The sequence below is a fragment of the Gopherus flavomarginatus genome, chromosome 8, assembly GCF_025201925.1.
Source record: "Gopherus flavomarginatus isolate rGopFla2 chromosome 8, rGopFla2.mat.asm, whole genome shotgun sequence".
NCBI classification, from domain to species: domain Eukaryota; kingdom Metazoa; phylum Chordata; order Testudines; family Testudinidae; genus Gopherus; species Gopherus flavomarginatus.
The window spans coordinates 63,814,488-64,058,280 of record NC_066624.1 but is presented as its reverse complement, the minus strand read 5'-3'; the positions used below and the strand labels follow the sequence as shown (position 1 = coordinate 64,058,280).

At 47.9% G+C, this 243,793-nt stretch overlaps 5 protein-coding genes across 10 annotated transcripts; 1 reads left to right on the top strand and 4 right to left on the bottom strand.

Annotated features, from left to right (window-relative positions):
- Positions 1-2,499: 2,499 nt before the first annotated feature.
- LOC127057035 (uncharacterized) lies at positions 2,500-4,440 on the bottom strand. 2 transcript variants are annotated; one of them, XM_050965652.1, is made up of 2 exons: positions 3,696-4,440; positions 2,500-3,020 (listed from the first exon to the last, which is right to left on the bottom strand). In XM_050965652.1, the coding sequence occupies exons 1-2, from the start codon at positions 4,369-4,371 to the stop codon at positions 2,806-2,808; spliced, it is 891 nt and encodes a 296-aa protein (XP_050821609.1). In that variant the 5' UTR covers positions 4,372-4,440; the 3' UTR covers positions 2,500-2,805. The 2 variants fall into 2 exon arrangements, with proteins under 2 accessions (XP_050821609.1, XP_050821610.1); XM_050965653.1 differs by having other exon boundaries at positions 2,500-3,002.
- A 2,765-nt stretch (positions 4,441-7,205) lies between these two features.
- Positions 7,206-24,375, bottom strand: TMEM41A (transmembrane protein 41A). Its single transcript, XM_050965676.1, has 5 exons — positions 24,195-24,375; positions 13,935-14,088; positions 12,243-12,404; positions 10,087-10,225; positions 7,206-9,203 (listed from the first exon to the last, which is right to left on the bottom strand). The coding sequence occupies exons 1-5, from the start codon at positions 24,296-24,298 to the stop codon at positions 8,980-8,982; spliced, it is 783 nt and encodes a 260-aa protein (XP_050821633.1). The 5' UTR covers positions 24,299-24,375; the 3' UTR covers positions 7,206-8,979.
- A 2,831-nt stretch (positions 24,376-27,206) lies between these two features.
- On the bottom strand, positions 27,207-65,213 carry LIPH (lipase H). 2 transcript variants are annotated; one of them, XM_050965581.1, is made up of 10 exons: positions 64,938-65,212; positions 47,478-47,845; positions 45,765-45,873; positions 44,778-44,879; positions 42,789-42,878; positions 40,506-40,673; positions 39,434-39,529; positions 32,307-32,418; positions 30,431-30,604; positions 27,207-29,250 (listed from the first exon to the last, which is right to left on the bottom strand). In XM_050965581.1, the coding sequence occupies exons 1-10, from the start codon at positions 64,987-64,989 to the stop codon at positions 29,163-29,165; spliced, it is 1,359 nt and encodes a 452-aa protein (XP_050821538.1). In that variant the 5' UTR covers positions 64,990-65,212; the 3' UTR covers positions 27,207-29,162. The 2 variants fall into 2 exon arrangements, with proteins under 2 accessions (XP_050821538.1, XP_050821539.1); XM_050965582.1 differs by lacking the exon at positions 42,789-42,878 and having other exon boundaries at positions 64,938-65,213.
- Positions 65,214-80,608: 15,395 nt separating this feature from the next.
- On the top strand, positions 80,609-128,346 carry SENP2 (SUMO specific peptidase 2). 2 transcript variants are annotated; one of them, XM_050965506.1, is made up of 17 exons: positions 80,609-80,738; positions 97,584-97,639; positions 99,850-99,983; positions 102,300-102,375; positions 103,004-103,085; positions 104,974-105,130; positions 106,052-106,155; positions 108,518-108,612; positions 111,442-111,499; positions 117,009-117,072; positions 121,187-121,345; positions 122,746-122,877; positions 123,324-123,527; positions 123,660-123,739; positions 124,694-124,778; positions 126,652-126,747; positions 127,615-128,346. In XM_050965506.1, exons 1-17 carry the CDS (start codon positions 80,638-80,640, stop codon positions 127,675-127,677), a joined length of 1,746 nt encoding a protein of 581 aa, XP_050821463.1. In that variant the 5' UTR covers positions 80,609-80,637; the 3' UTR covers positions 127,678-128,346. The 2 variants fall into 2 exon arrangements, with proteins under 2 accessions (XP_050821463.1, XP_050821464.1); XM_050965507.1 differs by lacking the exon at positions 80,609-80,738 and adding an exon at positions 86,664-86,704.
- Positions 128,347-134,355: 6,009 nt separating this feature from the next.
- On the bottom strand, positions 134,356-240,622 carry IGF2BP2 (insulin like growth factor 2 mRNA binding protein 2). Of its 3 annotated transcripts, XM_050965503.1 has the most exons (16): positions 240,382-240,622; positions 239,128-239,188; positions 177,155-177,203; positions 175,700-175,751; positions 172,016-172,079; positions 167,932-168,204; positions 164,705-164,839; positions 163,706-163,828; positions 163,106-163,241; positions 162,694-162,822; positions 154,740-154,808; positions 148,842-148,958; positions 141,256-141,330; positions 139,748-139,879; positions 138,696-138,809; positions 134,356-136,112 (listed from the first exon to the last, which is right to left on the bottom strand). In XM_050965503.1, exons 1-16 carry the CDS (start codon positions 240,557-240,559, stop codon positions 136,017-136,019), a joined length of 1,803 nt encoding a protein of 600 aa, XP_050821460.1. In that variant the 5' UTR covers positions 240,560-240,622; the 3' UTR covers positions 134,356-136,016. The 3 variants fall into 3 exon arrangements, with proteins under 3 accessions (XP_050821460.1, XP_050821461.1, XP_050821462.1); XM_050965504.1 differs by lacking the exon at positions 154,740-154,808; XM_050965505.1 differs by lacking the exons at positions 139,748-139,879; positions 141,256-141,330.
- Positions 240,623-243,793: the final 3,171 nt, after the last annotated feature.

Genomic DNA, 243,793 nt, shown 5'->3' with positions numbered 1-243,793 from the left:
GGCACCATTGATGGGCAGTGGATTGGAAGATTGCCTGGTACAGAGACCTTGGTACACAAACCTCCTTTGGGGGGGGGGGAGATTACAGTGAGCTGCCCAGAGGTCCAAGCCCAAGAGAGACATAGTGAGCACCCGCAGGAAGGGCATCAGACTGGCAGAGCTAATTCCCAGCCAGCAGCACATGGAGGTGTGCCAGTGGGCCACAGCTACCACCCTGTGCTAGAGCCACAAAGGGGACTTAGTTTCAGCACTGCAACGCCTACCCTGCAGGTGCCCTGCTGCCTCATGGAATCTGCAGCCCTGAGTCATGTGCCCGGGTTCCTTGTACAAGACATGGAACGAAACAGGTGCCTAAGACTGGGACTCTCAGAGGGCAGCACACTGAGCCAGCCATGAAGTAATGCCAAGGTGAAGTGTGTGGTCTAAGCTCTGCCCTCAAAGGGAACTGGGCTCTGCCAGGGGGAGGTGCCTATCTCTACTCAGGAATCTCAGCCATGAACGCTCCTGGAGTCAGGGACCTGTGCCAGGGCAGTTCGTTCTTGCCAAAAAAAAAAAAAAAAAGGGCGGGGAGTGCTAGTGTCCCCATTGCCTCTTCTACCACTAGCGGTGGGGGTTTAGCACTCCCCCAGGACATGGGCGACTGAGGCTCCCATTCTCCCTTGACCTGAGAGCAAATGGAATTTGATCCCATGTCACTGGTGTGCGTTTGGTGGGAGGGCTTAGTCTCTCCTGTTGCAGTTCTTCCCCACTATATACGTATTATAGTTAGCGGAACATGGCCTTGAACTCGCTCTCCTGCATCCCAGGTGATGCCCTGACCACTAGCTTTAGTGATTGTCTCTCACCCAGGCCCAGTGAATAGTTCAGTCTGTTATGCAAAGTGGAACAGCTTCAAGAGGTGAGAGAGCGAGACATGCCCCAGAATGTCCCACAGCCCAATGGTTAGGGTACTCAGCTGGGTTCACATCCCTGCTCCTCTCAGGTAGAGGAGGGAACTGAACATGGCTCTGCCCCAGCCCAGGCATGGGCTCTACAACCTTCTGAGTATGCACTGTGTGTTATGGGGAGGGGTGCACTGGCACCACCAGTGCCTATGTTTTGTGTAGGGCCCAATTGGGTAGGCATGCTCTAAGGTAACCTCTGAGCCTGCTTACCATATGACTACTGGAGGGAGCAGATAGTCCTGGAAGCCACCAGGAGTGAGGCAATGCTTGATATCAAAGTATCCCACCACAGTAGCATTTAATTTCAAAAAGGGGAGCCACACAAAAAGAATCTAGGTCATGTGTACGCTACTCTCCTTGTGTCGGCAAGGGCTGTGTCCTCGCTGGGAGTGCTTGTAGCGATACGGAGTGCAGTGCACCATGGGTAGGTATCCTGTGCAACTCACCACTACTCAGTGCATAGTGGTTTGAGAAGTATTTGCAATGCCTCATGGGGCCAAAATAACCTGCAAAGGGGTGATTGGGAGCATGGGTTCAACTGCCTGTAATGCAGTGTTCTCCAGCCCATAATTTCATCTGCTTCCCATAATAGTTCACGTCTCTTCAAAATCTCCACAAACCCACCCATCCCTCCTCACTGGCTGTCAGCTCTGACAGAAGCATGGAACCTGTACAGCTGTGCACAGGAAGGGCACCTGGTCCTGCAGTATTTGCAGAGATGCAAGAGGAGCTATGGGAAACATGATTCCTTGGAGGCTAGATTGCTGTGGGATATAAAAAGAAACACTTCAAGCTTGGTGGTGTTCTCAGAGCAGCTGGAGATGGTGGAGCACTAGTTCTGGGCCCAAGAAACAAGCACTGACTGGTGGGATCGCCTTGTAACACAGGTTTCGGATGCTGAGTAGTAGCTACAGAACTTTCAGATGTGCAAGGCCACGTTCTTGGATCTCTGTGCTGAGCCTGCCCCAGGCCTCCCATGCAGGGACATCAAAATGAGATCTGCACTGACAGTTAAGAAGCAAGTGGTGATTGCACTGTGGAAACCTGCTATGCTAGATTGATTCCCAACTGACCAGTTAGCAATTCAGAGTCAGAAATCCTCCACAGGGGCAGCTCTCATGTAAGTGCTGAGGGCTATTAATCACCTCCTGCTATGCAGGATTGTGACTAGGGGCACTACGAGCAGCCCGATAAAAGGGCTATAAGAAGAGTTCAAAGTGGAGATGTACAGCTCAGGGCGGCTGGGAAAGACCATTTTAATAGTGAGCCAAAGTAGTGTGTGTTGCTGCAGTATGCTCTACCTGAACTTTCTCTTTTCCAGCCCAGAATGAAACTTGTAGTAAGTGCTCTGTGTGTGTGTGTGTAGGAAATAGAGCATTGTCAATGTACCTATTAATGTCTGAATATTGTTATAGGGTCTGTGACAAAATGAAGTACCAGGAAATTGGTAGGTGTCAGACCTACTCAGCACCAGCCAGCATATACTGTGAACTAATAAAAATGAATTATGTTCCACAAAGTGAAATTTTATTCTATGACAGAACCAGGCAAATGATAAAACATTTAGAACTTAATTTATTAAGGAAACAACTTATGAAGGGGAAAGTGCAGTCGTTTCTATTTCAGATGCACGTACACCAAGCCCGGCTTCCACAAGTCAGTGCATGGGCAGCTCGGATTGTCTTTCATGTTCCCTGGGGGGGAGTGGTAGTGCAGCAATTGCTCATGGCACATGAAATGTTGGGAGGGGGGGTCCCAACATTGAGTTCTCCATGGGCTGCAGAGGGATGTGAGCATGGGATTCTTGGACCTGCCCGTCTACCAGAGTCTTCAGCATCTGTTTGTGGCCTGAGAAGCCCCACTATGTCCTTGTACATTCCCCTCTCCTTCTCCAGGCCGGCTGCAAGGGTGATCCTCCAGGCCCTGGTCTCATCCTCTGTTGCAGCACAGGCTTGCAGGATCTCCTGGAACATGTTATCTTTCTCCCACTCATCTGGCTTAGAAGCTTGGCAGGTGTGAAGAGGGAGACCCTCCAGGCCACAATAGCATCAGCTGCAGCTACAACACACAGAGATACTGTCGTCAGTGTGTTCACAACAGAAATAAAACAAAACGTTAGGATACTGAACTCACTCCCCTTAATCTGCAACAGTTGTAAGCACCGCATCCTCACTTCTCCTTGGGATTGATACAGCACCTGCCCTGCTGAGTACATTTATATAGAGCAATGAAACAATACTGGCACTAATTTCCACAGCTAGGAGTGAGTGTAGCTGCTCTCACTCCTGCAGGTGACAGAGGCAGAGAGCACAGTTACTGCTGGTATTCTGCTGCCACCTGGACCCATATGCTGTTAGCTCATGTACTGCAATGGTGCCTGCTGAATTAGTTGCTGAGTGGCATGAGAAAGTGTCCTACCACAGCAGAAGATATCAGGCTGGCCTCCCCAGAAACCTTTGGCAGAGAATTGCAGAGTACCTCCATGGAAGTGTCATTGAGTCTCTATAGAGGATTCACAGGACATCCCGGTGCATGTAAACAAACTGCTCCACATGGCCCCCTCTGCATAACTTCAGAGGGGAATGACAAGCAGAGAGCAACTCTACCTCTCTTGGTTGTACCACTACCTCTTCTAGTACAAGTGAAAGAGTAATTCAACAGATATGTCCTGCTACTTTGGGGGCTCTACCCTTGTAATTTCAAAGCAAACTGCACATTTACCAGAGGTTCCTTCCCCTGCATCAGGCTCACCTGTTGGGACTGGCAGCAGTGCACTGGAGTCAAACAGATCCTTGCTCACTGCACAGCTGGATCCCCTGGTCACCTGTCCCCCATACTCCTTCACCTCTTCCTTGTCCACCCCCTCCTCTTTGCTGTTCATGGTGAGGGCTTGTGGCTCCTCTGAAGTATCCATGGGGCTCTTGCAGGTGGTGGTGGGGTCTTCTCTGAGGTTGGCATGCAGCTCTCTGTAAAAGTGGCAGGTCTGCAGCTCAGCACTAGATGGATTGCTGGCCTCTTTAGCCTTCTGGTACCCGTGCTGGAGCTCCTTGGCTTTCACACAGCACTGCTGCCAGTCCCTCTTGTAGCCCTTCTCCCACATGCCCTGAGCCATTTGCTCACAGAGGTCAACATTTCTATGGCTGGATTGGAGCTGTGCCTGCACAGCCTCTTCTTCCCACAGCCCCAGGAGATCCAACACCTCCTGTGTATTCCAGGCAGGAGCGTGTCTGCAGCATATAGCTGGCATAGTCAGTGGGCAGTTACACACAACAGTGGAGAGCTGCCTGGTGTGCTCACCAAGCCAGGCAACCAGGAAAGGGAATTTAAAGAAATTGCGAGGCTTTAAAGGGGAGGGACAGCTTCCTGTCCACCTGGCCCCTGGGCAGCAGAGTACACACTGGTGACCAGAGCTGTTAGTGTGGGACATCACCTGGAGGCCAGTAACAGTCGAAGTAAGTAACAGTGTCAACACTGACCCTCTGTCGACTTAACTACATCCACCACTTAGGGAAGTGGTGTTATTAAATCGGTGTAGTGGAGCAGTTTCACGAGCAAGAGTGAAATTTAAGCATAGACACTTCCACAGCTAGGCTGATGTAAGCTGCCTTGCATTGACCTAACCGTCTAGTGTAGACCAGACCCAAGTTAAACAGAAATTAAAAGGAACATGGTCACAAAGGTGAAATGCTGCAAGCTCTATGGATAGTTTTTAAAACTATGATAACAGAGGCTCAAACTAAAGGTATTCCCCAAATAAAAACAGTGAGAGGACCAAAAAAAAAAAAGCCACCAATGCTAAACAGAGTATAAGAGATGGTCAGAGACAAAAATTTGTCTTAAAAATTGGAAGTCAAATCCTACTGAAGAAAATAAAAAGGAGTATAAACTGTGGAAAGTCAGGTGTAAACATAAATACGGCAAGCTAAAAAAGAATTTGAAGAGCAACTAGCAAAAGACAAAACTTTTTTTTTTTTTTGCTGTTCGTTTAAGTACCTCAGAAGCAGGAAGCCTGCTAAACAACCAATTGGGCCACTGGACAGTCAAGAAGTTAAAGGAGCACTCATGGAAGATCAGGCCATTGTGGAGAAGCTAAATGAATTCTTAGAATTGGTCTTCGCTGCAGAGGATGTGAGGGAGATTCTCACACCTAAGCCATGCTTTTCAGGTGACAAAGTTGAGGAACTGTCCCAGACTGAAGTGTCAGTAGAGAAGGTTTTGGAAGAAAGTGATAAAGAGTAATATCTCACTAGGACTGGATGGAATTCACCTCAACGGTCTGAGGGAACTCATATGAAACTGCAGTAGAACTACTAACTGTTGTATGTAACCTATTGCTTAAATCAGCGTCTGTACCAGATACCTGGCAGATAGCTAACATAACTCTTACGTTTTTAAAAAGGCTCCAGAGGCAATCCTGGCACTTACAAGTCGGTAGGCCTAACTTCAATACTAGGCAAACTGGTTGAAACTATAGTAAAGAACAGAATTATCAGACACGTAGAGGAATGCTATATGTTGCGGAAGAGTCAACACGACTTTTGTAAAAGGAAATCATGCCACGCCAATCTATTAGAATTATTTGAAGGTATCAACATGCACCTGGAAAAGGGTGTTCTAGTAGACATAGTGTACTTGGACTTACAGAAAGCCTTGAACAAGGTCCCTCACCAAAGGCTTTTAGGCAAAGTAAGCAGTCATGGGATAAGAGGGAAGGTCCTCTCATGCATCAGTAATAAATTACCTGTTATCACTCAAGAAAGACCTTGGAGTCATCAAGGGTAGTTCTCTGAAAACATCTGCTCAATATGCAGTGGCAGCAGTAAAAAAAAGCTAACAATGTTGGTAACCATTAGTAAAGGGATGGAAAATAAGACAGTAAACATCATGCCACTATATAAAGCCATGTATGTCCACACCTTGAATACTGCAGGCAGTTCTGGTTGCCCTATCTCAAAAAAGTTGTATTAGAGTTAGAAAAGGTACAGAGAAGGGCAACAAAAATTACTAAGGGTATGGAACGGCTTCCATGCAAGGAGATATTAAAAGACTGGGACTGTTCAGCTTAGAAAAGAGATGACTATGGGGAGAAATAGGATAGAGGCCTATAATATCACAAATGGTGAAGACAATGTTATTTACCCCCTTGTATAACATAAGAACCTAAGGTCATCCGATGACATTAACAGCAAGTTTAAAACAAACATAAGAAAGCACTTCTTCCCACAATGCTGTGGAACCCATTGCCAGGGGCTGTCATGAAGGCCAAAAGCATAACTGGGTTCAAAAAAAAGCATAAGTTCATGGAGGACAGGCCCATCAATGGCTATTAACCAAGATTGTCAGGGATGCAACTCTATGCTCTGCGTGCTGCTAGCTTCTGATTGCAATATTGGGACTGGGGAAATGGGGATGGATCAGTCCATAACTGCCCTATTCTGGATGCTGGGTTAGATGGACCGTTGGTCTGACCCAGTTTGGCCATTCTTATGAGATAAGTGGGAAAACACTTTGTTTAAGGATCCAAATGGGCTTAGGTGTGTGTTAGCCAGGGGAAGCCGAGTTGAGTTTTGAGGATCTAGATTTGGACTTTGGCACCTAAAGTGGCAGTTAGGTGGCTAAATGCCTTGGTGGATCTGGCCCTAGATGTTTGGGGCCTGCTGTCTATACTGTAGGCCCTGGCTTTACAAAGAGTGCTGCACTCACCACAGCTCCCAGACTTTGGGAGACCATCCCCACAGCAGTGAACTCAGAATTCAGCAGGCCCTAGCCTTAAGGGAATTTCAGCATGCTTAGTTCTTCCAGAAAACATTTTAAACTGAGAAAGACACTACAAGGTAAGATGATAGCACATCTCGTGCCAGGGGATACAGATACACCACTGCAGGCCTCTGAGTGCAGCAGAAATGCCAAGCAAAGGCTACAAACAAGTGAACTTTGTGCTCTGGATGTTTCCCTGACCATACTGATAATCTCTCATCACCAGTTGCCATTACCAGCAAGTTTCCAGCCAATGGCAGTGAAGAGTGGTTAGCAGCAACTTCCGGCTCACTAGGCAAAGCAAACTTGGTCTCAGGCCAGTGCCTTACAGACAGACACTTTGCTAAACCTCTTGGCTGAGGCTTCCTGGAATGGGTTTGGACACTGAGCTACCCTCCCCAGGTGAGAGGGGATCCCTTAGCTCTGAGGGGGAAGCATAGGGGCTGCTCAATGCCAGACACCTTTGCAAGCATGAAATTTGCTTCATTTAACAAACTCGCTCTGTAAAGTTTCACCACCATTTATATGAGACGCAGTAATTTACATGTAAACACAGACGCCTGGGTGGCAAGGCACTTGGTGTGAGACCAGACAAGGACACAAATCACCACTCAGATGGGCTCCATCAGCCAGGCATTTCTGGGCTGTGTTTCCTTCAATCTTCTTGCCTAAGGAGCAGCTGATTCACAATGCGCCCCAGGCAGTATCTGCCACAGGCACAGATGCAGCCTCACTGCAGACAAGTCCATTCCTCAGTGTGAGACTTTGTCAGCAGGACACAGCTCCTGAAAAGCTAAACATGGACAGAAAGATTTGCTATTTCCCCAAACACATGGATGGCACAAGTGATGCTGAGACCGATACCCTGGAGATACTACAGCTGCTGGGTTTTCTCTGTTCAAAAATAGGCAGGTAAAAGGCACAGGGCTTGGCTGTGAAGTGACCAGATTTAGTGCTGGTTTCCTGCATTTAGAAACTATACTCCAATAAACCCAGAAGCACTGGCTCTGGGCCAGACAGGCTGGATAACCAAGTGAGGCTACCTCTGGAGCTGTGTATCCATTTTCTCAAGCAGGCAGTCTCTTTCCATGCACAGAATTGCACACATGGCCTGGGGCATTATGGAAGCAGCAGGAGGTTTTGTATCTTCTGCTGAAATACTGGGGATTTATTGGTCACTGCTGGAGACAGGCTACAGGGGACGAGGATGCAATGGGCTGCCCTGGGACAGGAAGTACAGCTATTCCCATTCCTTAGGAAGCACTAAAAGAATGACATTGAAGAATACAGCAACTAGGGGGGGTGGGGGGCTGATTCTAAGGTGGGAAACATGCAGCCATGTTTGCTGCAGAGCAACAAGCAATCACAGGAAAGGATCTGGTGGGGTGGGGCTGAGGTGTGCCTAGAAGTACTCTGTGCCAGAAGGCAAGGAGCAAGCCAGCTGTGGATGCAACAAGGGCACTTGTGCTCTCCTGAATCCAGCACAACAGGAACCACAACCTTTGTGAGTTGTGTGAGCCAAGCAAGGGGAAGTCTGGCCTGGGCTCCAGCACAATAATGGATCCTCCCCAATAAACCCCTGGGCACAATCATCCTGGCAGGGGGCCTGTTAACCCTCGAGCCTGTAGCATTAGCTCAGCTCTAGTGAAAGCCCCAGTGCACAGCACACAGAGATGGGGAAGGAAGGAGGCAGTGACATGCTGGAGCCTTGCAGGAGGCCTTGTCTGAACAGACCTGAACTCCGTGTGCCAGGGCGAGCAGAGCTGCTTTCGCTGGGCAGGCAGGCAGGCAGGCACACAGGTGGCTCATTTATCACAGCCAGCCCAGTTCTCACCCTGCACTACTCTCTACCACGGCCATCTTAAACCAACTGTCATATGAATGGCAGTTACCTAGCAGTACCTGCCAACACTTCAGAGAGCCCAAGGGCACTGGACATACTTGGAAAATCTCCGTGGAGGCCAGGAGCTCCAGCATGGCACTAAATGTGGCACCAATTCACCAGGGTCAGAAAATGGACCTGCAGATTTTTTCAAAGCCCACTGGCAGCCCCCAGCGACCCAGACATTCACATTTATACAAGCACCATTTAAAATGAGACCATCACGTCTCCTCCTAGATTTAAAAAGATTTAAGAACTGCAGTTGTACTCTGCCCTAGCTTGTGCGGAGAAGAGGCAGTGCAGGCAACAACTTAAAACATCATCTAGTTGCTGACGATTGCACCATCCCCATAAATAAACAATCAGACATTCTGAACAGCTGCTGCACCCAGTCCATTATGTGCTCTTTTTGCCATTGAGCAGGCGAACATTCTGGTCCTTTTCATCCAATTTCAGGTGTGTCCGGCTGAATTGCTTAATCAGGGTCCCCGGTATCAACGCCACCATGGCTATGGCCAGTAGCTTAAGCAACGTGCCCCAGGAGAAAATAGCATCCAGGGAGGTGATCTGCGAGAGAATGGCACCCGTCTGCACACAAATGAAGTTATAGGGGATCAGACCTGGAAGAGTCAGAGGGAGAAGCATGTTACTAGACAACCATCCCTAGTGCCCTGGTCCATCTTCAGGATGGCTCCGCTAGACACCCACAGATCCATACTGCTCAGAGATGGCATGCAGGGTACAGCGTAACACACTGGTCAAAGGTCACATCATCTCTGCAGCCAAGTGTGCTGACAAAGCTGAGAGCTGCACATGGTGGAATACAGCTCAGTGCCCCTGGAAGGGTCACTTTCGTTTGCTAGCACTACAGGGCACTAACCATTGTGAAGAAGGAGACAGGGACATAAGCAATGCCCCCTCTCTGCCCCTCCATCCTAGGGAAGCCTTTCTGGACAGGCTGCGCCCAGCCTCATCTAACACAGCCGGGGTCCTGTCACCGAGACTGCTCCACTTCCAGCTCCTGACACAGCCAAGTGGCCAACCTGGCTGCAGCACTGCAGTGGGCAATCTGCATCATATATGCTGTATAGCACCTGGCGAGAGGACAGCACACATGGGGCTGGGGCCAGGGGTGAGTTTCTGCAGGGCCATTGTGTGGGTTTGTGCGAACAGGAGAGATTGTAGAAAACACTCGGGTTGGACAGTTGAGCCACAATGCCATCTCCCAGCACTCATTAAAAACCAATGGGCTTTGGGACACCCGACAACAGGAACAGCCATTTCACCCTGGGAAGAGGTAACAGTGTAAAGGCACGGACAGTAGCGAATCAGGAAACTAACACAGCCAAGTGACTGTTGCTGTGGGACCCTTAACGCTGGAATTCCTCAAGTGTAGCATGGTACGTTCTCAGGCTTGCTGGGTTCTAACAACAGCAAAGAATAGGTTGGGTTTGATCCCTTCCTGAACACAGAGCCTGCTCGCCCCCAGCCCCAGCTCCTTACCGATAAGGACGGAGAAGAAGAACTGAGATACTGGGATGTTCAGGATCGGAGATGCCAGGTTCAGAAACCAGTTTGGGGTCATGGGGAAAAGTCTCAGAAACAACAAGAAGAAAAATAAGCAGCTCCTGTTCTCCTCCACCTGCCATTGGACAAGAGAAACCAGGTCAGTACTGCCACTGCCCGTTACTGGCCAACTACTGCAGAGCCAAGACACCCAGTCTGACACAAGCAGAGGGTCAGGGCATCATGTCAATAAGCCACAAAGTAACAGCAGCCCAGAATCAAAGCAAACCAGAGTAGCTTAGTACCACGGTACCCACATGCACCAGGATCAGCTGCACCCAGTGAAAGTACACGCTAAGCTGCGGCATGAAAGACCAGTGGAAAAGGGGGCCATCACTGACGAACAGACATGATCTAAACAAACACTTACACAAGGGACAGCTGCATTCCCTGCATCTTACACTGCTTTCCAGCAGCGCCATTCCACTAGTGAAAACTGGTTCCCAAGGTCACTATGATGGACAGTCCTTACAATTAAAAAGGCAGCCGGGTCACAGTGTGGAAGGGAAGGGTGAACATGCAGCCTTAGCCCTGTCCCTTGAGCATCTCCTTAACAGTGTAAGTGCACCTTTTGCTGTGTTCAGGCACTGGAAGAAAGCAGTAGGATGTGATCAGCCAGACATTCTCCACACCTTCAGGGCTTGCTCCTGCCAACACTTACCTGACTGACTCCACTCCCGCTAGGAAACGCTCTGCCTGACAGCAGTGTTTTCAGGCTTGGGCCCTTAGTAACACAGCTGTCTGGAGTGTTCCCAGTGCTGTACACGGTCACTGATCAATTCTAACAGCACAATACAGCCTAAGGGAGGCGTTGCACTTAGCAGCCAGACTTTGGAGGGGTTAAAAAGGACAAAAAAGGCCACAGCAAACCCCTCCTTCCTGTACCAGGCACCTGCTGCCCCATGCCCCTTGGAGCCTATCAACCCCCATAGGCACTTGTCAGCTTGGCCAGCCACTACCCCATGCTCTCCTGACTCTTGGTGCTGCAGGCTAAGGAGGCACTGCCATTCCTGTGCAGACCCCTCAGGGCACAGTTCAAAGTAGCATTGGTCTCTCACCCCCCAGCCGGCACTCAGCCTCCAAGCTGCATTCTCCACAGTATTATGCTGCAATTAAAACCGGTCTAAAGCTCCAGTGCAGCAAACGTCTTCAATCAACCTACAGCAGCCTCAGCTCTATTTAACAGACACAAGGCTAAGAGGGTTGGCTTAAAGCAGCTTCCAGCCCTTGTAATGCCTTAGATCATTTTAAGGGTTTGTATCAATTTAAACTGCAAAACAAGAGCAGCCTCCCTGAGGGACCTAGCGGGGGATGGCAGGTGGACCGGACAGCAGGCATGGACAGGTGGGGCACCAAGTCAGGTGGTCCCTGAGCCAGAGGTGATTTTTAAATGTGAATACGGGAACTGAATCTACGACAAGTTTCTGTAGGCAGAATTCAGCCATTCTTGCTCCAGAGTTCAGAGTACCCCACCCTTCCGAAGAGTCCACTGCATTTTACTCTTGTCAGCTGTACTGCTCAAGCAGGGTTACGGCAGAACGAACTAGTATCTTCCTGGGCATCAAAGTTACTTCCCAAGTTCCAGCTAGTTACACCTGCCTTCAAAGAGAGGTTACAAGGGCATCTCTGAAGGCCCAGTTTGGCCTGCTGGTGATGATGCATGAGAAAGCAGAGCCCAGCTCGACTCTCAGAACCCAGGGTGCATTTACATTTGAAAGGAGCAGAGAGAGACTGACACACAAACACGGAACCCCCTGGGGCCACTCTTCCAATTCCTTTTCAAAGCAAAGTGGGCTGACGCTAGAGGGCACTACCATGCAGGAGGAGTATCAGTCACATCCAAGGGATAACTGCTGTGGTTAGTTCTCCCTCTGAAAAGCCCATACAGCTTACTTTCAGGGTCCACTCGACTGATTCCAAAGCCAGAAGGACAACAACAGCCATGGTGGTAGGACACAGGGAACTAAAGAACAATAAATGCAGGCCCTGGGCTAAGAAGGAGCTGTACGATCACAGCTCAGCTCTGCTCCAGTCAGCCCGGGGGTTTGTCCCCATGCCCTGAGCAGAGGGGCTAGTAGCAGGGATCTCTTTACCTTTCTTTGCAGCATGGCCACTTTATCAGGAAACCAGTAGACTACAAACTGTTTCCCAAAGGCCCTGGAGAGCAGGTAACAGCAGGTGGCACCCACAGAAGTCAAAGCAGAGCACAGCAAAAGCCCCATCCATGGTCCAAACAGAGCCCCAGCGAGGATATTCTGGTAGAACAAAAGCAGGGAGTGAGACCTTACGAATAAGAGACAGGACGAAAGCGTTCAGCAATGTGTACATAATCACAGGCAGCCCAACTCTCCTGTGACCACATGGGTGGCTTGATGGGGACCCGGCCATCTCCTTTGCTCCCACAGGGACACAGCTTCACTGCCTGTCCTGGACTTTCTTTATTAAAGCACCAGAGAGAGGATCTCCCATCCAGACAAGGCAGAGAGTTTGGGGGCAGTGTCAGTCATTCCAAAGAGAGCTCTGTCACCTTTGCACAAGATGCCAGGCACATCTGGGCAGGGAACCACCTAGCTCAGTTGTGGCCCCCGAGCGCCACCATAACACAAATGGTTAAAACCCATGGCTCATTCTAGAAGTTACACCAGTGCAAGAGAGCAGTGTCTGAACTGACCAGTGCAGTCTCAGTCCTTTAGTCAGGGAGCTCAGCTGCCTTATGGAGACTCACTCAGTTCCTCCCTTGGCCCCTGAATTCCAGGGTTTGAAAGGTACCTGGCTCAGGTGACCTAAACATTTGCACAGTGCAGCCAGCATCTTAGCAGAGGTTGTCTCATGGACGCCTCCCTTCCCATTTGTGATCAGACAATAGGCCCAGGCCAACTACCACCTCTGCTGACATGGAATGGTAATACCATGGGAATATTCAGAACTTATCTAAAGCTATTCAAGGTGGCAGAAACCAGGGTGAACCAGAACCATGTACATCAAGTAAAGTGCTTGTGCACCGCACAACAGTCTGATTGAAAACCAGCTCTACCCAAACTCAACCAGGCACACAGTAAGTGGATTACTAACAGATCGCTTCATGTAATCATTGGGTGGGATCCTACAGAGACTGGACCTCAGCCCAAGGCTGTTCAATATTAATATTTTATCAACAATTTAGAGATGAATATAGAGTCAGTGTAGATATTGTATATGGAAAAACTGGTTGTTTAGTAAATAATGAGGGCGGGGGAGGGGGGATCATACAGAGCCAACAGGATCACTTGGTAAATTGGGTGCAATCAGAAACCATACCTTTGAATATGGCCAAACATAAGGTCACATCTATAAACAAAGAATGTCAGTCACATGGCACGTGGGACTGTAGCCTGAAAACAGTGACTCTGAATAGGACTTAGAGGTCATTAAACTGAACATGAGCTTCCAGTGCAAAGCTTTGCCCCTTGGAGGTATAACCGGGGGGATAGAAAGGAGCAGGGATGAGCTTCTCCCTGTAGCGTTGTCACTAAACCTTAATGGTTCGCCCCCCCAGTGTTTTGTATCTACCTCTGGCTAGTAGGTCTAGTCCCCAGGCTAGGGCTGTGCAATGCATTTCTCAAACTCCCAGGAAGGAGTCCTGTTCACCTGGAAGCAGGATGATAGGCCAGGACAGGGGGTTAAATGGTGACCCCAGTAAACGAGAGAGCCCAATGAATGGGCTAAGACCCCATGGCAAATCCCAGCATTGGAATGTCTGGTGAAGGAAAAGGAACAGAGTGCTAGAGAGCTGAGCGGGTGCATACCAGAAAGCTGGAGCCAGGGATGGCGAAGGACTGCTTGTAGAGGTAGGCAGCACAGAACAGCAGCAGCACATAGCTCTGGTGCTCTTGCTTATAATACTGTAGAAACTCTGCAAGCTCTCGCAGCTCCTCCAAGTCTGATGGGAACTTGAGTGACCTGAGAAGCAAGAGGGAGACCCAACTAAAATGATAAATCCTGGACACGTCAAGCGCCTCTCAGACATATTCTGCACACATTAACAAACGGACAGCCAAGGTCAAATATCTTCATCACATTTTACAAATGGGGAAACTGAGGCAGGTTAAGTTACTTCAGGTCAGAGAAACTCTGTGGCGAACTGTCTAGTGACCTAAGTTCCCTCTAAGCTGCATGGCCACATAGCAGGCTATAAAGATCCATGCAGGCGTGCAGCCACAAGGGCCTGGAGAAATGAGAGGTAGGAGATGGGCAGGGAGGGGAGCAAGTTGGGGTGTGTAGGGCTGCTGGCAGGGAGAGGCATCTCTCCCCCAGCCCCGGGGCTGCTGCAGTGAGAGAGGGCTGGGGGGGGAGGAAGTCCTCTCTCTCCACTGCAGTCTCGGGGCAGCCTGCACCCCAAACCCCTCATCCCTGTCCCCACCCCCAGTTGAAGCCCTCATTCCAACCCTCTGCCCCAGCCCTGAGCCCCCCACACTCACCACCTGCCCCAGCCCTAAGCCCCCTCCTGTACCCCAAATCCCTCATTGCCAGCCCCACCCTAGAGCATGCATCCCCAGCCAGAGCCCTCACTCCCCTGTACCTCATGCCCAACCCTCTGCCCTAGCCCTGAGCCCTTTCAACACCCAAACTCTTCATCTCTGGCCCCACCCCAGAGCCTGCACCCCAACCCTGATCCCCCTCCCACTCTCTGAATCCTTTGGCCCCACCCCTGCCACAATCACCTCCATATTGGTGCACATAAAATTAACTCCACACATGGATATAAAAAATTGGAGGGAACATTGCTAGTGACTCAAGGACGTTCTCATTTGAACTCTAGAGTTCTTATGAAATCCACCAGCAGGCTTTACACCAACATAGGCCTTCTCTAAATGTGAACAGCAATGCTATATTGCAGAGCAAGCTCCTGCTTTACCTATGCAGTGCAGTCACTTGGCTTGACAAACATTTCCATGACCGACCTTTGGTATTGCTCAGTGGACCTAGCCAGCCTGCACAGAACAAGCTGAAAGAGTCAGAACTAGAGAGCTTTCCCTACCTGGTCTTCAGCAAACTGAAAATTAACAGTACTGTTTGCATCCAGCCTGGAGCATTCATCGCCTACCCTGAAGCAGGATTGAAAACAGCATCCAGGGCATCACTAGATGGGACTGGAGCCAGTGCACAGATCATCATACTGCATGCAAGCAGCCGACATTCCTCACAGAGGAGGTGTTGGAGGCACCAGTGCCAGGATCTCTTTATCACCATGGCACTGACTATCCCAGGTTGCTGCTGGCCCGACTCATACCACTGGCTGCACTCTGGATCCGGTGTTTGGGCTGAGTATGGAGATATGACAACTGGAGATTTTACCCATGGCAGGGACCGTCTGTTGCCTCCAGCGATTTGAGGTTGGGGCTAGGCACTTTGATGGCCCTTCCTCAGAGATTAATTGGACCTGGTCATTTCTTGTGGAAGAATATTGTTCACACCATTCGGCTAGTTGAATAGTACTGTATGATGATCTTTTACCTTTCACTACTGGTTAAGTGCTGTGTGCATCTTCCTTACTGGTTTCCACCTCACAGGTCACCATGGTTTACATCTTTCCTCTGGCAACTAATGGAGAAAGCTCAAGTGGCAGAAAACTCACACTGAATTGGACAAATTGCTTCATAACACATCTTGAAATCTCATCCTGTGGGTATGCAAAAGTTTCTTTGCTTCCACCCCTGTATCCATTAAGGGTAGGTTTACACGACCCACCAGATCGGCGGGCAGCAATCAATCCAGCAGGGGTCGATTTATCGTGTCTAGACTAGACACAATAAATCGACTCCCGAGTGCTTTCCCGTCAACTCCTGTACTACACCGCTGCGAGAGGAGCAGGCAGAGTTCACAGGGAGTGGCAGCAGTAAGTAGGTTTAAGTACATTAACTTCAGCTACGTTATTCATGTAGCTGAAGGTGCCTAACTTAGATTGATCCCCCCCCAGTGTAGACCAGGTCTAAGTTTCAATCAGATGATTTATGCTGATGAATGAATGAATAGGAAACAGCTGTTATTCAGTAAGCAACAAAACTCCAACACACCAAGCAGATTCTAACGGAACCACCTGCTTCTGTGGCTGCAGAGTGATTTCTGGAGAGTTCAAACACTGAATTGTCTCCGTTGGATGTTACAGACTCAGACTTTAAGGTCAGAAGCAAAGCCCGGAGCTGGAGCACAGACCAGTAGGTTTTTGCCTGGAGCTGGCGCAGAGCAATTCAAATATTTGATTGCTCCAAATCCCTGATCAGACGGGACCATTATGATCTTCTAGTCTGACCTCCTGCACAACACAGGCCACAATCTCACCCACCCACTCCTGTAACAAACCCATACCCATGTCTGAGTTATTGAAGTCCTCAACTTGTGCTTTAAAGACTTCACGGTGCAGAGAATCCTCCAACAAGCGACATGTGCCCCATGATGCAGAGGGAGGCAAAAAAATCCCAGGGCCTCTGCCAATCAGCCCTGGAGGAAAATTCCTTCCCAACCCCAAATATGGCGATCAGTTAAACCCTGAGCATATGGACAAGACTCACCAGCCAGACACCCAAGAAAGGGTGGGATCTGAGTTATTACAAAGAATTCTGTCTGGTGTCCCATCACAGGCCATTGGGCATATTTATCGCTAATAGTCGAAGATCAATTAATTGCCAAAATTAGGCTATCCCATCATACCATCTCCTTCTATAAACACTTATCAAGCTTAGTCTTGAAGTCAGATATGTCTTTTGCCTCCACTGCTCCCCTTGGAAGGCTGTTCCAGAACTTCACTCCTCTGATGGTTAGAAACCTTTGTCTAATTTCAAGTCTAAACTTCCTGATGGCCAGTTTATATCCATTTGTTCTTGTGTCCACATTGGTACTAAGCTTAAATAATTCCTCTCCCTAATATTAATCCCTCTGATATATTTATAAAGAGCAATCAAATCTCCCCTCAGCCTTCTGTTGGTTATGCTAAACAAGCCAAGCTATTTGAGTCTCCTTTCATAAGACAGGTTCTACATTCCTTGGATCATTATAGTAGCCCTTCTCTGTACCTGTTCCAGTTGGAATTCATCCTTCTTAAACAAGGGAGACCAGAATTGCACACAATAGTCCAGATGAGGTCTCACCAGTGCCTTGTATAGCAGTATTAACACTTCCTTATCTCTACTGGAAATACTTCGCCTGATGCATCCCAAGACCACATTAGCCTTTTTTATAGCCATATCACATCGGCGGCTCATAGTCATCCTGTGATCAACCAGTACTCTGTGGTCCTTCTCCTCCTCTGTTGCTTCCAAGTGATACGTCCCCAGTTTATAACAAAAATTCTTGTTATTAAACCCTAAATGCATGACAATGCACTTTTCACATTAAATTTCATCCTATTACTATTACTCCAGTTTACAAGGTCATCCAGATCTTCCTATAGGATATCCTGGTCTTTCTCTGTACTGGCAATACCTCCCAGCTTCATGTCATCCGCAAACTTTATTAGCGCATTCCCACTTTTTGTGCCAAGGTCAGTATTAAAAGGATTCAATAAGATTGGTCCCAAAACCGATCCCTGAGGAACTCCACTAGTAACCTCCCTCCAGCCTGACAATTCAGCTTTCAGTATCACCCGTTGTAGTCTCCCCTTTAACCAGTTCCTTATCCACCTTTCAGTTTTCATATTGATCCCCATCTTTTCCAGTTTAGCTAATAATTCCCCATGTGGAACCATATCAAATGCCTTACTGAAATCGAAGTAAATTAGATCCACTGCATTTCCTTTGTCTAAAAAATCTGTTACCTTCTCAAAGAAGGAGATCAGGTTGGTTTGGCACAATCTACTTTTTGTAAAACCATGTTGTATTTTGTCCCAATTACCATTGACCTCAATGTCTTTAACTACTTTCTCCTTCAAAAATTTTTTCAAGACCTTGCTTACTACAGATGTCAAACTAACAGGCCTGTAGTTAACTGGATCACTTTTTTTTCCCCTTTCTTAAAAATAGGAACTACGTTAGCAATTCTCCAGTCATATGGTACAACCCCTGAGTTTACAGATTCACTAAAAATTCTTGTTAATGGGCTTGCAATTTCATGTGCCAGTTCCTTTAATATTCTTGGATGAAGATTACCTGGGCGCCCCTATTTAGTCCCATTAAGCTGTTTGAGTTTGGCTTCTGTCTTGGATGTGGTAATATCTACCTCCATATCCTCATTCCCATTTGTCATCCTACCATTATCCCAAAGCTCCTCATTAAAGACTGAGGCAAAGTATTTGTTTAGATATTGGGCCATAACTAAATTATCCTTAACTTCCACTCCATCCTCAGTGTTTAGCGGTCCCACTTCTTTTTTCTTTGTTTTCTTCTTATTTATATGGCTCTAGAACCTTTTACTATTGGTTTTAATTCCCTTTGCAAGGTCCAACTCTACATGGCTTTTGGCCTTTCTCACTTTATCCTTACATGTTCTGACCTCAATAAGATAATTTTCCTTGCTGATCCCTCCCATCTTCCACTCCTTGGAGGCTTTCTGCTTTTTCTTAATCACCTCTCTGAGATGCTTACTCATCCAGCTTGGTCTACAATGTTAAGACAGCCATACTCATTCCAGTCCAAGGGCTGTTGGTATCACTGCGTTCCACAATCTACTCTTTGGACTAGCAACCGAGCTGACTGGGGAAGACCAGCAAGTGACACTTGTCCATTGTTGTCTAAAACACCCATAAAATGCAACACAGTTAAAGAGATAGTGCATCTACTATCACAGTCATCAAAGTGCGTATAGGAAACAAATTATTGTCAACCATACAAAATCTGCATGGTTATCAGTATTTGTTCCTTTGGGGAAACTCTGGTACAGAGAAAGATAAAATGAGCTTAACAGATAGACACCCATTCTTAGATATCATGGCCTGAATCCCGTCTCAGAGCCTCATGTTGACCTGGCTGATATAGTAGATTTAATTTTTTTTTTTGGGGGGGGAGAGGGGGTGGTGTTAATATTTCATTTAACTATCTTCATTAAAAACAAAAATAAACCTGATTTTAAAAAACTTGAATGTTTAACTAAATTCAAAAATTCATATGTTTGTTTTGTTAAAATATTATGTGTTTGCTGTTGAAGAAAAAAATCCCGAATACATAACGTTGCTGTTTTAGTTAAATAAAACAATTTAAACATCTATCTGGTGATGTTCTCCTCCGAATACAGCATGGCAAGAAAATCCTCCAAATATTAATGATTAACCTGTTGAACTGGAGATAGTTCACCTCCCAATGACTTCATAAATATCTGCTTCAAATTACCTTTGGTAAATGAAATAACCAAACAGTCATTCATTTTCTGATATAGCTGTAAAACTAATCTGAAAAGTTTTCAAAATAAATCATTTTTTAAAAATGTATAGTGGGTATCTTCTAAAAATGAAACCTACATCTATTTCTGAGTTGTGAAGAATATGTATTAAGGTTAGAACAACCAACAAGAATGCACTTTTATGTAGGAATCCATGATTAAATTGAGTCTTCCTAACCAACCTAATCAAATTCACCATGCTCAGATGAGTTTTCACTGTGTGCACGCACATGTTTTTCACTTGCCATGCTCCACATCAGCATTCTACCCTTAACAGTCAGAGACCTCTTCGCACCTTATTAGCAAAATAACATTAAGCTAAAAAGAGTCACTGGTCAGTACAAGTCATCTGGTTTCATGAGCAGGTCTTCAACAGGGTCAGATCCTCAACTGGTATGAATTGTCCTTGCTCCACTGACCTCAGTCGAGCTATGACAATTTGCACCACTGAGGTACTGCCCCAAAGAGCACAGGGGTCTGGAGAACAAACTCAGGTAACACATAGCAAATGGTATGATAGAAGCCACAGTTAAGTGATGCAATGAGAGCTGGGACCTGTGGGTAGGGTAGGCTGTTGCTTCCCTTTACTTGTTTTCTGGGTGGTAATTCCTGGTTTTGGGACAACCATAGGCTCAAAGCTGGCCAAACCTTTGTTAGGCAGAGCTAAAAATCGAAAGGAATCCCAACTAGAGATGGATGGCACGTGTTTAGGCTTTTGTGCTTGCTGTAAAAATAGGTAGTTTGACTGAGAGTTACGTGGCCTTGGACCTGCCTACTTGAGCAGTCACTCTCCCAGGACCATAGTGCCACAGTGCAGAGAAGCAGAAGGCCCTTTGTTTCAGAGGAGACACGAGCAGGGTATTCTCTATGAGGGTCCTCCGCTTTGGAATTTACTGTTCCTAGGTGTCATATGGTCCAAATGTGTTCCCTTCAGTGCACATTCCACAGCCCCTCCTTTTACAGGAGCTTTTGGAAAGGGTTACACTACCTGAGGGCTGCTATTTCAGAAGCAGGATATTTTCTTTATACATTGCTGCTGTAAGTGCTAGGCCTGGTCTACACTTAAAAGGTCGACACAGCTAAGTGGGCAACGTGTGGAAAAAAGCAAAAACAAAAAAACAAACCCTTGAATGCCATAGTTATGCCAACCCAGCCCCCAATGCAAACACATCTATATCAATAGAAGAATACTGCCATCATCAGGGATGTAGCAGTCTTACACCGACAGAAAAACCTCTTCTGCAGGTGTAGGTTGCATCTATGCTATGGGGTTATGACGGCATAGTTACAGCAACCTAGCTATGCAGGTAGAGTCTCTGTAGTACAGACATACCAGTAGTCAGCTATTGCTGGTGCAAAATGGAATTTACTGGAGCACTTGCCTTTTTGCTATTTGTTGTTTTAAAGAAGTATCAAGAACACCTACAGCTTTGGAGAGGGACCTCTCTTGCTACAATATAAATCAAAGGAATAAAAAACAAAATGTCTTCCAAATCCTAGCAGTCAGGATAGGTGAAGGATCCTAGGAGGATATGTCAAGCCAAAGATGACCGGCACCAATGTCGTTAGTTTCAAAGCTCCTCAAAGAACCGATTTCACACTGACTTGCTATGGCTAAACATAGCTCAGAACACGCAACACCACATTCCTATGGATTTCACCATGTGATGTTCTTTGCGTGGAACATCACATGGTGAAATCCATAGGATTTCCATAGGATTTCACCATGTGATGTTCCATGCAAAGAACATCACATGGTGGGGATATTTTTAGGCTACCACCCTATATTTGCAGGCCAACAAAAATCCAATATTTCACCCATTCATCCTGAACATCACATGGTGAAATCCATAGGATTTCCATAGGATTCCATAGGATTTCCATAGGATTTCACCATGTGATGTTCCATGCAAAGAACATCACATGGTGGGGATATTTTTAGGCTACCACCCTACATTTGCAGGCCAACAAAAATCCAATATTTCACCCATTCATCCTGAACATCACTCTCAGTCAAAATCAGATAGAGAAAACCCTTGTGACTCTGGAATTATTTAAAATCTTTTCACTCAGGGAAAGAGGGCATGCACCTGAGAGCTGCCATTTCCCATTGCAAAATATGCACATACATCAGATCGCAACAGTCATTCTCCCCTGGGTTTTTCTCCAGGACACCCCAAGGCATCACAGCATTCCTTCAGCAAAGCATATTTCCCACCATGCCGCCATCCTGCAAATTCTGTCTGCAGGGCAGGGGTGAAAGTAACTTACAGGACTTACCAGTACTGCCGGAGTCCTGAGGGGGAGAAGGGCCTCATCTGGAAGAGGCATGGCCTCTCAAGATTTAAAGGCCCTGGGGAACCAGCTGTGGCTGGGAGACTCAGAGCCTTTAAATCAACCAGGGGCTCCCAGCTGCAGAGGTGGCTGGGAGCCCCCTGGGGCTCAGGGGCAAATTAAAAGGCCCAGGGCTCTGGCTGCCAGGGGGAACCCAAACTTTGCGGGGCTGGGGCAGGGATTTAAAGGGCCCAGAGCTCCTGCCACTGAGGGAAGCCCGGAGCCCTTTAAATCCTGGCCCCAGCCCAGCCACTAGAGCCGTGGCTGGAATTCAAAGGGCTCTGGGCTGCCCACAGTGGCGGGGAGCTCTAAGCCCTATAAATCCCGGCCGCAGCCAGGATTTAAAGGGCTCTGGGTTGCCCACAGCAGCGAGGAGCTCTGAGCCCTTTAAATCTTAGCCGTGGCCGTGATTTAAAGGGCTCAGGGCTGCCCACAGCCACGGGCAGCCCAGAGCCCTTTCAATCCCCACTGTAGAAGTCAATGTGGTCCAGCACGGCGTACTGCTTCTTGCCAGTACGCCGTACTGGACCGGCTTACTTTCACCTCTGACTGTATGTATGTGTATGTGTATGAATGTGTCACAAACAATGCAGCTGCAGACTGCCACCAACCAGCAGCGACCCCAGCAACCGGCCCCTGTGGGCTGCTGCCTGCAGAGAGCCAGCAGGTGCCACTGGGCTGGGTCTGCCAAGGAGTAAGTAACCAAGGCAAAAACCACAGCCAGCTAGGGAGGGAGCGGGGGGGCAGGGGGAAGGGGAAGTCGGGGTGAATGAAGGACAACTAGAATAGCCTTCATGAAATACACAAGATATTTAGAGAAAGTTTTGTCAATTTCAGCCTCTGCACTCTGCAGGCAGGACAAAACAAAAAGAGATCTGAGATTGCACCCGATGTCCTAAGGACATTTCAGGTGTTTAAATCAATATAGAAAGAGGGTGGATTGGAATGAAAACTACCTTTTCTTTCGAAGGAGGCACAATAATTTCACTGAATATTCAGTTTTCCCCTCCAATCCCTTTGTGGTTTTGTCTATGGAGGCTATTTGCTTTCCCTGTGAATCTTCAGTGGCTTTAGCAAAACTGCTTTGCCCAAAATAAACCTTAATCATCATGACACATCTTTCCACCATGTTCTCCATGTTTTTTGTGTGTGTTTGTTTTAAACAGTAACATTTCAAAGAGGATCTGCAAGCAGTTTGGACATCACAACCATGATCCTTTGCTGGGGAGGGAATGGAATAGATTTGAACTTGGAAATGGTTCCTGATTTTGATTGTGTTTAGGAGATTCCCCTCATCCCAGGGGCAGAAAAGAACTGCCCCTGCCATAGTCACACACACCCAACAACAAGTGGGAGTGAAATTAACAAGGATGCCAGAAACGTCTCCTAACTCTGGGCACTGAACTGCACAGGGAACAGCTGAGTTTAAACTGTTCTTTTGCAAGCAGCAGGCATCTCAGCCAGTCTCCCTACTGCAAGCTAGAGCCTAGAGGAAAACCTCTGCTGGGGTGGGGGTAGAATGGAGAGGAATGCAGAGCCTTGTCTGCAGCCTGCCTGAAGGAAGGGGAGGGAGGAGACAAGAAACCAACCTGACAGTGAGTTTTCCCCTTCCACCTGCTTTTATTAGCTCAGGATTTAAGCTGTGCAGCCAAATGCTTGTATTTGTTATGTATATTGGAGAGATCCCCTCATCCCCTGGGGCAACAAAGGTCTGCCCCTGCCATGGTCAAACACACCTTCCCCTTGACCCCCTCCCCCTAGCTACTGTGAGTGAAAGTAACAAGCATGCCAGAAACCTAGCCCTGGGGGGCTGAACCATCAGGGAACTGCTGAGTTTAAACTATTCTTATGCAGGCAGCAGGCTTCTCTCGCCCTCCCTCAGTCTCCTTTTGTTACAGGTCCTCCCTACTGGCCCGTACCCGCTTACTTTCACCCCTACTGCGGGGTGACAGCCGGATGAAGGCGAGTTGAAAGCTTTCTTGGAAAGCGGGTCCACGATGCTAGCACAGTGGGCTGCAGGTGCAGTAAAGCCCTGGGTGGCCTGGCCTGTTGGCCAACCTGCTCCCAGACCTCCAGCACCTCGCCTGCAGGCCCAGTCTTGCGCTCCACACCATGGGTACTGTCAGCACCACGGGCCTGGGGAGCCAGTCCCCGGATGCTCGTGCCCAGTTCCGGTGACCCAGGGGTCCGGGCTCACAGCGAGCTGCGCCGTCAGGCCTGGCACGGGGGGAGATGTGGGCGGCTCCCGCCGCAGTGAGGAGCCACTTTCCCGGGCCAGAGGGGACGGGAACCGGAACCGAGTCGGGCCGGGCCGGGCCAGGCCGGGCGGCGGGGGCGGGGGTGGCTGGGCACGGGCCGTCACCCACCTGCCGGCCCCGAGCGGGCCCCCCGGGCTCAGCCGCGCCGACAGCAGGTAGAGGCCGCAAGAAGCGGCCCCGAGCAGCAGCAGGAAACCGCAGAGCGGCCGCATCCCAGCGCGGGAGCCAGGAGCGCAGGAACCGGCGAGCGGGCGATCACGTGACCGACCGGTGCCTGGCCCGACGGAGCCACGTGACACGGGCGGGCCGCTGCTAACATGCGCGCCCTGCTGAGGCCTCGCTCGCTGGCATGAGAGCGATTGGCTCCTGTGTGCCCGAGGCCCCGCCCCGGGTATCCGCGGGGGTTCCGAGCCAGCGGGGCGGGGGCTCGTAGATGTCTGGCCTTGGCTCATGGAGTGTCCCGTTCTGCGCTGGGTCTCATTGAGCGCGGCAAGGCGGGAGTAAGACCCGCGCTCTGCTTGGCGCGGTCACTGGGAACTCCGGGCCTGACCCCCCCCCCCCAGCTCACTGTCCGCCTCATACGCGTATCTCCACCGCCATTAGCCAGGTTATTAATGACAGTGTTGAATAGCGCCCGCCCTACGGCTGACCCCGTGGGACTGCACGAGAGAAGGCCTCCCAGGTTGGGGATGAACTGCTGCTAACTGCTCTGGGTGCAGCCTGTCAACCCACCTTTTAGTAAATTCATCTCTACCCTTTTCCCCAGTTTGCTAAAGAGACTGTCATGGGGGGCTGTGTCAAAGGCATTATTAAAATCAAGAGAGCTCACATCTACTGCTTCTCTGCCATCCTTTAGTCCAGTAACCCTGTCAAAGAAGGAAATTAGGTTGATTTGGCATGGTTTGTTCTTGATGAATCCATGCTGGCTCTTCCTTATAACCCTCCAGGTACTGACAAATTGTTTAATAATTAGTTCTAGTATCTTTCCAGATATCAAAGTTAGGCTGATTGACCTATAATTCCCTGGGTCCTCTTTGTTCCCCATTTTAAAGATAGGTACATTTACCCTTCTCCAGTCTTCTGGGCCCTCACCCATCCTCCAGGAGTTATCAAAGGGAATTGCTAATGGTTCCAAGATTAATTCAGCTAGTGTTTTAAGTGCCATGAATGAATTTAATCAGGCCCACCAACTTGAATACATCTAATTTCTCTAATAGTCTTTAACCTGTTCTTTCCCTATTTTGACTTTCATACCTTCCCCCTTTTTAATATTAATTGGGTTGCATGCAGGGACTGTCTCCTACTCTGTGTCTGTGCCAGGGCCTGATCTCAGTTGGGTATTTCTAGGAGCCACCGTAATACAAATAATAGTATAAAAATTTACTGAGTACCCACAATTCGAATTGGAGTCAGTAGCAAAGATGAATTCTCAGTCCTTTTTGTATTATTATTTGTATTATGGTAGACTCTAGAGAGCTCCAACTGAGATGAGGCCCCAAGCACAGACAGAGTAGGAGACAGTCACTGCACCAGAAAGTGTTGAACTTAAATAGGCCACATAGACAAAGGGTGACAGAAAGAAAAGATTCTTATTCTCATTTTATGTTGGCCATAATCATTTGTCATAGGCATGTGCCTGTGCTGCAGTTGTACCCCCAAACACTGCTACCCCCCAAGCTGACAGAGAAACGTTTCCTTTTTTCCCGACATGTGGAATTTTTGACCCAGGATGAACAATAGTTAGTCCTGTACTTACTATAGGTTTAAGGCTGAACATCTTTTGGGGGCTAGTAGAGAGAGCTTTAGTCCCTGTTTCCCAGTGGTACACACACTTGCATCTCTCCCTAAAAGATCCTGGAATACTGGCCATTAAAATTACATTTCTATATATGGAAAAGCTATTTTATGTCATTGTAGATGTCTACAACTGTATCAGTTATGATTTTTCTCTCCTGTGAAAGCCTTTAGAGTTGGATTCACACTGCCAAGGAAGCCTGGCTTTGCAGGCAGCAATATATATAAAATAATTCCCAGAAAGTATTTAAAATAGTTTTACTGTACAATTGGTGTCTTGAACAAAGTACATGATGATGTGGTGCTGTATGAAGGTTTTATTGGCATGAGTCATGCAGCGTTCCTGCCAGTAAAACCATTATATAAAGGATGGATAGATGTGTGCGTTGCACTATATATAGGAGGCATTGGTAGTGACCTCTATATCAAGGTTATCTAGCACTTTCCATTGTAAGCCCCTATTATCAATTGCTTATAATTATTAAACAGTGGCTGAAATTTTCCGTGATGGGCAGGACTGGATTACCCAACAGGCAGACTAAGCACGTGCTTAGGGCACCAGCAAAGCAGGGGACACCAAAAAAAAAAGATTTTTTTTTTAAATTTGATATTTGATATTTTTTTAAAAAGCATCCAAGTAGTGATCATGAGAAAAATCAGAACTTTGTTAGACATCCTTACACTCCACTACACACTCTTCCCCCATTTTTCTGTTGTCTTTTTATTACTTATTCCCACCTAAACCAGGGGGGCGTCCTACTAACATAGATCGAAATAATGTGAGGAAATCAGATCCTGTCATGTATTGCAATAAATTTATGTTTTATTATTGATATATTCTTCTGAGTTATACGTACTTGATTTGTTTTTTTCTTTCTTTTTTATATATATATATACACATTAAAACACTGTATGTTGTGTAATTTGTTGGGGGGGGGTTAAGTTCAGATAACTGAGATAAGGGTCAGGCTGAAACGTAACCAACTGAGTGGAACACAGAAATGTAAACTGGCGGAAGAAAAGAAACAAAAAAATAATGAAATTTTCCAAAATCTTCCAAAGCTGACATTTTTCAAAGCGAATCCATCAGAAGCAATATCTTCTCTCAGTAGCACAGACATCGTTCCAAAACCTGTAGGTGTTTCAGAGACTGACCCATCTTCTATTGGTGAAACAAACACCATTCCAGAACATGTGGCTGTGTCAGAGACTGTAACTGATCATCCTACTCTTGGTGGTAAAACAGACATTGTTCTAGAAGGTGTGGATGTATCAGAGACTGAACCTGATCATGCTGTAAATAATCGGAGAAAAGATCCAGGTATGTGGGTTGATTTCAGTACCGATGATATAGCTTACTGGATAGATCGTGGACCAAATGACTGTTAGCACCACACTGGGCCATTTGTGAAATCACGTCGGACTTTTATCAATGGCAAACAAACAAGATATTGTCCATAAAAAATATTTTTCTGCATGAAAGCAAATGGTGAGAAACACACTCAAGAACGGGTACTGTATTCACCATCAGCAGGGTCTGAGTACTGTTTTCTTTGGAAACTTTTTGCATATAAACCTTCAACATCTCGGTTTGCTACATGCTAGATGCATTTAGTGACTGGAAGAATACTATTTTAATTGAACAACATGAATGTAGCACTACTCACAAGCGGGAGGCTCTGGCTCTCTGGTGCCTCTGGAAGGCAGCTCCTCCCTGCCGAGCTGCTGCAGCGGCCCAAGCCTGGCAAAGCCAATGAGTGGCCTCGGGGCCAGGGCCGCTGGGGTGGGGTGGGGAGGGCTCACGGGAGGGCTGTGCACCCTCCAGGGGAGTTCAGGGGGCAGGGAGGGGGAAACCTGGTCTGGGGAGCAGCCCCTGGCATGGCTGGCCCCTGGGGAGGCTGGCTTCTGGGGTCTATAAAGGCTTTTTGGGATTTGCCCCTCAATGAACTGATGTGCAGGGGTTGCATGGAAGAGGTGGAATTTCAATGTGACTTAGCCGGAGAGTTAAGCCTCTAAGAGGAAAGTGCTGCAACTCTGGAAGCAAGGGGGAGACTATTGAGTAAGTGAATAGGATGACAGGCTGAGCAGTTGCAGGAAGGGGTGTCAGACCATGTGGCAACCTAATCTCCAGATGGGTCAGTAGAAGGCACCAGAGCCATAAGAGCATACCTCACTACAGCTGGGTTTTGGCCTCAGGCTGAATTTGTAGGCAAAGCTTTAGTAAAAATTCAATTTATTAAAAATTTCTGAGAACAAGGCAAGTGAAAAACAGGTAGATTTGCTAATATAAAATGTCCCATCTGTTTTTTTGAAGAGTCTGTCAGGGTTTGAGCTATGGTTTGAAATTTTACACTGTCTTGTAGTCAGAGATTTGACTAAGTTATGAGCCACAGAATTTGGTTCTGGCCTCTTTCTAAACGTTACTCACCATATGTGTTTATGGTAAAGTTGTCCTTCTGCATGAGGATGTTTCAACTTGTGAGTCTAAGGTTCCTTGCCTGATATCACTGTTTTAAAGAAACTTTTTCTTTAAGCAAACTGGTATAAAGTCCTAACTACCAAAATCACAAACTTGAAAACTTGCTTTATGTAAAAAGGAATGTTTCACTTCTAAGTTGTTACTATCAGAATGAAAGTGATGATTACTACATATAATGCCAGTTATTTAGCTTTAACTTTTATTAGGTATGCGTATGCACATGTAGCAAATCATTGCTTTCAGTGGAAAGAAAAGTCCTATTCTGATGGCTGCTCAGTCATGAAATAACCATAACTATTGTAAGAAGTTAATAAGCCAAAAATACTGTCTGAAAACGACACCTCCACTATGCTCAATTGGCCTGTGGCAAAGCTTTATTTACCATCAAAAGACATCTTTTTAAAAAATAAATAGTTTCAAATCATTGTTTTATAACCAATCGTTTCCTAGTCAAAATGAAGATGATTAGTTTATAAGCCAAGAACAGTAGTGTCCTGCAATATCCTTGCTGTTCCTCAATAGCTTATGTTTGGGAAGCACTCAGCTCCTTGGATGGAAGGCACTCTGAGTCTAAAACATTTTTTTTTAATACTACACCACCATAAATGCATTTGAGAGTCCCTACATGGGCAGCAGGACACCTGGGGAGCATGAGGAATTGCACTATAGTTTGACATCCGTAGAAGACAAGATGTGAAGACAGTTGAAAATGAGTCCTTTTTTCCCCCTTGCCATTTCCCCATAATATGTGAAATGTGTGCTGTTGTCAATATAATTTGCCGTACAGCTGAGTCTTCCTTGGCTCAAGTTTGCATGTTTTGACATGGAATAGGTTTGAAGATTATTTCAGTGTTTTCCAGCAGTACAAGGTCATATCTACACAGCTGTGGTCTGCATAAAGAGAGTAAATAAACAAAAGAAGCCACTGATATAAAAACAAGCTACCCTCTTTTTTTTCCTTCACATGTCCTCTTATAGCACTTTAGGGATTTGTATAGAATGAGTTGTCTGCAGTATGCTTAGGAGGAAAAGAGAGGCTGGTAGGTGAGGTGGGGTAGCTTCCTCAAATGCTGTGGATCACAGGACTATTTAAACCAGATTTTTTGAGACATTCTGCACTTGAAAAGTCTCTTGCCTCCCTTAATGATAAAGGAAAGTGATACAGCAGACTGACCCCCATCTGCATTGACTTCATCCTCTGGGAAAGTCTTCTCTAAGGAGAAAGTGGCTATCTCCTAGGTGACAGCTGGGGTGAGAGGCTCATGAAAACCAGATATATCAAAGGCCTGGATACTTGGGATACAAAGGACCTGGGACTTGAAAAGCAGGGAGTGAGGAGATCTGAGAAACAGAAATGAAGAGGTGTCGCAGGCTGTCTGAGGGGGTTGGAGAGACAAGACCTAGCTTACTAGAAATAGAATAAATCTTCCTTTTTTTATTCTGTAGCTAAACCCAAAGTACCTGATATAGCAGAATTTATGAGAAATCTAAATATGCAGTTCATTCCTTTTATTTTACTACCATTTTCTCTTTATTGTTAATAAACCTTGTTTTTAACACAAGTAGATGATCCATGGCCTGTTGCTCAAGAAATTTCACTTGACTGTCAACAGACTGTCCCAAAGACAAGAAAACTGTTCAGCCTCTTTATGCTGAATGTTTGTATTTACTTGCATCAAATTTATTTTCAGTATAGTATTGAGCCTTAGGCAACATCCTTGTAACTGCATAAAGGGCCTGCACTGCTTTCCAAGGCCCTTATTTAAATCTCCTTTTAATCAATGCGAATTTTGTCTGAGTAAAAATTGCACATTGAGATCCCAAATTACACATTTTAGAGACAATAAACCAAATTCTGTCTTCAAGCATAGATACAAAGTTCTCAGTGACTACGCTGGGAATTGTATGCATGGATTTGAGAGCAGAATTTGACCCCAAAATATATATATGGTAATTCAATTGTGTGGTCTAAAAGTAATTCTTCTGGCCTCAATCAGGCCAGTAATCCACATGAAATATTTAAAACCATCTAATTTGCAAGTATGGAGATTGTTAGTAATCATACACTTACCTTTCTGGATATGTAATTGACCTTAACCTCATTTGAAGAATCCTGAGTTTGTGCTTTGGGCCTATTACAGACCCCGTGGAAAATGCCAAGGAAATTCTCGCAATTTTTTCAAAATCCTGGTCAAATCCAGCTATCAAACTAGCTTGGATGAATTGTTGAAAAGTTGCAACTTCACTAAACAGAAAGCAGACAATTTAGAATATACTCACTAAAAAGCAAATCACATTTTGACTAGATTCCATGTAATATTCACAATGGTGGTAATAGAGAAGTGCCAGGCTCTTGAATTCCTGCTGATTTTTCTGAGAGTGGGCTATGAATTTAGATTCCCAGATCCAAACTTGTTCTTATGATTTTGGTACCCGGTCCCCACCAAACCCCCAAGGCACCTACTTTCCTGGTCTCATTCAGAGGTGGGCAAAACTCTCATGAGAAGGGTGTGATTTTTATCATTCAAGAGGATGGATATTTTGGGAAATCACTTGATTTCTGAAACCACAGACTGAAATCTAGTTAGAACAGCTCACAAGATTTTGGTGTTTTTGAATCTAACCCCAAAATAGAATCTGAGCTCTACTCTGCCTTCAACCTGAACTCAAAGTCATAGATTAAATCCAATCATGGTTCAAACACTGCCTTTTGTATGGACTTATATGTTCATTTAGGCAGCCATGTGTGCTGTATAACATATGCTAAATATAAAATTCTATGTAAAAAGGATGCTATATTTCTGACTTAGATCTGCAAATCAGAACATTCTGAGCTCAGCATGTTAAAGTACCTTAATTTGGTTTCTTGTAGCTGTTCCTAGGCAATTGCAGCACATACCTACATAGTACAGTGCAGAGTTGACAGAAGCCAAGGGAGAGCAATACAGCATATCATGGCATAGCATTAAAGTCAACAGAGCTTCATAAGGGATGGATGTGACCCAATGACTTTGGGCAACATGATCCATTTTATACGGAGACATCACAGGAATTTGCTTAGACCTTTCAGTGCAACAGTAATAAATATGCACATGTGACTGTTCTTCATGAAGGTCTCTATATATATGGATGGATATTTAAAGATACGGATCCTGAATAAGTAATATACAATGTAGTATTTTAACTAACTTTGCCCTAATCAAAAGTTTTTAAAAAATGTAGATGCTGCTTTGTTATTCCACCACTAGTGGATTATGGTGGCTAATTCCATTACAAATGTAAACATGGAGATGTAGTTGGATATGTGCAATATTTCCAGAGTCTAGCATTCAATTTGATGTGCTTTATTAGCATATTTAGGAGCTATGAGAAGGTCAGCAAGATGAAACCCTGTATTTATGTGAAAGGTATTTACAATTTCACCTGAATATCTGTCTTTGTTCCTTCATGCATGCTGAATGGCATTTTATTAAATGCTTAGACATTCATGGAGTACATACCATTAAAACAGTAGAGAATTTTAGATACGCTAGTAAATCCAGCATAAGCAGCATATGACTCAGAGCTGAAGGACTATGCAACTAGAACTGCCATGACAAGTCATTGCAGAGTCACTAAAAAACTAGTCATGCAGGAGATGTCTGGCTGTAGTAAGATTAGATTAGTCTCACAAATTTGCATAATCACATAAGTCACCATTTCACCCTTGAGAATAATGCAGTTTTTCTGGAGATTATACTCTCATGGCCAGATGCTCAACTGGTGTAAACTGGTGCAGTTCCACTGGAGTCACATAGTTAGATTAATTTACACCTGCTAACACGGGATCTATCCCTTGAGGTGCAAGCAACCCCAACTCCTGTGTGCTTGCCTCCTGCCAGCACCAAGGCTTGTTTGGCCTAAATTACTTGCCGAGAGTTTTGGATCTTGAACCCAGTAGGACTTACTGATTGATTTTGGATTCTGCTGTGTTCCCAGCTTGATCTTTTAGTTTAATTATGAGGGAGCCTCTTCTAATATTTTTGTTCCAGGTAATAATATCCACCAAGTAATGATAAACTGCAAGGCAGAGAGAGAGAACACAGTTAGATTCAACTTCTTTCCTATCCTGACAAAGTGCTTTGGGCGGGAAGCTGAGCTGCAGATGGAGCACATTTTTCTCTCATTTATCTGACCTTTGTGTCTTGCTTCTTTTCAGTCTCAATTTTTAGTCTCCCTGCTTCTTGTCATCTCCTAGCCCCTTCTCATTTGCTTCATTTCTTTGCCCCTTGACATGCTCACTCGTCTCCATTTCTCACTGGGCATTTCTTTGCAGTGTATCTTTTCCTTTCCATTGTCACTCTACTCCCGTTACTCTCTCCTAGCAGTCTCTCACTTGACCCTTCCACGTGGTTCTTTTCATATGGGATCCTTTCCCCGCCGCATGATGTAGATTTCCTCAGTTCTCCCGCACTTCCTTTACTGCTCTTGAACTGCCCACCTTGTCTACTTGGACTCTCTCAGCTAGCCACTTCCTTCCTTTCAGCCCATCTCCTCTGCTGTTGCACTGCCCAGCCGAGCATGCTGTCTCTAGCTGCTCTACACTTTGCTCTAGGAATCATTCTGAGGCAGTTCTGTCTACGGCTTGTGCTATACAGGAGGTCAGACTAAATGATCACAATGGTCCCTTCCAGGATTGGAATTTATGAACTCTTCCACCGTTCTGTTGTCTGCTCTCATATCTTTTTCTCTCCCTTTTCTTTTTGATTCACTTCAGGATCTTTCACCACCTTCTGGGATGGGTACAGTCATAGTGCATGAGTATGTATACTGAATTCAATCACCTGTGACAACCTGATCAATTGTCCTTGAAGCCAAAATGGCCAAGAGTTTCTCTGCTATTGAGCCAAAAATGACCAATGAAACCTTGCAAAAGGGCCATCTTGGCATTCTGTGTGTTGATGGCAAATGTAAAACTGGAGCATGGATCATCTGAACATTGTTTGAAACAGCTAACATCCTCCTCCTCATCCCACAGTTAAAAAGCCTAAGTTGAGATCTTTGCTTTATGTGAAATGCCCGGGCCAGGAAGCTGTGAAAAGAAAGGTCAGAACTTGATGGGTTGTGCCAGCAAAGTGTGGCTGTTGTACTTTTACCTAATGCCTGACAGGCATTGCAGGATTAGTGGGAGATTAATTGAGTGATTTATCAGCATGTGATTCCATACCCACTGTGGGCATCTTCCCATCAACATAGTGTATGGTTCCACCAACACCAATGATGTGGCTGCAGATATTTTTTATAAGCAACTGCAGATAGTCCGAAATTAAACCCCAAGAAAAGATGATTCTGGGCACCTTTAATGTCCTGGTAGAAGAGGATAATGACCCCTGGGCAAATTCACTTGGGAAGTTGGGTATTCAGTATTTGTACAGCACCAAGCACAATGATGTCCACGTCCATGATTGGGGATTCTAAGTGCTATAGTAAGCCAAATAATAAATAATTACAGGAATGAGCAGCAATGGCTGGAATTTGCAGCTGCCAGTGACATGATCACTGCCTCACTTTTCCATCACCAGAAGATTTACAACCAGACATGGTACAGCCCAAAAGGTTTCTCTAGGACTCTTGTTGATCTTGACTTCGTTAACAACCATTGGCAGTCATGAATGTAGGAGTTTGCAGAGGCATCTTGACATTGGGTCATCAGCTTTAGCTGGCAAAAATGCACCTCCAACTTTGACATCAGCCAGTTAGTTAATGGGCCAAAATTAGTCCAATTCAATCAAAACCTCTTATTACAACCAAGCTATCAAAAAAGAGCTAGATATACTCATGGAGGATAGGTCCATTAGTGGCTATTAACCAGGATGGGCTGGGACGGTGTCCCTAGCCTCGGTTTGCCAGAATCTGGGAACGGGCGACAGGGGATGGATCACTTGATGATTACCTGTTCTGTTCATTCCCTCTAAAGCACCTGATACTGGCCACTGTCGGAAGACAGGATACTGGGCTAGATGGACCTTTGGTCTGATCCAGTATGGCCGTTCTTATGTTCTATCATCCATTCTGAACTGCATAAGGCCATTGAAGCGTTAGAGATTTAAGTCACCTGTTCAGGAATTGTATTATTTTAAAGTAGTCAGTGCAGACTGCAGCCAGCTCAGTGCTGGGGCTCATCCCTTCAGATGTCATCCAAGGATCAGTGAGGACATGCGCACTTCAGTCACAGCTAAGAAAAAAGCAAGACTACAATTTGAATCTTTAAAGATGTTTGTCAAGAGCAAAAGCAAAAGCTGAAAGGATTCAGCTTTGGAACATCATCAAGTCACTGTGTAAGAACAATAAGGAATCCTGGTGTAGAACAGTGCAGACAGTGTAGAACAGGCTGCCATCAGGCACGATCTCCACACCCTCTTTTCACTTTTGCAGTGTTTGTGGGGGAAGGTGGCACCAGCTTGTCCAGTAAAGAATCAAGATGGCAGCATTAGCCACTATGCAAGATCTGTTGCATCGATGGGGAGATAATTTCAATATGTTCTTCAGTTGTCTGCTGCCTGCACTCCCTCTTCCATTTGAAGAGGGGCAGGAAGATCCAGTTAAGCACCTTTCTTCAATCAAGATGAGATCTGGATCACAGTCATAAGAACGGCTGTACTGAATAAGACCAATGGTCCATCTAGCCCAGTATCATGTCTTCTGACAGTGGCCAATGCCACATGTGTCAGAGGGAATGACCAGAACAGGCAATCATCAAGTGATCCATTCCCTGTCATCCACTCCCATCTGATGGCAATTAGAGGCTTAGGGACACCAGAGCATGGGATTGCATCCCTGACCATCTTGGCTAACAGGAATTGATGGACCTGTCCTCAGTGAACTTATCTCATTCTTTTTTTAATCTAGTTACAGTTTTGGCCTTCATAGCATCCCCTGGCAACAAGTCCCACAGGTTGACTGTCTATTGTCCATAAGCTGTAGTCTGGGAAGGCACCAGAGGTTTGTAACATCACCCCTGAGTTGTTGAAGACGGGTCAGAGTATTGTTGTACCATGCTGCATAGACTCCTCAAGATCCTCTGGCATGCTAATATCATCCCTGATGATTTGAAGAAGGTGGTTATTCTGCCTCTGCTCAAAAAGGGCAATAAGGCAGAATGTAGCAACTACAGAGGTATTATGCTGTCCCCCAAGGGGAGTCTTTAATTCCATGTTAATGTCTTGAATCAATAATGCATTTCATGGCAAAGGCCAGGATACTCGGTGTTGCTCTAGACCTGGTCATTCCACTGTCAACCAGATTTTTACCTTGCGGCAGCTTTTGGAGAAAATGGCTGAATTTAATAAGCTGTGTGCATTAGTTTTTATAGACTTCTGTCAGGCCTTTGATTCTGTGCATCAGGTAAGCTTCTGGGATCTGATGACATGACTCAGCATCCCTGGGAAGATAGTGTCATTGAAAGAAGAGTTCTATAATGGAATGGAAAGCTGCGTTCAAGTCCATGGCAGATACGTGGTATGGTTTCCTATCTCCATGGGAATTCAATAAAGCTGCATCCTGTCACCATTGTTGTTCAGTATTGGTACTGATTGATGGATAAACTTGAGGATGTGCCTTTAGGTGTTATGCTGAACACCACTCTGCTTCAAGATCTCGAATATGCCAATGACATTGCTGGCTCAGTGTGGTGAATTGCTGCAGCTGATGGCTGATCTGGTTGGGCAGGAAGCAACAGGGATTGGTCTGGCTATTAATCTGGATTAAACCAGCTCCCTGACCACTACCATCAAGCAGTGTTCAGCTCCAGATTACACCCAGCTCAATATTAACCTGTTTGGACAGGACTTCAAGCAGGTGGTCACTGTCCAGTACTTGGGAAGCATCACAAACTGTGCCAGAGAGCCATGTTTTGAGCCATTCAACAGCCTCAGTGAAGACGTTGGGACATCAATCTTGCTAGGAAGCTGCAGATCTATAGAACCATGGTTTTACCAACTCTATTGTACGGCAGTGAAACATAGGCACCGAGGAAGGCTGAAAAATGGTGGTAACATTTTCATTTATTGTCATCTTCGTCAGCTGCCCCATATTAAATGGCAGGAATAGATCAGCAGTGAGGATATTCATAGCTGAACCCAGCAAATGCTTCTATCAGCGCTGTTTTGGTTTATGGCTTCCTTGGTATGGACATATTATTAGGATGGAAGACCAATGAATTATGAAGCATGTTTACTAATTAATGCTGCTTATCTGGCTGGGGATCACATGATCACCAAAATTTTCAGTGGCGCAATAAGATCGGTTGGATGTTCAGTCTTTGTCTATTGTTGTCAAAATGCCTTAAGGACCTAGTCAGAGAGTGATCCAGTTGATGCTCAGTCTGCAAGGAGGCTACATCCTTTTGGGATTTGCCATGAGGACGATGACAGATCTTTCACCTTCCTGATTAGATTATTCCCTTCCTTTTCTCTCCAGTCATTTCCAGGTTTTTCACCCTTCTGCTCAGTCCTTTTCTCTCTGTTCCTTGATTTCTTCTCAGCCACTCACTCTTACTCTGTTTCCCAGAACACCCTTTCCTCAGTCCTATCACTCCTACCCAGTGAAGCCTCTCTCCTTTGTGCCAGCTTCTTCTCAACTCATTTATCCTTGCTCCTGCCTGCTCCAGTCTCTCTCCTCCCGCTATCCCTTCTGTCCATCCCTGTGCGTGTGCTTCCTCCTGCCCAGGTCAGTCTCCTTTGTATCGCCACATAATGTTTTTCCCAGATCCTGCCTGTGTACCCCACACTTTCTCTCTCTTGTTTTTGAGGTTACCAGGTGTTTTTTTCCTTGTTCTTTATGGAAACAAACTTTATTTTTTTTATCTGTTTAAAGTGTGATTCTACTCTGAAACGTGTCTCCATAAAAAGGCATCTTTTCACTCTGCAGACTTGCCCTCGTGCATGTTTGCTGTCTGACTGGCTTACTGTAGGGGATAAAATAGATTTTTGCTACTTGTTACTGCCATTAAAACTAAGAGCCCCCTTAACTCTAGGACAGTGAGCATGATTCTCTTCCAGCTCACAGATCATATCTGTTAGCTAAGCAGAGGCTGCAGAACCACCTCCTGCCCCCAGTCACACCAGAGCAACTCTGAAGACAATGAGAATGGTGCAGATTTAGCTGAGCTCAGAGTCCGGCTGGCAGAGCCTTTCCCGGTGATGAGGCAGGAGAATGAAAGACTCTCCAATCCCTGGCAGGACTGGCAGCTGGACAAAACATCTTGGTATTTTTACACTGGGCATATTTGCTCCAGAAGTCAATGAGGGTTATATTGACCCTTTAAGAGCTGCACTGCCCCAGGGGAACGCACCCTGCCTCTGTGAGCTCCTTGGCAGAGTGAGGGAGGATGCCTATCCTTATGGGATGGAGCCTGCTCATCTTCAGCCCACTCCTTTCCCATGGTTTGGGGCAGGAGCAGAGGAGAGAACACCAATTGCACTTGGCCTTTGTTTGGGTTGTGCCAGCTCTGAGTGGAAGCTCCTTTTGTCCTCTAACCACATGCTTCACACTCACATAATTTGACTTGCCAATAAACATGAGGCACCACCACGTCATTGTACTGTCAGAGCAGAACTGCGTTTTACAGAGAGCCTCAATGGTGACCTGCAAAGGAGTTTTGGAAAGTTGGACTTGTGCTCATTTGTATTTGTGTATGATGGATTAAGAAGACGTGAAAGGGATTTACCTTAGAAATACCAGGCATGTCCAGTCTGGTCTCCCTGGCTTTGCTGGAGATCTCTCCCATGTTTATTGTGAACTGTAGCACTCTGAAGAGCTGGGAGTGCTGAATCCTCTGTTAGCCACAGTGGCAATCAACAACTGAGTTACACAAGTGTTAAAGCAAACAGAGTTTGAACCGGTTTGATTAAAAACCCCTTCCTTTCTCCAGTTTGCTCCACTTCTACTTCCTTGATTCTTGTGATGTCACCATTTCCCTACTCTCCAGTCACCATGGAGCTTTCCAGCCTACACAGAACCTGAATTTCTCACGGGGAAATAAAACCGAAGCAGATAAAGTTAAAAAAACAGAAAACCCAAACACCTGTCATTGCTTCATCATCCATCATAAAGCTGATAAATACCTATTGTTTTTTCTTTGCAGGTCACCTTTAAGGGTCAACAGTTCAATCTCACACCCAGTTAAACTCACTGGGAGGTAGGCCATTTATTTCAATGGTAGCAGCATTGGACCCCAAGACAGTTACTGTTTTTTCCTAGATTTTATTCACATATCACCAAATTTAATAGTTCTAAAAGGGAAACAGGTCTGTTCCTCTGTATCTCTACTTAGCTGATAGGGAAAGATCGTTTTGTCACTGTGCCAAGTGTATCTGCCATTTTGAAGCAGAGAGGTATTATTAAAAAGAACAGGTATTATTAAAAAGAACTTGTGGCACTTTAGAGACTAACACATTTATTTGAGCATAAGCTTTCATGGGCTACAGCCCCACTTCATTGGATGCATGCAGTGGAAAATACAGTAGGAAGATAGATATATACAGACAGAGAACGTGAAACAATGGGTGTTACCATACACACTCTGACGAGAGTGATCAGTTAAGGTGAGCTATTACCAGCAGGAGAGAAAAAAACTTTTTGTAGTGGTTACCAAAGTTTTTTTCTCTCCTGCTGGTAATAGCTCACCTTAACTGATCACTCTCATCAGAGTGTGTATGGTAACACCCATTGTTTCATATTGTGTGTGTGTGTGTGTGTGTATATATATCTTCCTGTTGTATTTTCCACTGCATGCATCCAATGAAGTGGGCTGTAGCTCATGAAAGCTTATGCTCAAATGAATTTGTTAGTCTCTGAGGTGCCAGAAGTACTCCTGTTCTTTTTGTGGATACAGACTAACATGGCTGCAACTCTGAAACCTGTCATTATGAGAGGTATTATTGCAAATGGAAATGTGTTTTATCCATCAGCTACAAGGCATGCTTCTAATAGGCTGTGAGACACAATGACAGCTGCCTGTTCTGAATTGGATGTCAGTGCTGTTGCTGATAGAGAGAGTCCTCAATGCAAAGTTGAAGGAATGTTAATCACTCACGGCAGAATGGTTCTTTGTCCGATGTATCAAAAAACACTTTAGTCACTGGAGGATTCTTTAGTGTTAAATAGCTTTTCCACTTATCAGCATAATAACCTGTAGACCACAGTGTGAAAATTCAGCATTAGGTGACTGTACAAGACCAAATGACTGAAAAGAAATCAAGTTAGTGCTTGATATATACCAAATTGCTTTTCAGCCACAAGGTGAATATTGCAGTTAGTTACTGGTAAAACACAGCATAGATAATATCCCTAATACTCTGTAAACTCATGTGAGTAAGCTAAGCCCATGTGTTAGTGCTTCCAGGAATTAGGCCTAAATATGGCTGTTTTCTGTCCATCCCATATGTTAAGAGCCATCCTTTTTTGTTTCTTGTCAAGACACGTGTTGCTCAGTAGAACAATAATCTCCCTTACTTTGGAAATTTATTTCTGGGAGCTCAGTAGAGCCAAGGTTTTCAAACGTGGGAGCCTAAAGTTACACTCCTAAATCTATATTTGGACAAGTAAAACAAGTGATCTGATTTTCAAAAGTGCAGAGCATTCAGCAGCTGCTATTGAAGTCAGTAAGGGTTTAAGATGCTGAACACCTCTTGGAAGTACTTAGCAGGAGCATGTGCTTATCCCCCATACAGCTCCCCAAAGGCATGTGAATTCTGCTGTGACCCCCAGGAAAAATCTACAAGTTCTTGATTTGGCTCTTTGGTCTCCTGTGAGTGCTGATCTGTGCAGTAACTGTGATGTGACTGTACAAAGACTAAATGAAGCCACCAAATCCATTTTCACTTGTAACATAAGCTAGGATTTATACCTACCTTTCCAGATGTGAAATGGTGTCATCTCACGCACCCACTCCCAGAAGGAAGCAAAGACTATATGTGTTAAGGGACTTTGCAAACAGCTCTGTCCCGTGAGTCTCTTTGGCAACATGTACCAGAATGTTTGTTATAGGTTACATGGAGTAACACAGGGTATAGTGTGACAGGCAGCAGTATGAGTCCCTTGGATTGTTAAAGACCATCTCCAAAACACAACTCTTTTATCCACATTGGACACTGCATCATCCTTACCCAGGATGGGGCATGCCATGGGCTGGAAAGTCTCACAGCTGGCACATTTGCTGTTCCTGTAATCTCTGTATGTATCACAGGGGTATGCAGTGATATTGCACCTCTCTTCCAAGGATGACAAGAACAGGAAAACAGACCTCTGATGGTCACATTTAAAATACTGTGATCCTTGTTGACACAAAGAGAAAGGATATTTCATTAGAAATCTGTGTACAGCATGCAAAATGTTAGTGCAACAGCAAAACAGAATGCACTCTATTGCTGTGACAGTATCATAACACCAGAGATGTTCACAGGGTCACGTTAAATCCTGTCCAGCAACTTGACATCCTGTAAAGCAAGAAACTCTGAGCCAGAACAGCTTGTGCAACTCGCACTATAAACCAGATGGAAGGATACACTGAGTGCTCCACACTGCTTCTGGGCTGGACACAGATAATCCCCCACTGCTTCTGAGCCAGAGTCATTGATTGTTCCGCACTGCTTCTGGGCGAGAGACTCTGATTGTCCCCCATTGGTTCTGGGCTGTCAACTGGGACATACCTGTTCCTACCAATGAACAAGGGCTTAGAATCTAAGCAGTTCTTCAAGTAATCTAACTGCAATGGACTTCCATGAGACCATGTCCAGAGTATGGGTATGTTTAAAAACACTGTAAAATGGCACCTTCATACTCACCATACACTGTCTGCTCCATGTGTACCTTCAAGTCATACCTGTCTACAGCCTATAAGAAGACTAGCCTATGGTTAGCATTGCGGAGCCACTGCTGGTATGCACAACTATGGATTCCACTCTGCCTTATGAATTAGCCACCAGTTCTTAGCTGGGGTTGCCACTTAGGTGGTGCATTCCTTTTGCATAAGCTCTTGCCATTCTTGGTATAAGCTTTTATAGAAGCAACTGGTTCCATGGACTGTGCTGAAATACACAGCAGTGTATTAAACCTGCCGCAAAATGCCCCTCTCTCCAATTCGGCATGCTGGTGACCACAGAGGAACTGTAAGGAAGTTCTGTAAAAGACCTACAAACAGCAGCAGAGGGACTGAGGATGTGTGAGAAGAGCCAGGGCAAAGCTAAATTCCTGTGTGTGCTATCTTTGAACAATGCCACAGAGCATTACAGAAAAGGGCAGTGATGGCTACACTAAGCAGCATAAGAGATCTGCACCTCTGAAGCAAACAAACTTCATCCCACCAGGAAAAGTTCTTTAAAAAATTGACTGCATGTTTCCATGGATCATGGCTCCTTAGTAAGGTTGTTGCCCGATGTATAATAGTTCAGGGATTGGCATCTTCCCCCAGCACACATGCTGCATTTTTTCCTGTCAATGAGTGATTCTAAATGTCCTCACTGCCAGGCACTAAAGCGTCAAATTGCTGTCTCACAATTTAGACACGTGGTTATATGGACATGATCTCAATGCCTAACCAGGGCAGTTGGAAATTTACACTGCAAAAACATTGCTATTGGTCTCAAATGTAAGGGTTTGCTGCAAATTTCAGTGTTTTCTGTAGAATTTAAATTTGTGTTTAAAATACAGAAGTTTATATTTTTTTAGTGCCTGACCAAACACACAGCAGGAGCCAGTACCTCTCTGAAGAGCTTCTACAATAGAAGAGACTAGACAAAGGGCGGGAAGGGAACCAGAGGCACACAAAGGGGAAGTGACTTGCTCACATTCACATACTAGCTCAGTGGCAGGAACAGAACACAGGTCTCCTGAGTGCCATGCTGTCTCTCATTGCCAAGACATGCATCATTGCCTCAGTGTTGTCTTCTCCATTACACAGTTCTCTGCACTGGTTCTGGGGACTCATTGCTGCTAACACTTGTGCTTTCAAACTGGATTTGAGTGAATTCGCTTTTTTTTTAAATAAAAAAAAAATCTCACATCTCCTAAACGTTTCTATAAGTTCTGGGAGTAAACTTGCTCACTGAATTTATGCATGCAAATTTGTGGAACTAGGTGAATTTGCTCCACAGCAAAATTTGATGCTATTCACTCACTTGGAAGAGAGCAGAAAATCCAGGATGAAACAGCAAAGAGTTATGGGTCAGATCCTCCTCTGGTGCAAATCAGCATGGCTCTCTGGACTTCAGTGTAGCAACCCCCAATATACAGCAGCTGGGGATCTGATTTTTTGGGTTGTTTTTCAAAAAGTTGAGTTGGTTTTTTTTTTTTTTTTTTTACTGTCAGTGAGTGTTTCCCCCACACTTCTTTGGGTGATTTGTTGAAAATATTTTGTCCTAGTTTTCCCAATGCAAAGTGTATTTCATTACCAGAAAATATTGTTTGTGGGCAGCCGGGCTGGTCGGTTCCTCCATTGGCATAGAAGTCTATGTGTCCTAAAGCTTCTCTGTAGCCTAGTCCTAATCAAAGAAAATATCATTTTTAGAAAGAATCTTAAAGTGCCGGGAAAAGGAATTTCAGATGAAGAATTAGGAACAAATAACAACATGGATTCATGTAGCATTGGCAGTCTCAGTTGTGCAAGAGATTTAGTTTCCTTAATCTATGTATGCATCATTGAACTAAAAGACAATGACCCCGTTGCCGTATTCTAGATAATGACATTAAATGCCCACAATAAGACAATGTGTGTGACATGTGCATGATGTGTATCTGGGCCCATCACCTTCTGCAGAGAAACTGTGGGAGGGAAAAAGGTAAGTTAAATCTCTGTGGATTTGTGGCCTTTTCAGGGAAGGAGTTTGCCAGGCCTTCAAGAAGGCAAATCGATGTGGTAAGCCTGGTCTGTCTTCATGCCTTATCCAAGGGTAGATCTTGGACTCACAGAGCATCTTCTAGAAACTGCTGACATCCTTCCTCCATGCAGGAGGAGAAGATCCATGAGTGGATGGTCCCCTCCATGCACAGATATGGGCCAGGGCTTGATCTCATGCAAGGAGGTGGATTCTGAACAGGATCTTGAAATGAGTATGAGTATGAGCTAGTGGAGCTGTGCGAGAACAGGATGATGATGCTTTGTAAAGGTGAGACACAGCCATTAGCGTATGCTGCTGGAATCTGGCAGGTGGTTCTTGAGTGCTGTGGAGGAGAGTGATGCAGTAGTCTAGGTCACAGAAGTCAAATGTATGGGTGAGGAGGAACTGAGGGGGGAAATTACCAAATGGTGATGGGGTGACTAGTGTGGGAAGAAAAGTTCAGAGTCCAGGATGATGCCAAGGATACAGACTCACCAGGTGAAAGTATTCCTGGCCCAAGGAGAATAATAAAAGGCAGGCAGCATAATGCAAAGCTGTGTAATGCCTCCCAGTTGAGGACCACAGGGCAGGTTACAAGCAGCTAGGGAGTTTTATGTTATTAACACTATGTCCAAGGGAATGAAATGGTTCAGCTTTTCAAGTCGGTGTGATGGCTTTTGCTATTTTAATTCCTGGCTCCAGTTCCTTAGTGACCTGTACCACCGCAAGCAGCAGCACTCCCCCAACCGGGAACAGCTGACTCTGAGGTGCTACTGCACATGAGGGTGCTCTCCCTTTGCCAGCTCACAACTGATATCCTTGCACTTAGTGGAACACAATGACTGCTCTGCCCTCCCTCTCCAGGGGCCATAACGCCTCTCCCCCACCCAGCAAAGCAAGCTATATCCCCTCGAGGTCTATAGCAGCACACACGTACCTTGTGCAGACCTGGCAACTTCCTGTGTACCCTCGGGGGCTGTGCAGCTCGGTGCCACCTTTTGCTATGGACTGTGCCCATGTGGCACCAGTCACAGTCCCCTGGGTTTGGCTGTTGAGACATGTCCTGTTAACAGGGGTGGCTCCAGGCCCCAGCACGCCAAGCTCATGCTTGGGGCGGCATGCCACGGGGGGCGCTCTGCTGGTCGCCGGGAGGGCGACAGGCAGGGCTCCGGTGGACCTCCCGCAGGCATGCCTGTGGGAGGTCCACTGGAGCCGCAGGACCGGCGACCAGCAGAGCACCCCCTGTGGCATGCCGCCGTGCTTGGGGTAGCGAAATGTCTAGAGCTGCCCCTGCCTGTTAAACCAGTAACGCAGCAGAAATAGCTCTGGGGTGAATAGTGACCCATTTTCTGAGCTATGCAGAATGGGACCCCTCCACCCGCCACAGCCTGGGCATAACCCTGTGATCTGAGTTAGATCACTGCCCCGTACAGGCACAGAGCTCCAGCCAATGAGAGAGGAGCCCAGGCATTGCCTCACGGTAGCCTTCTCACTCCTGCAGTCCAGTTTAGTTCCTGGGTTTCCATCTAATGAAACACAGAGAAGGAAGAAATTAAATATTACCATCAATATCAGAATGAATGACGTCAACAAACTGGGCATCTGTAGGATCTAATCTTTCCTCAGGAGGTTTCCCATTAAATAAGGGGCCTGCTGGGTCAAGACCTGAAATGCAAAATGATTATTATGGCATGATTGTAATGTGGTGCTATTTAAATGATTCTCTATATCCCTGTGAATGGGTGGTCTCCACCCCACTCTGGATACAGGACACTTACACACTGGGTTAGCATCTGAGAACATGCACACTGTTACAGAGTTTTCCTTCCCTCCTAATGAAGTACAAAATATTAGCCTCAGTCTGAGGGTACATCCAGACTACCCGCCGTATTGGCGGGTAGCGATCGATTTTTTGGGGATCAATATATTGCGTCTCATCTAGATGCAACATATCGATCCCTGAACGTGTTCCCGTTGACTCTGGAACTCCACCGGAGTGAGCGGCGGTAGCGGAGTTGACACTGGAAGCCGCGGACGTCGATCCCGCGCTGTGAGGACCCTAGGTAAATCGATCTAAGATACACAACTTCAGCTATGTGAATAGCATAGCTGAAGTCGAAGTATCTTAGATCGATACCACCCCCCCAGTGTAGACCAGCCTTGAGCCTTTTCCTTAGCATAGGTTCCTAGGGCTCCTCTTAAAGATCTCACTGTTCCTACTCGGAGTTCCTTCTTCCTCAGAGAAGCCCCAAGGCAGCTTATGTTCCTGGCATGTGGCTAACGGGGCTCACCATGAGGGCTAGTTAGCAGAAATTATTCTGTGTCTCCGTGTAGGGTTCTTGTGCCTAACACCTTTGCATAAGGCCTAACAGTGATGTAGTGCTCCATGTGTTCAGAACACAGGACTGGCACTCACTAACTAACTAACTGACCTACACAGCACTCCTGGGAGCTCACTACAGAAAGTATTATTCAGTGTTTGGGTAAACTGAGGCAGAGAGCTGAAGTGATTTGCCCAAGACAGGAGCAGGGATTGAGAAAGGGGCTTACCTGTTATTCTCCCAAGTTTGCCATTATACATCTGTCCCACAAACCCACAGATATGCGCTCCAAGACTAATTCCTATCATATAAACAGAGTCAAGCGATGCTCCATCGGCCTGCAATTTAAAAATGTCCATGATCATAGGTTACAGAAATGTTAAGCACATAAGAAACATCAAGAGCAGGAAAAGGCCATCCAGCTGGTTCCAGGGATAACATAAATAGCCCATCCTAATTTTACCTGCGAGTACTTCTCTTGTCCCAACACAAATGGAGGTGTCTTTTGAGACATAATACCCAATGCAAATTCCACTGAAATGACCCCCCTTCCATGCTCAACACCTTTTGGTGATGTGAATCTGAAAGCTAAACATTTCCGGGCCATGACTGTGTTCCCCTGGGACAGCGATTATGCACGGAACAGTGTCTAGTGCGTGTGGCTGCTATGGCAATACCAATAATTAATAATAAACCCCAATTGCCAGCATGTGGTTTCAGAAATGTATTTTCTAATTCAAAGATCCTAATGCAAGTTGCTGCAACCCATGGCCTCTGGCAGCTGTTAACTCATCTGTGCAATATGTCACAGGTGCTCATGTTAGTCTGGTCCTCCATAATGTCCTGCCTTGTACACTTTTGACACATGTTCTTCAATCACACCAGTGTTCCCAGTCACCAGTTAGCCAAGTGAAATCAATAAGACTGAAACAATTGTATAATATTTGGTCAAAATAAGAATGTAGAATAACATTTAATACCTTAAACAAAGTAAAATAATATTTTTGTTCACTTTTTTTCACTTTATCTGTTGGGACCCTGATGTTTCATCAGAAAAAGATTGCTCCGAGTTCAGAAGGTGATAATCATTATATGGATAATGAGAGGACAGGGAGCCTGTTGGGTGTGCATAAGCTTGAATGAGTCACAGTGTCATAGTTACCAAGATGAAGCTATCTCCTATTTGCAGGGGAAGTGTAGCTTAGTGGAACACCTTCTCATCCCGATCTGCACAGAACATTCAGCACCTCTCTGAACGGTCCTTACAATCATCTCATTCATATATCCTCTGCCATTCAAGTTGGTAGCTTCACATTTAAAACCATTAATCCCTGGATGTGAATTGAACTCATGTATAGTCTCAGGGACACATTTTTGAAGTGGCTGCAACCAAATCTGTACTTTTAATTGTCCAACTTTAGGCACCTAATTTTTCGGAATTCAAGTTTAGGGAACAGTGTGGAGGTGCCTCCAAACTCCAACTGGTGTATGCCAGCTTCCTGTTAGACATCCAGCTGCCTAGTCTGTGTGTTCAAATTAGGGTGACCAGATGTCCCGATTTTATAGTGACAGTCTAGATTTTTGGGTCTTTTTCTTATATAGGCTCCTATTACCCCCAACCCCCCGTCCTGATTTTTCACACTTGCTCTCTGGTCACCCTAGTTCAAATGTGCACCTGCAAATCTGATTTCTGGGGCATTTGAAATGTACGTGCCTCAGATTAGAGGCTTTTAAAAAAAATTGGTACTCCAAGTTTAAAGTGAATGAAGCTGTAAAATGTTAACATGCAAAGCCAAAGTAAAGATTTTGGCACTACATGTATTTGAGTTTACAGTAATTAATGCATCTCTTTAAAGAACAATTTGCTTTCTCTAAGATTCTGCTGTAAATACTTCTTTTACTCCATTAACACTGTCACAATTATTAGAAATATGTAACTTACCAACATTTGGTCTATAAGTGTTTTCAAGAATTCAGCAACTTTCTTAGTATTGCTAGAAGCTCTGTGATAGAGCAGAGTCGTAGCCCCGCGGTTCCAATCTACAATGATTATGTTGATGTCTTCCACAGAGAGCAAGAGATGTACTGCTTTTTGTATCCAGATGGGGGGAGACCCTGTGGGTCTGTACCCATGCACAATGAGGATAGTTTTCTTGGTCACGTTCAGATACCTGGAACCAGCTGAACTGAGTGTTTCAGCACAGTTCTGGTTTTGTCTTGTGTACAGCATTAGTTTCACTTTCAAGTCTGTGCCAGTCAAAGCACTGCTTATACTGAGACCTGTAAATGCAGGACATCCTTCTTCTGTACCTGAAAACAGGAGATGGCAGGTCATTATTAGTCAGATTAGAGATAATAAACTTCTCTGCCTTTTTCCCCCAACAGCCCAAGCAAGACTCCATTGCCAGTTCCATCCCTTCAGGTCACTCATTTCCCTCCTTTTCCCCTCATCATCTGTACTACTGGGGCTATCATGGGAACTCAGCTTTAGCTGCAGCATTAGAGCCTCGGCCTGGAGCCTCGGCCTGGAGCCAGCATCACGGCTCTCTCAGACGTCTGGCCATCATCTTTCCACTTTCTCTAACTCTTAATAAATACCTGTTCTGTTCATACAGAAGCCCCCAGAAGCCCCTGGCATAGGCCACTGTCAGAAGACAGGATACTGGGCCAGATGGACCATTGGTCTGACCCTTTATGGTCATTTTTATATTCTTATATGTTCTGTATGCTGTGCCCATCACCATTGTAGCACCTGAGCACCTCCCCATCTAGAATGGACATATCAGAGCCCTCGTAAACCATGCTCTCTATATATCAGTACATGGTCATGCCACCCAGTGAGCACACTTCAGCACTTCTGTCTGACAGCAATATTAATTGCTTCTTTGTCATGCCTGGACCTGCTGATGAAGAGATCGTGAGCCAAATTCAGGTGAGGTGCGAGTGGGCACAACCCTAGTTACCCAATTATGACCCTGAGGCATTTATGACCACCTTTGGGAGGAAGGCCAAGCCAGTCAGTAGCCCCTTGAGCACTGGACTGTGATATTGGTGTCATGTTTGAGGGGAAGGCACAGTCAGCCTACTGGAGTAAGAGCACACCAAGAACTACAGGCAAGTGAGAGTTGTTATTCTAAACTATTTAGCTACTAATGAAGAGATGCATCACCAACGATGTAGGTAAAAAATGTACTCTAAAGCACTAGACCTTGCGTAGTAGCCCAATGCCTGAAGGAACACTATAGGTGGTGGGTCTGCTCTGAGCAGTGGTCTGGTACCCAGGTTGCCAAGTTAATTCTAACTCAACAATTTATATGGCTACCATCAGTGAGAGGTCGAGAATGGATGACGCAGCCTTGGTTCTCTGTCAGACACTATGTGACTGATGAAAAATTTCTTAGTGGTCAAAGGATTCCAAGACACAGAATTTCCCAGACCCTTAACAGCCCATAGGACTGACCAAAGGGAGGCACAGGACACAGACACTAAGCCTCTAACTGCAGCTCACAAGAGGCCACATTTAGGCCCAGGAAGGCTGGGCCACCTGCTTATCATGGAGAGGCCCAAGAGCATGAAGTGTGGTTAGGGTGGGGCCTCTCCTGAATGTGCATCTTATACCCCAGTTGGCTGAAACAGAATCCTAAGATGGAGGGTCTTGCACCATCCCAGAACCAAATCCATCTCTGACAAAGAAAGATGCCTCCAAAGCCAGCCCAGTGACCTGATACTCCTGTAGACAGCAGGGACATCTAAGGGAAGATGGAAAAGAGAAGACTGAGAGGGGACATGATAGCAGTTTTCAGGTATCTAAAAGGGTGTCATCAGGAGGAGGGAGAAAACTTGTTCACCTTAGCCTCTAATGATAGAACAAGAAGCAATGGGCTTAAACTGCAGCAAGGGAGATTTAGGTTGGACATTAGGAAAAAGTTCCTAACTGTCAGGGTAGTTAAACACTGGAATAAATTGCCTAGGGAGGTTGTGGAATCTCCATCTCTGGAGATATTTAAGAGTAGGTTAGATAAATATCTATCGGGGATGGTCTAGACAGTATTTGGTCCTGCCATGAGGGTAGGGGACTGGACTCGATGACCTCTCGAGGTCCCTTCCAGTCCTAGAGTCTATGAATCTATGAATGCCCCCTGTGGAGTGTGAATGCGCCCAGGACTGGACCATGGAGATGTGCACCCATAAGAAAGCTCCCCACAGATTGACAATGCTGGTATGTGTACAAGGAAAGAGAGTGTAAGGACTTCTAGGCTTTGGGTGGAGCCAGAGAAGTAGTTCCTGCCTCCCTGGCTGGGGAAGATGGCACCCCAAGAGAGCCAATCTGCACACAGTGCATACATGGTGATGGAAAAGCCTACCCCAGCCAGTGGTTACAACTGACTGTGGGCACGCACACAGGAACCATACCTGTGGTTCTGGCTGGAGAACAGGCCTACTCAATAATACTGGGATGAGATTGGCCTTTTTTTCAGCAAGTCATGAATGAGCTGACCAGCCAGAGGATTATGGACTGGGATCGATCCCTTTGCATGGAAGACATGGGCCAAGCAGGACTTGAGGGCCCAGCATATCTGGGAGAGGAGACCTCAAGAGCAACCCAACCAAGGCCAGAATTGGAGAAGGGGAAGGTATCCACCCAGGACCCTACAGTAGGGTTCCTACTGCAGGCAGGAAACTTTGTTCAGGAACAGAGGGATGACCCCACATAGAGCTGCTCCCAGAAGCAACTGACCTCTGTAAATGGAGAAGTGACGGAACCTGGGTGCCTGGACCATTACCCCCATTTTGTGCTCAAGAAGGAGCATGTGTATGGTGTTGAGAAAGACCAACAATTTGGGGAGATGAGGACACAACTACCAGTGCCACACAAATACTGTCAACCAGAGATGCAACTCACACATGACATCCATTGTGCTGGGCATTAGGAGTGGGAGAAGACACTGTCATGGGTAATGGGCAACTTCTATCCTGGCCTCCATAAAGAAGTAAGGAAATACTGCTCCTCCTGCCATCCTGCCAACTGTCCATTGACAGCGGTAAAGGCTCCCCTTGTTCCTTTGCCACTGATGGAGACACCCTTTGAGAAAATAGGGATGGACATAATCAGGTCCCTAGAGAAGTGTGCCTCCAGGTACCAGTACATCTTGATAGTCATTGACCATGTGGCCTGGTATCTGGAGGCTCTTCCCCTTCACACAGCAAAGGCAACTGTGATTGCACCAGAATTTATGAAACGTTTTTCATGTGTGGAGTGCCCTCATGAGATATTAACCAACCCTAGGAGCAGCTGCACCTCACAGACTATGCAAGAGCTGTACTCTCTTTTGAAGAGCATATCTTTGAGAACTTCTATGTACCATTCACAGACAGATGGTCTCGTAGAGAGATTTAACAAAACTCTAAAAGAAATGCTAAAGTGCTTTATCAAATCTGACTCTAGCACTGGGACCAGTTGCTTCCACTACTCTTATTCCCTATAAGGGAGGTCTCACAGGCCTCTATGCAGGGCCGGCGCTTCCATTTAGGTGACCTAGGCAGTCACCTAGGGCGCCAGGATTTGGGAGGGTGGCATTTTGCCACCCTCGGAGGCAATTCGGTGGCGGAGGGTTCTTCCGCGCTCTGGGTCATTGTCGGCAATTCTGCGGTGGGTCCTTCACTAGCTCCAGGACCCGCCGCCAAAGTGCCCCGAAGACCGGGAGCGCAGAAGGACCCCTTCTGCTGCAGAATTGCCGCCAACGACCGGGAGCGCGGAAGGACCCCCACCTAGGGTGCCAAAAACCCTGGCGCCGCTCCTGCCTCTATGGGTTTCTCCCCCTCTGAACTATTGTATGGCCATGTCCCTCAAGGGATCTTAGATTTGCTACATGTAGGCTGGGAGGAACAGGACGCAAATACTGTCAATGTGACTCAATATATTATTCACCTAAGGGAATATCTTAAGCAGCTGGGTTTCTTTGCTAGTGAAAATCTACAGAAGGCACAACAGAGAGAAGAACAAGGTTATAGCCGAGGGGCATGACTGAGTACTTTCCAGCTGGGACACTGAGTCTTATTATTGTTACTGTCAGCTAAGTCTAAATTAATGGCCTGTTGGCAGGATCCTTTTGAGGTAGCTAGACAAGTAAGACTGGTCAGTTATGAAATCTGGTTACTAGGCAGAAGAAAAGAGATCAGAATCTACCATGTAAGTCTTCTCAAGCCCTGGAAAACTTGGGAACTTTGCTGATGACTCCTTTCCCTGTGAGACCCGAATTAAGCCCTCAAGTTCATATCTGCCAGGGGTCGATACCTGTGATAGTAGGTGTGGGACTCTCTCCTGGTCAGAGAGCACAACTCTCCCAAGGAACTGAGAACTTCATTCATGTTTTCTCCTCAATATCTGGAAAAACACAGCTAGTGAAATACTACCTGGAAACAACACCTGGACAACAAGCTAGGGAGAACCCTAACCTACTGCACAAAATGTGGCACATAGTCTGGGAAGAAGTACAGGCAATCTTAAAAATGGGAGAATTATGCTGGCATCTGACTCGTGCCCAAGCTGCAGGCATTAGCTAAGAACTGACAACCAGACCAGGTCATCTGTACGTTAGTTTTGCTTAAAATAAGTGTTAGTCTTATATGAATGTAGTTAGTGTTTAGACTCTGTGAAATGCTTGTAAGTTGCTGCACGCATTAATCTCACTTATAATACCTATATCCTGTGTTATAAGATATATTTAAATGTTTGCTCTTGCCTGTCAGGAGAGAAGCATTCCCAAGTATGAAATACTAGTTTGCCACAGATGTTATCTCCTGCCTAGCAAAAGAAGACACCAGACAAAGCATTGTGGCAATCAGAGGGCAAAAGACTTTGTTGATTGCTTCCCCTCCCCGCCCCCCCCCCCCCCAGTTAAACTCTGGGGGAAGAGAATAAAAATCCCTGACAAGAAGAAAACTGTGTCTTTTGGGCTATTTAAACACTGAAGGGACAGAGATGCTAAACTGAAGCCAGAAATCCCCAGGGTCTGCCTCCTGGGTCTACCCTGAAAGACACTTTGAATTGGCGGGTCACTACAGCTCTGTCACTAAGAGGATTTAGATGGTAACTCATTGGTGTGTGTGTATTTGTTTGCTTTAACCTATAAATAACTCACTTACTTCTTTTTCCTAGTTAATAAACCTTAAGATAGTTTACTACTGGGATTAGCTACAGGTGTTCTCTTTGCTGTAGGATTGTACTAACTGATTTGGAGTAAGTGACTGGTTTCATGAATGGTCTCAACCTGAATGTGGTGATTTTTGGTGTAAGTGACCATTTATCACTAAGTCCAGTTTGTCACAAAATAGCCTGAAGAGGCTAAGGGGACTGTCTGTGACTCCATGGAGAGATTGTTACTGTGATCCAGGAGTTCACATTTGTTACAGGCTTGGTGAAATCTAATGATAAAAAAATAAACAAACTGGTGGTGTGTTGTGTTTCATTTTTTGCCAGTCTGCCCTGTGGTCGTCACTCACAGTAATGAGCCACTTTAGACAGTGTGATGGGGGTAGTTGAATAGTCCAAAAGTGAGTGGAGGAGCACCATAATTCTGGTCTCCCAACCCAACAGTTTGATTAGTTTTTGCATTGTTTTCTGTAAAGTTAACTGCATTTTGAAATTCCATGCTTGTCCAATGTCATGAGAGATAAGCCACCAGAGTAGCTGGGACCTGTGGGATAACTTAGTACAATCAAGCTCATGAAGAGATAGCGAAAAATCCCTTTCTCCCCCTTACCACCTTTTCGACCCCCTCTGGACACTATCATTTCAAGACATTCCATTTGAACTGCATAGGACTGAGGCAAACTTTCAGCAGCTTATGAATAAAGTTCTCAGCCCACTATCAATATGCCACAGCCTACATGGATTATATCATTATCTATAGCTCCATGGGGAAAGAGCCCCTACTACATATGAAGGCAGTATTAAGACCGTCGGGTTATGATGTGAGACCAGCTTCCTATAGTGAAGTATATTAGCAATCATGGAGGTGACCTTTCTAGGATACCACATAGAGGATGGACTTGTGAAGCCAGTAATCAAAAAAGTGCAGGCTTTAAAAACATGCCCAGTCCCCAAGACAAAAAGCACCTGAGGCACTTCCTGGGCCTTGCCGGATATTAGCAGAGATTTACCCTGAATTTCACTTTGATTGTGGCTCCCCTAACAGACCTTATAGAGGGTGCTAACCCCTGGATGATATGATGGGATACGGACTGCAAGAAGGTTTTTAATACCCTGAAGACATGCCTTTGTCAGGCACCCATCCCTTTTAATCCCAACTTTTCCTGAGAATTCATACTCCAGGTGGAGGCTCAGATGGAGCCTAGATGCTGTGCTTTCAAGGACTTCACAGGCAAGGAGTACACAGTTCTGGATTTAAGTAGAAAATTGTTCCCCAGGAAGAGGGCCTATCTGGTTATTGACAAAGAGGAACTGGCAATTAAGTGAGCCATAGGCCACGTCCAGACTAGGAATTAAAATCGATTTTAGATACGCAACTTCAGCTACGGGAATAACGTAGCTGAAGTCGAATTTCTAAAATCGAGATACTCACCAGTCTGGACGGGGCGCCATCGATGTCCGCGGCTCTCCGCGTCGATTCCGGAACTCCGTTCGGGTTGATGGAGTTCCGGAATCGATGTAAGCGCGCTCGGGGATCGATACACCGCGTCCAGACTAGACGCGATATATCGATCCCCGAGCAATCGATTTTAACCCGCCGATGCCGCGGGTTAGTCTGGACGAGGGCATAGAGTCTCTCAGGTACTACTAGCCGGGGAATTCCTTCTCATTGGTCACAGATCATGCCCCTTTAAGTTGTGTGACAGACCCAGACCAGTGGTGTACAGGAGTCTGGTAGAGGGCAAATCTACTGGTCACTGGATGAGTAGTTTTCTGTTCCCTGAGTGACCAGAGCAGGGGCTGCACTAGAGTAATCAGGAACCTGCTAGAACCAATTAAGGCAGACAAGCTGATTAGAACACCTGCAGCCAATCAAGGCAGGCTAATCAGGGCACCTGGGTTTAAAAAGGAGCTCATTCCAGTCAGGTGAGGGGGAGCCAGAGGAAAAGAAATGCGTGTGAGGAGTAGAGAGTGAAGGTGTGCTGCTGGAGGACTAAGGAGTACAAGTGTTATCAGACACCAGGAGGAAGGTCCTGTGGTGAGGATAAAGAAGGTGTTTGGAGGAGGCCATGGGGAAGTAGCCCAGGGAGTTGTAGCTGTCATGCAGCTGTTCCAGGAGGCACTACAGACAGCTGCAATCCACAGGGCCCTGGGCTGGAACCTGGAGTAGAGGGTGGGCTCGTATTCCTCCCAACTCCCGATCAGACGCAGGAGAAGTTGACCCAGACTGTGGGGAAGATCACTGAGGTGAGCAAATCTGCCAATAAGTGCAGGAGCCACCAAGATAGAGGAGGAACTTTATCACAGTTGGTTAAATACCTGATGGACTGGAACCCCTGTATAATGTGGCGATAGCTCACACTCCAACCGTACAGGTTCAGAGTATAACAGCATGCAGGGAAAGACCATGCCAATGCTGATTTTTTTTTCCCAAGGGAACTTGGAGAAGTGGACATTCTGAACCAGAAGCCCTTTTCCATCTTGAGGGGTGGGGTGCGTGATGGAGCATGCCTCCATCCCAATCAGTAGAAACTAATGAGCTCCTCTGGGCTCAACCAGTATCAAACGGGCACACCTACAAGCAAAGCTTGTTCCAGCTGTGGGGAGCAAGCTTCAAAAGAGAGCTTGTCACAGGAAGTGGTGGCAACCAGGAAGAAAGTGGCTGTGCCTCAGAAGTAGCTGTACTCTTGAAGAGCAGCCAAGGAAGGAAACAGCTGACAAGCCTCCTCCACTCACAAGGACTTTTCAGACCCAGGACAAGCTGATCACTGCAGGATAGGGTGTCCGACCATCATGTATAAACCAGACTTTTATAAGGAAACTCAGTGACTGAACATCCTGATCCCCTTAAGTAGGAGAACCCCACAGCTGTGAACTCAGAAAGGCTGGAGTAAAGTTCCCAAGCAGGGAGAGGACTTTGAAAGTGAAAGAGACTTTGCAACAGCCAGGAGATCATGCTAACCTTCTAAAAATGCTGTGTAGTAGAGAGTGGTTTGAAGGTGTAGCTCAGGCTGCGGGTCAGGCTCTGAAGGCCACCCCTTCCCTAGGCCTCAGAGCCTGAGCTCCAGCCCAAGGATAACTTCAGAGTGCTGTCTAAACTGCCATTGTTGGAGCACTAGCATGAACCCTGCCAGCCCAAAGCTGTCGACACGGGCTGTTGTGGGCTATCCAGACATACCCTTAGACTGTAAGTTCTTTGGGGGAAAGGCACACTTTTCAGTGTCGTGCCTAACTGTCATAAACAGATAGCTAAGGGTTAATGTCTCTTTCACCTGAAGCACCTGACCAGAGGACCAATCAGGAAACTGGATTTTTTCAACTTTGGGTGGAGGGAATTGAGTGTCTGTGTCTTTGTCTTTTTTCTTTTGTCTGCCTGCCTGCTTTCTCTGAGCTTTGGAGAAGTAGTTTCTTTTTTCTAGTCTTCTGTTTCCAAGTGTAAGGACAAAGAGATCAAATAGTAAGTTATATGGTTTCTTTTCTTTGGTATTTGCATGAATATAAGTGCTGGAGTGCTTTGATTTGTATTCTTTTGGAATAAGGCTGTTTATTCAATATTCTTTTAAGCAATTGACCCTGTGTTGTATTATCTCAATACAGAGAGAACATTTGTACTTATTTTTCTTTCTTTTTATATAAAGCTTTCTTTTAAGACCTGTTGGAGTTTTTTCTTTACTTCAGGGAAATTGAGTCTGTACTCACCAGGGAATTGGTGGGAGGAAGAAATCAAGGGGAGATTTGTGTGTTGGATTGCTAGCCTGACTTTGCATTCCCTCTGGGGGAATAGGAAAGTACTTTTTGTTTCCAGGACTGGAAGCAGAGAGGGGGAGTCACTCTGTTTGGATTCACAGAGCTTGTGTCTGTGTATCTCTCCAGGAGCACCTGGAGGGGGGAAGGGAAAAAGGATTATTTCCCTTTGTTGTGAGACTCAAGGGATTTGGGTCTTGGGGTCCCCAGGGAAGGTTTTTCAGAGGGACCAGAGTGCCCCAAAACACTCTAATTTTTTGGGTGGTGGCAGCAGGTACCAGATCCAAGCTGGTAACTAAGCTTGGAGGTTTTCATGCTAACCCCCATATTTTGGACGCTAAGGTCCAAATCTGGGACTAAGGTTATTACATGGTGGCAGTGGGTGGGAGATAGACAGAATCCAGAAGCCAGTAGGAATATTATATTTTTCTTTTCTCTGCTAAGGGCTTTTTAGCAGAGAGAAACAGTTGGTTTTAAAAGGGAACCAGAGAGAATTTTTTTTTTCTGCTCTCTCTGGCAGTTTGTGGCTTGCATGTTAAGCGAGAAGCCATTAAGAGGCTGTTGAGCGTCTTTTGTCATGCAATAGCCCTCCCATTAGGAAGCAAGTACCGGCACTTATATGCATGCAAATAAAGTGGTTTTTCTGGTTTCCTTTCATTGAACATTAGCTAGAGAGAGAAAAGGAAAAAAGCACTGTTGCTAGGCAGACTTCAGGAGGCAACAGAACCTGCAGTTCAGAAGATAAACACCGGAGGGCACCCCAACACAAGAAAACAGGAACCATGACTTCTAAGGCAAAAATTGACGCCGAAGAACAAATCAAAGAAGCTGAACACAGGCGACAGATGGAGATGAAAGAAAAGGAAGAAAGCATGAAACTGGCAGCCTTCCAAAGAGAACAGGCAGCCCAAGAGGCAGCACACAAAAGAAAACTAGAAGAAGAAGAGATAGCCTACCGAAGGAAACAAGCAGAAGAAGAGTTGGCCCACCACCGAGAAATGGAAAAACACCAAAAAGAAATGAAAAAACACCAAAAAGAAATGGAAAAACAACAAAAAAAAATGGAAAAACAACAAAAAGAGAATAAAGAGAAGGAAAAACAGAGAAAACATGAACTGGAGTTGGTAAAAGCTGGGCTGCATGTGCCAGCCAACCCTAACAACCCGGCGCCAAATATTGCTCCACAGCACAGGAAATTTCCCACCTACAAGGCAGGTGATGACACCGAGGCCTTCTTGGAAAATTTTGAAAGAGCCTGTCTTGGGTACAGCATTCCCGAAGACCAGTACATGGTAGAATTGAGGTCACAGCTCAGTGGACCTTTAGCAGAGGTGGCAGCTGAAATGCCTAAGCACCAAATGAATGACTATAAACTTTTTCTAACCAAGGCCAGATACAGGATGGGGATAACCCCAGATCATGCCCGTCGGCGCTTCAGAACCCAAAAGTGGAAACCAGAGGTGTCATTTCCCAAACACGCCTACTACATTGCAAAAAACTATGAGGCCTGGCTAACAGGAAACAACATTCAAACCTTGGAAAAACTGAACCTCCTCATACAAATGGAGCAGTTCTTGGATGGTGTTCCTGAAGACATCACGCGGTACATACAAGATGGAAACCCCAAGAATATCGCTGAGGCGGGGGAGATTGGAGCCAAATGGATGGAACTGGCAGAAAGCAAGAAAGCTACTGTCAAGGGGAACGATTACCCCAGGGGGCACACAGACCATAAACCCTACAACCGAGGACAGCCAAAGACCCCACATACCACCCAAGTAAAGCCACAGATACCCTACCCTTCAACCTCACCAGTCTCCAGTAACTCACCTCGGCCCAGTGACCCATCAGATGGAAGATGCTTTAAGTGTAATGAACTGGGACATATCAAGGCCAACTGTCCCAAGAACACCATGCGAGTGCAATTCATTACACCACCATCACACCAAAGATCCCCAGGCCCGGATGCCTCTCAAATACCCTTGGAGCGAAGGAAAAATTTGAGAGTGGGCGGAAAAAAGGTTACTGCGTGGAGAGACACGGGGGCACAAGTGTCAGCTATCCACCAATCCTTCGTTGACCCCAAATTCATCAACCCAAAGGCCAAAGTTACAATTTACCCCTTCATGTCACAAGCTGTAGACTTGCCTACAGCTCAACTGCCTGTCCAGTACAAAGGCTGGTCAGGAATGTGGACTTTTGCAGTCTATGACAATTATCCTATCCCCATGCTACTGGGGGAAGACTTGGCCAACCAGGTGAGGCGGGCCAAAAGAGTGGGAATGGTTACACGTAGCCAAACCAGGCAAGCTTCCAGACCCATTCCTGTTCCTGAACCGTCCACAGAGGCCCCGTCTGTGTTACCAGAGACCCAGACAGAGGTAGTGGACCCGGATTCCATGCCTACCACTGAAACAGCCACAGCATCTCCAGTCCCAGGCCCGGAACTGGAACAGCAACCAGCACCAACAAGTGCAACTACATCTTCAAACTCAACGCCAGAGGGCGCCAGCGAGCCAAAACTGGCAGAAGCCACAGACAGCCATACCCAAAAGGCTCGGCCAGAGCCTGAAATACCCTCAGGTGCACCAGCGGAGAGCGGTTCACCAGCAACGGAAACAACCCCATCACCTACATCGCTTCCAGAGGGAACAAGCCCAAGTCCACAGTCTGAGGAAGAACTGGTGACCCCAGCCTCAAGGGAACAGTTCCAGACTGAGCAGGAAGCAGATGACAGCCTTCAGAAAGCTTGGGCGGCGGCACGGAGCACCCCACCGCCTCTCAGCTCTTCTAATCGATCCCGGTTTGTTATAGACCAAGGACTTTTATACAAGGAAATTCTTTCTGGTGGACACCGGGAAGAATGGCAGCCGCAAAAACAGTTGGTGGTTCCAACTAAGTACCGGGAGAAGCTCTTAAGCTTAGCCCATGATCATCCCAGTGGCCATGCTGGGGTGAACAGAACCAAGGACCGGTTGGGGAAGTCCTTCCACTGGGAGGGGATGGGCAAGGACGTTGCCAAGTATGTCCGGTCTTGTGAGGTATGCCAAAGAGTGGGAAAGCCTCAAGACCAGGTCAAGGCCCCTCTCCAGCCACTCCCCATAATTGAGGTCCCATTTCAGCGAGTAGCTGTGGATATTCTGGGCCCTTTCCCAAAAAAGACGCCCAGAGGAAAGCAGTACGTACTGACTTTAGTGGACTTTGCTACCCGATGGCCAGAAGCAGTCGCTCTAGGCAACACCAGGGCTAACACTGTGTGCCTGGCCCTAACAGACATCTTTGCCAGGGTAGGTTGGCCCTGCGACATCCTTACAGATTCAGGGTCTAATTTCCTGGCAGGGACCATGGAAAAACTGTGGAAAACTCATGGGGTGAATCACTTGGTTGCCACCCCATACCACCATCAAACCAATGGCCTGGTGGAAAGGTTCAATGGAACTTTGGGGGCCATGATACGTAAATTCATCAACGAATTCTCCAATAATTGGGACCTAGTGTTGCCGCAGTTGCTGTTTGCCTACAGGGCTGTACCACATCCCAGTTTAGGGTTTTCACCATTTGAACTTGTGTATGGTCACGAGGTTAAGGGGCCATTACAGTTGGTGAAGCAGCAATGGGAGGGGTTTACGCCTTCTCTAGGAACTAACATTCTGGACTTTGTAAGCAACCTACAAAGCACCCTCCGACACTCTTTAGCCCTTGCTAGAGAGAACCTAAAGGATGCTCAAGAAGAGCAAAAGGCCTGGTATGACAGACATGCCAAAGAACGTTCCTTCAAGGTAGGAGACCAGGTTATGGTCTTGAAGGCGCAACAGGCCCATAAGATGGAAGCATCATGGGAAGGGCCATTCACGGTCCAAGAGCGCCTGGGAGCTGTAAACTACCTCATAGCATTTCCCAATTCCTCACTAAAGCCTAAAGTGTACCATGTTAATTCTCTCAAGCCTTTCTATTCCAGAGATTTACAGGTTTGTCAGTTTACAGTCCAGGGAGATGATGCTGAGTGGCCTGACGGTGTCTACTACGACGGGAAAAAAGACGGTGGCGTGGAAGAGGTAAACCTCTCAACCACCCTGGAACGTCTGCAGCGGCAACAAATCAAGGAGCTGTGCACTAGCTTCGCCCCATTGTTCTCAGCCACCCCAGGACGGACTGAACGGGCATACCACTCCATTAATACAGGTAATGCTCACCCAATCAGAACCCCACCCTACCGAGTGTCTCCTCATGCCCAAGCTGCTATAGAACGGGAGATCCAGAACATGCTACAGATGGGTATAATCCGCCCATCTACCAGTGCATGGGCATCTCCAGTGGTTCTGGTACCCAAACCAGATGGGGAAATACGCTTTTGCGTGGACTACCGTAAGCTAAATGCTGTAACTCGTCCGGACAACTATCCAATGCCACGTACCGATGAGCTATTGGAAAAGTTGGGACGTGCCCAGTTCATCTCTACAATAGACTTAACCAAGGGGTACTGGCAAGTACCGCTAGATGAACCTGCCAAGGAGAGGTCAGCATTCGTCACCCATGCGGGGGTGTATGAATTCAATGTCCTTCCTTTCGGCCTTCAAAATGCACCCGCCACCTTCCAGAGGCTGGTAGATGGTCTACTAGCTGGACTGGGAGAATTTGCAGTTGCCTACCTCGATGATGTGGCCATTTTTTCAGACTCCTGGCCCGAACACCTACTACACCTGGAAAAGGTCTTTGAGCGCATCAGGCAGGCAGGACTAACTGTTAAGGCCAAAAAGTGTCAAATAGGCCAAAACAGAGTGACTTACCTGGGGCACCAGGTGGGTCGAGGAACCATAAACCCCCTACAGGCCAAGGTAGATGCTATCCAAAAGTGGCCTGTCCCACGGTCCAAGAAGCAGGTCCAATCCTTCTTAGGCTTGGCCGGATACTACAGGCGATTTGTACCACACTACAGCCAAATCGCTGCCCCACTAACCGACCTGACCAAAAAGACCCAGCCAAATGCAGTTAAGTGGACTAATAAGTGTCAAAAGGCCTTTACCCAACTTAAGGCAACGCTCATGTCGGACCCTGTGCTCAGGGCCCCGGATTTTGACAAGCCATTCCTAGTAACCACAGATGCATCTAAGCGTGGTATAGAAGCAGTGCTCATGCAGAAAGCAACAGATCACAACTTCCATCCTGTCGTGTTTCTCAGCAAGAAACTGTCTGAGAGGGAAAGTCACTGGTCAGTCAGTAAAAAGGAATGCTATGCCATTGTGTACGCCCTGGAAAAGCTACGCCCATATGTTTGGGGACGGCGGTTCCAACTACAAACTGACCATGCTGCACTAAAGTGGCTTCATACTGCCAAGGGGAACAACAAGAAACTTCTTCGTTGGAGTTTAGCTCTCCAAGATTTTGATTTTAAAATTCAACACATCACAGGAGCTTCTAATAAAGTTGCTGATGCACTCTCCCGTGAGAGTTTCCCAAAATTCAGTAGTTAAAAAGTGTTCTTAAAATGTAAAAGTCTGTTAGTTATATACTTAGGAGTATATGTAAAGGTGTATGTGTTGTATTAATCTGTTTATTTTCAAGTTCTAGAAGGAAATCGCCGCCAGTGAGCTTCCCCACTGTCTGCAATTTGGGGGGCGTGTCATAAACAGATAGCTAAGGGTTAATGTCTCTTTCACCTGAAGCACCTGACCAGAGGACCAATCAGGAAACTGGATTTTTTCAACTTTGGGTGGAGGGAATTGAGTGTCTGTGTCTTTGTCTTTTTTCTTTTGTCTGCCTGCCTGCTTTCTCTGAGCTTTGGAGAAGTAGTTTCTTTTTTCTAGTCTTCTGTTTCCAAGTGTAAGGACAAAAAGATCAAATAGTAAGTTATATGGTTTCTTTTCTTTGGTATTTGCATAAATATAAGTGCTGGAGTGCTTTGATTTGTATTCTTTTGAAATAAGGCTGTTTATTCAATATTCTTTTAAGCAATTGACCCTGTGTTGTATTATCTCAATACAGAGAGAACATTTGTACTTATTTTTCTTTCTTTTTATATAAAGCTTTCTTTTAAGACCTGTTGGAGTTTTTTCTTTACTTCAGGGAAATTGAGTCTGTACTCACCAGGGAATTGGTGGGAGGAAGAAATCAAGGGGAGATTTGTGTGTTGGATTGCTAGCCTGACTTTGCATTCCCTCTGGGGGAATAGGAAAGTACTTTTTGTTTCCAGGACTGGAAGCAGAGAGGGGGAGTCACTCTGTTTGGATTCACAGAGCTTGTGTCTGTGTATCTCTCCAGGAGCACCTGGAGGGGGGAAGGGAAAAAGGATTATTTCCCTTTGTTGTGAGACTCAAGGGATTTGGGTCTTGGGGTCCCCAGGGAAGGTTTTTCAGAGGGACCAGAGTGCCCCAAAACACTCTAATTTTTTGGGTGGTGGCAGCAGGTACCAGATCCAAGCTGGTAACTAAGCTTGGAGGTTTTCATGCTAACCCCCATATTTTGGACGCTAAGGTCCAAATCTGGGACTAAGGTTATTACACTAACACCCCAGGCATCGCTGACGCCCGCTTGTATCTAGCTGCTACCCCAATACAAATAAATACATAAAATTGTATTTCTTCTTATAAACATCATCACAGTTGTAAGGGAGCAGGCAGGAACTGGGCCTGAGAGTTCTATGACTCAGTGCAGAGCACTACACCTATTGCTTAACTTTATTCGCACCTACATGACCCGTGGGCGGTGCTCAGACTTGCTCAGGCAAGCACTTTGCTGTGCACCGCAGTCACTAGATCTAGATCTAAGACTCCACAGCCTCTGTGGCAGAGGATGTCTGTTAAAGATCAGATCCATGTTTGCTAATAAGTAGCACAGGAAACATTTAAAAAGCCTTGTAATAGTAACACTGAGACTACTAGAATGGTGCAAATATGATTAATACAGTCAGAGTAATGCTACAGGCTGGTGAGACTTTCAGGACCTTCTGAGAAATGTCAACATGTGAGAACTAGTCAGTGTCGATTATTTTGCTCTAAATGCTGACAAGCACAGTGAACACCTAACCACCTTGCTTTGGACATGACTCTGAAACTTCAACACCATTTCTCCAATGTAGTTCATAGTTCATCAGAATTTTACTTTATATACAATGAGAAAAACCAATGATAAGGAGCGTTCTCACCTGCATACTGAACATACCCACACCCACATTCTTGAAGAGTAATTACATTTTTTTAAACCTCCCCAGGTGTCTCTTTTCATGCATACAGCCAAGAGGTGCAATAGTTTTTGTTTCAATACTGCTGGTGCATAAAGAAATGTCTGCATTTTTAAAGGGAATTTCTGATGTGCCCTTACCTGTCCTTAAGGGCTTGTGTGCACAAACATTTAGTTCATGGCAAGTCGGCGTGTGTATCTACACACACTAGCCTGCCACGGATTTACTGTCCCCAGGGACGGTCCCTTCCAACACACATTAGCAGTTTGTTTATATTGATCTAGCTTTCTTTGAAATGGAACTAGATCAAAGCACATCAACAAATGGTTAATGCCTGTTGGCAAGGTCCACTTGGACAGTTAGTCTTCAGCAAGCTAATGGTGGGCAGATTTACACCCCAGCTTGCCGTAAACAAATTAATTGTGTAGACAAACCCTAAGGCCATAATACTGTTAATGTCAGTATTTTTATATTATACAGTACTGGGCTAGTGAGAGGCAGTATAGCCTAGTGGGTTGGGCACAAGACTAGCAGTCAGGAGACCTAGGTTCAATTACCAGCTCTTCTGCTGATCTTGAATAGGTCATTGCTCTCCCTGGGCCTGTTTCCCCTTCTGTAAAAACAGGGGTAAAGTAAAGTTCTTTGAAAGATCTAGTGATGAAAGTGCTGTATAAGATTATTACTGCTAGTTTGTATTTATCAAACCCAACATGTGAAAGACGTCAAGATCTCTGAGGCTCCTGGGAAACCTTAAGACTGCTGAAATTAATAAGAATATTTAGATTTTTTTGAAAACACAAAACATAGGTGTTTTTCCTCCCAGAGCTTAGAGGTGCAATATTACAGACCATTAACAACCCTCTGCTGTTTGTTTACAAGAGGCCGTGGGAGTAGTTGGCTTATGGTTATAAAGACTTGTTCTTGAGCTGGATGAGAGGACTGTCAAATGAAGTTGACTGGTTTGTAATAGTAAATGCCAAATCATACACTTACAAAATTAATACTTTAAAAACCTTATTTATCATATGAATTATTGCTGCAAAAAGATAACCACAATTAACAATTGTAATTGCTAATGTATAGTACTTAACACAAGAAGTTTATACAAAGTGGCACTAAGATACAATTACTCATTCTGTTTTTACATGTTGAACTCTACACTCACTTGAAAATAATCTTGTGCATCTAACCAGTATATTTTACTTCAAAACCAAAACAATTACATATCAGCATTTATAATCTAAAGACTAAATATGTTCATGCTACTATGACATCTGAAAATTGTTTGTTTTGCTGAGAAAATCAAAACAACTGTTTAAATTTCTTACCTGCCCTCACCCTGCACAACAAATAGATGAAAAAGAAATACAGCTTCGGCATGTAGAATAAGTAAGTCAATCACCATGTAACATCCTCATTCAAACAGAGAGAAGAGTACTGCAATTCAGGGCTTCCACAATTTCTTTACCATGTGTTTGCTCACTTTCATATAACCACTAAACTGCCTACTCAGGTTTTGTCAGTAGGTGTGGTGACAAGCAGGAAGTTAATATACAAGGAATAGCCCTTAAACTCTCAAATCTAGGCCTGTACTTCTTTAAAGGGTGAGGCAGTTTCTAATCTTACAGGGTTATTTCTTTTAATTTGTTCTGATCTGGGGAATGACTAAGCCAAGCCATGGCAGTTGTGTAATGCATATTGAATAGCAGTTTGGTTCGCTGTGTTGAAATTAGGGAGATTATTGCAGGTCTCTTTTTCGCCTTTTGCAAGGAATGCCAAAAAGACAACAGAGTGCAGTTGTTTCTGCTGGTCTGATACACACCTGGCAGGACCAGCCTTGGCTTCAAATGATCCTTCGGCCCCCTATGAAGACATCCCCATGACTCCATTTCCCTATAGCATGCCTATCCCCACCTATCTCTTAGCGGCCTGAGACCAGCCTCCCCTGCTGTGAGGCTGTGTCCCTTCTAGTGGGCTGAACCTCCCGCGTACACACTTTGGAGCCAGGAAGAGTCCCAAAGTACAGAATTCTGAGCAAGGGAGGATACTTGCAGAATTCAGTCTGTGCTGATGTGACACTCATGGATCTGGCAGCCCTGTCTGCAGGGGTCAGTCCTGGGTCCGGTACTAGTCAATATTTTCATTAATGACTTCGATAACTGAGTGGACAATATGCTTATAAAATTGGCAGATGACACCAACCTGGGAGGGGGTACCAGCACTTTGGAGGACAGAATCTGAATTCAAAACAATGGCAAATTGGAGAGCGGATCTTAATTCAGCATAGATGGTACCTTCCAGCCCTACATTCTTATGATTCCTGAAGCCCAGCTCTGATAAATGAAAGGGGAGGTAGCTCCCTTTTATGGACACTTAGCCAGTCAGCTAGCTATAAAATCCCTGTTAGTAGCTTTCTCTACTTGCTTTACCTGTAAAGGGTTAAAGTCCATAGGTAAAAGGAAGGGAGTGGGCACCTTACCAAAAGAGCCAATGGGAGGGCTGGAGCATTTTAAAATTGGGAATAAATGTTCCCTTTGTCTGTCTGTCTGTTCTCTGGAGAGAGGAGACAGAGCTAGGACTGTGCTGTAAGAAGCTTTAAGCCAGGTATGCAAAACCCTCAAATCATACCTAGAACTACTCATTTCAACCCCAGATATGTAAGCAGATCAGGAAACGTCTAGGAAGACGTGATTAGGTTTATTTCTTTATGGTTTGTGGACACCTCTCTGCTAAACCCAGGTGCTTTTGCTTTGCTGAGGGCACAACTCAGTGAATCCTAGATGGGAAGCCCAAAACTGTAATCGAGGCAGGGGAGATCAGAGCCAAATGCGTGGAGATGGGGGTGGAGAAGAAAAAGCTAGTAGCAATTGGTGAAGATACCAGAAGGGGCAGCCCAAGATGACACCCCACCATCGGAGTCAGCCCAAGGCCCCACTTTGCAAGGAAGAGCCCTGCATACATCCAGGGAAACCCCAGATGCCCTCTCGTCCCACCACCCCACAGTCCAACCACCCACCTCACCCCAGCCCACAATCAGTCTGGGCAATGCTTCAAATATTATAAGCTGGGGCATGTGAAGGCTAACTGCCCAAAGAGCACCAGCCAACTGCAACTCATTACCCCGAGATCCCATATTCAGGCCTAAATGCCTTGCAAATACCCCCAAAGCAAAGGGAAACTGAGTGGGTGGGAGGAAGATTACTGCATGGAGAAAAACTGAAGCACAGGTGTCAGCTATCCACCAATCCCTGGTGGACCCCAAATTCATCAACCCAGAGGCCCAAGCGACAGTGCAACCCCTTAAGGCCAACTCTTTTAATTTGCCTACAGCCAAGTTGCCTGTCCAGTACAAGGGCTGGTCAGGAATATGGACTTTTGCAGTCTATGACAATTATCCCATTCCCATGCTGCTGTGAGAAGACTTAGCCAACTATGTAAGACTAACAAAAAGGGTTAGTCTAAACAGGCCTCCACACCTAACTCTATTCCTGAGCCACCTACAGGGACCCAGCCAGAGGTGGTGAAACCAAACCCCAGACCAAAGTCTGTGGCAGCAGCCGTAGATCCAGTTCCTGGGACCCAGCCAGAACCAGCCCAAGAATTGGAACTGGCAGAGCAGTCAGCACCAGAGCCCATGTTTGCAACCCCACCAGAGTCAGGGGAGCCAGCACCAAAGGGCACCACAGAGCCTGCACCTGCAGCAGCTGCTAAACTGGCACAAGAAGCTCAACCGGAGCTTGAAATACAACCTAGAGCACCAGCGGAAAGTGGTTCATAATCAACGGAGACAACCCCATCCCCTGCATCACTTCCAGTGGGACCAAGCTCAAGTCCACAATCCAGTGAGGAACTAATGTCTCCAGCATCAAGGGAGCAGTTCCAGGCAAAGCAGGAAGCAGATAAAAGCCTCAAGGGAGCTTGGACGGTGGCATGGAGCAACCCACTGCCTCTCAGCTCTTCCAGTAGGTCCAGGTTTGTTGTAGAAGGAGGACTCTTATACAAGGAAAACCCTTCTGGTGGGCCCAAGGAGGACTGGCATCCTCAGAAACAGTTGGTAGTTCCAACTAAGTATAGAAAAAAGCTCTTGAGCTTAGACCACCTAGTGGCCATGCTAGGGTGAACAGGACCAAAGATCGTTTAGGGAAGTCATTTCACTGGGAGGGAATGGGCAAGGATGCTTCTCCTATGTCCAGTCTTGTGAGGTGTGCCAGAGGCTGGGAAAGCCCCAAGACCAGGACAAGGCCCCTCTCTAGCCACTCCCCATAATTGAGGTTCCATTTCAGCATGTAGCTGTGGATATTCTGGGTCCTTTCCTTAAGAAGACACCCAGAGAAAAGCTGTACATACTGACTTTCATGGATTTTGCCACCCAATGGCAACAGAAGGGCTAAAAGTGTGAGCCAGGCATTGGCAGACATTTTTGCCAGGGTAGGTTGGCCCTCTGACATCCTTACAGATTTGGGAACTAACTTCCTGGCAGAGACCATAAAACATATTTGGGAAGCTCATGGGGTAAACCACTTGGTTGCCACTCCTTACCACTATCAAACAAATGGCCTAGTGGAGAAGATTAATGGGATTTGGGGGCCATGATACATAAATTCATAAATAAGCACTCCGATGATTGGGACCTAGTGTTGCAGCAGTTGCTCTTTGCCTACAGGGCTGTACCACATCCAACTTTGAGGTTTTCACCCTTTGAACTTGTTTATGGCCACGAAGTTAAGGGCCAGTACAGTAGGTGAAGCAGCAATGGGAGGGGCTTACATCTTCTCCAGGAACTAACATTTTGGACTTTGTAACCAACCTGCAAAACTCCCTCAAAGACTCTCTAGCCCTTGCTCGAGAAAACCTTCAGGATGCTCAACAGGAGCAAAAGACCTGGTATGATAAATGTGCCAGAGAGCGTTCCTTCAAAGTAGGTGACCAAGTCATGGTCCTGAAAGTGCTCCAGGCCAATAAGATGGAAGCATGGTGGGAGGGGCCATTTATGGTCCAAGAGTTCCTGGGAGCTGTTAATTACCTCATAGCATTCCCAGACCCTACCTTAAAACTAAAGTATACCATGTTAATTATCTAAAGCCCTTTTATTCCCAAGAAATCAAGGTTCTCCAGTTTACAGCCCAGGAGAGAGACAACGCTGAATGGCCTGAAGAAGTCTACTATGAAGGAAAAAGCAACGGTGATGTAGAAGAGGTGAGCCTTTCCATGACCCTTGGGTGTAAGCAGCAACAGCAAATCCCGGAGCAGTTTGCCCGCTTCACGCCAATGTTTTCAGCCACCCCAGAATGGACAGAACGGGCATACCACTCCATTGACACACGTGATGCTCACCCAATTAAAGCCCAACCCTACCGGATGGCTCCTCAAGACAAAACTGCAATAGAAAGGAAGATCAAGGACATGTTACAGATGGGTGTAATCCACCTCTCTGAGAGTGCATGGGCCTCTCCAGTGGTTCTGGTTCCCAAACACAATGGGGAAATCCGCTTTTGAGTGAACTGTCATAAGCTGCATACTGTAACTTGCCCAGAGAACTATCCAATGCCACACACGGATGAGCTATGGGAGAAACTGGAATGTGCCCAGTTCATCTCCACCTTAGACTTAACTAATGGGTACTGGCAAGTGCTGCTAGATGACCCAGCCAAGAAAAGATCAGCCTTTATCACCCATGTAGGGCTGTATTAATTTAATGTGCTCCCTTTTGAACTGTGAAATGTGCCTGCCACCTTCCAGAGGCTAGTAGATAACCTTCTGGCTGGATCTGGGAAATTTGCAGTAGCCTGCCTTGACAATGTGGCTATATTCTCAGATTCATGGGCAGAACACCTGGAACACCTCCAAGCTGTCTTCTGGAGCATAAGGGAGGCAGGATTAACCGTTAAGGCCAAAAAATGTCAACTAGGCCTAAACAGGGTAATGTACCTTGGACACCAGGTGGGTCAAGGACCTATCAACTCCCTAGAGGCTAAAGTAAATGCTATCCAGAATTGGCCTGTCCCTAAGTCAAAAAAACAGCTCCAATCCTTCTTGGGCTTGGTTGGGTATTACCGACAATTTGTACCACACTACAGCCAACTTGCCACCTCACTGGCAGACCTAACCAGGACAAAACAGCTAGATGTTGTAACTCCTCTGTGCTAACCCCAGGTGATTTTGTTTTGCTTGTAAGCTTTAAACTGGACCTCAAGAAAACCATTCTTGATGCTTAATTATATTTGCTCTTTTTAAATCTAGCAAGAGCCTAAGTTCCAGATGTATTTTCTTTCTTTTTGTTTTTAATAAAATTTACCTTTTTTAAGAACAGGATTGGATTTTTGTGTCCTAAGAGGTTTGTGCACATGTTGTTTAATTAGCTGGTGGCAACAGCTAATTTCCTTTGTTTTTGTTCTCAGCTCTGTGTGTGTGTGTGTGTGTGTGTGTGAGAGAGAGAGAGACAGACAGACAGACAGACAGAGACTCTCCAAGTTACAGAGAATCTGCCATTTACACTGGTTTAAACCTGCAAGTGACCTGTGCCTCATGATGCAGAGGAAGGTGGAGTCCCCCCTTCCCACCCTGCCCAGGTCATTGCCAGTCTGACCTGGGGAAAAATTCCTTCCTGTCCTCAAATACAGTGATCAGTTAGGGTACATTTACACTGCAATTACATCGGTAGCTGGCCCATGACAGCTGACTTGGGCTCATGGGGCTCAAGCTGTGGAGCTGCAAAATTGTGATGCAGTCATTTGGGCTCAGTCTGGAGCTCAGGCTCTGAGACTCTGCAAGAGGAGAGGGTCCCAGAGCCTCGGCTTCAGCCCAGATGTCTGCACTGCAATTTTACAGCCGAACCGCCTGAGCCGTGGGATTTTAATTCCAGCATAGACATAACCTTAGAATCTGAGCACATGAATGAGACTCACCAGCCAGACACCTGGGAACTAATTCTCTGTAGTAATTTAGAGCCCTTCCCATCTTCAGCCGTTGGCAATATTTCATAGAAATGTAGGGCTGGAGAGGCCCTTGAGAGGTCCAGCCCCTGTGTTGAGGCAGGACCAACTAAACCTAGATCATCCTCACAGGTGTCTGTCCAACCTGTTCTTAAACAACTCCAAGGATGGGGACTCCACAACCTCCCTTGGAAGCCTATTCCAGAGTTTAACTACCCTTAGAGGTAGAAAGTTTTTACCAATATCTACCCTAAATCTCCCTTTCTGCAGATTAAGACCATTGCTTTTTGTCCTACCTTCGGTGGCCATGGAGAACATTTGATGGCTGTTCATTTTATAACAGCCCTTAACATATTTGAAGACCGTTATCAGGTTCCCCCCTCAGTCTTCGTTTCTCAAGACTAAACATCCCAGTTTTTTAACCTTTCCTCATAGGTCAGGTGTCAAGGTATGAACCCCCACTCTGAACCTTAGAGTCCAAAAGATGGGGTACCTGCATGAACCACCCTAAGCTTAATTACTAGCTTAGAAATGGTAGAGCTGCCACCACCCAAAAATATAGTGTTTTGGGGCACTTTCTGGCCCCCAAACCCTTCCCTGGGGACCCCAAGACCCAAAGCCCCTTGGGTCTCAAAACAAAGGGAAATAAACCATTCCCCTCCTTTCTTCCTCCCAGATCCTCCCTTCCCTGGGTTACACTAGGAGATCGCTGTGATTCAACTCCTTGAATCTTAAAACAGAGAGGAAATCTACCTTCCCCCCACTTCTTCACTCCCCCTCCCAGACTCTCCCTGAGAGAGAGACAGTGATACTAACACAGAGAGAAATCAGATTTTTCCTCCCCCCTTCTCTCCTTTCTCCCACCAATTCCCTGGTGAGTACAGACCCCCACCCCTTGGGTCTTACACAAGATAACCAAAAAATCAGTCAGGCTCTTAAAAAGGAAAACTTTTAATAAAAGAAAGAAAAAGTAAAAATTGTCTCTGTAAAATCAAGATGGAAAATGTTACAGGGTCTTTCAGCTTATAGACACTAGAGATAATCCTCCCCCCAGCACAAGTACACGTTGCAGCAAACAGAGATACAATCATTCCAGCAAAAATACACATTTGCAAATAAAGAAAACAAACAAAAAGACTAAACGGCCTTTCTATCTGGTACTTACTAAATTGAACAGAAGAGACATTTTCAGAAAGATTGGAGAAATCTGCTTACATGTCTGGCCCCTCTCAGAACCCAGAGAGAACAGAGCAAAACCCAAAAAACACAAACAAAGGCTTCCACCGAGATTTGAAAGTATCTTGTTTCCTGATTGGTCCTCTTGTCAGGTGTTCCAGGTTCACTGTTTGTTAACCCTTTACAGGTAAAAGAGACACCATTGCTTTTTGTCCTACCTTCGGTGGCCATGGAGAACATTTGATCGCTGTTCATTTTATAACAGCCCTTAACATATTTGAAGACCGTTATCAGGTTCCCCTCTCAGTCTTTGTTTCTCAAGACTAAACATCCCAGTTTTTTAACCTTTCCTCATAGGTCAGGTTTTCTAAATCTTTCATCCTTTTTGCTGCTCTTCTCTGGACTCTTTCCAATTTGTCCACATCTTTCCTGAACTGCAGTGCTCAGATTTGAACACAGTTCTCCAGCTGAGGCCTCTCCAGTGCTGAGTAGCATGGGACAATTATCTCCCATGTCTTATATAGGACACTCCTGTTAACACACCTCAGACTGATATTAGCCTTTTTTTCCAACTGCATCACATTGTTGACTCATATTCAGTCTGTGATGCACTGTAACCACCAGATTCTTTGCAGCAGCACTACCATCTAGCCAGTTACCCCCATTTTGTAGTTGTTTATTTGACTTTTCCTTCCTAAATTAAGTATCTTGGACTTGCCTTTATTGAATTTCATCTTGTTGATTTCAGACCAGTTCTCTAATATGTCAAAATCACTTTCAGTTCTAACCCTGTCATCCAAAGTGTTTGCCACCCTTCCCAGTTTGGTGTCATCACATATTTTATAGGCATACTCTCCACTCCATTATCCAACTCATTAATTAAAATATCGAATAGAACCAGACCCAGAAGAGACTGACTACTTCAACTAGAGAAAGGCATCTCTACAAATCTAAAATCACAAGGCAATAACTGATGTAGAACAGCCATCCGGTAACTATTTTCCATATGTGCAACATGCAGATAATGCCTGAAAGAGGTAAGAAAACCAGTAACAAGAGATTTTCCCATTTCCCCATTAAATTCTATTTATTTCATTCACCTTGGCTGCACAGCTTAGAGCAAATGATCAGCTAGCATGCATTAATCAAAATTTGAAACATTTCTGGTCATGGGACACCTAATGGAAGTTGAATTAAAGATATTATGCAGAAGTGTGAAATTAATATCTAAATCTGTATAATATCTATGAATCTTATAGAATTTATCAGTGTCAATAATAATCTACTTTTCAGACTTGGTTACTTAACAAGTAATGAGGAAGCCATGTTCGTTGACAGACAAGCACATGTATGCAAAATTTGACAAGTATAAGAATTTCAGTTAGGAAATACTGAAGAAATAATATTACTGTTTGCATGCAAAGCACAGCCTACATGAAGGAAATGATGATGTAAGTCACTCATAACAATTCAACCATAGCTCATGTTTTTATAATCCCTTCCTGGTCATTTTGGAGGCAGAGATGCTCCTCACATTCGAAACAGAGGTTGTCAGGGCTCCTCCATCCAAAATGTAACAACCAGGGAAGGAAATCTCTACATTAAGACTAAGATTAAAGAATCATAATTCTTTTCCCTTTTAAATTAAGTTAGAGATCTAGAAAAAAATAATTGACTCATTGGAGATGAATAATCATGACAAACTCATTTGCATTTGTGGTGGGGCTGGTTAGCATTCTCCCAGACCTCATTGCCATGTACAGGAGGTAAACAGAAACTTACTGAATTGAGATACGAACATTTTCAGTCAGTCATGATGCGAGGTTATTCTGTGGTCTCAATCTGTATTATAGGTGATAGAACGTGCCAGCTGATCAGAATACTGAATGACTGGTTTCCTGATAAACCATGAGATTATTAATAAAAGTATTAGATTTTAAAATCTGTTATTAGAAGGAAAGCTATTTCTGAGGTCTTCCCGACAGTTCATTGTCTTGTATCTGCTTCTATGAAGGCTCTTCTGGGAAGCAGGAGTCAGTCTGTGCTATTTTTCAGTGTTACCAGCAGGCCTCATTGTTCTTTCACTCCCCGCTATCCTTTCCTAAGAATATTGCACCTCTTTCACATGAATGCAGTCAGCGCTTCGGAAGGGGCGTCCCTTTCCATGTGACTATGCCAGGGCAGCAGCACTCCAACTGAAGAAAGAAATCCAGTCTTATTGCAAGAATTCCAGTTAGCCAATACAGCCTATCATGACAGTGACACAAAGTGAGCTGTGCTGCTGCAGGAACAGTACTGTCATGGATAAGGGGTTTTCTGCTTTGCAGAAGCACATGACAAGCCTACAGAAGTGCAGCTCTTTAGTCACATCATGGGCAATAGTTATTCTAATACACAAGCAATTAAATTTTTGCATTTTTCTGTGTCAAATCCAGTATTTAGGAAGAATCAGAAAGCCATTACCTCTTTTCCTATATTCTCAAATTTTGGAACAACTTGTCTCTCAGAATTCTCCTACTATAAGAATACTTATTCTTTATAACAAAAGCTATGCTAAAGGCATTTGTGAACATCACTACTGGATAATGAATATGAATATGGTCAGCCTAAACTCTTGTATTTCAACAAACCTACATCCTAATCCCATAAAAGCATTGTGACAGTCTGTACCCTTGCATTTACCCCTTGCACACTGTTGTAATAATCTTTGTACAAGGTTTTCCTTGGGAGGTATCATTTGAAAACTCATAATTTGCTGATCATTATTGTCCTGGTAAAATATGTGTTGCACTGTTGTATGTACATTTATGAGATTCCACTGTATGGTGTTACTAAAACATGTTCCAAGTCTGGGGGGCGGATGGCCAAATCAGTTCCTCAGAGACAAGGGCAAGCTGACAACTCAGCCAGGTATGGGGGGAGGGATAGCTCAGTGGTTTGAGCATTGGCCTGCTAAACCCAGGGTTGTGAGCCTGGGCAAAATCTGGGGCAAAATCAGTAGTTGGTCCTGCTAGTGAAGGCAGGGGGCTGAACTCAATGACCTTTCAGGGTACCTTCCAGTTCTATGAGATAGGCACATCTCCATATACTAAGCCCAAATGGGCCCTCACCTGCTAAGTGGCTATTCATTGGCAGGAAAAGGAATATGAATGAAAAAATCTAAATATTAGCAAGGAAACAGCATGGAGTTCTCATCTACACAGTCTGCCTGTCACCATGGTCCCAGATGAAGATGCTTCTCAAAGGAGGGAGTGGACTAGAAAAAGGAGAGGTAGATCCACTCCCACCCCCATCCTGATTTTTCATACTTGCTATCTGGTCACCTTAGATGAAGAACATGGAGCTGCAGCAGGTGCATATGTGCGTTGGGCTGGGTCAGGCAGGACTCAGAATTAATGAGTTAGAATGTTGGGGTTTGAGGAGAAGCTGGAAGCTCTGTGCCATGGGGCAAGTCCCTGACCATGTGTGGGGACAGCTGGCAGCACTCTCTCTCTCTCTCACACACACACATACACAGGGGAGAGCAGGCAGCATGGTAACTGTCTCACACACGCACACACTGGTGGGGGGAGGACAGGGGCATTCAAAAATTAAAAGACAGACCTGAGACCATATTTCAATCTTTTAAAATCCATCTCCTGCTTTGGGGGCCAATCTTGTGGTTAATGAGGGACCTGACTCCTGGCATGTGAACTTCTGGGGCTGGTCATGCAGAGGATAGGAGGTAAGCAGAGAAAATCCAGAGCAGAGGCCTGCAAGAGGGAAAGAATCTTTGTGCCCAGAGTTGCTGAGCAATGTCTGTTCCTGAGTTTTTACCTTGTGTTCATTACAGTTGTTTGTATTTTTTCTGGATGATTTTGGCCTTCAGTCTGCTGAATTTTCAGTTGTCTTGGTCAGTGTCAAAGGTCAATGCATGCTTCTCAAGGGCTTAACCTGACCAAGGAAACTGAAAAAGCAATAAAGGCACTGAGAAAATGAGATAAAAAGCCTGTCAAGAGTTTGTCAGCGTTGCCTGACACTGCCCTCTTCCCCATGAGAAGGGGCTAGTTGGAAGCTGCATAAGAAGGAGTTAATTGAATTAAAGCTGCCTTGCTGCTGGATCATTAGCACAGCTGACTTAAAGGAAGTGGAGGCTGCTCTTTCCTGGGAGGGAGGGGAGGCTTTATAATAGGTTCAGCTGTTTGGGAGGAGCCTTGGGGGCAGGCATCCTGTAGAAGTGAGTTGGAAGCATGTACTGTGAGTAACCGCAGAGGTGGGAAATAGTGTGGTTGAGGTTGAGCAGAGTCCAGGTGTGGTGACTCAAGGGCCAAACTTTAAGCCTCTCCTGGAGTGTGATGCTCCATGCAAATTATTTAATGAACTGATTTGTGTATCAGCACAAACATCTCATTTTAAAAGTGTGGTGGTAGCAGTGATGAAAGGACAGGTGTTGCCTTGGCAGGCCTGGTAGATGAAGTCCTCTGTCTGTAGGGCAACCTTCCAACACCTGTGACCCCTGCCAGTGTGCCTGGGTAGGGTATGGGAGAGGACTTACCCTATGAGTAACTGGGGTCCTGTAGTCTTCATAGCCCATGAATTTCTTGGCCTCTCTGCTAATGGGAGAGTGGTGGTAAGTCTATGCTGCAGGAACTGAACTGGCCTTAGTGCACTCACTTCATCCATGGCCACTAAACAGCCAATTGAGGAGAACACTTTGTAATCACTCCTGAACTGGGCTAGATTCAAAGTGGTGTTATACTGGTGAAAAGCTTTATAGATCATTAGCAGCATTAGATGAGCTTTTCCTAACTTGACTGATTGACTTTACAACCTTAATAATGTCCTTTTAATGCAGCTTTTCAGTGTAACTTCTTGGCTTTTATTACAGTGAAAAGATTAAAAAACAAATTACATTATGTGTAACTGTAACTCCCTCCACACCTAGCATGCTGGTTTGGAGCTTCACCCACCAGCCCAGATGTCCGTCCCTTGGACTACCAGGCTAACTATGCTGCCTGGGAGCAGGAGGCTGTTCTTATGTGAAACTATCCACTAGAGAAGGATGCATAAATTTACTGTTTCAATGTGTTATGTAAGCATGAGTAGCCCATTTTACTGACTTTCTAGCTAAGAAGACGTGGGCTGTCCTTTCTGAGAGGCAGTGTAGTTCACTAGAGGGAATTTGGGTTTGCTGTATTCAAAGACCTGGGTTCTGTTCCCTGCTTGGTTAATTCTCAATGGTATATGAGCTGTTCAGTAACATTTGGGAAGGATACTTGCTTACCACCAGTCAGTAAAAATGAGATTAGTGCTCCTGCCTCTCAGTGTGCTGCATGTTCCCCTAGGCTGTTTAAAAGCTGTTGTAATGAGAAAGCAACAGGATTGTCATCCCTTTTGTCTGTGTCCCAACTGGAATGTGAGCTCTGTGTGACCTGATGAAGTGAGACACTGGGGCATATGCACAGGATGACCTATAATGTTGAGGGGGGTTTAGTATGGATGGGAAGTTGTGATCTTCAACAGTGTAGAACTGTTCCAAATCTAAAGAGATGTTCATGAGGACAGAAAAATGCATCTCTCCCTGCCAGACCTCTCAGTCCTGCTGCAAAACAGTTCTTGTTCACTTATCATACAGAAGGTGTCAGGCACCCTTAAGACAGGGGTTGCTACTGCTCCCCCATAATCACCTTTTCCCACAGGGGTGCCAGCAGGTGTTGAATTTATGCTTTCCAGCTCTGATGCATAGACTTTCTTCCACGTCAGCTACAACATTGGTGGAAACAGTCTGTTTGCAATGTGTACCAGCCTGTAGCGGGGGACACACTTTACCAGTGGGATTTATAATTCTTTGAGGTTGCACTCATACTGAGTTCTTTTCCTGCAAAGGAGGTGTGCTGTAGTATCTAGAGAAGCACAACCAAACGCACTTTGGTACAACTGCAGTGAACGGGAGTGTGGCAAAATGTTGGAGATCTGCACTGGTCACAGTAGTGTATGGGTTTCTGTTCCTGAAGTGACCTTGTGCAAGTTCTTACACCATCTGTAAATGGGTGCAGGATAGCTGCCTCACTTAAGATAGAGGGTATGAGACCTTGCTTAAGAAGCACTGTGGAGTGCATAAACACTGATAGCAGTCAGTAGAAGAAGTGGGACAAGAACTCATAGCCTTCTGACTTCTACAGGAAGTGTGTGTGTGTGTGTGTGTGTGTGTGTGTGTAAAGTATCCCTCTAAGATGTAACACCTTTCCCCTGAGATGTTGGCAGGAGTGCCAGAGCTGTCAAATACATCTGAGCAACTCTGGGTGACTGTGTTTGAGACTATGGTGTTCTTTGCAACTAAGGAGTGATATTGGTTAAGGTTTCAAGTGCCTGCAGCTTTGTGTGGGGTGGTCTGGAGGAAATTATGCCTACTTACAAAGACAAAACATCCTCAAAAAAATAAATTTCCTAGCTATGAAAACAAGAGAATATACTGCTTAGTGTATGTGTAGAATGGCAAACCTGTATTATTACTAATGATGAAACTCAAACATTAAGGTTCCCACAGCAATGTTAACTGTGCCACATTACACATTATATTTAAATACTATTGTGTGCAATGGCTGTGGGAACTTTAACTGTGCATGTGCAGCCAGTACTCTCTTATTTTTATGTACAATGTTAACAACTTATGACTTCTAAATGAGCTGTAACAACTGTGGAGTCATTGTGGACAGTGTGAGGGAAGCCGGCTTTAAAAGGAGTTTGAATTAAGAAAGGGCTAATACTGGAAGTATGACCCCTCAAGTGGAAGTCATAATACTATGACTATTATATAATCTTATTATGACCTCATCTGAAATATTGCAATAAGTTCTGGCCAGCTCTTAGAAAGGATGTAGTAGACTAGAGAAGATCAGGTCAAATGATTAGAGGCTGTACGGGCTACCACTCTGTAATGAGCCTAGTACAGGTTGCCAATGGAGGACCTTGATCACCAAAAGTCACAAGCACTTATCAGATTAAGCTGAAGGATCACGTCTTAGCTTAATACATTTCATGGCTCAACCATGAGTAGGAGGCATGATGGTACACATCACTAGTATGCTCTACTCAGTAATGGATTACTGCTAGATTAGCTGTATTACATGTTGCAAAGTAGACATAGGATGCACATAGGCTCCACAGAAACTCTTGCTGCAGCTCTAGTTCATCATGCTAGTTGTGCAGCAGAGAGGCCCCATTACTTGAGCACCTCTCTAGTTACAGGAAAAAATGACAGAGAAGCAACAGCCTCTTGAGAAGTAAGATTGCAACCACATATTCAGAAAAGGCTATTTTATGTTTAACTTTGACCCTTCCCCACGGAAGTATAATGAAAAGAACTCATGCTTTCCGATTTTTAGGGTTATTCCTAACCGAATAGTAGAATTTTTTCTGAAAATTGTCAAATTGACTTAAAAAGGCTAATTTTTGAAGCTTTGAGGGGGGTGAGGTAACATCCGTTATTGGACCAATGTCTGTTAGGGAGAGAGAGAGAAGTGTGAGAGAAGCGTAAGAGCTTCCATAGAGCTCTTCTGCAGGTAACTTTTGAAATATTTAACACTTTCACCCAGTGATGAGCTGCCAAAATCTTAACAACCAGTTCCCTATAAAAAGTTCTGATTTAAGGGGTGGGGGGGAGACATACTTGTGGGGCTGAAGGCCCCTGCAGGGCCTGGGGCAAATTGCCCCCCCCCCAGCCCTGGAGCTTGCAGCCCTCCCACCCCTTACCTTGCTGGCAGCTCAAAGCAGCAGGACGACTCAGGAGCTCAGCTGAGCTGCCCAGCTGCTGGCCATGCTGCAGCTCTGCAGGGTGGAGGGAGCAGGGAAGGGGCCGGGGGAGACATCCTCGTGGGGCCAGGGGCCCCTGCAGGGCTTGGGCCAATTGCCCCACTTGCCCCCTCCCCTCTGGCCAGCCCTGAAGCTTACAGCAGCCTTCTCTCCCACCCCCCTTGCCGGGCCACTCAAAAAGCGGCAGCAGGATGACTCCCGAGCTCAGCAGAGCTGCCCAGCTGGTGCCAGAGACTGGCCACTGCAGCTGGGGGGAAGCGGAGGGGGGGCCTCAGCCTCAGCTGGGAATCCTGGGAGCAACAGGATGGTGCAGCCCACAGACTGGAGTTCTTTGCCCACCTCCTGGCCCTTTAACAACCAGTTTTCCACGGAGGTCTATTTTTAGCAACCAGTGCTTGGGACCCTGTGGGAAGCGGCTCCAGCTCACCACTGCTTTCACCCTTCTTAAGATCCCCTGAAATCAGTCACAAAATCGGACTTTACTGACTCCCCTTTGGTATGCTGTTTAATGCAGATGTGGAACCACCCTGGTAAGAGCTTTGTAAATAACAGCTACACTAGGGGGACTCTTGACACTAACCCAAGCAACAGGCAACGTTCAAGGACCAGAAGGTAAAATGTTTAAGACGACCAGTATCTGAAAACTAGGTATGACTCTTTGCCATTGACACTGATGGAGCAAAGAGCTGTTGAGAAGACGGGTGTGTGCGTGGGGGGGTGTGAGGCGAGGGGAAGGTCAGGGTGGGTGCTGGTGGGGGGGCGCTGTTTAGGGGGAGGGGCGTGTTTGTGGTGGACAGGTTGTGGGCGTGGTCACAGCGGCGGCAAGGGAGAGCGGTGACCTGACTCGACGCCGAGGTCACGAACACCCTCGCCCCGCCCGGGGCCTGAGGCGCGCGCTCCCACAGCAAAGGTGACGCAGAGGCCGGCGGCGCTCTCTCCCCGCTCCTCCCTTCTCTCCCCCAATCACAGCCGAAGAGGCCAATAAGGCGGGCATTGCTGGGCGGGGCGACCTCGCGCAGGTAGAGGAGATTCGGAGGGCGGGCTAGGAGCGCGCCGCCGCTGGGCTCTGTTCGTGACGTCACGCAGTCGCGGAGATTAGACGCAGTTCCGCTTCCGCTGGCTGAGGCCTATGTACAAATGGCTGGTGGAAGCGCTGCGCTCCCTGCTCTTCCCCAGCGCCCCCCGGCCGGACACGCCGCCCCGCACCCCGCGGAAGAGACGGTACCACAGGTCAGTGAGTCCCGCTGCCTGGCGGCTCCTGCGGGGCTCGGCGGGCAGTTCTGCGGGCTCCCGGCACTGTGCACTGGACCAGGGGAGGGGCCGGGGGCTTGGTCTGGCTTGGGCCTGTTGCGTGCTCGAGCCCTAGCCTGGGCTGTCGGCAGGGAACGGACGCGGAGGCTGCTGTTGTACCGAGAGTCGGACGCCAGCGCAGCGTCTGCTGCTGCAGCACCCTGGAGCTGCCGCCTGCGCCCGGTCGGGTCTGCTCCCCACCGCCACGGGACCCTGCTGGAGCAGGGAGCGGGTTTGCTGCGCCTTGGCGCGCCGTGCTGCAGCCTGGCACGCCCGCGTCTCTGGAGCCTGTCCGCCTTCGGCCTCAAACCCAAACTCTGAGTAACTGAAATCGCAAAGCCTCTTGCTTCTGCCGGGCTTGGGATGCACTTACTGCAGCTTCTCTAGGGCTGTATCGTTCCTAAGGTGGCCCTGCCCAGACATCCCGCAGCCGCTTCCCATCGACTTCACCAAAACTAGCAAACCGCCCAGCTTCTCTTGGGACCCCCCACCCCAACTCTTTGTGGGTTGCATGTAATTTGCTTCCCATGATCACTGTTTCATGGAATGTATTTGAAAATGTTGTTTAACAAACATTTGAACTTCCTCATGTTGAGCTAATATAGGTGACTTAATGATGACCTAAATAAGGTCCTAAATAGTTGATCTGTCATTGGTATGGGGAGAACTGTCTGACTGTCTTTCATGAAGGCAAACATGGCTTATAAATTTGGGAGTGGAGGTAGGTATATGCCTAGCATATTGAGTATGTCTGACTGTCTAATTGCTCTTAAGGTGAAAGCAATTGTTTTGTGAATTCCCAAAGTTGGAGAATACATTGTAAAGAATATGATATGCTCTACAAGGTTTAAAGTTTTTGAAACAAACATGAATATTAGCAGAAGGTTATTTTGGAATGTTTGGCAATTAAATCAATTAAGTTCCTATTCAACTTGAAATCTAAATAGAAATACTATATTTAGTTTAAGATTACCTTTAAGAACTTGAACAGGTGTTTCCTGTTGTCTTATGGTTTTACACTTATTTTGAAAAATGTTTTCACTCCCTTATTGCTGTGTGTAAGACCCAACAAATAAAAGTAGGAACTGACTGTATAGAGGAAACAATGATAGTTTTGTGTCCAGTCAGTATCAAAACCACAAGTGATACAACTGAAAAGTGGTGTGTAGTTTTTTTGTACTTCAGTTATCGTAATCTTGGATGTTAGGTGGTAAATCATCTGACAGATGTGACTTTTGAAATTGTTGGTGTCCCATTTGGACTAGAAGTGTTAGACTGCTAGCTTCAAAGTGTTTACTGAGAACTACATAATTTTTTGTGTGTTCTGCTGAGAATTTTTGGTTGTCTTCTTTCACCTTAGTATCTGACGAAGTGGGTATTCACCCACGAAAGCTCATGCTCCAAAATGTCTGTTAGTCTATAAGGTGCCACAGGATTCTTTGCTGCTGTTTCACCTTGTGTATATTTGCTCCTTGGTCATCTTTACCCTTGAAAAACATGATCGTTTAAATTAACAGTCTTGTTCACTCTACTCCCACTCCTGCAGCGAACCATGAAGAAAGCCTTAGGTGTATAACTTGTGCAGAAACCTAGACACTAACTCTGTAGAAAGTGACTGATGGGCAGTATGAGAAATTGAACCATTGAGAAGGAAAAGACTCTGATCCATAGGATACTGTCTAGTGCTTTATTCTGTTTGCTTTAAATATCTCAAAAGGGGAGAGGTTTGAAATATCACTATCACAAATCTTTTTCCCCTGATATTCAGCCTGAGCTTGATCTTTAATCCTATTAATGGCAGTTACATCCCCTTGTACTGCTCATTCTCCTTTCTTTTGTGTTAAGTTTCCCAGTGTCTGAAAGGTTTGATCATATCTGTCTACTTAGGAGTTCTGTGCAATATTTCCTGTTTAGGAGGGAAGCTAAAAATTTTCTCTGTGCATGCTCTCTTCTCCCCCTCCCCCCCAACTCTTATTGCTTTTCTCAGAATTTGTCCTTTTGGCATTTACCTCAGTATCAGAAAGCAGTATTCTGGGTGGGGTCAAGACAGCACTGTAGAGAAGGACAGTTGCCTCCTGCTCTGTCCTGATGCACTTGACTATAAAATCCAAAGTTGTATTATTCTTTACTGCTGTATTGTATTGCAAATGTGGGCCCAGTTTTCTGTCCATAACCCTTAGTTTTCTGTTAACGTTACTGCTTCCTAATGTTCTCTCTCCAACTGAATGTGTTAATCCTTGTTTTTCTTTAGTTTTCCATGTTGAGCTTCATTTTCAATCTTTCTCTGGGGAAGTAGCAAGACTAGTGTGTGTAATAGGAGAAGAAATTCCTGCATATCCACAATCCTGTGCTGGATTTTAAACTCCTGACTTTTGAGTTCATGAGGCTGTCCAGGCCCAAGGTTACAGCACCTCCAATTTTGAACTAAGATTTTATACTTCACCTGTCACTTTAGTTTGAGTCATTTTCTTCCAAAAGTAGTGGTATACAAGAAGCATCTGACTTCTGTTAGAAACAGAAGCTTTGGAGAAGGTTCTTAAGAAAAGTGTAACTCCAGGAACGTAACTTTCCTATTTATTTTGAAATAAGTGATATTAACACTGTACTCAACTTCAGAGAACCAATGGGAACTGGGAATACTAGTTTCAGTATTCACTGTTTATACTCACTTAAGAACTTGGCTTTCATAGGCCCTGCAGATACCTGTTTCATAGTCTGATTAGGAAGACTCAAGTTTTCTCAGATTGTATTATGGCAATTTGTATTCAGGTCCATTGTGAGTAGGGCATTTCCCAGAATATTCAGACATTTGGTAGAGCCAATTGTAGCTCCGATTAGTATGCTGGTTAAGGAAAAAGGATCCACATGCATTCTTGAGTCCAGAATTTTCTAATGTCCTGAGCAGCTTGCCAAGTAAGCAAGAAGACTTCTGCAGAGACGTGGCTTTTGACATTCTACAGACTTAACACATTTGGAAGTACTGACTGATGTGGTCAAAGGATACTCTTTTTCAAAAAGTACTGAAGCCTGAAGATGTGATTGTTAGAGCCCTGTGAAATCTGTGAATATCTGCTTTATATCCATATCCATGGATGCGGATATCCATGGACCACTTTTGTGGATTGGATGTGGATACAAATTTTGTATCAATGGTAGTGATGGCATCAAGATGAAAATAACATGAGGCCTCTTCCAAACTTTGTCCCGTGATTGGTCATATTGGAAAACAAGCTTTCAGTTTTGGTAGTTGAGAGGCCCTTTATCTCTGGCAGGATGTTCAGAGCACCTTAAAGAGATCACCATTTTATGTCTGTTCCGGGGGTGCTTAACAAGAAAAGAGCCTAGCCAGCTGGGGCATGAGCTTATCAGACATCAGTAGAGGGCCTGATGGTTAGAACTGTTTGCTTATCAGCTGTATAATAGGCATGCATCTGGTAGCTTCCAGACTTCTCTGTGAGCTTCAAGCTCTTAGTATTCAATGCAGCAATAGAATAGATCGGCCATGAAGGAATTACAAGGATCAGTGGTTTTTCTGTTGGAATGTGATGTTATCCTGACCTGGACTGAGCAGAGAATCCTCTTGCTGCAGAAGACATTGCATATCAAAGGAAAATCATTGTGGAGATTGTTCAGGCTCCCTCTCCCTGATCTACAGACAGCTGAATACCTAGACGCCTTGTCTATAGGAGAAAATTTAACAGGTTTAATGTAATGTAAATTTAAACCAGTGCAAAAAGCTGAGGTGGCAATCCATTAATTCAAACCAGTCTTATTTTGGTATATTTTGGGTTGTGTAGGAATTGATTTAGGTATTTTGAAATAAAGCCACTTTAAACCAAATGAAGCATGCCTATGTGGAGGTCTGCATTAGTCTAACCAAAGCAGGTTAAAGATCACATTTTAAATTGTAACTTTCTCACGTAGTCAAGGCCCTGAAGTTTTTGGAGTGAGCGTCAAATTTTCCTTCTTACCTGAGGGAAGAACCTCATCCCTTTGGGTAATGAAGAGCAGATGCATGCGCACACATAAAGATGGCCCAAGCAGCTTCTGTATGTTTTCCAGTTTGCTCAACCAGAAGATTCTACAAAGGTTGAAGTCTGGATGAAACCCTAATAATCCCAAATGTAGTAGTGACAGAAATTCCAAAGTTTCATTAAGTTGCTGTAAGAAGGCTGGCTGCCTGCTGTTTTGAGAAGCATTTATGATACAGTAACTCCTCACTTAACATAGTTATGCTCCTGAAAAATGTGACTTTAAGCAAATCTAATTTCCCCATAAGAATTAATGTAAGGGGGGGGTAGATTCCAGGGAAATTTTTTTTGTCAGACAAAAGGCATTATATACATTTTAAATCATTTTAAACAAGCAATTTAAAACTTATAACTATTTTAAAGATACAGTTTAATACAATCATCATTGCTGAGTATGAAGCAATGGGAACATCATTGGTGAGTGTGAAGCAATGGGAGGTGCCCCTGACTTAACCCACACAGGCACCGCCCACTGGCACCGCAGACAAGGAGGCAGAAGGTGCCATAGGCTAGGAGAAGCACGTTTCTCAGCAGCAGCTTCCTCTACTTTGCAAGCACTAGGGCTGGGGGGCTCAACCCTTGGCCTACCCTCTCCAGCCTTTCCCCCAAGCATCCACCCTTAACCCACCTCTTCCCCTCCCCACCTCTTACCCCTTTTCTCCACACACCGTGTCTTCGCTCTTCCACCCTCCCTCCCCTGCCCGTGGCAATCAGCTGGTTTGTGGTGTTCAGGAGGGAGGGAGGAAGAGCAAGCACTCAGTGTGCATGTTCCCCCCTCTCCCCTGCCTTCTGCCCATGGCAATCGGCTGGTTTGCGGTGTTCAGGAGGTGAGGGAGGGGGGAGCCTGCATGCCGAATCCTCACTCTGCCACCCCTCCGCTTCCTGAGCACCGCAAACCAGCTGATTGCTGCGGGCAGGAGGACGGGGGATCAGGGGGAAGGTGCTGATCCACGGGTCTGCCAGTGGGCGGGAGGCACTGGCGGAGTGGGGTGTAAGGGGGCTGATAACAGGGCTACTAGCTGTGGACAAAGCTGGCAGCCAAACGACTAGCGGAGCATTGCACAATTTTAAACGAGCATGTTCTGTGGTGGAGCAGGGGCATAAGATCGAAACAGTGTTAAGTGAGAGGACGATAAGTGGGGAGTTACTGTACTTCAACTATTAATCTTGCTGCATGGTTACTAAGAAGCAAAAGATGAAGTCCTTCAAGGCAAACTTAGAATGTCATTGCTCTATTGGCATCCAAAAACAGAATAACTGCTAAAGCGACAGAGGTCTGTGCTGGTGGGTATAAACTCTGAGGCTTGAAAGAGGAAGTAAGGGATTAGCTGCACGCAATTTGTTTTTAAAAAAGCAGTATAGCAAAATGTTCTCACTTTTTATAAACTGACAAGAAATCTGTTTAGGTTGCAAAGTCAAGCATTCAAAAATTAGGAAACGTCAGCTTGCTAGAGGGGAGGGCGCTTTACCAAAAGTCTCTCTTGGTGGCTTATTTTTCTTCTGGAGAGAGACCCTGCATGGAGCCCCTTAGTTCTATAGTTAGTTTTTGTTCTTGATCAGTGCTTCACTTCCTGTTTTGCCTGGTACATGTGCACATCAGGAGCAGAATGTAATATGCATAGCATAGGCAGTGCTGCTATAATGGAAGAAGGGTGAAAAGCTATGAATTAGAGTTGGGCAAGGGAGATTAAATGAGGGAGGGAGAAACAGCTTAACCATTATTGTACTGTACATCTGGAGTGCAGCATTAATCTCTTTGCAATTAACAAATGAAAATTTGACTTCTTTTTTACAGCATTAAGTTGTATGTCCCAACCAACTGCCCTCCACATTGATTGGAAAAAAGGGTATGAAAAGGACAGGGCCTGATCTTACGTACGTATATGTAAGGGTTGTTCCACGAATATAAAGCCTGGTTTATTGTACAGTTATTAAAGAAAGTAAGATGTGTTGCAGTGATGAACATTGATGGGCACTGTCCTGTCAAAGCAGGAGAGACACTAATGTTGGCTTACTGGGCGTGCTCGCTCCTACATCTGGATCGTCTAAGTTTAAAATCTTGATCCAGTTTTTTAAGCTTGCATTTCAAAGGCATTTTACTCCTCCCTCAGTCAAGCCAGTGATAAAGGTTAAATTGTGACAGTGAAAGATAGTTGATATCTAGTGTCTTTTTGGGGGGGTATGGAGTGGGAAGTAAACTCAGGGTTCCTCCTTTCTGCTGTTTGCTCACTGGCTATTGTTACTCCTGTAACTATCAGAGGAGTGAAGTTCTGGAACAGCCTTCCAAGGGGAGCAGTGGGGACCAAAAAAACAACTGGTTTCAAAAATGGACAGGATAGTATGATTGCCTACAGTGACAGATGGCCCATTCATCTGTGACTGTTCTTAGCAAATAACTTCAACAACCAGAGCTAGGATATCGCATGGGTAGGTCTGAGTTACTACAGAGAATTCTTTTTCAGGTGTTTGGCTAGTGGGTCTCGCCTATATGCTCAGGGTCTAACTGATTGCCATATATGGGGTCAGGAAGGAATTTTTCCCAACTCAGATTGGCAGAGACCCTGGGCTTTTTACCTTCCTCTGTAGTCACTTGCTGGCTTGAACTAGAGCAGAGGTTCTCAAACTTCATTGCACCGTGGCCCCCATCTGATGACAAAAAATACTACATGACCCCCAGGAGGGAGGACTGAAGCCTGAGTCTGCTCAGGCTCCGCTGCCCCAGGCAGGGGGGCCAAAGCCCAAGCCCCACCGCTCTGGGGTTCGGGAGGCCAAAGCTCAAACCCAAAGGCTTCAACCCCAAGTTGGGAGCCTGTAACCTGAGCCCCATCACTCAAAGTTGAAACCCTTGGGCTTTGACCTTGGGTGGTGGGGCTCGAGCTTTGGCTTCAGCTCTGGCCTTGGGCCACAGCAAGTCTAAAGCCAGCACTGGCAACCCCATTAAAATGGGGTTGTGATCCACTCTGGGGTCCCAGTCAACAGTTTGAGAACACCTGAACTTGAGTAAATTCTCTAATTTAAACTCTTAAATCAAGATTTGAGGACTTTGGTAATAGACCCATAATCTCTGGCTCAGTTACTAGAGTGGCTGGGTGAGGTTCTGCAGCCCATGATGTGCAGGAGGTTGGACTGGACTCATGATGGTCTCTTCTGGCCTTAAAGTCAGAATCTAGGCTTGAGAATTTCTGACTTTCTTCTTCAGGCCTGGTCTATGCTACAAAGTTAGGTTGACTTAACTACATTGGTTGAAGCTGTGAAAAATGTGGTTAAGCCAACCTAAGTCCCATTGTAGACGCTGCTAGGTTGATGGAAGAATTTTCTGATTGACCTCACTACTGCTTTTCAGAGAGGCGGACTTACTTCTGAGACAGAAGAACGTCTTCCATTGCTGTAATAAGTGTCAATGCTACAAGAGCAAAGGTGATATCATTTCTAGTGTAGACAACTCTCAGAAGTTACACTCAAACTGTTGAAGGGAAAGGGACAGATAGTCGTGGTCAGTGATCAGAACCTGATTTGGCACACAACTGATCCCTAATAATGGACAAAATCTCAAGATGACAATCACCCAACTGTTGAATACTCTGTGAAAACTAGAGGGAAAATTAACTTGAACAGAAGAGCTAATACTTGAATCCTCTTACCACAGAGTTAAATATTTGACAACTGTGAACATTGTGCAGTGAATATAGCATAGAAAAGCCCTTTTACTTTAGGGTATGGCTACACTACAACACAACTGCAGCACAGCAGTGTAGACACAATAGTGATAGAAGGGGTTTTGTCACTGTGGTGAATCCACTCACTTGAGAGGTGGTAGCTAGGTCGAGAGAGTTCTTCTGTCGCCCTAGCGGTGTCTATTTTCCTGCTTAGTTGAGCTTAATTGTGTGTCTCAGAAGTGTTAATCTTTCATACCCCTGAGAGATATTGCTAGGTCAGTCTAAGTTTTAGGTGTAGACCAGGCCTTAACTGATAATGCTCTGTCTGCTGGGAAATGTGCAGTCAGCTTTCATTAAAGGGGTGAACTGACTTTACTCACTTGCTGAAATTGAGCTGTTAACACACAAGGATACTTTGGACCTCTGTCCTACTCCAGTTGTGTATGACCTACCAGACCATACAGAATGCATTGAATTGAATGATACTTTAAAGGAGCAGACTTTGCTTAAAAATCCTCTGCTTTCACACATTCAATATTTATATTATGGTCCAAAAATATACTTATCTTCATGCATGTCTTATGCACAGTTATTGGATCTGTATTGGTCTTTTGATAGTCCTGTCTGCATGAGAGTTGGGATGGCTGAGTGTAAGGGCAGGAGCCTGGAACATGAATGTTGGGTTCAAGACCTTGCTTCACCATGTGCTTCCTGTGAAACCTGGGCTGAATCATTTACTTTCTCAGTTTCTTTTGGCGTCTGTTCCCCCATCTGAAAAATGGGGTTAATAGCACTTCCTTACCTAACTGTGGTTGTGATTAATGAGTGTGAGGTGCTCAGATACAAGTCATATGTGGCCTATGACCGAATAGCCTGCCCTCTTAAAGGCAGTAGTGCCTTGAGGTTAGCCCATTCCATTGCATGGTGTGGCCTTTTTAGGATTTTGAAATATCCAAGACAGACACACACATGGATGTATGCATCCGACGAAGTGGATATTCACCCATGAAAGCTCATGCTCCAAAAGGTCTGTTAGTCTATAAGGTGCCACAGGATTCTTTGCTGCTTTTGCAGATCCAGACTGACACGGCTACCCCTCTGATACTTGACATGGATGTAGGAGATGTTGATAGAGAGGAAGCAGTACCAGGTACTTGAAAGGAAATCTGTTACTTTGTTTTTAAGGGCATAGGGCTTGGGAGCCTTGCAGAGAGAACAAGTCAAGGCTTCCTTCTTATCCAGCCAGTTGGGGATGAGCTGGGAGAAGAGGACCAGCAATAAATGCCTCTTCCTTCATAGCAGGGCAGACACCAGCAGGAGAAGACTGGCTCACAGAACCCTCTGAGCCTGAGGACTGATTGGGGGAGGTGGAAGAGTTCAGCTGAGGGAGAAGCTGGCTAAGGCCCTACAACTGGCTAACTTCCATCCTAGCTCAAAGAAGGAGAGCTGGGGCTCCTGGGTTAATGAGAAGAGACAGTAACTGCCTGAACTACTCTGCTCCAGGGGTTGGGCTGGGGCTCCTTTTTAAGGAAACTCAGAGGTGAAAGGTAACCCAGAAGGCTTGGGCAATAGGGACCAGCAGGCAGGTTTCAGAGACCTGATTGCCAGAACCACTTTGTGTTTTTGGGGCTTTTTGTCAGGATTTGTTATTCCAAAAGGATAAAAAGGATTGAACTCAGTGAACCACTTGAAGGCTGAGCTGCTTGAACCCTGGGAGAGCCAGAAGACACTGAGGAGGTGCCACACTCACACAGCAGGGAGTGCTACAGGGCAGTCATACCCTGTCACAGTAACTAGGAGAATAGGTAGTGGAGGTGAATTAGTCCATAGTTCAGGGACTGGCAATCTTTGGCATGTGGCCTGCCAGGGTAAGCCCTCTGGCAGGCTGGGCCAGTTTCTTTACCTGCTGCGTCTGCAGGTTTGGCCGATCGCAGCTCCTACTGGCCGCGGTTTGTTGCTCCAGGCCAATGGGAGCTGTGGGAAACAGCTTCGGCCAAGGGATGTGCTGGCCACCCTTCCCACAGCCCCATTGGCCTGAAATGGCGAACCGTGGCCACTGGGAGCTGCAATTGGCCGAACTTGTGGATGCGGCAGGTTAAGAAACTGGCCTGGCCTGCCAGGGGGCTTACCGTGGTGGGCCGAGTGCCAAAGGTTGCTGAGCCCTGCCCTAGTTGGAGCTTGGGAGAAGTGAAGAGGGGACAGTAGTGTATTAAAGTTGTTCATTTGATTACTTTGCCGCCTTCTGATCTGATCCCCTTACTTGACAGGTTAATTTCAGAAGTTTAGGTCAAGTATGATGGCAGCACACTTATACATTTTTTGATCCTTTATCATAAGAACAAACAAGCTGAAGCCATACTTTTAACTTGGTCAGGCTATCTTCCCCTTTTCTTGTGGCTTTGGAGCTGTAACATGATACTTAGTTCAAGGGGGCATCTGACTTTTTCAGAAAGCATTGAGTGCCCACCCTCTGAGAACACTGGTCTACAATTTTTGAGAAGTCGTCTGCTTCAGAGATAAAATGTGATATTTATTATGTATTTTGATGTGCTGAATTCAAATATGACAATTAAAACAACTGGCTACTGTTTCTAAGATATTTAAGTTTTTATATTTTATGTCTATGTATATTGTGTAGATAGTAGTTTTAATCATAAATGTAAACCTAGGTCTTTTCATGTGTTTATGGTTGCTTTACATGATATTTCACCTGTCCTGTTTATGTAACACTTTAAAAATCAGCAAAAGGGTTATATAAATTTATTATGAAACAAAAGGCAAAAAACTATTATGTGCCTAGTTTAGTCCTATTCAGTGTCTACTCGGCTCTTCTTGGCTTGTCTCTTGTATTAATTAAATGGAGCACCTCTTGTCACTGTCCAGCAGTAGTCTGCAAGCATTGATGGGCTCCATTTGCCCTGATAGCCTGCCAGGAGATTCCACTGCTGTAGTCTGGAGCCCAACAGCTCTGCCTTATTCTTGGGTAGTTCCAAATCCCTGACAAGGTTATTCAGTTCACCTTGTGTTATGAGGTGTGGTTCAGAGGAGGAGGATGGGAGAAAATGTGGGTCCTGTGACATTGATGGTTCAGGACCAGAAGTTTCATCCTCTTCCTCTTCCTCGTCTGACTCAAGTGAGAGTGATTCTGGTGCATCAGGAACCAGCAGTCCTTCTCCGTGGGGTACTGGGCGTATAGCTGATGGAATGTTTGGATAATGCACAGTCCACTTTTTCCTCTTTGACACACCTTTCCCAACTGGAGGCACCATGCAGAAGTAACAATTGCTGGTATGATCTGTTGGCTCTCTCCAAATCATTGGCACTGCAAAAGGCATAGATTCCCTTTTCCTGTTCAACCACTGGCGAAGATTTGTTGCACAAGTGTTGCAGCATATGTGTGTGGCCTACCTCTTGTCCTGATCTCCAATTTTGCAGCCAAAATAAAGGTGATAGGCTTTCTTAACCATAGTGGTTATACTGTGCTTTTGTGATGCAAAAGTCACTTCACCACAAACATAGCAGAAGTTATCTGCACTGTTCACACAAATATGAGGCATCTCTGCGCACTTTGGCTAAACGGAAATGTGTCCCTTTGCAAAATCAAACACTGACAAATAAGAGAGCACGACACTGTATGATTTCTAGAGCTGATATAGGGGAATTTGTTCAGCAGAGTGATGTAAGCTTCATTATGATTGCATCATCCATGACTTCTAGGAATAACGTGATGAAATTCATGTCATGTATGACGCAATACCAGCTTCAGATTCCATCATTCATTGTTTTGCCTAAAAAGCAAGTACTGTCCAAACCCAGTCATAGATTTATTCATAGATCCAGTCACAGATGTATTTTAGTCATTTCTGGTTTAAATTGAGATCCCTTCCCTTTATAACTCACTTATCCTCCACCATTCCCAAGTCAAGGGTCGTATGCTACTGGGTCAGTATATATCTTGAAAACTAGAGCCAATCAACAATTTTAAGCATCATTTTCATTGTCAGTGACCCAGAATTAGTACAGTTGGACTACATTTATTTCAGAAGCATTTTGGCTGTAGAGCAGTGGAATCAAGACTCATAGGTCAGAAGGGACCAATATGATCATCTAGTCTGACCTCCCGCACAAGGCAGGCCACAGAACCCCACCCATCCAATTTTATAACAACCCCTAACCCAGGACCGAGTTATTGAAATCCTCAAAATTGGTTTGAAGACCTCAAGCTGCAGAGAATACACCAGCAAGCGACCCGTGCCCCACGCTGCAGGGGAAGGCAAAAAACCTCCAGGGCCCCTGCCAATCCGCCCTGGAGGAAAATTCCTTCCCGACCCCAAATATGGCGATCAGCTAAACCCTGAGCATGTGGGCAAGACTCACCAGCCAGCACCCAAGAAGGAATTCTCTGCAGTAACTCAGTTCCCATCCCATCCAACATCTCCCCGCAGACCATTGAGTAGACCTATCTGGTGATAATCCAAGATCAATTGCCCAAATTAACGATTCTATCATAACATCCCCTCCATATACTTATCAAGTTTTGTCTTAAAGCCAGAAAAGTCTTTTGCCCCTACTACTTCCCTCGGAAGGCTGTTCCAGAACTTCACTCCCCTAATGGTTAGAAACCTTCGTCTAATTTCAAGTCTAAACTTCCTAATATCCAGTTTATACCCATTCGTCCTCGTGCCTACATTAGTACTAAACTTAAATAATTCCTCTCCCTCCCTAACGTTAACCCCCCTGATATATTTATATAGAGCAAGCATATCCCCCCGCAGCCTTCTTTTGGCCAGGCTAAACAAGTCAAGCTCTTTGAGTCTCCTTTCAAAAGGCAGTTTTTCCATTCCTCGGATCATCCTCGTAGCCCGTCTCTGAACCTGTTCCAGTTTGAATTCATCCTTCTTGAACATGGGACACCAGAACTGCACACAGTATTCCAGATGGGGTCTCACCAACGCCTTATATAACGGTACTAACACCTCCTTATCCTTGCTGGAAATACTCCACCTGATGCATCCCAAAATCGCATTTGCTTTTTTAACAGCCGTATCACATTGGCGACTCATAGTCATCCTGCTATCAACCAATACCCCAAGGTCCTTCTCCTCCTCCGTCGCTTCCAACTGATGCGCCCCCAACGTATATCTAAAATTCTTATTATTAATCCCTAAGCGCATGACCTTGCACTTTTCACTATTGTATTTCATCCTATTTCTATTACTCCAGTTTACAAGGTGGTTCAGATCTTCCTGAATAGTATCCCTGTCCTTCTCCGTGTTAGCAATACCCCCAGCTTTGTGTCATCCGCAAACTTTATTAGCACATTCCCGCTGTTTGTGCCAAGGTCAGTAATAAAAAGGTTAAATAAGATCGGTCCCAAAACCGATCCTTGAGGGACTCCACTAGTGACCTCCTTCCAGCCTGACAGTTCACCTTTCAATACGACCTGCTGGAGTCTCCCCTTTAACCAGTTCCTTATCCACCTTACAACTTTCATATTCATCCCCCATCTTTTCCAGTTTAACTAACAGTTCCCCAATTTAACTAACAGTTCCTTCAGGGTGTCTCAAGTAGAGTGTCAAAAAATTGCAGCACCCAGGATTACTAAATCCTAAATTACTAAATCTTGGCCTTTGTAGTCTGACATTTTCACTTTGCATAAAGTCTTTAAAATGCTGAGGCTAATTCTAACAGTGACTTAAAACTTCAGTTGAAAGTTAAAGAAACCAGTTCAAGCAGGAATGTAAAGATACAATCAAATCCTTTCCCAGCAACTCCAAGAAAAAACTTTACATCATTTCCTGCAAACCAACTCCCCAGAACCTTCTACATGCCTCCCCAGGGAACCTAGGCAGACCCATCATATCTGGCCACAGCACTTCTACTGAAGGAATATCAGGATTTACAGAAACCACTCACCACCTCAGATCACTTACCACAGAAAGGGTCAGCTTCCTCCAAAACACTACTAACTCCTTCCAGAAACTCTACAACATTAGCAACCTCCCACAGATTACTATCTGTCACCTCCTTGTACACCACCATCCTTCCCATGATGGCATTGCTGTTCGTCTCATACCTACAAGATAACGTAAAAAAACAAACAAACTTGGAAATCTAGCCTAAGCTCATCACTAGACTCATCCATTTCATTCTCTCACAACAACTTCGCCTTTAAAAATGAATACTTAATACCCATGGCTTTTCCTAAGGTTTGGACTAGATGGCTCCCCCAGTAGCCCAGCCTATTCATGGGCCACCTGGAAGAATTTCTGGAAGAATGCACCATGAAACCAATGATATACACTGAGATAAATCAATGATATTTTCATTCTCTGAACAGATTATCTAAACTCCCTCCATAGATTTCCTCTATAACTTCAACCATCACCCATCCCATCAAACTCTCCAGAACAATCCCACACCAGCGTCAACTTCCTGGACACCATGGTGAGCTTCAACAATGGAACCCTGCAAAGACTATTTATGAGAAACCTATGGATCACCACAATTACGTTCACAGATCCAGCAAACCCTGTCTTCCCCCCGCAACCCACCAACAAATTTACCTACAGCCAGGCACTACAGAATTCTCTCTGAAGAGAGATGTATCTCCCAGATTTCCTTAAAACTGCTTTCACTGAACAAGGACGCTCCAACAGAGAAGTAGATTGCATCATGGAAAAGGGACACCCAAATACACTGAGAACCTCCTTTAATACAGAAAAAGAAAAATAAACCCACTGACCACACACCCTCATCACCTATCACCCCACACTTGAAACCTGTACAAGATATCAGACAATTGCAATCCATACCTCATCCAAGCATCAAATGCCCCAACAACAATGTGAGTGAAACCAGAAAATTCCTGTGCTCTCGAATGAACACTCTCAGAAAAATAACAAGGCAAAAAACACCGTATCCCCTGTGGGTGGGCACTTTTCAGAAACTGACTCCTCCATATCTGACATCTCAATCCTCATCCTCAAAGGAAACCTGTACAACACCTTCAAAAGACAAGTCTGGGAACTTAAATTCATATCTGTTAGACACTAACAGAATTAACATGGAATTAGAGAAACTGGTTTTATAGCTCGTTACAAGACGTTATAACACACCTCGCTGCCTGTTAACCCTTTTTGCCCACTTTAAGTGGTCTTCTACAGCATGTATGAACCCCATATGCTTAATAATCTGTCCCAATTTGTATTGGTTTAGACACTTTGGTTTACTTTCTCCAGACCCAAAGAGCAAGTCTACGAAGCTCAAAGGTGTGTCCCTTCTACCAACAGAAGTTGGTCCAATAAAAGAGATTACCTCACCTATCTTGTCTCATATCCTGGGACCAACATGGCTACAACACTGTTAAGAACCCAAATGCAAATATTATGTTTGCAAATGTTGAGTCTTTCAACCCTGTTTTGGTGTTTGCATCAGTAGTCCTATTGAATACTAAAATAGGAGGAACAGTAGAACAATGAGAATTTAAAAAGTGAAAAATGAGCATTATTAAAGATACTATCAAACTTCCTAAATAAGGGCTTGGAAATAGTTTATTAAACTCTCTCCTAAACAATGGATTAATAAAGATGGCAATTGAATGGTGGGGTTTAATAATTGCTTCTTGTTGCATCTTTAACTGCATGTTTATTGACTATTAACTCCTGGCTCACCATATTATCTTCAAACTTATTTGTAAAGCACATAGCAAATTAGCATTGCATAAGAAAGGAATAGGAAACACAGGAGAGATGTTTTACCCGGAATGGAACTGATGAGACAATAAGTGATATCAGGACATCACACTATGACTGAGAGTTATTTCAGCAATAGTACAGCTTTGCTGGTACTACCATGTCACAAGACTTTTGTAGCTATAGCTGTGTTGGTCACAAATCACACCCGTGACAGATGCAGCTAGCAAAAGATTGTAGTATAGACCAGTGGTTCTCAACTAGGGGGTCCAGGGCTTCAAGCAGGACCAGTGTTGGACTCACTGGGGCCCAGGGCAGAAAGCCTAAGCCATACTGTGCAGGGTTGAAGACCTGGGCCCTGAGCCCCGCTGCCTGGAGTTAAAGCAGAAGCCTGAGCAACTTAGCTTCATGGGGGTCCTTGTGGCATGGGGCCCCAGGCAGTCTCCCTGCTTGCAACCCCTTAATGCTGGCCCTGGCTTTTATATGCAGAAAACAGTTGTTGTGGCATAGGAGGGCCGTGGAGTTTTTATGGCATGTTGAGGGGAGGCCTCAGAAAGAAAGGTTGGGAACCCCTGGTATAGACCTGAAGTGGAAGTAGGGAGCCATTGAACATGAACTTTAAGATCTAACTTTGCATTCTTGAAGTCATGCAAAAGGTTACGGTTTTATAAAGAACCAGTTTTGTCATTTTGAAGCAGAGCATCTTGTGTATCTGTGACTGACTTTAGGAAACTGGTGTATGAGAACAGTCACTTCATGGGCATAGCAACAAGTATAACTTAAATGTTTGAGTTCGAGTGTAGTGGCTTCCCCCACCCCACATCTTGTATTCTAATCAGCATTCTATTTAACTCATTTAATATAAATTATGTAGTGGTTTTTGGAGTCTTAATCCTGTGTACAAACATCTCTATTTAACCCTAATTGTATTAAGGCTGACAAAACTATTTCCTTTTTTTTCTTTGAGGAAGGAGACAAACTTTACCCATACATGCATTGCACTCTGCAGCTAGTAACAAACTTAAATGAACGCTATACAATTACATTACCTAAATGTGAGCATCTGCCTGCCTTTGCCAGTGTGTGTTACTGGATGCATATGGGGCATGTTATGTGAGGTGCCTATATGAAGTCATGTCTGTGAGTACGTGGGGAACTCTTTGGGACCCTTCCTAGTATGTGCACAGATTACGTGGTGGTCAGTTCTGCAATGGCTACAGCCTTATGGGACTTTAATAGATTCCTGTATGGAAGTCTATATACGGTCTTGAGGGCTGGCTGTAAAGAGATGCCCTGGGAGCAGGTAAACTAATTTGGGTTGTATTTGGAGACTGTAAGGGAGGGGACTCATTTAGAACACTTGTCTATTGCTACAAATAACTCTTTGGTCTGTTCTTTCCTCAGCATTCAGTCATCTGTGGAGGACCCTAACCAGAGGCAAGCAAAAAGACAGAGATTAGGTATTGTATTAGTGCTTATCTCACTACTTGTGTAACGTGTGGTGGTTGGTTTTTTAGAGACTAGATCTTTCTCATGTACACAGGAGACCAGAACTTTTGTTTGTATATTTATGAACTTTGAAATAACCTGCTTGGTTTTTCAAACCGCTCCTCCTCCTCACCTGCTCCTTCTAGAAAGGCACTCTACTTCAGGGGTAGGCAACCTATGGCACACGTGCTGAAGGCTGCACGTGAACTGATTTTCAGTGGTAGTCAATGCTTGGGTCCTGGCCACTGGTCCAGGGGGCCCTGCATTTTAATTTAATTTTAAATGAAGCTTCTTAAACATTTTAAAAACCTTATTTACTTTACATACAGCAATAGTTTAGTTATATATTATAGACTTCTAGAAAGAGACCTTCTAAAAATGTTCAAATATATTACTGGCAAGCGAAACCTTAAATTAGCATGAATAAATGAAGACTCGGCACACCACTTCTGAAAGGTTGCTGATCCTTGCTGTGTAGTTGTATAGATGCCCACAAGAGGGGATCATCAGGAGCTAATGGGGCTAAGTCCCACCCATGTTACATCTGCAAGTGGCTGATTTACTGGAGGGTGCTGTACTGCATGCTGCCACTGTGGTGGGGAGAGAAGTCTATGGTGCTGCAGTACACAAAGTGCCACTAGACTTCTGGCCTGAGCGCACAAACTTCAGGAAGCGCAGGGAGGAGGCATAGAGGCTAGAGCATGGCATAAAACTTTGATGCATTTCAAATCCCAATCATATGCTCCTTGCTGCCGCTGTTCTTCATTTCCTGACTCTGAAACAAATAGCATTTAGTTTTAACTGGGTGGGAAAGAATTCTGAGCTGCATGTGGTGAGGGGTGTCTGAGCCTGAGGGGATTTGGGAAGGGATTCTGAGCTGTTGAGGGGCAAGGCAGTTTTCTTTCTAGGGGAGAGAGTTTGGGTGTTTTGGAGCTGGTTGTAGGGAGCCAATGGAGTTAGGAAGCTTCTGAGTTGAGAGCGGGAAAGGCTAGGTTGAGTTCCTGGAGAAAACATTATACATTCAACGTGAGTTGGCAGGGAGGAGGCAGTAGAGTAGAGTTAGATTACAAGAGGAGAGGTTGGGACTAGGAGGGCGTAGCAAAGCTGTCATGGATGGATACACGCTGTCCTTGACAATGAAGTGTTCCATTTCTCCCAAAAAAGGGGAAGGAATGGGGAGAAAGAAGAGGGCACTCTCCTATTTTTGCCTTGCACTTTCCCACTAACCTCCATTAGGTCTCACCAAAATACTTCCCTGTGGTGCCCTTAATACTGACCCATTTTTCAATTAGTCTGCACCCTAGCCTGCATGCAATCTGCAGCTCCACCACTTTTTAGGCACCAGCTGCCACTAGATAGTTAAAACAGAGCAGATATTGTTGCTATCTGAAATAACTTGAGATGGACCTAACTAGTCAGCAATCTCTTATCTGAAAAGATGGAGATGTGGACACTGAAGTCCTTTCTGCTTAAGGTCTACTTCACAGCACAAGTACTGATGAAACTTAAGATCTATCTTTAGTTATTTTGCCTGACAAAGGACATTGCTGTTCTCTCTGAGAATATTGGCTGTCAAGTGGTATCATAAGTTAATGCATTTTTGAGGATTGGAGAGAGCCCTGGGGGAAACCAAAATTATGAAAGGGTCTTTTTTTGTTCCACCACTACTACCCCTCACTTTGAACAGTGTACAAGTCTCCGTAAACAGAGCAAATTGGTATCTAGCAATTTTAACTAGTATCTGTGAACAATACATAGCATGAAACTTCTATGCTTAAATATCATACTCCTATTTTCAGATAAATGCTGACCTCCAAAGTATAACTTAATTTCTGACTTTAAAAAAAACACCCTGTTGTGCTAGAGGATATGGAGCCAAAAATAACAGCTAACCTTGAGGACTACCATCAGGCTGACTGCATGTTGCTTTTGTATTTTCAATAGTACAAAGTCTTTGAAAAGCTTGTCTTCTAGAGTTTAAGGGATTACTGTTTTCCCAGCCAGTCAAGGATACCTGTAAATAAAGCCTGAAAAGGTTGATCATGTTGTGAATAACCTGAAGTGTAAACTATTGCATACAATGATACTGTAGCTGAGAGTGCTTGAATTTAAAAAGTGAAAAAATCCTTCTGTAGACCAAATGTCTTATGGTCATCTTGTTTTTTGTGGTGGTTTTTTAAAGATTATGTTATCGCTAAATTGACGAAGACTGTACAAGGAGTTACCAATCTAATTAAACTGCCATCCCAGCTGACCAGTAGGTATCTGAAGACATCCGTTTGTAATGGAGCTCAAAGTGCCGAATCTACGGATGAGGTTAGTGGGATTCTGGGCATAAGATTGTTTCTAGCTGTAATGTTTGAATACATACAACACAAAATAAATGAATGGGAACAGTCTCCTTAGTGACTGTAGAGTTGGGTTTGGTCAAAGGTCATAAGGGCTAGTGGTGGCCTGTTACTTTTAAAATCATAGGTATTGCCTCATTCAAGTTTGAATCCTCCATTGGAGTACTTGTTGAGACTGAACTTCTGCTGTTTTACTCCTGGACATCTTTACAATATTTTAAATTTACATATTGTACTATCTGTTCTAGCCTCCTACAAATTGTGTTGTGATTTTGCTCTCAAGCTTGTTGTATTTGAAGAGTCCACATGCCTCCTGTCCTGGTAACTAATATGAATAAATATTTCCTGAATAAGTGGCCCTACTAGATACACTAGCTACAGGCATGTAGGTGTACACAACTGGTATTTAGGTGCAAAGTGTACAAAAGCTCCCCTCTACAGTAACTCCTCACTTAACGTTGTAGTTATGTTCCTGAAAAATGCGCCTTTAAGTGAAATGATCCCAATTTCCCCAAAAGAATGAATGTAAATGGTGGGGTGGCAGGTTTGGGTTCCAGGGAAATTTTTTTGCCATACAGTACTATAGTTGGGAGGTGCCTCCACCTTGCCCCACAGAGGCACAGCCCACTGGCACTGGAGTCAATGAGGCAGGCAAGGAGGCTGAAGGTGCTGTAGGCTAGGAGAAGCACGTTGTGCCGCAGCAGAGGCAGCTTCCCCTACTCTGCAAGCACCAGGGGCAGGGGGGTCAACCCTCGGCCCGCTCATGCCCCTCCTCCCCCAAGCTGCTGCTGCTCTCTCTCTCTCCTCCCTCCCCCTTACTCCACATGCCGTGTCCTTGTTCCTCTTCCCTCCACCCCCGCCTCCTGCCCCCAGCAGTCAGCTGGCTTGCAGGGTTCAGGAAGGAGGGGGGAGGAGTGAGGCCACCACACGCAGGCTCACTCTGCCTCCTGAACACAGCAAGGCAGCTGATTGCCGTGGGCAGGAGGGAGATGCGCCGTGTCCTTGCTCCTCCCCCCTCCCTCCTGCCCCTGGCAATCAGCTGGCTTGCGATGTTCAGGAGGCAGGAGGAGCGAGGACTCAGCATGCAGGCTCCCCCTTCCCTTCCCTGCCTCCTACCCGTGGCTAGGGTGACTAGACAGTAAGTGTGAAAAATTGGGATGGGGTTGGGGGTAATAGGAGTCTATATGAGAAACAGTCCCAAAAATCGGGACTGTCCCTATAAAATCGGGACATCTGGTCACCCTACCTGCGGCAATCAGCTGGTTTGCATCGGTCGGGAGGTGGGGGAGGCTGTGTGCTGAGTCCTTGCTCGTGTTCAGGAGGGAGGGGGGAGGAGCAGGGACTTGGCACGCAGCCTCCCCTTCCCTCCCGAATGGTGCAAACCAGCTGATTGCCGCAGGTGAGGAGGGGGAAGGTGCTGATCTGCAGGGTATGCTGGTGGGGGGAAGGCGCTGTGGGGGGGTGGTGGTGTAGGGGAGCTGATAGGGGGATGCCAGCTGACGACAAAGCAGGCAGCCAAACGGCTTTGACTGAAGCACTGCACAACTTTAAATGGAGCATGTTCTGTAATTGAGCAGGGACGTAAGATTGAAACAACGTTAAGCGAGAGGACGTTAAGTGGGGAGTTACTGTACTTAGCTTGCATGTCTGTGAGCTGGACTCTTAGATTTCTAGGTTGGACAATCTGGTTTATAGTCTTCTGCCTTATCAGCGCCAGTAGGGCAATCCAAAGAGACTTAGAATGTTCTAGTCTGTCTTCTAAATAGCATGTAAATTTGCTAGTTTACACAAACATTTTTGTTTTCAAGGAACAAGCTGCTGGTTTTAGGAAGATGTTGTTGTTTGGAGACAATTGAGAGGAATTAAAGGATAGAACTCAGTTCTTTAATTTTATGTGAAGACTACTGTAAAGATTGTTCACTTGCTGTAATTCTAAGTCTTTCAAGGATCAGAAAACCTTTATTCAAGATTATTTCTTATGTAGTAGTACCTCAGGGGATGAGTGTAAAGTCAATGGAGTTTGGAGCAAAAACTCCATTAAGCGAGATTTTTTAAAAGGTGCACATGTGGTCTCTATGGGATCTAAAGGTGTTTTTGTTTTTTTTTTTTTTTAAAAAGACACTTTGTAGAAACTACAGAGACCTATGTTCTGCCAAGATCCAAACCAGTCAGTCTGGGTCACGGGATGAATAGCCTGGTTTAACTCTAATTTGAGTGAGTAGCCTGTGAGATTGCTTTGATCCACATCCAAATTGCATTTAAATGGTTCCTTGTTCTTTTTAAGACTTTTTCAAATTCTTCTGATTCTTCAACTGACAGACTGACAGACTCTGCACCTGGAATAGAAATGCTACAACTGGGTAAGACTGACAAAGCCACCACTTTTTCTTCCTTCCTCTACCTCTCCCTCCCCCATCTACTAAAATGCCAAGCACATGGTATACAGCAGCATTAATACTTTCCACTTGTATGATGCCTCTTGTGTAAGACTTTTAAAGTGCTTTATAATTCTGAATTGGTAAGAGCAGTACCTCTAAAATCTAGAGGATGAACTCTTGCTTTCTTTCCTGCTTCCTTCCATTGCCGCTGACGTCCAGATATTATTGTTGCAGCCATTTCAGCATTAAGTGTTACAGCCTTCTCTTATGATGTGAATCATTCCTGATGGCTGTGCCATTAGTGTAAAGTGTGCCTGGAAAACTTCCTAAGCAGTCTTATGTAATATATGATGAACTTGAAATAGAAAAGCACTAGTCTAATGGAGCAGTTTCTAGTCAGACAAGTGACTTCTTTTGTTGAAGTGGCTGCTGAAAAAGACAGACAATGCTCTAGTGTGATACTTAAAATCTTTTAAGTAAGTTTACATGGTGGCTTAACACATCTAAACTAAAATTCACTTGTTTTTCGTGAGGCTTTTGTAAATACAAACTTCTAAGACTCTATCACTCCCCTCTCACAATTACTAATGTCTGGTACTTTTTTTCATAGATCAGAAAATATCTTGTGGCGCTAGCGTTTGTCCCAGTAAAGAGACAGTACCTATTTCTTGCAGGACTGTGCCTTGCCTGAGGTAAAATTCTTGTGGCTGTCTTATCCTCCCGTCACCCCAAAATTTTTAATCCGTTTATATATAGTAGTGCTTGGCTCTTTCCAAATGTGGAGTATTACCGGGCACTCCGTTGAACTGCACTATTGTCTCCTATCAATGTATTAAACTGTTAAACTTGTACAGCTCGACGCTAAGAAGTAATAAAACTAGTCCAAAAGGAAAGGTTTGGGTAATAAGTATGTAAAGGAATCTGTGAAGCTGGCTTGTCAGCAGTGAGTTCATCTTTAGGAGGAAAAATGTACATCAGACTCTTCAGGTGGGAGGGAAATTGCACACACAAAATAGACCTAGGGCTGGTGAGAGAGAGCCTGGGGAAGAGCTGGGGAGGCAGAGCAGAGAGGTCTGTGGGAACCTTGCAAAGGCCAGAGGTGGCTGGGTGGAGAAGTGGGATCTGGAAGTGTGAAGGGGGAGGGAAGTTATGATTTGTCAGTTCTTGAGCTCTTGGGGACAAAGAAATGGGAGAACTTTGAAGGGGCAAATAAAAAAGGGATGTGTGGGGACAAAAGATTGGAGGCTTTCAGGGAACAAAAATGTCGGAGTTTTGGGAGAAGAGTGCCTGGAATTTGCCGGAGTGTGGAATAGTATCTTGTTGGAGAGAGGTTTTAATTACAATTACAATTACAAATTGGGAAACTTGGTGTAAATTATCCAAGATATAATAAAGGATGGGAGTCACCTGGGCTTTGCATGAGGTCATCTGTTTAGATGACACTACTGGAACACTCTTGATGCCGTTTTCTCCAAGGTTTTAGAGATGGCAATAATTGGAAGGAAATGGGCCAGGATACTGTGTAATACTGCTGTTTGCCTCCCACCCCAAAACGAGGTTGAATAGTGTCCTTGCTGCACTCCTATATAAGATGATGCTAGTTCTACGGTACTGATCCCCGTGTTACACTATTGTGTCCCTGGGAGGAGTTGTTACCATGGGAGTAGGCCTCACGCCAGTACTGAAGCTGATGATATCCATGCTCAAATGGACTGAGAGTCTTCTGAATTGGTTCAAGATTTTGACTACGATGGGCTTGTCTCAGCTAGTGGCTCTCAGCTCTTTGAGCTGCAGTCTGGTCATAGTATTTAGTGCTAAAGAGGAAGCTGTGCTGCTTTTAAGATGGTTTGCAATAGGAAGTTTAAACTGTGAGCTGGCTTAGTGCTCCTAGCTTTTAAACCGAAACATTCCCCAGAAAGCGGAGGGGAGCAGAGTATCAGCATGAAAACCTTTAATGGTAAAGAGGAAAATTCCTAAGGCAGCTATTGTGAATGTGGGGTGCGGGTGGAGACTCCACCAATTATGTGACTAGAGCTCTCTTCTGTGAGGTGTCAGCTGTATGGCATACTTGTAACTATATCACCCAAAATACCTCAGTGGCGTATTGGAACATGGCTTTGGGTAGTTGATGTTTTCAGTCATACTGTAATAGGGTTTAATGAAAGAAGCATATGAGAAAATTAAAGATACAGGGCCATCTGAAGAAGTAGGAAGCACTGTTCTGGGGGGGAGGCATGGCAAAGGAGAAAACATAATCTGGCAGAGCTTGCAGTTCCTGGAGCACCTCTTTTAGCCTGAAGTGTGTGCATGTAATAGAGCTTACAATGGTATGTTGTAAACAGTCTAGTCAGTGTGCATCTCTTAGTCATTGTAAGAGAGATTTCTTGGATTTCTCTATCAAGTGGTGGTTTGCTCTGATTTTTCCACCTGACTGAAAGGCATTCGGAACATCCATACATCCTTATGAGGCTTAAGTCTCTGCCCTCAGCAATGTTTGTATTTTCAAAAATATTGAGATGTAATTTGACTCAAGAAGGTTTAGGTTTTAGTGGTTAATAGTGTAATAGCTCTTCTTAACAGAAACCTCTGCAACACAAGGATGAGTAGCAAACGCCATACCAAATCCATTCCAGAAGGTTCTTTTTCATGGGGATTGCCTGATCAGGAGAACATGGCAGGAGCCACCACTTCAGATGCTGGCAAGCTGGTGAGGAGGCCTCACTGTACTGTGGAAGAGGTGAGTCCAGATAAAGACAGCTTTTGAAATAGGGTCAATTCATTTTTGTCACTTCTGAGTTTATATAATGGGGAGACCTCTGAGTATTGAGATGGCAAGATGTGAAATTGGATACAGTGAAAATGGTTTTTGAAGCATAGTCCTGAGCTGAGAAAATGCCTTGCAGTGAGACTTAAAGCTCCATCTATTTGGCTGATCAAAAACATGATGAAGAGGTGATTTCAGAGTAGAAGTATCTTTATGGGGGAAAACACTAGGTACTAAAAGGCTCTTCAGTGGAGAAAAGCATAACACGAGCCAATGGCCGGAAAACGAAGCCAAACAAAGTCAAACTAGAACTAATTCAGAAACATTTTAAGTCAGGGCAATTAACTGTGGGAACAAACCACCATGGAAAGTTGGGGATTCTCCATCTCTTAATGTCTTCAGATCCAGTCTGAATGCCTTTCTGGAAGATGCTTTTGCCAAACAAGTTATTGGGCTTAATGCAGGGGTAACTGGGTAAAACGTAATGGCCTGTGATGTATGAGAGGTCAGACTAGATGATCTGATGGTCCCTTCTGGCATTAAACATCACTTTTCATAGCATCTTTGGGGTGAGAGCTCACCAAAAGTGGATTCCGCTTTCTCTCAACTCCAGTGAACGTGGCAGTTCCACAACTGGAAATGGTAATGAGGGTGTATATATGTGTTTATCATTGACTTACCTGCATGTAAATGTGATAAGGATGAAAATTTATACTCCTTGCTATAGTGAGCATGAGCCCATTTTCAACTTAACAGCAGCTTTGGTCATGTAGTTCCTGCTTAAATAGGGCTAACAATAAACTTCATGCGCTGTAACAACTGTGTAGTATGCATTAAATTACATACTTCACTTTTTCGTGATAGTGGTTTTAATATGGCTTTTTTTCCTCCCAGGGTGTACAAAGAGAAGAGAGAGAAAAGTACAAACTACTGTTGGAACTAGTAAAGGAAAAATATCCTAGAAACTACTCCACTCCCATAGCTACAAACCACTGCAAGTAATTTCATGTTATATTCCAGCCTTTTTACTAGTAAGAGTGACTTCTTTTGCGAGGCAAGGAGGAACATCAGGTCACTCTTTTAATGCAGCAAAGAATCCTGTGGCACTTTATAGACTAACAGACGTTTTGGAGCATGAGCTTTCGTGGGTGAATACCCACTTCTTCAGATGCATGCATCTGAAGAAGTGGGTATTCACCCACGAAAGCTCATGCTCCAAAACGTCTGTTAGTCTATAAGGTGCCACAGGATTCTTTGCTGCTTTTACAGATCCAGACTAACACGGCTACCCCTCTGATACTCTTTTAATGGGCACTCTGGTTGTTGTCGTTGGAAACATTTGATAAGTTTGTTGCAATCAACAAAGTTCTGTTGATATGATCCAGGACAGATGCTTTGGAACAGACCTTTAAACCTTTTGAAATGCATGCAGTTGTGGATACTAAAGTTTCATCTGTGGCTTTTTTTTTTTTAAATAAAAGACCAACCCAAAATATTCAGCTGAAGTGTAGAAAAGGTGAAGAATCACAAATTGCTGTGAGTGTCTTTCTCCTCCTCCTACCTTTTTTCTGCTTGCTATGTTGTATCTGCACTAGGAAACTTCCTGCTCCTTTTTGGGCACAAGTGCTTCCAGTGATATAATTTCTACTATGAAATCCTATAAAGTGCTATACCACAGTGTTATAGGATTTGGGGACTTATTTTCCCTTCCACTGAATATTTTTTACGAATCTTTATGCTGCTGATGTGGAATGGACATAGGCTGTGAAGGAGCTAATTTTTTGTCTTAACACAGCCTGTTCTGAGGCCTAACTATAGTTTAATGAATACGTGATCTCTTCTGACTTCATAAGAAATTGTCACTTTATAGTTTTTGCAATAATTTTTCAATCTGTGGTAAGGCTGAAAGACCATGACAATCACGCATACAGACCTGAAGTTCTTGAAGGTGACCTGCAAAGGCAGGAAAACTTGTCCATGCCTCTGTGTTGTATGAAGACCTTGAGAGGTCTTTAAAGAGAAGTTCCTTTTCTGAACAGAAATTCAAGTTTTGTCTATCTGTTCTTCTTGGATGCTGAGGCTGTCTGTGAGCTAAGGGTTTGTCTAAACACAAGCTAGTATATTAGTATAAAACAGGAGCAGGAAGTTTCTTCGTGCAGATACAACATAGGAAGCAGAAAAGAGGTAGGAGGAGGAGACAGACACCGACAGCAATTTGCGATTCTTCACCTTTTGTACACTCCTTCTGAATTCTTTGGGTTTTGTTTTATACCAGTATAGTTAAGTGAAGGTGGCGCATATCCTAGTGTGGACACATTTATAAAGGTTAGTTTGTGCTTAGACCAGTATAGCTGCTTTTTCTTATGAGAGGGAAAATAAACTATATCCGTCTAAGTACACTTTATACCCTCATAACTGCATCTACACTAAGGCGTGGTACTACTATAACAAATTAGTAAAAACCCAAGGAGTACCTTAATGCTCTAGAACTCGGACTTCTCTAAGATCACAGTAACAAATCCAGACTTCCTTCTTTTGCTGTTGGAGAAATTAATATGTATATTGTACAGACAACTGCAAATTAAAAGAAAAGAAATGTTTGATTAGTTCTGATGTATTTAAACGATGCAGAAAACAGTATTTCAAATGATATAATGGAATACTTAATTCCTGTTCTCTGGACCTTTAACTTCGCCAAGTGAGCAGGCCACTGAAGATGGTCAGAAGTCTCTCTCCTTTTTTTTATGAGACCTTTAGCTTAGGGTATGTCTGCACTTAAACTGCTAGAATGTCACAGCTGCAGTGCTTGCTGCGCAGACATTGTCTACACTGGTGGGAGAACAGGGCATGATGAAAACATCTTGTCATACAAAAGGAAACAGAATGGCTACTCAATAAAATAATACTAAGCCTGTTTAAAAGAGATACTATTTCACATACTATGTAAAAAGCCTGTGGAATTTGCTGTCTGTCAGAATTGAAGTCTGCGTGCCGTCCTCTCCCCCTTTTTTTATTAGAGTGGACATTCACTCTTGGCATAGTGAAAAGTAATATGCATCAGGATGTAAATGTTGCACAATTGACTAGTTCCTTTTTTCCTGTGTGTGTGTGTGTGTGTGTGTGTTTAAGCACTGCTGGAGCTGGAATATTTCCATTAATACATCAGTTGGCCCATTCTGGTTTACCAAATTCTGTTGCTTTAACAGTGATCACTTCTAGCATTCTGTACCACATGGTTGTGTAGGAGCTATAATCCATTCCTTTAGAGGATTCCATACAGTGGTGACTGACAAATAGGATATGTATGGGCTCCTTTGAAAGAAATTCTGACACTTTTTTTTCCCTAAATCTGTACCAAAGTTCTCAAGGTTGCCTCAAGGAGCCAGTGAAGACTGGTGGCCACATGGAAGAAAAATATGGAGTGAGAATGCCTCCATTTGTTACACTAAGGAATGGTGAGTGTGTGTATGTATCACATACATATATTGCAGTAAGTGCAGATAGACATAATCAAGGTGGGCTTATTCTCCTCAATGAGTCTTTTAAATGAATGCGGAGTTAAGTTTGCAGCAGTGAAGTTGCAGAGGTTGAGACCGATACCTTAATTGTGCTTTTCTGCATGTATTAAGTTTTTAATTATATCAGACTTGTCTATATGCAGTACATTAGCCTTTAATAGTCCCATCATGTCATATATAAATACATGCAAAAATATGGAAGCATCCATGTCAAAAGTTGTTACACCTCTGTTTGCTATTACGATAAAAGTTGTTACTTCTGTTTATCTATCTTCCTGTACAGAACAGCTCGTCTAACAAGTTGAAAGACATAATGCTTAACTTTAAGGCCCTTGTACTATGCTGGGTGGGCCAATTAAAATTATTGCTTTAGGAAGGGTTGGTGGGATGTTGCCTAGGCTGTACTCAGTAAGGGTGGTGAAACGCTGACCTCCACTGAGGAGATCGTCAAGAGGTGGAAAAAGCACTTTGAGGACCTCTTCAATACAATGGAACAAGATTAGTACTAGCAGTTGGGTCCTGGAGATTATCCATCAGAGATACTCCATACAGTTTCTCTCCTCCTTTCCTCACAAACCCCCTTTCCAGTTGCCATCCTGTGACCCACTCACTAATTGATTCTTGCCTCAGTACCTAGAGAGAGAGTTCTACTCCCCATATTTCCTAATTCTCTTCCTCCCTGCCCCCCCGCCTCCCCTCAAAAAAAATGGAGGGTGAAGACCCATCCTGGACCTTCAACAACTCAACGTCTTTATCAGCTGACATTCAGGATGATTATTCAGCAAGGGATGTGGTTTGTGGCTCTTGTCATGAAGGACCTATATTTCCATTTGGATGTTCACCCATCCACAAGAAGTTCCTGTGTTTCCTGGTGGGAGAGGAACACTACGAGTTTTGGGTCCTCCCCGTTGGACTCACTGCAGCACCTAGAGTATTCACAAAAGTTTTCTTTGAGGTAGCTGCCCAGGTGAGGCATCAGTGCTACATGGTGTTCCCATACCTGGTAGGCTGATCTTGTAAAGAAGTCATGTCAGTGACCGCATCTCTTCAGTAATTTTTTGCTACTTTAGGCATTTTGTATAAATGAAGAAAAGTCTTTCAGGTATCTAAAAGGGTGTCATCAGGAGGAGGGAGAAAACTTGTTAACCTTAGCCTCCAATGATAGAACAAGAAGCAATGGGCTTAAACTGCAGCAAGGGAGATTTAGGTTGGACATTAGGAAAAAGTTCCTAACTGTCAGGGTAGTTAAACACTGGAATAGATTGCCTAGGGAAGTTGTGGAATCTCCATCTCTGGAGATATTTAAGAGTAGGTTAGATAAACGTCTATTAGGAATGGTCTAGACAGTATTTGGTCCTGCCATGAGGGCAGGGGACTGGACTCGATGACCTCTCGAGGTCCCTTCCAGTCCTAGAGTCTGAGTCTGAGTCACTCACAGGGACAATAAGTTTTATAGGAGCACAGATGAACTCCATCTCTGCGAGAGCATTTCTCCCTGCAGATGGATTTTGCATGATGAACAACCTGATTTCCTACATCATTCGTATCCAATGAAGTATGGGTCACCAGTGTGTGTCACTGTTGGGCCACGTGATTGCATGTACCTATGTGATGCTATTCACCAGACTCCATTTGTGTCTGAAAATTTGTCTCCACTAGATTTAGCAGCCAAATTGGCACTGCATTGTCTCCAAATGACTGTTCCTGCGAGAGTTCTCACCTCCCTCTCCTGGTGAGGACTTTTCAGCCCTCCCATATCAAGATTGTTTGAGTTCCACATAAAGCAGACAAGACGCTTAGTTGTATTTTTCCTGAAACCCCTCACTTATTTTAAATACAAGAGACTTCAGTCCCTTGATATCAGGTGCACCCTGGCATTCTTCCTGCAAAGAACCAAACCCATTAGAAAATCTGACACTTCATTACCCACGCGGTCTCTGTGCTATGGCAAGCCATATCCTCTCGGAAGATTTCTAAAGTGGGTTTTGAGATGCATCGTAGAATGCTACAGAATAGAAAAGAAAAATCCTGTTCCTGGGGCATTACAGCTCATTCCACATGAGCACAAGCTGCCTCCGCGGCATCCCTCAGACGTTCTGCTGCAGGCCTCTTGCGGGGCAGCAACTTAGAGTTCTGTTCACACATTCGTGACCCGCTATTCTCTAGCCCAAGAAGTATGTGCAGGTGCAGCTGTAGGAGTGGCAATACAACAGGCATCTCTGCTGCCACCTTCCTTGCACCCTTCTCTAGTCTGAACACTGCTAACTAGTCACCCAAGTGTGGAATATACGTAGGGACCAGCATTCTAAGAAATGGAGGTTGCTTACTATAACTGGAGACTCTTTGAGATGTGTGATCTCTATCCGTATTCCACCACCTATCCTCCATCATCTCAGCTTTGGATTTGATTGGACTGTTGTAAGAGGAGAAACTGGAGAGGTGTTGACCCACATTTCCTTTCATGCCCTTGGTCAGGAGCACGAGGGGGAGCTACAGACATCAGCTAGAAGAATTTCTGGACTTTGGTGTATGCGTACCCACATGTGTGGTCCCTATCTGCATTCCACATCTCAAAGAACCTTCAGTTACAGTGAGAAACCTCCATTTCTCTGGATATGATCTTCAACGAGCTTATCTGTTAGCTCTGCAACTTCGTGTTAGTGATTGGCTAATCAAAAAGTCATTTACAGTATAACCGGCAAATCTACAGTTTTGAACCTAATTAGTTGACTTTTGTTTTCAGTTCATACTTCTCCTTCTATGCAGGTATCAGAGGTGCTGAAACTCGGGGCCCGCTCTGGTCTCAGAGAAGTGATGTGGGCAGGTACAAAATCTCTCCTAATTACATTCCTCCATGTTCGGCTTTCAACCTCTGGTATTTTTATGTTCGTACCTGGGGGAGATAAAAATTCATGTGCATCACCTGCAGATGCTGGTCCCTCTTTGGAGGGGCTTGATAAATTATGAAACATAGCTATGTAATGGGCATCTCATGCAGGATGTGCCGCACTATCATATTGACAACACACAAGCACATCATAGAATCCTGGAGGGAGGGGAATTAAAGCAGGGCATTTGGATAACAGGGTAAGGGATAGCTGTAGCTCTAGAAAGCGACGAAAGCAGTGCCCAGCCAGCAGTCAAGGCTTTTAGCACTGGGGACGGAATGTCTCCTCTATCACTCCTTGTGTGAGTAGAGTTAGAAATGTATGCAAATAGCTGTTTGGGAGGAGGAAGTGTAAACTCGCTTGTTCCCACTCTGGTCTACAGAAATCCTATTGCATGATATTAGAAAGACAAGGTGGGTGAGGTAATATCTTTTATTGGATCAACTTCTGCTAGTGAGAGACACAAGCGTTCGAGTAGCACAAAGTTCTTTAGGTCTGCGAAAGGTGGTACTTACATTTGGCTGTAATGGAGGATGGAACAGATTGTTTAGCATAAGGTAGAGTGGCCCATTAACACCTCTGCAATCATAGGACGGGGGGGAGGGGGCTAGTGGGTTAGAGGTTGTTGTAATCTGTAAATCCAGTGTCAGTTCAGTCCATGATTTTTACTGTCTTGCAGAATTATGAATTTAAGCTCCCAAGTGTGTCTTTTTGAAAGTGTTATGCACAGGCTTCTTTTGAGGATGAAGACTGCGAGGTCAGATATAGAGTGATTGCTTTGTGAAAAATGTTCACTCACAGGTGATAGGTTATTTTTGTAGTTTATCATTTTCATGTGTGACTTCCACCAACTTCAACATCCACCACCTGTCCATTAAACTTTCTGGAGTGCTTCCACACTAATATCAACTTCTTGGACACCACAATCGGCTTCAACCATGGAACCTTACAGACAGCCATATGTAAGAAATACACAGATCACCACCTCCACCTTCATAGATCTGGTAGCCACCCTAAACACACCCAGAAATCTGTTTACCTACAGCTATGTGCTCAGATACCACAGAATATGCTCTGAGGAGAGAGTCTGGGATATACACCTTAACTCAATCAAAACCACCTTCACCAAACAGGGACATTTCAGGAGAGAAGTAGATTGCATTGTGAAACTGGACACCAGTTTATTCTGAACCTGCTTCAGTACAGATATAAAACCTCCTCTGACCACAGACCCCTAGTAGACGCCTACCACCCCGCGTTGGAACCAGTATAGGAGATCCTCAAAATACAACCCAGATTCAATAGGAACCACATCCTGAAAGGTCTTTTCTGAACCCTTACTTCTGGTCTTCAAACAACCCTCAGCTTCTCCACGCTCATAATCAGAAGCAAGCTCCCCACAGACGAACACACCCTGGCCACCAGGGCAACACCAGACCTTGACAGAAACAGATGCAAAACCTGCAGACATCTCCACTGCTACAATGATGAACACCTCTCACAATGCACCTTGGATCCTACACAGACCTATCGTAATGTGGTATACCTTATTAAATGCCCCAATAACAATGTGGAAGAAACCAAACAAATCTATGCTCTTGAATGAACTCATGCAGGAAATTTATAAAAGAGGAAAAACATCCTATCACTTGTGGCTGAAGATAAGAACTGCCATACTGGATCAGACCAGTGGTCCATCTAGCCCAATATTCTGTCTTCTGAAGCATGTGGCATTAGCCACTGTCAGAAGAAATGAATAGAACAGGCAATCATTTAGACTTATGGACTTTAAGGTCAGAAGAGACCATTATGATGATCTAGTCTGACCTGCACAACGCAGGCCATACAATCTCACCTATCCACTTGTATAACAAACTCCTAACCTATGTCTGAGTTATTGAAGTCCTCAAATTGTGGTTTGAAGACGTCAAGCTACAGAGAATCCTCCAGCAAGTGACCCGTGCCCCATGCTGCAGAGGAAGGCGAAAAACCTTGTGTGATTCATTCCCTGTCGTGTCCACTCCCGGCAAAGAAAAGCTGGGGACACTCAGAGTATGGTGTTGCTTCCCTGACCATCCTGGCTAATAGCTGTTGATAACCCTATCCTCCAGGAACTTATCTAGTTCTTTTTTGAACCCTGTTATAGTTTTGTCCTTCACAACATCTCCTGGTACTTTTGTTTGTTTTAAACCTGATGCCTATTAATTTCACTGGATGACCCCCTAGTTCTTGTTGTTATGTAAAGGGATAGATAACGTTTCCTTATTCACTTTCTTCATACCAGTCGAGATTTTATAGACCTCCATCATATCTCCTCTTTGGGACTTTTCAGCTTGGAAAGGTGGTCACTGTTTTTTAATCTCTCCTCATATGGAAGGTCTTCTATATTTCTAAACATTTTTGTAGCCCTTCTCTGAAATCTTATTGAGTTCTAATCTATATCTTTTTTGAGATGGGACAGCCAGATCTGCACGCAGTATTCAAGATGTGGGTATACCATGGATTTTCATAAAGGCATTATGATAGACAGAAAATACTTATTCTTTTTCTAATGGTTCGTAACATTGTTAACTTTTTTGACTGCTACTGCACATTGAGCAGATGTTTTCAGAGATCTATCCGCAATGACTCAAGACTCTTTTTGAGTAGTAACAGCTAATTTAGACCGTTTCGTACATATAGTTGGGATTGTTTTCCAATGTGTTACTTAGCATTTGACATTTGAATGTCACCTGCTGTTTTGTTGCCCAGTCACCCAGTTCTGTCCGATCCTTTTGTAACTCATCGTGGTCTGCTTTGGACTTTACAAAATGACTCAAGATAGACATTTCGCTATTTTCCCCCTTTTCCAGATTATTTATGAATATGTTGAACAGCACTGGTCCCACTACAAATCACTGAGGAACCCCACTATTTACCTCTCTCCACTATGAAAATTGACCATTTATTCCTGCCCTTTGTTTTCTGTCCTTTATCCAGTTACTGATCTATGAGAGGATCTTCCCTCTTTTCCTATGACTGCTTACTTTGCTTGAGAACTTTGGTGAGGGCCCTTGTCAAAAGCCTTCTGAAACTCCAAGTACACTATATACACTAAATCACTGTTTTCCACTTGTTTGTTTGACCACCTCAAAGAATTCTAGTAGATCGGTGAGGCATGATTTCCCTTTACAAAGCCATGTTGACTCTTCCCCAACACATTCTGTTCATCTGCATGTCTGATAATTCTGTTCTTTACTATAGTTTCAACCAGTTTGTCTGGTACTGAAGTTAGGCTTATCGGCCTATAATTGCCAGGGATCACCTCTGGAACCTTTTTTAAAAAATTGGCATCGTAATAGCCATCCTTCAGTCATCTGGTACAGAATATGATTTTAAGTGGCAGGTTACATACCAAAGTTAGTAGTTCTGCATTTTCACAAGGTAAAGTATTTCCAACAGAGAGAGAGGGAAGTATTATTACTGTTATACAAGGCACTGGTGAGACCTCCATCTGGAATACTGTGTGCAACTTTGGTCTCCCTTTTTTTAAAAAGAAGATAATTCAAACTGTATCGGGTGCAGAGAAGGGCTGCCAGGATGATCAGAAGAATGCAGAACGTACCTTATTAGAGGAGACTTAAGGAGCTTTGCTTGTTTAATCAAAAGAAAACTGAGGGGAGATATGATTGCTCTCTTAAAATACATCCAAGGGATAAATACCAGGGAAGGAGAGGAGTTATTTAAGTTAAGGGCCAATGTTGGTACAAGAACAAATGGATATAAACTGGTTATCGACAAGGTTATGCTTGAAATTAGACAAAAATTTCTCACCATCAGAGAAGTGAAGTTCTGGAACAGCCTTCCAAGGGGAGAAGTGGGGACACTAAAACCTAACTGGTTTCAGGACTGAGCTTGATAAGCTTATGCAGGGGATGGTACGATGGGACTCCCTACAATGGCATGTGACTCATCTGTGACTGCTAGTAGCATATATCTTCAGTAGCCAGAGATGAGACACGAGATGAGAACAGCTCTGGATTACAACAGAGAATTCTTGCCCAGGTGTCTGACTGGTGGGTCTCACCCACGTGCTTGGGGTCTAACTAATTCCCGTATCTGAGGTCAGGAAGGAATTTTTCCCCAGGTCAGGTTGGCAGAAACATTGGGCGTAGGGGGTTGCCTTCTTCTAGAGTGAGGGTTCACCTGCTGGTTTGAACTTGAGTAAATGGCAAATTCTCTGTAACTTGCAGTCTTTAAATCATGATTTGAGGACTTCAGTAATTCAGCAAGAGGCTCTGGGCATATTGCAGGAGTAGATGGGTGAGATTCTGTGGCCTGCAATATGCAGGAGGTCAGACTAAGGCCAGAAGGGACAATCTTGATCATCCAAAGTCTATGAATCTGAGTGGCTGTTTGAATAGAAAAGCCTTCTGTTTGTATGCATTGTGCTACAAAAGTACAAAGCTGTACTTCTATAAAACATCTGGGGTGCCTAACCTGGATATCGATGATCTTCTCACACTAGATTGAATTTGTCTTGTAATGTATTAGATCCTAAACCCACTGTACAAGTCGTCTTTTATATATGGGTCCCTTTTTAAAAAGGAGACTTGGATCAAAAAGGGGTGCAAGAACTTTTTCATTTTGGAGCATTTATACTGATAAAAGTAAGACCTGTCGGTGTATAATTCCTTAAACAGTAACATGCTGCACTTCAGATGCTGCATAGTTTTCAAGGGTAAGCCTTTTCCAGTAAGGATAGCAGCTTCCCTAGCAATCCTATAAGAGTCAAGTAAACTTATTCTATTCACCCACTTTAAGGCCATGTCTGCACTACAGTGGCACAAGTATGATCTACTGTATTGTAGATGCTTCCTACTTTGACAGAAAACCTCCTTCTGTCAATGTAGGTAATCCACCTCTCCAGGAGACAGTGCTAGCTCGACAGAAGCATTCTTCCATCAGCCTAGCTGGATCTACAGTGAGGTTAAGATCGACCTAACTCTGTCATATAGGGAGTGAAATTTTTAGACTTGTAACTAGGTTGGCCTAACTGTATCTTGATGCATACCCTTCAGGTAAACGAGTGCTTTCTTTTTGTGAGGAGTGTTTTTCATTTATATTACAAGAGACTTTTCAATTCATGATTGTTGTGCATTATATCTTAACTTTAAGCTACATCTTGTATCCTTATTTTAGCCATGCTTTGGTACTAGCCCCAGTCCCCTACTTTTGGTGGGTGTTTCCAGCTTTCCTTCCCTTTGCCTTTCCTCTTTTCCCCACCTTCATTCCCTCAAAGTATTGATTCCAAAGAACTCTTGTTCTTCTTGCACGTTGGCCAGATTTCAACCCCACAGAGAGCCTTTCCTAACCCTCCCCACACACCCCTGACTCCTTACCCCACAGGTAACTTCCTAAGTAAATATCCCTAGTTGTGAAACTCTGCCTGTTTTTGTCTCTAAGATCTTGGACTTCAGCAGAAAATTCACAAGAGCCTGAAATGACAGTTGGGCAGAAAAATGAAGGGGTAAGTTTGGAAGCTCCAGCTTTTTTCCTCTTTCGAAAAATGTGACGTCCTGTAACTAAACTGTACGTTCAGTCCTAACTGTGCATTTCCATACTTGAGCATATCGTTGAATAATGTGCTTAACCCAGTGCCATATGGCTTTTGTGGGAGTGCGGTCTTTGAGACTTACAGAATATAGTGATGGTGGAAGACCCCTTGTGATTCTGGGCTCTGGTCAGTATGCTGCATCTGCTCAATTTCTCTTCTGTCCATCTTGGAAGTTGATGGGCAAACCCTCAAACATGTAGCATTTATTGGAATTTATCCACATCATTGTAGGATACATTATTGCATCATCAGTCCTTTCTGAATAGATTTTGCTGTGCTTGCATTCCCCCCCCCCTCCCGATTCTTGTCTCTGAGATTTGGCTTGGTGCCACAGTTAAATTTCCAGTTTGTAAACCAGGTAAACCTTTTTTTCCCCTAACTACTAAGGTTTTTTCAGGGTTGCTGCATTTTTTAACTACATTTTAATTTTGATTTTCTAAATTAGAAATACAGCACCACTCTGCTTTATACATAGTTGTTTACGTTCACCTGTATTTCACTTGCTGCACAGGTGGGAAGATGTGTGTCTAAAATCTATTTTTTAAATACGCCAAGCTGGGATATCAGGAAAACTTACACGGACTAAAACATAGAGAAGTACCAAGCTTGGATACAAAACTGTCTTTATTATCAAATATCCAGTCCGTGTGGGGTACTCCAGACTTTTTTTAAAACCAAAAAACCAAACCAACTTTGTGACCCTTTAAAGTGGCAAAGAACCTCCCGAACATAAACTGATGCTATAGATCTCCACTTCAGTAGACTTCCGATAGTCTCATATGACCTTCTCATAAACAAACTAGAGAAATATAGCCTAGATTAATCTTCTAAAGGTGGGTGCCAACTGGTTGAAAAACTGTACTTTGAGTTAGTTACCAATGGCTCACAGTCAAGCTGGAAGGACATATTGAGTGAGGTCTTGCTGGGATCTATCCTGGGTCCAGTTCTGTTCAATATCTTCATAAATGATTAGGATAATTGCAGGGAGAGTACACTTTTTTATAAAATTTGCAGACAATGCCAAGTTGGGAGGGGTTGGAAGTACTCTGAAGGACAGGATTAGAATTCAAAATGATCTTGGCAAACTAGAGAAATGGTCTGAAATAGGATGAAATTGAATTAGGACAAATGCACAGTACTGTGCTTAGGAAAGAATAATCAGTTGCACAAATACAAAATGGAAAACGACTGCCTAGGAAGAAGTACTGCAGAAAAGGCTTTGAGAGTACTGGGGGATCACAAATTAAGTCAACTACATAATACTTTTGTGAAAAAACCACCCAATTATTCTGAAATATATTATCAGGAGTGTTGTAAGCAAGACCTAAGTAATTCTTCTGTACTCCTCACTGATGAGGCCTCAGAGTACTGTGTCCAGTTCTGGCACTAAGCTTTGGGAAATGTGGAAACTTCAGAGGTGAGCAACAAAAATGATTTAAAGGTCTAGAAAACATGATCTATAACAACGGTAAGCAACCTTTCAGAAGTGGTGTGCTGAGTCTTCATTTATTCACTCTAATTTAAGGTTTTGCATGCCGGTAATACATCTTAATATTTTTTAGAAGGTCTCAGTCTTTATATTATATAACTAAACTAGTGTTGTATTGTAAAATAAACAAGGTTTTCAAAATGTTTAAGAAGCTTCATTTAAAATGAAATTGAAATGTTGATCTTATGCTGCCAGCCTGCTGAGCCCGCTGCTGGTCTGGGGTTCTGTTCCGCTAAGCCGGCAGCAGGCTGAGCGAGGCCTGTGGCTGGGACCCCGGCTGGCAAGGGTCCAGCAGCCAGAAGCCCAGACCAGCAGCAGCCTGTGCGGGGCTGGTGGCTGGGGGTAGAGGGCTGGGTATGGGCGGGGGGGGAGATGTCAGAGCTAGAGGAGTTTGGGGTGTGGGAGGAGATGGAGTCAAGCACAGGGCTGGGTGTGTATGAGGGAGGTACATGGCTCAGGGCAGAGGGCTGTGTGTGTGTGGGGGAGGGCATCAGGGCTCAGGGGAGAGGGCTGGGTGACTGCCCCTTAAGAACTCCCAACCTCCCCACTCCTTGTCTCCTGACTACCCCCTCCTGGAACCCCTGCCCCCCAGGACACCACCCCCTATCTAAGCCTCCCTGTTCCTTGTCCCCGAACTAGACCCTACCCCCTACCTGTCCCCTGACTGCCTTGACCCTTATCCACATCCACATCCCCATCCCCAGCCAGACCTCCGGGACCCCCATGCCCCATCCAACCGCTCCCTGACAGGACCCCCAGAACTCCCAACCCCCCAGCCGATCCCTGCCTGCCCCAACCCCTCTCCACACCCCTGCCTCCTGACAGGACCCCCAGAACTCCCAACTCATCCAACCCCTCCCAGCTCCTTGTCCCCCAACTGCCCTGACCCCTATCCACCCTCAGCCCCCTAACAGACCCTGGGACTCCTATGCTCCATCCAACCCCCTCTGCTCCCGGAGTGCCCTCTCCAGAGACCCCTGCCCCTAACCACCCACCCTCCCCATCCAACCCCCTCTGTTCCCTGACTGCCTCCACCCCTTATCCAACCCCGCCAGCCCTGGACCCCTTACCATGAGGCTCCACACAGAGCCAGATATGCTGCCCCATGGGAGAGCACAGCCCCGCCCCTGAGAGCACTGCGTGCGGCGGCGGCAGAGCTCCGGTTGAGCAGGAAGCATGTCTGCCTCCCCGCGGAGCCAAACGCGGCCCCGCGGGAGTGTGCAGCCCCAACCCACAGAGTGCTGCGCACGGAGGCATGACTCCAGGGGAGGGGAGAAGGCAGGGGAGGGGCCGGCAGCTTGCTGCACTTGGCCCGGGAGCATGGACCCCGCGGCTTGCTGTGCCTGGAGAGGGGCCATTTGCCCACCCCGTGCGCACGGCTATGCTTCTGCTCCCTTCCCCTGCGGAGGGAGTGGAGGACAGCGGGCCGGGCTGGGCAGGATATTTTAATGGCATGTTGGAGTCCCGGCAGGCTCCAGCACGCTGTTAAAAATTGGCATGCGTACCATAGGTTGCTGACCGCTGATCTATAAGGAAAGATTTGAAAAATTTGGTTTGTTTAGTCTGGAGAAGAGCAGACATAACAGGAACATATTCTTCAAATATGTAGAAGGTTGTTATAAAGAGGAAGGTGATAAATGGTTCTCTGTATCCATTGAGGACAGGACAAGAAGTAAAAACTTCCGAACTTTAAGGTAACGGTAGTTAAGCACCAGAACAAATTTACCTAGGGAGAATGTGATATCCATCATTGGAGGTTTTTAAGAACTGGTTAGACAAACACCTGTCAGATGGATACTTACTCCTGCTTCAGAGGAGGGGACTGGAATAGAATGACTTATTGAGGTCCCTTCCACTCATACATTTCTGTGATTGTCTTCCTGAGTCTGAAAGTGGCCTGAAACACTTTCCTCTCACCCACTTAACTGCAGTGGGTTAACAATGCTAAATCCTAACAACTTTAGCCTAAAGTAGTGGTTCTCAATCTGTGGGTCAGGACCCCAAAGTGGGTCGCAACCCTGTTTAATGGGGTAGCCAGGGCTGGCTTAGACTTGCTGGTGCCTGGGGCTGAGACCAAAGCCTGAGCCCCACTATCTGGGGCTTCAGCCTTGGGCGGTGGGGCTGAGATTGCAGGCCCCCTGCCTGGGGCTGAAGCCCTTGGGCTTCGGCTTCTCCTCCTCTCCCCCCCACCAGGTGGCAGGGATCAGGTGGTCCCCCCTGCTGGGGTTGTATAGTAACTTTTTTTTTTTTTTTTTCTTTTTTTGTCAGAAGGGAGTTGTGGTGCCATGAAGTTTGAGAGCCCCTGGTCTAAAGCATTTGTAAATTGGTATATTTAATGGAAGTGTTCTCAATCCTAGCAATACCTCGCCTGACTCCGAATGAGAGCTAGATTGAGTGTTTTAATTTAAGTGTGGAATCTGATGGTCGGGAATGTACTGAGTGCTTTCATTTGATATTTGAATAAGACTGTCACGCTATGCACTGCAACAAATCATAACTTCCTGTTTATATGCTATTGAGCTTCCTTTTGTATAACAGAGATGGCTGGAGGCTGACCTGTCAAAGGAGATGTCAGTTCGGTTATGTCTGGGCAGTAGGAGCTCTGCTGTAGCCAGAAGGCCAGCTGCACTTGTGGTGAGAGAACAGAAGTGCCCAGGCCCAGAGAAGAGTACAGAGCACCTTCCTGAGCTCACAGAGGTACCATGCCTTTTTTGGCTTTCTGGTTTGGAGAGGTGAACTAAAATGGATGGAATCATTTGGGCTTTTTTGCAGGTTCTTTTTGTGTGCGCACCTGATATTAGCTAAAGTACTGAACATGTTCAAAAGGGATCAGGGATTCTAGGTGCCTCTTCTAAAGTAAATTTTGTCTGCTAGTCGTACCTTCTAATCACTTGGAACCAGGCCATTCTTGCCAATCCACTGACATCGGATTTTCAGGGAGCTAGCAAAACAAATGGATGCTTTTACTCATTCCTTTATAAACTGCCTGATTACTTTCTATGCGTACCTTGGTAGATGCTATAACAGAAGGGACAATGGCATTTTCCTTGTTTGTTAGTTCAGCTCAATCAAAAATAGAATTTATTTATTTATTTTTTGGTCCACAGATCAAAATCCATCTTCCACCAGCAATGAAACTAAACATTACTTAGACTTCTCTCTTTGCATCCATGACAGCTCTAGCAGTGTGTATGATCAGATACAAAATACAGACTTCCTAAATGTCAGTATGGCCTCCAGTACAGCCCACTATAATGTTCCCTTTCTTTCCCACTCAGATGTGTCTGGGAGAATTAGGTTAGTCTTGTAGTGACCTTTGGCACACAACAAATCTAGACTCTTGTAAACTAAAGGTGAGAAATGAGTTTGAGCTGGGCTGATAGAGCATTCCCCATTTCAGTTAAACCAAGTGGTGGTTGGCTGACTGCTGAGGATCACAGGGGCCACAATATTGCATGGAGGACAGGTGGCTTTCTCTTTGAAACTCTACTTTTTTTTTATTGTCCTTTGTTCAGCTGTGCTCTGTCTGCTGATGTGCGTGTTTTGCGTTTTTCTATTTCTGCATGATACCTGTCTCTTCTTCTGACTGAACTGCATTGATTGACTGTGAAACGCTTGCAATACTGGTTTTAGTGTTTACTGAATTCTCTCAAGCCTCTTAAACTCCCATTGTCCCTTTTAATCTGTAAGAAAATGACAGAACTTCCAAACCAGAGCCAGTGTAAACATATCCATGGTTCTGCGCTGGGATAATCTGATAAATCAAAATGACTGAAGCGCCATTTAAAATAGCTTAAAAGTGTAACCATCCAAGTAAATAGCATGAAGGCAGGCATCTGTGTGTAGTACCTTAGGCTTAATGTACAAACTTCACAGAAAAAGCTACCAAAGCTAACAGTCCTCTGCTCTGAAACTAACACAGGTATCCCTGGCCTCCCAGTGTCACTGTATGGTCATGCCCTTCCTCCTTCAGCAGGCTTAATTCTCTACTGGATTTCACTTAAATACTTTTTTCAACTTAGTGTGATGCACCAGTTGCTCATACACCCTAGTTCAGGACTTTCTCACAAGTCACATTGTGGAATTGCTCATTTCAGGACATGGAAAGCGAAATCACTAATGCATTAGGTCATGGCCAGGAGGATGAGATCTTAAGCAGTGCCTTTAAATTAAAGGTCACCCGTGGGGATATCCAGACACTGAGGAACCATCACTGGCTCAACGATGAGGTAAAATTAATCCAGTAGGAATGCTTGTGTTCTGCATGCATATATATTAAAATGTGCCCACAACTTTCTCTGACATTAAGCTGTTGACAGGCTTAAGTTTCTGATCCACACCTCAGTTCCTATAGGAATATCCATAGGCTTCTGAAAGCTGGGCCTTTAAGAGGGAACAGTACTCTTGAAAATATCTCTATCCTTGTATTATGCTGCTTTCAAGAGTTAGCAGCAACTTGGGATCAGGTTTGACTTTGGGGAGTGGGTGAAATAACAAGTGTGTTTAAATGCAGGACTCAAAGGAAGGAAGTTAGTTCAGGAGTCTTAGAACTTGAGTTGAAGTCAGTGTGGTCTTTTCAGACTGCAAATTTTCAAGAGTCCAGCAGGTAAAGCTTAACTTTAACAGACAAATGAGTGTCTCCTTCATTCTCTAAATTATACTCTCTATTATATAGGTAATCAATTTCTACATGAATCTTCTGGTGGAGAGAAATAAGCAGAAGGGATTTCCAGTGCTTCATGCTTTCAGTACTTTCTTCTACCCCAAATTAATTTCTGGGGGTTACCAGGCAGTAAAAAGATGGACCAAAGGTGTGGATCTCTTCAAGCAAGACCTCGTCTTTGTGCCCATTCACCTGAGGGTACACTGGGGATTAGTGGTGAGTCAAACTGGCCCATCCTTGGAATTGGAAGGGAAAGGAAAACTTAGAAAAGGCTTTAGTTCTTGCTCTGTAGGCAGCATGGAGTCTTTGGCTAAGTCTGTTGCACCAATGCCTGTCTTTCAATAACAGGTAATAGATGTCAGAAGAAAGACTATCAAATACTTTGACTCGATGGGACAAAGAGGCCACAGTATCTGTGAGATTTTGCTGTAAGTAGATGCTTTAGTGAATCTATCATTGCATTTCACACATACGCATTTTCCCCATGAGTGTGGAAAATCCTTCCTGCTTTACGTAGCACAGGACTTACCCTTAAGGGATAAGAATCTCTTCCTGGACTAGTCACTGCCAGTAAAGTGCAAATTGTATCATCATTCAGCTGCTAATTATATTCTGTCCTCCTGAAGACGTTTGAGTATGTCTTGTGAACGAACCATATTTGAGTGCCCTGTTAAAGCTCTGATGCCAATAGAAAGAGGGTCCGTTCCTCTTTAAGAACATTAACCTCAACACACTTCATAAGACCAGAACTCCTTCTTAGGGGATATTGACATCCTCTATTACCAGTGAGAGACCCCTCTACTTTCTAGCTCTTATGCCTTTTTTTGCAGCTCTTAAGTAACCCACCAAATTGCATTGCACACACAATCCTCTTATATGCTCTATTAGAGACACTAGAGTTAATTTTTATGTAAATAATAATCCTTTCAATGTGTTGAGTGAATGCTGTAGTTTGTTTGGCACTGACTCTTCTATTGCACCAGTACTCATGTTTCATTAAATCACCCTGTACTTCCCCACCTCTGTTGGAGATTGACTTCTGAGGAAAGGGTCTGTGTGATCTTGTGAATCACTGCCAGTCTCTCATGTGCCTCACTTTTTCTGGCAGTGCCCCATCTGAGATCCCAATCCAATATAACATGGCTGCAGCATTACCTTTGCAGACCTAAAATCTCTCAGTAATGTGAATAGTTCCTAGGCACATGTGGGTTTACCTTCAGCATGGTATGATTATAATCCTCCTTACTGGAACTTCAGGTCTTTGGTGCATAATTAGTGAAGACCTTGTCAGGCAACTTTACAGACTGTTGGCCTGAAATATGAAAACATTTTGTTAGAAAAGTCTGATGCCTCCTCTTTTTTGTTTTTGTTTCGTTGAACAGTCAATATCTGCAGGAAGAAAGCAAAACCAAGAGGAATCTAGATATTGAGCCTTCGGAGTGGACACTTTACAGCATGAAATCACATGTATGTGAACAGTGTTTGAGTCTGATCCATGTACTGTAGCCCACCACCACAAATGCCTTCAGGAGAAACAATTCTAAGTTTTGAATGGCTGTTTGTGGGCTTTCTCTAATGCCCATAATACAGCAGCCCAAACTGGACACCGGAAACAATGTTTTGATGGACTCTTTAGCAGTGTCTTTTATTTACTTGATTGGCCTTGTCACTGCTTCTTTCCTGACTCAGTTTAGATGCGAAAAACATGCTGGCAATCTGGAGTGGACTGGAGTCCTTGGAACAGCCATCCAGCTTTCTTCCTTTGGTCCAGTAAGCTGGTGCTGTGTCCAAGAAAAACATCTCAAACTTCATCATTATTCCTTACTAGGATGAAGGCCATGTTGACACTAGCACAACGGGGGTGTGTGTGTGTGGGGTGCGGGGGAACCCTCCCCAGAGTGACACAAGTTTTGCTGGTATAAGCCCTGTGTGCACAGCGCTGTCGGTGGGAGATGCTCTCCTGCTGACATAGCTACCGCCTCTCGTTGAGCTGGTTTTATTATGTCGATGGGAGAGCTCTCTTCCATCGGCATAATGCGGCTACACGGCCACTCTGACCGCAGCACAGCTGTAAGCTTATAAATGTAGACATGGCCTTAACCTTCATTCTTTTAAGGTGCATGCTGATGCATGAAAGATGTCAACAGTTCCTGTACAGGAACTATATACAATAGTTGATCTTTTGTACATGTGCTCACTGTATTTCTTGAACTGCAGCTGTGAATCTGGCTTTGAACTTTTGACAATATTAAGGTATTGGGGTAGTAGTGCAAATAAAAACAATTTTTTTTATGGTAGGTAGCTTTTTGTGTGCTGTTTGAGAGACTCCCCTTTCTACAAAGATTGTTTCAAATTATTGCTGTTGTCTATGCTTGACCTAGAATCTTCTAAAATAAATGTCTGTTCAGTTGTGTTCTCCAAATAGCTTTATCTGTAGAGATCCTCCATCCCTCATTTTATCATCATCTAGATTGGGTTTGGAGGAAGGAGGGGAAAAAAAATCAAAGGTGCTGGAGGGGAGAGGGGCATAGCCTCACCTGGAACATGCCCTGTTGTGAGCTGGAATTGCTCTTTCCCAGTTCTCAAAGCTTTCTAGGGGCTTTGGCACATTCAGTTCAGAGGAACTCTTAGGATGCCTGTGGAGCTGTGAACTCCAGCTGCAGGTGAATAGCTCCTTTTGCTTTGTGCTCAGGCAATAGTAATTCATATAATAGATCCCACGCATTAGTCCTTCCTCTGGATAGTTGGAGTTGTCTTGCCCTGGGTCACTGGAGAACAAGCTGACATTGACAGTTTTGATTTGTCGCCAGTACCTTGTGGGGAGGGAATTAAAGGCCAGAGCTAAATTCTCCCCACATGCAACTTCCACTACAATCAGTGAGCTGTTCATGTATCATCAAAGGCAAAACTTGTCCTTTAGTAGCTTTCATTGTACAGAATGGGAATTCCCTCCTCACCTCCGTCACCTGCAGGAAGCACTAACTCAGGAGTGGAGGAATCTGTATTCTTTCTAGTAAGCAGTGCTAGTAGGGTTCAAAGCCCCACTGGGGCCTGGGTCCCATAGTACACACTTGGGTAAGGACATCCTGGGCCTGGAAAGTGTGCATTCTAAAGATTTGACAGGTGAAGGACAGGGATGTTCCCTACCAGCAAATGGAACATGGTGCAGCTGTAGTTTATCTGATTTGGGAGGAGGTGTTAAAGCTGTTTTCCTGGAGTGGAGGACACAAGCGACTCATTAAAATGCTGCTGATACACAGTACTGAAGATAATGCATTGCATAGCTTGTAAGAGAGGTGAAGGGACTAACATGCAACCTTCTTCCACTGCTCACTTGTAGGAAATTCCACAGCAGCTGAACGGAAGTGACTGTGGGATATTTACCTGTAAATATGCAGACTATATCTCCAGAGACAAACCTATCACTTTCACTCAGGTGAGGAAAGCTCTACAAATTTTTTTCTCTCCTGCTGGTAATAGCTCACCTTAATAGATCACTCTCGTTATAGTGTGTATGGTAACACCCATTGTTTCATGGTGTGTGTGTGTATAGATATCTATCTTCCTACTGTATTTTCCACTGCATGCATCCGATGAAGTGAGCTGTAGCCCACGAAAGCTTATGCTCAAATAAATTTTAGTCTCTAAGGTGCCACAAGTACTCCTGTTTTTTAAACTGACCTGTAGTGCCTCCAGTCTCTTGCCATGTTTTCCTTGTCACCTGACTCCTCTAGTTAACTTGTAAGTTCATCTCTTACTAGTTACACATCACCTACCCCCATGGGCCCTGGTCTTGGTTAGGGCTTCCAGGTGCTACTGTCATACTGACAGGTGAGCCCTCCCAGCCCTGTGAGTTGCATTCCCTGCCTTTGCTTATGTCCATTTGCCAAGCATCCATGTCTCAGTCCTCTGGTGCAGGGGGCTGGAGCTGTTTGTAACAGTAGGCTTGACCTTAGTTATGGCATCTTTGAGGCTCCTTTCCAAATAGCTTTTTCACAGGTTAAAATACTAGCTGTTTTCAGCTGCATTGGGCTTTTCTTAAAGGATGTGCAAATTCTCCGTCATGACATTCATGGTTTTCATTAAAGTCAGCATTTGCCAGAGCATTGCATTTTCTGTCCCTTAGTGTAGGGCAAAGTTGTGGTATCAAATACCATTGCATGGGAACTGTTGCAAATGTTGAACACTCACTGTTCTGGTCCATGACTACAGAATGTGGACAAATATGCTTATTTTGGCGCCTTTTACTGTGGTTTAGTGTTTAATAGAGTGGTTTTTTTTTGTTTTTGTTTTTTTCTTTTAGCACCACATGCCCCACTTCCGCAAAAAGATGGTATGGGAGATACTTAATCAACAGTTGCTGTGATCCCAGACTGAGAGACTCTCAGTAATACTATGATCCACCACTAGTGACAATTAGTTCTTAGCTTAACTAATTTGTTTGAATGCCTTATTTCAAAAGGCACCTGGGCCAACAGCTTGCTCTCCTCAGAGTAGGCTGTAAAGCAGTGGTTTTGTCCACTCCAGAGAATTACATTTGTTTGGAATATGCTAATGCATCCTAACCAAAAAGCAAAGATCTCTGCAGCCTCTGAGCTGTGACTCCTAAGAGACTGGAGTAGGTGGTTAAGAGCAGGTCCCAAACAAACTGCATCAGTTCATGTTGCTGAAGACTGGCGACTTCTGGTGCTTCACTGCAGCCATTGGAACTGTGGTACAAACTCTGGCTGGCACACGGAGGTGTCCTGTGCAACTGTAGAACTGTCACTGTCTGTCTGAAATCACCTTCACGGGGACGACGTGTTTAGCTACTGGTTCAAGGAGAGGTTTGCTCTGCTTCTGGACTATAGAAGACTCCACTTGATTCCTAAAACTGGATTTGTAAAGACCCTAGGAGCAAGGCATTTGTTTTGATTTGTAACAAATCCATAGTGAAGCCCCTGTAGCTGGGGTTCAGTATTTGTTTCAAGAAACTGTCCCATGTGAAAATGAATATTTATTTTTCTTTATTAAAATGAAAGTGTGCTGTAACTTATGGAAGGGGTCTTTTCTGAACAAAAACCTGCAAGAAGAGAACCAAAGTAAATTTGCCGTTATCTTTTTCAAAATATTTTTGCATAGGAAAGTTTGTTTCCAGTTCACTTAACATGAATATAATGTTCCGTTAAGAGGTCTGGAAGAGTTTAAGATGAAGAATTATAAGAATTGAGGAGGCTGAATACCATGTGTCAGCAGATAGTGGGAGAATTTAAATTATTCAGCAGATGGGGTTGAATGTTATAAGTGGGGAGGGGGATATGTGGGATGAGAAGAAGAATGGCTCAGTTGTTGGGGTGTTAACCCGAGATTGGGTTCAGTTCCTCACTGTCACAGCATGCTTGTGGGACCATGGATGCATCACTGTCTGTGTCTTAATTCCTCATCTGTAATGGGAGGAAAAACCCTCTCTTATTTCACAGGTTATAGTGAGCAAAAAATGTAATGGTGGTGAGGTGCTTGGATACTAAAGAGGATATTTGCATGCTGTGCATTTCCACATTGCCTTCATTTGGCTCTTTGGCTAGCTTTCCAGTCACTAAGCACCCCTCATAGCAGCCCACATTGTCCCTCATGTGCACACGGCCCACAGAGGCTTGGTTAAGGTGGGACTGTCAAATTGGGAGGAACCCTGGTCTCCCAACTCCCAATCCCACAAGACCATCTTCATAAGTAGCTTATGTTAATGCTTATGTAAGTGAAGATGACACTCACCATAACAGGCAGCTGTTACTATAGGAGGGAAACACAAGATCATTGCATGGCAGTGATTTCTGCTCAATTAGGTTTATCATGAGAGAAGGCAAATCCTGCTCTCTAGAGGAGGGATGTCAAACATTCTGCCTGCCAGCTGCCTCTATCCCATATAGTTTCATCCAGCTTGCAGACTTCCCATGAATCTTCTGGCTTGTCTTCATGACATCAGGGTCGGCATTACAGGTATGTGGTTTGTAGAGTGCATCAAACTGTTTCACTCTATCTCACCCATAGACTCTGCTAGTGTGCATTGATGCAGTCCTGTTTCAAACAGGACTACATCGGTGTGCACTAAAGAACATTGAGTGCATACCAGCAGGGCCCACCTGGAGAAGTTGGAGCACAACACGCTGGTGGGTTCCACACCAACATAGTCCACATGGGGCAGTGTAGACAAGCCTGTAATTTCATTATTAGGACACCTCTGATCGATGTGGTTATTTGCTCCAAAGTTGATGCTCTGGTGCAAGTTAAGAGATGCCAGGTTTCTGGAAGCAGCAGTAGCGGTGATTAACATTTTAAAATGTAAGTAATTACCAACAGAGAAACTAACACAGAAATAGCCTTTGTATAGTGTGGCCTGCATCAAGTGGCAAGGTGTCCAATCAGGCCTGACATATGCAATGAGTTTGACACCCCTGCACTACAGTCAAGTTATGATTTTGAAATGATCATCTTCAAAACAAAGTGTAGTACAGGATAGAATCAACTCAAACTCTGAAGAAATGCCACTATTAAATAGCCTCCAAAGGAAGTTATTTCTCTTTTTGTTTTACCTTAGAATTTGAAATTTATCTTCCCGGGCTGCTCTGGGGACCTCTGGGAGGTCTCAGAGGTGTAGTGGGAGGGGAACACAGCTCCTGATATTTAATTTTCACCCATTCAAGTTCTTATTTCTTCTTCCAAATGAATATTTTGAATACATCAACCAGTGTTGAAAAGTTAGTGGTGGTGGTCTTTCCACACATCTGCACCTGCCTGTAGCAAAAAAAAAATCGAGGCTTTGATTTCTCTGATTATGTCAAAGGGTGCTGAGGGATATCTGTCTAGGGGATCACATCAGATTAGTGCTGCATATGAACATGAACATAAAACCTAACTCTCTTCACATTTTTTCCCTGCAGCTTCCACTGTTAAGGCTTCCACTCCAGTAGGCTCACAGTGATTAGCTGAGATCAATAGCCAGCCCCCATTACCCCTTTTGAGGAAGCAATAGTGAAAGGTTTTTCACATAAAAGTTGGATCTAGAATGGGGCTTGAGCCAAGCTGGAGACAGTCACGCATGTGCAGCAGGATTGGGATTCCTTTGCAAGCCAGTATTTGCAGGCAAAGTGACGAGTAACTGCCACACCATAACAGGCTGTGGCCATTCAATCTGAGCAGCACCCACATAGTGGGAGTTTACTCCTGCCCTTGGCAGCTTTTGAAGAATCTGTGGTGTGGTTGCTCTTTGCCTGGGTCTTGCCAGGGCTGCTTTTGCATGTGTTGTCTTTGCTTTCAGAGTATTTGGGCAGCTAATTCCTTTTGATTTCAATGGAAGTAGGGGCCTAAATACCTTTTTGAAAATCTCAGCCTGTTTTAAGATCTATTTCAAAAGCCCGGTGCAGACTCAAATTGTTCTGAAATTTGCTGTGTCTCATCAGCAAGGCCACGATGTTAGCACCGCGATATTTAGCGTATTTCAGGGCAGAGGTGTGAGGATCACTGAAGACTGAGATGGCTGCTTTGTGGGAGGGGGAGAGAGCCTTGCTGCTGTTGGAAGAGTTTGACTTTGCCATGAGTTGCTCTTCTCTACATTGGAGTCTGGGCTGCCGGTTTATTTGTCTCTCATCCCTCTTCTTTTCTGAGCCCCTTTCCTCCTCAGCTAGAGAAAAAATGAAGGGAAGAGCAGGGCATTGCCCTTCACACTGAAGTGCAGCCAAAGACTTATGCAAAAGAGATGAACTAGTTCCCTTTTAGAACATGTCCCAGAGAGGGCACCTGTATATGTGTTGCCCCTCGGCGGTCCAGCAAGGGCCTCCACTCAGGTTTCCGGCTCCCCTGGCTCTCACGTCTCCTGGGTGGAGATACACCTCTCTGCCCCCTTCTGACTGAGGTACTTCCAGGCTGTTCAGTTCCCTGGTCAGCAGCTGCCAGCCTCACCCTGTTTGTTGTGGGTATTTTATGTCAGTCATGGCTAGGGCATGGGCTTCTGTGATGTTTTGTTTGTTGCCCATGACGTGTATGTGACTTTTACTAAAAATACCCAGACAAAAACCTTACTCTTACTGCTCATTGTTATCACCTGGGCTTGAGGGCAGGTCACAGCCCAAGGTGCTTGGGCACCACCTCCCCACTGGTGGCTGGCACAGGCACAGCGGATGCAGCCTGATGGCAGACACAGCTGTCCAGGAGTTGCTTATGTCTTGAGGCCACTAGGCTGTGTGAATGAGTCTCGGCTGCTCTGGTTTTGGTCAGACACACACTTCAATGCCATTGCTGTCTGGCTCAACCACCATAAGTTTTGAATGCTGCAGCAGCTCGCTTCCAAACTGGCTGGGAATGGGTGCAGCTTCAGGGACCAAAACACCAGCAGGTGACTGAAAGAAGAGAATGGGGGCAGGGGGGACAGAGATGAACAAAGGAGGGGAGGGGAGATGGAGGACCCTGGTATGGGGGGAGAGGGCTAGAGGGGCACACAGAACCCCCTTGCATGGAGGGGGGGAGGGAGAGGGTTTAGACTGGGATGGGAATGGGCAGGAGCGGCGCCAGGGTTTTTGGCACCCTAGGTGGGGGTTCTTCCGCACTTCTGGTCGTTGGTGGCAATTCTGCCGTGGGGAGGGTCCTTCCGCGGCTCCTGGTCTTCGGGGCACTTTGGCGGCGGGTCCCGGAGCGAGTGAAGGACCCGCCACAGAATTGCCGCCCAAGACCCGGAGCACAGAAGGACCCCCTGCCGCCTAATTGCTGCCGAGGGCAGCAAAATGCCACCTCCCCAAATCCTAGTGCTCTAGGTGACTGCCTAGGTTGCCTAAATGGAAGCGCCAGCCCTGGGCATGGGTGGAGAATGGGGGACCTTGGGATGGGGGAAATGGAACTGGGGTGCACAGAACTAAGCCTTGGCAGAGACAGGGGTCTATGGGCCAGTGATTACTGCCTGTCTCCTGAGCAGCAGAGATTGGAGGATGGTCCATCAGGCACCGGTGCCTAGGAGACTGCCTTGGTGTTAGGGATCTGTGCTAAGGTGATCTCAGGTGGGAGGCTGGCTGGTACCAGGAGCATGAGGACTGGTGCCTCGATTCCAGCAATCTGTGCCTAGGGGGAGAAGAGTGCAGGGCTGGGGACCTGGGCATTCTAGCCAGTGACGGAGATTGCAGGACCAGTGTCCTAGGCTGTAGGGATGGGGACGAATGCCTGTGATCCGGAGACCAATAGTATTCCCCTGCCCTCTGCTGAGGTCCTATGACTGGCTTGCCCTTGGACTCCAGGGCCTTAGCCATGTCTGTCTGGCCTACCAGGTTTTTGGCTGCTTGGACTGCCTGGGGTGACGAAGATCCCCACAGGAGCTGGAATCCTCCACCACTCCAAGGAGGTGGCGCAGGATCCCTGGCTGGACTAGGGGGTTGGGCTGTAGCAGTATTTCCCTATATTTCTGGGGCAGGCATATGGCCTGAACTAGGTCCTTTGCCTAGCACCCTCTTCCCCTCCTTGAATGGTGCCAGGGAACCCCTTCCTTCAGTTGCTTCTTGGTGAGGGGGAACAGTGCTGGCAGGGCACTTTGCACTGATGCCGAGGTGCTAGGAGGAGTCCTGGCAGGAGGGCTTGGAGCTGTACTGGGCCGAGTATCAATCAGGAGGGCTTTCAAGCCCTTGTCCCTCTCCTTTGGGGCTGAACATTTTTTTTTTTTTTTTTTTTTTTTAAATCTGTGCTTGTCCTTTAGCTGGGATTCCCCCAAGCTCTTCAAACAGCTGCTGTGGCGGGCACTGATAGGCATTGGCCTGTTGCATGAGGAAGATGCCTTGAAGCCCTGCTCCAGGGCAAAGCCCCAGCCGGGACTCTTACCAACAATTAAATTGGCTCACTAAGTCCCTACGAACTATATATTAAGAGAATATCAATGGGCTGTTAAGAACTGCCAATGCTTTTGGGATGCAAGACAGAGCTCTGACCAATTGTCCTGGGTGCAGGGCCGGTGGCGCCTAATGTACTGCCACGTGAGCATAGCACACCAGAGGGCGCCCCAACTGACCCTACAGATACTGCTAAGGCAAAAATCTCTGACTGCATGTGGGTGTGCGCACACCTAGAATGGAAGTGACATGAGCACGTACTTGATGAAAAATGAGGGGTTCAGAGGGGGCTCTGAGCTGGGCAGGGGGAGGTTGGGGTGAAGGCTTCAGCTGAGGGTGTGGGCTCTGGGGTGCAGGAGGGGACTCAGGGCTCGGGCCAAGGGGTTCAGCGTGCAGGAGGGGATTAAGAGCTGGAGCAGGGAGTTGGGTGTGGACTCTGTCTAGGCGGGGCTGTGGGCACTGGGGCCAGGGATGATGGGATGGGGGTGTGGGAGGCGGCTCACGTCTGGGGCTGAGGGGTTCGGAGTGTGTGTGGGGGCTCAGGGCTGGGCGTGTGGGGGGGGTTTGGGTGTGGGAGGTGCAGGCTCTGGTGTGGGGCTGGGGATTTTGGGGTGCAGGATGTGGGAGGGAATTTGGGTGCTGGAGGAGGCTGGGGCAGGAGCCAACAGGTGGCGCTTACCTTTGGTGTTTCCTGGAAGCGGCCAGCCTGTCTGGCTCCTAGGAGCAAGGGGCTTTGTGCGCTGCCGGCACTCATAGACACCACCCCCTGCAGCTCCCACTGGTTGCGGTTCCTGGCTAATGGGAGCTGAGGAGCCAGCGCTCTGGGCAAGGGCAGCATGTGGAGCCCCTGTAGCTGCTCCTGCACCTAGGAGCCAGACATGCCAGGAGCTGCATGGTGCCAGAGCAGGCAGGCAGCCTGCCTTACTCCCTAATGGTCTAATTGCTTTGGGGCAGCCACCAATTTCTCCCACTCTTATATCCCCGCTAAGTAATGTTGCCATGTCCCCTCTTTTAGGGCTATTCACTGCCTTACACAGCTCCTGGTGGACCCAATGGTGGTCTGGCCGTGGCTCTAGGGTGCAACTAGGGCCTTTTATAGCCCACCCATTGCCCCTTCTTCAGCCAGGCTGCCGCCCAGGCTTCTCAGCACTTACAGCCCTAGTCAGTTCCGTGACATTAAATGAAAATAAATACCAAGGTGAGGCTCTTGTTAGCTGGATATATTTCTTTTTTTTCACAGAACACTGTTTGCAGTAGAGGAAACTGGCATTGCAGTCTGTTGGTACAATGGTATGTTCACGTAAACCAGTACATGGTCATCCTTTAGCATAGAAAACACTAATGGCGTGTGCCCTATCAGAATTCAGGAGTTCTTCTTCAATCCTTTCTCTCTCGGGTTGTCTTTTTGTCAGTTTGTTTCTAAGAACATCTTCAAGGTTTCTCCAAAGGAAAGGCCATCGGCTCTCAGCTAGCAGAAAGATAATACAGAGCTGTCGTTGCACATGCGGGATGGCACCTTCTCCCGCTGGGCAGCTGACTTGGTCTAGATTTTTTTCCAACTCATTTTTATTAAAAAAATAAAAAAATGCTCCAACTATCAGTTTTACAAGGCATACAAAATCTCTAAAAGGGAAACACAAGGGCAAGGTGCTGAGGTACGAAAACACCTGAGGTAGTTTTTTTTTTTTCTCTTCTTTAAAAAGAAAAAAAAATTGCAATTTCCATGCCCTGGGCCAACAACATCTTGTAAGTTATTTTTGTCTCCCCTCCCCTCCCCCCATTTAAAAAACAAAAAGAAAGAAAGAAGCCCTTTTCCCCTAATCCTGATGCAGTGTCCTCCCCGTGTAGGGGCTGAAGCTTCTGCGTCGCTGAGGGCTCTTGTTTTTCTTTCTTTCTTTCTTTTGCAAAAATGCTAGTACAAGTACCATGGTGGCTGGGTTGGGTGATAACCAAAGTGGAAGTTGTGGCTGGGTGTTTCTTGTGTTTGTTTTCGGTGGTGTGTTACTTAGAGCACAGCTGATGTGGTGGTGAAGAGAGAGAGTAAGAGAGAAAGTGAGAGGGAGGGAATAGGACAGAATGCAAAAACCAGTGTGGAATCTGTGAAGCAAAGAGAAACAGGTATGTGAGCTGGACAGAGATATATAGAGAGATTCCTCTTCTAAGAGACGGTATCCCTTGTGTTGGCACAGACAGACAATCCAAACGCTGCTCTTCCTAAAGCCTTTACGGAAATTGCCACTTTTTACCCTCTTAATTTTGCTGCTGGCAGTATCTTCAGTCTATCGTATATTAGATATCCAAGTGGACTCGTTTCTTTTCTTAGATGTCTAAAAAAGCCTGCTTTTTCGTCAAACAAAAAGCCCCCCAAAACAAGTAAAAAATAAAAAAAAAATTACTCCCCCCCAAAAAAAATCGGTTAGTTTCATTAGATATATTAATTCTAAAATATATTAATGCTGCGAGCACCACCTCGCACTGCAGCACATGCATTGTAAAAATCTTCTCATCTAGTATGTGCATACATGCACAAAGAGTGGGTCCTAAAGAGCTGTCAGGGGGTTGTTTGCCCCATCTCTGCCTATGTTAGTCCAACTAAAGGGATAGCGTCGTGCTAGTAAATAGAGGAATGTGAAGGCTGTGGCCTGGAAGAGTCTGCAGAGCCCCTGCTGTGTGGTAGCGCCAGTGTGAGTGGGTTGGAACCGGAACCCTCCCCCATCCCCTCCCCACTGTGAGTCCTCTGCACAGCCCAGCCGTGGGCAGACATTTATGCCTCAGGAGGGTCTTTGGTTGGCTCCCCGATCTGGCGCTCTGGCAGGTATTGGAAGGGCTACATTCATCGGTTGTTGCTGGCTGGCGTGTCGGAGCCTCACTTGCTGCGCTGTAGGGAAGGGGCTCCCTGAACATGTTTCTGCTCCTGCTGCTTCACCTGCTGTACGATTTCCCTGATCTTGCGCTGTGCAGTCTGCAGGCAAAGCGAGAGAGAGAGAAACAGCTGCAGAGATGGGCCAGGTGGGGTGGGACCCAGTGGCCCAGTGCAGCGCCCCCACCTGGTGCAGAGGCCTGTGTCTCTCGGGGCAGCAGAGAGACAGGCCTGGGGTTGTGTTTGGGAAGCACACAGCGAGTTTGCAAACAGCCTTGGCCTGCAATGCTGCCCAGGGCGTGGAGTTTTCAAATGTGCTCAGTGCTGGGCTGGCTGGGGCTGAATTTCCATCCCTCAGTGCCCTGGCTCAGCTGTATGAAGCAAACCCTTGTGTACTGGTCGTGCTGACACTTCCACACTGTGACATTGATGCCTGCCCCTCACACTGCCTATCCATGCAGTGAAAGCCTGGCACGGCAGCGCCTGCAGCAGAGCAGGGTTTTACTGGGCCTAGCGTGTCAGTCGCTGCTCAGCTGCTAAATCCTGACTCCATGTGACCCCATAATTTGAAATTCCTGTGTGTAACCCCAGAACTTGACAGTACTGCAGTCAGCCATCTTGTGTGTCCAGCAACCACTAGCTGAAAACCAAATGCCCCAGAGCTAGGAATAATCTTAGGCCCTGAAGGGCAAGGCCATGCAGCTGCATGGTTGTGGTTTGCTAATCAGAATGGGAGGAAAGGGCAGAGAGTCAATGCACTATGAGAACAGGAGGCATGTTTGAAGAATCGACCTTGGTTAAGTGCCCCTGACATGTTTTATTGTTATGACTGGAAATACTAGAAATGTTTTGATGATGAGAAATAATGAATAGTTTGCTGAAATTAGGGGTTACTATGGTGACCCACCAGGAGTCATGTGCTTTGTTTAAGTTAGCTATAAAAGATTAGGCAAAAGGATACATTTTGGAGCAGCCTGAGGAAGCTTTCCTTTGGGCAAGGAGCTGGCACCTTAATTCCCCAGCAGCTGGGTGGAAGGAGGGCACCCGAAAGGCTGGTAGCTGATTCCTCAAAACCATTCCAGACTTTGGGTAAATATAGATGTTTGGGATGCGCTAACCCTGCTGCTACACTATAGCATATGTGTGTATGTATGTGTATGTGTGCTTAAGAGCTAATAAAAAGTAGTTTTATGTAAAAGCTCTCGTTTGTACCAATCATTTATCAGATGGAGGAGCTGTATCCCCTCTGATTTATTCCTGACACCACCCAGAGAGAAGCAGATACCACTGCAAGGAGTTCTGAAAACCCTGGGTAATAAATAATCCCACTCTTCTATCCTGGGTTGTGCAGTGATGTGTGAGCAGGACTAAGGAGATGCTCTTTCTATTTAGCCTTTACGGAAGACTGTAATGGCTTCCATTAGCCTAGAGACAGTCAGTACAGGCTGGATGCTGCCCATGGCGATGACCGGGCAGGTTCTCTCCCCCTTTGCTCTTGCAGCACAAAGAGGCCACAAACTGGGCATCGGCAGGTGCTTGTGGGTGCTCATCAGGCCCCTTATGTTTGAAAATCTCGGTCCTAGTCCATAATTTATAACCAACAAAATCATATACCAGCACGTTCCCCCCTTGTCAGCTTGGGCGCGCTCACTGTGGTGCTATGGAACAGGCTCCTGCCAACCACAGGGCTGGAACATTCTAGAACAGTGGTTCTCAAGCTATTGTACTGGTGACCCCTTTCACATAGCAAGCTTCTGAGTGCGACCGCCCCCTTATAAATTAAAAACACTTGTTTATATATTTAACACCATTATAAATGCTGGAGGCAAAGCAGGGTTTGGGGTGGAGGCTGACAGCTCACGACTCCCCCATATAATAACCTCATGACCCCCTGAGGGGTCCCAACCCCCAGTTTGAGATCCCCTGTTCTAGAAGGGTCAGGGAAATAACCACCTATAGGCCTGAGCTCTCCAGGTGGACAGATACGGACACAGATCTGTATCAAACTAACACTGACAGAATGGCTCCAGTCAGCAGTTGGACCTGCAAGACCCTAGCTGTCACGTGAGGATGGTGTGAGGGGTAGACTTCTTTTGGGGGGGGGGGGGGGCAGGGAGGAAGGAAATTAAATGCAAAATTCTACTCAGATGCAATGTGACTGAGGCAAATTTAAGCAAACTAATGGTCAGGCAACGGAAAGGTTCAGGTGACTACAACTCTGACCTCTTTGCTCACGGGTTAGGTTGTGAAATGTGTGTACGCTGATATCCACAGTGGGACTGATCCAGTTTGCCTTGACATCAATGCCCGAGTTCCTATTGACTTCAATGGGAATAGGGTGAGAGCTGGTGTGTGCAATGTGGGGAAGTTAACAGTACTAGAATGCTACCAATCATTTACAAATGAACTGCTTCAGTATCACATGAACAGAGCTGGTTACACGTATAGGAAACCAAGTGACGTGTGTGTGATATGTACACTTTAAATCTAGGGACAACATACCCAAATGCATGTACTGCAATGGTTTTGTACTTATGGGAAGCCAGGGTTCACATCCTTGTATCAGAACCAAGAAGGCAGGATTTGTATAGATAATACAGACTTTGTCCCTGATGTGAAGGGGTGGACAGATTTCCCTTCTGCCACAAAATACTTTGGAAATTGAAAAATATTCATGCCCTGTACCTGACTGGCAAAGAAATGCCCGATGATTTTAACGACAACTTCCTCATTCTCATCAGGAGTTTGGTCACGGGGGACAATGACTTCTGCACTGGTTAAGTTCTGCAGTTCGTTCACCTGTAGGAAGAGAAGTTTTAACAGTCTGTGTGCATTGTTAACCACTCCAGCTACTGCACCTACCCCCAAACTGATCCTGGATTTTCCTCAAAGCCCAGCCAGAAGCAGGACAGCCAGCAGGGGTGTTCTGCTCTTCCGGTGTGTCTGCTCCAGCGGGCTGCTTGGGGTGTGGAAGAGATGGGCTAGGGCTGTGGTCAATGGATCCAGCGCTCTATGGATCCTGGACGGGCTGCACTATGCAAACAGAGTGGAAGCTCTCTGTCTCCCTCCTTAGCACCTTCAGGCAAAGCAGGTTTACCGCACCTTTGTTCACTGGAGACTGGACTCTACACTGCTAGCCATAGGCAGAGTCCAACCAGCCGACTGGAGGGATCTCTCCCTTCTTCCCACACACCTTTGTACCTTGCTGGGCTTCTCAGATCAGCAGCGGTATGAGCTCAGCTGTGCTCACCCAGCTGTGGCAGTGCCCAGCAATTCCAAATACCCTCCCCCTAAGGAATCAGGACATCTCCTAAAATGACTGAAGGATGGGTAGCTAATGGCTCTGCAGTGCCTCCAGCTGGCCAATAAGTATAGGGAAGGACTCAGTGAGAGAGAGTTTTGGCTCAGGCATCAGAAAGACTGGCGCCAGAGGCAGTGATGCCAGTCTAACACAGCAGAGACTCTCCTGCCAGGCTGCTGGTGCAGTTCACTGGGAAAGACCCAACAGCACAGGACCACGGGCCATGTCTGCTGCAGGATCAGAGCTGTTTGTATTACTGAAGGCCCTGAAGTGACCCCAGCTGCTTTGCTGGGTGTGTGTGTGCAGGGGTGTCCTGTCCCATGTGATTTTCTCTCCATGCTGGGTGGCTACAAAAGAGCTACGGAACAATCAGCAAACAAAGCCAAAGGAATTTCAGTTCCACAGCTCCCCAATCTCCTGGGTCTGGCTGATGTACCGTTTTGCCACCTTTGCCTATCACGCGTCCAGCTGCAGAGGAAGGCACCTTGATGTGGGCTTCAAGCTTCACTTCTTCTTTGGGATTAAAGAAGTTTTCTTCCTTCAGTTTGCCAAATATCCGGCCCTGGGCCTGGAGAGGAAGAAGATCCCATGGTGAATTCCAGGCTCAAGCTCTGTACTTCTGTGCATGTGGGGCAGGGAAGGGAGAACTGGACTGGGCCACAGCGAGGAAAAAGAGTGGTCTATGGGCTAAACCACCTGACTGGGAGGCAAGGTGAGTTCTTGGCTCCCTTAGACCCCCTGGGGGCCCAAGGCCAGAGTTCAGAGGCACCCCACACGCAGCAGCTCCCAGTTAGGCATCTTGCTGAAGTGGCCAGATTTTCAAATGCTCTTAGTGTCCAGTGACTCTGGATCAGGCCCCTATCCTGGGAACTGAGCAAGCTGGGACATCTGGCCCTTCACCTTCTGGAGCTTGGCTCCCTGCCTGCACAATGGGAATAACACCACTCCCTGGGGCTGCCTTGTCTGTGCGGCACCTCATGCTCTGGGGCTCCGTCCGGACGGCACCTCACGTGCCAGGGCCCTGCGCTCCTGAAATTCTACATGGCCAGTCCCGTACCACGGGCCCAGAGGGCACTGTGAAGGCCAGAGGAGGACACTGGGATCCCGAGGCAGGACTGTTGGCACTGGCAGTCTCCTTCCAGTAAGTGCAGAGTGGAAGCGGGCCATTGAGGCAGTGCTGCCCCCTGCTGATAGCCCAACTGCCTTTTGCAGAATGCAGATGTTAGTAGCCCTGTAGGTCCATAGCTCTTGTGAGTGCAGAGGATACAACTCTGAAGTGTGCTCTGCCCCTGTTCCTTTCAAGGAGGTGTTGACACAGAAGCATAATGACGATGTGACACCCATGAACATGGCTAACTGTCTGAGGACTGATCGCTTCTGCAGTGACACTCAGCTGCTCTGGAATTGTAGGGGGAGCCCGAGACTGCAGGTGGAACTGGAGCTGAGCTCTGCCAATCTGTCCCTATAATGCTGAGCTTTGGTTCCCTGTTGGGCAGCAGCGGCCTCTCCTGGCTGTAAAAGGGTCATGCAGCCCCCCTTCTGGGTGGCTGTCTGCAGGCAGGGGGCCTCCACCCCAGCCTGGGAGCACATCTGTGCAGTTAGCTCTCTTCATGCATGGAGCCTGCATGGACAGGACAGAGCAGGCTCCCTCATTAGCACAGCCCGTGACACCCTGCTAGCCCTCCCGCCACTCCTCTGGGGCACAAACAGCACAGCCCTCCCACTGGCAAGGGAGAGATGCTACTGCTGAGCCTCAGCTCCCTTCACACAGGATCAGGCCCATCAGTCTGCTCTCTCCCCTCCCTGCTAACCCGGAGTTCTCAGAGCTACCCTTTAAAGCATGTGTTTGCTCTGGTTTCTCCAGGGCCGAGCACCCAGGGGCTTTGAATCTGTACAGTATCACAGAGCCCCTGCTTCGCTCTGCCCTACCTGCTTCCCACTGACCTTAAACTGGGCTTCAGGGGGCCCAGTGATGATGACCATCCTTTCGCTGGCATCTGGACCCTCTGCTGGTGCAATCTACGAGCCACAGAGAGGCAAGTGATTAACAGCAACATGAGCCTGGCACACTCTCCCCAGGCCCCCACACCTGACCCTAGGTCTGCCCCGCTTCGGAGCACTCAGACTGTGTGTGTCATGGGGAGCTCAGCCAGATCTCAGGAAGGCGTCAGAGCGTTCAGGGTATTTCATGTTCTTTAATGGATGCAGAGTGGAATCTGCTCTGTCCACAAAATTCACACTAGAGTAGTTCAGAACTGGACTAGCTGGGAAACAAGGATTTTTTCCAGGAAAAGTTTAGACAAAGATGAATTCCCTCTCCTTTTCATCAGCATTTCCCTTTGAGGGTTTTCAGCAAAAGGGGACATTGCTTGTAAATATTTCTGTTGTGTTGAAAGGCCCATTGAGCTGGCCTGACAAACTCTGCCGAGATCTGAGCATTTGGACGCTGGGCAGAAGGGCTTGCAGACGTGCCCAGCTCACTAGATCTCTGCCTGCATGTTGCTGAAAAAATAATGCAGGCTCTGAACATGCAATTGGCTGTGCTGGATTGTGCTGAGTCCTGCACAAACAGGGAGGTGTGCAGTCACAGTGCCCCTGATAACAGAGGCACTTGGAGGCTTGAGGGGGTCAGTTGCAAGGTGTGTTAGCAGATGCTAGCGGGCAGCATGCCTTTATCTAGCCCCCTCCGACTGCAGGGGAGTGGCACTGGGGGATCTGTTCTGTGGAAATGGGATCGGACAGGCCCTCTCTCTTGAGACAAGCTCAACACAAGAGTCCAGCAGCATTTGGCATGGCACTCACACTGCCTTCACATGGGAAGAGTTAAACACTGATTCATGCGTTACGTTTACCCTGACTCAAGAATGACACACCGGCTGACCCACGTTGCGGTGGCCTGGAACCAAGCCCCCAAGTGGTTGTGTGTCTGTCTGCATCACTGAGTCACTGCCCATGAGTATCAGCTGCTCCCTACGGCAAGCTGCCTTCCCTGGACCCAGCTACATTCCCTTGAGGAGGTGGTGTGTGTGTGGGAAGGGGACACTGTTGTGGGGAGATATTCGGTCTTCACGTCAAAAGCCATGTGAGCAGCCGGGGGCTCAGCCTGCCCCTCGCTATGGGCTCCCCCCGGACCCAAGGGGAGGAGCTGTGTACCCAGTTACAGTGGAATGGGAAGCTGCCAATGGTGTCTATGTTCAGTATACGCTGGCTCAGCCCAGAGGAGGGAGAGTTCATTTCTCCTAGGGGAATGAATGAAGAGCGGCAGGTCACCGCTGTCTTTGCTGCACAGGTCAGCCTGGTTACAGGCACCTGGGTCTGAGCACCTGGGTGAGCTCAGCCTGGGTGTGAGCTGGGCACCCCCTTGGCAAAGCCCTTCCCCCAGCAGTCTGTCCCCCTCGTCCTGTATTCCCCGCATCAGCCAGGAGTGATGCTGGAGGCGAAGCAAGCTGAACAAGTGGAACTATTAAATCCTGTGCACTGCTCTGTCCATGTGGCCACATTGCATCCAGCCCAGCTCCCGGGCCTGCTGATGTCCCCTCAGTGACAGTCCCTCCAGGGAGCATGGGCCCAATGACTCTGGTCCCGCTGGTCATGGTCCATCTTCACGATTTTACAGACATTGTGATACAGTCTGACACCCAGCTCCCGATCCAGGTCCCTCAGCCAGAAGCTGCTAGCACAGAGTCAAGCTGGGCTTGTCTTCAACCAGACTCAGCTGGTCACAGGCTCTGGAACACACTTTGGTCTCCTCAGCAGGCAACTGCACCAGGAGTAACCTAGCTCCATGTTCCTGTCACCTCTCTCCAAGCCCAGCAAACTGTCTCTGGAGTCTCCTCCGTCCCTGTGGGGTCGGTCTCTGCATGGTTCTGTCCCTCCATTTTGTGTGTGTGTGGGGGGAATCTCTGTACTGCTGTGGGCTCTCTCTGGGTGCTGTGTCTGCTGGCTCCCAAGTGTCTCCTCTTCCTTCAGGTCACTCATCCCTCCTGTGCAGTCACCTTGTGTGATCTGTGTGCCACTGCACCACTTACCCCCTCCTTTCTAGTACCTGCTTTCTCTGCTTCTTGGCCATCTCCTTTCACAGCATTTCCATTCTTCTGGCTGCAAAAGACCTTCCTTTACTGGTAGCAGGGTTTTGGTCCTTCACCCCACTATTTCCTTGATCTAGACTGTTGGGAACCCCTGCGTGCCAAAAATGCTAACAAAGAGGAAGAGGAGGAGGAGGAGGAAGAGGAAACAGCCTTGTGTAACAGTCTCTTAGCTGTTTTCATGGCTGATTCCACCTTTCTATTACTCTGGGGGTACGCTGCATCTGAATAGCACTGTTTTTCCTTGAAGGTAAATACGTCTGCTCCCGCCTGTTCCTATGGGTAGGCTGGCAGCTCACATGGTAACAGGGTCTCCTTCTGCTGTCACACCCTTCTATCCATGGGCAGAGTTGTGTATCCATTCACAGCTAGTAAATGCACTCTCAAGCTAGGCTCAGACAGCTGTCAATGCCCAGGCGTGAGGTGTGTATTTTTTGCCTGACATCTTTCCTTATTGTGGCAAGGACAACAGTTCTCTGTCCTCAAAATATGACTCTGACCTACACTCTCAATTCACTTTTCATTTGAAAATTTGGTTCTGCTCCTACCAGAAGTTGGCTTTCGTCTTCTGGCCTCCTTGGTTGGATGTCTTTTTCTGCAGCCTCTTTGGGAGACAGCTCTCCTGCCTGGTAGTACTTCAGGGCAGGGGCATACATTATCATTTGTTTCAGCATGTCCAATGCTTGCTGTTGGGGACCTGCCAGTCCCACTCAATACCCTGCCTCAGGAGCTGTTGTATGGGTTCCGCCACTGCAGCCAGAACTTGCACAGAACATTGTTGTTCTTACAAACCACTGCACCCCTTTCACAGCCTCTGGAGCACGCCTTAAGCTTGTTGGGATCCGCTTTCAGTGCCGTTGCTATGAGCTGGTGTCCAGTGTACGGCACCTCATGCTGTTTTGAGTGGCTTCTTTTCGGAGTTGAGTTTTATATTTTTTGCCCAGCATCGTTGTAGAAAAGCCTGTTTTCTGTCATTGTCTCGTTCAGCATCTGTATTGTTGCTCTCTTCACCTACAATGAGGATATCATCTGCAATTATGTTCACCCCAGGCAGCCCTTCCAGCACTTGGGTGAGTCTTCCCTGGAACACATCTGGTGCTGGGCTTATGCCCGTCACCATGTGCAGCCACCTGTAGCGACTAAATGTTGTTGCAAAGGTTGTCAGCCAGCTTATTTGCCAAACCCCATTCCTTACATCAGAGACCACCAAGATTTGCCTTTGGAGAGTTCTAGCAAGATGGCATCAATGGTGGGCAGTGGATAGTGTCATCTTTTCAATCCCTGGTTCAGTGGCTTTGGGTCTATGCAGATGTGTAATTAGCCTGATGGCTTCTGTACACCTCCATGCTGCTTACTGAGGCTATAGTGGCTCTGCATGTGCTATGATACTCCCAGTCTGCAGACTGTTGAGCTCCTTGTGCCCCAGATTACACAGTGCTACCAGAGCTGTCCTTTGTGCTAAGCACATAGGTTCCATTGTGGGGTCTATTTCCAGGAACAGTTTTTCTGCTAGGCCCCCGTTGCCTTGGAACACATCCCCATATGCTTTTGCCATTGCCTCCATTGTCCATTGGACTCCCCCTTTTTCTTCTTGCTCTGCAGCTGTGAAATTCTGATGCTGCCCTTGGTCACATCCAGGGCTTGTACAGCTGTATGCCCCAAGAGGGGTCTGTGGTACTTGCCATCTGCCACCACAAACTTCAGCTGGCCCTGGCTGGCGTTTGCCAGACTAGTTACTATGAGGTGACATTTTTCTCTGGGCTGCATTGTGCTCTCATGACATTATTAGATTGCACCTGCTCTTTGAAATGGGTATGAGTGTCCAATCCACCTTGAGGAATCACATTCCAGGAGGCCCCACTCTTCAGCTGAAATTGCACAGGGTGTTTCCTTGGTAACATTGCAGCATGCACGAAGGTTGGTACTGGCTCCTCCTGCTTTCCTGGCCCAACAGTCTGAGCCCAATATGCCCATCTTGTACAAGTCTGACAATCTTTGGGGACCTTTGTCTGCTTTGCCCACACTGGTTCAGTTTGTCTTGTTCCTTGCAGTGCTGTCCTAGCACAGGGCCCACCTCTACCTGCTCAAGCCGTCTCCCTTGGTAAATTCATCTCACGGAGCCCTGGCCACCTGCTTGCCTTTGCTGTTGTCTCATTGTATGTACTTCTGGGGCTGTCATTCTTTCTCTTGCAGCTTCCACCGCATGTCCCATGGGTAAACATCTGTCTAGTCTGAGATCACCTTCCCAGTGCAGCCGCTCCCACAGGCGGGATCCCAAGTGCCGCAGACTGTCCTGTCCTGAATCAAGGAGTCTGACAAGTCCCCAGAATCATATGTTGCAGCCAGTGTGCGTAAGGCAGTAGCATAGGGGTCCATCCTCTTCCCTTAGGATGGATCTCTAGTCACTCTGCAGTTCTGCATCAGGGAGCAACAGGGCACTGCTGTGAGGCTTGAGGCCATGGTGAGCTTCAGAGCAGTGCCAACCTCTCTGCTCTGTTCCCTAGTATGGTAAAGTAGCAGTTTCACTTTCCTGTTGTTGTCATCCTCCTGCATGGCCAGGTCTGTGCACAGCTCAGCTCCACCTTTGCCCGGGTCCATCGCTGGGCTAGGTTTGTGCCTGCACAATTCAGGGCTGGGGGTCTCGGACCGAGTGCCACGGCTCACGCCGCCAACTGCTGTGCTGCAGAGAACTCATCGCTCCGGTGCTGCTACCGCATTTCGTTTGCAAAGAGTGAGGTTGGAGGTGGGTAAGCTGAACAAGTGGAACTTTATTAAACTCTGTGCACTGCTCTGTCCATGTGACCATACTGCTTCCAGCCTAGCTCCTTGCACTACCTGTTCTGCTGGTGTCTCATCACTAATAATCCCTCCAGGGAACATTGCTGCTCTGACTCCAGTGTGTCTGGAGGTACACCCCATAGGTTTTCGTGCTGAGACTCTAGGATTAATTCCCAGGCAATTATGATGAATGCAGATGAACTTGTCTGTTCCTTTTTTTTTTGGGAGGGGGGCAAAAAGGGGGATTGTGGGAAGGGACTGGAGGCCTATCAGCACTTGAGTGATTTAGCCTGTGTTCTCACTACAAAGCGGGAAGGTTCCAGCCTGAGCTAAAATGGAGAGACTGGGCTCTACCTACCCCCTGGGTCAGCTAGCCAGGGCTTAAAGCACCTCCAGATCCAGGGCAGAGGTTATTGTGTGTGGTAGGGAGCCTGATTTAACTGTGCAGTGAAGATAGACCCTCCGGTAGTAAACTGGTGCTCAGCACCTTCTAGATAGCTGCCATGCATATTCCATGCCACCCCATGCAGCACTGCACAGTGAGCAGAGAATACTGCTCTGAGAGCATGGATGGGAGTGCTCCACAGGTCACCCCCCCCCCCAACGTAGGGTTCAGTAGGAGCATAGGAAGTGGATGGGAAGTAACTAAGAACATAAGAGCGGCCATACAGGGTCAGATGAAAGGTCCATCTAGCCCAGTATCCTGTCTTCTGACAGTGGCCAATGCCAGGTGCCCCAGAGAGAATGAACAACAGGTATTATCAAGTGATCCATCCCCTGTCATCCATTCCCAGCTTCTGGCAAACAGAGGCTAGGGACACCATGCCTGCCCATCCTGGCTCATAGCCATTGATGGACCTATCCTTCATGAACTTATCTAGTTCTTTTTTTGAACCCTGTCATCCTCTTGGCCTTCACAACATCCCCTGGCAAAGAGTTCCACAGGTTGACTGTGATTTGTGTGAAGAAACACTTTCTTTTGTTTGTTTTAAACTTGCTACTAATTTCATTTGGTGACCCCTAGTTCTTGTGTTATGAGAAGGAGTAAATAACACTTTATTTACTTTCTCCACACTAGTCATGATTTTACAGCCCTCTATCATATCTCCCCTTAGTCATCTCTTTTCCAAGCTGAAAAAAGTCAGTCTTATTAATCGCTTCTCATACGGAAGCAGTTCCATACCCCTAATCATTTTTGTTGCCCCTTTGTGTACCTTTTCCAATTCCAATATCTCTTTTCTGAGATAAGAAAAACTAAGGAAAAAAGAGATGGAGAGATGTCCTCCAAATATAGGGAGTAGGGGTGCTATGCCACCCATTTTATTTGCAGGGGTGTCCTTCTGGCTCTTCCATGGGTGCACTTTCGCCATGAAAAATGTACTGGGTTGTACCTTATTCCTTCTGCTGCAGCCTCGTGGCTGGCAAAAATAAATGATACCTGGTGAGCGAGTGGAGCAAATCCTTCACACCAGGAAAGGAGACTCCCTGTCTCCCGTTTCAACCATGGCAAACTATTTTATCTTTTTCTAAAAGATCTGAGGGGGGTTTGATCTGTGAGTCAGAGCTCTAGAGTGGTCTTGGGCTGTGTTAAGCATTAAATATCCCTGTCCATTCAGCTTTCCTGATGGTTTTATAATTGTGCACTAGAAAGCACACGGGGGCTATTCCATTAGAGAAGTATTTATGTTTACAGCCATCTTGTTCAACCAGAAACACACTCTGCACCCAGGACACCGGTCTGAGGGGTTCACACTGGCATGCTTTTCCCCAAAGCTCCTTGGCACCCGGACACTGGTCAGATTGAACTCTGGTTTCTCCCCAGGTGGCTCCAGTAAAACAAGGACTGGATCGATGGGGAAGGAAGCTGCACAGAAGAGACAGGCGTCAATGGTGGCATGTGTGTCTCACCTCTGCTGTGGGTTAGTATGTCTAGTGGTTAGAGTAGGACTGGGAGGCAGGAGAGCCTGGCCTCATCATCAGTGGCCTTAACCAAATCACTTAAAACTTCTGACCAACAATTTCAAAGAGGGGGAATCAAATTAGGCAGCTAGGTCCATACTGAGGCACCTGCCTGCCAGAGTGGCTCAGTACCTGCAGCTCCTGTTACCTTTACTGGGGACCGGCTGAAAACGGAGCCATTCTGACAAATGTCTCATTTTGAAGTGGTCAGGTTTGAATACTGCATTTCTGCCCCTCCATTTTCCTAGCGGTGTGGTGGGGACCATCCCATTCACACACCCCAGGGGCCAGCAGCACTGGTACAATGCCTGTCTGTGAGTAGTCAGCTAATCACCCTTGCGGTGGTATTCCCCACATCAGAAGAACCGTACAGGTTTCAGCAGCACCACCCCCTGTAGCTCACCGAAGCTGAGAGATTTGGGGATGGCAGACGCTCTGGAGTGACATCCCCCCACTGGCTCATGAGAGGATGTCACCATCAACAGACATGATGTGTGAGGGGAGAGACCAGAGCCCTCAAGGGGACAGAGATGAAGAAGCATTTGGCACCTGAGCCTGAAATGGATTTAGGTGCCTGACTGCTGGGGTTCTGAGCCCCAGTGTGTCAAGGTACCGATTCCTTTCTCCGTGTCAGCTTGGCAGTTGGTTGGCAGACACCCGAGAGGAGGAGGGTGGGGATGAAGGCAGCCGGCCAAGGTCTTTGCTTACCTTGATAGAGGCGCCAGCGAATCTCGCCAGCTGTTTAATGTGTTGGCCTTTCTTCCCAATGATGGCACCCACTGCCTGCGTCGGGATGAATAAATTCACAACCTCCTGTGCCGGCAACTGAGAGGAGAGAGACAAACACAAACACAGAGCTCTCAGTTGGAACCCGGCCTGCCTGATGCTTTCCCAGCCGCTAGGCAGGCAGGGCAGGGTTCCATTTCATGGCTCTTGGACGCATGCAATTGGGGTACAGCTGATTTGCCCCCTGCAGGAGAAATGAAATCTGCAAAGCTGAGCATGTCTAAAATGCCCATGAAACCATGCTCTTTTCCTATGACGGGGTGGGAGGGTTTCTCTTATTGTTATGCATTTCACTGCTTATGAAGACCTAGATATTTGAAATGTCACACCCCAGGAAGACATCTAAATATCTGAACAGGCACTTGAGTTTTCAGATGATGCGTAAATCAGTGGGCACACAGAGCAGCATGCAAGAGATGCGATCTGCGTGCGGCACAGTGCAGCGAGCGACAGGGCAGGAGAGAGAAGCGTGGAGGCAGCTGCGACGCAAACAAAATCCTCACGCACAAGTATGTGGGCAGCTTCCATGTGCTCTGACCCGCACAGCCCAGAAAAATGAGATTCCTGGGCTGGAAGGCTGGATGGGTCCAGCCTGAGTGCCTGCATAGAACAGACCGGAGAGCCTTCCCCAGGGACTCCTGTGGGTGTGAACTAGGGATGATCTCCTAGAAAATGCCAGTCTTGATTTTAACATAGGTATGAAGACAGCTAGACTGAGCAAAGAGAGGCTGGGGTGGGGGATCAGGACGCCAGGCTCCTCCTTGGTCCATCACAGAGCTGTCATGGGTAAGATGCCAGCCCCTGGGTAAGTTGCTAGGGCCCCGGGATCTAAATGTCTTTAATTCTGGTTTTGAGAAAGGGTCTCCGCTCCTTTGCAGTGCTGCCAGGCAGGGCTTTGCAGAAAGACCTGGGTGCAGGCTGGCGCTAATGCTGTACCAAAGCTGGGTCCCGTCCCCTCACCAGGGCCAGGCTAAAAAATTTTGGGGCCTTCTGCACTATGGTAATTGGGGGCCCCCTTTTCCCTGCCCCTGGGGGTGGGAGAAACAGGGGTGTTGGAGAGTGAGCCTACCCCACGTTCACTGTACCATGGCTCCCCGCTCTGGCCATTAGCTCTCACCCCAGCACGCAGGCAGCTGCCCCCACCCACTGCCTGGTCCTGGGTTGGGTTTTGTGTGTCCAGTGCCTAGTCCCGGCTCTGGTGCAGTGCCCAGCAGCAGAGCAGTAACTGTCCCCACAGCACCAATAATGGGGAGATGCTGACATGGCTTTGCGCACAACTGAGCTTAAACTGAAGATCCTTATCCATCTTGCACGGTTAGCGACCTAACAAGCGAGACTTGCTCAGTGAGCGTTGGCAAAGGGCTCTGAGCCCTTTCCAGGGCGACAGGGGCTGGAACACTGACACGACAGGTTCACTGTTCGCCACGTACGTGCACACAGCTAAGAGCGGGTCTCCGCACAGGCTCTCCAGCTGACACGCAGTCAGAGAGGCGAGATCTGGGGGAGACGGAGGGCCCAGCCCACTCCCCTGAACTGCAGCTGGAGCAAGCCCAGGTCATACCCACAGCTGCAGACAGAAGTCACCCAGATAATGAGGCTCAGACACAGTGATAACAGGTCAAGATCCCGCACAAAAAGAATCTTCCCTTACTACCATCAGGCCTGATCTTGCAACTCGAACCCAGGGAATCACACCAGTCACAATGGGACTTCTCAGCCAAGCTGTGAGAATATGATGGGAAGTGCTGGTGGAAGGTCTAGGAGAGCCATTTCCATAAGCAATCATCCGAAGCACTGCTGTATATGACTGCAGAGCTAGCTGATGGCAGCCAAGCATATTCTGAGCATCGCTTAAATGAACCCCCTTGCTTTTCAAACAGGCTGACTGAATCAGGGCTCATTCGGGAAGCTGAGCCTGAGCACAACGTGTGTCGCTCTGCAAAGCCCTGTGAAATGCTAGCGCCCCCAGAACGCAGTGTGATGGCGAGAAACCCAGGCCGATTCCCGGATACGCTCATGCAGGAAATGCTGGGGTGCTGCTATGACTGGTCATGGACACATGGCCCTTCCCCCTTCTGAAAGCCCTGTGATGCACCTGCATTCTCAGACTAGCTGACCCAAGTGACGTGCACACAGAGACTGCTGTGATCTGCCCCCAATTCCATGTCACACCACACTCATGCCCAGGGCAGCCAGGGGGCCACACACACACTCACACACAGCGGGTGAGCGTGGAGGCACACGTCACTGCTCTCCTGCTGCTCACGGCATGGATTTGCAGGGGGGTAGGGGGGGACACACAGCACCTTGCCCAGCAGGCTTTACCAGTGCCCCTCTGCTGCTCTGGCTTGGAAGACCCTTGAAGATGCAGTGTCCTCAAGTACATGTGCATCCCAGTGCTCAGAGAAGGACGAGTCGGAGAAAGGGCTGGGGGAAAGGCAATGTTGCCAGCTCCTGTGGTTTTGGCATGGTGGTGAGGGAAATCTTAGCCTGCTACAACCACAGCAGCCCCTGCCTGGGTGATGAAGGGCTTTGATCTCCAGAGCTGGCAATTTCTGTTTCAAAAAGCAAAAGTCACCTCTCTCAAGCAGAAGCCACATCCACAGCTTTGGCTAGGGTTCCTATGCACACATAGCAATGAGGCTGCCTCCTCTGACTGCAGCTCCCTCCAGCTAATGGTTTTATGACCTTATTCGGGGGCCACTCCACATCCACCAAGGCCAGGCCACTGGCCCCTTTTCGGAAGTCCCTAGTTAGTGCTGACATACCATGTTCAGCACAGAATCTGGAGCACACCTAACAGACCTGCCAGTTCTTAATCTAAACTTCCCTAGGATCCTTGAGATCCATCTAGTAGCCAGGCGGCCACCCCGGGCCTGTGAACATTCTCTCCTCGTGGCTTCTTTGCTTTTACCATCTGCATTTCTCATCTCGGCTGCTTCGCGCAAGGTTTCGATTTGGTAAAACCAACAATCCAGTCGCGCCATGTTTAAAAGGTTCAACAATCCAACCCACCGCTGAGCGTTTCTCAAAGCCTCCTTCCCTAAGCACTAGAAAGAAGAGCATTTGCCAGAGGAAGGGTCCACCGTGTGTGTCTCTGACTGGCTAAAACACCATAATCATCATTAAATATCGCCAGCGTGGTGAAAGAGGGAGGGAAAAGAAGACCCCCACATAGGGCTTACAGCAGATTTAGAGGCCATTTCTGCTGTCCTGGTAGCTCAGATGCCCCTGGTAAAAGCAAGTACTATTTGAGGCTGCTCTACACACAGTTTTGATTCTGATTTAGCTATTTTTGGTAGGGTAGAGAGTTTTTATTGGTCTAGTGAAAGCGCTAGGACCCCTAATACAGACGCAGTTGTACTGGCACAGAACTGACATGCAGAGCAGCCATTGGTGCTTGTTGCAGGAAGGCAGTGAGTAGATGCCAGTCCTGGTCTCCTCATCCAAGGGGCTGCATCCATCATTCATTCCAAGGCCCATTTCAAACCCAGAACCAATGGACACTGGCCCTTCTTCAGAGGGCCGAGTGGGGCTGTAGTGTGAAGCGTCAGGCTCCTCTCTGGGGAAATGCTGGCTCTTGGTCTTTTCCCGACTCCGCCAAGGCTCAGCACTGGACCCCAGGTCACACTCCTTTCCTCCCAGGAGCTGCATGTGGCTCTACCCCCATGGGCCCAAACACCCACAACTTGTCCCCCATGTGAACAGCCTGGCCCAGAGGGGTGTGTCCATTATAGAATCATAGATTATTAGGGCTGGAAGGGACCTCAAGAGATCATCTAGTCCAACCCCCTGCTCAAAGCAGGACCAAATCCCCAAATGGCCCCCTCAAGGATTGAACTCACAACCCTGGGTTTAGCAGGCCAATGCTCAAACCACTGAGCTATCCCTCGCCTGGGGCAGCTCCCAGCCCGGGGTTCTGCCCCCCAGAAAAGGCACAGGCACAAAGACAGCAGCAGCAACAAGCTGCCCAGGAGAGCTGCTGTAGCAGCTCCCATGTGCAGCGGAGGAACAGAGAAACCACCTGTGGCCACGGCCATGTGCAAATGCCCACTTGGAGCCCGGAGCATGCGACAGCTTTACAACCTGCCCAGGCATCAGCTGGCTCAGGAGATGGAGGTACCCACCCTGCTCTGTGGGGCCATGGCCGATTCCAGCCCAGACTGGTAGCATTAGGGGCCTACATGAACTGAGTGGGTGGGCTCGGTCCGCCTCTTACTGGTGGGAAGGGTGGGTGGGTGTGGCTCAGTGTCCCAGCCTGGAGCCAAGCAGGGAAAGGGCCGGTGCCAGCAGGTGGGGTTGAGGTGCTCAGGGCGCTGTGTGGAGGGGCTGGCACTGTGCCAGGGCAGTAGATGAAGGGGCAGTGGCATCTCCAAACAGACGGTCCAACAGAGTAAATTGTGAGGCAATGGCAGGGGCGGTGGCAGGGTGTTTTCGGGGAGTCACTCATCTCTGGCTCGTCTGTAAAGCCTGCAAGGCCTTCATGGAGCCCTAGGCCAGTGGTTCCTATGAGGAGAACACATGCTGCCTTAGCCAGCGGTTGGGACTCTTGCTGGGGATCTCTTGGCTTGAGGCAGACGGTGCCTCTTCCTGAGGCTTTGTCCTGCAGCCCGATACACAGGCAGAGGCGGCTTCAGCCCCTCTGGCCAGCCAGATCCCCGAACTGCTAGCTCTGTACTCATCCTGGGACCGGGCTAGCACCAGGGAAGGGGGTCAGGGAGAGTCTGGCAATGAACCACTCTCAGGGGCAAAGCCCAGGAGCATAAGCCCAAACCCACTCGGGCAGACTGTTGGGGAAGCCAGCACTACAGACCCTGCTCCGGAGGGGACCCCAGGGCTGCACAGGAGCCACCAGGGCTCCCCACTCATGAGCCTCCTGTGGAGGAGCTGGGCTGGAATTGCCTTGCTGCCCACACAGGCAGAGCAGTGACACCAGGGACCCGGTGCTCTCTTTGCGGCTCTCTGCTTAGTCATCAGAAGCACCTGGTTCCGCACTGCATCAGCCATCCCTCCTTTGCAGCAGCCGTACATGCGTGCCCCTTGCAGGGAAAGCACCCCCACCACTCTGCACCCCGGCACGGGGAAGGTCCTGCCACGAGTCCTTGACCTGCCCTTTAAAAGGCTCAGTTCATCACCCCTCTTCCCCGCTGAGCACACATGGGGAGACAGTAAATGCATCTGACGAAGTGGGTACTCACCCACCAAAGCTCATGCTCCAAAACGTCTGTTAGTCTATAAGGTGCCACAGGATTCTCTGCTGCTTTTACAGATCCAGACTAACACGGCTACCCTCCGATACTTGAGTAAATGCACCATGGACCACCTGGTGGGAGTGGGACAGAGGGGAATTCTCGGGGGCTAAAAGAAAACCACAGCCCCTGCTGCTTCCTCCTGGTGGCTGGGTTTAAATCCTAGGGCTTGGGTTTGTAATGACATCACGTCATGTGCAGTGAGAGCACGCTGCCAGGCCTCTGAGTGCAGGGAACTGGAACAGCTCTGGCACCAAGGCCTGCGGAGACACAGGAGAGGTGCCCAGGCCGTACTGTGCTGCGGGGGAGCCCTGCACGGGCGCCGATGTGCTGGCTTGTGCAGAGGGGACCAGGAACGCACTCTGAAAAGGACTCAACGTTTCCCTGCAGGCATCTGGATTCCACAGCCTCATTTCCAGTGGCCGTGTCACTGCCGCCGGCTGCCAGGAGGACACTGACCTGGCACGCTCACTGCAATGGCAGAGCAGCACCGGACAGAATCACAGCCAAGAGAGGAATGCGGTGGCCAAGCAGGGTGAGCGGTGCCAGCATGGGCAGAGTGGGCACTTACAGAGTGCTGCTGTGGGAAGGCGCCAATGGGGGAGGCTCCGTACAGACCCGAGAGGTATGCCGAGGGGCTCTACGGCAGGAAAGAAAACACAGTCAGTGCAGGTTCCCAGACAGCACGATCCATACACATCGGGCCTGTGCTACGTCTGGGGGCTGGCTGCTGGGAATCTACCCCCAGCACCTCGCAGTGTGCCTGTACACCGGCTTCCCTGCGTCCCCTGCCATTTCGCATGCCACACTTCCTAACACGAGGGGGGCCCGAGATGAACCGAGAACCAGGCCTGAGGAACAACCAAAAACCCTGCTGGGACCCAGCAAAATGTTGGCTCCCTCCCCCAGGCAAATCAAAACTCTGGGGCTGATGTAAATGAGCCCATCTCCACTGAAACTGATGGAGATGGCCATGCAAACCTGGAGCATATCCTGACACCCCCCCCAGGGGACCCCCATTCACAGCATGGCTGTGTCTGGTTTCTGCAGTTCTTTAGCCCTCAGTGGCTCACCCAATGGTAGGCTGGGGAGGGTGCTCTCCAGTGATGCTAGAATGTCTGTACATTGCTCTACAGGGAGCCCTCTTGTGTTCCTGCTAGCACAATATTTCCAGGAAAATACACTAGTCAGTCACACCTGGCGTCTGACAGCGTACCCCGGGGGAGAGCCAGGCACCACAGGAGGGGTCCCAAGGCTGGAGCCTTGTTGTGAAGTGGAGAACAAGACAAGAGACAAAGAGACAGAACAGCCAGGGTTGTGCAGGAGCTGGCACCCAGAGTCCGCAGGGTGCTGCCCCATGAACACACCATGACAGTGCTCCCTGTATGAGGGATGGACGTGGGGGTAACTGATAAGGGCCTGACCCTGCTCCCACTGAGCTCAGTGGCATGGGACAGCTCACGCTCAGACCTTGCAGCTGACCCGGAGTGCACAGCTGAGCCATGCGGTGGAGTTATGGCCTGGCTGCTGACGGGATCAGGACTGTAATAAAACGTATCACCAACTGGTCCAAAGGAGGCAGCAAAAGGCAGGAGGAACCTTATACTTTGGTGAATGACCCTGAGGAGGGAGCAGGCTGCACTAGCCACCTGGTCCTGAAGAGAGGAGGAAGTTGGGCATGAGGACAGAGTGAAAACAGCGTGATCTCAGTCACCTGTAGCACTCCCTCCCAGCAGGAAGAGATTCACACTGGCAGGTCTAACTCTAGCCACAGTTAAACTTGGGGGACATGAGGAAAGGCAGCGGAACCAGAGAAGGGACCAGGGTTAAGGTGTGTGAGAAACTGAGGCCTGGGCTACACTACAGCTGCTTACATCGACCTATGTCAGTGTAAACACTACAGCCTTGCTCCCACCGATGTTAAGTGCGCTGCTACACCCACAGTATAACTCCACCTCCACGAGAGGCGCAGGGCTTGTGTGGTGTTGTTAGGGCAATGCAGCGTCTCTGTAGATGCTGCCATACTTACATCAGCTGTTGTTTATCAATGTCAGGGGTCCACACAGAAGCTGTGAAATTGACAAGAAAGGCTGGTAGGTTTCTCGTTGCAAACCCTATGCTGGGCTCACATCTGGTGCTGTCGCCCCAGGGCGTGTGGGGACTCCAGCTGTGAACCCGGCTACCGCCCGGGCTCTCAGCTCCCCGCAGAGCTAACTGGCTGGAACCAGCTGAAACCCTGACAGCCAGCCAAGCTCTGGATGCTGAGCTCCCCACTGCAAGCCCTGCTGACCCCTGGGGCTCCTAGTGCCCCACTCCCTGCTGGGAGAAGAGCAGAAATCTGGGCTCCAGGCACGGAGCTCCGCACTTGGATCCTGGGCAAGCTGCTGGACTCCTGAGAGCTGGGGGAGGGGGAGTAAGCTCGGGCTCTCAGCCCCCCACACTACCCCCTTCAGTCAGTGGAAGTCTGCCTGGTGAGAACACACACCACCAACAGCAGGGTAGCGTGGATATGAAAAACAGCAGTAATCACTGTGAGGGCTGTAAATTGAACACAGGTCGACTTAATTTTGTAGTGTAGACAAGTTCTGAGTGTGAATCTCCAGCTGCTGCAGCAGAGCCGGGGCATAGCAGGTTGGCTGGGATTACAGAGCTTTGCGTATGACAGCAGCAAGGTAACCATGCTGTGCTCAGCACTGGCTCCCATCCTATCCGTTCCTGTCACACTCACAGCTCCCTTGGGCCTCAGGCCCAGCCCTCAGCTCCATATGGGCCCCCCTGTGCAGGCTGGGCGCTGGGTGTGCACTCTGGGGGAGACAGTCTGGTCCCTTGGTTGGTACGTTCCATCCCTGCCCCTATCCTGTCTGGTCTGTGTAGACTGCAGCCTTTTCCATCCAGAGGGGCTGTCCATCCAGTGTCAGGTACAATGGGTCTGGGACCACGAGGCACTACTGCAAGCCACAGAACATGCTCTACAGAGGGGAAACTGAGGCACAGAAGTGAAGCGACTTGCCTACGGTCACCCAGCAGGTGAGTGGCAGAGCCAGGACTCCCTATTTCCAAGCCAATGGCCTACCCACCAGGCCACGCGGCCAGCCACCACGCTGTCCTACATGCTCACACCCATAAACACACACACAGAACAAAAATGGCAGAGGGGCCTGCTGTCCACCAAGGATCTGTCTCCAAACACCCCACAGACAAACAGCATCCAAACAAAGCCCATAGCCATTCTCAGTGCGTTCACCCTCCCAGTGGAAGCTGTTAGAGCTCGAATAGTTTGGAGGTACAAGAAACAGATAACTTGATGTGTGCACGTATTGATGAATACAAGACACGTGTGTGCCCCACCAAACAGAGCTTTTGTGGGAGACTCACACAGCTCTGCTGAGACATCCTTGACTGCTCTCATTATGTATTTCATTAAGTCCATTTTTGCAATACCCTCAACAGAAACATTGCACAGCTCTGTGGGGCTTTTCCTGATCTGCAGCCGCCTCAGATGGTATCATATGATGTTACTGTGTGCGACTGACACAGGTGTCTGCGTTGCCTGCATATCACTCGCTAGTGGAAGAAATCTCTGCCTGAACACCGGGAGTGCCTGGCCCTCCAGGAGCAAAGACTGCAAACAAAAATCGCTTCTCCATGCCCTGGCTTATTAGAAGGGATTTAAAACCACCAAGTGAAACATCTAAACTTTGATTCCAGGAGCATTAATTCCCTTCAACTTTTCAGTCACCCAAGCATCTCCGAGCAGGCATATTTGATATCAAAGTGCACATGGATATATTATTTGGCCTTAATCTGCAATAGGATTTCCACAGAGGATTCTCTCCCTTTTGGTTGACTGAACTTCATACAATAGATGTTTGCAAATCACCTTACAAAGGCTTTGATAAAAAAATGAACAGAGCCCAGTTTGTTGGGCGGCAGGGTGAATGTTCCATGTTTTAGCCTTTTTTCTAAAACAGCATGCATCAGATCTTCAGGGGGGCTGATCACAAGCAGCTGTCACCCTCACCCATCGCAGGAGATCTGCAGGATACAGCCAGGTGTTTGCAGCCCTTTCACATCTGCTATGACTGTACAGAGCGACACAAGTGACAGGCTCAGAATGCACAATGACTAACGACGCTAGTTGCTTGCAGGGCAATTTGTCTGGGTGGATGGAGGCAGAACTGTACCCCTCAGACAGAAATGCACATGCACAGCACTAATACACAAGTCTGCATCCCCCCATCCTCCCGCACACACCACCCATGCACATACATGCACCCTCTGCTTCCCAGGAGAGCTCTCCTGAGTGGCACATTCTTTCAATAGTATGCCCTGTTTCTAATTTCACTCCATTCCCCACCTGTTGTGCATATACCGCTAGAGGTTGTGTAACCTATAGATGTTAGAATGGGAATAGGGCTTTTTACCCTTCCTCCCCCTTTGCCCAAGAAACATTACAGAAAGGCAGGAGGTAGCTTAGTGTGAGAGCTCTCCACTCATGGTGAGACTGACAAGGAGAGGGCAGGGAGCCAATGCTTGGCCTGGAGCACTTTTTATATCTGGCATAATAAATCATTTAATTTTTCTCTAAAAATAAACGGCCAAGTAGCCTTGCTGGGGCTTTGGGGGTCACAGGAGTTTGCTGGGAATGTACACTCCTCCCTTATATCGTGTGCACGTTCCCAAAGTAATGCACCAGTCCTAAGAAAAGTGAACATCAACATGCAGTGTTCATGAGGAAAACACAGACAAATACACCACGCAGAAAAGCATGGACACAGATACCAAGGCTTTGGAGCTGTGCTCCGGCTCCGCTCCAGCTCCAGGCAAAAACCTGCAGCTCCACTGCTCTGCGCTCCAGCTCCGGGCTCCGCTCTAAAGCCCTGACAGATACACACACAAGCTGGTTTTGCAGTCAACATTTTGTGTCCTTTCTGCACCATCACCCAAGTATTTCAACTCTGAACGGTGTAAAACTCACCATCCCTCTCCAATCACTTGGCCGCTATGGGTTTCCCCAAAAAAATAATACAAGTAAATAGACTTGTTCTCAGCCCCCAATACAGTTACAGCAGCTGAACTGAAATGGTGACACGGAGAGTTAGATATGCCGTAGATCAGGGGTTCATCTGCAGGAGTTAAAAGCCATCTCTGTGATTTCCTGCAGTGCTATCCAAAATCAAGAAGTTATGAAATAAACACTCCATACCAGCAAATCAAGGTGATCGTACAGTTTCCATTGTCAATCCTCTCAACATGCTCTATCTATGCATCTCTGTCTGTGTACTGTGCAGGCAGATTAGGAAGAACACAGCTCAGAATACACAGTCACTTATCACACATGGCTCTGGTCTCTCTATCACCTTTCACAAACGGATGCCAAGGTAGCTGTCCCAACTCTGGACACACGGGCACAGAGAGTGAAGTGTTCACTCCAAGGTGTGTCTGGCACCTGCCGGGGAAGATTTTGAAAACTGGTCTGATTGGGTTGGTTTTGCCTCACGTCTCCAGAGAGTGCAGCGGCTGTGCGTGTCGTCATAATCCCACCCCTGCAAAGGCATTGCTGCACTGTTAATGGGGCAATGCCAGCATGGCTGGTTAAAAAATTATCCCACTCATTTTGAAACGAACAAGTAATAAACACAGTTCCCATGAACTGACATCAAAGTTGTCTGACACCTGACAAACGTACAGCCCTCCTCCAAGATGAAACCATTCTTCAGAGGGATGTTGTATTACTCAGCATTACTCACACTAGCTATGTCTGCTTTATGGTATTTAATCCACTTCCAAGCCAAGGGCTGCTCTTCACCCCTACAGGAGCCTTTCCCAGTTCTCTCTCGCTGCCACCTCAAAGAGCCTGGCCCTGCTTCCTGAGAATCACCTTGCATGGGCTCTGTTGGGGTACTCAGATCCCAGCTTAGCCAAAGATAGGATGGGCATGGCCAGGCAGGCTGTTTCCGAGGTAACTCACCCCAAGTAATTCAGGCTTTAACAGAGAACAGCGCACTTACAGTTGCACCTGAAATGGGTTGGGAGGCAGTGCAGAATGAAAAGCGCAGAAGTCACGTGTCTGTCAACTCACCCCACTTGAGAGCTGGCCACAGCACATGAAGCTTCTGAGTGACCCTCAGCTGTAGAACATGTTATACCAGGAGAGCATGGAAGAGCCAAAGTCACAGCTGAAGCCTGCCCCTAACAGGCCACCCCAGGTAAAGGACTCCCTGGGGTAGCACTGCCCTGTGGGAGTTCCGGAGCGGTGATGGACACACACAGACAAAGGCTGTGAAGACCCCTCACAAGGAGGAGGAAAGCTTCACAATCTTCTTCATAGAACCACCGAAATGCGTGGCTGGAAGGGACCTCGAGAGGTCATTAAGTCCAGCCCCCTGCGCTGAGACGGGATCAAGTAAACCTAGATTATCCCTGACAGATGTTTGTCCAACTGGTTCTTAAACACCTCCACTATCACAACCTCCCTTGGAAGCCTGTTCTGGAGCTCAACTACCCTTATAGGTAGAAAGTTTTTCCTTCATATTTAACCTAAATCTCCCTTGCTGTAGATTGAACTTCTTGTTCTACCTTCAGTGGACCTGGAGAACAACTGATCACTTTATAACAGCCCTTAACATATTTGAAGACTATCAGGTCCCAGCTCAGAATTCTTTTCTCAAGACTAACAGGCCCAGTTTTTTTAACCTTTCCTCATTGGCCAGGTTTTCTAAAACTTTAATCATTTTTGTTGCTCTCCTCTGGACTCCCTACAATTTGTCCATGTCTTTCCTGAAGAGTAGCACCCAGAACTGGACACAGTACTGCAGCTGGGGCCTCACTAGTGCCGAGTAGAGCAACACTATCACGTCCCATGTTTTACATAGGAGATGCCTGTCAATACACCCCAGATTGATAGTAGCTTTTTTTGCAGCTGCATCACGCTCTTGACTAGAACCCCAGATCCTTTTCAGCAGCCCTGACAACTAGCCAATTAGTCCCCATTTGGTACTTGTGCATTTGATTTTTCCCTCTTATGTGTCGTGCTTGGCACTTGTCTTTATTGAATTCCGTCTGTTTGAATTCAAACCAATTCTCCAATTCGGCAAGGTCGTTTTGAATGCTAATCTTGTCCTCCAAAGTGCTGGCAGCCTCTCCCACCTTGGTGTCACCCCCAAATTTTATAAGCACTCTCTCCACTTCATTATCCAAGTTATTAATGAAAATATTGACTAGCACCAGACCCAGGACTGAGCTGTACGTGTCTCACTAAATACGACCTCCCAGACTGACAGCACACCATTAATAACGACTCTTTGAGTAGATCTTTCAACCAGTTGTGCACCCAACTTTATAGGAATTCCATCTAGATCCCATTTCCCTAGTTGGCTTATAGAAACGTCACGTGGGACTGTGTCAAAGCCTTACTAAAATCAAGCTCTTTCATGGCTACTGCTCTTGCCCATGCACTCAGCCAATAACCCTGCTCTGCTCCTGCCCAGCTGCACCATCTCTGTCTGGGATGAGCTTTCGCCTAGAAACCTCGCTCACTCAGGCACTAGGAAAGCAAGCAGACTCCAGAACCTGGCTTCACACTGAGCTGAGAATCACCAGCTGGCCACGTCCCCCAGTCTACAGTGGGATAGGTAGAGATGAGCGAATCCAGAGGGTGCCAGATTTGGTTCATCACTATCTCCTTTAACTGTCCAATAGCCTGAATCCTGGCCTTGTTACTGTTTTTAATTCCCACTGACTTCTGCCTAAGCAGCTGCTGGATATGGACACCAGATCTGGGCCCTGTGTAGGAGCGTTTGATGTGAATGCCAAGTGTGCTTATTTGAGGGTTTGCAGGGTTGTGTTCAGAGCCTGCAATCACCCACCACCAATACGTGCTGTTCTACAAGCTTGTCACCCACAGACATGCAGATCAGAGCCCCGCCCCCGTCCCATTCCACAGGCGAGCTGGGTAAGGGAGCAGGCTCTGCACCCCCGAAGGGAAGCACAAAGTGCATTGTTCCTGCTGGCACATTGCAGGTCCATGCTGCTCCAAATGCAGGCCAGAGATTTAAAGCCACAGCAAGCCCTTAAAGGAAAAAATATGTACAAAAGTACTGACCTAGGCCTAACTGGGAGGGATTATACACAAGTCTATACAGTGCTGGAGCACTGCTTCTCCTTTCTGGATACCCAGCCCCAAATATAGCACGCGAGGCCCCATCCTGCTGGGAACGCCAAATCTCCGCAGGCTGAGGAAAGCTGTGGGCGCCTGAAGAGCTCGTACTCCTGCAAGGAGCAGGATCTCCCTGGTGCTGGGGCCCCAGGGGGGAGGGATCAGGGTATAAACAAATCCTCCCAAAAGAATCAAGAAAAAAATTAGTGGTCTTATACAAGAGAGTGTATACGGGACACCTCCTGCCAAAGCTATACCTGTACTCACTAGAGGGTTAGCGTGAGAGTGTCTCCTAACCCCACTGAGCTAGGGGGACACACCCCACACGCACACACACACACACAGGCCTGGCCTGCTGGGTACTCACCGCAAAGGGGTTGTAGGAGGCAGCTGCAGCAGCTCCGTGGGCCCCTGCTGCAGAGGGCAGCATGGACAGCCCTGTGGAGAAGATCCCCAGTGCGCTGAGGTTCAGCCCTGGGATCAGGTTGGCTTGTTGCTAGAAATGCAAAACACAGAGATGTGGAAAACATGGAACAAATGAGGGGAAGTGGGAAGAAGAGGGGAAGCCACAAGCGCGGAAGTGCCCATTGACTCCTACATGTCCGCCCAGACAGCTCAATCCAGTGGAGCCCGTTCTGCATCAGCCCCATGACAAGCAGAACCGCCTGCAAACACCCTGGGGCCAACTGCGCCTGCTCCCACTGGACTAACTCTGGCTCTGGCCCTGACATTTGAGGTCTCTACTGGGAAGATGGGAGCAGTGGGAAGGGGGCGCTTACGTTGACGGCGACAATGTCATTCTCATAGGCCTCTCGCAACTTCTTCATGATCTCCACTTCGGCATTGGAGCAGGCCTCGATGCTGCCCTTCACCGTGATGGTCCGTTCAGGGTTATAAATGGTTAAATCCTGTAAACTAAGCAGTTACGGACAGGTGAAACTGCTGCCATCAAGGCAACAGAAAAGCAAGCTGCCTTCACCCTCCTGCTTAGAGCAGGGAACCTTCTCCTTGGAGCAGCCAGGAAGAACCCAGGGCTGCAGATTATTCCCCACTGGCCAGCCACTTCCACTGGCCATTATGCAGGGGAGGGAGCATAGCCTGGATGTCCTGTTTCCACTCCAGACCTTCCCAACATGGCTCGTTTTACTGGCATCTATGTCTTCACCAGTGCCAGGCTGGGTAGAGCACCCCTGCCTGTGTCTGTGCACCTTTGGAGGAGTCCTATGCTGGCTTCACATGCTCACCAGCATGTACCCTGAGGGCTGGCCTCAGCATCTCCCCTCCCGCAGCCAGAGAGCAAGGAACCCGGTTTTGGGCCATGCAGTAGCTCTTTGGGCTGAAGGCAGGTTGTTCTCCACCACCAGGATATCACAACTTACGGAGAGATGGTGATCTTGGTCCCTGTGTCTTGCTCAATTTTCTTCAGGTTTCGTCCCTCTTTGCCGATCAGTCTCCCAACCAAACTGTTGTGTGCTAAGATTTTCAAGGGAACCTCTTCGGCGCTAAAAGAAACAAAAGGCGTTTGGTGTTTTTTTAAGTTCCTTTTCCCCCTGTTCTCCTATTACCAGTATGCTCCAAACCGTGGAGTTCTCCTGGCCAGGAACACACACCAAAAGAAAAGAAAAGTAGGACAAAAACATCACGTGGACTTTTTTCACTGCAAAACCTGCACATTTGTAGAGTCTGTGTCATGTAAAGAATCTGACATGAGTCCTCTCCACACTTACAGAAAATCCAGACAAATAGCTCCTCCTGCAGCTAACTGTTTGGGGCAGGAGGGGAATCAAAAGAACCCGGATCTAGAAAGTCTGACTGCAACTGGGGCTGGTCGAAAATGGGTTGGTATTTTCCCATGAAAAAATTCAAACCACATAAAAAATATATTTCATTTGGTTCAAACTTCTTTAAGGGATTTTTAATTTTTTTCAATGAAATAAGTTGAATTGCTACTATTTGTTTCAAATTGCTGTTTGGAAAAAAGAAAATTGACCCGAATCTCCAGAACACAGGAAACGGACCCCCATTCCAGCAGGGAGAAGGGGAGAGAAGAAGCAAAGTGTTGAAAGCATGGGTCCTTAGGCATTACTGAAAGCTTATGGCCTTACATGTGGGCTGGCTTCCTTTGCTGTCAGATCAGGCATGTTCTAGTAACCAAAACTGTACATCAATTAGTTGTGCTGACTAAGCCTTTTAAACACACAAACATATTAAACCAAATCCCCATTCGTTTACATGGGAAACTATTACATTTTCTCTGCTGGACCTTTGGGGATTTATTCTTCAAACTGGCTCATTGCTCTCTGTCATTGTTTCTCCTGCCTGGTGCTTGTAGCTGCAGGGATCCTCCTCCTGTGGAATGCTCTGTGCGGAACACTTACGATTTAGTCTCGTCCGCCTCCTTCTGCATGATATCAAGGATCATGCGGCATGCTTCAGAGCACCCTTCAGGGCTGGCGTGGATGGTGATTGGCTTCTCAGCAGCACCGGCATTCTCCTTCCGATGGATGTCTACCCTGCACCAAGAGAATCAGCACAGAGAAGCCCGAGATCAGGCTGACATCATAAGGAACTTCAATGAAGCATCAAAGATAGTGCATCTATTTGTGTTACACTGTGTTTACACTGTGTCTACAGACAGTACCTCTGAACCAGGAGTCACACTCATGCTGCTGAAACCAGCTCTGAACCAACCGTCCTGAACGGATCAGAATTCAGCAAGTGGCTGCACTGACAGTTGTGCAAAACCATGGAAAACTCACCAGATGCACTCACCATTCAGGACAGGTTTGTTTCAAGGTTTGTTAAACTTTTTGCAGGAATCAGAGCCTAAGTTTTGAATGATTGATGGCCCAGGTTTGCGTGAACCCAGACTGACGTCTACAAAACATGAAGTTTCAAACAGTGTTGGCACTAAACCAGGTTCACCTCAGATTTGACTCTCTTTGGCTTTAAGATTTGGGGTTCATTTGCAAGTAAAAATCGAAGAGAATGAGTGGGGGGCGGGGAGCTGAGCCAACACAGATCAGCACAGAGCCAGTCCCTAAGACGCAGAGTTTTCCTGGTTCCAGCAGGTGCCAGTACTGCTATACGTTCTTCTCCTCAGCTTCTTCAGGATCCACCAAACACAGCAGGGCAACGGAGCTCTGCTGCGGCACCAAAGGCCTGAGGGCAGGGAGAAGCGTCACAGCCGCTGCACAGCGCAAGTGGTATGTTAAAAACCAAAAGGGTAAAGCGAGTGCGTGAGTGTGTGTCTCTGCACGTGTGTTTGTCCCAGCTGGAGAGGATGACCCCGCTCTGTGAGCACATGTGAGCGCTGCTCTCTTTGTTAGGAAATGTCTTGTATGTTACAGAGGAATAGTCACACTTAGGTAGTATCACATAGGAAAAGAATTACACCAAGAGAGGGATCTGGCCTTCAGTTTTGGTACTCTTGGAGATAGCTGTGTCTTAATTAGGGCTTTCACCTTCCCACAGCTGATTGTGACATGACAGGAACAGACCAGGGATCCATTTAGCCCAGCTAGCCTTCTCCAACAGCAGCTTGTACTGGATGCTTTCGAAGGAGATCAAATATTCCCCTAATGCACCTGGCCATATGTGCAACTCTTGTTCTCTCAGACTCTGGCTGGAGATCAGCTCATGCCAGCAGGCTGGACTGTGGCTTCACTCCACAGCCTGCATTTTGGGGCTCCAGGTGGTGTACCGGGGAGGGCTGTGCTGCAGGGGGAGCCCGGGAAGCATTTGGGCTGCTAGCCAGGGTGCAGCATGCATTTCCCCCACTCCCCACATTGGCTCTGCTCTGCTGGCCAGTGTGTGTGGCTACAGACTGGTCCTCAGGCTGCTCACTCTGGTGTGGCTGCTGTTGAGAACATGAGCCTGGAGCAGCTCTTGTGCTCACTCGGGATGCAGGAGAGCTGTGGCTGAGTCCTGCTCAGGGGGGTGGGATGGGGAAAGTGCCACGCACCCTCTCCTCAGACATACAGCTGACTACAATTTGTGACAGCTGCTACAAGGCATTCTAGTCTCTCTCAGAACAGGTCTAATTCTGTTCAGGCTCTTGAGAAGATCAATAATTTAATGATAAGCTGTGGGAGTCGCTGATGCAGGGTAACCAGATAATTGTATGTCACATTAATGCTGAGTACCGTGATGGATCTTGTAGAAGCATCTTCTCTTATGACTGCCAGGCTGAAGCTACAAAGGTTAGCAATCCTCAGTGTGTTTCAGAGTGAGCTGAATACCAGCTGGGGTCAAGACATTTTTTTGCCCAAGTAGGTGTATTATCAGGATTTGAACATTTTCCTCTGACGCTGCTGTCAGAAGTAGGACATCTAGAGGAACTAAATGATTGTGGATTAGTTCTGGGATGATAATTTCCTTGTCCTGCTATGTCTTCGTGTACAGGGTCAGGCGGCAGATGACGACTGATGAATTTTGGGTTAAACACAAATAGCTTTGGGCAATAACAAACTGGAGAGGGAAAACTGTGAAGAAAATCAGAATGTTACATACATGTTCAGCATTAGGGAGACAGATCTGAAAAACCTCACCAGCAGCAGACTCCTTCTTTAAACAACACAAGATTAGAGCAGGGGGAAAGGGTTAAAGTCGGACACACAGCCTGGGTGCTGCAATCTACTAGCAATTCTCTCACTTCCATGTATTGTACCCCTGACACAGAGCTCTCCTCTCTGAAGCCTCTACTTCTCAAGTCAGGGATTTTAGAAAGTGCCCTAAAGGCATCGCTTAGGAGGGCCTTGCTCACTAATCCTGTGATCAACCTCATGGCACATGCATTTTCTTCCCAACTTGTGTGTTCCTTGCTAGAGCAATGGGCTGAGATGACCTGACTCTTGGCCTATCTATGCCTGTGGGCCCTGCTCCTGTGCTGCGACGTGTGCCAGCATCGCACAGCAGCAACAGGGCTCGGTCTTTGAACGCACACAGCCTGGGAAGTGCTGCCTCTTGGTTCTGGTTGCCGGCAGCGCTCAAGTGTCCAGCCATTATGCATCTTTTCGGATACAACACACGCTCTGATCAGGAGTAGGGGGCCCTGTTACTGACCTCATCTGAGAAGAGACTCCCCCTCTCATGGGCCAATGTGAATGCTTTGGGAACTGTGACCCCAGGCAGGAGATGATCTTATGACCAGACGCCAATTTAATTCAGACTAGGGTGTTTAGTCACTGGCCAACACTGCATGCGGTGCTGAGCCAGCCTGCCCCAGAGGGAGCTTGGGAATGGACAGTGTAGCACAGAGGCATGATCCCTCCTCTAGCAGCAGGGTGAATGCATGAGGCACCGACTCCAATAATTGGACCACTTATTCCTGTGCCTAATTTCAGGCTCCCAGGTTGGACCATTCTGGCCAAGGTACTATTATGGCATGATGACCAGCACTGGCGTGCTGTGTGCCCCCTGCCGCTATGATTGCTACCATCCTAGACATCAGACTGAGACAAGGCAGTATTGCATTAACAGCATGGGCAATGATACATTCCTGGCATACAGGAGAGCACATTCTAGCGCACCCAATCTGAGCTGGGCAGCTACAGGCCACCTGCGGAGTCCTGGGGAAGGAAACACAACCGTTCGCAGTACTTACTTGGACTGGGTTTGCTTAGTGAGGTTCTTTATGGTCAAGCCCTCCTTTCCTATGATCGCACCAACAAACTGCGTGGGGACCAGGATCCGCAGTGGGAAATCGAGCTGTTTGGGCTGTGAGGAGCCCCCCGGGGAGGGGCCCCGCTCCCTGGAGGCACGGCCCCCCCGGCGGGACCGCTGAGGGGGCGGAGGGGAGCTCACCTCTTCATCCGGGATGTAGGAAATCTTGAAGGAATAATTCTCAAACTGGTGGCCACTGAGCTTCTCAATTGCTCTGAAAGGTAGAGAAAAGAAGCCACTGGTTAGGCTCTGCACCAGCTGCGGGTGCCAGGCCTGAGGCGCCTTTGCCAGGAGGTGAGCCACTGACCTGACCAGGTGCAGAGACTGTCCCAGTCCCTGTGGACTGGGTAAATGGCCACACTGTCTGGGCATGGTCCAGGGTCTCTCATAGGAGCATGGGCGTCCCTAGAGCAGAGATCTCATGCCTCCCCAAGCCTGGGCCTTCGCCCCATCAGAGACATCCAAATGCCTCAGACAGTCACAATGTGTCCAAAGGGTGTGTGTAACCCACTGCCACTTGGCAGGGCTCTGTTCCCCTCAAAGGCATGTCCTGCACCCCTACTCTGCACCCCTTAAGGGCCTGTCCTCTGCACAGCGCTCTGTCCCCCAGCCCCTGCTCCCTGCCCCTCAAGGGCACGTCCCCCACCCCTGCTCCCCACGGCGCTCTGTGTCCCCGGAACACTGCGGGGGTGATGAGCTTACTGCAGCCTCGACTAACTGATGGCTGGCATGATCCCAGCGCAGCTGATGGAGCCACACCACGGAGGCATTAGTGCAACATTGACTTGGTAGCTCTCTCCCAGCCCCTCCCAGGGCTGCCCAAGTCCCACCCCAGAGTAGAGAGACAGCTTCCCCTTCTCCACTCCTCAGCAAGGGAACACGCCAGCTCCATCTCAGCCTGGCAGGAGACAGCCAGGCCAGATGAAACTCGCACAAGTAGGGGTCCTGGCCAGTTCTCCCTCCCTGCAGCTCCAGGAGCGCCCTTCGCCCCAGCTCTGTAACCCCCAAACACCCCTGGAGATTCCCCAGGCAACAGCCACCTGCTAACAGCACTTTCCTAAGCCCACCATCGAGGATGAAAGTAATTTAAAGGACTTACTGGTACGCTGGAATAATTAGCAGGGGGCGGGGCCTCAACTGGAAGGGGGCGGGGCCTAACACCAGAAGGGGCGTAACCTTTAAATCCAGCTGCTGCACAGAGCCCCAGGCCCTTTAAATCGCTGCCTGAGCCCCTTGGTAGCAGAGGCGGCTTAAAGAGCCTGGGGTGATGATTTAAAGAGCCGCTGCTACCCCAGGGCTCTGGCAGGGATTTAAAGAGCCCAGGGCTCCGGCCACCACCAGAAGTCCCGGGCCCTTTAAATCACAGGCTGGGGGAAGCTGCGCCCTGATGGTTTGGTCGGCTGTGTACCGGCTCTTGCCATACCAGCTTACTTTCACCTCTGCCACCATCTGGCTAGCTGTGCTCTGCCGGCATGTGCCTTCCCTGTGAGCCCTGTCGGACAGCGGAGATGGGACACTGGGAGCCTACCAGCAAATCAAGTGTCGCTAGTGGCTGGAGCCATCCTGAGCACAACAGCCTTCAGCGTACATGGAGGGCACTGGGTTTAATCTTCCTTATACATCCTAAAGCCAGCCTGGTCAGAGCAGCTAATCAGCTCTGCATTCCTGGCCCTCTGCACAGAGGGGGCATAGCCTGTAGGGCAGCTTCCAGGATAGGGCTGCTCTACCTAACCAGCACAGGTGGGGCCAGGAGCCATGGGGCTGGAAAGCTGCCCAAGCTCCACTTTGCACGTACGCTGTAAGGTGCTGTATAGAACAGTCCACATCCCAAACCGGACCTCTGCTTGGATCGCTCTCTGTGGCCAGCCCCCCCCCCCGACTCCTGACAGCACAGTGAGGCCAACGCTGAGCCCCTCTGAAAATCCAGTCGGCACCCGGCTCTTTGTGGGCTGCCTGCAGTTCCTGCTCCTGGAGCTGCGGCAGGTTCTGTGACCAGCAGCACAGAAGTGGGAGAGTGCAGGGGAGGGGTGTCTCAGACCAGCTGATGGGGACACGGATCCCATGGATTTCTGGGCCAAAGAACTTTCTAGCCCACTCTGACCCACTGACAATAACTCTGGCAATTCCCCCAAGCCCAGGGCAAATGGATGGGGTGGGGGTTTCCCAGTCGGTTACTGAACTCTGACCCGGGAACAGCTCACTCTTTAGTGCCAGAGAAAGCCGGGGGGAACGGGGTTCTGGGTCCTCTTACAATAGTGAGGCTGTAGCAACTGCTCAGGGGGAAGCACGCGAGGATGCTTGTTGAAAGCAGATGACCACCAGAACCACCTCGGATTCGCAGAGCAACGGAAGGTGCTGGGGGCTCATCCACAGCGATGCCAATGGTAATGGAGCAGGGAGCTGCTCACTACCCCTACTGTGCAGTGAGAGCTTGCTACGGGAGAGGAGCTGAATGATTCGCTCCGGGAATGCTAGGTAACGGACCAGTGGGAGCTGCGACAGAGCAGCCGGCCCCGGGGGAGTGCAAGCCAGATGGGAGATGTCTGACCCCCCTTCCAGATACTTGTTCTTCAGGACACAGTGAGTTTCTGGGATCTCCAGCGTGTGACGGCTTCAGTCTCAGCTCATTAAGGGCCCGGCCCTGCTCCCTTTCTCACAATGAGCAGATCACAATGCCACAGATTGTCCTGTGGGTTTCATGGAGTGGTGGGGAGGGGGATGAATCAGGCCCTGGCCTGCAGTGACCACTTGTGTGTGACTGAACTTGTAAGACAACGTGATCTCACCAGCAAGGCTGGCTCCTGACTGGGGCCAGCTGAACCATTTGCCCAGGGCAAGTGACAAACAACGCCAGTGCCGGGGGACTGGTCACAAAGCAACTGGGCATGCAGCCACTTGGTGGGCACAGTGCCCCATCCTGCACAGCACAGGAGGGAACCAGGAAGGGTCAGATTCTGCCTCCATTTTGCATGCTGAGCAGTACTTTCCTGGGGAGGGGATGGGGGGGGGCTGAACCCACTGACTTCAGTGACTCCCTCCCCCACCCAGAGCACCTAAATATGCAGGGACATTTGGAAACACTGCCAGCACCTCCTGCTGGGCTCCCTTTCAAACTGAGCCAATCAGGTGGCTTAGTTTACTGCATATTTGGCCAAAGTACTGGCCCTACTGAAGCTAATGGGAGTTTTGTTATCGCTTTTGGCGGGGCCAGGATTTCACCCCTGGATGACACTGAACCTTTCGACTGAGTCCAGGCAAGGGGCAGTGCTAGCTGCTTCACACCAGGAGCACGGGGATGGACTCAGGGCTTGTCCTCCACACACAGACACTTAGTGTGTGGCCAGCCAGGATGCCAGCGTGCAGCACATTAACTGACCACGTGTATCCTGCCAGCGTGCACGAAAAGCTCTGCAGTGCACACAGCCATACGGGGCATCTGATACAGGGCCCAACAAAATCACACTCTCCGATTCATTCAAATCGCCTTGGACTGTCAGCGGAAACAAAAACTAGCGAAAGGGTCCTAAAGAAGAATGACTCTTAGCCAACAGCTTCATTAATTATCTAGAGAAAGGAGGAAAGAGAAAATAAAACCAGGAGGCCTAGCGAGACAGGATGAACCGGCAGAGCAGAACGAGCGTGAACGGAATCTGGACAAATGCAATCTGAACATCTAGGGGAAATAATTTGGGAAAAATGAGGCTGAATTTCAAGGAAAATCTTCCTGAGAGCAAGATCAGTAACCACTATGGGATCAGCGACACCCCCCTCGTGTGGCACATCCCAACCGAGGCCTTCAGGACCTAAGTCTTTCCCCTCCCCTGAGTCGAGGGACAGCTCACTGCCAGCATGTCAGAACACTGGGTCAGTCGCAGGCAAACCCAGTATTTGTTACATGGAAATAAATGAGCCCCACCCCAGCGAGGTGGAGCGCCAAAAGGTGAATGCAAGGAAAGGCATTGCCTGGAGGGAGGAAGAAAGAGAGAGGGTGAAAGAAAGGATGAAAGAGAACAAGAGCCACTTACACTTTTGCTTCTTCTTTTGTTGCATACGTTACGTTGACAACGGCCGTTTCTGTGTCTGTGTTGACTAAGGGGAAAGCAACACACGCTGGCATTAGCTCGTGGACGGAGAAGGTCATCGTCACCTTTTCCTGGGTGACAGTTGCTAAGCCGGTCAGCTGTTCCTGGCCAGGGGTGGGTTTGATTGCTCTTTAGAGTGAGAGGTTGGGAGGGAAGCCATTTCCCTGGGCTGGGTGCCTGCGATGGTGGGCTTGGTTAATCTTTGCTCAATGGCTGATCTATGCCCCTTGTGGATACTAAGTTCAGGAGTAGCTGGGTGTGGGCCTCATTCTTGGAGCTGCACACTCTGCTCCTGCCATCTGAGGCCTGTCCTGCGCACCAGCTGGGTCACAGCGGGGTGCGTGTCGCTCTGTCTGGCTGTGGGTGGAGGTGAATGAGTGCCCACTGTTAACAGTGATGAGAACTCCAAACTCATTTTCTTTGTGACTTGGTCAGCAGTTTTTAACCATTGTCTCTAGGTGCTGCACCAGTGATTTAGTGTCCCCAGCCTGTTACGCTGGTAAACAATTCAGCTCTTTGATGGGGCTTAAGAACAGCTGCGTCCAGGGGAGGATGAGCATTGATGCATGGTTAATGCAGGGCTCTGTCTACTGCTGAAGGTGAACAGAAGGGATCGCCTCTTTCCAGGAGTTCTTGGAGACATCTCTCTAGCCCAGCTTCACCCCATGGCCAGGATGTTTTGTACAGACACTAAATTGCAAAGGGAAACTTTTCTATTTCCTACTGCGAATGGGCCAGGTAGTCCAGCCCTTTGATCACTGCTGCCCAGGCTGGCAGGTGCTGCCTCTGTGCTGCGTGACACAGCTGAGGAGAGCTGAGCGTAGCTAAGTGAAGTGGCCCAGAGAACAAGGGGGAACAGAAAAACAAGATGCCCCTGGCTGCCGTCCTGTGGCATTACCAGGAGCCAAAGTGCCCCCCACGCTGGCTCTGAGCAGCTGGTGAATGACTGCTTGGGGCTCTCTCTCATGTGCCCAGGGGAAGATTCACATTCTTGGTAAGGTGGGATTCCTAGTGGAGTGCAGTGACACTAGAGGGCCATCCCTACCCTTTGGGAGAGAAGTGAAGCTCTTATCTGAACCAATGGCAGTTGCCGGGAGCTAGGAGGGGCCTCTCCTGGGCGCTGCCTGGCATGTAGCTGCTGGGGCACTGAGGAGGGAGCTTGGCCAAGCTTCTCTGCTGTGTGCCTGCCTGTGACTCTTCTCTTCATGTCCTGTGCTTTCTGGGGACCCGCCCCTCTGCCCCCACACTGCGTGAAACATCCTAGGGCTTTCTCCTGCCCTCTCCCCAGTCCAGGTGGGATGAGTCAGGAAGGCTGGTCTGTGCTAGACTAGTTGCTGCCATCACCCTCTACCATACGGTTTCACAGCAGCGTGGGAGCTGCACCCTGCAACAGCTGGAGCGATGGGAGTCTTGGGTTCTAATCCAGGCTAGGCCACTGATCTGCTGTGGGATTTCAGGCAAGTCACTTAGATGATCTGTGCCTCGGTTTCTCCACTTGAGCATCACACTTCCCTAATTCACAGAACTCTTGCAAGGGCTAACAGAGGCTCAACGGACCTCAGAGAAAAGGCAGTAGACAAAGGCCAAGCAGTGTTACTGTTATGCAGTTACAGCACCCCGGTGGCAGAGGTGGGCAAACTTTTTGGCCAGAGGGCCACATGTGGGAATAGAAATTGTATGGCAGGCCATGAATGCTCAGAAAACTGGGGTTGGGGTGTGGGAGGAGGGTGAGAGCTCTGGTTGGGGGTGTGGGCTCTGGGGTGGGGCTGAGGAGTTTGGGGTACAGAAGGGTGCGCCGGGCTGGGATGAGAGGTTCGGAGGGCAGGAGGGGGATCAAGCCTGGGGCAGAGGGTTGGGGCGTGGGGAGAGGCTGAGGGGTGCAGGCTCCGAGCAGCGCTTACCTCAAACGGCTCCCAGAAGCAGCGGTATGTCCCTTCTCTGGCTCCTATGCAGAGGTGCAGCCAGGCAGCTCTGCACGCTGCCCCATCCGCAGGCACCGCCTATGCAGCTCCCATTGGAGCGCCAAAGGGGGCCATTGGAGCACACAGGAGCCAGAGCGGGGCCATGCTGTGTCTTCCAGGAGCCACGTGGAGCGGCCCCGACCAGCGCTCTGGCTGGAGTGTGGAGCATGGCAAGCCCCAGATCCCACTCCCCAGCAGGAGCTTGTGGGCCGGCTTAAAAAGGCTAGTGGGCCGTAGTTTGCCCACCCCTGCTTTAAAGGGTGGTTTATACTCAGAGGCTGATTCCCAAATCTGCCCAGGGGACCTAGAGGCCCTGAGGGGTTGAGATACTCCGCCAGAGCGCCCAGTCCTGAAATCCCCTCTCAGGCAAAAATACCACTGACTTAATGGGGCCATTTCTCCTGTGGCATGGATCTGATCCTGTTCTAGGCTCAGCCCAACAGGGACCCTGGGGGATTTCTCTTGCACTGATCTCTCAGGCACTGCCGAGAGCTCACACCCAACACATCGCTGATGTCACAGAAAGGGGCTCCGGGACAGCTCTGGTAAATGCCTTGCACTCTGAGTACAGAGTACGGCAAAGTCTCATTAAAAATCAATCAGACATAAAAATACTGCCCCCGCCCATCGTGTGCAACTGCCCCAGGAACGGCCTAGCAGAAAACAAAGGCACCCTTTTAGTATGCTAACAGGGCTTTTGGGACATGCTCTGGATAGCTGCTAAGCCCTGCATCCCTGTGGTGCAGTCTTGCAAGATCATGTGTCCACACATGTATGTATGCACACATGTGTATTGCCTTGGAGAACACTTTGCAAATCTCCATCACTTGCTTGAACACAATGGGGTGCAGCTCTGATGAGCGCAGGATTTTGTGGTGCCCCCAGGGCCAGATTCTGGCAGCCTCATGAAGGGGGAGTAGGCCTTCACCCTGCAAACAGACCCAGCAGGACGGCCAGAGAAATGAGGGACTCCTACTCAACAGCAGCTAGCGCTGATGGCAGGATCAGGCCCCAAGCCACGCATCGCTTTATCAGATGAGCCCAAGCGTTATCAGCAAAAGCCAAACTGCTGCCTGGTCTCAGGTGGGCCCGGGGCCTGCCCTGTGTGGGCAGCCCCGTGCCCAGCAATGTGGAAGCACGGAAAGAGGAGGCGGCTGGGTGAGGATAGGTTTGGGGATCTCCTGCCATTCCAGGTGCTGTCTAGATGGCTTCTGGATTCCAATGGCCTTTTACTGCCAACCTGCACTGCTCCCGAGTCAAAGGGCTGCAGGCCAGTTGGCTCTGGTCTGCACGACAGTCAGAATCCCAGATAATGGGACTCGCAGCTGTGGCACTGAGTGGGCCCATGTCCTGCAAGGCAGCGTGCCACCATCCGAGCCCCGCCCTGACAGACAGCATGGGCTTTTCTCCCCTCCTCACCTACAGGCCAGGTAGGAAGTAGCTTGGAAACCCACCTACTGGCAATACAGCCGAGCTAGGAGCACTTTGTCCCACTTTGGCCTGGTCCGCAATGACCAGGCAAAACAGTATCATGTATCTGAAGAGATGGGTTGGGCAGAGACTGAGCACAGAGATTTCCAAGGAAGCGGGGCTGGCGGGGGTGGGGGGTAGAGTCTCCTAAGCGGGAGGGGTGGGGGACGGACGATGCCACCTACCCATTTCTTACCTTGTTCCACATTCTCTACAGTCCCATACTGAGCTAAAAGTCCATCTAGCACCTGAAAGAGAAAGCATCAAGCAATGCAGGGTGAGTCAGCCTGGAAGGGCTCCCAGGGTTAAAGACCTAGCGATAGCGACCCTCCCCTGTGCATCTGGCTGACCTGAGGAGCAGAGCAGAGTTCCGGCTCTACCTACACAAGACAAGTATCAGAGGGGTAGCTGTGTTAGTCTGTATCCCCTTTCACACAGCAAGCCTCTGAGTGTGAACCCCCTTACACATTAAAACCACTTTTTTATATATTTAACACCACTATAAATGCTGGATGCAAAGCAGGGTTTGGGGTGGAGGCTGACAGCTCGCAAACCCCCAGCTAATAATCTTGCGACCCCGAGGGGTCCCAACCCCAGTTTGAGAACCCCTGCACAAAAACAACGAGGAGTCCAGTGGCACCTTAAAGACTAACAGATTTATTTGGGCATAAACTTTTGTGGATTAAAAAAAACCTACTTCTTCAGATGCATGGAGACATGCACTAACACTCCAGCCAGGATGGAGACATGCATCTGAAGAAGTGGGTTTTTTACCCACGAAAGCTTATGTCCAAATAAATCTGTTAGTCTTTAAGGTGCCACTGGACTCCTCGTTGTTTTTACACAAGGCAAGTGACCGGTTGCTGACTGTGTCTCTTCAGCCCTTGTCACCTGAGGTTCAACACGCCCAGCTGCTGGGCTGGATGGACCAAACCACTTTTCGATTCCCGGCACAGCACACCCTCAGGCACGTCCTTGGAGGGAGAGCTGACAATGGCTGGGTCTGGCCTTCTGAGGGGGGAAGATGTCCTTTTCCTAGTGTAAACAGGCACTGAAGCCCAAATGAACTGGCAGCTGAGTCTCTCGAGCACACTGTCCCTATGGCAGCTATTGCTGGCATCAGAATTGGACTCGGCCGCCTCCAGACCTTCTGAGTCACCCCAGCGAACTTCGCCACAGCAGGAACAGAGGGGAAATGCCACCTCCAAAGAAACCCTGGAATATGCTGGAGGTACTTCCCCAGAGCCCATCACATCAGCTGCATGCTGGGTCTGGCTTTGGTCAGCTGACGGCAAGGAACCCAGGGCGCTTCCCAACATGAGCCACTCCCCAGCCTGGCACCTGGTGCCAGGCAGAAGCAGCAGGTGGATTATTTTCACTAGGCAGCTCCTCTCCCGGGACTGCGATTCTGTAGCCACTTTGAGGAGATGGGACATCTTGAGCTATAGCCAAGCCACACTCACACCGTGCGCCTCAGGCTAGGAAACACAGTGTCACTTCTGCAAAGGCTGCTTTCTGCTTCCCTCCTCAAGCCACTAGGAAGATGCCACAGGACAAAGCTCAGACTGCGCTTGCAGCTCCTGCCCAGCCTCCAAGGTTTATTCAGATGCAATGACAAAGGAGACTTTGTAGGAAGTGGGAATCTACTTACCTCCCACTGTAGGTGAGGGGGGATGTTCCGGATCTGAATCTTCCTGCTCCTGTAAAGAAACCAGCACAGATTAGCCCAGACACCACTCCAGTTCCTGGGCTGCCCAGCCAAGCAGCTATCCCAGCTGGGGGTGCACGTGGGATATACTATCTGAAACTCTAGCGACACACCTGAGGGACCACAGCACAAGTGAGGACAGTAATGGGCAGGGCTTGGGAGTGTGGCTGCTTACACCCAAGCTAGTTAACCCAGGTGCTCAGAGCCAGAGACCAATCCCCCTCACTAACGCTCCAGCCACCCCCATGATTCCCCTCACTTACTCATTTGTCTCACAATTCAGGTGGAGGAAAAAATCCCAACCCTGCCCCTCCTCCAGCTGTGAAGCAGTAACCCCCGTCTGCTAAGGGAACAGGTATGATGTGATTTTACAGAGCATGAAGCAAACCCAGTGGCAGGGTAAAACACTGCCTGGGTGGTGTTAGGAGTACAGAAAGAGCTCCAGTGCTCCCAGACAGTTCTCTGAGAGCAGGAGCCTTGTCTGTTTCAATCTCCTGCATTCGCCCGAAACCCAGGAAAGCCGATGGAAGGTTGGCACATGTGTGTATCTGCAATTACACACGCACCCGTGCTCCAGGGTTTGGAGATCAGGTCACTACCTGGAGGAGTCAAAATTTTACCAACAATTTGTCCCTTCCTTTGGAGCCACGTGCAAGTCTTTGGAGCCACGTGCAAGTCTTTTGCATTGGAACCAACAACGTGGGGTGCAGCAAAGGGGGGGCGGCCTAGGAGGCAGTAAGAATGCTGGGCCAGGAAAACCATGGCAGAATTTCCTTAGACACAACTGCAGGGAGAGCAAATTCTGCCAAGACAAAGCCCACGGTGTTGCAGCTGCACCCAGGGCCAAGGAGGCAGAGGCCTCTACCTCTGGAGCCATTGGCAGGCGTGATTTGGGAACAACACATGGTTAGAGGAGACAGGCTGCAGCTGAAGGAAAGGGGACAGGCTAATTTAATGTCAGCCAGCACAGGGCAGTCGCCAGGCTCTTAGTAGAGGGTGCGTGTCACGGAGTCACCGGGCAATGCTCTGGAACTGCTCCCCACCAAGCCAGTCAGGACTTTGGGGAGCCTCCTCTCCCTTGGAGCAGACTTGTTCAGGGCAAGCAGCTCACACGGCTTCACCTCCTGGGTCTCTCCTTGGAGCATTCAGCATCCTCTGCCCCTCCGTGCGCTTCCCACAGCGAGCCCGCCTCAGTGGGGTCCTGGGGAAGCCACAGGGTCCTGCTGACTGCGAAGTGGGGGTGATGTGACTCTCAGCCAGCCAGTAAAACAGAGGTTTATTCGATGACTGGAACAGGGTCTAAAACAGAGCTTGTAGGTACAGAGAACCGGACCCCTCGGACGGGTCCATTCTAGGGGGCAGTGAGCCAGACCCCCCACATCTGCACTTCACTCCTCGACCCCAGCCAGCTCCAGAATAACAACCCCTCCATCCTCTCCTCCTCCGCGCCGTTCCTTTCCCAGGCCAGGAGGTCACCTGACCTCTTTGTCTCCAACACCTTTAGCTGGCACCTTTGCAGAGGAGGGGCCCAGGCCATCAGTTGCTAGGAGACAAAGTGTCAGGCATTTAGGTGCACTGGCCCTTTGCTCTGCCAGATACTTAAGAACTGCCATGGGGAAACTGAGGCACCAAGACCGTATTCAGAGAAAACATTAAGAACATTCCTAGTTCATCACAGTGTGCCCACACTGAACCTGGAAGTAGAATTTCCAGCTCAGGCAGACATACCCGTATTAGTGCTGATCCAGCAGTGCAGACGGCAGGAGGGGCTGGCTGCTCCCCATACACTGAGTTTCACACAGGATCATGCTCTCGGGGTGACCAAGCCATGCTGCTGTTTTTAGCACATTACGGCAGGCACATCCGCCTGAACTGGGAATTATGGCACCAGCTCCCATGAAGCTGTACCCAGAGAGATGGGGTGGGAAAAGCAAACCTTGTCCATACTCTCTGATTGCCATGGGCATTAGCAATCCCACTGTGAGACCCCGGCAGAGCCTAGGCGTGGGAGTGTTTACCACAGTGTGGCTAGGTGAGGTCATATCCTGGTGGGCAGGGGGTACAGTGTTGACCTCTTGGTAAAACCTACCAGCACCTTGCCTCCACTAGGGTTTTCCAGCAGGACAGCTCATGCACATTGGTTATCCTGCTGTAACCCCCCCTCCATCGACAATGAAGATGTAGCTGGAGACAATGCCAGGGCAGTGCTTCGGGCAGAACTCTCACACAATGGAGATTTTCCACTGAGCGGACCCGACCTCTGCACGGCCTGGTGGAGGAACCACGATCGGATCGGAGCTGAGCCAATTTCAAAGAACGCTGCAGGGTTCACCTCTGTGCAACAACCAAACCAGGGAAGGACGACCCAGCCAGACCCCCCAGGCAGGACAAGTTGCTGCACTGTAACAGGCACAGAGCAGTGTCCACTGAAGTCCACTGTAGACAATACTGCACACCTGACTTCCAAGACACACCATTCATATATTATGGGATGGCAGAGGGCAGCTAGAAAACTCCAAGATGTCAGAGCTAGCCACACATTTCAGGGTGTCTCCTCCAGCACCTCTCCCTTGGCTTTCTGTCCTGGGTGAGAGCCCCACTGCCATCGAAGTTCAGATTCCAGCCATGAAAAGCCAGCACTAATGACCGGCAGTGACATCATCATTACTAATCAGCCCTCCTGAACAAGCTCGGGTGCATCACAACGTTAGGACAACACACTGCCTGGAAAGGTCATGAGAGAGAAGCTGGGATGACACAGGGACCTGGAAACACTCAGGGGTGTTGCGGGAGGGAATGAAAAGCAGATGATCTCAGTTGGTGTGGGTAGATAAAGTGTATCTGCCGTGCCCTGGATACTGATGAGGTGTTTTCTATGGCTTGACAGCGCCCAGCCCTGCACGGGTGTGCCGGGGGTGAGCAAAGCCTTCCTCTCTCTTGTGCATCAGTGCAGAGGCCAGGCAGAAAGCACGCAGCCATGGCCCATCCCCACTACTCCATCAGTTTCTGCAATCCTGTGAGGTCTGGGGGGCCCTAAGCCACCTGTGCTAGGCACAACGGGCCACATTTACAAAGAGATTTCAGTGTCTAATGGGATTTACGTAAGTGCCTAAGCAGGTTAGGTGCCTAACTCCCTCTGTTAATCTAGCACAGTGCCCTAGAAGTGCCCACTTTAGGCACAGTGCCACCACACCGCTGGCCACCAGGAAGCCCTCGCCAGGTACTCATCTCTCCTGCTCTGAAAGGGGATCTAACATGACCACAGCTTCTGAAAGCACTTCCAGTCTCTGCAGCAAGGCTGCTGGTTCCTGCTGCTAGCTGTGTTCTCCGGTGACTCCGAACCAGCATCGCCTACACCTCCTCCGGCAGCAGGGCAATTAGAGCAACTCCTCTGACCTCCTCCAGCAGTGGGGAGCAACAACGGTTTGATCAGAGCATAGAGAGCGCAGCACACTAAGGAAACACGGCCTGACTTTGCCAGTGCCCCACCATCCCAGGGCACACAACGGGGAGCTGACGAACTGCCTTGGAAACGATTCAAATGCCCCTGCCAGTCAAGACAGTGAAAATTCACAGCTCCTGCAGGTTAGTGGGGGGGTGAAGGGAGAGGGAGCAACATTTTCTGTTCTCCTCACAACTATTTTCCCAACCCCCAAAGCAGTGCTCAGAGGTGGGAAACCTACTGTGCTGCAAGGAAAACCGACCGCCTTGTACACCTCCCCTGGCTGGGGGGCACATGCCTGGGGCTGGGACAGGGGCTTTTATCCCTCGCTCCCCTTCCACCAAATCACAAGGATGACCAAGAGATGCATTGCTAAGCAGAGGTGCCACAGGTGATCAGCCCCGCTCTGCTGCAGAAACAGATACCAGGCATGGAAAAGACTTAGCCTTGGGAGGTGGTGTACCAGTTTTACCAGCAGGAGTTTGGGAGAGGCACAGCACTTCTAAGCAGCAACACCACACAGACCTCACATCTGAGAGACGCAGTTGGCACTGACTGCCCCACATCTGCTCCTGGGGGGCACCCCAGTTCAGGCACCTGCACCTGCATTTCCCCTCAGAGGTCCAGCAAGGGCCCTCAGTCTCAGGCTTCCAGCTCCCTAGCTGTTGCCTTTCCTGGGTAGAGTCTGGCGCCTCTCTCCCTTCTGACTGGGGTATTCCCAGGCTGCCTTCACTGTGTTAGCTCCAGCACAGACAGCCCTGCTTGCTTTCTCCTCAGAGACTGGTAACAATGATTGCTCCAGATATGTTACCACCCAGCTCTTTCTAAGCCAGCCCACTCTATTCTTCAGGTAAAACACCTTACAGAGAAAAGGTATCAAAAACAATACAACAACCTGCACCCCTGCTAACAGCTCACCAGGCATCAGTCCCTCTTCCATCACCCAGGGGACATCTTTGTGGCCACTAGTTCATCAGAGCTTCAGCTCTGAACAAGGAACCAGTCTTACGAGTTCATTAGCATCACCCTCCCTACACCAGAAGGTATGTCAGATCCAGTCTGGCAAGTCCTACGTTCACATGCTTTCAGGACTTCTCCCATCTCGAGCCCTAGAACAGTTCCGCCCACTCCTGCAGCCAGTGCAGTCAGAAAGGAGCAGCTAACGGTTCCAACCTGCCAAGGATTCCCCACCAAGCACATTTCCCTGAGGCCGGGGCTAATGGTGCTTCTGGAAAGGCCCTGGTACTGGTCAGTGTCTCCGGACCACACTGGCAATGCAGAGAAGAGCAGAGAACAGGTTGATTTGTCTAGAAATCCTCAGTTTCAGGGAATCCGTTTGTTCACACTGACAGAACTGTCCAGCGAAGCGGCTGGAGCACAGTGCTCCATGGACTGAACTTCATTTGCCCTTTTGCCTTCAGAGGCACAATTCCTGGGCTTGTCGGGGCTCCACTCACTTTGGCATGCTGCACAATGCGAGATGAGCCACATCAGCACCCAAAGTGAGGGCAGGGCACTGGCGATTTTTATACATTTGTATCGCAGCCAAACCTGACTAGAATTTCATGAGGCAAGGAAAAGACACTTCCCTGGTCCCAGGGCCCTGCTTCTGCTAAATTTCAAAAGCCTGCTGCAAAGGAAACCTCTCATTTCTAAAGTCAAGAAGAAAAGAGAGAGAGAAAAGTCCCTTTTCCCCTGCAGTGGGCTGGCTCCTGAGGTCCTTCCTCAGAAGGAATGTCCATCAACTGCAATCGCTCCCAAGGATTAGTGGATGTCTGCATAATGGTATGTAGCCCCCTCCCGGCACTGTGGCCAAGATCTAGGGCTTGGGGAAGGGACTCACTCACTCCCCCTTCCTTGCAGGATTACGCTGCGCCTCTCCTCGCCACTAAGGAGAACAGAGTTGCTACTGAGAAGGTGTCAGTGTAGCCATCACGTGTGTCACCTGAATAGCTGGTCCCTCGGTCCTGAGCCAGGTGTTTCCATGGCTCCCCTCAGTGGAGGCCACTGAGTGGAGCATCCACTGCCTGAGGACCCTTGTAAAGTCCAGGCATTCTCCTGCCCGACAGTCCTAGTGATGTCACGGCCTGTCTCCGGTAACCTGCCCCGCTCTGCCAATAGATATCATACAGCTGGAGCGCTCCAGAATGCCGAGCGACATACCCCGGGTGCAGCACAACAGCTGGGGCACAAAGGCCTTCTTCCCCCACAGCCACAGAGACCAGAAACATCAGCACTCCCAGTACCTCAGCCAGCAGACAATGACTACGAGAAAAGACCCTCACCCCCAGTCATGCCTGAGAATGTGCCCCCTCCTCAAACAGATGACATCTGCAGTGTGCTTTAGTCACCAAATCTGGGGTATTCTGGACCAAGTTCCAGAGCCCGAACACCCTGCCATCTGCCTGCTCCCTTGGATAACGAGGGAGAGCCAGTTGTAGCAGCATGGCATGGGGCAGAGGTGATCCCTCAGGTAGGCCAGTCCCAGGCCACAATGGGTTCTGTGGGTCAGAACCAGCCCCCTGATTAATAACATCCCTGGGTCCATTAACCTTGAGGACAGAGCATCCAACCGGACCCTTGCCCTGGCAGGAGAGATGCTCCAATCTCAAAGCACATGAGGCAACGATTGCTGACCCAGGGCTAACTTCCACTTGCCTCACCTCCAATGCCAACCCAAAAGCCAGGTCCCCAGTGTGACCAGCTGCATGAGCTGAGCCAGTGGCTACTTTGGATAGACCGGGAGACGTGGACCTGGCTCAGAAAACTCATCCTGGGCATGCAGAGGGAAGTCACTGAGAACAATCGATCTCTGGGTATCTGTTGCCACTGCCACAGGATGCAGAGGAGGCAGCACAGTGGGGTGAGTGGCAAACTACTGCCAGGGACCATCATGCTCAGTAGCACACTCATCAGATCCCATTTTGGAGGGGGAAGCCTCCTACCCCAGAGATCGGATGCAGTTACCCTGCTTTAGTCCCTGCCGTACCAGCTGGTGACAATGGGGCCAAAGCAGGCCCAGCAGCAGCATACATGCCTGAGCAGCTACCCACCATGAGCGCAGTTCACACCAGTGCAAGGAAGGAGACCTTGGTGGCTCAGCATGGGCTGAAACGGCCCTCTCTGGACCTTGAGCCCTTCACTCGTTATGCCACTAGAATGACTAACTTGGCCTATCCCCTACTACCTGCTTTGAACACAGCACATGTCCACCCCCACCTGCCTCAGGAATCTTCTGCCCATCCTCCGCCACACGCCTTGCCTCCACTACCGCTGCTCCCTCTCAGCAGCCTCCCCTTGGGTCCACGTGCCAGCTCCAGGCCAGTCAGAGTGTTGCCGTCCTGTCCTCACTGTCTAGAGGGATGCAGTCATGTCTTCTCAGCTTTTCTCCTGGACGCTTTGCCTGCAAGTCCCCCTCACCCCTACCCCCCAGGATCTCACCTCCACTCCGGCCTCAGCCCTCTCCTCTCTGCTTGCAGTGCCTGAGGCTCTTCCATGAATGGCCCAGTGGCTGCTGTTGCTCCATGGAATTGTCTGCCTAATGCTCTCCATTCCACTAAGCTCAAACCCCACCTTCCATGCTGCCTGCAACCAGCAAACAGCCAACTGCTTCCCACACCAGCATGGCCCTTCCTTGCGGGCTGCCCCACCCAGGCCCATCCTTTCTGACTGGACTGCCATGATTCTAGCTGTCGTGTTCACTGCACATTTCACAATGAAACGGAACGGTCTTCTGGAGAGCCAGGAACCTCAGCAGTGAAGGCCAAGACAAGGCTTCAAAGATCAGGATGATTTCCACTCTCTCCCCCACCAACAAATTCTTGGAAAAGCCCTTGCACTCCTCAACTTTTGCACGTGAGCTGCGAGCTGAGGAGAATGTCAGATGGCCTTTGCGGGGAATCAGAGGTAGCTCCGGAGACACAAGGCTTAGAAAACAAAGCTGCTCACTCTGGCAAAAGTCACCCAACTCTTTCAGTCACCTCGTCTCTGGGAAGAAGCCTGGCCTACAAACTTCCCATCAGTTTCCTTCAGGAGCCTTTTGCTAGACTGAGCGTACAGGGCTACTTCTGAAAGCCATGGCCCTCATTCCGAGAGCTATTCACTTCCAAAACCAGCCCACATGAATTCTCCGTCCGCCTTTGGTGAACTTTAGACTATTTACCAAAGGCCTGACAGGCTTCCCCCAAGTAGATATGTTCCCCATAAAGACTCAGCATGCTCTGCGAAGCTGGAAGGCCCACAAGGCCTCCTGCAGAGATTATAACGCCCGCAAAACTGCTGCCACAGAGATTACAGGCTGTGTCTGAACTACTCGTTTCACGAAGAGCTAAATTCTGCCACCCTTACTCATGGCCAGCAGCATCTTAATTTGCATGTGGTTCAGTCTACTCACAAAGTAAGGCACTGCTCAGAGTGAGTAAGAGTGGCTGAGGGTAGCTCATAGCTACAGTTGTCTCCAAGTTTCCTCCCAAGCCCAACCTGAAAACGCACAGCTGGAAGATAACAGGAATTCTCCATCAACTTCCTGCAAACTGGTGGCAGAGGTCTGACTGCCCCCATTATGCACACCCAGTAGTGTCTTACACTCTCTTCGGTGGGACCACTCACTGAGTAACGTGCTACTCATTATGCAGCTTCCAATTGACATAAACAACTTTGCCAATCGCATGGCGAACCTGTCGAAACATCATAAAATGACAGACTTGAATAGGTCAGAAAAGTTGCCCCAGTGCAAGTTCGGGACTTGTCTATGCCTGCAAGCACGCGTGTGTGTGTGTGTGAGAGAATGAACTTTCAAGCTCTGCCCAATTCACCAGCCTAGCTCAATTTTTAACCTCATCATACTCAGGAAGGTTTATTTTTCTCAAGGAAACTATTAGAACTCACTAGACAGGCTAAGCAAAGAATGCATAACACAGCAGATGTTGGTCCGATTCGGCAGCAGAGAGCTGTATTGAAACCCTGTTGAAGTTTGCTTCCATAAAGTTTCTATCAAAAATTCTCTCAGAGCAACTGAGGATTCATTCCTATAACTCCTTTAAAGAACAAAGATCTCTGATCCAAAACCTCCTGCAAGTAAAACACTCCAAGTCCGAACAAAAACACTTGCACCATAGAAAGTTGTGATTAGTATTAAAACAGACTAATCATAGAAAATGATTAGTCAGAGCAGCCCTCTCCAGTTGGTACAGCACTACAGTTAAGCAGCTGGAAATGAAACCTTTCTGCTTCTGCCACTCTGAGGCTTGGTCTACGCTTAAAAATTAGACCAATGTAGCTATATCACTCAGGGCTGTGAAAAATTTCACACTGTATTAGGTCTCTAGTGTAGATGCAGTTAGGAGAGATGGATTAAGTACAATTGACAGAAAAACCCCTTCCATCGCGGTAGGAAGTGTCAACATAGCAGCTGGGCCACTGTAGCGGTGGCCGTGTAGCTGCACTGAGCTAAAAGACAGGCAGAGTCTTGGCAAATTCAAACTGTCATATCAGTCAGGAAACAGGCTGGGGACAGGGCATAGGTAACGCATAAGGGGGACATGCCCCCCCGCCCCCCGGATTTCTGCTTGGCCTGGCGTGGGGGAAGGGAGAGGGGCTTTGTCCTTCTCCCGCTGCACCTGCCCTCCTGCATGCTCGGCCCCTGTCCCTGGCAGCTGGGCCCAGACATGGAGCAGAAGGGGCAGGACCAGCCACTTCTCATATCAGCCACCCTGGGTTGCTGCTCTGTGCAGTGCGGCTGCCTGTGAGAGCCCAGTTGAGGAGGCAGTGGCAGCAGGCTGGCCTCCCTCCCCCTTCAGTCCCAGGGACCAGGCCTGAGTGAGTCGGAGTCCCCTCTCCCTCCCAGCACGTGTCCGGCTCACTTGGCCCCTGTCCCCGGCAGCCGGCCCCAGCCGGGCTCTCTGAGGCAGCTGCTGTGCTGCGCAGAGCAGCCACCCCAAGCGGCCAGTCTCAGTCCTGTGAGAAGTGGCTCCCTCCCGCCCCTGTCCAGGAGCCAGGGAGAGCAGCCGAATGTGCTGGGGTGGAGGCGCAGTGGGAGAAGGACAGAGCCACCCCTGCAGGTAATGTGGGGCAGGGTGAGCACGGCAGCCCTGGGCTGGGTGCAGGTTGTCACTGGGCAGAGGAGACACATGGGGCAGTCATGTGTCTTCCCCTTTGATTGGACCCCTCCAGTATCGGAGGCACAAGTCATCTATGTGACATGCGTGCAACTGGGAAAGACAGCAGTGTGCTAGGGAAATGGAAAGCACTGGAGAGAAAAAAGCAGAGGCTTCCCTGGAACAGAAATCCACAATCACCTGATCCCAGGGAACAAACTGAGAGTAATAAAAAGACAACCAGACTAAAGGACAAATGCCACAGCTAACTCCAGAGACAGAGGGGTACACCTGGGGCCCAGGTCTGCTCTTGCCCACTGATTTCAATGGGAGACAGAGGCAGGTAAAGTGAGAGCAGAACCTGCCTCTGAAAGTGAACACAAAAGAGGAATGGAAGCCAGATGAGAACAAGGCAGGACTGCTGAAATAACCGGGGGGACTAACACGGACTATACAGAAGAGAGGAGAGAAAGACGAGGGGAGAGGAACAAGTGAGGTGGCAGAGAGCAAAAAGTGGGGACTGGTCCTGCCCCGCTATGGTCAATGGGAGCTGTACTACCAACTGGACTGGGAGCACGACAAGGGGAAAAGGACCGGAGAATGGGAAAAAGCCCAAAGCAACCCGGCCCAGGCAGCCAGCACAGTGTGCGAAAGGCCTATTTACACACAGTGAATGATCTGATATAAATGCCAGCAATATTACCTCTTTCTAGGGAAGGTTTCTAGAGACAAGAACAACTAAGGTATGTGAGATCCAGCAGTTTGTGTGTCCATCACCAGCATCCTGACATCTCCCCATGCGGCCACAAGAGGGCATATGCTCCACAACATCAGTGCAAGGGAGTGCAGACCCGTGGCCAAAGCTCTATGGTGCATGTGTATTTTCCCTGGAGCAGAGTGTGTGTGTGCTGGGTGCACACACTTCTTGGGTGGCTGTAGACATTTTGGTCCCAGGTGAACACACTAGGGACACTTGGGAATCTGGTACAAGCACCACTTTGTCACATATCACTCCTGGCACATCAGTACGCTTTTGATATGGTCTCCCACAGTATTCTTGCTGGCCAGTTAAATGAGTATGGGCTGGATGAATGGACTATAAGGTGGATAGAAAGCTGGCTAGATCGTCGGGCTCAATGGGTAGTGATCAATGGCTCCACGTCTAGTAGGCAGCTGGTATAAAGCGGAGTACCCCAAGGGTCGGTTTTGTTCAATATCTTCATTAATGATCTGGAGGATGGCATGGACTGCACCCTCAGCAAGTTTGCAGATGACACTAAACTGGGAGGAATGGTAGATATGCTGGGGGGTAGGGATAGTATACAGAGGGACCTAGATAAATTAGATGACTGGGGCAAAAGAAACCTGATGAGGTTCAACAAGGACAAGAGTAGAGTCCTGCACTTAGACGGAAGAATCCCATGCACTGCTACCGGCTAGGGACCGAATGGCTAGGAAGCAGTTCTGCAGAAAAGGACCTAGGCGTTACAGTGGACGAGAAGCTGGATATGAGTCGACAGTGTGCCCTTGTTGCCAAGAAGGCTAACGGCATTTTGGGCTGTATAAGAAGGGGCATTGCCAGCAGATCAAGGGATGTGATCGTTCCCCTCTATTCGACATTGGTGAGGCCTCATCTGGAGTACTGTGTCCAGTTTTGGGCCCCACACTACAAGAAGGATGTGGAAAAATTGGAAAGAGTCCAGCAGAGGACAACAAAATCATTAGGGGGCTGGAGCACATGACTTATCAGGAGAGGCTGAGGGAACTGGGATTGTTTAGTCTGCAGAAGAGAAGAATGAGGGGGGATTTGATAGCTGCTTACAACTACCTGAAAGGGGATTCCAAAGAGGATGGATCTAGACTGTTCTCAGTGGTAGCAGATGACAGAAGGAGAAATGGTCTCAAGTTGCAGTGGGGGAGGTTTAGGTTGGATATTAGGAAAAATTTTCTCACTAGTGGTGGAATCGCCTTCCTTAGAGGTTTTTAAGGTCAGGCTTGACAAAGCCCTGGCTGAGATGATTTAGTTGGGGATTGGTCCTGGTTTGAGCAGAGGTTTGGACTATATGACCTCCTGAGTTCCCTTCCAACATCGATATTCTATGATTTTATGCTTCTAATACCGCTTTGGAGGATCTCAGAGCTGCTTCTTTAATCTCAGCAGGAGATGCAGGCCAGGAAATCAGTGAGGCCGGCACTTGTCTCATTTTAAACCAACTGCAATTCACACATTTTAGCAGCTGAGTATCAAACTCCCCATCCGCAACCACAGGCTCCTCCCCACAGGGTGTATTCACAGCCCCTCACTATAGGGGTGCTGCCTTCCTGAAACATTCTCCGGCATCACCCAGCACTCTATGCAGCCAGCCGTGGTGCAATCCGACAGAGCGGTGTCTCCCCAGTGCAGCTGCCTCCAGAGGCTGGGTGGGACGGGTATGAACTCTAACACTTAGGGCAAGTCTACACTTAAAACACTGCACTGGCGCAGTTATGCTGCTGCAGTGCTTTAACGGAGATGCTTTAAGCTGCCCAGAGAGAGCTCTCCCATCAGCATGGTTAATCCACCTCTGCGAGAGGCAATAGCTACGTCAACAGGAGAAGCTCTCCCGTCGAAATAGTGCTGTCTACACGAAGGTAATGTCGGTGTAACTGTCCCTAGGGATGTGGATTTTTCACACCCTTGCGTGATGTACTTACCCCGATCTAGGCCAGACCTCTCAGCTCTTGGCAGGAATCTACAGGCTAAACACCACCCTTCCCTTCACTAATCACAAGTGTATTTTACCTGTAAAAGATAGGGCAGAATCAGCACAAGAAAGCATGTAACAGGCCCTTGTTCCGGCACCAGGATCGTGCAATGTGTCAGAGCCATTTGGCCAGACTTTCCTAAGTTGCAAACCAGGCCTATATAAAGAAAATTCCACTGAAAGCAGAAGTTGGAGATGTTAGCAACGGTTTTTGGATTTATGCTCCTGCCCACTGGGAAACACCACTTTACTAATCTCAGCTCAAGGCTCATGGCCAGCACCCAGGGCAGCAAGAGACACCTCTGCATGGACATCCTGGTGAAAAACGGCTGATGGGAAACACAGGTGAGCTACTCCCTGGAAACAAGGCTTCTGAATGGACCAGCTTCTGCTAGTCCTAGTTCAGCGTTGGTCTGCACTGCCCGGGATTTCAAACTCCGCTGGGGCTGAAAGTGGAAACTTGGAGTTGGGCAATTCAAAACCAATCCAGCCATTTTATATTGCGAGGAAGCAAGAGAGAAAACAAAACAGCTATGGAATTTGGACTTGGACTTTTTTACGACTAATTTTTCAGATGTTCACCTGAAATTTCTCAGCCCACAGTATTTAAAAGACAAGAAATAAACAGCAGCTTAGATCTTCAGGGGTGTATCATATTTCAGTTTATTTATAGAATTGTATCGCTCAAATACGCTCTGCTAATTAACCCTTGCTCGCAGGGATTAGGATTCCTGCAGCTCAGCAACTATGCCTGGCAGGAAATGCGCCAAACCCATCACAGGGCAACACATTTTTAACAGGGAGGGTAATTAACCACGGGAAGAATTCGCCAAGGGTCTCAGAGGATTCTCCATCATGGACAATGTTTAAATCAGGATTGGATGTTTTGCCAAAAGCTCTGCTGAAGTTCTAACAGGCTTTAATTCAGGGCAGTCCTAGGGCCTGTGTTGTGTAGGGGGTCAGACTAGTTGTTAATGGTCTGGGAATCTGTGACTCTGTGAGAAGCCGGGAAGGTGCCATGACTTCAGGGAACATGCTGGTGCCTATTCACTCAGAGCTCCTCAAAGCACTGGGAAGCCAGTTCAACCTTAGCCTCGCTCGGAGGGGCTGATGTTCCCCAGAGCATCTGAGCCCAGCAACAGGATCGAGCTCACATCAGCCAGCCTGATGCTGCCAATGGAACAGCTCCCTCCTGGTAAAGCCATGCAGACTGACTCCGCACCCCAGGTTGGGATGCACTCGGAGTGCACAGAGCCAGGACAGTTCCGGGGCAACCTCATCTCCAGGGTCCTGGCTGTGTGGGAGCAAAAGAGCCATTGGCCTCTCATGGTTCAGTGAGGAAGAGACTTCAATGCTGGGTGGCTGGCAGCTACCACAGAAGGCAGCTCCGGGCCTGGCTCAGCGCCCAGGGCAGCTCCGGGCCTGGCTCAGCGCCCAGGGCAGCTCCGGGCCTGGCTCAGCGCCACACTAGACAGGATCCATCACTCCCAGGGAAACTGCTTCCCAACTCCTGCTGGCGGCAGAAGGGTAACCCTGGGGTCACCGCAAGGAGCTGTCAGCCTGGGGACGCCAAACGAGGGGGTGGGGGGTCTCTCCACAAGTTCCAGTAGCCCAGCACCCAGCTGGCTGGGAAATCCCATCCCCACAAGGACACTCACTGCCTGGGGCTGGCTGAGAAGACGGAACACAGGCTAGGACCTGAGCGCACTGTGCCAGCCACACTGGGTGGGAGCACAGGAACTCAGGGGCCTATGCCAGGACTGGGCCCCAGTCACCAGCCACTGACAGGTCTGGTTCTGGCCACCAGGCTGAATGCCCACTGTAAAGGAGCTGGGGGTCCCCCCTTCCCCAGTGGGATGGAGCAGAAGGGGAGCAGGGAAATGAAACTCACTGGGTACAAAATTATTTAGCTGCAAACAAATATGACTTTCCACAGCCTGTGGCTGGCCCCTCCAGGGCCGAGGGGTAGAGGGTCCACTTGGGCCGGCTGGCGGCTGTTCCTGGGGCAGCATAGCAGAGCTTAAGCTGCGACTGCCCAGCTGACCTGGCCTGTGGGGAAAAGCCCTCAGGCCCCTGTGCTGCTGGCCCTGCCCCAAGAGCTCTCTGACAATGCATGGCACAGGGAAGGGTCCTGGACTTGACTGAAAGCCTGCTGCAAAACAGAAGCCCTGCCTGGAAGCTTGACAGCACAGACCAAGGGGTGAACTCTGCTCCAGGCCTAGCGGGTGGGAAACACAGCCCAGCTGAGATGCAACCACCAGTCAGCAGCAATGCCGAGGACAGTGCAGGAAATGAGTCAACCAACCTTCATTCCCGCCCCTAGGGCAGGAAACCATCAGGCAGAGACACCCACAAACAAAACCAGGTTACTGAGGAGAGAGGCTGGCAGAGCCTGAGCAAATCAACAGGCCTCAGCCGGGCACGAGAGTACAGCAGTGCTACACAAGCCAGTGTCCTTCACAGCCGGGCTCTGACTGCCTCCAGCCTGTGCTGCCTGCTGGTGGTTTGCTCCCATGACTTGGGTGTGTGCCTCATGCCAGCCAGGGTTTGTCTCCTCCCAGCTTCCCCCCTCACTGGCAATTAAGGGTGGCCATCAGCATGGCGTTTGCTGTCAGTCTGCCTTGCCCCAGAAGCCCCAGTTCCTGCTTGCTGGAACATGGGGGCAGGGCTCCAGGTGGGTCAGCGCCAAGGGGAGATGAGCTGATCTACATTTCATGCCCTCCTAGGATCGCTAGGGCAGCAGCCAGGTTGTGCGCAGAGGAGGGGAGGTGTCTGTGGGGGAGCAGGACTCTGGTGGTGACTCTGTCCCCGTACTGAACATCCCAGCGCGGACTAGCTCTCCGTGTCAGCTGGGAGCTTCTGATGTGGGACCCTTGGCCAGGCACAGCATGAGCAAAGTGGCTGGGTGCTGGCAGCACCTCACAGCGCCTCCCCTTGCCATGGAGCAGTAGCATAGCCATGACAGTGCTTGTGTCCCATGCCAAGGCGGGGAGGGTGGCTGGTGCATCCAGAGCGGTGGGGATGTGCAGGGTAGGGTAACCACCCATCCTGAACTGGGCAGGACAGTCCTGAAATGCAGAGTTCAAGTCCTGGTCCCGGGCTGGATGACTCCGGGACAGCATTTGTCCCAGATTCCCTGCGGCGCTGCTCCGTGCCTGCCCAAGGCTCAGGGACAGCACTAGCATCTTCCTGGGGGGCAAGGGGGATGGCACTGAGATGGGCTTTAGCCCCCACTCCTACCATGAGGCCCCACCCCCTGCTCCTCCTCTCCTTTGAGCCCCTGCCGCCTGGCCAGGCCGCAAACTGGTGCCAAGTCGTGTTAAGAGCCGCCCCAGGGGGCAGGGACACAGACTGGGGCCGCTCTCAGGCACCCCAGTGAAAGTGGAGGGTCTGTGGCTCCCCACAGCGACCCGGGCTCCGAGTGGATGGTCACCCTAGCGTAGGGCTCTCCTCACGCTGGCACTTGGCCCACTCCCGTGCTTGGGCTCCCCAGTCTTGCTCCCCGAGCTGTGTGGTGTGGGGTCTGCCATGCCCCAAGAGTAAGGGCAGCACTGGCACCTAGCGTGTGCTGGGTGTTTCTAGCTCGGGCCATGAAAAGAAGCTGGGGGCTGAAGCCCTGCCTTCACTAGCCCTTACCCAGCTGCCCGCCCTGCGGCTGCACTGCCCATAGCATTTCTGCCAGAGAGGAATTCTGCGCTGGGTGCAGACCAGGCCTCCTGGGGACTCCTGGAGGGGCCCTCTTCCCTTTGGGCAGTGGCTGTGACCGCCTCAGGGCTATGTGGGCACTGCTCCGCAAATCACCACCTGCTGGGCACCTGGGCACACAAAAAAGCCATGCTTTGCCTCTTCCTTCTCCCTGTAACTTTGTCCCATCCGTTCAGACCCCAGTCAGCGTGCTGGCGTCGTACAAGGGCTGCGTGTTACTAGTGAAGGTGCAGTTGGACATGATGACCCAAGAGTACTACAGGCGACACAGATTTTGTTCTTATTAAACTCTTGGTTAGGGATGTGATTTTCTACCAAACAGTCCAACCCCGTGTGTGGCTGCAATTATCCCAGCATAAAGGAGCTTTCTCCCAGTATAGTTTATTCCCCAATCCCATCCAGGAGCAGCTATCCTGGTACAAAGCACCTTTACACTGGTAACTGCATCTACACTGCAGGATAGTGAAAGGTGTACACACAGCCTGCGTGTGGACCAGCCCTTCGTAAGCCGAGTTTCAGCTGTGACTGTACAATAGAGCCTGGCTAACCTGTACAGCTCCTGGCTCCTAGCCCTTTCCTTCGGCTTGTCAGCAGGGCTGGATAGCACAGTGCTGCCGACATCTTCGGTGTCCCACCTACACAAAGCAAACAGCTCTGGTTACACAAAGGGCCAAAGCAGGTTCTAACACAGCCTGGCCAGCAAATATGGCTGGGCTTGAAGTGTGTTCAAACTGGGCTCCTCCACAACTGTGTTAAATGCCTGCTGCAGAGAGGCCCTAAGACTTCACTGCTGATATAGACATGTATCAATGTACCCAACAGCCAATGAAACATTCTCCTAAACAATTAACCTTGTGCTACACTGGTCAAATACATGAGCAAAGTCAATTCGGGGCTGCGTGTGGCTGTGAGCTCCCCACTGCTCTGTTTGCAGACCAGCCTCTATCCAACAGCCCATTCCCGCACCCTTGCAGGCAAAGTCACACAGTGCTCCAAACTTCAGAACCATACTGGCTTTGGAAGCATTTGCATCTTTTCCATTCCCTTCGAGTGCCATTCTGAAAGCACCATGATGACTGGCTTCACACCCAGTACAAGGGACAGCGCAGGAAGTCGCTCGCAGTGACTGCGGATGCACTGAATCCTGGCGTGGCGAGATGAACCTGCAAGTCCCTGTTCAGCAAAACAGCTGCCGATGCCATCTGGGGCTAGCCTGCTTATACACAGAGCAGGGCCTTGGTGCCTGGTCATGGGAGTGGCTCCGGATTTACACTCATGCAACAGAACAGAAGCTGACTGCAGGACTTTGTGCCAATGTCCACTGAGGGGCTTCTCCACCCCCACCTCAGCTTAGAGCAGGAAACCAAAAAGGAGGCTGATGTTGCTCTCCAGTCCTGGGGGGAATGCTGAGAGGTGGCTGGAGCAGCCCTGGACAGTGTCCCTCAGCCCTGGACAGTGAGGAGAGGCAGCACTTACTACGGAGTGTGAACATGCTGGAGAACCAGCGTTGGCCTGGGCACCCCCGGAGCAAGCTGTGTTATACATACCCTTGCCCCACTGATCAGCAGCACCGGCCTGCCCAGCTGGAAATGCAGCTCAAAAGATAGTCATAACTGATAATGGATGTAAAAACCAGCTTGTGATTAACAGGCAGCTCGGTAGAGAGGCTGCCACCGTGTTTTGGCTTAACTCCAGTGAAAGCAAGTATTTTAAACCAACAAACCATCCCTCCCCTGCATCTAAAACCCCAATCACTGCAGCACTGAGCATCTGAGAGCGAAACCAACTCGGAGAGAAAGTGAAAGTGACTTCCTGCTGGAAGAAAGGCAAGCACCTTTGCAGAGAAGACATGCAAGCTGGATGTTAAAAGTTCTTGCACTTCTCACGCTGTTCTACAATGTTATTAGTAAGATAGGTAACAAAATGTGCTATGTTTACAATGTGCCTTGATCAGCAGTGAAACAGTGTTGACATTTAAGTCATCATCATTAGGCTTCTGAGTCAACACACCAAAGAGATGAATGGGACATTTTGTAACTCTATGGGCTTTTGTTTCTAGCTGTCTGTAGACTCAGGCATCAGTGACACTCTGGTTCACATTTTGAAGATTTATTCACAACTACGAAGGTGAGAGGCTAATTTAAAAAAAAACCAAACACCCCAAACACAAATTCTGGAGCCATAGAGAGCTGCCTCCAGGAGAAAACTCCAGGCTCACCAAGCCACTGTGACATAGGCCTGATAAAACCAGGGGGCAAACTCAGACCTAAGAAGGTGGAGATTTGTATGTCCTGGCCACCAGTTCGCGGGGGTCAGGAGGGGTTCTGCATTTTAATTTTAAATGAAGCTTCTTAAACATTTAAAAAAATCTTATTTACTTTACATAAACAATAGTTTAGTTATATATCACAGACTTATAGAAAGAGACCTTCTAAAAACGTTAAAATGTATGACTGGCACGCAAAACCTTAAATCAGAGTGAATAAATGAAGACTCCGCACACCACTTCTGAAAGGTTGCCGACCCCTGCCCTTGATAAATAGTGGCAGAATGTCAGCAACTTATCATGCAGTGTCATTTCTCGCATCCCCTAACCGTCAGGAGAGGTTTTAACATGCAAGCACAACATGCAAGCCCCGATGTACCCACAAAATGACCTCTCTAGACAGAAAACTGCCTGATTTGTGACTGCAGTCCAGAAGCGAGACTTAGTTATAGATGCAACTGCAGAGGCAAAAAGCCACCCACATTTTACACCTGCATTTCATTTCAGGCAGAAAACAGTCTGCAATATCAGAGGCTGTACATTACACTAAATGCCTATGCTTGCTGTTTTAAAACCCATCGCCTTGTCACCAGAAAAATCAAATCAGTGTTGTGTATGTAGGGCCTACAACGTGTCATACTGAGGACTTAAAATACTGCTGCCAAGCCAGAAAAAGGCACACAAAATGCTGTCATAAACCCTCCTTCCAAAGTCGTACTGCTGCCATCATTGATGATGCTCAGACAAGAAGGGAGTGGTGTTTATTCCACCTGGGTGACTCTGGTTCCAATCTGCTCATGAATGAGTTCAGCTCTACTGATGATTGAGTAGAGACAAGACTCTCAATTGACTCTGATTTACTAAAGGAAGATGATCAAATGGGATGTAAGGGTCATTAAACAAACACCACACTCTCCCCCAAATAAGAACATCCATCCCCACCCACTCTTTTACTTAAGTTTTGCTACTCCCTGCTTAGCAAGTGTGGTTACAGTTAAGCTGACCCCTCAATTAGGCTATATTAAGTACAGTTCTGCTGCCCTTTATACATACAATAAGGATAACAATGTTTTATTACCTGTGCATTTAAGACTAAAGTGAATTTTAACCCAAACAGCCAAAATTGAATGCTTTGGAAAGGCAGATCTGTCAGCTGATCAACTAGACAGAATAGGTGTGTCTATGCAAATACAGTCCGCTCCTGAGGCCTTTTCATCCAGTTCATCACTAGAGGGCAGTGGAGAGCTTATTCAGAACCTGGCTTACCTGGACAAACACCTGCCAGGGTCTAGGCCAGAGGTCAGCAACCTATGGCACACGAGCCAATTTTTAATGGCACACTGCTGCCTGCCAGAGTCCCTGAGGAGACACAGCCAGTGAGGGGCAGAGCCCACGCCCCCTGAGAGAGGAGTCGCCTCAGCAGCCTGCCCATGGGCTCCTGAGTCCCCTCACCCGGCGAGGAGCCCTGCCCGGGGGCACGGAGGGGCCCGCTCACCTGGGCTGTCTTGGTATAGATGGCCATGGCAGATTGGCAGCGCGCCGGGGGAGCGAGTTCACTGTGGGACCCAGTCCCAACTCCCAGCGGCAGGAAGCGGGGGTGGTGGAGGCGGGAGAGGCCAGCAGCAGCAACAGCGTCGGCTGCTGAGCGTCCCCGGGAGGAGGCACCTAGCCATGGCCATGGATGATCTGCTGTTTGTGAGCTGGGAGGAGCGGAGAGCCCCGCGGCCTGGTGGCACTGAGCATGTAGCAGGTGCTGGTGAGCGGGAATTGGTGGTGGCCAGAGAGCCCTGGGGCAAGGATCTCGCATACTGCAGGGTCATGCGCCACCCGGAGCGGCTCCTCCAGACACAGTCAGAGGGGACTCTCTTGCCGGGGGGCACTAGTTTCGCTCATGCAGTGCACTGCACGGCCCCGAGTGGGTGAGCTGGCTGGGGGTCGCAGGAGTGGGAGGGAGCTCTGCCGGGGCCGCCCCCTACCCCCACCTCCACCCCTCTGCCCTGAGACCTGCACACCCTCCAGGCCCGTGCCCTGAATCCAGTACCCCCCTCATACACACCCAGCCCTCTGCTTGACTCATTCACCGCCCCCCACGACCCCAGCCCCGACTCTGGCACCCCCACACATACCCAGCCCCCTGCCCTGACACCTGCACCCCCTCACATGCCCCCAACCCTCTGCCCTGACTCTTGCGTCCCCCCACCCCCCATGCAGCCCCCACATCCTGACTCTTGCACCCCTCATATCCCCACCCTGAGCGCCAAATGGGAGCTCCTGCACCCCCCCACCCCCACATTCCCACCTACACCCTTTGCACCAAATGGGAGCTGCCCAGGTAAGTGCCCCACACCCAAACCTCCTACCCAAACTCTGAGCCCCCTCCCTCATTCTAGCTTCTGGCCAGACACTTCACCCCCAGCCCTGTGCTCAGTCCACTCCCACCCTCAGCTCAGTGCAGAGAGAGGAAGAGAATGGGCCAGAACCAGGGAGAAGGTAGGTACCCACTGTTTGTGGGCAGGGCCGGGACCCCAGATCGGCAGCGGGCTGTGCGGGTCTGGCAGCCAGGATCCCGGCTGGCAGAAGCCAGCGGATGGAACTCCTGAGCGGCAGCGGGCTGAGCGGCTCAGCCCACTGCCGGTCTGGGGTTCTGGCCACCTGCCCTGCTCAGCCTGCTGCCGGTCTGGGGTTCTGGCTGCCAGCCCCTTCCCAGCTGAGGTCCCACTCAGCCCACTGCCAGCCTAGATGAACAGAACCCCAGACCTGCAGCGGGCTGAGCGGGCCGGCGGCATAAGATAAACATTTTAATTTAATTTTAAATGAAGCTTCTTAAACATATTGAAAACTTTGTTTATTTTACATACAATAGTTTAGTTATATAATATACAGACTTATAGACTCAGACTCTAGGACTGGAAGGGACCTCGAGAGGTCGAGTCCAGTCCCCTGCCCTCATGGCAAGACCAAATACTGTCTAGACCATCCCTGATAGACATTTATCTAGCTACTCTTAAATATCTCCAGAGATGGAGATTCCACAACCTCCCTAGGCAGTTTATTCCAATGTTTAGCCACCCTGACAGTTAGGAACTTTTTCCTGATGTCCAGCAGAAACCTCCCTTGCTGCAGTTTAAGCCCACTGCTTCTTGTTCTATCCTTAGAGGCTAAAGTGAACAAGTTTTCTCCCGCCTCCTTATAACACTTTTTTAGATACCTGAAAACTGCTATCATGTTCCCTCTCAGCCTTCTCTTTTCCAAACTAAACAAACCCAATTCTTTCAGCCTTCCTTCATAGGTCATGTTCTCAAGCCCTTTAACCATTCCTGTTGCTCTTCTTTGGACCCTCTCCAATTTCTCCACATCTTTTTTGAAACGTGGTGCCCAGAACTGGACACAATACTCCAGTTGAGGCCTAACCAGTGCAGAGTAGAGCGGAAGAATGACTTCTCGTGTCTTGCTCACAACACACCTGTTAATGCATCCCAGAATCATGTTAGCTTGTTTTTGCAACAACATCACGCTGTTGACTCATATTTAGCTTGTGGTCCACTATAACCCCTAGATCCCTTGCTGCCATACTCCTTCCTAGACGGTCTCTTCCCATTCTCTATGTGTGAAACTGATTGTTCCTTCCTAAGTGGAGCACTTTGCATTTGTCTTTATTAAATTTCATCCTGTTTACCTCAGACCATTTCTCCAATTTGTCCAGATCATTTTGAATTTTGACCCTATCCTCCAAAGCAGTTGCAATCCCTCCCAGTTTGGTATCATCTGCAAACTTAATAAGCGTACTTTCTACGCCAATATCTAAGTTGTTGATGAAGATATTGCACAGAGCCGGTCCCAAAACAGACCCCTGCGGAACCCCACTTGTTATACCTTTCCAGCAGGATTGGGAACCATTAATAACTACTCTCTGAGTACGGTTATCCAGCCAGTTATGCACCCACCTTATAGTAGCCCCATCTAAGTTGTATTTGCCTAGTTTATCGATAAGGATATCATGTGAGACTGTATCAAATGCCTTACTAAAGTCTAGGTATACCACATCCACCGCTTATAGAGACCACCTAAAAAAACATTAAAATGTATTACTGACATGCAAAACCTTAAATTAAAGTGAATAAATGAAGACTCGGCACACCACTTCTGAAAGGATGCCGACCCCTGGTCTAGGCTGATACCACCTAATGCATCTCCCTCTGTGATCTTTGTTTCCCCTAAGAATGTCTCTAGAGGCAGCCCCTGTTTCACTTCCAGGAAGGTTAGCAAGTATAACGAGAGAGGGAAGCTTCTTCTCCGCTGCTCTACAGGTTTCTCATGCCCCATTGTGATCATCTCCACCATGCTGATATGTTCTCATCGTTGCTCTGATCCAACTGCATCTTACAGTCCAATCGGTTCTCTGCCCAGATATCACTGTGCTGGGGGAAATGCTACCAACAGTTTCACCTTTGCACCTCGTGCAACAACCATGCTGGAGCAGAGGGAAATGATCACCCGCAGCCACGTTTGGGGCATGGAGAGCCTGCTTGCCGCTCTCGCAGAGCACTGGATGGAGGGTGTTCTTGGAGCTGGGATGCTTCAGTTCCCTGGCTCCAAACACCGACAGAAATGAGGATGAAGGACATAAACCCACGTGCATTAGGGCATCCTCTATCATGCTGTCAGGGAGCCATCCCCCACAGCAGGTCATTCCACCCTCAGCCACTGGGGGGGCTCCTTGCGCCCTCCTCTGTGGGGCAGCAGGCTGGGATAGATGGAGCAGAACTGGATTTGGCCTGGCAGCAATCCAGCTCGGGGGCTGTTTTCCCCTCTCCCCACTGGCACAGAAAGCTCACAGGCTCACCTGGGGTACATGAACATTCAGCAGGGCTGAAATTCACCCCAACAGCATGGCACCTGGCACAGCCCTCCCCATCAATCAGGCCAATCTGGGGAGGACTGGTCCATGGTGTGCCGGGCCTGGAGCTTCCCCTCTGCACTGAGAGCAATTTCCAACTAGCGGGTTTTTAAACTCCCCCTGGGCACTATGGACGGGATGCAATGGCAGGCAGCACAGAGCTACCTAGGGCGTCTCCCCTGGCAGAGTCTAAGAACATACACCCCTGCCTTCACCTGACCTCTGTGCTGGGCGGTTGTGTCATCCCATTTCCCGGAAATGCAGACGATGGCACTTGAGTGAGTGGCACTGGCAGAGGGCAGAGTGAGGCCACATTAGGTAGGGAGATCTCTATTCTTGGGTGCTCTCCAAGTGGTTTAATGACCTTAAATACGCATTCCCTACTCAAGGCAAGAGGGCAGGAGCAATTCTTTAGCACAAGCCACCCAAGGGTTTGTTTGGGGAGATGAAGGTTATGAGTTTATTCCCAAGTGGGTGGTTTCATTGACAACAGAGGTGTCTATCTGGATTATATTTAGAGAGAGTAAAATGCTTTCCAAAAGCAACAGGACATGGTAAAACTCTACAAGCCAAACTTCCCAGAAGGAGTAGACAGACATCATGTATCTACACACTTCACTCACTATTATTTGTGCCTTCAGGAGCACCCAGTCAGATGTCTAACTACCTTACTTGCAGTTGCATATGATTATTTTATAGGATCCTATTGTGCTTTTCACATGGATTAAAAATTGGGGAAAAAACGATCTATGAAATGTGCGGCGCTAGGCTGAGGTTATGGAGTGAGGATCATGCTTCAGCCCCACTCTGGGGCCCAGGCATTCTTTATCCACTTCACCCCTCTACTGCTCTCCAACCACGTCAAATATCACAAGCCAGACCCCCAAAATCACAAGATAAAAACAACAAACAAAAACCCTCATGATTTTGGGGCCAAAGATTGTAACGTGTTTTGGGGAATGTTTGTGGATTTTGAAAAATGAGTGTGTGCACGCGTGTGCCCGCCCATGGCACACAGCATCCAGCTTCTCCCCAAACCCTGACATTCTAACTCATTAATTCTGTCTCCTGCCCCCACAGCCCATGTCTGCCCCCCAGCCCAATAACTTACTATACACCCCCTACCCCCATATCAGTGCTGACCCCTCCTCAATCTGCCCCTTTCCCCCAGCCCCACAATTCACTCTGAGTCCCACATCTGTCCCTTGCCCCATCAAGGCTTCTCAATCATTGTGAGACTGGCTCCAGCCCTGGCCAAATCGCACTCCTGGAGAGGACATTGCGAGAGCTGGCCACACCACTACCCTGGTACCTCAGGCAAAGGGCCCCTGCTCTCTGGGGCCACTGACACATGTGCATCTTATATGGTGTGCAGGTCAGAGCATACAATGCTTATTAGTAGGATACCTTATTGGCATGCACAGTGCAGGGGCTCTAGAAAAGTGCAGGGATAGTTACAATCTAGGACACAGAAACCTCATGATCACAGGCTTTCTGGGACAGGGACTATCGCCTTGTTCTGGGTCTGCACAGCACCTAGTGTGATAGGGGCCTGGTCTCTACACTAACACTAGTAATAAATACAACAACAATCACACACACACACACACACACACAACAGTAATGCCCAACCCATTGGGATCTGGATCTATCACGCTGGGTGCCGCATACACATGTAAGAAGCCAGTCCCTGTGGTCAACAGACATGCTTGTTTCAAGGCTTCACATTCATCTACTCACCAGGTCAAATGCTGTTGGGTCTTAGAGGGGCTGATAAAAATCCCCTCCCAGCTGCACGTTGTGAGCTATAGATCGCAGAGAGATACAAACCCTAGAACAGCAGAATTTCAAGACTGTCCTCCAGTGAAGAAGTGACATGGGGCAAACATGCTTCAGCTCTGAAAATCTGAGCAGATCGAAGAGTCTGATCCTCAACTGGTGTGAACAGTGATAGGCCCAGTAATGCCAGTGACAATTCACATCAGCCGAGAGTCTGCCCTACACCTTTGATCTGGTTTGATGTATGCAGCTGCTGTTGGAAATATATATTATTACGGCCCCCCCAAATTCACGGCTGTGAAAAACAGGTCACAGACCATGAAATCAGACCTCCTCTGGGAAATCTAGCTATTGGAGGGGAGGGCCCATGGCTCCAGCTGCTAGTCCCCTGTGGGCTGGAGCAGGACAGGGCTTACTCTTCCCCTGCACAGCTGCTCTCAGAGGGGAGATCAGATCCACCTCCAGGTACCTTCCCCAGCTGCAGGAAGCTTCAGGGCTGGGCAGCAGCCCTGGAGATTCCTGCAGCTGCAAGAGGTTGCCAGAGGTGGAGGTGGGTTTGATTTCCCCATGCTGCGGGGAGTGCCCTGCCGCCAGGGCAGGTACCTGGAGGTGGGTCTGATCTCCCCCTGAAGGTGGCTGTGCAGAGGAAGAGCAAGTCCTGTCCCTCCCCAGCCCTGTTAGGACTAGTAGCTAGGAGTCCCTGGGCGCTCCCAGCAGCACGGGGGAGATGGGACCCACAGCAGTGCAGAAGTGAGGGTGGCAACCCCGTGACCCCTCTACAACTGGTTTGCGACCCCCTCAACCCCATTTTGGGTTGCGATCTCCACGGTTACAACACCCTGAAATTTCAGATGTAAACATCTGAAAATGTGAAACTGACTAATTTTCAAATCCTGTGGCTGTGAAATTGACCAGAATGGACCATGAATCTGGTAGGGTCCTAGTTATGACAACACCTTCCATTTCCTTGGCCCAAGATGCACTCACTCACCTGTGCTCTACGAGGTGCTGTTGAACAGCTCTCACCCTAGGTAAGTCTAATATTGATACAATACTGCTGCATGATACCTTCATAATTCTGCTGGCTGGCTAGTTAAAATCATCCTCTTCTTTTTACCCTTCTTCCTTCAGAGATGAACACCCACAAACAGAGTGTGCCTGGATTACACCAGAGCTCATATGCTCCAATGTGTGCGCTGAAAGCTTGCCCTCAAAATCCCTACTACTTGGACACTGAAATAGGTGTCCTGGTTTTCAGAACTCGCACTGAAGTCAAAGCAGAGTCAGTGTTTTAAACTAACCTGTCTCTGGTCAGCAGCAGCAAACACAGCACATGAGGGCACTCAACGATCCTGCTGTTTGTGTTCAAATTAGACTGGCGAAGCACCAAATGTTCTGCCTGGAACAGCATCTCAGAGCTGGATCCTTATTCACATAGACATGCTCTGGAATCTCCCAAGCATCGGCTGCTAGCATCTAGTACTTCCTGCTGTCCCCCGGATAGACACACCAATGAGCAGTGTCTTGTTACATCTCTTTCGGAGCCCAGATGACATATGCACTTGTTCAGGGCTCTGAGCTGCAGAATCTGGATTTGGGCTGGAGTGCACCTCGTTCGTGTGGACAGGGCTCACCAGCCTCTTCCCTCCTGGGTTGGGAGTGCAGGCCCCAAGAGGCTCTGCTGACTCTTGCTCCTTCTGTGTCGGCCCACCCACATTCCAGCTGGAGGCCGATGGGAGGCAAGACATTGTGATAAGGCACTCGTGGGATGAATTCTTCCTTTCTGAGTAGCACCGTCAGGACACGTCTTGGGGTAACAGCTGAGCCAAAGTGCCCTGCTCTGAGCTGGCGAACCCCCAGACAGGGAGCACGGCAGCAGGGAGGGCTGAGGGCAGAGTACACCTGAGGCACAGAAGTGAAGCCTCAGCTAGCTACAATCAGAGCCTCCCAACCAACCAAATCCAACAGCTCAGTTGAGCCCTGCCTCAGGTACTGTAAAATATCCCATTGTTTTCTACAGCCAGAGACAACTGAGAGAGGTCTCTGGTCCTGCTGCTGGAGGAGATGCCGAGAGGGAAACAGGAAACAACATTCTAATCAGGTGACAAATAGCATCGAGGCCAGAAGTTTGATCATTACTGGTACAAAACCAGATTTTACTTGGGGGGCAAAAGGGCTCACAAATCAGTGGACTCATCTAGCCTGGTTCCCATAAGACCATAAGGACAGGTGAATGGGATCCCAGCAGGCACACAATTATATGTGCCCATTTTCCATCAGACACCAAGTCCCTTGCTTTCCTGGCCCTCCAGATGAGTCTCCCGTCTCCCAGGGACGGGTGGGTCTCTGCCACAGAACAGTGGGGCAGACTGGTGCAGGAAAATGACATATTTCACAGGGTAACATGAACATCTCCCAAACCCATCTGAAGGGCCAGGAGCAACCCGGTAATGCTTTGGGAGGTGCTCAAACACTGCAGAGACACAGAACTCCCATTCGTCAGCTTGTTGGGGCTTTTCTCTGAAAAACAACCAGAACCAGCCAGACAGTAACGGGTGGGTGATTAGTTCAAAAATGTAATGAAGGTCAACAAGACCAACATCAATATGCTGGACCTTCTACTGCAAGAAGGCTTGTATGTGAGTGGTGAGCACGCTGAACCACAAGCAAAATCCAAGACAGCGTGAGCCTGGGTTTATCAGTTAGTGGTGCAATACAAAGGGGAAACCTTCTTTCATCGCTTGCACTATGGACAACTCATTGCAGCGTCTGTCCCAACTCTTCCCTTCAACTAGGCAGGTTTCTGGGATTTCCCCCAAATCGGCAGCTTCAGACATCTCAGCCTAAGAGATCTGAATACCCAGTTCCCAGGACACTTAAGGGAATTGTGTCTTCAAACCCCTTAGGCAGCGCTGGAAACCTCAGCCACAGATCCTGACTAGCGCTTTGCTAGGTGTACTGTCCTCCTCAGAAGTTGGTGTGCTGGAACACAGCTGATCAATCACCTGTGCCAGCCAGGGCAGCAGTCTTGAAGGGTGAAAACTCACCCTGCTGTGAAGAACCATTCGGCTGGCTGAGCACTGCCCCCACCCCCACCCCGGTCCCACTCTGTACCTCTCTCTCACACATCCTGCAGTTGTGCTCCGGGGAGCTGTCACACTGGGTCTGGGTTCAAGCAGTCCTGGTGCGTTTTGCAGCTGCACATTAGGCGATTCCCTGGTGACTGTAGGAAAGTAGCAGAACTAGGAAAGCAGCAGGCAAAGGACAGAAGCTAGAAAGCAGCAAATAGCCACCCTCTCCTGTCTCCTGTTGCTCACGGGGCTGGCTGGCTGGCAGCTTGGCCCCAGACCCCATGAGCAGGGCAGTTGGCTCCAGGTAAGGCCCCAGCTGCCAGTTCTCTCATGCCTACGTCAGTGGATTGCAGGATAACTCACACCGCGTCCGTGACAAATGGGGCAGAGTTTGGATCTCAGCTTTTGCTAAGGACAGCTAAAGTTTTCATGGGAAAGATTCAGTTTCACACGCTCTGGACTATCTGATCCCCCTAACTGGTGACACTGGATGGCTGGTGTCTGTGTGCTAGCCCCGCTCTAGCAGGGGGGTGCCCTGCCCAAGGTGGTTCCTCTAGGCATCAGCTCAGGCGCATGTTACTGAACGTGACGTAGGCACTAAGAGTGCCTGGAGTGGAAACGTGCTTGGGGGTAGGTGAGCAGAGAGACAGATGCTGATAGAGCTTCAGCGGCTGGCGTGGACGGCACTCAGACCATGGCATCAGACCCTCCTCAGCACAGGATAGATTTGACTCAACCCCAGCTGCCCCATCATGGAGGGTGGACTTGAAGATCAGGTGCTGGGCTCAATCCCATGCTCTCCCAGCCTCCCTCTGTGACCTGTGGGACGTTCAAAGCTGCCTTGGCCACTTGGGAATTCATGGAAATTGGGCAGTTGGTACAATGGCGTTACAGCCCCGCCCGGCCTTGCAGGGGGTGAGAGGCTGAATCCAATGCTCTGGCCTTGCTGAAGAGAGCTACGTTAGACAAAGAATTACAAAGGCTTACATGGTCCCTGAATTAGCAGCCACATGGCTATTTTCAGGCTGCCAGTGACTGATTGCTCTGCAGTTTCCAGTGCAACTTCATTGCAAGGAAATCATTGCCCTTCCTGACCTCTTGGGACTATAAATACAACCCATCTTACTCCATCTTCAGAAAAGGGTCCCTCGCTTTCTTTGTGCCAAGTGTCACCTCTGACAGAGCCACTCAACAGCAGGTCAGCTTTGACACAGAGCCCAGTTCCTCCCGCGGCTCTCCACAAAGCTCAGGAGGGAAAACCCAAAAGACAAGGAAGGTCACTGGCAAAAGACAGCTAAATAGCTTGCCTCAGTGAGAGTGAAACACCAGTGACTTGGTTTTTCAGAGTCAATCACTTCCATCTCCTACGGAGGTCAGCGGGAGATAGAAGTGCTCAGCCAGTTTGAAAATCTGGCCATCAAAGTGTATGTCAGCAGCGGAAACAATTCATCCAGTACCTACGGAGCCTGCAACACCCCCCCGCCCCATACACACACATACACACACTCGCACATGCACACAGGCATGTAGAGAGGCACAGGTTGTACCATCCTTGTTAATTTCATGCAGCAGATGTCACTGGTAAACATTTCTTTGCAATGGACACTTTCTTTGCAGCTGCTGCACTGAACCCAAAGAAAGGAAGAACAAGGAGAGGATGAAAAGAGGAGAAAGATGAACCCAGAAAGAGGAGACAAAAGGGAGCAGAGATATTAACCTGGCACGTGGTGAACTGCAGTAATACTCAGGGAAACAGCGGGCATCCACAAACCTGTAACAGCTCTGCACAGGGCATTTTGCCTGGCAGGTTCATTCTAGCTCTTCGGCAGAGCACAAGTGGAAGAGGAAACCTGGACCTGTTCTCCCTTCACTGGTGTATGACAGGAGTAACGCCACTGAAGGAAACAGTTTCTATTCCACCCTGGGCTCATCCAGGGTGTTGCATTGTTGCCATAGAATTGTTCTTATGATGTTAAATTATCCTGGGGTTGGTTGCGTATTAGGCTCACTTGGCTCTCCAGCCTCCTGCTCAGTCCAGACTAGTTACCTCTGTCTATTATTAAATTCACAAGTGATTGGTCACTCAAATTTATAATATTTGGACAGAACAGGTGCAGAGGCTGGAGGATGACAACAGATTGGAGTTTACCGGGTCTGATATGAAGTCACCAGGAATGTTGCCATTGCCAAGGGGAGCTGGATCAGACCCAAAGAGGAAGCAGGGCCGCTCAGAGGATCCAGGGGGCCTGGGGTCTTCGGCGGCACAGGGCCCCCGCCGCTGAATTGCCACCGAAGACCCAGCACTTCAGCGGCAGGTCCCAGGGCGGAAGGACTCCCCGCCGCAGGTCTTTGGGGCACTTCTGCGGTGAGTCCCAGGGCAGAAGGACCCCCCCCACCGCCGAATTGCCGCTGAAGACCCAGAGCGGAAGAAGCTCCGGGGGCCCAGGCCCCGCGAGTTTTCCAGGGCCCCTGGAGCGAGTGAAGGACCACACTCCAGGGGCCCCGAAAAACTTTCGTGGGGGCCCCTGTGGGGCCTGGGGAAAATTGCCCCACTTGCCCCCCCCCCGAGCAGCCCTGAGAGGAAGTACTTAAAGTGCTAAGACGGCAGGTAGAAAGCAATCAGTGTGGGTTGGAGGGAGTTGAATCTACAGTCTTTCCCCTTTGCAACCTCCTACTCACAATGACAGATCAAAGAACGGGTTTCAGTGAATTTTGCCCCATCCTTGTTGTCAGCCTATAGAGTACGTGAAACAGCAGCTTGGGGCAGTGGTGCTGGAAGGGTTAATGGCTGCCATGAAGCATGCGTTTGCTAGGCAGTCACAGACATGCCGGCCACCCTTCATTTGGGCCAAACAGAAGAAGCAATTGAGCTCCTTGATGCAGTCAGATCACTGGGGACAGTGGAAGCCAAAGCCCAAGGCACTAGGCTGCACGCAAAGTCGATGAGCAGCCCAGCCACACAGACCAACCTTGGGGCTGGGGATTGACTGGGAGTAGCTGCATGTGTCAGCAGCAGCAAGGGACTGGAAAGCCATGAGGAGGCAGCGAACAGTGAGAGCAGCAGTGGTGAGCACGGCCCTGAGAGGGAGCAGACAGAGCTCCTTGGAGGACAGGACCGGCTCAAAGGAAGGCTTGGGAATTGCCAGCATAGAAACTGCTGGCTGTCAGTTGCTCCTGCTGGGGCCAGGGGAACAGGCCTTGATGGACGTGCTCTGTAAATGCACAGGATTGCTCCAGGGAAACACCTAACTTGAATAACCTCCTGACCCAAACAGCCTGGTAAGGTTCCAGATAACCACTCAGGCGAAAGGAAACAGTACATGGCCAGGCCCTTGATGGCTCTTCACAGCCATACCCGCAGTGCCTGGGAGCACACCTGAGGCCAGAGCAGGGTCTCTCCCAGGCATATGAGGCACAGAAGCACTTTCCGTTCTGGTCATGGCTCAAGGCTGCACTGATCTCGACAATCCATGATATAAAGCAAAGCTGTGTCCATGGCCATGGTACTTGACCGTTCAGCAGACACTAATGTTACTGCATCTGATGGCTGTGACGCTCAGATGCTGGTGAGATATCTGGCAGGCTGGCGTTGCTCTTCCTTGACTCCTTTCCTTCCTGCTGGCGTGTGATGCTGAGCAGGATGAGAGCTCACTGGTGCTCTGAAAGGGGTATTTTTTCAATGCCACCCCACTCCCCACTTCAGAGAAAACAGCCTAAACTCCACCAGGATCCATAGACGTGCCCAGAGGCTGTGAGCTAAAGGCCACCCAGTTTGTGAGGAGGATTATTATATGTCACTGCAGCTAGATGTCCCTGGGTGGGCTGTTGGCAGTGGGCATTGAACCTGGGGACCTCTGGTTCTAAATGCAGGAGCCTCTCTCTACTGTCTGAGCTAAAAGGTCCCACTCTGTTAGCCAAAGCTCTAGTAGACTCATCAACCTCTGTATGCTCAGGCCACTAGAGGGGCCCTGATCACCACACTGGGCTCGCTTGGGTTACATCAGCACCTTTGGAAATCAAGGCACACATCTGGATTATAAGTGTAGGCACCCGAGGCTCTCCAATTTGGACATTTTGGTCTACTTTGGTGACTTACCCAAGACGAGCTCAGCCCAGACTGCCTGAGTGCCAATTGCAGGGTCAAAGCTCTACACCACACCTTGTAAGCAATCTAATCTCTGCACCACACTCACTCTGGATAGTTGAGGTCTGAGTTAATCTCATGAGTCAACTGAACATCACAAAATACAACTATGCACAGTGGTTCTGGAGGTGCTGCTGTCCCCCTGGCCTGAAGTAGTAGTAATAAACACCATCAGCAGCACCCCTACTATAAAAATTGTTCCAGCACTGCTGGCCATGCAACAGGAAAGAAAGCAAATCAAGATATTGCTGCTCTCAGAAATCTTCACCCGAGCACTGCTCCTGCCAGACAAAGCTGTCCAATCTATAACGATACTGCAAGACAAGCAGAGACAAGCAATTCGGCCCTTTGGCATCTCTAGCCGCTGAGATCAGTGAGCATTCTCTGTACCCCACAGAACGTTATTAACCAAGGCTTCAGGACTGAAGTGTGGGCCTTGGTGAAGGTCTCAAGAGGGAGCCACTGCTGGAAAGATTGCAGTGGAAGGCACCATCCTACCTACACACAGCACTCTTCTCCTGATGGCGCAAGGCACCAGCAGAGACTGGAGAATTCTGGGGTGCCATTCCTTTGTCTGGGCCCTCGCTAAGAAACTGCAGACCATGCCCAGAAGAGGCATTTGTGGCACAAACTGTTCTTCCTGACTCTGGAGCACATACGACAGGGATGCAGCTGCCCATCACCTTACTTGGTGTAACACCACCACTTCTAGCTCTTCCTGCTCTCTCATCAGGCCTTGAGAGGGGGTATTGCAGGTTCTGAATGACTGGCTGATGCGTATGTCAGAAGGTGCTACATGAAAGGGAAATGATGAAGCCATGGCTACCTGCATTGAGTTAGCACCAGAGCTGGCTGGGTTCTGTTGCAAAATGCCATTTCAAGGAATTAACTTTTTTGTGATGGCCTGTGGACATTGACAAAACCTCCTATGGAACTAACCATTGGAAGAAACTTTTTTTTCATTTTGGAAAAAAATTAAAATTTCATCTAAATACGGTATTTTATTCAAAAGTGATTTTATTTTTTCCATTTTAAAAAAGAATTGTATGTTTTTAATTCATTAATTTGAATAATTATTTAATTGCCTATTATTTTATTTAATTTTAGTACTTAGAGTGAAGTATCTTATTTTCTAGAATATCCTTGGAAAATGCTTCCAGACTGACACAAAGATATTGAAAACAGCTGCTTCTCTAATTAGTACATTGCATGGTAATGAAATAGTTTGGCACTTTGTCTCCTTTTTTTGTTCAAAACATCAAACAGGAGACACTTATCTAGAAAATAAGATGCCTTCATCAGTATTAAGTAGCACTGCCCTTAATAATTTTAAAAATACAACAAAAACAGAATACTTTTACTGTATGATGTTGGAGAACATTCACATCATACTATGCACTATTTGTACTGACAGCATAAAATAATGCAAACATAATATAAAAGTGGGGGAAATAATTTTCTAAACAAACATTTCATTTTGCAATTTTTCCTGAACACAATATGCTAAACAAAATTTGGGGGAAAAGTTCTGTTTTGAGGCACATTGCAGCAACCGGGATTTCATTTCAGTTCCAAAAGAAAAGAAATTTTTAAATGTCAAAATTTCCTGCCTAACAGAAATGGTGAGTTTTGACCATCCCTTGTGAGCACCCCCGATCACCCTGTGTGTGTGGGTGTGTGTGCGTGTGCTCGCGCGCCTTCCATTGCATGGGAGGCAGGGGGTGGCACTTGGCCGTCTGCTAAGGACCTGTGACTAGACCCATTCACTTGCATTGCAAAGTAACTCCTTATGCTAAACTTCCTGCACTAAGAGACACAAGAGGAGGCTCCTAATGTGCAGCCTTGTTCTTTGTCCTGTAGCTGCCAAGAAGAAAGGCCAGAACTACCCACAGGCCTGGTCCACACTACGCTGTTAAACCGATTTTAACAGCATTAAAAACGAGAGGAGTAACACTAAAATCGATATTACTATATCGATTTAGGTTGGTGTGGATGCAAATCGACATTATTGGTCTCATTATTTTACAGTAGCTACCCACAGTGCACTGCTCCAGAAATCGACGCTAGCCTCGGACCACGGACGCACACCACCGAATTAATGTGCCTAGTGTGGACGCGCACAATCAATTTTATAATATCTGTTGTATAAAATCGGTTTAAACTAATTCGAATTTATCCTGTAGTGCAGACGTACCCACAGCCACAGACAAGTCCATTCATTACAGCTGCTTCTCAGTGCAGGTGTGTGATTAGAGCATAGAAATGGCAGAGTATTTCCAGGGTGTATTGTGCTCTCTCTACAGTCTCAGTAAAAACATGGTGATTTCCTTCCATTCCCAGCAATGACGTTGGGAAGGGCTGGGATTAGTTTGCAAGTGGATGTCATGGAGTCTCAGATAAGAGAGAGAGAGAGAGAGAGAGGAGTGAGTGAGCGAGCGAGCGAGCCCAAAGTTGATTAAGAAGGGAAAGCATCATTTCAGGCTATTGGAGACTGGGTGGAACACGCAGCACGGACCAGTGGAGCCTGAGAATTTATTTGAAATCAATGGCTTAACATTGACAAGTGACGCTGCCTCTTTCCAATTCGCTCCACTCTTTCCCTGCCCTCATACCTTAGTTGGAGTAACTGAGTTTCAGGTGAAGCCCTGATCTCGTGCCTGGCATGCAGCTGGCACACGCACTGCCTCCACTGGCACAGCAGCAATGGCTGGCAGCTCCCACCACTGTCTTGGCCTTGAGATTCCCGTGTCACTCAGAAGGGAAGGATGCTCCTCTGCCAGAGGTGGGAGTGAGCATTACCAGTCTGCTACTGTGGCTGGAACAGGCTCCGTGCCAGGGGAGCGGTCAGTGTGAATGACAACCTGGCAGCAATAACGGAAGGGGCAGCATCCACCTTCCCAATGAAATAACCCAGCTAAGACCCACCCAGGCCCCAGAGCTGCGAACCCAGAGTTGCATGTCGTCAGGCCGCGCACTCGCTCTAATGACACAAACGGTGCGGAGGTCTGTGCTGGAAGCCGTGCACAGGGGCTGGGCCACAGAAGCCCAGTGTGGGTGGGAGGCAGAGGGAAAAGACAATCTCGTCAGCCCGGATCCTGCGCTCAGCACTTCGAGCTCTCTCTCTCTCAGTGCAAGCCCCCTACTAGAGCCCAGGGGCGTGGTGGTGCGAGGAACTGGGGCCGTGTGCGAGCCACCGCAGCAGCACAGCCATCAATTTAAGGTGCCACTGGATTCCTTGTTGTTTAAGATGGAGAAACCAAGCAGTTGAATGCTTCTGGCAGCTCCTGCCTGGTCATGGGCAGCAGCATCCTGGCTCGTGCTCCATCAAAATTGGTACCCACGAGCAGATCAGATCTTGTAGTTCCTTCTGTACTTAAACTCTATGACTAACTCCAGGTTATGTAGTGTCGCACACACTCAGTGCCAACTGTCTGCACCTGGCCACTTCCCCACCTGGCCCCCCTTCGCTGCCCTACCCATACATCTACCTGCACTCCAGGGACCACAGCCGGGCTGCCCCAGTGCACTTGTGTGTGAAAGAGGAAGGCCACAGCCCACCCGAAAGGGGGAACTCTAACCTGGAGGGGAACCCACAGGAGAGACTGAGTCCCTGTGAACAGAGATGCGTTGAGGGGAGCATGGCGTACACCCTTCCCAGAGTGCAGCACGTCCCCTGGCCCAGCGTGACCCAAGCACAGGGGGCAGCACTCCACACAAAGGCATGATGCTAGTAGGGGGCTTAGACTGGAAGATCTCTGGGCAGGGACCAGGTCTTTGTTCCGCCTTTGGCCATGGTCCTGATCTGTGACTGGGGCTCCAGTAACACAAATCACAAATACTGGTGCCCATTCTCCCCACCCCCAAGCGCAACGAGCTCTTGCTCTGCTCTGAGCAGAGGAGGCAAGCCCAAAAGCTGTCAGTACCCAGTGCCAGCTGTCAGGGCTGAGGCATGCACGCAGCAGGAGGAACACAGCTAGTGCCATAGCGTCACTCTGCAGAGACTGGATCACACCTTGGCCCAGGGTGCTCGTGAAGGGCTACTCTGACTGAAAGAACAAGTCAGCTCCTAGGAAGAGACTAAGGAAACCCAGCAGAATGCAAGTTACCCCCTCCTCCTCCAATCCCAATGGTTGGTTGGTGTCTGAAGAATGGCACTAGGCCACTGAAACCTTAACCTATCTGGGAAGGAGGGTTGGGATGCATGTAATGATTTCTACTCCCCTAAATCCCCATGTCTGCTGTTCGCAGGCACATGTTATAGGCCAGCTGAGAACAATAGCCTGCTAGTCATAGAATATCAGGGTTGGAAGGGAACTCAGGAGATCATCTAGTCCAACCCCCTGCTCGAAGCAGGGCCAATCCCCAGACAGATTTTTTGCCCAGATCCCTAAATGGCCCCCTCAAGGATTGAACTCACAACCCTGGGTTTAGCAGGCCCATGCTCAAACCACTGAGCTACCCCTCCCACCAATGTAGTCAACACACACTGCATTTCAGCTAGACAAGGTTCCACTTTCCTCCACTAAAATATGCTGGGATTCATCCCAGCCTTTAAAAGTCCTTCCTGGAAATCTACACAATGCCTGTAACCTGCCAGCCTCCTACCAAATGCCTCATGCTCTATGAAGCCATGGATTCCTCAGGCCAGAAGGGACCGTTGGATCATCTTGCATGACACCTCCTACATAGCCCAGGTCCTTTGTACTGGTACAGAGAGCAGTGTAGACAGTGAGATCTGAACCCTGTGGGTAGGTACCCAGGTGCGTTCCACAGGGCCCAAGCAGTGCTATTCTTAGCAACTCAATGTCCCGTTGCCAGAGGCTTTCCCCACTGCCACAGGGAAAGACTCCAGCAGTACAGAAGGTTCTGGCAGAGGGCAGACAGCAGGGAAAGGTTTAGCTCTCCCCTGCCAGAGCCTTTCACTGACACATTTAGCTATTCACTGCCGTGTGGACTCAGCCTGCTTTTCATTGTGGCACGCAGTGACACACACCGAACATGCTGCCGCAAGAGGTGTGCTCTGTAGACGTAGGCTATGTCCACACTTCAAATGCTACAGCTTCAGCATAGACACCTACGCCAGCGACAAACATCTTCCCTTCGCTGTAGTCAGCCCATCCATCTCCCTGAGAGGCAGTAGCTAAGTCAATGGAAAGATTCTTCCGTTGCCCTGTGCTGTCTATCACCCAGAACGACGCAGCTATGCCGATGTACATTTCCAGTGCAGACCAGCTCGTAGCCTAAGTCCCATTTTCAGAAGTGAGACTGCCCTGAGCAGCCCATGTCCCACTGAAAGGCAATTGGCTTTAACAGGCCACAGTTACAAGGACATTGCATGGGATTGACAACAGCACCAAAGAAGGTCAGGCGTCCAACTCCCAATGGGGAGTTCCACCCCTGCTCTGTTCCCAATGGGAGTTAGGCACCTAACCTGCTTCAGTGCTTTTATCAATCCCCTAAGGCACCCATCCGCATCCCTAAGAACCTAAATCCCTACATCATTTCTGAAAATGGGGTTTGGGCTCCTGGGTCCCTTAAGGGTTGTTGACAGAGTTACCCCCTTAACCTTTGCTTGGACAAACTCCGTGTGCAAGGGTCAGGCGAGAGTATCACAATGGCCCTTCTTGGCCCCCAATCTATGACTGTCTGATGTCTAGGGTCCTGGCTCTGCAGATCTTGTCTCTCTGTGCAGCACATAGGCCCTGTCGTGATAAATGGGCTGTACAGAAACCCTTAGAGTGATCATTTGCCTTTAAGGCCAGACAGAAGATGTCCATTGTGGGCCAGATGCCTCTCCTGCTGGAGACCCCGTCAGCAGCTGGAGGCAGGTGATACATACTCCTGGTGAAAAGCCGAATGCTGGCGGGGTTAAAAGTTAAGGGCAAAGTCTGAGGCCAACTCCTCAAAATGTAGAATTTCCTATGATTTCCAGAGTGCAACAGTGAGGATTGTGGAGCAGAAAAGGGTCTTGTATTCCTCATCTCTTCTTCTCCTCTTTCCCTCTCTGCTCAGTCTTTCTCCAAGCCATGCCAACAGCCAAAGTTACATACAGCCCCCAGCTAGGAGTGCATCAACTGTCTAATTTTAGTATTCCGAGAAAGCCAAACACAAAATCAAAGAATAACCATAATGATAAACCAGCAGTCGCATTACATCTGACCTGTTTTGTAGCAGAATAAAACCAGTAACTACAGGCATACAGCAGGAGACTACAGTTTACAGAAAAATACTTAAATATAAGTTGCAATTAGCACTGCAATAGTTAGCCAACCTCAGTGTAGGAACACAAACACAAAAATTGTGGGGTTCAACATTTCTCCATTTCTTCATTCCATTCTCTCTCTCTCCTTCCATCTCTGAGTTCCTTCCTTCCTTTTACTTCCAACTTTTTTTTATTTCTCTGCCTTCCCTTTTCTCTTTTTGCTTCTGCCCCATCGCCCCCTGCCTCCATTCCAGAATCACAGGGTATTGTGGTTCTCCCCTGCTGCCCCGGGTGTTCTCGCAGAGCATCTTTGGCTTCATGTCCTGCAGACTGTCAGTTGTGAGTTTCTGAAATAGCCCCTAGGAGCACCTGCCGTGCACAGCTACTGTGGAGTCACTTGAATCTCTTGGACCCTCCATCTGAACACCCTACATTGGATCTCTGTGAAGGGGCAATTGGGGCGTTTTCCCCCTTTCTACGAACCCAAGCATGACAATGCAGCTGATTAACTACATAGCTAGGCAAATCGTTCCTTGCATCACAAGGCCTGGGAACACAACGCTGATCAAGTTGGATTAGTTCCTGACGTTCTAGGCCTGCAGACGTGTGTTCTCTGAACACTCTATGGTCTTTCTTGGGAGTGCTGTTCCAGTCAGAAATACAGTCAGTCAATGTAGAAAAAGGCACAGTCCTATTTCACGGCCCAGCCACCTGTGCGTGTCTGAATCAGATCTGCTCCCTTTCCCGAGAACACAGCAGCTGGCTATTGTTAGCACGCTAGCACTAACACCACCACACAGATGGTAAAGCAGGAGGGGGAAGTGGTGGTCCTACTGCCATGAAGCATGCCCAGTCTCCAACCACCAGGGTGGTTAGTATTCACTCCCAACCTCTCTCCAAGTCCTATCGTCAGCTTTGGTATGGGTGGTGGTTTAAAACAACCTGACGAATCCCCCAATAAACTACCCCTCAGGTTTTAGGAAATGGAACACAGTGCACAGGGTGCCTTGGAGTTTCCTGTCCGCTAACGAGCTAGGGCCCCTGCCATTTTTCTGGATCTGCCTTTAGCTCCTGATACACTTTTAACAGATTATAGGCTGGGAGCTGAAAAAGCCAGTTATGAAGCTCTGAGCCAACTAATGCAAAATTTCCTAACATTCTAGGAAATTAGGTTTAACTCCCATCAGGTATGTACCAGTCTCTTTTTACTGGTCTAGGCTCGATCTATGGCCTCTGTATTAGGGTTCCACCATGCTGGCCTTGGCATGGAAAGATTCCATAGCTTCTCTGAATTCTTTTCTGATTTTGTCCTTGTGTTGTTCGGTTCTTTGTTGTTAATTAGATCAAACCAGATCTCTGCTGAGACTGTGACACCTGGCCTGTATACTTGCCCCCACTCAGAACATGGTCCAGACACATGACCTGCACATCCAACCTACTCAGAGCATGGTCCAGACACCCACCCCAACCCACAGCATGACAGCAACATATTTCCTGGGCAGCACTGTGACTACAAACAACAGATCACACAGCCACCTGCTAATCCAAACAGGTAACACCATGGAACAGAGCACAGGATCTCCATCTCCACAAACGTAGGCCAGGACCACAAGCTAAAGGAGATCACTGTACAGCTCATGGAGGCCAAGGGCCTATGCCAACACGGCAGCCCCTGGACAGTCCCATAGCCTGGGGCAGGTCTGTCCAGCAGAGGACAGTGCAGACAAGCACATGGCAGCTGATCCCTTATTCCAAGCAGCTGTACCCGGCAGCTTACCAACACAAGGCAGGCGTGGTAGACCTGAGTTAAGTGATCCCCACTCTGTGCCCCAGGGGACGTCCCGGGGAAATGGGAAGCTACAGGACCAGGCTGAAACTCTGGGGCCATATTAGGAATGGACTAAAGCCAATGCCAACAGCCCCAGTGGGGAAAGAGAGACGCAGACTCTTCCCTAATGGAAGCACAGGAGGAATGCTGCCTTGCCAATAGGCCGTTGGCAGGGGTTAACCCTCAGCCCTACTTCGTGAGGGATCCAGAGAGGATCTGAACAGAGAGGGGCTCGTGTATGCAGGGCCCAGTGCTGACCACAGCCCCAAGAGTATCCACAGCAGATCAGGTGCTGCATCCAGGCGCTGGGGGGGCATAGCCACGACCCCTCATTTGCTCTCCATGCATCTGGCAGCCCTGCTCTAGGGTGAGGTCCTGCTGACACAGAGGCCGGGCAGAGGAGGGGTTAGGCTCAGACTAGTGGATCTACAACTCCTCCGAGGCTTTACTTACGGTGACAATGTTACCCTGCAAGGGTCCCAGAGCCCGGGCTCTGGCGTGAGCCTGAACCTCTACAATGCAACTAAGCAGCCCCTTAGCCCAAGCCCAAATCAGCTGGCATGGGCCAGCCACAGGTGTCTAACTGCAGGGAAGACATAGCCACTGAGTGCTTTTACCTCCGTCCCCTGGAAGAGGGCATGGGGGAGGCACAGGGGATGGCACTTGCCCTTACTTATCTGCAGTGCAGTATCTTGTCCTGTTGCATGTAATGTACTGACAGCTCCAGGTTATTACTTGGGATTGAAAGTTCCTAGGGTGTTTTGTGTTAAACTGCACTCTGGGGCATCTTCCTTCCCCAGACCTGCTCAACGACCCTCTTGGCCTCTTCTCTCCATGAGACTCCCTTGCTCAATCCCTGCTGCTCCCTCCCTTTTCTGTATGATCAACAGGACAAATTTACTTCAGGGGGAGAGAGAGGCTGTGCCAGACAGTCTCAAGCCCAGCCTACACATCAAAGGCTTGCCGGCACCATCTTGCTTATGTTGGTTAGGAGTGGGACTGTTTGCTGACCGGGTTTGTGCCGGCACAAGCCCTAGTGTAGACACAGCTATGCAGCAACACACTCCTGTGCTGGTATAACTAATTTGCTCATGGAATTGGAATAAGTCAGACCAGACAAAGCATTTATTGCTAGTAGATCATCATCTGCCCTGGGAGGGTTTGCTGGTAGAAGTACACCTTTGAAATAAAGACAAGGCCGAATGTTTTGAGCAATCAAATCAACAATGGAGCTGAAAAAGCTGAAGCAATGAAAGCTGCATTCTCTTACTGCTGAGCTCCCAGGGCTCATTGTAGGTGCGATCAGATACATTTTCTCTCATCTTAAAACTGTGCATGCGCGCACACACACACGCACACACACACACACACACACAGAATTACTGCAAAGTCAAGGCTTGGTCTTCTTTTTCAGTGGTAAAATGCTGAACCCAAATAGACCCTTTCACATTGTATTTGACTTTGGCCTGGTCTACACTACGCGTTTAAACCAAATTTAGCAGTGTTAAACCAATTTAACCCTGCACCCGTCCACACAACGAGGCCCTTTATATCAATATAAAGGGCTCTTTAAATCGGTTTCTGTACTCCTCCCCGACGAGAGGAGTAGCGCTGTAATCGGTATTGCCATGTCGGATTAGGGTTAGTGTGGCCTCAAATCGATGGTATTGGCCTCCGGGTGGTATCCCACAGTATACCATTGTGACTGCTCTGGAAAGCAATCTGAATTCGGATGCACTGGCCAGGTAGACAGGAAAAGCCCCGCGAACTTTTGAATTTCATTTCCTGTTTGCCCAGCGTGGAGCTCTGATCAGCACGGGTGGCGATGCAGTCCCAAATCCAAAAAGAGCTCCAGCATGGACCGTATGGGAGATACTGGATCCGATCGCTGTACGGGGAGACAAATCTGTTCTATCAGAGCTCCGTTACAGAAGACAAAATGACAAAGCATTTGAAAAAATCTCCAGGCTATGATACAGAGTCCACAGCACAGTGCTGTGTGACAAGCGTAACAGAAAGCCAAAGAATCAAATGGATGCTCATGGAGGGAGGGAGGGGGGACTGAGGACTCCAGCTATCCCACAGTCTCCAAAAAGCATTTGCATTCTTGGCTGAGCTCCCAATGCCTGAAGGGTCAAAAACATTTTCCCAGGTGTTTCAGGGTATATGTTGTCAATTTACACTCATTCCCCCGCCCCTCCCTGAAAGAAAAGGGAAAAAAAATGTTTCTTGCCTTTTTTCAATGTCACCCTATGTCTACTGCATGCTGCTGATAAGACGGGGTGCTGCAGCGCTGAACACTAGCATTCCCTTCCTGATGGCAGACGGTACAATATGACTGCTATCCATTGTCATCATCAGCCCATGAGTGCTCCTGGCTGGCCTCAGTGAGGTCGGCAGGGGGCGCCTGGGTAAAAATGGGAATGACTCCCAGTTATCCCCGGCAGATGGTACAGAACGGCTGGCAACCATCTTTATCATAGCAACTGGAGGCTGAGCTCTATCAGCCCCCCCCTTTCATGTCTAAAGAAAAGATTCTGTAGTGCCTGGACTATCATAGCAGCGGGAGGCTGGGCTCCTCTCCCTCGCCACCCTTTAATGTCCTGCCTGGACTATCAAAGCAGCTAGAGGCTTCCTCCCCCTCATTTTATCTCACTAAAAAGTCAATGTTTCTTATTCCTGCATTCTTTATTACTTCATCACACAAATGGGCGGACACTGCCACGGTAGCTCAGGAGGGAAGCAACGGGTGGGGTTGTTGCACGGGCACCCCTAGAATGGCATGCAGCTCATCATTTCTGTGGGATCTCTGGGGCTCTGACATGGAACGGCTGTGCTCTCTGGTTCTCTAGTACACTTGCCCCATATTCTAGGCAGGACTGATTCTATTTTTAGACAAAACATAAAGAAGGGAATGATCCGGGGAGTCATTCCCATTTTTGTCCATGTGCCCCGGCCGACCTCAGCAAGGCCAGCCAGGAGCACCCATGACAGCAGCAGACGGTACAGAACGACTGATAATCATCATCTCATCGACAATTTACAATGGCAGATGGTGCAATAGGGATGGGTAACCATCTCTGCTACCTTGCAAAGGCAAATGAATGCTGCTGTGTAGCACTGCAGTACTGCGTCTGTCAGCAGCATTCAGAACACATACGGTGACAGTGACAAAAGGCAAAACAGGCTCCATGGTTGCCATGCTATGGCGTCTGCCAGGGCAATCCAGGGAAAAAGGACGCGAAATGATTGTCTGCCGTCGCTTTCACGGAGGAAGGATTGAGTGACGACATTTACCCAGAATCACCCATGACACTGTTTTTGCATTGGGATCTCAACCCAGAATTCCAATGGGCGGGGGAGACTGCGGGAACTATGGGATAGCTACAGGATAGCTACCTACGGTGCAACGCTCTGGAAATCGACGCTAGCCTTGGTACACGGACACACACCGCCAAATTAATGTGCTTAGTGTGGCCATGTGCACTTGACTTTATACAATCTGTTTTAAAAAAACTGTTTATGTAAAATCAGAATAATCCCGTAGTGTATACATACCCTCTGAAAGGAATCTGGCCACTAGTGCAGGACAGTAGGTGGCACCTTTCATGGAAAATCTGTGATTAAAAAAAGACAGATAGATACATTTTCCACTTATAGGCCATATCTAACCACAACAGAGCAGAACTGGAAAAATGAGACCTCACCCAGTTTCAAAGATGGCAAAACAACTCTGGCAGCTGCTGGAGGAATTGTGTGTAAAAAGTCTTAATCTGCATTAGAGGGGAGGGAGGGAGCGATCTTTGGTTATTGGGCAAACAAAAAATATAAAACAAGTGAGAGATAATCTCCATGCACCTGGCAAACAATAGCTGGCTAGATCTGTAGACAATAAAAGCAAATGAAATAACACAAGCTGGCCAGTGCAAAGGCTGTTCAATGTACTCTGGAACAGAAACAAGCCACTTCTCTGCGGAAAAACCACAAATGCTATCAGAACATCCAGGGACTGCAAACAGGTACAAACAATAGAGTCATCTAAATGTCTGTACTCAGCAACCATCTTGTTGATTTCATCTAATGTGAGGTTGGTTTTTTAAAGATACGTATGGATTTTTAACACAGTATGAAAATAAGGCTATTTACATACAGAATTTATTAAAATTAGGACTAGATGCCATCTTGGCATCTCTCTTGCTACACCTTCCTTTCATTCAAGTGCAACTATTGGTAAGAATTTAGTAACATTTCTTTCATAAACTTTTATTTAGAGGCATGAATTTGACTGTAAAAATTAGGCTGAAATATAGCAGTGGAAGTGTCAAACTGAGCTAGGGATAAATATAACGCAGATACATAGATGTGCTCAGTACCGATTTCCTTCACACTCCAGATGCCCACTGCAGTTTGCAATCAAGGAATTTGAAGAGCAGCCAGGAAGGGCATATTATACCCACAGAGATCTCAATACGCACTTATCAGAAAAGCTGTTTTTCTATCAGATAAATTTAACAAAGAAACATCAGAGTAAGAACAGTGGCTACGTGCTGCACAGAAAGTATCTGTCCGTTCTATTGCAGTCTTATTCCGGTGGCACCATAATCCTGAAAGGAAGGAGTATATTTCACAGCACCCTTAAGCTACAGTCCTGATGTAAGAAATAGATTCATAGATTCCAAGGCCAGAAGGGACCATTGTGATCATCTAGTCTGACCTCCTGTGTAACACAGGCCAGAGAACTTCCCCAGAATCATTCCTAGAGCTGAGCTTTTAGAAAAAACAGCCAATTTCAAAGTTATTGGTGATGGAGAATCCATTATGACCTTTGGTAAATTATTCCAGTGGTTAATTACTCCCACTCTTAAAATTTTACATCTTATTTCCAGTCTGAATTTGTTTAGCTTCAACTTCTAGCTATTGGATTGTATTAGACATTTCTCTGCTAGACTGAAGAGCCCATTAGTAAATATTTGTTCCCCAGATAGGTACTTACAGACTGTGATCAAGTCAACCCTTAACATTCTCTTTGTTAAACTAAATAGACTAAGGCCATGTCTACATCTAAAATTTTGCAGCGCTGGTTGTTACAGCTGTATTAGTACAGCTGTATAGGGCCAGCGCTGCAGAGTGGCCACACTTACAGCAACCAGCGCTGCAAGTGGTGTTAGATGTGGCCACACTGCAGTGCTGTTGGGCGGCTTCAAGGGGTTTCGGGGAACGCGAGAGCAAACCGGGAAAGGAGACCAGCTTCGCCGCGGTTTGCTCTCGCGTTCCGCGAACCCCCGAGCAAGCAGGTCTCCTTCCCTGCGGTTTGCAGGGTGGTTCCGGGAACGCGAGAGCAAACCGGGAAAGGAGACCAGCTTCGCCGCGGTTTGCTCTCGCGTTCCGCGAACCACCCTGCAAACCGCAGGGAAGGAGACCTGCTTGCTCGGGTTCGGGGAACGCGAGAGCAAACCGGGAAAGGAGACCAGCTTCGCCGCGGTTTGCTCTCGCGTTCCGCGAACCACCCTGCAAACCGCAGGGAAGGAGACCTGCTTGCTCGGGGGTTCGCGGAACGCGAGAGCAAACCGCGGCGAAGCTGGTCTCCTTTCCCGGTTTGCTCTCGCGTTCCCCGAACCCGAGCAAGCAGGTCTCCTTCCCTGCGGTTTGCAGGGTGGTTCGCGGAACGCGAGAGCAAACCGCGGCGAAGCTGGTCTCCTTCGCCGGTTTGCTCTCTCGTTCCCCGAACCCCCGAACAAGCAGGTCTCCTTCCCTGCGGTTTGCAGGGTGGTTCGCGGAACGCGAGAGCAAACCGCGGCGAAGCTGGTCTCCTTTCCCGGTTTGCTCTCGCGTTCCCGGAACCACCCTGCAAACCGCAGGGAAGGAGACCTGCTTGCTCGGGGTTCGGGGAACGCGAGAGCAAACCGGGGAAGGAGACCAGCTTGATTACCAGAGGCTTCCTCAGGTATGCTGGGATACCTGCTTATTCCACGGAGGTCAAGAAAAGCGCTGGTAAGTGTCTATACTTGATTACCAGCGCTGGATCACCAGCGCTGGATCCTCTACACCCGAGACAAAACGGGAGTACGGCCAGCGCTGCAAACAGGGAGTTGCAGCGCTGGTGGTGCCCTGCAGATGTGTACACCTCCTAAGTTGCAGCGCTGTAACTCCCTCACCAGCGCTGCAACTTTCTGATGTAGACAAGCCCTAAGCTCCTTGAGTCTATCGCTATAAGATGTCTACTAATCCTTTAACCATGCTGTGAATGGCTTGCCAATTACAGAACCAGTTTCTCCTCTCTTGGTTTTCACACCTCAACTGCTAGAACAGGGCCTCATCCTCCCTGATTGAACTGACCTCGTTATCTCTAGCTTGCTTGCTAGCACACATATATATACCTGCCCCTGGATATTTCCATTACATGCATCTGAGGAAGTGGGTATTCACCCACGAAAGCTCATGCTCCAAAACGTCTGTTAGTCTATAAGGTGCCACAGGATTCTTTGCTGCTTTTACAGATCCAGACTAACACGGCTACCCTCTGATACTTAACCATGCTGGTGGCTCTTCTCTGACCCTCTCCAATTTATCAAAATCCTTCTTGAATTGTGGACACCAGAACTGGACATAGGATTCCAGCAGCCGTCGCACCAGTGTCGAATACAGAGATAAAATAATCTGTCTACTCCTACTCGAGATTCCCGTTTATGCATCCCAGGATTGCATTAGCCCTTTTGGCCACAGCATCGCACTTGGAGCTCAAGTTCAGCTGAGTATCTACCACAACCACAAATCTTTTTTTGGAGTCACTGCTTTCCAGGATAGAGTCCTCCATCCTGTAAGTATGGCCTGCATGGTTTGTTCCTAGATGTATACATTTAGCTATATTAAAATGCACATTGTTTGTCTGTGCCCAGTTTGCCAAGCAATTCAGATTGCTCTGTACCAGTGACCTTTCCTCTTCATTATTTACCACTACCCCAACTTTTGTGTCGTCTGCAAACTTTATCAGTGATGATTTTAAGTTTTCTTCTGGGTTTTTAATAAAAATGTAAAAAAGCATAGGGCCAAGAACTGATCCTTGCAGGACCCCACTGGAAACACACCTGTTCAACACAATTCCCTGTTTACGGTTACATTTTTGAGATTCATAAGCCTGCTTTTAATCCATTTAATGTGTGCCATGTCAATTTGATATCTTTCTAGTGTTTTTAATCAAAATTTCATGCAACATCAGGTCACACACATTACAGAAGTCTACTACATCAACACTATTACCTTTATCAATAAACTTTTAATTTCATCAAAAAAGATATCAAATTAGTTTGATAGGATCTATTGCCATAATCTCACACTGACTGACATTAATTATATTACCCTCCTTTAATTCTTTATTAATCATATCCTTTATCTTGCCCAGGATCAACGCCAAACTGACAAACCTACAATTCCACGGGTGATGATATTTACCTTTTTTAAATATTGGCACAACATTAGCTTTCTTCCAGTCTTCTGGATGTTCCAAGACTTATTGAAAATCAACATTAGTGATCCAGCAAGCTCCTCAGCCAGCTCTTTTAAAACTCTTGGATGCAAGTTTTTTTGGACCTGCTTTTTTTGAAATGTCTAATTTTAGTAGCTGCTGTTTAACATCCTCCAAAGAGACTAGTGGAATGGACAGAGTGTTATCATTATCATATAAGACTGTGTCATCTGTATTTTCTCCAGATACAGAACAGAAATATTTATTGAACACTTCTGCCTTTTCTGCATTATTATTGATACTTCTATCATTTCCATCTAGTAACAGACCAGTACCATTGTCAGGATTCTTTTTGTTCTGAATATACTTTAAAAATCTCCTTATTGTTCTTAACTCTGTTGGCCATGGATTTCTCCTTGTCTCTCTTTGGTTCCCTTATCAAATTTCTACAATTCCTAGCTTCTGATTTATACTCATTACTGTCAACTTCCCCTTTCTTCCATTTGTATATGCGCATACACACACACACACACAGAGAGTTCTGTACAGCTGCCTTCACTTCCCCGCTAAACCAGGTCATTTTTAAAACCAATATGACCCTTCTTCCTCAACTGTGGCTTTTTGGGCATCTAGTAAGTGTTCTTAAACAATTCTCACTTATCATTCACATTTTTCTGATTAGATTCTTCCTCCCAATCGATTTGGCTCATAATTGTTTTCAGCTTTGTGAAACTGGCCCTTTTAAAGCACCAAGTGTGTGTGCATATAGGTGTATAAAAACTGGTTTGGACTTTGTAACGGACTTGTGACAACTCCTCTTGTTACAAAATTTCGAGATTGCTGCACATTGGAATAATGGTGTTTCTGATTTACTCTTTAATAGTGCATTAATGGTGAATATATAGTAAAGTATATACTCTATTTTCACATAGGCATCTTCCCTGTACCTTATACCAGATCTAAGATTTTCAGTGGTATCATAAAACACTACACTCTGCAACACCAATTATGTGCTGTACTCTGATCTGCTTCAATGTAAAAGCACTGAAGTCGTCAGTCCCATGGACACCGAACAGTCCAGAGACAGAAGAAGGTCTCCTTCAGTAAACTGCTTGTGATGGTGTGGGATTCACACCCACTCTCATGGAATTAGCTCGTCCAGCCTCAGGAGTGCTTTCTGCAGGCCAGTGTCCCACTGCCGCTGGCCCCCGTCTTCCTCCCAGACCCGGTGCTCTGTTATCTGGGGTGCTGCCCCCTTGCTGTAACCCCTCACTCTCAGGATCTCCCCTCCCCAGGGAACCTCCACCCACTATCCCCATATCGCCTCAGTCTACTCATCACCCGCAAGGTTGGGTTTGGACCTGCTGCCTTTGCCTACCCCTGGGCTGCCCTCTGCAACCCCCAGGATCTCTTGGCCTTCTGCTAGGCCACAGCCTGGGGCTTTCCAGGATGGAGCTCCCCAGCTCCTCTGCCTTTCCTCTGCCCTGCTCCATTCAGGTACTCTGCTCAGGTCCCTGCAGCAAAGTCTGTCTCCCTCTACAGCTAGAGAGAGGGACTCTCTGCCAGCTCCTGGCTCACTGGTCTTTTATAGGGCCAGCTGTGGCCTGATTGGGGCATGGCCACAGCTGTGGCTGTTTCCCCAATCAGCGTTGGCTTGCCGCTTTCCTATCAGCAGCCCTCTCCCAGGGCTGATGTCAAGCCCTTCAGGGCAGGAGCAGGTGACCACCCCACTACACTGACACATGTCAATACACAGAGAAGTCTGCATTTTCAAGAAGCATGTGGTTAGAGTCCCTCTTTGTACATTCCACTTGGAAAACAAGGAATGTATCTTCTATTGTCATCAGGAATTCAATATTCGCTGCTCACCTGAGATTCCTGCCAAAATGTTGTGTCAAGTATTTCAGTGTAATAGCAGCTCTGGAGTAACCCAGAAGTCCTTGTCATTCACTTAGGATTCAGAATGCCAATTTCCCTTCTCAAACCGTTTTTTCTTTTTCTTCTTTTGGGAGGTGGGGGGGAGGTTAATTTGGTAGCATGTATTTTCTTGATCATATCCACATTAAACCATCCGGCTGTGTTTGTTCTTTGCCTGACTTTCACAGGCCCTACTAATGTCAAGCCTTTGAGGAAACAATTTTCGAACTCCGCTGTTTGCATAATAATGCCAGCTCCTCCCTGCTCCCCTCCCTCCCCCCTGCCCCCCAGTGCAATGTCACAAAGGCCACATGGCACTGTTTCACTCTCAAGCTGTCTAAGGCCATTCATAAAATTATACTCATAACATGTGCAGCTGGGAATTCAGGATTCCATAATTAAGGGCTGGCAAATGGATATTAATCGACAAGCACCTTGCCCAGTTCTGTCACCCTCAGCAATTCCTGCATGCCCAGCCCCAACCCCTCTGCTTTGTCCACCTCGCCAGCATCTGTGGAAAGAAGTGACTGGATCTGGTGCGAGCTACTTCCTGTCACCCTGCTCCACCCTCTCCTCCTTCATTCTGGTTCCTGACACTGAGGTTTCTCTCTGACCCCGGACCCTGTCTCCTCCACCTGCAGGCTCTTCTTGCTCCCCCATTCACTGCTTCCCCTTTCACTTCCAGCTACTTCCTGGATGTTCTCCTGTGCCCTTGTTTCCACCTCCCTCTCCAAACATCATCCCATTTCCCTCCTCCCCTCTTGTCTCCAAATGTGCCATCCACAGCCCCAGCCTTGACCTTCTCTCCTCTCATTTCTTTTTGGGCCCCTCTGCCACCTGGCTTCTGTCCTGTCACCCTTCCCAAATGACTTGCCAGTGGGTGAGTCAGGTTCTGGCCACATGCCCTGCTTGAGGGAGCCATTATGCTTGCTCTGTGCCACCTGGGGTTTCTCTCTAGACAGGACCAGTTCCCAGCTGGCCAGAAGTGCAGGGTTCCTGTCCTCTGTGTGTTGGCAGAGCCACTCTGAGGGGCTATAGTGGAGCAGAGACTGTGGTCCCTTGTGCCTGCAGCTCCCTCCTATCTCCATGGTACCAGGTGAGCCCCCTGCATTCAGAATCCCCCTTAGAACTCACTCCTCGGACACCAGTAATTGTCCACCGCGATAAGGCGCTGCCACGCCCCTCATCGTCTGAGACTGTCTCCCTCAAAGGATAGAGCTCTTGCCCACCAGCTGTCCTGGGCATGGTGTCTCCACGTGGTTTTTCCTGGTTCTCCTTGGCTGGCCCCTAGGTGGGTGTGGGGGGTTGAGGGGTGAGGGAGGACAGGGAGTGGAGGAAGTGCGTTTCCCCCCTAAGATATTGGTGCCAGGGCTCAGCAATCACAGAGGCCACCCCAGACTGTGGGCACCGCTGTAGCTCAGCCACCTGAAAGGGTCAGAGAGGGTTGAGATGGCTTCATACCGTTAGCACAGGTGGCACTGGGGGAGCTCATGCAGTGCATGATGCCATAAAACGCTGCCCCCTAGGAATTCCAGGGGAAACTCGGCCTCCTGTATCACTGCCTACTCATGACTATGCCTTAATGGCACGACCCAGCTCCTAGATTGCAAGAGCAGTGGCCCTTTATTGTGTAGCATGAGGAATCCTGCAAGGTGCTTGTCGATTAATATCCATTTGCCAGCCCTTAATTATGGAATCCTGAATTCCCAGCTGCACATGTTATGAGTATAATTTTATGAATGGCCTTAGACAGCTTGAGAGTGAAACAGTGCCATGTGGCCTTTGTGACATTGCACTGGGGGGCAGGGGGGAGGGAGGGGAGCAGGGAGGAGCTGGCATTATTATGCAAACAGCGGAGTTCGAAAATTGTTTCCTCAAAGGCTTGACATTAGTAGGGCCTGTGAAAGTCAGGGGGCAAGGGGGCTGCTCTAAAAAAAGGTGACAAGAACAAGCTGACAGAAGAGGATGCGAGCAAGGAACCTGCATTTTTTCCCAGCACACTCAGCAGAGCACGTGCAGGAGGCAGCCATGCCAGGACTGAAGGGCAGTGAGAGCAGGGCAGGTAGGGAGGAGTTCCCCCAAGCAACCGGAGGATGTAAGGAGGAGAGGGCTGGTGCTCAGAGGGGCTGACCACACAGACTATCCCTGCCATGGGAGTCCTGGGAGAAGGGGGAAAGAGGAAGAACAAAGAGAAGAATGAGGCCAGGAAGAGGGAACTCAGAGCAGCAACTGGTAAAGCCAGCAGGGCCGGCTTTAGGAAGTGCAGGACCCAATTCGAACACTTTCGGCGGTGCCTTGGCAGGGATGACTTAAAAAGAAAAAAGTGTAAAAAAAAGCCTTCCATTTCTTCCATGTATTATTTACTTTCCATAACTATATAAATAATAAAATTGTATATTATGTACATTGCATCATATACGCTGTTGACTGGTTATTAATGACTGCTGTTTCACATGTGTGGGTCCCTGCCACTCCCTGGGGGTGTGCACGTGTGGGTCCCAGCTGCTTCCTGCCCCCCTCATTGAAGCAGGTGTGCAGGTTACTGCCTTGGGAACTGCAGGGCAGCAGTGGACATGGGGCTGGTTCGAGGCAGGGCAGGGGCTGACTGGAGGCAGGGTCTGGCTGCAGGCAGGGCAAAGGGTGCGGGGCTGGCTGGAGACAGGGGAGTGTGGGGCGGGCTGGCTTCAGGCACGGGGGGTGCAGCAGGGGTTGGCTGGAGACAGGGCAGGGCGGGCAGTGCAGGGCTGGTGCGGGCAGGGGTGTGGGGGGGGGCTGGCTGGAGACGGCAGGGGGTTTGGTAGGGGCTGGCTGTGGGCAGGGGGTGCAGAGCTGGCTGCAGGCGGGGGGGGCAGGGCTGGTGCAGGCTATGCAGGGGGTGCAGCAGAGGCAGCTAGAGCCCCGGCCCTTTAAATAGTCCCCAAGCCCCCCGCTATCGCAGGGCTCTGGGGGCTATTTAAAGGGCCTGGGGTGCCCCTGCTTCTACCCTGCCCCGGACCTTTTAAATAGCCGCGGGAGCCCTGGGGAATGCATGGGGGTGGCAGGGCTCCGGCGGCTATTTAAAGGAACAGGGTGGCATAGGCAGCTGGAGCCCTGGCCCTTTAAATAGCCCCCAGAGCCCCCTGCTACCCCAGGGCTCTGGGGGCTATTTAAAGGGCCCGGAGCTCCAGCTGGGGACACAAGGCTTGCCGCGCTCCAGCCAGAGCTCCAGCCAGGAGAGCGGGGCCGTGAGGCTTGCCGCGCTCCGGCCAGAGCTCCAGCCGGGGCCGCGGGGCTTGTTGCGCTCCAGCCAGAGCTCCAGCCAGGAGAGCGGGACCACAGGGCTTGCCGCGCTCCAGCCGGGAGAGGGGGGCTGTGGGGCAGCTGCGCTCCCGCCACCGCTTTGGTCAGGGGAGCGGGACCATGGAAGACCCCGGAGCAGACCGCAGCAAGTAAAAAAAATTTAAAAGGCGCTTAAGGCGCAGGGCCTGATTCCCAGGAATCAGGCGAATCGGCCTAAAGCCGGCCCTGAAAGCCAGGTCTAAAGAGCAAGAAGGGCAGTGAGATGATTGACCCAGGCCTGGGAAGGCCAATAAGGAAGTCAGAGAGAGGCAGGAAGAACCAGCTGAGTCTGGAGGGTGGGAGCTGGCCTTGCCAAGGCTAAGGGCAGATTACTTGGATGGAGGCAAAGAGGTATGAGCAGGGAGGGAAAGGCAGACAGGAGCGAAAGGCTTGTGCAGGCAGAGAGGCTGGAAGGCGTGTGAGCAGCCTGGCTGTAGATGGCGCAGGAGAGGCCCCCAAGACCCAGTGCAGGAGCAAGAAGGTGGCAAGAGAATGGGATCCTGACACTGTGAGTGGGGGTTAATTTGCTGGAGCCCCGGAGCAGGCATCCAGAGGCAGAGGTGAAGGGAGGAGGAGAGAAGGAAAGGTGCCAAGTGGACTGTGGATCTGGAGAAGAGGCGTTGTGAGGGCACGTCACTCCAGGCTAAACAGCTTCCACTGTAACCAGAGCAGGAGCTCATCAAGCAAGGATTCCTGTAACACTTCTCCTCTGACCAGGGCTGTGAGCAGCCTCTGCAGCCTGCCCTACAGGCACAGCTGGCAGCAGACAAGCCCGGCTTCATGCCTCCTTGTAAAAACCATAGCAGAGGTTCCACTAGCAGCCTGCTAGCTATCTGCTGGTCACCCTGCCACCATCTCCACATCATAACCCAGGCCTACGGAATCAGACAGCAGTGACAAGCAGCTCTGTGGGAGACCAGCCATGTCCTCAACCCTGACCATCCACTTCAGCATTAAACTGCTCACTGGCCCCTGAGAATTTGGGTGGAGAAACAGGAGTGTCAGCTGCATGCATCAGTTCCCTCAATGTGAAATGAAAACCTTCGCTTCTTACTTAGGCATTTCTCATCTGAACAAATCTTGCATGTCTGCAGACTCTACTGCAGCAAGCGGCACATCTCCCCATAAGGATGTAGCTGGCTGGATCTCTTTCCAGCAATACACCCCACAAACATCAAGCTTATAGCCACTGGGACTTGGTATTCTGATTGTCTGACAGTAGTGCCATGCACTGTGCTTGGTGCTGTACACATACAAAATAAGAGATTGTTCAGCCTAAGAGCTGTTTAGGGAGGGACTAATAGGATGGATAAGAGGGTGGGGTGGGGGAAAGAAAATAACATTGTTATCCCTATTGTACAGCTAGAGAGGTATATGAAAGAGAGAGAAATAGAGATCAATCTATATCAAACAAATTGCATCAGTGCACATAGCTATAACATACCAGAGAGATTCCTTCGAGGAAGGAATCAAGTTCCTCCAAATTACAGATGCCAACTTTTGCTGGCTCGGGCAAAAACTCTCTGTAATGTTAGTTTTTAACCATTACTAAATATAGGTGCTTTACCCCTCCTCCTCCCCCCGTCTATGGAAAAGATTGCCATTCCAGAGCTATAGTACCACAACAACATTGCATGCAACCAGTCAAAGCAGGTCACTTTGTAGAGAGAGCCTCTAATACAATTACACTGAAAACTGTTAGGAGATCATTTAAACTAGCTACCTGAGATAGGAACTAAGGTGGCCTGGGTGGGCGTTTCCTTATAGCTCTCTAGTTTGTATTTTGCCTCCAGATTAGATCAATATACTGTATGGATAAAATTTCTAGCAACCGTGTGCTTAAGTGACTTAATGAGTTTCTTAATTTAGGATTGATGTTTACCACAGCTTTTAGAACAAACTATCCACTACTGACTTTATACAAATAAGTGATTTTTTTCTTATGCTATCTGAAGGCAAAGGGATGGGGAGATGGATGGGAGTACAATATAAACGGCTTGTTCTCTCAGTTTTACTTCCAATTCTCACACCTCAACAGCAACACAAAGAGGAAAATGGGGAAAGAATAGGCTAATGGAGAAGTGACATGTGAAAACCTGCCACCACTACCAGTATCTTTCACCGACCTGAAGAAGAGCTCTGGGCAAGCTGGAAATCTTCTCTTTCCCCAACAGAAGTTGGTCCAGTAAAATACATGTTCTCACCCACCTTGTCTCTCTGTTGCCTCTACAGTCAATTTACTTTGCTGAACTACATTTTCATGAGCTCCTTCCTCACATTTCACAGAACTTTCAGCCCCAGACACCCCCAAGTAAGGCATTTGGAGAAAACAGTGTGTTGCTCTTTAGGAATTGTAACACTCTACTCTTATTCCCAGTAGACACCTTTCCTGATTATGACAGGATAATACATCCATTAGCACAAATCAGATCCCTATCAAGACATAGCCTTCCACATGCTGGTGACAGGAAGAGAGGAGGAACACATACACACAACAGATGAGCCACAATATTTGTATAGATGTATTTCTGAGATGGATTCTTCAAGAGTTTATGTTTTGCTTTAAATAAGCAGCGAGAGAACGCTAAACTATAGATTCAGAGGTTCAGCAGTTGTATTTACAATAGTCTGTCTGTGCAAATAGGTGTTCATGGGTTTCCAGCAAGCTGATAAAGATAAAGATTGGGATGTTTTACACAGTGGTCTAATCTCCTCTCCATAAACATGTGTACCTGACACTCAAAGAAGTTACACACACACACATAGTAAAAGGAGAATAGCTGCCTATTCACAGTGACACGGAGACTTGTAACTTAATTCCATTCTAGACATTTAGACTTCTTCAGCAGCATGTGGAATGCTTATAAAAAAAAAAAAAAAAAAAAAAGAGAACATCATGTCATCAAGAAACAAATCCCAGCATACTAGAGTATGGCACAGATAAGCATCATGTAAGGCATAATTTGAAATGAAGAAAACCTCTTGGAAAAGTACATTTCACTAGTTTAAAATGGACTATCCTGCCTGATGAAATGGCATTTACTACAAGCACGGTCTGAAGCAAGATAATGGAGCAAACCACTCAAGCTTTTTTCCTCCATTTGGGAATCCCAAGTGATAGGCTCTCCAGTTCTCTCCCACATCATCGTACACAAAAATTGCAACTATTCCCTCTCACTGGTACAATATGTGGAAAACCAGAATGAAGTTCACAATCAGAAGAGGAAAAAGAAAACCTTAAAAATAATGCTGGAAGAACATTGCAATTTGGCTGCCCAAAATAGAACCCATACATGCCACCAAATGCAAATTATAAGTTTGCAAAAGCAACCAGTGGAATTATAAAGTAAAAGAGCTTTTTAAAAAGTGTTTTAATGACAGTGAGCTTTGGGGGGAGGGGAGGGAAGGAAATAAATATTTTCAGTCCTGGGTCCCGCTAAGTGTCATTCTGTTCTGCTAAAATAATAATACTCGGCACATGCAGCAATTCACATTTTCAAAACACAGTCCAAATGCCAACTAACTACAATTCCCTTCACTGCTATAGGGAAGGTACGTATTATTTTTAAAATACATTCAATTTCCATCATTCTTGCATAAACCAGTTAACTCTCGTCTAACTGTGACTAAATCATGGCTGTTTAAGAAGATATAAATGATACTCCATATACAGTTAGCTGTGCTCTGTAGACAGAACGCAAATTGGTTTGAGACTCAGTTCACACAGCAGCCAGAAGACCCTCTCGGTATCTATATGAATCCTTTGATTCCATTTTCTAAAATTCTCGGGTACATTTTTTAAACATTAAATGACTCAGGTCCATCCTGCCCCTTTCTAGGAATCCAGAAGGGCAGGTGACATTTAAATCTTTGATTAATATTTGAAAAATGTGGCATGAATGGGCTTTGGAAAAAGTCAAACATTCCCGGATCAGCAAAGTCATATTTCTTCCATTGCATCCCACACAGAATTACTTTTGTGTGTGTGTGTGTGTGTGCGCGCGCGCAAGCGGGAGAAACTAAAGAAGTAAAAGTGTCAGTCATGTCTCCTGACTGGACTTCTCTTGATCAAGAGTGAGGCTCCTTAGCTAAAGCACTAAACAGGATCATTTTACATGTAAATCATTTTTGTCACAATTATGCAGGTCAGGGACAAACAAAACAACAACCGGATGGTCATGATATTAGCCCTCTGGCAGTCCACACTTTGTGCCATGTGAATCTGCCCCTTGATACAGCAGTCCTAAAATATTTAAGCACCATTGCCATCCCAACACTCTGCCCCCTCTATCCTTTTTTAAAAAAAATATATATTGCTTTATTTCAAACTACCGCCACCAAAATGAATCATGACAATTACACACAAAGCTCAGACCAAAGCCTCTAACCACTTGGGGCAGTTGTGAACATTCAGTTTCAGACTGGAATGGTGATTCACACTTAAACATCAACTAGTTTGAAGTTTCAAAAATAAAATCTACCCCTAAAATGGACATTTTTCTTTGTAAAAACCTCTGTGTTTTGATTATTTATTTCAACAACTAAAGCAAATACCTAGATATATTTAAACCATTTGCACAGTTTTCTATTTCAGAATTCATTTGTACACCATATTAATGCTCCTTTTCCTCTTAAAAGGGTAGCAAACTGTTTAATGGGGGATTCCAGCACTACAGAGACACAGTAGCTTTCAGCCTGGAATTTTCTAATTTGATATATTAAAAGTTGCTAAGATCTAGGGTTTTTCTTTTGAAAATTGTGAAAGATCACTGTTTTCCCAGTCATTCTGAGATTAGATCCACAAGTGTAATTCTGGCAGATATTCCTTGCCCCTATCTCCTGAACAACTGTTCCATATTCACAGAAAACACTAAAAGAGGATCAGGACATGCCACGGGCAAGGAAGGATTTTAAATGAAGACAAGTTTCATAAAAGTGCAGCAGGTTTCCAGATTATTAGAAACAGGGTCTTTTTTTAAAAAAAAATTGCATTGCTTTGATTGAATTGCAAAAATCTAGATCTGTATGCATTAGACATTTACTTTTCTGATTTACTTTAACAAATACAATATTCCAATGAAGTTTTGCCATTAAATAGAATAGTAAAATATTTTTAAATGTTCTATTAAATTAGATTTGAAGACTTCTCTAATTAGCTCACCCAGTGCATTGTTCTAGATTATACTAATGTTATACATTTTGATTTTTAAAAATAATATTGAAAACAAAAGAAGACTTTTCAAATAAAGGAACTGGAAATTTAAAACATTGTGAACATTGAATTGAGTTATTTAAACTAATCTGTTTTATTTCTGCCAAATACACATTATATGAAAGTTAATATTAACAGATTTTGTTTTGTTCATATTTCACAATTCACAGTTTTCTAATGTTTATTATTATTAACTATGCATTCAGCATCTGCAGTTAAGAATCGAAGCATAAAAACCATAATTACAGGACCTCTTTTTTTTTTTTTTTTTTAAACACAGCTTCTCATTCAGCAAATTCTTGAAACAATATGATTTTAAGCAAATGAAGCATTCTCTGTTACCAGAGAATTTAAAGTTGACATGATAAAAAGTGGGGTTTTTTTAAATTAGTTTGTCTATGCACAATGTAGTACATACAAACAAAAAACAATTGGGATACTGTTTTCTTTAACATTCTTATAGGAGGCAAAAATCCCTTGCAGTAGAGAGAACACAATTACTGATTTTTAACTCATGAAAGACAAATTTATAAGCTCTCCTGCATTACTTCATGCTATTTTTCACTACCTCCAGCCCTGTAACCTCCAACCCTTCTACATTACCATGAGGAGGTGTATAGAAAGTGGAGTTTGCAGTGCTACTTCTGACTATTTTACACTATTCCTTAGCTACATAAAAACATACAGATGAGAATGAGGGTTATTTTTGTTTCTGTTTTTGAAATCTAATTCTTAAAAAGGTTAAAGGAAATTTTAACTAAACACAGTACAGATAATAAAACTTATTATTTACACATCAAGACATATTTCAGATACATTTCAATAACAAGCATAACAGAGGTTTTCCCTCTTTATTAAATCCAAACACTACAATGCTACATTTCAGTCCAAACATATCACAACATAAAAAGTATCAAACAAAACCATAAAACACAAAACAAATTTGGACCAAAAGATTTAAAAATAATACATCTAATTAACCTGGGACAAAGCTAGCATTTAGGGGAAGTTCTCTGCAGTTTTATTCAATAGTTTTACATTCACACAGCATCAGAACTGTAGAATAGTATCAGCTTGTGTGTAACATGGAAAGTTTTCAGATCCTACACAGCTAACTCAGACAAAACTCCCTGCAAAGTCACAGGCAATTTTGCCAGAGCAAGGGGCATTGGGCAGGGTCCTGTGCGTGCAGGTTAAGGGTCCCCAAATATTGGCGCCGTTGACATCAATGGAAGTTTTGCTGCATCAATGGAAGTCACTGCACAAATTCTAATTCTTACAAGTCTTAGAATAGTTTGTGGATTTTCTACAAAGAAAAACTAAATGTAAGCCTGTGTAAGCCTTTATTCCATGATAAAACTCATGTTATAAAAAAACAGGATGAAATGTCCAAGCTAACTAATATTAGGCCAAAGACACCTTTATATTAACAACAGTTTTTTCAGAGATCAAAAAATGACTTGATCAAATCCAAACATGAGCTCAACAATCTGAGGAAACCAAGTAACCAAACCGAAATAGAACCCTCAGGGACAGCTGAACATATAGCAGAAAAAGGCAAAAGAAATATCAGATTCTCTCTCTCTCTCTCTCAACTGTTCAGTGATTTTTTTTTCAGGGATCCCCAAGCTTTTATGGCAGGTAAAGAGGAATTCACTGTTTACATCTTTTTGCTTTGTGTAACATATGTAACAGACCTGGAAGCTAATACACCCCCAGAGAACTGCCCTTCTAACTAACTAGGCTCTAGCTCGATCATTCCTAAAGAAGTCCTAAGAGTGCAAGAACACAGAAAAACTTACTGTAAAGATTTCATTTCTTTGAAATATTTGAGAGTTAATCTTTTTTATTTCCAGGTAAAATTGTGCATGCTCACTGCATAAGAACCCAGAACACTGTCACATCTTTCACATATGTACATTAGCAACAACCAACAATATCAACCCAGTGCCAGACATTAGCCATTTCTCACCAAATTTCATCAAGCTGCCTAGGTTAATTTTCCATGTACCGTATTCTAAAAATAATACTTGACAATCACACTGAAAATACCCAGCATGAAGCTAAAGAAGCAGCACCAGCAAATTAACACATTCAAGAAGAGCCTCTGCATACAATTTGTATAGTGAGCCTGCGTTTTCACTGAGTTCCACTTCAGACATTTCACAGGAGCACATGTTCAAAGAACACTCTGACTGCCGAGCTATAGAATAAATTCTAGACTTTTTTTTTTTTAAATTACACATTCTACACACCTGGTTAAAAGATTCATTTCAAAGACACTTCAAATCAGCAACATAAATATATTTAGGTGTTTATTATTCTAAAAGAGAACAAGGAAGGAGAAACTTCAGCTTGCAGAAACAAAAGCCTGGATTATTTTTCTTTTGCTAAAACCTCTTTACAAAGCTGGCATTTAATGCAAGCCACATTTTGCAGTCTATTGTGTTCTCCGTTAGGCAACCAAACCATTTTCAATGTGAAATTTGCTTTAAAGCTTTCCCTTTACCCACTGCTGGGGGAGGGGACTCAGAGCAGGAACAGATGCCCTGCCCCTCGCTCTCAGAGCATTGTGAAGTTCACCTCTTGTGACACTTACAAATAACACACACTAGATAATATTGCAAATCCTCCACTGTTCAAAAGGTTTTGCATCTGACTATCAACACGCAAACTATACAAGAAACTCTCTAAAACACCTTTTCCCCAATAACAGTTCAACTGTACCATCCCTGCAAGAGGCAGGCCTCTCAGAAAAAGATCACTACTGCCTTTCTATACTACTGCAGATCTGTGACAGTGCTTGCAACTATATTTCTAAAGGTAAAAAATGCCCACCACTATATTAGAGGTTTAGCAAGAGATGGCAGCAGATCTTGTACATTTATAAAAGTTTGTGTTAAACAGCTGCCCTAGTAAAATACTACAAGTTGTTTACATGACATTATAACAAAGACAGTACACTGGATTTATTTGGATCAAGGGCTTCACACTCATAACCAAAATGACCACAAAATTTTTTTATTAATATGCTGCGTCCTGAGGGAACAATAGTGACCAAGCAAAGAAGTGTCATACGGCGCAATCAGAATAAAAACTAATTCAAGGAAAATGCAAATAGTAAGTCAGTGACAGAAGAGACCTCATCTGCCCACGCATGAACAGACCACTCCGCAGCCATCTAAATGACATGCATTAGATTCTATGCCATCCCCAGAAAGTTCTGTTTACACACGTCCCACACTAGTGCCTTTTGGTTACAAACATTTCAGAACTTTGGCTCATAAGCAGCTGCCACGCCAAAAAGGGCTTTTAACTTCTTTAACTCTCAAAACAAATCAAGATGTTGCTCCAAAGCCTTGCGAGATATTGACTAACTTATCCAAAGGACATTTTGTTACCCTCAGCAGAAAGCACTTCAGAGGAAAGAAAAGCAAAAACTAACTAATTGTAATTTTAGCTAGGGAATTTCAGCTGACACAGTAAATATTTACTACTTACTTGCCACAGGAAGTCTTCCACAAAGCCTTTGTTACCATTGTGATCTTTAAAAGGGGGGGGGGGGCGCTTTTTGCATTTGGTAAACAAGTTACTGCACTGGGAAGAAATGCTTTCCATCCCAACCCGCGTGGAGAGAGGAAAGCCCATCAGACTTCAAAAGTAAATCAATGGCTAGGGCACGCAGCTAGCCATAATGAAAGTAAAAATGCAACTCTTGCAACTACCTTCAGCACCCTTGCAAACAACCCCACTGCCAAGGAGCCAGAGCCGTTCTGGGACTCGCCGCCCCTCACACGGACTCGACACAGAGAACGCATGGAAAGGGATATTTACCTTAGCTTTTTAGGGACCGAGTAATCCACCTCCATGACTTTGCCATGCAGCTCCACTTTACCTTTAAAACACAACAACAACAGAGACTCAACATCGTCCGAAGCACGGTCTGGGAACGGGGCAGGAAATCTATTCTGCAGCCCGAACTGCGTGGAGAGCCCTGGGGTAGGGGGCCAGCCTGCTGGGGGGTCAGGGGGTGCTGCCCGGGGGCGGGAGGGCGCCCAGGGGTCCCCGCCTGGGACCCCTGACAACAGTACAGTCATTTTCACAAGCAGCACCAAATGGAGAGGCTGGAGTCCGGAGCCCTCAAAATGAAGGACTGGGGCAGCCATGCTTCCACTCCCAGGGCTCCTGCCGCCCACTCCGCTAACCAGAGCTAGCAGGACTTCGCGGGGCTGCGCTCGCTTGCTCGCGGAACACCATGGCAATCTCCCAACAGCCCAGCCCCACATGCCTCCTCTCCTGCTCTCCTCCTGCCTCTCCTTTCCCCCTACCCGGCACGGGGCGCCAGCTCGGCCGGAGTGGCCCGCCGGGGCTGCCAGAGGGTCCCCTGTGTTTCGGGCTGCGTTGGCCTGGCGCTGCCGTGCGGCTCCAACTCCCTGGCTGGGCTGCAGTTCGCTCGGGGCCCCCCAGCTGCCTCTCGGCCGCTCTTTGCTCCGCGCCCCCGGCGAGTTGGGTCAGGGCACCTCGTAAAAAGATGCCCGAGGCCTGGAGGGTGGCGAGGGGGCGGCTGGGCGGCGGACCCCGGGCCCCGGCTCCTCTCAATAAAATCGGAGAAAAAAATCAGGGAAAAATAGCCCGGCTGGAGAAAAGCGAGGGAGCGGGGCGGGAGCGGCTGGTCCCGCAGGGCCGGGGCGAGGGGGGACCCGGGTGCCGCGGGCGGGGAGTCGGGGGGTCACTGGGCGAGGGACAGGACCCCTGAGGGGCTGGGGGCCAGCAGGGCGTGGGGAGCTGAGTGCATTCCTGCGGGATCCCCGGGGGGGGGAGCCGGGGGTCGCGGAGGGGGGTCAGGAAGGGATCCCGGGAGGGGCGGGGAGGGTCCCTGGAGCTCCCTGGACAGGGGGCGCTGGATCCGGGGAGGCGCGCGGGAGAGGGGCGCGCTGGGGCTCCCCGGGGAGAGGGGTCCTCGGGCAGCTGGGGTGTCCCGGGGCAGGGCTGGGAGGGTCCGGGCAGGGCTCGGGGGCGCTCCCCAGCAAGCCGGCGAGGGAGCGGGGCGCCGCGGGTCCCCTGGCCTCGATGCACCCGGGCGCTTACCCGAGAGGGTCTCAATGGCCCGGATGGCCCAGTTCTGGTCCGGGTAATCCACGAAGGCGTAGCCGGACTTGAGCAGGACCTGGCCGGCCAGGGGCAGCTTCCTGTCCCCGAAGAGCTGCCGGAGCTCGTCGGCGGTGGCGGCGGGGCTCAGGTTCCCGATGTAGAGCTTGTTCATCATCCGCCTCTTCGCGGGGAGCCCGCGGCCCCTCCTGCCCGCCGCCGGCACAGACCCGGGCACCGCGCTGCGCCACCCGCCCGCCCGCCGGAGCCTGCAACAGCGCCCCGCAGCCGGGCAGCGGGCGGAGCCGAGCCGAGCCCAGCCCGCGTGTGCCGCCTCCCCCCGCCCTCCCCGGGGACACCGCGCCGAGGGCAGCCGCGCCGGCTCCTCCCGCAGCCGCGAGCCCGCCGGGGGCGCAGCGGGGGTCTCCCCGGCCGGCGCCGGGATCCAGCGCCCTCCCCGCCGCCTGCGCGGGCACCATGTGCGGGACGGGCTGGGCTCGCGGGGTGCCCGAGAGCGCAGCGCCCGCTGGCCGAGCCCCGCTTCCGCCGGCCGGGTAGCTGCTCCGCGCCCCGGAGCTGGGGAGAGGGGGCGCCCGGGGGCACCGTGCGGGACTAGCCCCGGACCCCGCGGGCTGGGCCATGAGGAGTCCCCTCGGAGCTAGGCACGGGCGGACGGGGGTCAGGAAAGCCCCTTCCCGCCCAGCGCTGGAGGCCCCGGGGGCCCAGGGCTAGGAGAGAGCAACGGCCGCCCTGCGCCCCTCGGACGCGCTGGCGACTCTGGTGTGGGGCCGGGCCCCATGTGGAGCTGGGAGATCACCTGGCTCACGGGCGGGAGCCCGGTGGGGGGCAGCCCAGCTGTTCGAGGTAGGGTTGGAGGATCTCCTCCGTTGGACACAACAAGCATCTCTCCCCACAGCTGGGATTTAGATGCGATTTAAAACACTTGGGATGATCGCAGCAATTTCCCATTCCTTTCGCACTGCTCTTGCTTTGGTTGTAGTGCTCTGCAATGGGTGCATAGATCTTCACTGGCCGTCCTTGGAGAAGGTCTGGTCTGATGGCTTGGCACAAATGATTCATGCATCACTTGGTGCTCTTGATTTCTTCTGCTGCTGCTGCCACTATCATAACATCGAGAGGCCCCTGCTGATATCAGGGCCCCATTGTGATAGGCCTATATAGACAACAGTAAGATAGTATTCATCCCAAAGAGCTTCAATCTAAATGTACAAAAGTTTGTACGGGGCAAAGGCTCTTTATCTGAGCACTCCCTCCTCAATCTGTTGACGCTTGCCAGTCCCCACCTTTCTCACAGGAGGCTCTCAGCATGCTCTCTTCCAGCCCATCAAAGTGCCCTGAGCCCAACTCTCATTTTAAATAGATGTAAAACCCTGTCCTGTCTAAGGTTTAAATGATTATTTTCCACTAAGGAGCCATTGGCACTGAGCAGGGAAGGAAAGAGGAGAAAATTTTGATTAATTTCTGAAGAGTTCCAGTCATAATTGTAGCTAAACATTTGATAGTAAACTGAAGAAAGATGATTTTCTGTCTGTTTGGATTTCAGTCTTTTTTTCAGTTGCTGGCCTCCAGAGAAGAGACCCAGGCTAAGTAAGAGGAGACTAAGGAGAATGGGGAGCCACCATACATACCAGTCAAATCCACAGCAGATGGCTGAATAAGTTTCTTTGAAGAACCTGGCAAAGGATTTTATTTTATGCCACTGATTTATTTTGCTAAGCATCTGTTGTGACACAGGCTCCTTGGCAAAGGATCTCCTGTGTTTTGCAAATAACTCTCACCTTGGACCAAAGCTCACCACACCAAAAATGTCTTACAGGAGATTTATCTGTACAGAGGAATGTGTTGGTATCTACAGAAAGCTCCTAACTTGTCAAGACTCATAATCATTGTGTGATGTGTATACAGGTAATGTTTATGGAATACTGTATTTATAATGAAAGTCTGCTTTATGGACTTGGAGTAGAAATTAGTCACAGGAGTAATGTGTCTCGATGATGACCCTTTCAAGCAAGAGGGAGTCATCACTCCTCTGTAGTCAGCCAGTGAGGTAATGCAAGGTTCTGTTGTCTACCCATGCCACATCCCAGAACAGTCAGTGGAAAACCAAGAGCAAATGATCTAAACCATTGGGAGGTGAACCAGAGCATTACAGCAGAGTGCCCAGGCCAAGACTAAAGACAAAAGGCTTTTTCAGTATAACAGAATGTAGGGAGAAGCACTCTGGACCCATTCACTGAGAAACCCCTTGAGGAGCAGGGGGGTTTCATGAATGTTTTGATCCTGGTTCTTGTGAACCACAGGCAGATGTGGAACAGACCGAACTTTGGAGTGCGGAGGGGTGGGAGAAGCCTACTTTATTAGCTAGGAAAGGGAACTATTGAGACATGTAGATCCAACATTATATTTTTTTAGTTTGTTTTATGTTGTAACCATTTGTTTCCATCACTTTCTCTCACTTCTAGTTACATCTTTATTCCCATTTAAATAAACCTACCTTTGTTGTATTATAAGTGCTCACAAGTGCTGTGTGTTTTACAGGAGTGGTGATTTAAGGCAGGAGTCTCCAAACTTTATGAGATGATGGCCATATCAGATTTTTGAAGGGGCTTCGTGGGCCAAAGCAACTGTGAAAAAATTAAATATATGCAAAATCATTAAAAAAAGAATTATTATTTTAGGATTAGTGAGAACAATGGTACTGATGTTTTTCTGACAAAATTGCATTTAGCTGTGATCAAAGTTAGTGTTCCCTATCATCAAAATTGATTGTAAATGTTCATCAGACAAGGTCGATCTGTAGTTGGATTTCACATATTTTATCATCAAAAATGTTTTTTCACACACATAAGTAGTGCCAAACACTGACATTAATCCACAAAGTTTTTTACATGAGCATATTGATCACTTGGCAGGCATTTATAGAACTCTATCAGATTTCCTTCCTTATATTTGTCCTTCAACAAGTCATTGGATTGCAGGTCAATCACTTCCATTTGAAGTTCAGGTGGCAGTTTTTCGAGATTACAATCCATATTTCTCCTGCATTCACATCGAGGTCAGAGAAACACTCCTGGAACTGTAGTTTCAGATCAGAATGATTTCTTGTGCAAACCTAGTTGGGAATTGTGATTCAGTGTCTTGGTTGAACTTTTCACAACATGTAAAATGAGCAAAGCCGTCCCTTGTCAGTTGGGACTCAGAAAGAACTAGTTTTTGCCCGAATGCTTTCACCTGGGTGTACATGTCACACATAAGCCCGTTTTCCCCTTGTAGTCTAAGACTGAAGTTAATCATGTGCTTGGTAGTGCAAAGCTATTCACTGTTTGTGAGTAAAGGTAGAGGTTGGGTATTTTTATTTAAGAACATTTCAATTTCAGTTCTAAGCTCGAAA

Coding starts and splice junctions, on each gene's coding strand:
- LOC127057035 (XM_050965652.1), bottom strand. CDS start 4,371: ATGTCCCACACTAACAGCTCTGGTCACCAGTGTGTACTCTGCTGCCCA. Junction 3,021..3,695: donor ACTGCTGCCAGTCCCAACAG/GTGAGCCTGATG, acceptor CACTGACGACAG/TATCTCTGTGTGTTGTAGCT.
- TMEM41A (XM_050965676.1), bottom strand. CDS start 24,298: ATGCGGCCGCTCTGCGGTTTCCTGCTGCTGCTCGGGGCCGCTTCTTGC. Junction 14,089..24,194: donor GGCCCGCTCGGGGCCGGCAG/GTGGGTGACGGC, acceptor CTTGCTTCTCAG/GTCACTCAAGTTCCCATCAG. Junction 10,226..12,242: donor TGGCCATGCTGCAAAGAAAG/GTAAAGAGATCC, acceptor GTCCAATGGCAG/GTGGAGGAGAACAGGAGCTG.
- LIPH (XM_050965581.1), bottom strand. CDS start 64,989: ATGCCGAAGCTGTATTTCTTTTTCATCTATTTGTTGTGCAGGGTGAGG. Junction 47,846..64,937: donor GTTGTGCAGGGTGAGGGCAG/GTAAGAAATTTA, acceptor TCCTGTTTTCAG/GTACAGAAGAAGGATGTCCT. Junction 30,605..32,306: donor GCAGAATCCAAAATCAATCA/GTAAGTCCTACT, acceptor CTTTCTGTTTAG/TGAAGTTGCAACTTTTCAAC.
- SENP2 (XM_050965506.1), top strand. CDS start 80,638: ATGTACAAATGGCTGGTGGAAGCGCTGCGCTCCCTGCTCTTCCCCAGC. Junction 97,640..99,849: donor AGCAAAAAGACAGAGATTAG/GTATTGTATTAG, acceptor GGTTTTTTAAAG/ATTATGTTATCGCTAAATTG. Junction 111,500..117,008: donor CAGAGAAGTGATGTGGGCAG/GTACAAAATCTC, acceptor TTTGTCTCTAAG/ATCTTGGACTTCAGCAGAAA.
- IGF2BP2 (XM_050965503.1), bottom strand. CDS start 240,559: ATGATGAACAAGCTCTACATCGGGAACCTGAGCCCCGCCGCCACCGCC. Junction 175,752..177,154: donor CCCCTCACCTACAGTGGGAG/GTAAGTAGATTC, acceptor TTTCTCTTTCAG/GTGCTAGATGGACTTTTAGC. Junction 138,810..139,747: donor TAGGCAAAGGTGGCAAAACG/GTACATCAGCCA, acceptor CTCTTCCTACAG/GTGAACGAACTGCAGAACTT.